Consider the following 247,759-nt stretch of genomic DNA (forward strand, 5'->3'; position numbering starts at 1 on the left):
CTTGTATATATTGCAAAATGATCACCACAATAAATCTAGTTAACATCAGCCACCATGCATAGTTACAATTTTTTTCTTGTGATGAGAACTTTTAAGATTTACTCTCTTAACAAGTTTCAAATATTCAGTATAATATTGTTAACACTAGTCACCATGCTGTATATTACATTCCCATTACTTATTTATTTTATATCTGGAAGTTTGTACTTTTAAACACCCTTGACCCATTTTGCACCCCCTGCCCTCACCCAAACCTCTGGCAACCACCAATTTGTTCTCTATACCTGTGAGCTTGGTCTTTTTGTTTGTTTGGGGGTGTTGGGGGTTTTTGTTTGTTTGTTTTTGGATTTCACATATAAGTGAGTTGGTATGGTATTTGGCTTTCTCCGCCTGACTTATTTCACTTAGCAGAATGCCCTCAAGATTCATTCATGTTGTTGCAAATTGCAAGACTTCCTTTTTTATGGCTGAATTATAAATATATATAATCATAATATATATATCCCATATTTTCTTCATTCATCCGTTGATGGACCGTTGGATGGATGGTTAATAGCCATTCTGACAGATGTGAGGTGATATCTCATTGTGGCTTTGATTTGTATTTCCCTGGTGATTGGTGGTATTGAGCACCTTTCATTTATCTGTTGGCTATCTGTATGTCTTCTTTGGAAAAATGTCTATTCAGTTCCTCTGCCCATTTTTAAATTGGACTGTTTGGGGGTTTTGCTACTGCATTGTGTGAGTTTTTATATATTTTGGATATTAACCAAAATATCAGATATAGGATTTGCAAATATTTCCTCCTATTCTGTCAGTTGCCTTTTTATTTTGTTGATGGTTTCCTTTACTATGCAAAAGGTTTTTAGTTTGATGTAGTCCTATTTGTTTATCTTTGCTTTTGCTGCCTTTGCCTTTGGTATCAAACCCAAAAAATCATTACCAAGATCGATGTCAAGAAGCTTACCACTTGTGTTTCCTTTTAGGAGTTTTATGGCTTCAGGCCTTATGGACAAATCTTTGATCCATTTTGAATTAATTTTTGTGTATTGTGTGAGATAGTGGTCCAGTTTCATTCGTTTGCATGTGGCTGTCCAGTGTTCCCAACACCAGTTGTTGAAGAGGCTATCCTTTCCGCATTGGATATTTGTGGCTCCTTTGTAATAAATTGATTGACCATAAATGCATGGATTTATTTCTGGGCTCTCTATTCTGTTCCATTGATCCATGTGTCTGTTTTTATGCCAATACCTTACTCTTTTGATTACTATAGCTTTGTAATACAGTTTGAAATCAGGGATCGTGATGCCTCCAGCTGTATTCTTCCTTCTCAAGATTGCTTTGGTCATTCGGGATGTTTTTTATGCTTCCATGCAAATTTTAGGATTGTTTGTTCTATAGCTGTGAAAAATGCCATTGAAATTTTGATAGGGATTGTCTTGAATCTGTAGATTGCTTTGGACAGTATGGACATTTTACAATATTAATTCTTCCAATCCATGAGCACAGAAAATCTTTCCATTTATTTGTCTTCTTCAATTTCTTTCACCAGTGTCATATAGTTTTCAGTGTATGGGTCTTTTACCTCCTTAGTTAAATTTATTTGTAGATATTTTATTCTTTTTGAAGCAATGAGATTGTTTTCTTAATTTCTCTTTCCCATAGTTTGTTATCAGTGTATAGAAATGCAACAGATATTTATATATTGATTTTGTATCCTGAAATTTTACTGAATTTGTTTATAATTTCTAACAAATTTTTTTTTTTTTTTTTGCAGTACGTGGACCTCTCACTGTTGTGGCCTCTCCCGTTGTGGAGCATAGGCTCCGGACGCGCAGGCCCAGCGGCCATGGCTCACGGGCCCAGCCGCTCCGTGGCATGTGGGATCTTCCCGGACCGGGGCATGAACCCGTGTCCCCTGCATCGGCAGGCGGACTCTCAACCACTGCGTCACCAGGGAAGCCCTCTAACAAATTTTTTAGTGGAGTCTAGGGTTTTCTATATATATCATGTCATCTGCAAATAGGACAGTTTTACTTCTTCCTTTCCAATTTGGATGCTTTTTTATTTCTTTTTCTTGCCTAAATGATCTAGCTAGGGCTTCCAATACTATGTTGAATAAAAGTGGTGATAGTGGGTATCCTTGTCTTGTTCCTGATCTTAGAAGAAAGCTTTTAGCTTTCACCACTGAGTATGATGTTAACTGTGAGCTTATCATATATGGCCTTTATTATGTTAAGGTACATCCCCGCTATATCCACTTTGTTGGGAGGGTTTTTGTTTTTATCATAAATGGATGTTGAATTTTGTCAAATGCTTTTTCTGCATCTATTGAGGTGATCATATGATCACAGTCTAGCGGGTTTTTTTGTTGGTTTGTTTTTCGTTTTTGGCTACACCACGTGGCTTGCGGGATCTTAGTTCCCCAACCAGGGATAGAACGTGGGCCCCCTGCAGTGGAAGCGTGGAGTCCTAACCACTGGACCGCCAGGGCATTCCCAAATAGCTCTCTAGTTTTTAATTTTTATTTATTTATTTATTTATCGTTGCGGTTCGCGGACTTCTCACTGCGGTAGCTTCTCTTGTTGCGGAGAACCGGCTCTAGGCGCGTGGGCTTCAGTAGTTGTGACGCTCGGGCTTAGTTGCTCCGCGGCATGTGGGATCTTCTTGGACCAGGGCTCGAGCCCATGTCTCCTGCATTGGCAGGCAGATTCTTAACCTCTGCGTCACCAGGGAAGTCCCTTGTTTTTAATTTTTATTGTAGCCATTCTAGTAGGTGTGAAATGGTACCTCATTGTGGTTTTGATTTGCATGTCCCTAATAACTTTGAGTGTTTTTTCATGTACTTGTCCATTTGCATATCTTCTTTAGAGAACTGTTTATCCAAGTCTTTTGCCCATTTCTGTTTGTCTTTTTTCCTTTTAGTTTTGTTGAGATATGATTGACATACAGCATGATATAAGTTTAAGGTGTACAGCATAATGACGTGACATACAAACATCATGAAATGATTATCACAGTAAGTTTAGTGAGCATCTATCATCTTGTATAGATACAAAAAAATTAAAGAAATAGAAAAAAAGTTTTCTTGTGATGAGAACTTTTAGGATTTACTCTCTTAACAACTTTCATATATAATGTAGAGCAGTGTTAATTATATTAATCACATTGCACTTTACATTCTTAGTACTTATTTATTTATCTTATAACTGGAAATTTGTGCCTTTTGACCACCTTCATTCAAATTCCCCTGCCCTCCCCCTATCTCTGGTAACCACAAATCTAATATCTTTTTCTATGAGTTTGTTTGTTTGTTTCTTTGAAGTATAACTGACCTACAAAACTATGTTAGTCCCTGATGCCCAACGTAGTGATTCGATATTTCTATACATTACAAAACGATCACCACTTTTTTGCCCATTTTAAAAATTGGGTTGTTTGGTTTTTTTGTTGTTGATTTGTAGGAGTTCCTTATATATTTTGGATATTAATCCTTTACAGATATGTGAATTGCAAATATTTTCTCCCATTCTGTGGCTTATCTTTTCACTCTTTTTTTTTTTTTTTTTTTGCGGTACGCAGGCCTCTCACTGTTGTGGCCTCTCCTGTTGCAGAGCACAGGCTCCGGACGCGCAGGCTCAGCAGCCATGGCTCACGGGCCCAGCCGCTCCGCGGCATGTGGCATCTTCCCGGACCGGGGCACGAACCCGTGTCCCCTGCATTGGCAGGTGGACTCTCAACCACTGCGCCACCAGGGAAGCCCTCTTTTCACTCTTTTGATAGTCCCCTTTTGATGGGACCTGCGCTTTTTGCAGGTAACCCAAGCATTTCTGGGGGGCTTATCTTCCCCTAGCTATGGATGAACAAATCAGAACATTGTGAGAGGTCAGATGTTCTCTACCTTTTGAGGATAGGACATGAGGGATCCCCCTTCACCCATCTGGGTTTGGCCTACAAGGCTGGGTCCCTTCTTCTCTGTTCCCTTCAAGTGTTCCAAGACGTGAATCATACAGGAAAGAAGTAAGAATAGTGAACTGAGCCTAGTCTCAGGACTCAAGAAAATAGGGCTTACTGACACATACTACAACATGGATGAACTTTGAAAACATCATGCTAAGTGAAGAAGCCAGTCACAAAAGACCATTTATTGTATAATTGCATTTATATGAAATGCCCAGAGCAGGCAAATCTGAACACACAGAAAGTAGATTAGTAGTTTTCTAGCGCTAACGGGGTAGGGAAGGTGGGTTAGGGGGAGATGGGGAGTGACTGCTGAGGGGTATGGGTTTCTTTACTGGGTGATGAGAAGGTTCTAAGATTGATTGTGGTGTGATAGCACAACTCTGTGATATACTAAAAGCCATTGGATCGTATACTTTAAGGAGGTGAATTATATGGTCTATGAATTATATCTCTATAAAGCTATTAGTTAAAAAAAAAAGAAAAGAAAAGAAACAAAGATTCCTCAGTGACCTCCACCCTTCCCTCTGCCTCAGAATGCTTGTAACTTCTTCACTTGATGGGGAAGCGCAGCCGTGCCTGGACATGCTTGCAGCGGACAGGCTTCATGGTCAGCCCGTAGGTAGGGGTTAGGTCCACTTTCACACCTGGTGGCACACTGAACTCCAGCTGCTGAAGCAAGATGGCCAGGAAGAGGAAGATCTCCCACTTGGCCAGGACCTCCCCTATGCACCGGCGCTTGCCCATGCCGAAGAGCATCATTTTCTCACTCAAGGTCTTGCTGATGGTGGTGTCATGGGCAGTGAGGAATCTCTCCGGCCGGAACTCAGATGGGTCCCCCCACAGCTTCCTGCGAGATGAACAGAGGAAGTGGTATCTCTGGGCTGGGGAGGCCCTTTGGGAAAGGCCTGGGTGGGGGACATCTGTGTTAGAATAGATCTAGCGCAATGAAAGGAGAGTGGGGAAAGGGGCCAAACTGTATTTTGATGTTTATTTCTTTTACATAGCTCTCTCTAAAATCACCAGCCTTGAAAATAGTGCTTTCTAATATTATTTATTTATTTATTAATTATTATTATTATTTTTGCTGTACGCGGGCCTCTCACTGTTGTGGCCTCTCCCATTGCGGAGCACAGGCTCCGGACGCGCAGGCTCAGCGGCCACGGCTCACGGGCCCAGACGCTCCACGGCATGTGGGATCTTCCCGGACTGGGACACGAGCCTGTGTCCCCTGCATCAGCAGGCGGACTCTCAACCACTGCGCCACCAGGGAAGCCCTAATATTAATTTTTTATTTTAAAGAAATAATACTTTAACTAAAAGAAATTAAAAGAAGGAACACATGTCCATCTCTATCCTACTCAATATACAAGGGGACTCAACCATCCATCCTGGTTTATGCTTATTGTTTTGGAGTAATTATTTACAGCATCCTTTTTCACACACAGAAGTGCCCTAGTTTGGATGGTAAATTATATGATCCTCCTATCTATAAAGTGAGATTTTCCAAAGAGGTCCCTAAGCCATTCACATCAGAATCACCTGAGGTACTCCACCTTACCTACCGAAGAGGATTCTCGGGGGACTGGGCACCGAAATCTAAAACCAACTTCCTGGTCAATGCATTAAAGTTTGAGAAACATGGACCTGAATTTTGTCCCTTAGAGCAGGCTGCAGAGCCATCGAGGCACCATTCCCTTATTGTATAACCAGTTCCTAGGGGCACAAACAGCCTTCCTGACTGCTGAACTTCACACATTTTTCAGTGGGGGATATGTACTCACGGGTCATGATTGACCTGCCACTGGTTTATGAAGACACAGCGTTCCTTGGGGATGTAGAAGCCGTTCAGTGTTGTGTCCTTTATTGTGCTAAGGAGGGAAGAGGGCTCTGTCAGGCTCAGGGGCTGGAAAACTGGAGTGTGTCTCTGGGAGGTTGTTTTTTTTTCTTTTTAACAATTAAAAAAAAAGTTGACTATAGTTAATTTACAATGTTGTGTTAGTTTCAGATGTACAGCAAAGTGATTCAGCCATATATATACCTATATATTCTTTTTCAGGTTTTTTCCATTATAGGTTATTACAAGATATCGACTATAGTTCCCTGTGCTATACAGTAGGTTTTTGTTGTTTATCTAATTTATATATAGTAGTTGTGTATATATTAATCCCAAACTCCTGATTTATACCCCCCCACAGAGGTTCTTGCTCCTTCACCCCACTCCAATAGCCTGTCCACCATGGTTTCTATACCGTACACTAGGAGGGAATGGCAGGGGCAAGGAAGGGTTGAAATTATTCTTCCCCTTTCTCAGATCCTGTTCTTCAACAAAGGTTTACTAAACTTTTCTCTGTACCCAGCTGTGCCCTTGGCCATTCTCTGGAGCCAAGAAGCAGGCAGTCTGGGCCAGTCCTGGGGAGTTCCCAGCTTGGCTGAGGCATCAGGCCCCTTCCTCTGGGTATAACTAGACCAAAATACGGGCTGAAGTAAATGTTCACTAACTCTCCTGACATTGTTAAAATCCCAGGACCTAATCAAGGACCAATGGCTGTAAGTCCTACAAAATATCAGAATGAAGTTATGCCAGCTGGATGAATCGAGAAAGGCTTCTAGGGGAGGGGAAGTTTGTGTCAGGATAAGGTAGGATAGGATTCTGGTAGCCAGAGAAGACTGTAGACCTTCCAAGCAGAAGGTCCAACATAAGCAAAATTGGAGACTGGCTGGTTCATGCTTGTAAGGGGTGGTGAGGCCAGCCTGGCAGGGTTGAGAGTACCTGTAGGGAGGGAATGTGAGCAGAGGTGAATGAGAGCTGAGGTCAGAAGTGTGGTTTTTCTCCTGAGAGCCGGGTACTCTGATCATGTTTGGACTGGATGGGGGCAGAGTAGAGGCCAAGGTCTGTGAGGAATCTGGTGTCATGGTCAGGAAGAAGTTGCTGAGGTCTGACCAGGGCCAGGGCTGAGAAGCTGGGGAGAAAACATGGCAATGATTTCAGAGGTGGGAGGGCAGAATAGGCAGGCCTCACCTGTGGGGGATGGTGAAGGGGACGAAGGAGGAGTGTCGGAAGGTCTCCAGGATGAAGGCCTCCAAATAAGGCAGCTGGGATCTGTCGGAGAGCTGGGGCCGCCGCGCCCTGCCAATCACTGTGTCTGCAGAATACAGAGGATGGACAAGGCTTAGGGGTTGTCCAGACTGCTCCATGGCATCTGCATCCACAATCATACCAGGTGTCACTCTATCTGGTACTATGTCTGTTTACAGGTCTGAGACACACTGACCCACCCAGTATCATCTAGGCAAGGGTGGGCACCATTGTATGCCCAGGGCTTGTACTTAGTAGGTACATAACAGCTATATATAGATTGAACAGATGACCTGGGACCCCAAGGCTTCTCTCCACCAGAGGGTTAGGGCTCACTACATACCCAGCTCCTCCTGGATCTTCCTCTGTATCTCAGGATTTGTCACAAGGTACAGAAGGCTCCAGGAGATGGCTGTTGTGATCGGATCAAACCCTGGGCAGCATGGGGCAAGGTTAGGAAAAAAGGAAGACAGGAACAAGAAGGCAGCATTTACCAAGCACCCACCATGTATGTAGCAAACATTGTCTTTCTCTGCCTCCTTTTCCCCCAAAGCCCCTCACCCTGAATTTTCTAAGGGCAGAGGTGGAATCACCTCAGCACGAACTTGAGTCACTGCTTTCATGATTAGTTGCTGGAATTACAAGGGCCTAGACTTACAGCCCAGAGAACCTTTATTGTTTAGTTGGGGAAACTGAGGCCCAGAGGAGGAGAGGGACTTGGCTGAGTTTTCACTGGGAGTTGGTGGTACAGCCTGGGCTCAAACCTTGAGCCTGGGCCTGGTCTCTGTGTCCTGCACCATCTGACACGTAGTTGGTGAGTTATCTGATGGACCCCGGCGCTGGGCAAGGCTGTGTGTGAACAGCAGGCACTGAGGGATGGAGGGGCAGGGGTCTGGCTCCTACCGGCTCCAAAGATGTCGTTGACAAGGTTGACAGTCTTCTTCTGGGGTATGAGGCCCCCACTAGCTCTGGAGTTATCCTCGTAGTGCTTGAGCAGGGCACCTACGATGTCCTGGACTCTGTTCTGTGGGGGCACAAGCTTAGGAGCACCCCAGCACTTCTGGGGTGGAAGTCTGGACCTTGCCCCATCCCATCTGGCACTGCCAGCTGGCCTCTGGGCAGTGGGTTGAGCTCACGACAGGAGCTGGTAGCAGCCCAAGGTAGGACTTAAAGTATCATTTCATGCCCCGTTGACTCTTCCTCCCAATAACCCCAGGGGTCCAATTTCAGAGAAGGAGGTTGGGGTGAGTACAGGGAAGTAAAGTGACACCCGAGCTGGGAATTAGTCTCTGTCTGGGTTCAGTTTCCAGCAGAAAAAAAGCCTTCTCATGATAACAGCACCCCACATTACAGGGCTCTGCCAGGGCCCCATTCACGACCTTATCTCCCTGGGGCTCGGAGCAGCCCTGAGAGGGAGGCTATAGGCATGAAGAAACTGAGGCCAGAGAGGGAGAGGGCTTGGCTCCAGGTCACACAGGTGATCTGAGATGTCCCAGAGCCTTCCTAGGCCTTGGCTGCACACCAGGTGTGGGTACCTTGGAGCTGGGTAAGCGGGGCCACACACAGACTCTTGGGTGCCCTCACACTTCCCGTACCCTGGGCTTACCTTGTCAAAGTCCTGATAGCACTCCTGGACCATTTTCTGCAGGAACTGCAGGAACCTCTGGTTGAAGCTCTTGTACTTTTGCAGAGCAGGGTTGGGCAGGTATTTAAGGATGGGGAAGAAGTCCACGGGGCTCCCGGAGGAGGCAGTCTCCACGAAATCATGGGTGTTCGTCACAAGACTGACCATCTCCTCACTGCTCTGGGGGAAGTGCTGCCCGAAGCACATGGCACCAATGACCTTGGCCACGGACACCACCACGTGGTCATAGGGGTCAAAGTGCCCAGGTCCTGCCATCAGCTCCTGGAACTTGCTGATGAGGGCCTTAGCCTCCTTGCGCACATGCATCTCCAGGTAGCAGGAGGATGAGGAAGCCGGGTCTGAGGCAACGGAGAAGGACTTGAGAGCATTCTGGACCAGGCGTCGCCGGGCAGCCCACACTGGTCCAGAGTCTGGGTTGAAGGTCATACTCTGGCCATCAGCGACTAAGGTGAAGCTGTAGAGGTCAGGCCGGCCCTTGAAATCATCACCCTGCCGCACCAGGGCCTGCCGGATGGTGTCCAGGCCGCTGAGCACCAGCACGGGTGTGCAGCCAATGCGGATCTGCAGCACGTCTCCATAGCGCTGGCTCAGCCGCGACAGGGCCAAGTGTGGGCTCTTCCCCAAGGTCAGCACGTGCCCGATCAGGGGCCAGCTCCAGGGCCCTGGTGGACTCTTCAGGCCTTTAGGGACCCGAGGCTGCCAGGCCCTGACCACCCAGAATACCAGGCAGAAGGTGGCAGAGGCCAGGAGAAGCTCTGTGGCTGAGAAGGGAGTGGCCTGGGACAATGCCATTTGTACCAACTACAGGGGAAGAGAACGGAGGAGCCAGACTGAGGGACGAGATAAAGCCACTCATTCATTCATTTACTCAGTCAATAAGCACTTGTACATATTCTGTGCTTGGCTCCCAGCTGGACACCAGAAAGACTAAGTTGCATTCACTAAATTACATGGATCCTTCATCCCAGGAGCTCACCCATGGTGTATCACAGAATCTGAGCACTGGAAAAGAGCCCTGAGATTCCCAGCTTGAGCGTCTGAAATCCCAGCCCTGGCCATCCCCTTACCAATTCTGAGGCTGAAGTGATCACTTCAAAACGGAGCACTCTTGTGGACCCCAGTGCAGCGTGTATGCTGGGCATTGTACCGCGGGGATCCTTCCTGCTGATACCTCCTCATACCCTCGGAACAGGGAACTGCTCCCCGCTAGCAACACTGATGGGATCAAGGTCCCAGGGCTGATGCAAATGGCTTCTGATACCCCCTTCCCCAGGGCATTCTTTATCAAGACCAACCAGGACACCTCCTCCAAGGACAAGTCCCCATTCTCTCAGAGTCTTTTTTTTTCTTGGTTGCATGGCACAGCATGTGGGAATCTTAGTTCCCAAACCAGTGATCAAACCCGTGCCCCCTGCAGTGGAGGCGTGGAGTCCTAACCACTGGACCACCAGGGAAGTCCACCCCCCCGCCCCCAGCCCCATCCTCTCACAGTCTGGAAGGCTGAGGTTGGGCTGCAGCCAGAGCCAGGGCTGCCCTCATGCCAGGTGGGGAGCCCTACCCACCTCTTCAATCCAGTCACACTAAGGGTCCTTAGAGGTGGCCCAGTCCAAGCTTCTCATTTAAAAATGGGGAAACCAAAGTCTGGAGCTGGGCAGCAAGAACTAGAACTCAGGACTTCCCTGGTGGCACAGTGGTTAAGAATCCACTTGCCATTTCAGGGGACACGGGTTTGAGCCGTGGTCCAGAAAGATCTCACATGCCGCAGAGCAACTAAGCCCATGCGCCACAACTACTGAGCCTGTGCTCTAGAGCTCGTGAGCCGTAACTACTGAGCCCACATGCAACTACTGAAGCCCGAGTGCCTAGAGCCTGTGCTCCGCAACAAGAGAAGGCCCCGCTCGCCGCAACTAGAGAAAGCCCACGTGCAGCAATGAAGACCCAATGCAACCGAAAAAAAAAAAAAAACCAGAACTCAGACCTCCTACACCTAACCCGGTGTTCCCCCCTATCCCTCCATCTCCACTGGTTCCCAGGATATTTGATGGGGAATCCCAAGGGCTAAGAAATGAGCCCAAGATAGGTACCTGTAGAGGCAGGTGCTTGAGATCAGCAGGATTGTGGAAGCTGATACAGAGCTTCTGGCTCTGGGTGAGTGGCCTTTCATAACTACCACCCCAATCAGGTTGGCCTTGCTGTCCCGGTCACCTGATATCAAAGTCACCAAAAAAAGTTGAAAGGATCAGCTCTTGGCCTTGGGCCATGATCCCTCAGCTCCACCTACCTCCTAGGGCCCAGGGGCAGCTCTTCTGGGGATAGGTACTATGTCCCCGGGGAGGAATGTCCAGCTCCTTTCAGAACCCAGAGTCTGGAGGTAATGCTTATTTCTCTCAAGGGCAAGGCAGGGTGCTGGGAGTGAAAGTTCTCTGGGCTAGTCCAACCTACTTTCCCATTGTACCCACGAGGAGGGACCCTGTCTGGGGGCACTCAGTCCAGGCTGATCAGCGGGGGAGACTCACTGCTCCTCTCCAGAAAGGTGCCCTGTAATACCCCTCCAACAACCTGTGAAACCAGATAAGAAATAGGTATGTTCTGACCACCTCTGAATTTCAGCCCTGGTCCTCAATCTGAAAACAAGAAATGATGAGGATCCTATATTGTAAAGAGAGGCCCCCTCAGCCTCCTCCCTCTTGGTGAGAGATGGTAAAAGTGAATGAAGAAAATTCATGTTGTGGGGGCACAGCAACTGGCTTGGAATCTTCAAAGTGGTCAATGTCATTAAGAAAGAAAGAAAGAAAAAAAGACAAGGGCCTTTCCTAGAGCAAAGAGACTAAAGAGACAACCAAATGCCAAAAACGTGTGAACGTTGGGGCTTCCCTGGTGGTGCAGTGATTGAGAGTCCGCCTGCCGATGCAGGGGACACGGGTTCGTGCCCCAGTCCGGGAAGATCCCACATGCCACGGAGCAAATAAGCCTGTGCACCACAACTACTGAGCCTGCGCTCTACAGCCCGCGAGCCACAGCTACTGAAGCCCATGTGCCACAACTACTGAAGCCCGTGCGCCTAGAGGCCATGCTCTGCAACAAGAGAAGCCACCGCAATGAGAAGCCCCATCACCACAACGAAAAGTAGCCCCTGCTCGCTGCAACTAGAGAAAGCCCGCGCGCAGCAATGAAGACACAGCGCAGCCAAAAATAAATAAATAAATTTCTAAAATACTTAAAAAAACAAACAAACAAAAAACAAAAGGCAAGGCTGGGGAATCTGGCAAAGCCACAGGGCCTGTTTGAAGACTGTGGCTGAGAGGAAAGGGAAGATGTTTTCTCTCTGTACCTTCATTGGGTTCAGCTCACTCTATAAAAAAGGTCAAGGTTTGAAGTTAGAGTAGGTTTTGTAGAAAACTGTTTCTCTCTGTCTCTCTCCCCTCCTGTCTTTTCCTCTCTCTCTCCCTCTCTGTCTCTCTCTCTCTCTAATTACCTAAAGTCGTACTTTGTTCAGATTTTCTTCGTTTTTGCCTAACGTCCTTTTGTCCTTTCTTGTTCCAGGATCCCATCAAGGAGGACACCACATTACACTGAGTCCCCATATCTCTTTAGGTTCCCCTTGGTTGAGACATTTCTCAGACTCTTTTTTCAGAACTGGTCAGGTATTTTGTAGAATGTCCCACTATCGTGATTTGCCTGATGTTTTTCTCATGGTAAGACAGGGGTTATGGGTTATTGGTAGGAAGACCACAGGAGTAAAGAGCCATTTGCATCATATCATATCAAGGGTACATACTATCAACTTGACAGGAAGGTTGACGTTGGTGTTGGTCAGCTGGGCTGCAGTAGTGATTTTCAGGTTTCTCCATGGGAACGTTACTCTTTTCCCCTTTCTGTACTGTGCTCCTTGGAAGGGAGTCACGTGTACAGCCCACACCAACAAATGGAGAGTTCTGCTCCCCTCCTTGAGGACAGTCTCTGTGTAAATTATTTGGACTTCTGCATAAGAGATGAGTTATCTTTTTATTTTAAATATTTTCTTAAAACTTTATTAAATTACAAGATACATACAGAAAAGTGCAGATAATCTGTAGAGTTCAATGAATTTTTTTACAGACTTAACAAAAGTCTTGTAACCAGTCCTCAGATCAAAAGACACAATGTTACCAGCACCCTAGAAACCCCTCGCGCTCTCTCCCTAAGGATAACAATGACCCCAACTTCTAATAGCATAAATTAGTTTTGTTAGTTTTTGTTTTTCATGTAAATTAAATCATGCTGTGTACTTTTTTTGGCACGGAACTTTAAAAATTTAATAGATTTCATTTTTATAGCAGTTTTAGGTTTACAGAAAAATGAAATGAAAGTACAGAGAGCTCCCATATGCCTCCTCCCCCAATCAGTTTCCCCTGTTATTAACATCTTGCATTAGTGTGATACATTTATTACAATTGGTGAGTGAATATTAATACAATATTATCAACTAAAGTCCATAGTTTACATTAAGATGAACTCTTTGTGTTATGCAGTTCTATGAATTTTCTTTCACTTTTAAAAACTGTGGTAAAATATAAAATTTACTGTTTCAAACATTTTTTTTTTTTTTTTGAGGTACGTGGGCCTCTCACTGTTGTGGCCTCTCCCGTTGCGGAGCACAGGCTCCGGACGCACAGGCTCAGCGGCCATGGCTCACGGGCCCAGCCGCTCCGCGGCATGTGGGATCTTCCCAGACCGGGGCACGAACCCGTGTTCCCTGCATCGGCAGGTGGATCAACCACCGCGCCACCAGGGAAGCCCCCATTGGATTGTTTTTAATCTTTAGACTTCAGCCATCCTTGAGTGTCTGTTGACTACTTCCCTTTTGAAAACCCCTCAATGTTCCCCCTAGATTTCAAGATAAAAACTGAACTCCTTTGCTTGGCACCCAAAGGCTTCTGCGGCAGCTCTTGCTTAACCTCTCTGGCCTCGTTGCCACCACATCCCACTTGCCCCGCCTCCACTGTTTTTCTCCATATATTGATCCCTTTACTGGAAACCTGCACCCCATCCTGTGTTCCCTGGCCAACTCCTGCTCATCATTTTATACGCTGCTCAGCTGCCACCGTGCTGGCTGGGTCTGAGCCCCTCCTCTGAGATCCCACAGGCCCCAGACTGCCCTCCTCGACAGCCCCCATCATGCTGTTTCCCCCATGTACTGTGAGATCCTTGAAGGTCAAGGCAACCTCTGCTTTTCTTCAGATCTCTAGTCTCTAGCACAGGGACTGACACACAGCATGTATTTAGAAAAAGATTTGTTGAACCAATTAGCGTTCACAAGTGAGAGTGCTAGCCTGTGTTAAGAGTTTCGCGAAGACTGCTTTCAGCATTTTCCTGCATTGGTTTTATAGAAATTACAAGTCATAATCCTTACAGTTGAAATTTATTGAGTACCCACTATGCCCCAAGGTCTGTGCTGTATGTTTAACACTGGCCGTCTCTTTGAGCTTCATAGCAGCGCTATGAGATGGGTACTATTATTGGCCTCATTTACAGTTGATGAAATGAAAGCCTAAAGATGTTAAGTAATTTTCCCCAGAGCCAGAATACCGGGGAAAAGCAGTTCAGTGGGCACGGGGCAGGGGAGTGGGCAAATCAGGAAGCTATCATGAGAGAAGGCACATTGAGAGTTGACTATCCAGGGGGGAGCCCAGGGAGAGGCAGGGTGTGGCTACGGTTAGGGCGAGGGTCACTCAACAAGTTTATTTACTGCACATTCACCAGCCTGGCCAGTGGTCAGAACACAGTAAATGGCAGCCTCTTCCCTGCTTCTGTGGGGCAAGTCCTCCTCTGTGCCCTTCATCACTCCATTCTCACCTCTGTTGTGGATCTAGCCACAAAGAGCTGTAGTTTGGGGCTGGATCATCATCTAAACTAAACCCTAAATCAGACTGTGGGTCCCTTGAAGACAGAGGCTGAGTCCCATTCATCTCTGTGCCCAGACCTGGCAGAGAGGAAGGACCATGGTGGACACAGGTGCTGTGGGAAGCACAGGCAAATAATTAAAGCTGGGTCAGGTGTGTATCTCACAATCTATCATATAAGGACCGGGAGATTCAGTCCTGGACATCCAATCACCCGCTACTGCATGTGTCCACCCAGAGGGCCCCTGCCCCTTCCTCCTCAACATGTCCAAATGGATGATGTCACCTCCCTGCCCAAACACCTTCCCTCTGAGTCATCACTCCAGCTAGAAACCTGGGAATCCACAAAGACTCCTTCTCTTATTCACCTCCCACCAAACTCTCAAGATTCTACCACCTAAATACCTCTTGCGTCTGACCACTTTCTCCATCACTGTGGCGCTGCCTGGAGAAGACTCTCAGCGCCGCTTCCCACCTGGACTTTTGCAGGAACCTCCTATCTGGTATCACTGTCTCTAGGGCAGTGTTGCCCAGTAGAACTTTCTGTGATGATGGAAGTATTCTAAGTCTGTGCTATCCAATAAGGTAGCCACCAGTCACATGTGGCTACCGAGCATTTGAAACAGCTGGTACAACAGAAATACTGAATTTTTAATTCTGTTTAATTTTAAATGTAAGTACCTGCATGTGGCTAGTGGCTACTGTATTGGATGGCACAGTTCTAGGCTCCCTCCATCCCACCCCTCCAATCTGGGCTCCACACTGCCACCCAAGCGAACTTCCTGAAATTGCAAATCTGAGCAATCCATATCCCTTTGTAAAATCCCTTAGTACTAATTTCTTAAGACATTCAAAAACCAAACCAAACTCCTTAGCTCAGCATGTGAGCCAGTTCCTACTCACTTCTCTCACCTTGTTTCCCACGACTCCCTCCCTCTCATGCATCTTTCCCACCAGTCAGAAGGAACTCTTAGAATTCTTCTAGTTCTCTGCCTCTGTGCATTCAGACGTGTTGTTCCCTCTGCTTGGAACACCCTACCCTCCTCTCAACCACCTCTTCCCCATCCAACAAACACTCTCATGGAAATGCATTGCTTCCAGGTTAGAGATGCTTACTTATATTGCAGTACTATGATGCATATATGACAAAGCATTCTCATCTCTCCATTAAAGCAAAGCCTCCAAAACTCTGCTCCAGGTCCACCTCCTCTGGGGTGTGTCCTGACCCCCTACTCTGGTTTAGATCCTCCTCCTTTGGGCATAGCTCTCCCGTGGCACAAACACCACGGTGGCATATTGCTTTGGTTTCCTTTGCCCTCTCTAGACCACGAACAACTTGAAGCAAACTATGTTCTCATTTACTCAGTTTTTAGTACAGTACCTGTCACATGGTGGACGTTCAGCCATATTCTTTGAACATAAATTATGTTGCCAGCCACTGTTCTCAGAGGAAACTTAGAGCAGTGAATAAGACAGACCTTGCCTTTGTGGAGGAGACTGACAACAAGCAAGCAAACGATGAATGAGATCATTGCGGACCCAGGTTGTGCTGAAAATCCTCTTTGTCCTCCACATCCACTCCCCCCCTTCTCCACCGCACTCTATGCACTGAGAGGCTGACCTCAGTAGACTGTGTCAGTGGGCTCCCCATCCTCTGGTGACTTGTTGGGTTCAGTCAATGGGAGGCATGGGCATGAGATGGGAGGGTGGGAGGAGAGTGAGTCTGGGGTATTTTTTCTCCAGACCCTCCCTGCAAAGTCACCATGCTAGGCCACAGCTCCTGCCAGGCAGCTCTCCTCTCCTTACAGTTCTCTCTCTCTGGGTTCCAGAAACAGATCTTTCCTCTTGCTCCTTCAGGCTCAAGATAGTAAGGGCTCCTCTCTGTTACTAGTCGTATGGTACCACACTATCCTGTGTTAGTTTCTCTATAACCTGTCAACACCTTTGTAAATAGTCCCCTTATTAAACTCTTCTCAATGATTCAGTTTTGAATGGATTCTGTTCTTGCAAGGACCGTGAATAACAAAGTGGTTCTTTGCAAATTTCTGCTCCACCAACCTCGGAATATCAGCCTTTCCCCAAGGTCACAATATGGCTGCTACAGTTCCAGCCATCACATCCGGACATGACAAGGGCCAGAGGGACAAGAGCGCATCTCTTGTCATGCATCCCTTTTTAAAAAAATTAATTAATTTATTATTAGGCTGTGTTGGGTCTTCGTTGCTGCACGTGGGCTTTCTCTAGTTGCGGTGAGTGGGGGCTACTCTTCGTTGTGTTGCATGGGCTTCTCACTGTGGTGGCTTCTCTTGTTGCAGAGCACGGGCTGTAGGTGCACGGGCTTCAGTAGCTGTAGCACGTGGGCTCAGTAGTTGTGGCTCGCAGGCTCTAGAGCGCAGGCTCAGTAGTTGCGGCACACGGGCTTAGTTGCTCCACGGCATGTGGGATCTTCCTGGACCAGGGTTCGAATCCGTGTCTCCTGCATTGGCAGGTGGATTCTTAACCACTGCACTATCAGGGAAGTCCCAGATCAGAGTATTAGGCTCTCTCCCTGTAGGGTCTTTGCATGCTAGCAGCAACTCTCTACAGAAGGCCACAGCTCCTCTCTATAGCCTCTCCACAGCCACCTCCTCTGGGTTCTGTCCCGCTCTTTCCCCTCATCACTTCTGGCCTTGCTGCTGCTAGCCCTGGACTGCTGCATTGTCCCTATTGATTTCCCTAAATGCTGAACCTTTGTAAATGGTCCCTTTATTAAATTCTCCTCAATGACTTAGTTTGAGAGGGCTCTCTGTTTCCTGCAGGGGCTGACCCTGACAGATACAGGGAGGGACTTGCCTGGTGTGTCTTAGGAACCTCAGGCTACTCTTGTGCCTGGAGAGGAGTGAGCCGGGGAAGCAGGAATAACAGGTGAGGAGGTCAGAGGGATAATGGGAGCCACATCTGGAAGGGCCCTGCAGGCCATTGTAAGGACTGTTTCCTCTGAGATTCTTCAAAAACTTCCTTCTGAAAACTTCAACTTGGGGAAAGGATGGGGTCTCTTCCTCAGCTAGGAGCTGGGAGTGCAAATGGGGCACCTTCCTTCTCAGGGCATCCCAGCCAGCAGGGTGTGAACTCTGCTCCCAGAGCAGTGAGATGGCACAGACTCATCTGATGATCTCTGCCTCGAGTGTGGGTTCTCTCCAGGCACTTCCCAGCCAACAACTCCTCACCTCCACCATGGGGTGTTCTGGAGATAAAACTAGCCGCTCACAGTGGTGCTGATGGTGGCATTGTTGGCACAGAGGCAAACCAGTGGGAAGCTATTAGATAGGAATAACTTCTTAGGATTCTGTCCAACCTGCCCAGGCCTTTTTGGATCTGTCTCAAGTTCCGAGGTTTAATCACTCAGAGAACGCTGTTGGGTAAGCCTCTCTGGCCTGCAGGTTTTGGTTATAATTCTTCCAGTTGCAAATCCCCAAATCCACTCCTACTAGAAGAGAAAGATGAGGAGGAGGAGAAGGAGGAGAAAGAAGAAGAGAAAGAGGAAACAGTAAAGAAGAAGGAAGAAGGGGGAAAGGAGGAGACGGTGGAGGTGGTGATGTTATTGACTCACATAACGGAGATGTTTTATGGTGAACTTCATTGGCTTCAGGAATAACTGGATCTAGGTGCTCAATGTCATCAATTTTTTCTCTCCTTCCCCTCATCTCCCAGTTCTTCTTTCCTCTAATGGGCTTCTCAAAAAATAGCCACTGGTAGGCCCAGAATTATTTTCTAACCAGCTTAGCCACCATTGGCAGAAAGAGAACATTTCTTTTCCAACAATTTCATTAAAACCCCACAGGGCTCTCAGTGGCTTGGTCTGAGTCATGTGTCAGCCTGGTAGCCTGGGGTAGGGTTAGTTCCACCAAGCCTATTGGCTAAGAGTAGGGGTGGGGTGGTCCCCAAAGGACAATTGAAGTGGTATTTCAAGAAGAAAGGATGGATGCTGGGCACACGAAACCACTCACATGTCGACTATCACTGGTGTGACCATATAATTTATTGCCCAAGCCAGGACACCTTTGAGAAGGAAAGAGGGCATTTTTTTTTTTTTTTTTTGCGGTACGTGGGCCTCTCACTGCTGTGGCCTCCCCGTCGCGGAGCACAGGCTCCGGACGCGCAGGCTCAGCAGCCATGGTTCACGGGCCCAGCCGCTCCGCGGCATGTGGGATCCTCCCGGACCGGGGCACGAACCCGCGTCCCCTGCATCGGCAGGCGGACTCTCAACCACTGCGCCACCAGGAAGCCCCCAGAGGGTACTTTTAATAGACAAGACTTAATAGGCTTAGTCCTAGACTAGATAGTCCTAGACTATCCTAGGAAAGTATTGTCACCATATCTATAGCAGCCAAGAGCCAGAGAGCCAGGGGCTGTCCCATCTGAGCCTTGGATCCTGCAAACCAAATCTCTCTGGCTCTCTGGGCACAGGTAGGAACGGAGAAGGCGCTCAGGGCTCAGATCTCAGGTGGGGTGGAGGGTGGCTTGGTGGGGTGAGGACACGTTGGAAGACAAGTCCCAGTTCTCCACATCCACTCAAACTCCACTCTTCTCAAACTGCCTCACCTCCACCTCCCACTTGTTCAAGTTATGGCCCCTCCTTATGCCAGGTGTGCCCTTCCTGTACTCCTCATACACCAGGACCCTTCTCTAGTCCTCTGCTCTCCCCCAGGGGTCTCAGCCTTCTCACAGCTCCTGTAGCATTTCCAGATTTAGCATAGGCTCTGTTCAGCGTGCTTCCTGCTTCCACCATGGGGTAGGGGTTTTATTCTGGGTCTTGTCTCCTCATCCCCTTGCCATGTAGCCCTCAGCAGTGCTCACTGAAGACTCTAAGCTGGGTCACTCTGCTGGGCCAAAACCCTCAGCTGTCTCTCTCCCTCCAGCCCAGAGCCCTCTCCTTTCTGCCCTGCCCACCCCTTCCTTTGTGTTCCTGGTATCAATCGCTAGGGAATCCTAGCCAAAGGGCTTCTCACGCAAAGGCATACAAACTTTGACCCAGGATTGGCTGTTCAGCTCCGGGTCAAGGTCCTCTAACCTCCTGCCTGTCTCCCTCTTTCTCTGCCCCATGCTCCTGAGTGTCCCCTCCTATCTTGAGAGCTGTTCCCCAAGACAGGGCTTGGTGATGAGAAGTGCAGGGCCTCCCATAACCCCAGTGCCCCAGACTCTTGTCCAGGAAGATGGGGCGATGGGGGGCCCTGACCTAGAGGCTGAGCCTGTCTACCTTTTGCCCCCTGGGGCTTTGCTGGTAGTCTGGGACAATAAACCATGGTAGGAAGAGCCCTGGCCTGAAAGCAAGGGGCTAGAGTTCCGGGCTCTGCTTTGATTTGTCATTTGTCCTCGGGCCTTCTTCTTTCTGGCATCGGTCTCTCCAGCTGAGAAGTGGGAGAGGAATTGGCTTAATTAGCTAATGAATTTCTTTGGGATTACGAGCCCCTTGGAGAATGTGAGAAAAGCAGTGTATCTTCTACCAAGAGAAGTGGTTTTCTGTGTCCTGGTCAGGAACCCCAGCAGATGGTCTTCCAGCCACGATGAGCAGGCTGCCATGATCCTCTAGAGCTAGGGCATTGGTGGGGACTCTGAGTGCAAAGGGAGAGATTGGGCTACAGAGCAGTGATGGATTTGGGAGTACCTTGCTTCCCACTTCCTTGCCATGGCTTCTACACAAGTTTTTTCCACTCTCTGTGGCTCTAGCCCCAGTTGGGATTAAAGGACAGACCTCTCTTGGGTACCATGGAGTTTCTCAGGCTGAGCCAGAGATGCAAAGGTGAAATGAATGGAAGGATGCTGGACAGAATGGAAGCTCAGCAATACCTCCCTTGCCTCCTGCTTGTTCTGTTACCTAAATTCCACCATTATATCATCAGTACTTTGGGCTCAACACCCTGGTCATGTGCCCCATTCGTAATACAGCTGGGTTTAACTCCTTTACCAAGTCCTTTATCTTGCAAGGACTTGGCTTATTAGATCAATTTCCCACAGGCTGGTTTTCTGTGTTAGAGCATGGGGGATGGAGTGACAGGTTGGGTTGGGGTGCTAGCAAGAGTCAAATGTCCTGGGAATTACCATGGAATAGTGTTGGAAACAGACCAGGAGAAATCTAACTTGCTGTGGAAAGGATCCAGGAAGTCTTCTCAGAGGAAGGAATGTCTTAGCTGAGACTTTAAGTAGGGGAGATTAGAAGTAGAGGTGGGCATTCCTGGTAGGTTCTGCTAAAGATTCTGGTTTCTATTCAGATGGGAGCTACTGAAGGGGCAAGGTGGTGTTAGAATGAGATTTTGCATTTTTGAAAAGACCACTTTGGATGCCACAGGGTGGAGAAGGAATTGGAGAGAGTGAAAGGCAGATGGTACCCAGGCTTCGAGGCTGTTAGTACTCTAGGGAGCAATGATGGGGGCCTGGATGAGGTTGTGGCAGTGGGGCTGGACAGATACCAAAGTGGAGAAATATGTCCTTTACCCCTTCAGTCTGTTCTCAGCACAGTAGCCGGTGATCTTCCTTGACTCAGACCCCACAATGTCTCTTTGTGTCTCACACAAAGAAAGTCCCATGTGTCTCAGTGAGGTGTTCCCTGCACCTGGGGCAGGGTTCCCGTGGCCCCCCCCCCCCTCCCGTCCCAGCATCCCACTCCCTGGGGGCACTAAATTCCAGGAGAACTCCCCAGTCACAAGACACTGCATATTTCCAGTGCCCCTGGTACTGCTCCTTCTCCCAAGGACTGCTGTGCAGGGCTTTTGAACTTGCTGTTCCTTCTGCCAGGTGCACTCTTCTTCCAGATATCTGCCTTGATTCTTGATTTCACCCTCCTGCCTGGGCTGGGTGTCATTTTCTCAGTGAGGCCTTCCCCAACCAGCCTTTTTTGAATTGCAGTCTGACCCCACACGATTCCTACCCCTTCTCTGCCTTATTTTTCTCTATAGCACTTTTCACTCTCTGAGACTCTGCGTTTTCTGTCTCCACCTCCCACCCCCCTTGCCTCACAATGTAAGCGACAGGAAAGCAGGAGGTTGTCAGTTTTGTTCACCTCTATATCAATCACCAGCGTCCAGAACGGTGTCTGGCACATAGTAGACACTTGGTAAATATTTATCTGTGCAGTGCACGAGGTGGCATCCAACTGCTGTGGAAGGTGACGGGGCAGGATGAGGCTCCGTTTCCTGGTCTGGGCCAGTGGATGGCAGTGCTATTCGTAGCGTTGGGGAGCGCGGTGGCGAGGGCGGGTGATGTGGTTAGTTGGGGACACGTTGAGCTAAACACGCAAATACACCTGGACACCCTACATCGGGAAGCCTCGGCAGGGACGAGGACAGTGTCGGAGGCAGCCGGCCAGGCGACCCGGGCTGTGCTGGGGCTGCATGTCCCGCCACAGGCGTGGACCAAAAATAAGGACACACTCAGGAGCCCGCTTGCTTGCAAAAGCCCGGCTATGCACGCAAACCTAGGCCCTTTGCACGCCCCCTCCCCCGCCCGCCCCATCCAATCACGCACCTACGAGGGTTCGGCGGCTCCTCTCCCTCCACCTCTACCCCCACGCTCCACTAGAGACTGGCCCTTTAAGAGCCCCGCTCCCGACTCCTCCCCCTACCCCACACCCCCCTACCCTCCGCCCGCGCTCGCGTGACTGTGCTGGGACTGAGCCGGGCCCGGGAGTTGGGCGGCTGGGTGGCTGCGCGGGCCTCCGGGTCCTTCTCACGCAACTTCTGGGCACCGCGCCCCTAGCCAGGTGGGGCCGGGATGGACCGCGTGACCTCTGCCCCCTGGAGGGATGTGCCAGACTCATGCACGCTAGCCTGGGGAGGCATGTGCGCCGGGCGCACCCCTCTTTAGTCCCTGGGTCCCCTCTCTTGCCCGCCCAAGCGCCTGCCTCTAACCCTTTTCTCGGCCACCAGGAGATCCACTCGCTGCCCGATTTCTCTGCCATGCCAAAGCGCTAGCAACCCTGGGAACTTCGAGGGCCCGTGGGTCCTGGCTGGAAGTACCCTTGGTTTGCAGCATTCCAAAGTGGCCCTAGAGGCGCCTCAACGTGTCCCCGCTAGTGCGCGCTCGGCGATACTGCACTTTCTCCATCCCTTCCCGCCCCTCCGTCAGGGAACGCTGACTTCTGCTAGTCGTCCGGGCTCTGGGGTGGGTGGGTGGAGGGCTCTGGGGGAAGGGGCCAGCCCATCGGCGCCTCTGGTCTTCCGGCCCCGGTGACCTCGGGGCTGGGGTCGTCGTGCTTCTCACGCGAGCATGGACTCAATAACCCGGGTTAGGATGTCATCACCCGCAGCTCCGCCCCTCCCTGCCTGCCTGGCTCCCATCCGCTAGTAGTGAGGAGGAAGCAATTGCACCCCCAAAGTTCAATGGGTGCAAAAATGAGGGAGAGGGGGTCCCTGTGCCCGGGGATAGAACACCCCCATACCCTCTTTCGGGCTATCATGGGACTACTTCCCCAAAACCTTCTCAGCTGGGCTCTGCCCTATCCATGGGGTACCTCGGAACTGGGGGTCCCAGGTACACCCCTTTAAGTGCCGACACTTGGTTGAGGCATCCCATAGTGGGTTCTTACCTATCCCCTTGCGTCCTGTCTCCCCACTCCTCTCTCCATCCTAGAGCGACCATTCGCCAGCCGCACCCCACCCCCACCCCCGCCCCATCCCAGCGCTCCAGGAGGCGTGGCCACACGCGAAGGCCGCCTATAAAGGTGGCAGTGCCTTCACGCTCACCCTGAAGGTAACAGTTCCTTGGAGCCTTCCCTGATCTTCTTCGGGGGTCCCTGGCTCCAGGGACCACTCTTCCCAGCTCAGCTCTGCAGCCCCCCCGCAGACGCAGGTGAGTGCTGGGGGCTTCTGGGTTGTCCCTTCCCTCCCCGCAAAGGAAAATTTTGATGCATCAAGGTCTTTCTGGTCTAGCACCTCAAAAAAAGGAGGCTAAGAGTGTCCTTAGTGAGGAGGCAGTCTAGCTTCCCCACTAAGTGGGGAAACTGAAGCCTGAGGAAGGGCAGGACTTGCCCGAGGTCCCACAACTAGTATCAGAACTCTAGATGCAGACGCTCCCCTCTCAGGGCTCCAGGACCCAGGCTCCAGCTCCATCTCCCACTGACTCCATGAATGCCTTGGGGCTTCCCCATGAGGCTCACCTGGGAGGCTGGAATAAGGACACAGGTGAGCCAGTGCAGCCCTCCTTCAAGCTGTGTGAGGGGGACTTCTCCTGGGTGGTCAGGGTAGATGGAGGGGGCAGGTTGGGTTCTTACTAGCTGTACCCTGACTTATCTAAAAGCTACCCCTGGCTGGAGACACCCTCCCAAGGCATAGCTTGTCAGTGCTGAGGTGTGCTGGCCCGACATGGGAGGCTGATCTGAGTGGGAGTCCTGGGCACTGCCGAGGGGCCTACCCTGTTCCATTGACTGACTGTCTTCTCTGTCCTCTGCTGGGGGCAGTCAATGTGAGAGACTGCCCGCTGCAGAAAGCTTGACCCTGAAAACTCAGCAGTCACACCTCTCTTGGCCTCCTACCATCTTTTTTTTTTCAAAATTAACAGCCACAATAGTTTATTTACCACTGAACTCTTTATAAGATATTTACAAGACAACCAATTTTACACATCAGAAATGGTATAAAAGTATGAATTACAACACAGACAACAATATGAAATGGGCATAAAACAAAGCTGAAGTGGACAGAAAAGCAATTTCTCTTTTTAATTTATTAACACTAGCTTAAACCTTGTTAAGGAAAGAAACAAAGAACTGTGTTTTAGGAGAATTGCTGGGCCTTCAGTTGAAGGTTGAATTTCACGGTGTTGTGTCCCACGTAGGGAAAAAATAAGACTAATTTCCCCCACACACTTTAACACACTGTAATTTTGCTCTTGGAACTTTGCTAATCTACTCTCTAACCTCCTTCTCAACAAAACTTCAACATATCCAAATCAAAGGAGAATTGATCAAATGATTGGCCTCCTACCATCTTATGAAGGCTAGAGGTCTTTGGGGCACCCACTGTGCAGAAGGGAAAACCATGGCACACCAAGCCCTAGCAGTATCCCCAATTCACTCAAGGAATTGGGACTAAAGTGTGCTTTGGGATTCAGCTCCTCCAGGAAGCCTCCCTAGACAGATGGCTATAGTAGTTGAGGTAGGAACCATATAACCTCCCCATCTTGGCTGGCTCTTCTGTGGGGAAACCTCACTAGTCAGACTGTGAGTTTCCCCAGGTCAGATCTGGGTTTTCTCTTCTCAGCTGGGCACCCTGAATCAGAGATCATGTCGCACTCCCTCTCTCAGGTGATGTGAGTGGAGCTGAAAAGGGTAAAATGAACCGACTAATCCAAGGCCACATCATAGAGCCTGGAACACTGGGTGTCCTGACCACCGGTCCAGGGCACCAGTAAGATGTCCCAGTCTGAGCCCCATGCCTCGAAGAGAGTAGTCCATGAATTTGTACACCCTTTCTAGACCGAACCTAGAGAGAAAGTATTGTCTCAGCCTCTGTTAAACTCAGCTCCATTCCTAGTTTCCCAGATTCCAGTCTGGAGTTTTCTTGCAACCTTTGCCTGGTGGGAGCCTTCCATTTATTCACAGCTCTCTTGTGACTGGCAAATGCGGGAGGCCCAGACTATTCATTCATTGAGAATTGAGCCCAGTGAAAAGCCTGGCCTGGAATTCTGTGACCGGGAGCCTCAATCTAGCTGGCCTCCAGCTGCTTTTAAACCGTGGGTCAGTTGAACTCTGAGAGCTGGGGATGAGGGCAGAGTGGCTTGGACAGTAAGTAAGGGGGCAGTGCCCTGTCCCTGCCCCACCCTGTCCCAGAGTCTGGCAGGATTCCCTAGACCCTGGGTTTGAGCAATAGAGAACTGAGGGTTCTGGGAAAATCCCTTTTCATCAATTGATCTGACCACTCTTCCAAGGGAAGTGCCTATGACAGGAGCTGGAAACTTCCCAGGGAACTTTCCCTAAGAGGTCTGAGTCCTGGCTCTGTCTGAGTGCTGGGTGGCTTTAGCCAAGTCAGTGCCTCCTCTGGAGGTGAGTTTCCCCAAATGTGAAACGAGGCTGAAGGAGTGGATGATCCGTTGCTCTCTGACAGTGTTTTCCCTAGTTGGGTGGGTAGTACTCAAGGGGAATTGGGTGATACACATCGATTATGTGTTTATTTTAATATATGTCAGGGGAAAAAACACCTGTACTTTCACACAGATATTATGGTTTGGAATGCTGCTAAGTGTGTGGATTTAAAGTTGATTTTAGAAAAATATGAAGTACATAATAGTATAGGTGCTCTATGGAAATCACAGGCTGATGTTTAGATTGGTGCAGCAGTTAAGAGAAAGTGCTCTGGAATTAGGCAAATTTGGATTGGGATTTGGATCCTATACGTCCTGGCTGTGTGACCCTGGGCAAGTTACATATCTTCTCTGAGCCTCACTGCAGTCTACCACATAGGCTGTGGCCAGGACTGAATGAAGAATAACTAAAATTCTTGGCACATAGTAGCAGCTCAACAAACAGCTTCTCCTACCTCCTCTTCCCCTTCATGTCCAGTGAACAGTTCTGGATAAGGTTTTCCATTTCTTTGACCAGTGTGCTGACACTTTAGGACACTGGCTCCTCCCAGCTCCCCATCTGATGTCTTGATCTTTCCCTCCTATCCCACCTCTCAGCGGCCACCTTGGAATCTCTACACTGATCATGTTCTCTGTGTTTGGACTCTCCATCCCCATCTCGGCCACAGAGCTTCTCCTGGCCTCTGCCACCTTCTGCCTGGTATTCTGGGTGGTCAGGGCCTGGCAGCCTCGGGTCCCTAAAGGCCTGAAGAGTCCACCAGGGCCCTGGAGCTGGCCCCTGATCGGGCACGTGCTGACCTTGGGGAAGAGCCCACACTTGGCCCTGTCGCGGCTGAGCCAGCGCTATGGAGACGTGCTGCAGATCCGCATTGGCTGCACACCCGTGCTGGTGCTCAGCGGCCTGGACACCATCCGGCAGGCCCTGGTGCGGCAGGGTGATGATTTCAAGGGCCGGCCTGACCTCTACAGCTTCACCTTAGTCGCTGATGGCCAGAGTATGACCTTCAACCCAGACTCTGGACCAGTGTGGGCTGCCCGGCGACGCCTGGCCCAGAATGCTCTCAAGTCCTTCTCCGTTGCCTCAGACCCGGCTTCCTCATCCTCCTGTTACCTGGAAGAGCACGTGAGCAAGGAGGCTGAGGCCCTCATCAGCAAGTTCCAGGAGCTGATGGCAGAGTCTGGGCGCTTTGACCCCTACAGGTATGTAGTGGTGTCAGTGGCCAATGTCATCTGTGCCATGTGCTTTGGCCGACGCTATGACCATGACAGCCAAGAGCTGCTTAGCATAGTCAGTCTGAGTAATGAGTTCGGGGAGGTGGCTGCCTCTGGGAACCCAGCCGACTTCATCCCTATCCTCCGTTACCTGCCCAACACTGCCCTGGATGTCTTCAAGGACTTGAATCAGAGGTTCTACATTTTCATGCAGAAGATTCTCAAGGAACACTATAAAACGTTTGAGAAGGTACAGGCTCGGGAGGGGCAGATGAGTGGTAGGGAGTGGGTAGGGTCAGGGGTCAGGAGGTCAGAGATAACTGGAGCAGCATAGGGTTTGGCAGGCTCTCGCAGGCCTTCACCCTGGGATTTTGAAGCCAGTAGTGGAGGGGACTCCATCCTTGGCAGGGAGATAGAACTTTTTCTTGACCAGCCCTTCTATCTTTCCATCAGACAGCAATATTTACTGAATAGCCTGTCCATGCAGGACCCTAGGCCAGTTATTGTGGGGACCAGAAAGAGTTAAAGAGTTGGTCTTCCGGCCTCATGGGAGAGAAAAGGGTAAAAAACATGTCCAGATGGTAATGGTACTGGACTCTGTGTCAGGTGTCCCTCGAGTTGGGGCTGCAAGTATCCTGAGTCAGGAGACAGCCTTGGAGAGGCAAGAGAAGCTGCAATGGTAGTCTCGGGCGTGGGGCAGTCACCTGCTGAAGGAAGATGCTATAGGGATGGGAAGGGACCAGGCCTGGATGAGAGGCAAGTCTGGGTTTGGGATCTTGCTCACCCGTGGGCCTTCCCTACCCAGGGCCACATTCGGGACATCACAGACAGCCTGATTGAGCGCTGTCAGGACAAGAGACTGGATGAGAATGCCAATATCCAGGTGTCAGATGAGAAGATCGTTAATGTCGTCATGGACCTCTTTGGAGCTGGTATGAGCTACCCCGTTGTGCCCTTCCTCTTCCCAGCTGTCCTGACCCGCCAACCACCTAACTTTGCCCTCTATTCTCCCCTGGCCAGGGTTTGACACAGTCACAACTGCCATCTCCTGGAGCCTCACGTACCTGGTGACAAGCCCCAGCGTGCAGAAGAAGATTCAGGAGGAGCTGGGTAGGTGGTGGCTTCCTTCAGTGTGCTCAAGGCAGGAGGTCCGGCCAAGGTCTGAGTGGCCCCTTCATCTGTCTGGTCCTTTCTGTTCTGCAGACACAGTGATTGGCAGCGCACGGCAGCCCCGGCTCTCTGACAGACCCCAGCTGCCCTATTTGGAGGCGTTCATTCTGGAGACCTTCCGACATTCCTCTTTCGTCCCCTTCACCATCCCCCACAGGTGAGGCTCCACGGGTCCGCTGCTGTCTGATGCTGGGCCTTACTCCAGTTCATGTACCTGATCAGGGTGGTGGGAGGGACACGGTATGGGAGGCAGGGGGATCTCCTTGTGGCCCTGAGCCTAACTGAGCTTCCCCCCTCCCCAGTACCACAAGAGACACAAGTCTGAATGGCTTTTACATCCCCAAGGGGCGTTGTGTCTTTGTAAACCAGTGGCAGATCAACCATGACCAGTAAGTTGAGAGGGGGCAGGGGAAGCTTCACTCTCTCCTAAGCTTCAGACTCTCCTGTCCCTGAGCTACTTGCCTAAACCCTATTCTTCTGAGCTGGGGCTCAACCCACCTGATGGTTCTGAGCCCCCAAGCTGCTACTTCAGCTGCCTCTCTTCAATTACAGGAAGCTGTGGGATAATCCATCTGCCTTCTGGCCAGAACGGTTTCTCACTGCTGATGGCACCATTAACAAAGCACTCAGTGAGAAGGTGATTCTTTTCGGTTTGGGCAAGCGGAAGTGCATCGGTGAGACCATCGCCCGCTGGGAGGTCTTTCTCTTCCTGGCCATCCTCCTGCAGCAGGTGGAATTCCGTGTGACCCCGGGTGTGAAGGTGGACATGACCCCCATTTACGGGCTGACCATGAAGCATGCCCACTGTGAGCACTTCCAGGTGCACATGCGCTCTTAGGGGACGGAGAGCCCTGCAGCCTAGACTCTCTACTGGCCTGTCTGGGCAGCCAGGCCAGGGGGCTGACCCAGGGAGTCTAAACTTTGGCCTAAACGCACAGATATTGTCTGGCTGACTTTTTGCTGTCTGAGCTGTGGGCAAACCTGAGAGATTATACCTGCCCCCTACCCTGGACTTGTCCTTCTGTGCACTGACCACAGACAGTGGACACAGCAGGGGTCACACAGGAGCTGATGGAGCCCTTCCGAAGTTGTGCTTAAGCTAGGAGGCCTGGAAGGGATAGGGGGTCCTCAGGCCTCTGGAAACCTCTAAAGAGCTCTCTGGAAGCCCCTGGGCTCACCAGCTGGCTGGCTCTCTGTTCAGGCTGACTGGCTTGAGAAACATTTAGAGCAGGCAACACCAGGGCCTGTCCAATCTCTTTGACAATTGGGAGCCGTCAAGAGTGAAGGGGAGGGATTTCCCTGGTGGCGCAGTGGTTAAGAATCCGCCTGCCAATGCAGGGGACACGGATTCGATCCCTGGTCCAGGAAGATCCCACATGCCACAGAGCAACTAACCCCGTGCACCACAGCTACTGAGCCTGCACTCTAGAGCCCATGAGCCACAACTACTGAGCCTGCGTCCTGCAACTACTGAAGCCCCCATGCCTAGAGCCCGTGCTCCGCAACAAGAGAATCCACCGTAATGAGAAGTCCGCGCACCACAACGAAGAGTAGCCCCCACTCGCCATAACTGAAGAAAGCCTGCACGCAGCAACAAAGACCCAAAGTAACCAAAAATAAATAAATAAATTTATTAGGGAAAAAAAAAAGAGTGAAAGGGAGAGGCAGTCCAGGATACCGACACAGTGGTGGTCTCCCCGCTTATACAAGGCTGAGCAATCTGACCACTAGGGTCTGGGACACTGTGCCTGGGAGATCGCCTTCCTCTCTGCAGGCAGGAACAGGTCTGCCTCCTGGCCTTGCAAGGTCCCTGTTCCTGTCCAGGATGGGCTGGGGACTTGTGTTTAAGGGGAGCAGAGAGCAGAGGGGGTGCCCAAATCCAGGCACCAGGACCAGGTCAGGAGGGAAGGGGTAGTAATTCAATCACCTTCTACTGGGTCTCCTTTCCCTATGCCCTGTGTTAAAACGTCTTTTAAAAATGTTTGTATGCAAGGGCCTTTTTATTTTAGCCTGTATTGTACTTGTATGTTTGCATTTACCATATATGAGAGCTTAAGAACAGTTTATTGAGTGCTATGGAAAAAGTTCTAACCCAAGTATCCAGAAATGTGTGGGAAGCATCTACCTGAGCTAAATAAAGATATTATCCAAAAGTCGTATAGGTGGAGAGTTTTAAAATCTTGAGTGAAGCCATCACTCATCTATGTTCCCACTCTGAGCCCAATCTCATGTCGGGTTTTACTGTGGGAGGACGAAGGGGAGGAGGAGGCGGTGGAGAGGTGAAGCTGCTGCTCTCAGGCAGCTCACGGTCTGGCTGGACACAAGACTCTATCACTTCACTGGCTTCCTCCTTCTCTAACTCATCACACATTGATGAAGAACATTCTCTGGACCAGGCACGGGGGGAGATAAAGTGAATAAAACACGGTTCCTTCAAGAGCTTCCCAAGCTAGTTGGGGGAACTAACTCATGAAAACATCACCCAATTCATTGTGGTCAGGCCTCTACCAGACAGATACATACAGGAGGGTGAAGCCCAGAGCCAGAGGGGGCTGGGTGGGTTGGCAGGGAGTGGGTGCTGGGAAAGGTTACTAGGTCTTGGGGATATCTGCATGGGGCCCTCCTTGGAGGATGGGAGGCAGACTCATTTGGGACTCACAGCATTAGATGCTCAGGTCCAACAGGTGGACTCTGGTCATGGTGTGGGGGAGAGGAAAGGTTCTCAGCTCAGAAGTCATGGTCTGCTCCTCACTAGCCATGCCTGGTTCAGGTCCTGCACCCCTATTAGAACCCAGAACTGGTCACAGATGGAGAACAAAGTGTTTGATTATCAGGCCCCATAGGCCGACTGTTGCCCAGATTTCAACATTGAGATCATCCCTCTTCACCTGGGATGGCAGAGTAGTGGTGCCAAGTTGGGGCAGAGGCTGGACCCACATAGTCAGGAGCTATTCCGGCTAAGGGACTGAAGAGAGATGCACTGTGACCACAGCCCACCTTTCCTCCTGAAGCATTGTGCAGTGGCCAGGAATTGCCATTCATGCACTGTGCTTTCTGGCAGGAGTGGATAGCTCCCACTCACCAAGAGTTTCAGGCCTCTGCAAGGAAAGAGCTGAAGTCAGCTGGAGCAACCCTGTTTATATAGGAAGATGAGGAATTTGGCATCCAATCATTCCTGTACTGACTTAAAAAATAACTTGTATTATATGCTATAACATAGATGAGCCTTGAAAACATCATGCTAAGTGAAAGAAGCCAGACACAAAACGCTACATGTTGTATGCTTCCATTTATATGAAATGTCTAGAACATGCAAATCTGGAGAGACGGAAAGTAGATTAGTGGATGACAGAGGATATGCGCAGAGAGAATGGAAGGCGCAGGCCTTCTTTTAGGGGTGGTGGAAATATTCTGGAATAAGATCGTGGTGATGGTTATATAAATTTGTGAATATACTAAAACCCGCTGAATTATGCAGTTTAAAATAGTTAAAACAGTAGAAAAAAAAAGTATGCCAATCTTTATTCTAAAAAAAAGGGAGGAATGGGGACAGCATATGCAAAACAATTTATGGAACTGTTCTCACTAATCATATTGGTAATGGTAATATTAGTATTTTTATTTTGAGACTATAGAGTAATGTGGGTTAAAACAAAGAGCAACTAATAATGAGAATATTCTAATTCATCATCCCCTATATCCTTGAGAACCAGGATCTTTGGCGTGGAAAAAAGGAGGTACACATGTAACATATAAAAGTTTGAGTTAAAAAATATGTTGTGTATATATATATATATATATATATATATGATATGTATTGTATATTATTATATTATATATAATATATATTATGTATATATTTTTCTAAATGTTAGAAACAATGACCAACTCATAGCAATGAGCATCCCTAATGCCTAGATTACCATCCAGGGCTTCTTGGAGAAATGCTGGTTACAGAACTGGGGCAGAAAATATAAAAGATGAGCCTGGAACAGTTGCTCATAAGAGATAGCAAAGAAGCCACAAACACCACCAGGAGTGGATCAAGCCATTCAGGAGCCCAACTGAAGAGGCTCCAAGAGGCCAAAGATAGGACAACTTGACTGTCAATAATAATAATTGCCATTGATTAAAACCTATCAAATACCTCTGAATCCATGAGTTTATATATATATAATATATATATACACACACATATATTTAAATTAGTTGTTCACCTTCAGAAAAACCAATTCACTACCTTAAAAAATGAAAAACAAAGGCAAAGAAGCAAGCATTCATTCTACCTTCCCTATGTGAACTATACTTACAGATAACCAAATAGTACATAAGAAGAAGCATCTCTTAATGAAAGTATTCCAATTAATAAATGAAAAAGAAATAATAGAATTGGAATGTCACTATTTTGTATCCACCACTAAATGAATGGATCTGGGCGTTGCATCCAACAAACGCCAGCATCATAAAAAGGGAGAAAACCAGATATGTGCCCCATGATAAAAGAAGCCAACACTGCCCACGGTATTGCCAAAGGGACTGAACCAGAGTCTGGCCGAGCCTCTGGATCCAGCTGTCAATTTGCAGTAATACAGCGGATGAAGAAACATGCTGAATGGAAGAGGGAACTTCCATACTGTTCTCCATAGTGGCTGTATCAATTTACATTCCCACTAACAGTGCAAGAGTGTTCCCTTTTCTCTACACCCTCTCCAGCATTTATTGTTTCTAGATTTTTTGATGATGGTCATTCTGACCGGTGTGAGATGATATCTCATTGTAGTTTTGATTCGCATTTCTCTAATGATTAGTGATGTTGAGCATTCTTTCATGTGTTTGTTGGCAATCTGTATATCTTCTTTGGAGAAATGTCGACTTAGGTCTTCTGCCCATTTTTGGATTGGGTTGGTTGTTTTTTGTTATTGAGCTGCATGAGCTGCTTGTAAACTTTGGAGATTAATCCTTTGTCAGTTGCTTCACTTGCAAATATTTTCTCCCATTCTGAGGGTTGTCTTTTGGTCTTGTTTATGGTTTCCTTTGCTGTATAAAAGCTTTTAAGTTTCATTAGGTCCCATTTGTTTATTTTTGTTTTTATTTCGATTTCTCTAGGAGGTGGGTCAAAAAGGATCTTGCTGTGATTTATGTCATAGAGTGTTCTTTTATTTTTTTTTTTCATAGAGTGTTCTGCCTATGTTTTCCTCTAAGAATTTGATAGTGTCTGGCCTTACATTCAGGTCTTTAATCCATTTTGAGTTTATTTTTGTGTATGGTGTTAGGGAGTGTTCTAATTTCATACTTTTACACGTACCTGTCCAGTTTTCTCAGCACCACTTATTGAAGAGGCTGTCTTTTTTCCACTGTATATTCTTGCCTCCTTTATCAAAGATAAGGTGACCATATGTGCGTGGGTTTATCTCTGGGCTTTCTATCTTGTTCCATTGATCTATATTTCTGTTTTTGTGCCAGTACCATACTGTCTTGATTACTGTAGCTTTGTAGTATAGTCTGAAGTCAGGGAGCCTAAAGTTCTATTTCTTAACTTGGGTGTGGTTCAAGAAAACTCGTTTTATAAAAATGAAGGGAATAACAGAAATAACTTGTATCGCTCATTGCTTTTTAGAGATATAATTTATATATGTTGTCAATGCCCTTCAGTCAGAGACCACTAAGAACACACCTGTAGTTAAACAAGCTAGGTTTCTTATTCATCGCAGTAAGGTAAAACACACACCATGGGGAACTGTAGGGGTCTCAATAAGAGGATGTCAGAAAGAACTTAAATGATTTGGGCTTTGGCTGAGTGATACAGGGGAGGGTTAGCTCTAGGTTGGACATTGTCAGAAAGTGGGGACAATTGTATGATAAGGTATTTGGTGGGTAGCATTGTGACCTTGCTTTTATTTGTGCTCAGACAAAATTATAAACTAGCCTTGTTTTTTTCTGTTTAAAAACCATTGAGGGCTTCCCTGGTGACACAGTGGTTAAGAATCCGCCTGCCAATGCAGGGGACACAGGTTCGAGCCCTGGTCTGGGAAGATCCCACATGCCACGGAGCAACAAAGCCCGTGCACCACAACTACTGAGCCTGCATGCTGCAACTGATGAAGCCCACGCGTCTAGAGCCTGTGCTCCACAACAAGAGAAGCCACCACATTGAGAAGCCTGAGCACCGCAACAAAGAGTAGCCCCTGCTTGCTGCAACTAGAGAAAGCCCGCGTGCAGCAACAAAAACCCAACAGCAGCCAAAATAAATAAATAGATAAATAAATAAATTTTAAAAACCATTGATAAGGGACCTCCCTGGTGGCACAGTGGGTAAGACTCTGCGTTCCCAATGCAGGGGGCCTGGGTTTGATGGTCAGGGAATTAGATCCCACATACATGCCGCAACTAAGGAGTCCGCCTGCCACAACTAAGACCTGGTGCAACCAAATAAATAAATATTAAAAATAAATTTTAAAAATGTTGGTAAAGTATACATAATATAAAATTTACCATCTTAACCATTTTAAGTGTACAGTTCAGTGGTATTGAATTCATTCACAATGCTAGGCAATCATCACCACCATCCATATCCATAGCACTGGAACACTGAAACCCTATACTCATTAAGCAATAACTCCCTATTTTCTCCTTCCTGCAGCCATTCTACTTCCGTCTCTATGAAGAGTTTCATTTTTATCATCTTCTCAGAATAACCTGTGTGGGGCTGGTGTTCTGTGAGAAAAGAACCAGAGAAGGGGAGAACACAATGGCCTATGAGCGTCAGAACAGCCTGTAATAATACTGTGGTTCAGCTGTGAGCACCAGATCAGTTCCAGCTGTCAGGAGCTGCTCTTTCTCCATCCTCCTTTTAGGTCAAGAACAGGCAAAGTTAGGGCTTCCCTGGTGGCGCAGTGGTTAAGAATCCATCTGCCAATACAGGGGACACGGGTTTGAGCCCTGGTCCATAGGAAGATCGCACATGCCGCAGATGCAACTAAGCATGTGCACCGTAACTACTGAGCCTGCACTCTAGAGCCCAAGAGACACAACTACTGAGTCCACGTGCCACAACTACTGAAGCCTGTGAGCCTAGAACCTGTGCTCTGTGACAAGAGAAGCCACAACAATGAAAAGCCCATGCACCACAACAAAGAGTAGCCCCCACTCACCACAACCAGAGAAAAGCTCACATGCAGCAACGAAGACAATGCAGCCAAAAAAATAAAATAAAAAAAAAAATAATAAAAAGAACAAAGTTAAGTCTCAGGACATTCATACATTATATCCAGATTTTCATCATTGCTAAGGTTTTGCTGATTAAGATCAATTTGCTGATTAAGAAGGCCATCCACTGAATGTAGTCTATAATTGAACCAGGATTAATCTTTTATGTTTCTGTTGTAGGATGAGTTATTGGACCATCTGTTGTGACAATGGCTGCCCTACTAGTAGTGCCCCAATGGTACTTAGATTCTGGATAGTCTGTATTGGTACGTATTGTAACATAGGTAATTATCAGGATCAAAGTGACTATTAGTCTTTCGATAGGTCTGGAAGCCAAGGACCTAGATTATTCAATACATGCAATCAAAACATGTCCCAGAATCCAACTGGGCCTATTTTATAGAGTCGGGTTGCTTTTTCTGTTTGCCCTGTCGTATTTACATAGTTGTAGCAATGTTGACTTGGTGGACTAGAGGAAATCACGGGCTATATGATTGTCCATGACAACTCTTGTTAATGGATTTAGAGTACTTTGTGGGCTTTCAGAGCAGTGGGGTCCTATATGACTTCTGGTAGGTCAGAGACAAGCTTTAAATGTTTTTTAGCTGTACTGTTTCCACTGTAGGAATTGTAGTTGGCAGAGTATGCATGAAGAGGAATTCAGTTATTCCCCTTGGAAGTTCTCCTGAATAATCTGTGCTTGCCTCATTTTGGAGGCTTCTGCGTGTCTTTTTAAGGGAGCATGATATACTTCAGTGTCCATAAAAAGAAACACTCATATATTGCTGTGGAACTGTACAATGATGTGGCTGCTTTGGAAAACAGTTCTTCAAAAGGTTAAACATAGTTATGACCCAGAAATTCCATTCTTAGTTATGCCTAACATTCTCAAAATTTTTCACATGAATGTTGTGAAAATATTACACAAAATATCACACAAAAACTTGCACATGAATGTGCGTAACAGTGTTATACATAGTAGCCAAAAAAGTGGAAACAATCCACATGTTAATCATTTATGAAAGGATAACAAAATGTGATATATCCATATTATTCAGCCATAAAAAGGAATGAAGCACTAACGCGTGCTGTAACATGAATGTGCCTTGAAAACGTTAGGCTAAGTGAAAGAAGCCAGACCACACATTATATGCAGGTCACATATTAAATGATACAACTTATGTGAAATATCCAGAGTAGGCAAATCCATGGAGACAGAAAGCAGATTAGTGGTTGCCTGGGGTTAAGGAGAGGGAGGAATGGGGAGTGACTGCCAATGGGTACAGGGTTTCTTTTTGGGTGAGGAAAACACTCTGGAATTAGCAGTGATGGCTGCACAACTTTGTGAATGTAGTAAAAGCCACTGAATTGCCCACTTTAAAGGGTGAATATTATGGTATACATATTGCATATATCTCAATTTAACAAAGCACATCAGGGACCAGGAGGCCAGAGTAAACCAGTCTTATAGACTGTTGAAGCTGTTGCTATTTGGTGTAAGAGCCAATCAGGATCTTTCGCCCTTCTGTTAGAGCCAATCAGAATTCTCTCTGCATATTCAGTGTAATAGATAGAAGCCCGGCTGAAGAATTATTTGGGAAAGACTGTATTTCCAAATGAATGCATGTGTCTATTGCTCGGCAGGTTTAATAAACTCAGCTTTCTCTTTTAGCTGGTCTCCTTATTTTTAATAATTTGGAAGTTTCATCAAAATAAAGACCCCACATCATGGCAACCCCACAGGACCCTCAAATCTTAAGCGCTCAATTCTGAACTGTTGTGTGGCCTTCTTCCGGTTTGCTGCTGGGTATGTCTCAAGGACAATATTGAACTTCAGGTATTTCTGTTGAGTTCTCATTGCTGTATTTTGTTATCCTAGGATATCCTAGGATATCCATGGTTCCTCTCTTGGTTAATACTTTGGAGAGCATTAGGCAATCCTTTACTGAACCTGTTTGTCTTTTATTACTTTTTAAAAAAATTTATTTATTTTATTTATTTATTTTTGGCCGCGTTGGGTCTTTGTTGCTGCGCGCGGGATTGGGCTACTTTCGTTGTGGTGCGCAGGCTTCTTATTCCAGTGGCTTCTCTGTTGTGGAGCATGGGCTCTAGGTGTGCAGGCTTCAGTAGTTGTGGCTCACAGGCTTAGCTGCTCCGTGGCATGTGGGATCTTCCCAGACCAGGGCTTGAACCCATGTCCCCTGCATTGGCAGGCAGATTCTTAACCACTGTGCCACCAGGGAAGTCCCTCTTCTATTGCTTTTAATTGACTTGTCAAATGATTTTTTTTCCCCATTCCTTGGTAATTTTTGTTCTGATTGTTACAAGGGAGCATTTTTTTTAAGGAACAGATAGAGGCACAGACCTAATAAGTCTCTTTCCAAACTGGCCCTCGAGAGCTCTAATAACTTTGGGGTCATACTTATATTTTTAAAAATTTATTGTTTATCTGCAATCTAAATTTAACTGGGCATCCTATATTCTTATTTGCTAAATATAGCAATCCTTATGGGTGTAGGTCCATCAGACTTGTGGACATATAGTGCGGGGCATTCCATGTCTTGTCTGGAGGAAAGGAATGCCTCGGTGGCAAGAGTGTGGTATTTCCTCCTCCACAGCCTTGCTGTAGGATAACATGGTGGCTGCTGGAAGTGTAGTCAGAGGTCTCTGCATCAGTGTGGTACAGCCCAGCTGTGTGTTTGGTTCAAACCTCCATACCTTGTTATAATCATGGTATTTTCTTCTCTTATCTATTTGGGTGTGTCAGCATCTAACCTCAAACTCCTCCTTGTTGAATTCTTGCTTCCTATTGTTTCTCTGTTTGTAACCCTAATTCCTGAGCCCATTTGGTAAAATAACAGTTTTTTTTTTTTTTTTTTTTATGCGTTACGCGGGCCTCTCACGGTTGTGGCCTCTCCCGTTCCGGAGGACAGGCTCCGGACGCGCAGGCTCAGCGGCCATGGCTCACGGGCCCAGCCGCTCCGCGGCATGTGGGATCTTCCCAGACCGGGGCACGAACCCGTGTCCCCTGCATCGGCAGGCGGACTCTCAACCACTGCGCCACCAGGGAAGCCCAAAATAACAGTTTTTGATTAAAGAAAGTTTGAGTTACAGTGGCCATTTCAGGGAACTTTGGGGAATTTTAAAATTTTATGAGTTTATACCTCCCCAATGTTTTAGAGCAAAAAGGAAAACAAAAACTCAGTCTACAATAGTCAGTCTTTTTGTTGGTGATAAAGGTTTTCATTTTTTGTATACTTTAGGAATATCCATTTAGACAAATCTAACATTAAAAAAAGAGAAAACTACTAAATCAGGTTACTGTAAGGTTCCTTAGAATCTGTAAGGCCTCTGTGCTATTTGCTAAGGACTTGTGTGAATTTAAAATAAGGAAACTCAAGAATTTCTAAGAGAAAGAGATGATTTTAACTTATAGTGTTTTAAATATGCTGATTCTTTAAAGACTTTTTTTTTTGGGTGTGTGTGTGTGTGTGTGTGTGTGTGTGTGTGTGTGTGTGTGTGTGTGTCTAGCTGAAGCTGAACTCCTAAGGGAAAAAAAAGGAATAATTGAATTAAGTTAATGGCCTTGGTTACTAAGTTGAAAGGTAAAAACCAATATAGGTCACTCAGAGCTTTTAACCAACTTAAGTAATTTAATAATTGGAATATTACCATAAAAGGAAAAAATAAAGCAGTATTTCTAGTTAAAATGAATCCTCGGAAATTAGTCTGGTTTGATAATATGACTTAACCCTGATTTTATCACAATTTTAGAAACTCTTGCACTATTCTAGGTGATGCAAATGTTTTAATTTCTCAGAGAAAGCCTAATAACTGTAGTTTGAATCTCTTAAGTTTCCTATACTAGATTTACTGGTCAGATAAGCTAATATTGCTTTCATTATTATTTATAAAATTGTAGACCAAGTGAGAGAGTGGCATGGACATATATACGCTACCAAATGTAAAATAGATAGCTAGTGGGAAGCAGCCGCATGGCACAGGGAGACCAGCTCGGTACTTTGTGACCACCTAAAGGGGTGGGATAGGGAGGGTGGGAGGGAGACGCAAGAGGGAGGAGATATGGGGATATATGTATATGTATAGTTGATTCACTTTGTTATAAAGCAGAAACTAACACACCATTGTAAAGCAATTATACTCCAATAAAGATGTTAAAAAATAAAATAAAATTGTAAACCTATGTGTTCAACTAAATTAAATGATGATAACTAATGTTTTCATAAAAAGATAGACTTTTGTAACTTCAGACAGTACTGTAAATTGTTTAAATCTAAACTTGAGCTTTCTATGTAAATGCTAAAATGTCTTTTTTTCTGTTAATTTTTTATAGTAATACTGATTGTTTTTAAATTAAACTAAAATTTAGTTTTTAAGATCTCTAACTTTGAGCTCTTGAAAGTTATTAATTTTTAAGTATAAAATAACCTAAGGAAATTAGAACTTACAGGACAGTGAGAACAAATGTATGGAGTTAAGATGATAGCTTTTTCTTATCCTTTGGCTACATACAAATACAGTTATCCTTTATAAAGCTTAACCTTTTTCTCCAGCTTTATTGAGATATAACTGACCTATAGTATAAGTTTAAGATGTACAATGTGTTGATTTAATACACTTATATTTTGTAAAATCATTACCACATAGCATTAGCTAACATTTCCATCACATCACATAATCAACATTTGTTTCTTCTGGTAAGAACATTTAAGATCTACTCTCTTAGCAACTTTCAAGTATATAATACAGTATTATTAACTATAATCACCATGCTCTACAGTAGATCCCCGGAACCTATTCATCTTATAAATGAAAATTTGTACCCTTGATCAACATCTCCCCATTTCCCTCACCCCCAACCCCCTGGTAAGCACCACTCTACTCTCTGTTTCTATGAGTTTAGCTTTTTAAAATTCCTCATATATGTGATATATTTCAGTATTTGTGTTTCCTTGTTTGACTTATTTCACTTAGCATAATGCCCTCAAGGTCCACTTCATGTTGTCACAAATGCAGGATTTCCTTATTTCTCATGGCTAAATAATATTCCGTTGTATGTATATATCACATCTTTATCCATTCATCTGTTTGACAGACACAGGTTGTCTTGGCTATTGTGAATAATGGCTATTGTGAATAATGCTGCAATGAACATAGGAGTGCAGATATCTCTTCAAGATCCAGTTTTAATTTCTTTTGGGTATATACCCAGAAGTGGGATTGCTGTATCATATAGTAGCTCAATTTTTAATTTTTTGAGGAACGTCCATACTGTTTTCCTTAGTGGCCGCACCAATTTACATTCTCACCAACAGTGCACAGTTGTTTTCTTTTCTCCACAAGCTAGTCAACGCTTGTTATCTCTTGTATTTTTAGTGATAGACATTCTAACAGGTGTGAGGTGATAGCTCATTGTGGTTTTGATTTACATTTCCCTGATGACTATTGATGTCAAGCACCTTTTCATGACCTGTTGGCCACTTGTATGTCTTCTTTGGAAAAATGTCTATTCAGTTTCTCTGCCCATTTTAAAATCATATTGTTCGTTTTATGGATATTGAGTTGTATGAGTTCTTTGTATTTTAACCAAAATATCAGATATATGATTTACAAATATTTTCTCGCATTCTGTAGGTTGTCTTTTCATTCGTTGTTTCTTTCACTGTGCAGTAGTCTCACTAGTTTATTTTTGCTTTTGTTACTTGTGTTTATTGTGTTACATCAAAAAAATAATTGCTGAGACAAATGTCAAGGAGCATTCCCCCTGTTTTTTTCCAGAAGTTTTATGGTTTCAGTTCTTATGTTTACTTTTTTTTTTGCGGTTTGCGGACCTCTCACTGTTGTGGCCTCTCCCGTTGCAAAGCACAGGCTCCGGACGCGCAGGCTCAGTGGCCATGGCTCACGGGCCCAGCCGCTCCACGGCATGTGGGATCTTCCCGGACCGGGGCACGAACCCGTGTCCCCTGCATCGGCAGGCGGACTCTCAACCACTGCGCCACCAGGGAAGCCCTGATGTTTACATTTTAAACCAGTATTGAGTTAATTTTTGTGAATGGTGTAAATAGGGGTCCAATTCCATTCTCCTGTATGTAGTTATCCAGTTTTCCCAACACTATTTATTGAAGAGACTATCATTTCCCCATTGAGAATTCTTGGCTCCTTTGTCAAATATTAGTTGACCAGATATGTGAGGGTTTATTTCTGGACTCTTAATTCTGTTCCATTGGTCTATGTGTTTGCTTTTATGCTGGTACCATACTGTTTTGATTATTATAGCTTTGTGATATAGTTTGAAACCAGGAATTGTGATGCCTCCAGCTTTGTTCATCTTTCTCGAGATTGCTTTGGCTTTTTTGTGTTTTGTGTGTGGGCGTGTGTGTGTGTGTGTTTGTGTGTGCTTTAGGATTTTTTTTTGGCTGCATCGGGTCTTAGTTGCGGCATGTGGGATCTTTTTTGTTATGGCGTGTGGGGTCTTCATTATGGTCCACAGGCTTTTCCCTAGTTGTGGCATGTGGGCTTCTCTCTAGTTGTGGTGTGTGGGTTTTCTCTCTCTAGTTGTGGCATGTGGGCTCCAGGGTGTGTGGGCTCTGTAGTTGTGGCACGCAGGTTCCAGGGTGCATGGGTTCTGTAGTTTGTGGGCTGTCTTGTTGAGGCGTGCAAGCTTGGTAGTTGTGGCACGCGGGCTTAGTTGCCCTGTGGCATGTGGGATCTTAGCTCCCCAACCAGGCTTCAAACTCATGTCCCCTGCATTGGAAAGCAGATTCTTTACCACTGGACCATCAGGGAAGTCCCAGGATTGTTTATTTCTATGGAAAATGCCACTGGAATTTTGATAAAGATTGTACTGAATCTATAGGTGGCTTTGGGTAGCATGGACATTAAAAAATATTAATTCTTCTGATCCATGTACATGGGATATCTTTCAATTTGTTTGTGTATTCTTCCATTTCTTTCATCAAAGTCTTAGAGCTTTCAGTGTAAAGCTCTTTCATCTCCTTGGTTACATTTATTCCTAGGTATTCTATTGTTTTTGATGCTATTGTGAATGGGATGGTGTTCCTTATTTTCTTCTCAGATTGTTTGATGTTAGTGTGTAGAAAAGCAACTGATTTCTGTGGGTTGATTTTGCATCCTGCAACTTTACTGACTTTGTTTATAAGTTCTAATGGTTTTTTGGTGGAATCTTCAGAATATTCTGTACAGTCATACTTGGTTTTATTGTGCTTCTCTTTGTTTTTGGTTTTTTTTTTTTGTGGTACATGGGCCTCTCACTGTTGTGGCCTCTCCCGTTGTGGAGCACAGGCTCTGGACGCGCAGGCTCAGCAACCACGGCTCACGGGCCCAGCTGCTCCGCAGCATGTGGGATCCTCCCGGACCGGGGCACGAACCCGCGTTCCCTGCATCGGCAGGCAGACTCTCAACCACTGCACCACCAGGGAAGCCCACTGTGCTTCTCTTTATTGAGCTTCACAGATATTATGTTTTTTACAAATTAAAGGTTTGTGGCAACCCTGCTTTCAGCAAGTCTATTGGCGCCATTTTTCCAACAGCATTTGTTCATTTTGTGTCTCTGTGTCCCATTTTGGTAATTCTTGCAGTATTTCAAACTTTTAAATTATTATTAAATGTGTTATGGTGATCTGTGGTCAGTGATCTTTGATGTTACTACTATGACTTGAAGACTTGATGGTTAACAATTTTTAGGAATAAAGTATTTTTAAATTAAGGTATGTATATTGCTTTTTTAGGCATAATGCTACTGTACACTTAATAGACTACAGTATAGTGTAAACATAACTTTTATATGCACTGGGAAACAAAAATATTCATGTGACTTGATTTATTGTGAATCTGGAACTGAACCCACTTATCTCCAAGTTGTGCCTGTATATGAGATCATATCATCTGCAAACAAAGACAGTTTTACTTCTTCCTTTCCTATTTGAATGCCCTTTTTTTCTTTCTTTTTTTTTTTTTTTTCCTGATTGTTCTGGCTTAGGACTTCCAGTATGATGTTGAGTAGGAGTGGTGAGAGTGGACATCTTGTCTTGCTCCTGATCTTAGATGAAAAGTTTTTCACCTTTCACCACTGAGTTTGATATTAGCTATGGGCTTGTCATATATGGCCTTTATTGAGTCATGTTCCTTCTATACCCAATTTGTTGAGCATTTTTATCATGAAAGGATGTTGTATTTTGTCATATACTTTTCCTGCATCTATTGAAATGATTATATGATTTTTATCCTTCGTTTTGTTAACCCTAACCCTAACCCTAACTGGATATTTTTGATTTGTGTATGTTGAACCATCCTTGAATCCCAGGGATAAATCCCACTTGACTACGATGTATGTTAGTTTGTTGTTGTGTTTTGTTTTTGTTTTTGTTTTTCTTTTTTTTAATTGCATGTGGCTTTTGGGATCTTTGTTCCCTGACCAGGGATCGAACCTGGGCCCATGACAGTGAAAGTGCCGAGTCCTAACTACTGGACCACCCGGGAATTCCCTATGTTACTTTTAATATACTGTTGAATCCAGTTTGTTAGTATTTTGTTCAGAAGGTTTATATCCATGTTCAGCAGGGATATTGGTTTGTAATTTGCTTTTCTTATAGTGTCCTCATCTGGTTTAGGTATCAGGGTAATGTTGGCCACGTAAAATGAGTTTGGGAGTGCTCTTTCCTCTTCAGTTTTTTGGAAGAGTTTGAGAAGGATGGGCATTAATTCTTCTTTAAATGTTTGGTCGAATTCAGTTATGAATTCTTCCGGTTCTGGGCTTTAATTTTTTGGGAGGTTTTTTTTTTTTTTTTTTTTTTGGGAGGTTTTTGTTTACTGATTCTATCTCTTTACTCATTATTGGTCTGTTCAGATTTTCTATTTCTTCATGATTCAGTCATGGTGGTTTGTATGTTTCTAGGAATTTATCCATTTCTTCTAGGTTATCCAACTTGTTGGCATCTTATTTTTCACAGTAGTGTCTTATGGTCCTTTGTATTTCTGTGGTATCAATTGTAATGTCTCCTCTTTTTTTTTTTTTTTTTGGCTGCACCATGCAGCTTGTGGGATCTTAGTTCCCTGACCAGGGATGGAACCTGGGCCCTAGCAGTGAAAGTGCCAAGTCCTAACTACTGGACCACCAGGGAATTCCCTGTCTCCTATTTCATTTCAGATTTTATTTATTTGAGTCTTCTCTCTTTTTTTTCTTAGTCTAGCTAAGAGTTTGTCCATTTTATCTTAAAAAAGAAAAACCCAGCTCTTAGTTTCATTAATCTTTTCTATTGTGTTTCTGGTCTTGGTTTCATTTATTTCTGCTCTGATTTTTCTTATTTCCTTCTGCTAACTTTGGGCTTATTTTGTTCTTTTTTTCTAGTTCCTTGTGATATAAGGTTAGGTTGTTTATTTGAGATCTTTCTTTTTTCTCGATGTAGGTGTTTATTGCTGTGAATGTCCCTCTTAGAACTGCTTTTGCAGCATCATATAGGTTTTGATATGTTGTGGTTCCATTTTTGTTTCTTTCAAGATTTTTTTTTTTTAATTTCCCTTTTGGTTTCTTCTTTGACCTGTTGGTTGTTCAGGAGTGTGTTGTTTAATTGCCACATATTTGTGAATATTCCATCTTCCGTGTTTTTAATTATTTCCAGTTTTATTCCATTGTGGTTGGAAAAGATACTTGGTGTTATTTCAATATTCTTAAATTTGCCATGATTTGTTTTGTGACTTATCATATGATCTATCTTGGAGAATGTTCCATGTGCACTTGAGAAGAATGTGTATTCTGCTGTTGTTGGGTGGAAGGTTCTGTATACGTTAGTTAGGTCTATTTGGTTTAGAGTATGGTTCAAGTCCAATATTTCTTTGTTGATTTTCTCTCTGGATGGTCTATCCATTGTTGAAAGGAGAGTATTGGAAACCTTGATTGTTATTGTATTGCTGTCTATATCTCCCTTCAAATCTGTTAGTATTTGCTTAATACATTAAGGTGCCCTGATGTTGGGAGCATATATAGTTATAATCATTGTATCTCCTTGATGAACTGACCCACTTATCATTATATAATGATTGTCTTTGTCTCTTGTTAGTGTTTTTGGCTTAAAGTCTATTTGTCTGATATAAGGATAACTACCCATGGAATATCTTTTTCCATCCCTTAACTTTGAGCCTATGTGTATCCTTAAAGCTGAAGTAAGTCTCTTGTAGTTGGGTCTTGTTTTTAACCATCCACTCACTCTATGTCTTTGGGTTAGAGAATTCAATTCATTTGCATTTAGAATGATTGTCGAAGGGTGGGGACTTGCTAATGCCATCTTGCTCACTGTTTTCTGGCTATTTTGCTTTTCTTGTTCCTTTCTTCCTCTTTTGCTGCCTTCCTTTGTGAACTGATGATTTTCCATAGTGGTATGCTTTGATTCCATTCTCTTTATCTTCTCTGAATCTACTGTAGGTTTTCGCTTAGTGGTTACCATACAGCTTACATAAAGCATCTTATAGCAGTTTTTTTTTTTTTTTTTTTTTTTTTAATTTGCAGGGGAAAGAAGGATTTATCACTTGCAGCAAGTAAGGAGAACACCTGGGATCTCTCCCAAAGCAGTTATAACAGTCTATTTTATGCTGATAACAATTTAACTTTGATCACGTACAAAAACTCTACCCTTTTACTCCCCACCCCCCGTTTATGTTTTTGACGTCAAAATTTACATCTCTTTATATTATGTATTCTTTAACTATTTTAATCTGTTTGTCCTTTAACCTTTATACTAGAGTTAATTTTCTTAACACACCACCATACTACAGTATTAGAATATTCTGCATTTTACTATATGCTTCCCTTTACCGGTGTGTTGTATATTTCCATATGTTTTCATGTTACTAATTAGCATCTTTTTATTTTAGCTTGAAGAATTCTTTTAACATTTCTTGTAAGGCAAGACTAGTGATGAACTCCCCTAGCTTTTGTTTGTTTTGGAAAGTCTTTATCTCACATAGGGCTTAATATAAAAGAGCAAAGCCAATGTGATATATACTATCTAACAACATTTAATAAAATTAATTATATTTTTAAGTTGAAAATTTAAATTTTAAATAATATTGTCATCCAACATTGTAGGATATGACTAAATCTTTAAGTGTATTCATATAATAATGTTAGGATAAAAAAAATTTTAATATGATAAGAAAAGGGGACTTATAGCTAAAGAAATATTATGGCCTGGAATATACAGTTTGTTCTAGATATGAAGAAATAAATAATAATCTTTCTCCTCTGCATACTCTACTCAGACAACAAAATTTTATTTTGTCTCACCTATGTGCATACTCTCAATTCTCAAAAATCTACCTTTTTTGTGTGTTTCTATGCTGCCTCTTACTATGCTCCTAGGGTTTTTTAAAATAAAGCAACAAGGATTCTTCACTTCAGGAAGGACTAAAATTCTTAATGATTATCATGTAAACTTTTATTATGTTTATTTTAAATATCATTATTATCATTCTGATTAATGAGGTAACCAAGATAACAACTTATTCCTTGCTCTTGTGGCTAATCTGTTCTAACGACTTTTTTGAGATTGCCTTTCCAAAATTCAAGATAATGAAATATTAAGTCTTTGGGATAGTGATTGATGGTTATAAAACATTGTGAATGCACTTAACGCCATTTAATTGAACCCTTTAAAAAGGCTAAAATGGTAGACTTCATGTTATATATATTTTACCACAATTAAAAAAGAACAAGAGTCTTTCCTATCTAAACTGACTTTGAGGTTTCCCAGATGGTCACTGGGGAACCACAGAGATTTGCTTCTTCTCATGAAAGGAGGAATAATAGGTTTTTTAGGTTGTTGCTAATTTCCATATTTTATTTAATTCAACATAGTGAGAAAATTCTTTTGTTTTCCATACCCATGATGAAAAGAAATTAAAATCTGACGCATCAGAAGTTCAGTTTTGATATTAATATAAATATGTTTCACGGACTATGTACTTTTTACAGTTTGAGAATAGGCATTTTCATGTTCACCTACAACAACTGAAACAATAACTGTACACAAATTAATGAACAATTTTTGTTTCTAAGTTTAAATACCTGTTTCTATTGGGAACAATCATAAAAACATTTGATGCTATAAATGACTGATGAAAGCTTTATAGATTGATGTGTATTATTCTCAACAGAGAGTCCACTTTCCTCATTGTATTGTATTACTAGTTTTGTTATTATTAAAATAAATTAACCAAAGTCATTCAGTCTTGCTGTGAGGTATGTGGGATCTTAGTTCCCCAACCAGGGACCAAGCCCACGCCCCCTGCAGTGTAGTCCAGAGGCAGGGACTTCATGGAAGTGGACAGCTCAACTCCAAGACTTTTCAATCGAGATCATGCCTATAAGTAGGTCTACTGATCTACCTTTTAATTCTTTTAACTATTTTTAATTTTTCTGACCATCCTGATTCTAGGCCTAACTTTTTATATAGAAACAGCTCATTTTTTAGATTCAATACTAGCTAGCTCAGGAAATTTAACTCACTGTTGGATTTCCCATTTGGGTATCCAAGAATACTGGTGAGATCTCTTCTGTTAGTGTATTCTACTAAAGTTGCCACCAGCTGCAATTATGATTAGCCTCATTCATTGAAATTAATTTCTGTTTCAGATTGGTGCACAGTTAATAACTTTAATGTAAAAAGAAGTACATCATACAGGTTGATTAAATTGAGGAAATAAAACTAGTTATAAGAGTTCGACAAATATTTTAGATACATTGCTTGTATTAAGCAGTCCCTCTCCATTCCTTGTTGAAAATCAATTGACTATAGATATATGGACTTATTTCTGGACTCTCAATTATATTCCATTGACCTATATGCCTGTCTTTATGACAGCACCACACTGTTTTGATTATTGTGGTTTTGTAGTAAGTGTTGAAATTGGAAAGTGTAATTCCTCCAACTTTATTCTTCTTTTTCCCCGATATGATTTAAACAGCAAGTTTCTCAGGGTCTTACTATTTAAAAGAACAGTATTCCTTAGCACTGTCCTTGATGTGGATATGATTTCAATGAACATGATTCCTAATATTATGCCCTTGATACACATAACAGAAGAAGCACCCCGTTTGTCCTTTTTAAAATCTCCCCGCCTCGACACTTTTTTTTGGCCACACGTGGCTTATGGGATCTTAGTTCCCCGACCAGGGATCAAACCCGGGCCTCTGGCAATGGAAGCTCAGAGTCCTAACCACTGGACTGCCAGGGAATTCCCTTAAAATCTCCCTTTTGATCTTTTAAAATCTAACATAAGAAAAGAACACAATATTCTTTTTTTAAATAAGTTTTTTTCTTTTCTTTCTTTATTTATTTATGGCTGTGTTGGGTCTTCGTTGCTGCGCACAGGCTTTCTCTAGTTGCGGCGAGCAGGGGCTACTCTTCGTTGTGGTGCGCGGGCTTCTCATTGTGGTGGCTTCTTTTGGTGCAGAGCACGGGCTCTAGGCACGCGGGCTTCAGTAGTTGTGGTGTGTGGGGTCAGTAGTTGTGGCTCGTGGGCTCTAGAGCACAGGCTCAGTAGTTGTGGCGCACAGGCTTAGTTACTCCACGGCACGTGGGATCTTCCCTGACGAAGGATCAAACCTGTGTCTCCTGCATTGGCAGGTGGATTCTTAACCACTGCACCACCAGGGAACACAATATTCTGATTCATGTTCCCAGATCTTCACAGCACTGTATATTCCTTCTTTCTGTCCCGGTGATCATCAGGTGTTTAAATTGACTTGATGCCATAACTCATCCATTTGCTTTCTCTGCACTGTCATTTGATGAATCAGTTTTCAAAATAGTGGCTGTACAGTAGCTTTTAAGACCCTGAGGTAAAAATACCAATTAGAGCTATAAGGAGGGTGTGAAAAGCACCTCTAAACCATAATTTAAGGTTTTTCCAAGACCTAACCATGAGAATTGAGTTCAAACCTCAGCTCCTTCATTTACTATATGATCCTCAGTAAGTGACATGAGCTCCCTCAGTTCACATTTTCTTAATTATAAAATGAGGTATTTCTTCTTACCTATTCTAAGAATGTACATACTGGATATAGTATGGTAAAGTTGGTGAGGTTACAGGAGGAATCAAGAATAAGGCTTGAAAGAAATAAGTTTTTTCCCCCATGGGTCCCAGAGAGGGGGTCACTGCATGCCATGCAGGGCCACAGGGGAAATGCCAGGTTTTGGTCAGGTGCAGAAGACAGAAACAAGAGAAAAGCCTAGGCCAGAGGCTTTATTTTTGTTTCCAGGGAAAAGACAAGTCAGGACAAGGCAAACATCTTAGGAATGCCCAGTTTGAATAATTCTGGCAGGCTCTGAGGCATAAAGTGTTCTCCAGTTGCCTAGTACCTGGTCCTGGGATGCTTTAAGGCTGGAGAAATACTTGCTTGGTGTGTGAGAGTTAGATAAGGAGTTGGTTGTGGGATATAGACTCTGGATTTGTTGGTTTGTATGTAAAAAGTGCGCTTTGGTCAAGCCCTTTGCTATCTGTAAGAATTGACTAGCCCTGGGAGGGGCAGTATTTCCCAGGGTCTGTAAGGCTCATAAGTGTCAGAGCATAAAGGATACAAAAAAATAAGAAAATATAATTAATGTAATTAACCAATGGATGCCAAATAGAAAGATACAGAATCTAAGAAAACACAGAACAATCGACTCTGTGGCTATTCGGCATCATTTTAAGGGAAATTTTCAGTAATGAAAATAGAGACTTTTAGAGAGCAGGGCATGAGTTGCCCTAAGCAGCATAGAAAGCCTTTTATTATGGGGATAAGAAAGGAGGAACACAAATAGAAGTGTAAGGAATCCTTGTAGGCTGGCCATAACTAAGTTTCCCATTTGCATGGCATTAGCCAAGAAAATAGATCTGAAATTTTTGGAGTTTCTAACAATATCTTGGTGGAATTATAGAGTGTGTTAGAACTATGCTCAGTTCAGGGTGGTAGGTCTGGCAGTTATGTTGTTGGAGGATATGAACTCATAAGTTAGAAAGGAAACATAAAGATTAGTGGTATTGTGTGTAACCAGGGGATGGAGTAGTTGTGATGGCTGTGGTGGAAAGGCTGTGGTCGAAAGCTGGAGGAGAGTAGTAGGAGAAGGTACTGCAGAGGGAGTAGTCCTCTTCCCAGGGAGGCCCTGGGGTTGACTGACCGAAGGCAGATGCCTCCATAATGTCCACTAAGTTTTAGAATGGCACAGATAGTATTAACTTCTACCAGATTTCTCTTTCATCTTGAGAGTTGTAGGGGTGTGTTTTGGCAAGGAATATACCAGGATCATGGGCTAAGCAGACAGAAAGCTTGGGAATATAATGGCATCTCTAATATCAAAGGAAGAAAACCAGAAATGTCCTGTGTCCAATATGAATTTTAGGAGAAGCAGTCCATAAGCTTTGCTGGGGTGGAGGTTTTAGTGTCTGGGGTGAAGTTGTCTCTGGCACAGGAGATGAAGACATCTCCAACTTTGAGGTCTTGGACTGGGGCAATGTGGCCTCCAGCAGTGAGCTCTCGAGCTCACTGAGATGTAGAGCTTGGAGTATCCTTTCCAAGTGGGTGCCCCCTTGAAAAGTAGGTCTTAGCATTTTAACAAATTTGACTGAAACAATGGCTTATTTGGCTGTTTTGGGCATCTGGGTTATAAATCAATAAAAGCACCCAGACAATAGCAATAAGACCCTATGAACATAATAGTGGGAAGCTGCACATGAATGGTTGCTACTTTGACTTCTGACTAGAAGCCATGTCCAGGTCTAGGCCTGGGACCTGGTAAACTTTCCCCAGCACAGAGTAGCCCTTAGCCATTTACTGTTTCGTTTTGCTTGTTACTTCTTATGAGTTTTCAGTTAACAGTGGTCCGATTTTTCTTTCCTTCCTATATCTATTTCCCTTATGAAGTGACTTTATACACTGTATAAAGTCTCCTCCTGTAAAGAGATATAGTCTATTTCTCCAGCCCTTGAATCTAGGCTGGTCTGTGACCAGCTTTGGTCAACAGAATGCATTGGAAGTGATACCCAGGCCTCAAGAAACCTTGCACACTTCTGTCCTCTCTTGGAATCCTGTCACCACCATGAGAACAAATCCGGGTTAGCCTCCTGGAGGATAAAAGACCATATGAAACAGAAAGCAGTTAACCAGGTCAAGGTCACCTTAAAGCAGCCAGACCCTAGTCAACCTTCCTTGAGTGAGTCCGGCCAAGATCAGCCAGGCCTAGCCCAACTAGCAGAACGATCCAAGTAATCCAAAGAGTAATGAGCTAAATAAGTGCTTGTTATTTTAAGTCACTAAATTTTGGGAGAGTTTGTTACACAGCAATAAAAAAATTGATACACTGTGTTAATTTGGTTTCCCTGGTTGAACAGTAACGGCAGGCCTATTTCTTTGTTGCCTCCATCCCATCTTCTAGCACTGGGGCTGAGCACATTGTTGGCATACCATAAATACTTGTTGATTAATCAGGCCTTCCCTAATAACTTTATGGGTGACTTGGAGCATCTCGTTTGTCTCTCTGGGCTTACTTTTCTCTTGTTCACACCTCTGTCTGATCTTTCCAAAGGATCTGATGATTAGTAAATAAAGATATGTTTACCTGTTGGGATTTTTCCTGAACATCTCTTAGTGGGTCCTCCATAGAGTACTCTGAATCTATTAAAAAACAGAAGAAGAGGAAGAAGAAGAAGAAAAAGAAGAAGAGGAAGAAGAAGGAGGAGGAGGAGAAGGAGAAGGAGAAGGAGAAGGAGAAGAAGAAGAAGAAGAAGAAGAGGAAGAAGAGGAAGAAGAAGGAGAAGAAGAAAATGCACACTTGCAAAACAGCCCAAATCATTCTTGGGTTTATCACTTTGTTTTTACACTGTATGTGAAATTATTCATTTACTTCCCACTTTTCCCAGCACTTCTCTTTTTTTAAAAAATAAATTTATTTGTTTTTACTTTTGGCAGCATTAGGTCTTCATTGCTGCGCACGGGCTTTCTCTAGTTGTGGCGAGTGGGAGCTACTCTTTGTTGTGGTCGAGGGCTTCTCATTGTGGTGGCTTCTCTTGTTGCGGAGCACGGGCTCTAGGCGAGTGGGTTTCAGTAGTTGTGGCACGCAGCCTCAGTAGTTGTGGGTCACGGGCTTAGTTGCTCCGCGGCATGTAGGGATCTTCCCAGACTAGGGCTCAAACCTGTGTCCCCTGCATTGGCAGTCGGATTCTTAACCACTGCGCCACTAGGAAAGCCCTCAGCACTTCTCTTGCAGGGGGAACATCACATATGTCAGGATGTGGCTCTAAGGTGAGTGGTAGTGTAGGAGGAGAGCAAGGGAGCAAGGAGAGATCCAGCTTGCAGTATTCACTTAATTGGGCCATGGGGAACATGCACAAGTGTCCTGAACTCCTAAACATTTTGTACAGTAGTCTGACCCTTGAGATATGCTTGGGGAGGACACCTAGCTTCTAAGTCCCCAGGAGCACACTGCACCTGGAAGGGAGCCCAGGCTCTGGGCTATTAGCCATGGTGAGCTAGGAGGCTTTCCCATCCAATCCTCTCCCCACCAGCATCGGGGCTTCTGTTTGGTCCACCTATGTGTCTGCACAGTGAGATCACCTCTCCTGAACACTTTAATAGCTAGCTTGCAGGTCCAGCTGAGGAAAATCAGGAGCTTCTGTGTCTGCACGCAACCCTTAAGGCTTGCCTGGGAACCTGAGAGTTGTGACGCTGACATTCCTGAAACTAAAGTCCCAGGACTGGAGTAAGAAGTGGCAACTCAGAGGCAGCATCTGAAAAGCCTAATTGTTGCTGAACAGGTTTCTCTCTGAGTATCCGAGGGGAAGGAGAGGGAGGACACCAAGGCTGAGCGGCTGGAGCTGGGAGAGGCCTCACACCTGAGGCAAGTCTGCTGCCACGCCAGTGACAGTTGTCGTCTGTTCTCTCCTTGGACATCTTTTCAGACAGGCAACACACCCTCCCCTATTACCCAGCACAGTTCTAGGTGCCCTTTGTTCTTTGCTCAATATCTATCTCTGCCCCATTTAAAAAATTAAGATAATTCTCTCTAGTTTAGACACTGGGAAAGAAGCTTGAAAGAGAAAACCAAGGACATGGTAAAGATTACAGGGTGTGGTGGGAGAGGTATAAGAGAAGAGAGGACATTGCATTGAGGGAGAGAGGTTTGTTGCTGTGGCTGGGTGGACCACAGACTCCTTGGGATGACCCTTCAAGTCCAACCTCATCTGCAGTGATTCAGGAGCCCTGCTTACTGCACAGACTACGGTTTCATGCCTAAGTTGATTTCACCAAAATGAGATACAAAGGGAAGGCAATTCTCAGATGATTTCAGTCAAAAATGCAAAGCTATCCCGTGACAAATCTGGGTTCGTTTCTTTGGAAATTTCTTGTTTAATGGGATGAGAAAACTGCAACAAGTTTGATGGCAGGGCAAGGTTCTATGAGATAAATCCATTTCTAGACCCATCCACGCCTCAACAAATGACTCAATTTCCTTCCTTTTTATGGCTAATATTCCATTGTATATATGTACCACATTTTCTTTATCCGTTCGTCTGTCGATGGGCATTTAGGTTGCTTCCATGACCTGGTGGTTGTAAATAATGCTGCAATGAACATTGGGGTGCATGTGTCTTTTTGAATTATGGTTTTCTCTGGGTATATGCCCAGTAGTGGGATTGCTGTTTTTTAAGGAACCTCCATACTGTTCTCCATAGTGGCTGTATCAATTTACATTCCCACCAACAGTGCAAGAGGGTTCCATTTTCTCCACACCCTCTCCAGCATTTGTTGTTTCTAGATTTTCTGATAATGCCCATTCTAACTGGTGTGAGATGATATCTCATTGTAGTTTTGATTTGCATTTCTCTAATAATTAGTGATGTTGAGCAGCTTTTCATGTGCTTCTTGGCCTTCTGTATGTCTTCTTTGGAGAAATGTCTATTTAGGTCTTCTGCCCATTTTTGGATTGGGTTGTTTGTTTCTTTAATATTGAGCTGCATGAGCTGTTTATATATTTTGGAGATTAATCCTTTGTCCATTGATTCGTTTGCAAATATTTTCTCCCATTCTGAGGATTGTCTCTTCATCTTGTTTATGGTTTCCTTTGTTGTGCAAAAGCTTTGAAGTTTCATTAGGTCCCATTTGTCTATTTTTGTTTTTATTTCCATTACTCTAGGAGGTGGATCAAAAAAGATCTTGCTGTGATTTATGTCAAAGAGTGTTCTTCCTATGTTTTCCTCTAAGAGTTTTATAGTGTCCGGTCTTACATTTAGGTCTCTAATCCACTTTGAGTTTATTTTTGTGTATGGTGTTAGGGAGTGTTCTAATTTCATTCTTTTACACGTAGCTGTCCAGTTTTCCCAGCACCACTTATTGAAGAGACTGTCTTTTCTCCATTGTATATCCTTGCCTCCTTTGTCATAGGTCAGTTGACCATAGGTGCGTGGATTTATCTCTGGGCTTTCTATCCTGTTCCATTGATCTATGTTTCTGTTTTTGTGCCAGTACCAGTCTTGATTACTGTAGCTTTGTAGAATACTCTGAAGTCAGGGAGTCTAATTCTTCCAGCTCCGTTTTTTTCCCTCAAGACTGCTTTGGCTATTCAGGGTCTTTTTTGTCTCTATACAAATTTTATGATTATTTGTTCTAGTTTCATAAAAAATGCCATTGGTAATTTGATAGGGATTGCACTGAATCTGTGCATTGCTTTGGGTAGTATAGTCATTTTCACAATATTGATTCTTCCAATCCAAGAACATGGTATATCTCTCCATCTGTTGGTATCATCATTAATTTTTTTCATCAGTGTTTTATAGTTTTCTGCATACAGGTCTTTTGTCTCCCTAGGTAGGTTTATTCCTAGGTATTTAATTCTTTTTGTTGCAGTGGTAAATGGGAGTGTTTCCTTAATTTCTCTTTTAGGTTTTTCATCATTAGTGTATAGGAATGCAAGAGATTTCTGTGCATTAATTTTGTATCCTGTAACTTTACCAAATTCATTGATTAGCTCTAGTAGTTTTCTGGTGGCATTTTTAGGATTCTCTATGTATAGTATCATGTCATCTGCAAACAGTGACAACTTTACTTATTCTTTTCTGATTTGGATTCCTTTTACTTCTTTTTCTTCTCTGATTGCTGTGGCTAAAACTTCCAAAACTATGTTGAATAATAGTGGTGAGAGTGGACAACCTTGTCTTGTTCCTGATCTTACAGGAAATGGTTTCAGTTTTTCACCATTGAGAATGAGGTTGGCTGTGGGTTTGTCATATATGGCCTTTATTATGTTGAAGTAAGTTCCCTCTATGCCTACATTCTGGAGGGTTTTTATCATAAATGGGTGTTGAATTTTGTCAAAAGCTTTTTCTGCATCTATTGAGATGATCATATGGTTTTTCTCCTTCAGTTTGTTAATATGGTTTATCACATTGATTGATTTGCGTATATTGAAGAATCCTTGCATTCCTGGGATAAACCCCACTTGTTCATGTTATCTGATCCTTTTAATGTGTTGTTGGATTCTGTTTGTTAGTATTTTGTTGAGGATTTTTGCATCTATGTTCATAAGTGATATTGGTCTGTAGTTTTCTTTCTTTGTGACATTTTTGTCTGGTTTTGGTATCAGGGTGATGGTGGCCTCGTAGAATGAATTTGGGAGTGTTCCTCCCTCTGCTATATTTTGGAAGAGTTTGAGAAGGATAGGTGTTAGGTCTTCTCTAAATGTTTGATAGAATTCGCCTGTGAAGCCATCCGGTCCTGGGTTTTTGTTTGTTGGAAGATTTTTAATCACAGTCTCAATTTCAGTGCTTGTGATTGGTCTGTTTATATTTTTTATTCCTTCCTGGTTCAGTCTCAGAAGGTTGTGCTTTTCTAAGAATTTGTCCATTTCTTCCAGGTTGTCCATTTTATTGGCATGTAGTTGCTTTTAGTAATCTCTCATGATCCTTTGTATTTCTGCAGTGTCAGTTGTTACTTCTCTTTTTTCATTTCTAATTCTATTGATTTGAGTCTTCTCCATTTTTTTCATAATGAGTCTGGCTAATGGTTTATCAACTTTGTTTATCTTCTCAAAGAACCAGCTTTTAGTTTTATTGATCTTTGCTATTGTTTCCTTCATTTCTTTTTCATTTATTTCTGAACTGATCTTTATGATTTCTTTCCTTCTGCTAACTTTGGAGTTTTTTTGTTCTTTCTCTAATTGCTTTAGGTGTAATTGCTTTAGGTTATTTGTCTGAGATGTTTCTTGAGGTAGGATTGTATTGCTATAAACTTCCCTCTTAGAACTGCTTTTGCTGCATCCCATAAGTTTTGGTTTGTCATCTTTTCACTGTCATTTGTTTCTAGGTATTTTTAAATTTCCTCTTTGATTTCTTCAGTGACCTCTTGGTTATTTAGTAGTGTATTGTTTAGCCTCCATGTGTTTGTATTTTTTACAGATTTTTTTCTGTAATTGATATTTAGTCTCCTAGCGTTGTTGTTCGAAAAGATACTTGATACGATTTCAACTTTCTTAAATTTACCAAGGCTTGATTTGTGACCCAAGATATGATCTATACTGGAGAATGTTCCATGAGCACTTGAGAAGAAAGTGTATTCTGTTGTTTTTGGATCGAATGTCCTAGAAATATCAATTAAGTCCATCTTGTGTAATGTATCATTTAAAGCTTGTGTTTCCTTATTTATTTTCATTTTGGTTGATCTGTCCATTGGTGAAAGTGGGGTGTTAAAGTCCCCTACTATGATTGTGTTACTGTCAATTTCCCCTTTTATGGCTGTTAGCATTTGCCTTATGTATTGAGGTGCTCCTATGTTGGGTGCATATTTAAAATTGTTATATCGTCTTCTTGGATCATTATGTAGTGTCCTTCTTTGTCTCTTGTAATAGTCTCTATTTTAAAGTCTATTTTGTCTGATATGAGAATTGCTACTCCAGCTTTCTTTTGATTTCCATTTGCATGGAATATCTTTTTCCATCCCCTCACTTTCAGTCTTTATGTGTCCCTAGGTCTGAAGTGGGTCTCTTGTAGACAGCATATATACGGGTCTTATTTTTGTATCCATTCAGCCAGTCTATGTCTTTTGGTTGGAGCATTTAATCCATTTACATTTAAGTTAATTATCGATATGCATGTTCCTATTACCATTTTCTTGTTTTGGGTTTGTTATTGTAGGTCTTTTCCTTCCCTTGTGTTTCCTGCCTAGAGAAGTTCCTTTAGCATTTGTTGTAGAGCTGGTTTGGTGGTGCTGAATTCTCTTAGCTTTTGCCTGTCTGTAAAGGTTTTAATTTCTCCGTTGAATCTGAATGAGATCCTTGCTGGGCAGAGTAATGTTGGTTGTAGGTTTTTCCCTTTCATCACTTTAAATATGTCCTGCCACTCCCTTCTGGCTTGTAGAGTTCCTGCTGAAAGATCAGCTATTAACCTAATGGGGAGTCCCTTGTGTGTTACTTGTTTTTTCCTTGCTGCTTTTAATATTTTTTCTTTGTATTTAATTTTTGATAGTTTGATTAATATGTCTTGCCATGTTTCTCCTTGGATTTATCCTGTATGGGACTCTCTGCACTTCCTGGACTTGATTGACTATTTCCTTTCCCATATTAGCAAAGTTTTCAACTATAGTCTCTTCAAATATTTTCTCAGTCCCTTTCTTTTTCTCCTTTTCTTCTGGGATCCCTATAATTCGAATGTTGGTGCATTTAATGTTGTCCCAGATGTCTCTGGGACTGTCCTCAAGTCTTTTCATTCTTTTTTCTTTATTCTGCTCTGCAGTAGTTATTTCCACTATTTTATCTTCCAGGTCACTTATCCGTTCTTCTGCCTCAGTTATTCTGCTATTGATTCCTTCTAGAGAACTTTTAATTTCATTTACTGTGTTGTTCATCATTGTTTGTTTGCTCTTTGGTTCTTCTAGGTCCTTGTTAAACGTTTCTTGAATTTTCCCCATTCTATTCCCAAGATTTTGGATCATCTTTACTATCATTATTCTGAATTCTTTTTCAGGTAGACTGCCTATTTACTCTTCATTTGTTTGGTCTGGTGGATTTTTACCTTGTTCCTTCATCTGCTGTGTGTTTCTCTGTTTTCTCATTTTGCTTAACTTACTGTGTTTGGGGGTCTCCTGTTTGCAGGCTGCAGGTTCGTAGTTCCTGTTGTTTTTGGTGTCTGCACGCAGTGGCTAAGGTTGGTTCAGTGGGTTGTGTAGGCTTCCTGGTGGAGGGAACTAGTGCCTGTGTTCTGATGGATGAGGCTGGATCTTGTCTTTCTGGTCAGCAGGACTGTGTCCGGTGGTGTGCTTTGGGGTGTCTGTGACCTTATTATGATTTTAAGGAACCTCTCTGCTAATGGGTGGGGTTGTGTTCCTGTCTTTCTAGTTGTCTGCCATAAGGTGTCCAGCACTGTAGCTTGCTGGTCCTTGAGTGGAGCTGGGTCTTAGCGTTGAGATGGTGATCTCTGGGAGAGCTTTTGCCTTTTGATATTACTTGGAGCCAGGAGGTCTCTGGTGGACCAATGTCCTGAACTTGGCTCTCCCACCTCAGAGGCACAGGCCTGACACCCGGCCAGAGCACCAAGACCTTGTCAGCCACATGGCTCACAAGAAAAGGGACAAAAAAAGAAAGAAAGACAGAAAAAGAAAATAAAGTTATTAAAATAAAAAATTATTAAAAATTAAAAAGTAATAAAAAGAAAAGAAGAGGGCAACCAAACCAAAAAACAAATCCACCAACGATAAGAGTAAGGCCAACTGGCCCGAGGCAGGGGAACGCAATCAGACTCACAGGTTGCATCAGACTGAAACTTTCCGCACCACCCAGTTCCAGAACCTGACCTGGAGACTTTCCACCCGGCCCAGCCTTCCCGCCTTTCGAGGGGCGGGACTAACGGTCCCAAGACTGATGCAACCGGCACCGGATATTGCCACGATACCCAAAGAGACCACCAAATAAGGAATAACCTGCGCCCTCCCGGATTCACCACACCCCTTTCCCTTCTTCCCCTATAAATTTTGTTGGCGCCCACACCCGGGCGCGACTTCTCTGGCCCCTTTTTCTCGGACCAGTGAACCTCGCCTGGGAGCGTTCCCAAATAAAGCTTGTTTAAGCTCTCCTCCGTTTCTTGGTGCCGTTCCTTACAATAACAAGCACCAAAAACTGTACTAAAAAAAACAAAAGGACAGACAGAACCCTAGGACAAATGGTAAAAGCAAAGCAATACAGACAAAATCACACAGAGAAGCATACACATACACACTCAGAAAAAGAGAAAAAGGAAAAAAATATATATCTTCTGGGAAGCCTGAGGTCTTCCACCAGCATTTAGTAGGTGTTCTGTAGGAGTTGTTCCACATGTAGGTATATTTCTGATGTGTTTGTGGGGAGGAAGTTCACCTCCACGTCTTACTCCTCTGCCATCTTGAAGATCTCCAATCTCTCCTGTGAGTTTAAAAAATCATTTGGAGTGGACTATAGAACCATAGAACCAAAGGGAGGCATAAGAGAACTAACCACCTTTTTTTGGACTATCAATCATGCTCAGGTGCACGTTATCTCATTTAATTTCACAGCAACTTTGTTAGCTATTATCTCCAGAGTTGCACAGCTCGTTTGTAAAATAATAATAACTAAAAAGAAAAGGCAGAGCAAGGATTCAACTCTGAGTCTGATACACCAATGGTTCCCAAACCTGGGGTGTGCTAAGAATTGACTGGAAGGAACCTTTAAAATAATAGATGCCACGCCCCCCCCAGACCTACTAAAATGGAATCTCTACTGATGGAGGAAGGGAAGGGAGAGTTCCTGAAAAGAGAAAAAAATTTTAAAGTTCTTAAACTGATTTTGCAGAGCCAGATTTGGAACCACGGCCTTACTCAATGCTGCCTGACCAAGCCGTGGTTCCTAAACCAGGTGTCAGGCTTCAAGATAACCTTGCAACTTGCTTCAAGATAACCTTGCAAACTCAAACTCCAAAATTCCTCATTACACTGTCTTGGCCCTAAACGCCTGCTCTTTTCAAAGTCAAGACTACCAAGACTCTAAAATGCCACGGGAAGGAGAGTGGCACTTTCCTGTGTACAGAGTACTGGGGGTGGGGGTGGTGGAATGCAGCCAAGCTCAGACTGGCTGACACTAGGCCAAAAACAAGCTGAAGCTGATAAACTTCGAAGACCAACCACGAAGGGAATTTTTTGTTTCCTTTAATCCATCACGGGGGCCTACTAATTCCACCCCACAGCTGCAACTGATCAAGGATGGAGGCCACGTGACCAGGCGCCCTCCACGCCGAAGTCTTCCGCTCTGGTTCGGCTATTAGCCCAAGAGGGACTGGAGGGAAAGCCGGAGCTTTTTATCAAGACTACGCGAGAGAGGGGAGCTCCCCAGGAATCTGAGCCGAGGACGGGGGACAGGACTCCAGCTCGAACCCAGACTCCCCCCGATATAAGAAGGCGGGGAATGCAAAATGGAGAGCAGGTGCGGTTCTGGAAGGCCATAGAGTTGACCCTAGTAGTGCTCTTTCCAAACTCTCAAATTTCTCGGGCGTCCCGCCCCTCAACGGCCGGCCCTCCGGTTTCCGAGGCGTCGCGCCGGAAGTGACCTCATGGAGGCGGCGTGGGGTCGCGGGCGCTTCCGGCGGCGGCCGCGGCTGTCGGGGTGGATGTGGAGGAGACCCGTGGTCTCTGGGTCCTGCGGTGTTTCAGGGCCGTGTTGGTGTGGTGTGCGCAGGAGGCGCAGGCCCGGCGGCGTGGAGGTGGGAGCGAGGGGCAGGCGGGTGACTAGTGGGCGCTCGTGGGAGGGGGCTTCCGGGGTTGCCAGGAGAGTTTGCTTTTAGGCTTCGTGGTTCCAGGCCTTGCAGACCTTTTTAGAGGCGGGCACGAGCTGGGGGCCGCTTCGGGTGCGCAGGGGCCCCATTACTAAGGCTTGCCTCCGGGGTGTGGTTTGAGGTGGGAGGCCGAGGGGAGCGGGATTTTAACTAGTCGAGGAATTGTGTGAGGTGTGAGGCATTAGCCGCCTAGCCTCTTAGTTTAGCCTTGCTGATGGTTCCTGCAGCCCGCCCACTCATTGCTCCCTGCTTCAGTTTCCTTTTGCACAATGAAGTACGGTGGCAGGGAAGAGCGCGAGTGCCACATCCATGACTGATAGCTGGAGGACAGAGGTGAACTGGACTCTGAGAGGGAAGGGTGACTGAGAAATAATGATACCTGCTAGGGTGCAGCTTCTGCTGAATCCTGGGGACTTCCCCTTGATTGTTTACTGCAGTTCGTGTAAGTCTTAGCTTCTTATTATCGGTAGTCTTTGTGCGATATTAGTTGACTTGATCAGTAATTGACTTGTTGAATGGTTCAAGTTCAAGTGTTTTGGTGTGTGGGAGGCATAGTCTTCACCTGCTTGGCCAGTTGGTTGTCGGTAAACCTCCCAATTCTGGAGGTAGGAGTCTTAACAGTCCTCTCCTGTGGTTACAGGTGAGGAACTCGAGACCCAGAATGGTTTTTGTTCTCTTCCCTAGCCACAGGCTAAACTGATTTCAGTCTGCGATCTGTCTCAATCCCATCAAAACGTAAGTGACTGTCCCTGAGCAGGTCACTGTTTCAACTGGAAACCTCAGATGGATTCTGTTTTTCTAGGCTTTTTTTTATGAGTGGCAGATAAAGGGTACTGAACACAGAATTCCTATATTTTGGTTTCTCTGTATAAAACGGAGATGGTTACAAATAACATAACAAAAAAATTTTCTTTTTGAATTTCTGAATTTTATTTTATACACCAGGTTCTTATTAGTTAACTATTTTATACATATTAGTGTATGTATGTCAATCCCAATCTCCCAGTTCATTCCCCCCCCCACCCACCCAATAACATAACTTTTTGATTGCTAAGAAGTTTTTGGTGGAGCTTTCTTGAGGGGTCAGGGCTGTGGGACTAGCAGGGTGTCTCGCAAACTTTTTGACCTGTGACCCACAGTTAATGTATTTTACATGCTGACCCTGTGTGACCCCTGCATGCACAGAGTGTGTACACACACAGGAAACAAAAGTTTACCCTTTCTATATACGATGCCCTCTGACATTTTCTTTTTCATTAAAAGAAAAAAAAAGTTGATTGCAACTCACTAAATTGACTCTGACCTGTAATGGGTCTGACTTCTAAAGACCTGTAGTTTGAAAAACATTGGACTAGAAAATGTTTAATTAAGATTCTTGAGATTCCTGAGATTCTGTAAGTAATGCAAGGTGGAAAATATGTCATTTTTCTCTTCTTATCAACCAGAGGAGCAGGGTTACTAGAGTTCTTCACCAGAACAACAGGACAGGACATTCATATCTGTATCTCAAAGGGGGGCAGTATCCATAGTGATAATGTGTCTGAATTTTGGCAAGGTGTTTGAGTCTTTTCTGATGACCTGGTGGGTGAGATGGGGGGGGGGGATTTGCCATATAGTGGTAAAATTAGATGACATCATGACTTTGAGCATCTATGTCTGTAGGGATTTGATTTGTGGGCACAACTTACAGCTGGGATTTTGGTGATCAGTGTTGAGGCTCTGTGACTTTCTTTATACATAGTGTGTATTTGAAGGCTTATCTAGAGAGTGTGCTTATCAATTTGTTGCCTTTATGAAGTGAAGAGAGAAAGTATCATCTGGGTATTCTCAAGATTTGCCCAGTGCAGTCTAATGAAATGGAAGGGTCATCCGAAATTTAAGTAGTTTAAATATTTAATTTTAAATAGTTTAGGATGTAAGTTCTTTGTTTTTCTTTTTAAAATTTATTTAGTTATGGCTGCGTTGGGTCTTTGTTGCTGTGCGCGGGCTTTCTCTAGTTGTGGCGAGTGGGGGCTACTCTTCGTTGTGGTGTGTGGGCTTCTCATTGTGGTGGCTTCTCATTGTGGAGCATGGGCTCTAGGCACGCAGGCTTCAGTAGTTATGACACATGGACTCAGTAGTTGTGGCTTGCAGGCTCTAGAGTGCAGGCTCAGTAGTTGTGGCGTACAGGCTTAGTGCTCTGTGGCATGTGGGATCTTCCCGGACCAGGGATCGAACCCATGTCTGCTGCATTGGCAGGCAGATTCTTAACCACTGCACCACCAGTGAAGTCCCTAGGATGTAATTTCTGACAGGTTGTAAATATTGACTTTTTAAAAATAAATACAAAGTTTCTAAATGTAATAGCAAGTTGATGTTTTTAAAATATACAGATATATTTATTTTTTAAAATATTTATTTATTTGGCTGTGCTGGGTCTTAGTTGCGGCACGCAGGATCTTCATTGCGGCATGCATGATCTTTAGTTGTGGCGTGCGGGCTCTTGGTTGTGGCATGCGGGATCTAGTTCCCTGACCAGGGATCGAACCCGGACCCCCTGCATTGGGAGCGTGGAGTCTTAACCACTGGACCACCAGGGAAGTCCTCAGATAACCTTTTTTTATATTAAAAAAGCCCTCTAGGATATGGATATGTATAAATGGTGTCTTACATTACTTGATTTTCAGATGTTAAGCCAATCTTGTGTTCCTGGAATGAATCCCATTGAGTCGTGGTGTATAATACTTTTTATATGTTGCTGAATTCAATTTGCTAGTATTAAGAATTTTTGTCGCATAGCACAGGGATATCAGCTCGGTGCTTTGTGACCGCCTGGAGGGGTGGGATAGGGAGGGTGGGAGGGAGGAAGATGCAAGAGGGAAAAGATATGGGAACATGTGTATATGTATAACTGATTCACTTTGTTATAAAGCAGAAACTAACACACCATTGTAAAGCAATTATACCCCAATAAAGATGTTAAAAAAAAAAAAAGAATTTTTGTGAACATCTCTATGTTCATGAGGGATATTGGTCTGAAGTTTCCTTTTCTTATGATATCTTTGGCTGGCCTTAGTATTAGAGTAAAATTACCCTCATAAAGTGAGTTGGGCAATGTTCCTCTTCTTCTATTTTCTAAAAGAGTTTATGTAGAATTGTTAATTATTTCTTTCTATGTGTTTTATAGAATTTACCAGTGAAGTCCTCTGGGCCTGGGCTTTTCTTTGTAGGAAGATTTGGAATTACTAAATCAGTGTCTTTACTTGGTATAGGTCTATCCGGATTTTCTATTACTTTTTGAGTCAGTTTTGGTAATTGTATCCTTCTGGGAATGTCCATTTCATATTTTTCCTTTTCCTTTTTGAACTTGTATCCATTCTATTTATCCCACAGAATTTTATCCTAAAACAGGAGTCAGCAAAGTTTTTCTGCAAAGGACCTGGTGGTAGGCTTTGTGGGCCATGTGGTCTCTGTCAGTACTACTAAGTTCTCCCACTGTAGTGCAAAAACAGCCACAGACCATAAGCAAACAGCTGTGCGTGGTTGTGTTCCAATACAACTTTATTGGTAGTGGGCCAGATTTGGTACGTGGGCCGTAGTTTTCTGACCCCTGTTTTAAAATAATAAATTTTATGCCTGAAAACCTTATTTGATAATCCAGTTATCTAGGCAGATCAGGTTTATGAAAGAGTAAGGTGGAAATGGATTCCCTTGCTTGCATATCTTTGTGTACCCCTAAGGATATGTGTATTCCAATTTGTAGTTTTGTTCAGGTGTGATGGGAGGGGCCCTCACAATATGATTTTCTAGGACCATAACTCGAATCCCCTATCTGGCCAGTATTCTTTCTATGAAAAAGAGATATCTGAGGGACTTCCCTTGGTGGTCCAGTGGTTAAGACTCTGCGCTTCCACTGCAGGGGGCACAGGTTTGATCCCTGGTCAGGGAACTAAGATGCATGCTGCGCCCAAAAAAAAAAAAACAGAGACATTTGAAATAAAATTTGCTGTATCGTAGAAATTGTATAGATTACCTCATTTAATCTTCACAGTGGTTCTGTGAGGTGGTGGTATAATTGGCATACAGTTGACTCTTGAACTATTGGGCCACCAACCCTCTGCAAAGTTGAAAATTCGAGTATAATCTATAGTTGGCCCTCTATATACCTGGTTCTTCTGCATCTGCGGTTCTGCATCTCAGATTCAACCAACCGCCCATCGTGTAGTACTGTAGTATTTAGTAAAGAAAATTGGCGTTTAAGTGGCCTTGTGCCATTCAAGCCCATGTTGTTCAGGGTCACCTGTAATTCCCATTTTATAGTTGAGACGATTGAGACTCAGATTAGGATAATTTGCTTGTAATTCTGGCCTGTAATGTCTGACTTCAGAAGTCCATGCCCTTTTCACTATGTTGCCTTTTGTGGAAGATAGGGGCCTAGTACTAGGGTTGTACTAGATGTTTTCTTTTAAGATCTCTGCCGTTCCCAAGCTTTTGATTCTACAAGCACCTTTCTACATAGATGTGTGGAAAAATACCTAGTTTTTCAGAACTCCGTAACTAACCACTCATCCGTAACTGTTGATTTAATTGTCCTTAGCAGACCAAGGGATTGCTTCTTGGATCTGAGTGCTGTGAGTTCTGTGTGATGTGGCAGATGAGATGGAATTTTGTCGGTCTGTTATTGGCAAGTTGTCTTTGAATCATTTTGGCAACTACCTCAGTTGCATAATGGGTGGAAGACCGTTTAGGTCTACCTGGCTTATGTTATCTAAAGGCTTCTTACAAGAGAAATGATTCAGTAAAGTCTCATAGTGTGGCATTCGGTAGTCTGGAAATCCTGATAGCATTTGAGCAAAGTCATCCCATATCTACTTCTGTGTGTGGTATGCCCAGCATAAATAGGTACATTTGTCCACCACAAAGACATATACAAAAATGTTTAATTTTTTATTCATAATAGCCCCCAAACTGGAAATAATCCAACTGTCTATCAGCAGTAGAATGGATAAATATACTGAGGCATAGTTATATAATAGAATACTACATAGTGATGAATCTCACAGATGTAATATTGAGCAAAAGAATCCAGACACTTTAAAAGAGAACCTTTATGATTCCATTTGTATGAAGTTCAAAAACAGGCTAAATGAATCTTTTGTGGTAGATATCAGAATAATGGCTGCCTTTGTGGGAACACAGTGGAATCTTCTGGAGTGTTCAAAATATTGTGTCTTGATTGAGTGGTGGTTATTTGGGTAAATTAATATGTAAAAATTCATTGAGCTGTAAACTTAAAATATGTAGACTTACTATCTGTGTAATACCATGATAGAAAAGTAGAAGATAAAAAACAAAGATTGGTCTGCTTGGGAATTCCCTGGTGGTCCAGTGGTTAGGACTCTGCACTTTAACTGCTGAGGGCGAGGGTTCGATCACTGGTCCGGTCACTAAAAATCCGCAAGCCACGCAGTGTGTCTAAAAAAAGAAAAAGATTGGTCTGTTTGTAGCTCCTAGATCATCTTCAGTGGTAGCTCTTCTTTTGACATGAAGGTGTAATTGATGTAATTCATGTAATTGATGAAGCCTCCTCGCTCAGTGTGTCCATCTGATTAGAAACCCAGATGTTGGCATTCCACTTGTTTTATTTATTTGTTTATTTCAATTAATTTTTGGCTGTGTTGGGTCTTCACTGCTGAATGCGGGCCTTCTCTAGCTGTGGCAAGCAGGGGCCACTCTTTGCTGCGGTGTGTGAGCTTCTCATTGCGGTGGCCTCTCCTGTTGTGGAGTATGGGCTCTAGGCACGCAAGCTCAGTAGTTGTGGCGCACGGGCCTAGTAGCTCCGTGGCACGTGGGATCTTCCCAGACCAGGGCTCAAACCTGTGTCCCCTGTGTTGGCAGGCGGATTCCCAACCACTGCGCCACCAGGGAAACCCCTCCACTTGTTTTAGATTTACTGTTTTCATTTAATAAAGGAATTTTCTTTAAAACTATTTAAATTCTATTTAGTTATTATTAACATAATATAAACTTGAATGTTTAATATCAGTGTCTTAAAGATATATGTTGAATGAAGAAGTAAAAAGTCTTTTCACATCTGATTAATTTCTGGTATTTCTAAAATTCTTATTACCGCTCTTCATTCTGCATCTATCTAAAATAAGCATCAGGGACTTCCCTGGCAGTCCAGTGGTTAAGAATCCACACTTCCACTGCAGTGGGCACGGGTTTGATCCCTGGTGGGGGAACTAAGATCTGGCATGCTGTGAGGTGCGGCCAAAAAAAAGAAAAAGGCAAAAATAAAATAAGCATCAGAGTAGGATTATGATGGAGTATAAATGATAGGAAAGGAACTCCATACTTTTGTGACATTAAGTAGACAAAGGCCAACCAGGAAGGGGAAAATAAGCATAAAACATGTGTTTTATGTGCCTTTTACCATCATCAGTGTTGAAATTGTGCTGTATTAGAAGTTCACCTGATCTCTTAAATTCTTTGAGATATATTGATAACTGTTACAACTCAGTGATGGATATGTGGGGATCATTATGCTGTTCTGTCTATGTTTGGATATGTTTGAACTTTTCTATAATAAAATGTAAAAAAAATTTATGGATGAGCCTGCTAATGCATTGTTTCTTATATTTTCTGTTCTGTCAGCACAGTTTTGTGATACTTGCTCAGTTAAATACTAGAGAACTACCTGAGTTTGTCTTTAGGTTTTTGTGTTTCTAATGAGACATACTTTTTTTTTTAACCACAAGAGTGCCTTTTTTGCTCCTTTAAATATATATATATATAGCTATTTTTCCTTTTTTAGGCTCTGTTTTATGTAGGTATATTTCTGAAATTAATATTTGAAAACTGTTTAAAACGCTATTCTCTTTCTTTTCTATTTTTCATGGGAAACACTAAGCCAGTGTTTCATTTTATACTTGGTGTTGTACGTTATGTTTATATACTCATCTGCTGTTTGCTGACTTCCTTCTGTGTGTAGGGCAGTGTTAGATTTCATATCTTACATAGGATTTTGCATAGAATATGCTTAGGGATATTGTATTTTTAGAACCATTTCCAAGGAGAGCCAAGGCATTTAAATCTAGAGTATTAGATACTCTAGATTTTGAGTGATTAACCTCTGTCAGATTTATTATATCTAATTCATTCATTGATTGGATTAATATTTATTGAGTTCCTCTTCCATTCTAGGCAGAACAAAACAGACAAGGTCCCTTGCCCTGGTGGAGCTTACATTCTAGTGGGGTAACACATGCAACATAAACAAATAAGATAATTCATATGGTGAGTCATTTTGGAATCATAACAGAAAGTGTTGGAGAGTGATGGGGAGTAGCTGCATTAAATTGGATAGCCACGGAAGGCCTCTTTGGGGTGGTGACATTTTAGCAGATACCAGAAAGAAAAGATAGAACTAGCTGTTCACAGAGCTGGGGCAAGAGTGTTCTGAGAATACCTGGTACAAAGTTTTGGAGGGAACAAACTTGATATGTTTGAGGACGAGTAAGAAGGTTAGTGTGTCTGGAGAACAGGGGGAAGGGAGTGGTGAGAGATGAAGCTGTCTGTAGAGGTTAGCAGAAATCAGATCATGTAGGGCCTACAGTCCATGGAAAGGAAGTTATTAAGCAGAATCATGACAAGTGATTTACATTTTAAAATTTGCTCTGGCTGCTATGAAGAGAAAGAATTGGAGGGGCAGAAGTGGAAGCAGAGATACTAGTTAGAGGTTTCCTGTAATTACGAGATGATGGTGACTTGGACTAGGAAGGTGGTAGTGGAGCTGGAGAGAAATAGACCTATCTTTGAGGTGGTGACAATAGGATTTGTTGATGAATTGAAAGTATGGGATGAAGGACAAGAAAGGAATCAAGGATGACTTCTGACTTTTTTTTTTTCTTTTTTTGCCTAAGCGGTGTAGTGGATATTGGTGCCATTTATTAAGATGGGAAAAGCTTGGGAGGGAGCAAATTGGGGGATGTTGAGCGTGGGGCTAAAAAAATCAAAAATTCTATTTTGGGCATTTATGAGATGCCTGACAGACATCTTTGTAGGAACTGTCCAATGTGTGAGTTTTCATCTTTATGTTTATGGAAAACCTTGCTAGGAAGTTAATCTTATTGGAGGAATGGCTAAATATTCTGTGGCATTATATAGTGCTTACGTTGGCTACATATACTTTTCCTCCTTTTTTATTGAGACATGGCTTACATACAATAAAAATGCACAGATGTTAAATGCCCAGTTCAGTGAGTTTTGATAGATGTGTACATCCTTGTAACTACTGCATCAGTAAAAACAGAACATTTTCATTTCAGGAGGCACAGAAAGAAGCCTCTGTGCCTCTATCTAGTCAGTTTTCCACCCTATAGGCAAACACTACTGATTTTTCTCACTATAAAGTAGTGCCTCTTGTAGAAATTCTTATAAATAGACTCATATAAATGTATCTGTATGACTTCTTTCAGTTTTTGAAAATCATCTACGTTGTAGCATAAGTAATTTGTTCCTTTTTATTGTCCAGTAGTGTTCTGTTGTATAATTACACCATCGTTTGTTTCCTCTCTTCTCCTTGTTTCCAGTTTTCGGATATTGTGATAATGTACTTTGTACATGTGTGTACAAGTCTTTTTGTGAATATATGTTTTTATTTCTCCTGTGTAAATCCTAGGAATGAAATTTTGGGTCATAGGTGTGTGTTTAATATTGTAAAAAACTGCCAAACTCTTTTCCAAAGTGCTTGTATCATTTTACACGATCAGCAGTGTAAGAGAGTTCCAGTTGCTTCACATTGTCATACACATTTGGTGCTTTCAATTTTGATCCATACTAGTGGGTGTAGTATCCTCTGTTGGTTTTTTCCCAATTTAATATTTTTTTATTGTGGTGAAGTATACATAAAATTTATCATTTTAACCATTTTTAAGTGTACAGTTCAGTGACATTAGGTGCACTCACATTGTTATGCAACCATCACCATCATCTATCTCTAGAACTTTTTCATCATACCTAACTGAAACTCTGTTCCCATTAAATAGTAACACCCCGTTTCCTGCTCCCCCAACCCCTGGCATACACTGTTCTACTTTCTGTCTCTGTGAGTTTGACTATTCTAAATTCATCATATAAGTGGAATCATACAAGATTTGTCCTTTTGTGTCTTATTTCAGTTAGTATAATGTCTTCAAGGTTTATCTGTGTTGTAACATATATCAGAACTAACTTCTTTTTTAAGACTGAATGATATTCCATTTTACGTGTATAGCGTGTTTTGTTTATCCATTCATCCATCATGGACGTTTGGGTTGTCTCGTGTGTGTGTGTGTGTGTGTGTGTGTGTGTGTGTGTGTGTGTGTGTGTTTAATATTTATTTATTTGGCTGCACCAGGTCTTAGTTGTGGCACGCGGGATCTTCATTGCCACGTGCGGGATCTTTAGTTGTGGCTTACGGGATCTTTAGTTGCGGCGTGCAAGAGATCTAGTTTCCTGACCAGGGATCGAACCCAGGTCCCCTGCATTGGGAGCATGGAATCTTAACCACTGGACCAGGGAAGTCCCTTGTTGTATTTTAATTTACATTTCTCTGATAATTAATGATAATTGAACAGCTTTTCATATGTTTATTGGCTATTCATATAACTTCTTTTGCCTACTTTTAAAAAAATGTGGTGTTTCCTTTTTATTCCTGATTTGTAAGCACTCCTTATATATTCTGGATACAAGTCCTTTATCAGATATATCTATTGTGAATATTTTCTCCTTGACTGTGACTTACCTTTTCTTTTTTTCTTTTCTTGTTTTGGGGTGATTGTAACAGAAGAGGGCAGAAACATCTTTTTGCCATCATAAATTTGAGAGTTTTCTTGAAATGCTTGGCTGCCAGGGAGGTAGCCTTCATTGGAATGATTTTGAGATGGGACTAGATTATATGGAATAACTTCCTAAATATTTTATTACAGTACCTTTGTTTTAAATTTATGACTGTCTTAACCCATCCAGAGAATGATTTGGTTTGGAAAAAAGTGGAAAATAATTTGGTTTGTAAAAAAGAGTTTTCTGCTCTGGAGTATTGTAATGCAAGCTAGGTGGCTTTACCTTTTGACTGACTGAGGCTCTATCCTGAGAAAATTATTTAAGACAAGCACTGAATGAAATTGATCATTGCTGCACTAACTATAATTGTGAAAAATGGAATTATCTAAATGCCCATTGAGAAAAAAACTGTGATATGTGAATGCAGTGGAATATGTACAGCATGGAAAATATGCCATTGTACTAAGAAGCTGCCTTTATGCTCTGGTTACAAGTGTGTAAAATATCCATTATAATCTCTCTGTTGTAAATTCCCCATCTGTAAAATGGGATAGTAAAGTAGCTGCCTCATAGGGTTGTCATGATGATTGAAGGAAAGAATGCCCCTAAAGTTTTAGCTCATTCCTGAGACATAGTAAGTGTGCAATAAATGCTAGCTGCTGCTGCTGTTACACAATATGATGGTATGTGTATAAAGGCTGTGGGATTATGTGTGTTCCATTCACCTTTTGTTTTCTTTTTTTTTTCTTTTTTTTTCTTTTTTTTGCGTACGCGAGCCTCTCACTGTTGCGGTCTATCCCGTTGCGGAGCACAGGCTCCGGACGCGCAGGCTCAGCGGCCATGGCTCACGGGCCCAGCCGCTCCGCGGCATATGGGATCCTCCTGAACCAGGGCACGAACCCGCGTCCCCTGCATCAGCAGGCGGACTCTCAACCACTGCACCACCAGGGAAGCCCCACCTTTTGTTTTCTTAATGGTGATTCCCCCCCCCTTTCTGTTACCTACTATATTAAATCATCACCAAATTCAAACCATCACCTATATAGGTTTTGAATCTGTCATCTTCTTTCCATCTTCATTGCTTCTGCCTATGCCAGCTTACCACCATCTCTTAAATGGGCTGCTCTAGTTGCCTCCCAGCTGGTCTCCTGCATCTTTTTTATACCTCTTCCAAATTGTATTCTTTAATGATGACTTTTGATGAGCAAGACTTTAAAATTGTGATGAAATCTAATTCATCAGATTTTTTCTTTTATGATTAGTACTTGTTTGTATTTTGGCTAAGAAATCTTTCTCTGCCCTAAGGTCACTAAAATATTCTATTTTTTTGTTTTCCCAGTAGCTTTAGTTTTATCTTTTATGTTTAGATAGTTTATTTCAAATTAATTTTTTTGTATCTATGTGGGATAAGACTAGACCGTTATTTTTTTCTCATATATATCCAGTTATTCTAGCACCGTTTATTGAAAAATACTTTTTGATTTTTCCATTGATTTCTCTTGGTACCTTGATCAGAAGTCAGTTGACCATGTGTGTGTAGGTATATTTCTGGACTCTGTTCTGCTGATCTAGTTTTCTATACTCGCACCAATACCACACTGATTTTCTATAGCTTTATAGTAAAACTTGAAAGAAGATAGTGTAAAACAACTACCTCTGTTTTTCTTTTATATGATTATTTTGGCTACTCTAAGTATTTTGCATTTCCATATAGATTTTAGGACCAGTTTTTCAGTTTCTCCAAAAAGGCCAGTTGGGATTTTTATTAATATTTGTATTTGATCCACAGATCAACTTGGGGAGAATTGACAACTTTAAGCTCTTCAGTCTGTGAATGTGGTACATCTCTCCATTTATTTAGATCTTTTAATTTTTCTCAGCAGTCTTTCAGTTTTTATCATAGAGGTCCTGCCCATTTTTCATTAGATTTATTCCTAAGTATTTTGGTTTTTAATACTGATATAAATAGTATTTTAAAATTTCATTTTCAGTTGTTTGTTGCTATTATATAAAATACAGTTGTTTATTTTATATTGAGCATGTATCCTGTGATCTTGCTAAAGTCATACTAGTAGGATTTTGGGGGGTGATACATTCCTTAGGGTTTTCTACATGCACAGTCAATAATACAGCTTACAAATAAAGATAACTTTACATCTTCCTTTCCAATATTTATGCTTTTTATTTCTTTTTCTTTTTTTATTTCACTGGCTAGGACCTAAATATAGTGTTGAATAAGAAGCAGAAGTGGCGAGAGTGGACATTCTTGCCTTCTCCCAGTCTTGCGGGGGAAAGAATTCATTGTTTCACCATTAGTATGATGTTAGCTTTAATTGTTTTGTAGATGCCACTGCCCCTTTTTTATATCATGGATGGATGTTGAATTTTGTCAGATTATCTTTCTACATTTATTGACATGACCATCCATGATTTCCCATTTACTTTGTTAATGTGGTAGAAGACGTTGATATTTTTTAAAAGTTGACCTTTTTATTTGAGATAACTGTAGATTCATATGCACTTGTAAGAAATAATAGAGATTCCACATACCCTACCTGGTTTTCCCCATTGGTGACGTCTTGCAAAACTATAGTACAATACTCACTACCAGGATATTGACATTGATATGGTCAAGTATAGAATGTTTCCGTTACTACAAGGATCCCTCATGTTGCTCATTTATAATCATCCCTGTTTTCTTCCTGCCTCCCAACACTTCCCTCACCCCTGGGAACCACTAATCTCTTCTCCATTTCTATAGTTTGTTCTTTCAAGAATATTACACAAATGGAATCATACAGAATGTAATCTTTTGGGGTTGGCTTTTTTTCACTTTTTCTCCCTGGCACGAATATACCACAGTTTGTTTCACTATTCACACATGGAAGGTCATGTAGGCTGTTCCAGTTTGAGGCTATCAGGAGTAAACCTGATATGAACATTCATGTACAGGTTTTCATGTGAACTTAAGTCTTCCTTTCTGTGAGATAAATGACCAGTCGTGCAGTTCCTGGGTCACGTAGGAGTTGCATGTTTAGATTTTTTATAAATTGCCAAATTGTTTTCCAGAATGGCTGCACCATTTAGTAGTCCTGTCAGCAGTGTGTGAATGTATGAGTAAACCAGTTTTTCCACATCCTTGCTCGCACTTGGTGTTACTGTTTTTCATTTTAGCCATTCTGGTGGATATGTAGTGATATCTCATTGTGGTTTTAGTTTGTATTTCCCTAATGGTTAATGATGTTGAATATCTTTTCATGTACTTATTTACCATCTGTATATCTTCTTTGTTGAAACGTCTTTTTGTGTCTTTTGCCCATTATGGATTGGATTGTTTGGGTTTTTTTACCATTGAGTTTTGAGAGTTCTTTTTTTAAAAATATTTACTTATTTATTTATTTGGCTGTGCCGGGTCTTAGTTGTGGCACACGGGATCTTCGTTGCAGCATGTGGGATCTTTAGTTGCAGCACGCGGGATCTTTAGTTGCGGCATGCAGGATTTTTAGTTGCGGCATGTGGGATCTTTAGTTGCAGCATGCGGGATCTTTAGTTGCGGCTTGCGAACTCTTAGTTGTGGCATGCATCTAGTTCCCTGACTAGAATCGAACCCAGGCCCCCTGCATTGGGAACACGGAGTCTTAGCCACTGGACCACCAGGGAAGTCCCGAGAGTTCTTTATATATTCCAGATACTAGTCATTTGTCCTTGTCAGATAATGCAGTTTGCAAATATTTTCTGCCAGTCTGTAACTTTTCTTATTTATTCTCCTAACAAGGATCCTCTTGCAGAGCAAAAGTTTTTAATTTTCAAGAAGTCCATCTGATCAGTTTCTCTTTTAATGGATCAAGTCTAAGAACTTTTTGCCTCACCCTAGATCCTGAAGGCTTCTCTTATGCTTTTCCTAAAAGTTTTATAGTTTGACATTTTACATTTAAGTCCATGACCCATTTTGAGTAAACGTATATATAAATTAAGAGATTTAGGTCAGTGTTCATTTTCTACTGATAGATATCCATTTATTCCATCACTGTTTGTTTGTTTTAACAACAAAAGCAAGGTATAATTGTATTCTTTCACTGGAGGATACGAAGCCTGATATAGTTATTAAACTAAGTATCTATGTTATTTTATTTTAAAAAATATTTATGTTCTGCTGCTTGAGTCATCAAAGAAGATTGTCTTAATTCTCTTCTGTTGACTTAAAAAATTATTCTTGAATTAAAAAAAAAAATTTTTTGGCTGCATTGGGTCTTTGCTGTGCGGGGGCTTTCTCTAGTTGTGGCGAGTGGGGGCTACTCTTCGTTGCAGTCTGTGAGCTGCTTGTTGTGGTGGCTTCTCTTGTTGCGGAGCATGGGCTCTAAGTGCACAAGCTCAGTAGTTGTAGCATGCGGGCTTCAGTAGTTGTGGCACGTGGGCTCAGTAGTTGCAGCGTCTGGGCTCTAGGGCTCACAGCCTTCAGTAGTTGTGGCGCATGGGCTCAGTAGTTGTAGCTCACAGGCTCTAGAGCTCAGGCTCAGTAGTTGTGGTGCACGGGTTTGGTTGCTCCGCCAGCTGTGGGATCTTCCCCCGTGTCATGTGGGATCTTCCCAGACCAGGGATTGATCCCGTGTCCCCTGCATTGGCAGGTGGATTCTTAACCACTGCACCACCAGGGAAGTCCCTATTCTTGAATTTTTTTTTTTTTTTTGCGTTACACGGGCCTCTCGCTGCTGTCGCCTCTCCCATTGCAGAGCACAGGCTCCGGACGCGCAGGCTCAGCGGCCATGGCTCACGGGCCTAGCCACTCCGCAGCGTGTGGGATCTTCCCGGATCGGGGCACGAACCCGTGTCCCCTGCATCGGCAGGCAGACTCTCAACCACTGCGCCACCAGGGAAGCCCTTGAATATTTTATATACTTGTTTTATAGTCTATATTATATTTTGATATAATAAAATTACCTCTATGGAGAATTATAGTAATATATATTATTAGTGAGTTGTACCCTGTATGGACCTGAATTAAATAAATCTCTTTCTGTGTTTTTGCCTTAATTTTTTATCTGACATTTCTGTTGCAACCCTTTTGTTTCTTTTTTTTTTTGGCCATGTTGAGTCTTTGTTGCTGCACGCGGGCTTTCTCAGTTGCAGCGAGCGGAGGCAACTCTTCATTGTGGTGCACAGGCTTCTCACTGCGGTGGCTTCTTTTGTTGGGGAGTATGGGCTGTAGGCGCGTGGGCTTCAGTAGTTGTGGCTAATGGGCTCTAGAGCGCAGGCTCAGTAGTTGTGGCGCATGGGCTCAGTTGCTCTGCGGCACGTGGGATCTTCCCAGACCAGGGCTCAAACCCGTGTCCCCTTCATTGGCAGGCGGATTCTTAACCATTGTGCCACCAGGGAAGCCCAATCATTGGTTTTAAACCTTTCATCATTTCTAATATAAGCATTTATATTAGAAATACATAAATATATAAATTTCCCTTCAAACACTATTTTAAGTGCATCCCATAAATGTTGATATGTTCTATTTTCATTTCCATCGAGTTTGAACTGTTTTCTGTTTTTTGGCCACGTGGCGTGGCGTACAGGATCTTAGTTCCCCGACCAGGGATCGAACCCACGTCCCCTGCAGTGGAAGCGCGGAGTCTTAACCACTGGACTGCCAGGGAAGTCCCGAATTTGAACTGTTTTCTAACTGCCCTTTTGATTTCTTCTTTGACCCATAGGTTATTTAGAAATGTCTCGCTTAATTTCCAGATATTTTGGGATATTTGAAATATCTTATTATCAACTTCAAATTTAATTCTGTTATGGACAAAGAGCATACTCTGTCTGATTTCAGTCCTTTGAAATGAATTGATACTAGTTTAAGGCCCAGCATGTGTTAGTGAACTTGAAAAGAATGTTATTCTGTAGTTAGGTGTAGTGTTCTCTAATGCCTTCAGTCAGCTTTTAAAAAAAAATTTTTGTCCACAATTTTTCATTGTCATCAGCAAGAGGGTTAGTCTGATATGAGCTACTGTGACATTACCAGCATTATTTTTTTATATATTATTTCTTATTCTCTTTGAAAACATTCTGCTGGCAGATATATTAAAATATAATGTTATATGGGCTTCCCCGGTGGCGCAGTGGTTGAGAGTCCGCCTGCTGATGCAGGGGACACGGGTTCGTGCCCCGGTCTGGGAAGATCCCACATGCCGCGGAGCGGCTAGGCCCGTGAGCCATGGCCGCTGAGCCTGTGCATCCGGAGCCTGTGCTCCACAACAGGAGAGGCCACAACAGTGAGAGGCCCGCGCCGCAAAAAAAAAAAAAAAAAAAAAAAAAAAAAAAAATATATATATATATATATATATATATATATATAATGTTATAAACAGGTGGTTGTTTTTGTGATTTGATGTGCAGGTAAATATCCAGTGCATGTGGTTTAAAGCAGTTGTAAGATCTATGTATATAATGGTATTGCTTATTCATTAGTATGCTTACTCCTACTGAAAAAAAAGCTTTATTTTTTATGCTTTATTACCTCAATTAAGGATATGATAGAATATATATTATTAAGAACACCTGATACAGACCTGGTATAATGTTTGGTGAATTTTATTAAAGATTTATCTTTTTCTCAAGGTACACTGCATTGTTCCTTCTCTCCACGGTGGTCTCACATCTGAGACATGGCTGCGGATTGGCTGGGCAGTATTGTGTCCATCAACTGTGGAGATAGCTTGGGTGTCTATCAGGGAAGAGTATCAGCAGTGGATCAGGTCAGCCAGACCATTTCTCTCACCCGGCCTTTCCACAATGGAGTGAAGTGCCTTGTGCCAGAAGTCACTTTCAGGTGAGTATCCTGATTCTTCCAAATCCAGTCTGGTGATCTGTGGAGCTTGACCTAGGTCTCATTGCCAATATTCTCTTGCATAGGGCTACTTTTGAGTAGAGTCTTATCAGCGGTGAGATTTTGCAATCTTAGATCTTATAGTTCTACTGTTTCCGCAGAGACTTTGTGTCATAATTAGCTTTCAGCTAATGATTCAGGGTTTGTGAAACATTTTTCTTATCTCTGTCAGACATGCAATATTATATTTAAATGCGTCAAATTCAGAATAATATTTCTGTTTTCTGGTTTCAGATTTCCTTTCTCAGTTTTGTATTATTTGTGCTTTCTTACATCTAAGGTCTTTATTGATCCCCCCACCCCACCATGTAACTATCTCTCTTTGTAGATTTATATTATGATTTATCTCCAGAGGCACACTGTAGCCAGTAGCTGAAGTTCTTAGCTACAGGAATGTATTTTTCTTAGTGTTTGCTAACAGATCTCAACCTTAGATGTCTCCACATCCCTCTTTTCACAAGTTTGACAGAAACCTCCCTTTCTTATGTCTTTTTTTTTTTTTTTTTTAAAAAGAGACTGTCTGGCAAGAGCTTCCTTGACTTCCTAAACAGCATCCACGTGTAACCTTTTCTGTAGGTGTATCCATTCTTACTGCTTATCTCCTCTGAAGTCTTCATGGAAGAAATATCCTTTGTGTTCAGGGCTAACCTTATCGCACGTATGCTTTATGTGCTATCCTTTTCTATCTCCTTTGAGGCCCTACTTCTTTTCTTTTGTGTCCTCACTTGCAACCTTTATACTGTCACTTTTCTCTTTGCTTTCTAACATTCCCAGGCCTCCCCCATAGTAAAAACACTCCTCCCTGCCCCCCCTACACACACACCTTGCATTTGCCACTAGGTATTGCCCTGTCATTTCCCTTCTCTTTGTACTCATAATTCTTTTCAGAGCAAAATACAGTTGACCCTTGAAAAATGAGGAGGTTAGGGCGCCAACTGCCTGCACCATCGACAGTCTGGGTATAACTTTACATTTGACCCTCAGTATCCATGGTTCTGTCTCTGCAGATTCAACCAACCATGGATCATGTGGTACTATAGAATGTGTTTAGTGGGAAAGAAAAATCCATGTATAAGTGGACCTGCACAGTTCAAACTGTTGTTCAAGGGTCAACTGTAGTCTGCTTTCATTCCCTTTGTGGCCTAGTCCCTCTAGGCCCTCCCTACTCCACCATTGTCTTTTTTCCAACTTTACCATCTTGCTGAAGTAGCTTTTGCCAAGTGCCAAATTCAGTGGAGTGTCTCAATGCTAATCTTATTCAAATGTGCCCTAACTGTTGGAATGGCCTCTTCTTATAGTTTCTTTGTCACCCTTTGGATTTTCTTGCCATGTATTCCTCCATTCCTTTATACACCTTCCCCCCCCCCCCAGATTCCTTTTCTTCTCAGTTTTTAAGATGGGGTTAGTCAAAGTTCTATCTTTGGTTCTTTTCTCAGTCTGTATTCTCTTTAGACAGTCTCATGGGTATCTTCTTACACATTAGTGAGATCCCAAATCTTTAATTTAGACCCATTATGTGAGTTCCATACACTTTAATTTAATTGTCTACTGGTCATTTCCAGGTGGATATCCCACAGAATATCCTAAATTTAAGATTTTCAAAGCTGAGCTCATTATGTTATCTGCAGATTTCTTCCTCCCAAGGTGTATCCTTAATTAGTGACTAACGACACCTTTCACCCAAGTTAGAAGCTTAGGAGTCATAATAAATTCTTTCTCTTGATCCTCATGTTCAGTTAGTTACCAAATTCTGTGGATTCCAAATGTTATTTGGTTCTGTCCTCCCCTCTCTCTTTGCACTGTCACTTGCCCTGTTCATCCCCTCTTATTTCTTGCCTCATCTCCTAACTGGTGACCCTGCGTCTAGTTTCTCCACCTTCCTTACAGCCACCAGGAAAATCCAGTGTGATTATGATCTGATCCCTGATTTCCTCCACAGCCTTAGCTCCTAATGGCCCTCCATAAGCATTCTACTCTTTAGTAACACTGTGACATTTGCAGGTCCTCAAATGGCCCACGTTTTCTCAATCTCTGAGCCTTGGCCTAAGATGCCCCTCTCCCTACCATACTCTGCTTGGCCAACTCTTATTTTCCTTCCCCCACCAGACTTAGCTTAAGTGCTTCAACCATCTCTGCCAGACTCGCATGTATTTTGCTTTGGGGAGCTCTAGTCCCCTGTACATACCTCTGTCATGGTATTTAACACTTTTGATTACCTACTTGAATTTTCTGCTGACCAGACTGTGAGTTCCTTGTGGGCATGTAATGCTTTTCATAGCTATATATACCCCACCTCTAGTACAGGGCTTACCATATCGTAAGTACTCTGTGTATACCTATCGGATGAGCAGGTGAGTGAATGAATGAAAAAGAACTATTAAGCAGTCTAGGAATCTAAGATGTTAATGATAGTTTTGTGATTAACAATAGGTCTCTATATTTTTTACTGAAGTATAGTTGATTTACAATGTTGTGCTAATTTCTGCTGTACAGCAGAGTGACTCGGTTATACATATGTATACATTCTTTTTTATATTATTCTCCATTATGGTCTATCCCAGGACACTGAATATAGTTCCCTGTGCTTTACAGTAGGACCTTGTCCATAAATTCTAATAGTTTGTATCTCCTAACCCCAAACTCCCACTCCATCCCTCCCCCTCCCCAACTCCCCCTTAACAATAGGTCTCTTTAAAGGCCAGTGCTGTGTCAGTTGAATGTCAGTGGCTGAGCCTTGTCTTTAAGTGCTCTACTACCTTTTCTAGGTTTTGCCTCTGATGACTCATTGAAATGCAGCCCTGCAAAGGTGTAGCTGGTTGCTGTTGATCCCAGTTTCATCTCTGTTATCACTATTATAGTTTTGAGGCTTGGACTCTTTTGTATATTTCAGGGCAGGTGACATAACGGAATTAAAAATTCTGGAGATACCAGGTCCTGGAGAAAACCAACATTTTGGAGACCTTCATCAGACAGAATTAGGCCCCTCTGGTGTTGGGTGCCAAGTAGGTATCAATCAGAATGGCACGGGCAAGTTGGTCAAGAAGCCAGCCTCTTCCAGCAGTGCCCCTCAGAACATCCCTAAGAGGACAGATGTGAAGAGCCAAGATGTTGCAGTCTCTCCCCAGCAGCAGTGCTCAAAGAGCTATGTGGACAGGCACATGGAATCCTTGAGTCAGTCCAAAAGTTTCCGTCGTCGGCACAACTCTTGTAAGTTGGATCAAGTTAATATTTCTTCTTAACCTGATGTTTCCTGTCCACTTATCCACTTCTGTTCTTTAAATAAGTCATTTATTACCCTAATAAAAAAAGGATGCTGGCAGAGCTTCGCAAAAACATAGCATGTTTCTTTTCTTCTGGATCTAGTTCCTCAAGATATTAAAGGGAAAGGAAATGAGCTGTTAGAGACTCACACCAGCTCCCTGCCCTCTCCCACCTCTTCCCTTCCTTCTAAAAAAGTCAGTGATCTGCCTAGAGTTCACATAGACAAAAGTGATGTTGTTTTTAATCTGGTGGCTGGTGGTAGTAGTGAAGTCTGGGTTGAACCTGCACTAAAGCTGTTCTGGGGATTCTTGAATAACTTCTCTTTTTGTGATTTGACTCCCATCCTCAGAGGAGAGGAAGGGATGGGCCTAGGCATCTCTGTGATCTTACAGTTTCTGACAGATGGACAGTTTTAAATTTGCTGTGTTCACTGTCCCGGCCGGCACACCAAGGAGGGCATACACTGGTGTGTGTTAATGCCCAGTTTTGTTTGGTACTGACAAATTGTTGAATGTTGCTTGCTCATTATAGAACTGTAGTTAATTCACAAGAATCAGGTATGTTCTTTAACATATTGAATATTTACTAGAATAATGTTATAATAGTGAATTATAGAAGATTCACTAGAATCTGTGTGGCCCTTCAGAAGCCAACATTTTTAAGTTTTGAAAATGCCTGATTCTGTGACTAAACTATTGGAATTTTGAGGGAAAAAAAGGTATTTCAAGGCACTTTTCCTTCAGTGCTTCTTAAATAACTATCTGAATTGACAGTGATTGAAGATCTGAGACTGAAATTGAGTTGTTAGTTCTTCTGTATCCTTTGAAAAACTGTAGAATTATTGGATACAAAATGACTTTTTCCATTTAGACTTCAACCTTCTGTACTTTGCTTTATTTTCTCTTTAAGAAAAAAAAAAAACTTTTTTCTAAATAAATAGAAAAGGGGCTTCCCTGGTGGCGCAGTGGTTGAGAGTCTGCCTGCCGATGCAGGGGACGCGGGTTCGTGTCCCGGTCCGGGAGGATCCCACATGCCGCAGAGCGGCTGGGCCCGTGAGCCATGGCTGCTGAGCCTGCGCGTCCGGAGCCTGTGCTCTGCAACGGGAGAGGCCACAACAGTGAGAGGCCTGTGTACTGCAAAAAAAAAAAAAAAAAATAGAAAGGTAGAACCAATGTACTGAGCTTCGAAGTTGATGTACCTGCCCTTTAAAAAAAAAAAAAAACATTTTTTCTTTACCAAAAAATTGACTCTCTGTTAAGTTCGAATGTTCAAGCAGTTTATAATCTCTCATGTACTTGTAGATAATCTTCATTAGCAATTTGTAAATTACATTTTTCACACATATTTTCCCCTTTATTAACATCTTAACATTACTATGATACATTTGTTACATTTAATGAACCAGTGTTGATACATTAACCAAAGTCTATATTTTATTCAGATTGCCATAGTTTTTACCTCATGTCCTTGTTACAGGCTCTCATCCAGCATACCACATTACATTTAGTAGTCATGTCTTCTCTTGGCTCTGATGATTTCTCAGACTTTCATTGTTTTTGATAACCTAGACAGTTTTGATGAGCACTGGTCAGCTGTTTTGTAGAATATTCCTCAATTGGTATTTGATGTTTTTCTCATGATTAGACTGGGGTTGTATGCTTTTGGGAGGAAGACCACAGAGAGAAAGTGTCATTTTCATCACGTCATATCAAGAGTACGTACTGCCACCGTGGTTTATGACTTTTGATGTTGACCTTGATTGCCTGGCTAAGGTAGTGTGTGTCAGAGTTCTCCTCTGAAGTCAGTATGTACAGCCCACACCTAAGGAGTGGAGACTTATGCAGAGTATCTACATAAGTTACTTGGAATTCTTCTGCACCAGAGATTTGTCTCTTCTCATTTGTTTTTATCATTTATTTTTATCAGTATGGACTTATAAGTATTTATTTTATACTTTGGCTTATAATTCAATACCACTTTATTTTGGTACTCAGATTGTTTCAGCTTTGGACGCTGAGAGCTCTTCCAGTTGGCTACTGTGTACCTTTGACATGCTCCCATCATTGTGGGTGGGGTTTTTTTTCCCCCCAGTACTTCCTTACTTTCTGGCACTACAAGGTGCTCCAGGTTTATCTTTTATATTTCCTGCCCCAGCCCTAGAATCAGCCATGTCTCCAAGGAGCCCTGTTTCCTTTTACTGGAGAATGGTATTACAAACCACAGTCTAGCCACTAGATGTGCTCATTGCTACTGGGTGTCGCCCTTCAGCTGACAGCAGGAAAATATATATGTGTATACTCAACCAGTGTATGTACACATATCTGTAGATACTTCTTTATGTAACCTTCACTACTCTAATATTAAGCTAAATATAAGTTCATACTGATGTGTGCAAGGCTAATCCATTACCACATGGATCATTCTAGCCTCCTCCTTATCTGTAACCTCTCCCTCCAACTGTGAGAAACCCATACCATCTGCCATCCATTGACTTAAATTATTCAATTCCAATATACAGTATCAGAATTACTAACCCTAATCCATACTCCCACCCCCTTCATTGACTTGTTTCATGTATTTGTAACAGATTGTTTCCTTACATTCAGCATTTCATCCTTGGACCCTACAACCTCCTCAGTGATTTTTTAAAAAAATTTGCATGCATTAAGGCTCACTCTTTGTGCTCTAAAGTTCTGTGGGTTTTAACAAGTACATAGTATCTTGTATCTCTCATTACAGTACTCTGCAGAATCCCCTGTGTTTCGCCTATTCAGTCCTTCCCCTTTTCTCTCAGGGACCGCCCGCCGCCCCCCTCCCCCAGCAACTACTGATATTTTTACCCTCCACCTCTGTAGTTTTGCCTTTTCCAGAATATCCCATAATTAAAATCACGTAGTATGTAGCCTTTTCAGACTAGCTTCTTTCACTTGATATGTATTTAAGATTCATCCATGTCTTTTTGTGGCTTGGTAGCCCATTTCCTTTTATTGCTAAATAATATTCCATTGTATGGATATATCAGGACATCTTGGTGGCTTCCAGCTTTTGGTGATTATGAATAAAGCTGCTGTAAATATTTGTGTGCAGGTTTTATGTGGACATAAGTTTTTAGGTGAGTTGGGTAAATACCTAGGGGGTGTGATTGCTGGGTGTTATGGTGAGACTGTCAGTTTGTTTCTTTTTCTTTTCTTCCCCCGTTACTAATGATTATAGCAACTCTCTTGAAAGAGTACAGTTAACTTCAAAACAAGTAATTTATTTGATCTTTAACAAGTCTGATATAGTAAAAAGTGGGGTCACTCTCAAAAGTATACTCTGGTTGGGCTTCCCTGGTGGTGCAGTGGTTAAGAATCCACCTGCCAATGCAGGGGACACGGGTTCAAGCCCTGGTCCGGGAAGATCCCACATACTGTGGAGCAACTAAGCCCATGCGCCGCAACTACTGAAGCCCGTGTGCCTAGAGCCCGTGCTCCGCAACAAGAGAAGCCACTGCAATGAGAAGCCCGTGCACCGTAACAAAGAGTAGCCCCTGCTCGCCGCAACTAGAGAAAGCCCGCGCACAGCAACGAAGACCCAACGCAGCCAAAAAAATAAAATTAAACTAAAAAGTTTTTTTAAAAAGTGTACTCTGGTTGATGCTTCTTCTGCTTTCGCTGTTTGATCCATTCCTCTTTCCTATATTATTAAGTGCATGTAAATAAGGTCATGGGCAGTAAACTGTTAGACTCTCTTTTCGAGAATTTCTTTTGAATCCAGATTTGTGTGGAAGATGTCTGTGGCCTGGGAATTGGATGATGTGATGTGGCTCAGAATTGGTTTGTGATAGAAAACAGAGTTACATTTATTTATCTGATTCGTGAACCCTGTAAGATAAGTAGAAAGGTCTGCCGGAGATTGACTGACTTAGCATTTATGTAGCATTTTAAGGATTCCAAGGAGGTAGATTGGTTTCTTCCCACCACAGTTGTAATGTAGATTATTAATGTTTGTTTCATGGATGAGTGAGAAATGGAGATTAAGTCTTTTTCTTATTAGAGATCTGTAAATCAAATTTTCTCTGGTATATGTACATTGATGTTGAGACTAGTAGATTGATAAAGCTATAGGAATATAATCTCTCGTTGATTCTGGCTTTTAATTGTTCTTTCAGAGTTAGTAATAAGTTGTTGACGGATTTGTTGGTTCTAGTTACCTAATCCAACACTGATGAGAGCTTTAGCACAAACAGATTTTAATCTCTTCTTTTAGATTGTAAAAGAAGGGGGGGTGGGAGGGTGGTTATAAAGAGTAGTTCCGGTGACTTTGGTCGTTGAACTGACCACTTAGAATATTTGTCAAGTGGATGAATGGAGCATCAGTCCCAGGGAGCAGAGGGAAACCTCCTGAGGCCTGTTATATGGTCTGTTTAGTGTAACAGTGATCCCACCATCTGAGGCCTTAAAGTTATTTTTTGCTTAGTTTTCATGATCCTTCTGCGGTTCTAATGTGACTTCTTAACCTCCTTGGATGTGCTTCATTTATCCACCAGACTTGAAAACCCTGGTGCTGCTGCTGGGGCCCAAGAAGTTGACTGATTACCAGGGCCTGGAATTTGGGAGTTGAAAAGAAGGTACCAGATACTCTCAGGAACCTGCTCACAAAGCCCATTGAGTCCGACACTAAAACATTTGTAATTTGACCTTCACGTGCCCTTCAGCGTGCTGTAAGTGCAGGACAAAGTTCCCCTTTACAATATGTGTGTGACAAAAACCAATAAATAAGTGGCACTGAGTGTTACACAACAATGGGTTTGTTATAAGTTGTCCTGGCCAAAGGGCCTCTGTGCCAAAGGCTGGCAGCAAAATGGCACAGGAAGGCAGCCAGCCTCTAGTCTTAACACACACTTGGCCCTTGTAATTGAAAGGTAAAGAAATCTGGGAAGCATTGTTTATCTTTTCCAGAGGAAGTGCTTTTCTCTCCTAGTGGCCAAAGGCCAGTTTAATACAGAGCCAGGCCCTTTGGGCTGAATAAGCCAAGTATTGAGACAGCTTATTCACCCAGGACTTCCTAATATTTGTTTTAAAGTATGAGGAAAGGGAAGAATAAGAGACAACTGAGAATTTTAGCCTGCCTTTCATTTACTTTATATTCTCTTACCTTTTTCTTGCTGACCTGTGGTGTCAGTATTTCCTCCCGGAAATTTTTTTCACTATCTGCTTTCCTGACAGTATTTGGAACATAGCTGATCCTTAGTGTATCTTTGTCAAATGAATGAATGGAAGATCTTTAGTCAGAGGGAGCATGAGAAAATACTTGATACTTTCTAAAGTCAGAACTGTGGGTTTGTAAGATATGTTTGTAGAGTCTGTGGCCAAGCCAAAAATGATTTCCCGTTTTGCTTCTTTTACTGTCTTCTCTACCATTGATAAACTGCTTGTCTTCATCTGTCGTTTTGATAGGTCCAGGATAGTTCATTGTCAGTTCATAATGGACATGACTGAACTGCTTTCCTGTGAAGCCCTTGCGTCATACTCCGTCTTGTATCATTGTTGACTTCATCTTCCTGTCCTTTTCAGTCACGCAACACACTTGGCATAGTTTTTGATGGTTCCCTTTCTTTTTCACAGTCTCAAGTTGCCTTTTTTTTTATAACCTCTTTAGAGGCTTTTGTTGTTTGGGGGTTTTTTGTTTTGTTTTGTTTTTTGGTATGGCTGTTTTGATTTCATAATTCAGCAGAGATTCTTGTTTACTTATGGTGGACCAGGCATAGTATTGGCTAACAGGTCTGAATGACAAGTGACACACTTAACACCTTGAATAGAACAGAGATTCAAAGAATTCTGGTTACATTCAGTTAATTAAAAAAAATTTTTTTTTCTTTTAATGGCAGTTATAGTTGGAGAGAATACCTGTGAGAGGCATGATGTAGAGCAGACTGAGCAAACTTTTTCTGTAAAGGATCAGATATTAAATAGTTTAGGCCTTGCAGGCCATAAGATCTCTGTTTCAAACATTTAACTTTGTCTTTGTAGCACATAAGGAGCCTTAGACAGTATGTAAACAAATGAATGTAACTGTGTTCCAGTAAAACTTTATTTACAGAAGCAGACAGTGTTTGGGCTGGATTTAGCCCCAGGGCTATGATGTAGAGTACACACTTAGGGTGAAGTTAATCAGTGGTAGTCCATATGGATTCATGTTTGGAATAACCTTGATTACTTTTTAATTTGGGAGGCTGTCTTCTTAGATCTGATTAGATTACATTTTTAAAACAGTCTGGTTAAAGAAGCCTGTAAGAGAAATAGAGGAAGTGTTATGTCTGCCATTCTCTTGTTCACTTATAATTGCATTATTAGTATTATCTTTAATACATAGCTGCTTTTTTTTTTTTTTGGTTGCACTGCACAGCATGTGGGATCTTAGTTTTCCAACCAGGGATTGAACCCGCACCCCCTGCATTAGAAGCATGGAGTCTTAACCACTGGACCGCCAGGAAGTCCCAATACATAGCTTTTTTATAGGAATCCTTTAAAGCCGCTTACTCACTTTTGTACGCTTTAGTAGTTAAAAATGTATATAGTTGCTCAATGTGAATGTACTTAATGTCATCGAACGGTACACTTAAAAATGGTTTTAAATGGTAAATTGTATGTTATGTATATTTTACCACAATTTAAAAATTCTGATGTAAATCCACTTGCATGGACACACTTCTTGTTATGGAACATCATTCATTCCTCAGATAGTTCAAATACTGGCAGTGATTGGGTGGCATGAAACCTCATAAGGGTGCCAATTTCCATCTGTACATTAAGTTCATAAGGCTTAATTTCTTCCTGTTTTTAGTTAAAAGAAAGTAAATAAAATATTCAGTATCTTCTCCCTGCATCCCAGTGGATCATCCTTTGCACTCCTGGGTATGCACACAACCACTGGAGAGAGACCCCTGGGCCAGAGACCTATTTCCTAATAATCTTGATTTAATATTTTTTATTTTTTTAAATAAATTTATTTATTTGGCTGCATTGGGTCTTCATTGCTGTGCGTTGGCTTTCTCTAGTTGGGGCAAGCGGGGGCTACCCTTCATGGCAATACACAGGCTTCTCATTGCGGTGGCTTCTCTTGTTGTGGAGCATGGGCTCTAGGTGCATGGGCTTCATTAGTTGTGGCACATGGGCTCTAGAGCGCAGGCTCAGTAGTTGTGGCGTACGGGCTTAGTTGCTTCGCGGTATGTGGGATCTTCCCAGACCAGGGCTTGAACCCGTGTCCCCTGCTTTGGCAGGTGGATTCTTAACCACTGTGCCACCAGGGATGTCCCTATTGATTTAATATTGAGGCAGTACATTGATAATCTTGCAAACTGGACTTTTTTCTCTGGTTCTTCCCTCGCCTGCATACATCGCTAATGGTGTTATCCTGACCTTGTATTTTCATTCTTGCTCTCGCATTCCTAATCCAACTCTGTTTCTCATGCATATTTCTATAGCACTTTATATAAACTTCTATTATAATTCTCATTATATTGTATTTTAGTTATTTGCTTATATATCTCTCCTCCTTCCTTTTTGGGTAGCATGTCTTGGTTATGTACTATATTCCTGGTACCTGGCTATGGCACACAGCATGCTCTCACTAAATGTTTTTATCAGACTATCGGAACTAGAACTTAACCCAGACTTTGACAAGCTTCTCAGTGGTTCGTAATCTCAGCTGTTTATGGTGACTCAGCCAACTCTTCCTCCCCTTCATAATTTTGGTCAGCCTTAGGTTTTTTTCAGAGGCCTAAATCTCATCCTAACTGCCAGTATAGCCCTTTTCCATACCAATATTTGGCATTAGGAAGACTTAGACATGAGTTATATTTTGCACAGTATACATCTTTCAGAATAATTGTTGTAATTGATCTTGCTGATGTTGATTGATAACATTAAAGAAATATTTATTGACTGACTGCTATGTACTAGAAACCCTGCTGGGGGTACCACAGTGATCATTTTACATACAAGGAAATTGAGAAGTTGGGTGATAGGTATAAGATTATACAGCATGCAAATAGATCCTAGGTCTCGTGACTCATGGTCCATTGGATAGAAGGGAGTTGCTGTGAGTAAAGTTAGAGCAGTACAGTTGGGATGATATGTGTGAGAGGGTTTGCTCATGATCATTCTAACCTCTTCTTGAGTATTTTCAATAATTGAGCTGGTTCTCACAAAAGGAAGTACATTATGTTTATCCAGACTATGTTGGCAGTTCCATTTACCATACCAGTCACCTGGTCCATCCTTTCAGGATGATCAGATGGGGATCAAACTATTAACTCAGTTCAGGATTCTCTGGGAAGGGATGGTTTGGAGAATTCTGTGGGGTCTTCTGCCTTGGCTGCTAGAGGAGTAGTTGACTGATATGTGGTGGCCAAATAGAGTTTCAGAGACAGAGAGTGACTGACTGCTGTGGTGTTAATATGCATCTTGGTGTGCCCTCTACAGGATCAGGTCAATATGGTCCTTGTCATCATTTGATGGTTCAGAAATTGCTTACCCAAAAGTGGTAAAATTTTGAGAAAAGAGATCACATTAACCAAAAGATCTAAAAACAGGCCTATAAATCAAAATATATCAACTTATAGTGGTAGATGTATATCTGGCTCAAGGTCTGGAATCTGTCTAAACCCAGGGATTCCCTCCTACTGGGGTCTAGCCTAAGACTGAGTTAAAAAATCAGAAGATTGCTTGCTTGGTAAGCATGGAATTCAGAGCCACTTGAGTAAGATCTTCCTATGAGCTTCAGGTTATGAGGACTTGGCCTTCTTTTACTCTGGGGGTATTTCTCTCTTAATTAACTGCTGGACATTCAGAATCAAACCACCCAGACCTGTGGGAGGAGACTGCTATATTCTTTCCCTTCCACTTTTTTGATTGTCAAAAAAGTTGTCAAAAAAGCCTCAGTCATTACCAATTCCCTTATGAAGAGCAGAGCTTAAGATTTCCAGGAGTACTGCTTATTTCATATTCACTGTTAGTTGGGTAATATACGAAATCTATTATTCCATGAGATTTGTGGTAATTTTTTCTACTTAATGGGTTTAGGAATAGCTTTGCCTTATACCATTTTCACATTGATTCCTGTACCACTGTCCACAAAGGACTAATGTATTTTCCACTTATACTGAGCACTTTCTGTGGGCACACTGACTTTAGTCCCTGTTTTTTTCTCCAGGGTCGTCTAGTAGCAGGCACCCAAATCAGGCAACTCCAAAGAAAAGTGGCTTAAAGAACGGCCAGATGAAGAATAAAGATGACGAGTGCTTTGGGGATGATATTGAGGAGATCCCAGATACAGATTTTGATTTTGAAGGGAACCTGGCCCTTTTTGACAAAGCAGCTGTGTTTGAGGAGATTGATACTTATGAGAGGAGAAGTGGTACCCGTTCCCGGGGCATCCCAAGTGAGAGGCCTACTCGGTACCGCCATGATGAGAATATCCTGGAGTCTGAGCCCATCGTCTATCGTCGGATCACAGTGCCCCACAACATGGGCAAGGAGTTCTGCACAGGTAAGTTAACCCCACGTCCCACTGGCTGCTCTTCCTTTTCTTTTTTTTAATACTTGAAACAGAATGACCCAGATTCTGAGTCAGAGTCTTGTAGTAGGAATTAACTCAAGGGGCATGGTGGTTGGCCCATTATATTGTCTTTTAGAGACTGTGGCCATCCTACCTACCACTAGGTTAGGGTGGGGGCTGATTTCTCTACATGTCCATTTATATCCTATACCTGGCAGGATCTGGTCTGCTGTTAAGTATGTTATGGTTAACAACTAAAGGCATAGAGGCTGACTATCTAGATTGACATAGTCAGCTCTATTTTCACTTTGGCTTCACTGTTACTGCCTGTAGATTTTACCAGAAGTTCAACTCTGTTTCACTGGTTGTTTGCTGGGGTAAGAAATAGAGCTGAGTAGTTGAAACCATTGGCTAAAATTAGGGTTTCAATAAATTACATTTGTTTACTACACTGTCCTCATCTCCTGCTAGCCCTGGTCATTGAGGGTTGGCTAGTCATAATGCTTATGTGACAGTGTAGTGCCTTGGTAATTAGGTAGGTCACTGTGTATGATAGCCTAATCTGTTAACTCAGTGATTTTTAATTTTGTGGTTTTGTTTTTTCTTTTAGCATTTGGATCTTTTCTTCAAACATGGCATTTGAGGCAGCTGTAGGACAGGTGGTCTACCTCATCCTTGTCTCTGTCCCTTCCCCCCAAACTTATTATTAACTGGGCTTCTTAGATTACAGATTGAAACTATTGTTGTTAAATGATCTTAGGAGCTAAAGGAGGAATCGATCATTTTAATGAGTATAATAATCATTTGGAGTCTTGACTATAGGGAATATAAACCTTGAATGCTAGTAGCAGTTACAGGGAGATTTATGGAGACAGCTTAGTTACATATGGGAGAAAATCAGAGATATGGCATGGCATTTTTGTAAACATCAGTAGGGCTCTGTTGTATTTGGTTTTGCTGAGTGTAAAAGCTTCTGTATGAAAAAAAAGAAATAAACAGATTGTCAGGTTAAGAAAGACTACTAATTTCTGTCTTTCACGATCAGACTCTGGCAGGCACGCCTCTTTACTAAGGTAGTTTCCTTAAGTGACACTGACAGTGTGAGTTGCTGAACTCCTTTGATTTTTATCACCTATGTTAAGGCAGACAACCTAGCTCAGAATCAGGCTTAATTTAAATTGCCAGGTTTTAAGCTTTTCAAAGGCAGCTATCGTCCATCAGGTCTGGTCGTATACTCAGATCCTGCTGTCCATCCACTTTTTTTTTTTTTTTTAACATCTTTATTGGAGTATAATTGCTTTACAGTGCTGTGTTAGTTTAACAAAGTGAATCAGCTATACATACACCGTCCATCCACTTTTGACTGTTCTCCTTTTTACTGCCCTCAGTGGCAAAATAAGCTGCCTTTACAGGTCATTCTCTGGAAGCTGAGGTGGTTGGGTCGTGCCGTGTGTGATTTCCCTGAAATTCCTGAGCTTGGGGAGATTATAGCCTGCCTTGGAGTGAAGTGGCTAACAGGGAGAGAATAGCACTAAGAATCAGGAAAGATTCTCAGATCTAAAAGAGCCTAAGAAAACATTTGCCAAAGTAGACAACAGGAGAGGTGGGAATTTTTTCTTCCTACATACTCTGTCTCCCCAGCTTAATGTTCGCATTTTGTTTAATGACAGAAGTGAAAGTTCCCTCCTCTCATATTTTTCCAGAATTGCCATTAACAGACATACTACAAACCACATGTGCTAGGCACTGGCCAAGAACTCGGGTGTGGCGGCTTGTGGTGTGTAGCAACCAGTTGCATTTCACTGAAGCATGACAGTGAGGGTACAAGAGGCCCTATAGCCTCATGCCATCTGGTTTTTCTCTTTGTTCTCAGCAGTGATAAGGAGTGGAAATGAAGTCCTTTTGCCAAGCAGGATCTATGCTGGAAATAGAGCAAGCAAGCAGTTATCTTGCTGAGCAGCTTCTACAGGTGATTTTGTCTCTGCTCCAGCTCCAAGGCACAAGTCGCAAAGCAGGTTTTTACTCAGTGTTATTCACGTAGTGCCTGGCTGGGGACACTTTTCCAGTTGGATTTACTATCCAAACGTTAGTATCAGAATGAGGCAAGCTATCTGGAATATGTGGGGAAACAAGCTAGGACAAAAAAAAATGTTAGTGTTAGGTTACTTGATCACCTAGTATAATTTTCTCATTTAACAGATTGAGAACACTGAGGTCCAGAGAGGTAAAGTCTCTATAAACCTTATCTATCACATTTCCTTTCCTTTTCTGAATACAGATATGTTAAAGAGAAAGAAGGATATAAGAAGAGAAGGGCAGTTTAATGGCAATTAGACTACATAGTGTTTTCTCTTTAGTATTCCCTCAGGAATAGACCAACTTAGATCTGCAGTTGTAGAGAGTGGTTTGGCTGGCTCCCCAATCTAGCCTTGTGACATTCATGTCCTAGAACCCCAAATACTTATTTTCTGCTAATTCCCAGAGTAGCAAAAGGACAACATGTTTACTACCCACTTGGTAATGGCCTGCGTTTCAGGATTCTGGCAGCTTGCTGCTGGTATCCTACACATTGACTGCATGCTGAGTGGTGTCAACAGTTTCTAAGCTGTTACTCTCTAATTGCTCGTATTCCTCTTGGCAATACTCTTTGCCAACTGTGTGCACGGAGCAGGGGCAGTGTTATAAAAGGTCTATTGATTGGGAAAACACATTCAGGAAGCAGCTAAATTTAGCTCTTTGTTTAACCCAAATCTTTTCTCTCTGGAAGGCCCCTTTGGATCCTTTAACAGTGCTACTATCTCCAACAGATGGTCAGACATTCCTCCAGCTTGGACCTATGCTGCTAAATAATTGTATCCTGTGGTTGCATACATGTTGGTTAAGTTTGCCTATAAAATGCTAGATGCATGTGAGCACTCTGTGTTCGGAGGTGAGAGGTCCCCAAAGAACACCGGTTAGGAGAGTGGTAAGGCTTCAGAGAAGAATCTTTGCTCAACATACATAATATTCTAAAAGTAATTTTTAAGACGGTGTGGGCCAGTCGGAACACTGTGCTTACTACATGTAAGTCACTCAAGACAGTCCTTGCATCCGAGTAATTAAGATGTACTAGGAAATGGAAAGATACCATATATGCCTGGAGTCCAGTGAGAGTGTGGACATTAAATGCATTGGGTGTTGAGGGGCATGAGAGGTCCTGAAGGCTGGGCTGATCAGGGAAGGCTTCACAAAGGGAGCAGGACAGAAGCCTTGAAGCATGGGCAGGATTTCACCAGAGAGGAAGAGGAAGATACTTACGGGTAGGCTGGGCAGGTGCTGTGTAGTGTGATAAGGGGCTGTGTGGGAGATTGGCTAGTGTCTGGTTTGGCCAGGGCAGAGGTTTTTGTGTGGGGGAATAGCAGGAATCAAAAATAGCTTTAGACCAGAGCACAGAGAGCCTGTGTGCTAATGCTGTCCCTTGTTTTATGGCCATCAGGAGCAACTGAAGGATTCTGAAGAAGACATGATCCAAAATCTCCTTTAGGAAGATTTGTTAGTCTTTAGGAATACTGGTCTTACGATAGAATTCAGGGTAGAATTTGAGGAGAGAGACCAGAGCAGGAAGATAAGTTAGACTGGTGATATAACTAATATGCCAGGGGTTTGGACCTCTGAATGGAAAGGAAGACAGAGATGTGAGAGAAGTGACAAAGGGGACTTTGATAGGATTTGATGATTGAAGACAGGTTGAAGAGGGTTGAGTGAACAACAATTCAAAGGCATTGAATCTGTGGGGTGTGAAGAATGGCAGCGAGTCCAGTTGTAGTTAGATTGCATGAGGTTTTAATGGGCCAAGTTTTTGTGATTTTCTTCTTGCATTGCTTTGTGGCTGAGCCCAGAGAAAGCAATTAGTAGAGTTGCCACACTGAGGGACTTACTAACTATTCAGTATTAAAGGCTTCAAAGAGGAGGCTTCTGTAGGGTCAGAGAATTGAGTTATGTAGCCACATGGGGACTACTGAGCCTGTTTCCTTGTCTGTAAAGTGGGATAATATTTGGCAATTAAATGAGATCATGTGGAAAGCAGCTAGTGCAATGCCTGGCTTATAATTATTATTCAGTCAATATTTGACTTTAATGTGAAGTGCAAAGGCTGTCTCAGTAAAGTTCAAAGCATCAACATTTATAAAATTTTTACTGTGTGCCGGGCACCGTTCTAGATGCTCTGGGTAAGTCACTGTCCATCACCTCGGGGGCCTTACATAGGGTAACCAGACAAATAATGGAAGTGTGTACAAGATTTAGAGGTGGCAGAAAAGGAAGGGTAAGTGCCTGGTTCAGGAGAAACAACATTATGATCACCGTCATAATAGCGCACGTTCATCGGGTATTTACTATGTCCTGGGCACCGTTCTAAGCACTTCACATGCTTATCACAGTTAATTTTCATGGCATCTCTATTAGGTTGCATTGTTATCCCCTTTTTGTTATTATCCTCATTTTGTTGGAGTTAAGTGTTCCATTAAATCTTTCACCAGGAATGACTTTAAAGTGTCTAGAGTTCTTCGTTCCCTGGGTTCTAATAAATTCTTCTCAGGTTCATTTATTCAAGACCCCTTCATTTTAGGTAGAATTCTGATTTAATTTCTGCCATTTGTTTTCCACTGTGTAGCCTTCTTTTGTCTTCAAGTATATAGAAGCTGGATGGGAGGCAACAGGGTGCTATTGGTATAGGCACTGAATCTCCACAGTTGTCCCATCGGCTTTGCCTGAAGGATGTTCCTCAGCCTCCACCCTGTGTGTCTGCTGAAGTTTGGGGAGTAGCAAGTGTATGAAGATGACCTGAAGTAGAGTTACTGCTTACTGTCTTGCAAAAGGATCAAGTCAGAGTTTGAGTGAGGCACTCTGGTTTGCGCTCCCTTAGTTCAGCACCACTTACCCATACTCATTTTTCTCAGTAAAAGCAGTTCTAGTTCTATTCTGAAGGGGAGTAGCTGGTGAAGCCACAGTTGGTTTGTTTCTGCTGCTTCTGGCTTGCCTCTTTATTCTCCTCTTTGAGCTTCAGTAGCGATGTATCTTGCTCTCAGGACAAGCTCTGCTTTCACCATTCCAGGCTGTCAGTTGTTTTCCACAGCTGGCATTCCATTTCTGCCTCTGAGCCCTGTCTGCCTTCCTCTACTTCTTGTCCCCAGAGTCCCTCAAGATGTGTCCTGATGCTTTCAAGATGAGCAGTGTTTTTTACCTCCTGAAGAACAGGTAATCAGGAAATCTGTTTTGGGTTTGTTTATGTGTTCAAAAGGAATTCAGAAAGAAAGAAATCTTTGAGCTTCGAAGTGGCCATTGAAGAATCTTACCCTGAGGATAGTGAAGACTGCCCTCAGTGGCTGTCGTGCTCATGAGGATCTTTCTCACGCGGAGACTCGAGTGTCTGCTGCAGTGGAACTGGTCATGATCTCACTGCTTTTTCAAGCCATTGACCCAACCCACATGGGTTCTTCCTTGATCTCCCTTCAACCCTCATTCCCCTTCCTGTGTTTACAGATTAGACCATGTGCTACAGGGATGCCATTCCCAGGGAGGCACCTCTTTTTTTTTTTTTTTTTTTTTTTTTTTTTGCCGTACGTGGGCCTCTCACTGTTGTGGCCTCTCCCGTTGCAGAGCACAGGCTCTGGACGCGCAGGCCCAGCGGCCATGGCTTACGGGCCCAGCCGCTCCGCGGCATGTGGGATCCTCCCGGACCGGGGCACGAACCCGCGTCCCCTGCATCGGCAGGCGGACTCTCAACCACTGCACCACCAGGGAAGCCCAGGAGGCACCTCTTTTACATTTCTTATCCTAAGAGAGCCACAGGGGAGACATGAGGAGGTAAATTCTAGAAGGTGTTCTGGAACCAGAAAACCTACATTAACAATACCTGTGCTCCTGCACCAAGTGCCGCCACAGCTTTTCATTGAGCAGAGCTGATGAGCCTGGTTTCTGAAATTGTGTCTCTGCGGGCAGACCTCCTTGACAGTGACTTGGTTGATTTTTGGGATCCTCAGGTTCTAGCAGATCCTCCAGTGCCAGGAGTGGAGGGAGTAGTAAGTTCTTTTAATGTGGAATCCTTCAGAGTTTCTGGGCTTGGGTAATCAGGTGGACACGTGTCATCAGCCTGAAGGGCTTGGTTGTAGTCCTTGGCACTCATGAGGTTTTAGAGCAGTACTGTTGAGACAGGTGTCTTGGCTTAGACTCTTCCCCCAGTAATGAACACTTGTGCTTCCTACAGTCCTACTGGAAAAGGTCTCATGGCAACTTGCTGCCAGAGGTTTTTAATTTAAGAATTTAAACTCAAACTAAGGACTGGGGGATCTGGAGCCAGCACATTATGGCCTGACACCTGAGTTTTGATGAAGGTACCAATTGGTCATTTTAGAAACTTGAGTTGGTCTCTGCAAATGTGACTTTTTTGCTATTATGTGCCCTTTGCCGTTTCACAGCCACAGGCGTCTGGCCAGAGCAAGGCAGGGGTTTGATTTCAATGTATCTGTCATCCTCCTTAAATTCAACATATCAAAGCTAAGTCAGTCATTCACCCCCTCCCATATCTTTGACTCCTTAGCATTCCCATTTCTTTCAGTGGAATCACCATTTTTAAAGTGTCCAGCATGAAACTTTGTGGCCATCTTTGCCTCTTACTTCTCATAAAAATTCATGACTGGAGGGCTTCCCTGGTGGCTCAGTGGTTAAGAATCTGCCTGCCAATGTGGGGGACACGGGTTTGAGCTCTGGTCCGGGAAGATCCCACATGCTGAGGAGCAACTAAGCCCGTGTGCCACAACTACTGAGCCTGTGCTCTAGAGCCCGCGAGCCACAACTACTGAGCCCATGTGCCACAACTACTGAAGCCCGCATACCTAGAGCCCGTGCTCCACAACAAGAGAAGCCACTGCAATGAGAAGCCTGCACACCGCAACAAAGAGTAGCCCCCGCTTGCCACAACTAGAGAAAGTCCACGTGCAGCAATGGAGACCCAACGCAGCCAAAAAAAAAAAAAAAAAAATCATGACTAGAAAGAACCCTGGAGGCCATTTTTTTTCTAATTTAATGACACAGTGATTCCTTCTGACAAGGAGTTTTCCTTTATCCTCAGTATTCATTCTGACTCTGGATTCTCTTCTTCCTCAGTGGTCCTTAAAATTGTCATGACCTTTTACTTTTTTTTTTTTAATTAATTAATTAATTTTATTTTTGGCTGCGTTGGGTCTTTGTTGCTGCGTGCAGTCTCCCTCTAGCTGAGGCGAGCGGGGGCCACTCCTCGTTGCGGTGCACGGGCCTCCCACTGCAGTGGCCTCCCCTGTTGCAGAGCACAGGCTCTAGGCACACAGGCTTCAGTAGTTGTGGCTTGTGGGCTCTAGAGCGCAGGCTCAGTAGTTGTGGCGCATGGGCTTAGTTGCTCCGCGGCACACGGGATCCTCCCGGACCAGGATTCAAACCCATGTCCCCTGCATTGGCAGGAGGATTCTTAACCACTGCACCACCAGGGAAGCCCGACCTTTTACTTTTTTATGCTACACCACAGGTTCCCTTTGTCCCTTGAAATCAATTCTACATGGCCTTCTGCCCTCATTTTCTAGCCCTGTCAACTTCATCCTGTATAAAACAACTTGGCTTTTAATGCCTTCTGAAGTCTGGCCCTGCCCACTACTCTAAACTATCCTTCACGTCAGTCTCTGGGCTCCAAGCAGGGTAGTTTTCATCTGCTCATGTCACACCCTTCCAGCCTCTGTAACTTTGTTCATGGTTCCTCCGCCACCTCAAGTGTGCTCCCTTTTCTATCATTGTGACTGTAATTCTGTCTGTCTTGCGAGGCATGGTTCCGATTGAGGATCTGACACTACCTGCAGCTCCTGGTTTGAAATTCCTATTTTACACTTGTGCTCAGGATAACACAGTTTTTTTCTCTGATATTTGCACATATATATTTTTTGTTTCCAGCTAGGTTGTAAGACTGGGAATGTGGTTTGTTTTCATATTCTTTTTATTTATTCTGTTTCCTGCCATTCCCCCCGACCACCACTGGCTTGATGTATTATTACTCTGCAAACATTTGTTGATCACATTTGGAGGCACTTTACTCTTTTTTCTCTCCAACTTTTTATATTGAGTAAAAAATTCAAACTTTCAGAAAAGGTGCTAGAATAGTATAATGAACAACCATATGTCCTTCATTTAGATTCACCAGTTAACATTTTGCCACATTTACTTTATATAAATGCACACACACACACACACACACACCCCTGAACAACTTGAGATTTAGCTGCACTCATTACATCTCACCCCTAAATACTTCCGTATGTATGCGGTAGGATGTTGCTCTCTACAGGCACACTGCAAGATTGCTCTCAGGAAATTTAAAATTAATACAGAAGTATTATTTAATTCCATATGCAGAGCTTTCCAGTTGTCCCAATCACGTCCTTTATAGTTGTTGTTGTTTTTTTTTAACTCATTTATTTTTCGGCTGCGTTGGGTCTTCACTGCTGTGTGCAGGCTTTCTCTAGTTGCAGTGAGCGGGGGCTACTCTCTGTTGCGGTGTGCAGGCTTCTCATTGCAGTGGCTTCTTTTGTTGCAGAGCACGGGCTCTAGGTGCACGGGCTTCAGTAGTTGTGGCTCGCGGGCTCTGGAGCGCAGGCTCGGTAGTTGTGGCACACGGGCTTAGCTGCTCCTCAGCACGTGGGATCTTCCCGGACCAGGGCTCGAACCCGTGTCCCCTGCATTGGCAGGTAGATTCTTAACCACTGCGCCACTAGGGAAGTCCCTATAGTTGTATTTTTAATCAGCCATTGCATATTACATGTAGTTGTCAGATCTCTTTCATTTCCTTTAACCAGGACAGTTCCCACAACTTTTGGTGTCTTTTTTGATATTGACATTTGTGAAGAGTCTAGGCCAGTTGATTTGCAGAATAACCATTGGTTTTGATTTATTGATTGTTTCCTTTTGATGTGATTCGCGTTAAACCTTTTTTCCAGGATTTTGGTGGGACTCTGTCTCTCTTGGAGCATTACATCATACAGTACACAGCGTCACTTTGTCCCATCACTGAGGCTAGTTTGATCTCTCGGTAAGGTGTTGTCCAACAGCTTTCTTCCTTGTAAAGATACTTTTCCCCTTTGTAATTAGTGAGTCATCTTGTCAGGAAGTCCTTTACCTCTTGAGTCCAAAGCTTGTTCCAGTAGAGCTTTAACCTGAGGGAATGAGGTCCAGTGTGGATAGGAGGTTGTTCTAGTTGTTAATGGGGGAAGGAAGAAGTGGGGAAAGAGTCAGAAACATCTTACCCACACTTGCCTTTGGTTACAGCTGGACTCTTACCCAGCTGCAGAGAGGAGTGCCCTGAGGCTGTTATACAGGTTTCCTTCACATTCATTCTTTAATTCAACACATTTATGTAGCCCCTCCACTAGGCATTGTGCACTGAAGGCACAGTGGAGAGGAAGGAGATACAGCAGTGAACAAGACAGACACAGTTACTGCCCTCAGGGAGCTTACAGTTTAGCAGAGTAGATAGTCCAAAAGGAAAAAGAGTTATTTACAGTACAGTGAAGCAGGTAGGCAGCATGCTGAGACTGAGGGATATTTAAACTGAGACCTGAAGAATGAGGAACCTGCCATGTGTGGTGTCAGGGAGCATTGGAAGAGAGAAGAGAGTGCCGGAAGAGGGAAAGCACGTGAGGGGACGTGCTTCCTGAGGCTGGGAGGAACCTGGAGTACTGAGGAACCAGAAGGCAGCCCCGATGCCCAGAGCGTGGTGCAGGTTGAGGCCCGAGGTAAAGGGGCTGAAGTACACAGGGGCCAGATCACGGGATGCCTTGTGGACCCCAGTGAAGAGTACTAGGGGTATTTAGGTTTCTCGTAATAAATTCTTCTTTCAAAGGTACTCTTGACACCAAATTGCATTTTGTGGCAACCTTAATATAAATCTACAGGGGCTCGCTGTACATTGGGTCTAAAGGTATGAGTTTACCAGTTGTTTTATACTCCAAAAAAGAACTCGTCTGATATCGCCACCCAGTTGTGTGACCACCACAGAATGGAATCAGAATTCATAGTCCTGGAGAAATCCCCATGCCCAGTAATGGGCTGTGCTCCTCATTGATAAGACATAGGATACGCACAGCCTTTCCAACTAAAAGTCCATGCCAGTGTGAGGATTGAGTTTGGATTTGAGATGACACTTTGTTGTGGGAGCCTTGTTACACAACAGAAAGGCTGGGAGGTAGGAAGGACAGGGAGGGAATGTACATGCAGAGGCTGCGGGGGAAGGCTTAGACGTGGTGCTAGAAGGTGTCTTGAGGGTGGGCAAGTGCGATGGAGGGTGTGAGGACATGCATATGTGTCCGTAAGGGAGGGAAAGGCCCCAAATAGTATGTACTGTAAGGAGCAGTGCGGAAGTGACAAAGACATGAAGAAGGGGCAGCACACGAGGCTCTGTGGCCCTGCTTCAAGCTGTGGAATGAGCTGTGCGGGGAGGAGGCATCTTCTCTCTTGGCCTGTACTGGGTGTGCTTAAGCCGTTTTCCTTGATATCCTAAGATTAATCAGATCCTAAGAAGTGCTCTGCTTGTCACGAACTGGCTATAATTATATCTCTCTCTTGTTTCACTGACAGCTCTAAAGTACATATTAATATTAAGAGAAGCCCTACCAACTAATGTTACTGCCTTGGTTCCCAAACAATAAAGATCCACCTTCCAACCGAAACATAATTGGGCTTGGCCCATGTTCAGGCTTTGGCGATGTTATTGTTTGCAGTTTACACGCTATGCTCTTGGTTCCCTTCCTTTGGAGTTTATTTTATTCCCTCTGCCTGTTTCTGATAAGCCAGTCTGACTGGTTGGACTCTGTGTGTAAATGTTGAAAAGGAACATTTTGTGGTGCTAGCATGTTCCTTTCAGAGATACAGAGTAGAATACAGTGAAGTCCTAGACCCTGCGACCGGCAGACTAAGAAGAAAGGATTCCTGGCCATACCTTTCCCTAGGCTACCAAACATGCCAGTTCATCAACAGGACCCCTTCCGTGCAGCACAAATCGGTGAGCTGTAATAGACACACAGTTTCCAGCTGCAGCATTCAGCCAGCCAGAGTGGAGTCAACTCTCCGCCTGTGCCATGAGTTTTGTACCCCTAAGACTGAGGAGAAAGGTAGCAGAAAACACTCAGCCTGCCCCCAGAGAGCCCTCAGAACCGGAGAGGGGGTGCCTATACGCACAGCACAAGACCTAGTCCCAGAAAGAAAGTTTGATTAGTGGGGTGGCAGGCCCAAGACTCACTGCCCTGACCTGTTTCAAATTCACCAGGAAGGGAGTACGTAGGTGAAGAAACGCACGGACTGGAGGGAAAGCTCTCCCTTGCGTGACTCTGCAGGTGAAGAGGGTGTTTGAAGTAGGCAGGTGCATGACTTGTCTGACAGGTTTAGGGTTGTTAGTGGCTTAGGACTCCTGAGAATTCATTCAGCTTTTTCACACTGCTATCAGTGGTTCCTAATTAGTTCTGATAACGTATGCATGTCTGGAGCAGGTCATAAGAAATGGCTCTTTTAATCAGTGGTTGACTTGCAAGGTCAGGGTGAGGCTACAGCCTCCAGCATCAGCATCGGGGATATCAATGACTGACATTTCACAAAGGGGGAGGGGAGAGGCAAAGCTCACTGTTCGTTGTCTGCCCCAGGCAGGAGTAGGACTCATACAGGTGGAAGGGGTCAATTAACCGACAGGATAGTGTGAATTTTGATATGGAGATGGTTTTTATTTTATTATTACATTAAGTTATTATTATTTTGCCTTCCCTTGAAAGGATACAGACGTGGGTGCTTTAAGTTCAGTCTTTATCCTTGGATTTCTGTTGTTAAAATGTATAGCCACAGCCTAATTCTGTGTGGTTTTAAGAATCCACGTAGGAAGGATTGGATATCTGACAGAAAGAACCTCAAGAAATTTCTCCCGAAAGGATCAGTGAGGAAGAAAAGTTTTTCTGTACAGGGCTCTGGAACCAACAGGATGATGGCGCGCTTTCTGAAAACTTCTGCCTTAGAGTTAAGTAAGCCACACTACAAATAGCAGTAGGTTTGCATCATTTATACGTTTGAGTACCTGATGAGAACTTGCCTCTATTGGTAAATAACTACAGCTGGGACAGTATAACTGAGGTGGGGGCTGAGGAGGTAAGAGGCTTATTTCCCTACTTTGAGGAGTTTGCAGTCCAGTATAGATGAGGACACAGGATCTGAAAAGGCATGTGATCCAGCCAGACAAAACTAATTACATGCAATCCCACGATGACTTGCTGATTGGAATCTGTGTTTCTTGGTCTGCCAGTGAGGCCGCATGGGGCTGTTTGGCAGAGGGTTTGCTCCCTTGGGGCCAGCCCAGTGACTTTAGCCTTTGTAAGATGGCATTAGTTGTCAAGGCAAAAGATCACAATTTTTGACTTTGCTGTTTCTTTCCTGTCCTGGTTTTCTGGGCCCTGAAACGGCACCTTGCTACTGATACGTATAATACTGTGGACTCCTTCAAGTGTACCCAGCTGCTGCAGACTTTGACCTTGTAAAACCAGGTATCAGTACTTTCCATGGTGTACGTTCAATGACTGTGATTCTCCCTAACCTTTATAGAGTTCTGTTTGTTTATGGTGAGTAGAAGATTCTTCTGAGTAGCTTAAAGCAAGCCATAGGTTACTTTCCGTGTACTCTTTCCCTGTGGTAAGAGTATTGGGGAGAAAATGACAAAATTATTTAAGAAAGCAAGTTCCTAGTTGAATTTCTTCAGCCAAAAGGAAGGGCTAAGTAGAGGACAGTAGGAGGAAGAAGATGTGGGGAGCAGATGGGATGAACAAGTCATCCTGCCTTGAAATTGAACAGCAGGGACCAAGAGGGTCAGGAGGGGTTAGCTAGTGTCTGTTCCACTCTGGGGAAGGATAAGGGGTCTGCTTGTGAGGAAAACCTCACTGCCGGGAATGGCATTTCCCCCACTTTGAGAAAAGCATGTTTTCTTCTAATGCGGTTGATAGATTGCAGCCTTTTCTTGATAGTACCAAATACATCTTCATGGATTTGGCCTTTGTGGTCTAAAGCTACACTTCTAAGAGTTTAAGTTCATCCCTGCTCTGTGGTAACCTGAACGGGTTGTTGCTCAGTTCCCCACGCACTGCTGGAGCTCTGTGGAGAGCTGCATAGCATGCCTAAGTCCCAGATTAGGCAGGTGGGCTGGGGAGGGTCAGTCTTAAAGTCTTGGCTTTCACAGATCAACTACACCCACTTGTGGAGCTGGTTTCCTGTAGTCACTTGCCCTTTTTCCTCACCTCCTTTCAAACTGCAGACTCTGGCCTGGTTGTCCCAAGTATTTCCTATGAGCTGCATAAAAAGCTGTTGTCTGTGGCTGAGAAGCATGGCTTGACTCTGGAGCGGAGACTGGAGATGACAGGCGTGTGTGCCAGTCAGATGGCACTGACCCTACTCGGAGGACCCAACAGGTAAATGCCTCCAGACCGGTGGGGGCTGAGTGTGGGGTGATGCGGCTCTGCCTCAGTACCACCACCGTGCGTCGCGCACAGAGTTCATCAGACCGTGGCCGCTCCTCTAACGTGAGTACCTCTGTGAAGTCACTTTCCGGGATGCTACAAGGTTTTTGTTTGCCTCTCTCACCCTTGTCCTGGAAGTCCTCATTCTTCTCCCAGCAAACCACCCTTTGATCCTTCCTTCGTGGTAACAGCTGACTCTCAGACCCCTGCTGACTACTAGAGGCTTGCTTTCTAAGAACCTTCAGAGACCCAGCCTTTGGAACTCGCCATTCACTCAGAGGGCTGGGGTAAAAATCAATCCTGAGTTCCATATCTGAGAGCTAGACTTTGGTACCTTTCCACTTGCCCTTTTAGGCTGCTATATCAGGGGCAGTGCTTAGTTTTGTGGATGTTTACTGATACCATGTACCAGACCTTGTGCTAGGGCTAGGGATACAAAGAATAAGAAAATACTGCTTCTGTCCTCCAGTAGCTTAGTGAGGTCTCCAGAAAGTCCAGTGCTGTGGTAGAGGAAACAGAAGCCTCTCCAGGAAGCCACATTTCTACTCCAGGCTGGAGAAGCCACTCACCCTTCCTAGAGCAGTGACATCCAAACTGAGTCCTACAGAGCAAGGGGGAAAAGTAACAAGCGTGTGCCGAGGGCAGAAAGGATCAGGAGACCGTGGATCCATAAGTCATTTTGTGTGGCTGGAAAGTAGGGCTTTGGTACAGCTGAGAGGCAGGGAGCTGCTAAAGGGATTTCAGTAGTGCTGTAACGTGGTTAGTCTTGTGTTTCAAAAAGGTGACTTTGGCCAAGTAGATTAAAGGAGGAGGCAAGACGGGGGCCATGAGACCAGTTAGAAAACTGAGCCAGGGGCCAGGTGATGGTGGCCCCAAGCAGGGAAGTAGGGATCAGAGAAGTGGGTGGATGAGGGAATTTTTAAAGGTAAGATCAGCAGGGCAGGGTATTGAATGGATATGGAAGGTGATAGAAAGTGAAGTGTCGGTGATCACTGAACTTAAAGCGTTCTAGCGTGGACATCTGGTTGGCTAGTGATAGCATTCACTGTGATAAGGAACGTGGGAAGAGGAGCAGGTTTGGGGGAGATTGTGGATTTTGTTTTGGATATGTTGGGTTTAGGAGGCCTGTGAGACATCCAGTAAACCATTGGCAGTCGGGATCTGAAGTTTAGAAAAAGGTCTGAGCAGAAGATAAAGATCTGGAAGTCATCATCTGATACATGGTATAAGAATAGGCAAGCTCCTCTAAGGAGAGGGTGTAAAGGGAGGAAAGGGCCTAGGGTGGAATTCTGGGGAACATTAGCATTAAAGCAGAGTTAAGAGATGAGGAGCCTTCCAAACTAGCTAAGAAAGTTTAAAGCCAGAGAGGTAAGAGAACCAAGAGGGTAGTGTTTAAGAACCAAAGGAATGGTGTTTGAGGAATAAAGGGGTGGTCAGCAATGGCGATGCTGAGAGCGCAAGCACAATTAGAGTTGACAGGTATCTGCTGTATTTGTCAATAAAGAGGAGGACTTTGGTAGCCTTGTGGGAGAGTGGTGTCTAAAGTGATCCACGCTGGCTGTGAGATTTCCCCTCCTGGCTTCTCCTCTCCCCTCACCCTGTAGCATTGTGTTCATTCCTCCTTGTCCCTTGATTTAGGCCTGCTTCCCAGCCTGGTTCCCTGGCCTCTCCTCTGCCAGGAAAGAGCCAGTTGGAGACCCCAAAGGAGGAAGTAGTGCAAGCTGCTCTCTGAAGGAGTATCCTGCCCTTGGGTCTGATGACCGTTGAACCTTCTCCCAGAGCAGCCATTGGGGCAACTTGAGGAATAACCTCTTCCTGGGAGTATTTGAGGCCATTAAGTGGCTTCCCAGCAGTTTGGGGGCAGGATCTGAATGTCCTCCCCAAGTCACATTCCTCTAGTCAGCTTCTTGGAGTTGGCTGTCCTTGCGCCTGTCTGTTCTTTCAGTGTCTGAACTCTCAGAGGGCCATCTCCTGTCGTTTGCAGCAGTTGCTGGTTTTCCTTTGAGAAAGATACCACGGTAATCAGTTTCATGTGTGTCAAGTACCATGCATTTTTGCACTGTGCTTTCACAACAGCATTTAATCTGATCCTCATAGCTTCACCTCGAAGGTAAATAGTAACCCAGGTTTTAAGATGAGCAAAGCTAAGGCTCAGAGAGCAGAAAAACTTGGCCCACGTGACATTGCTGGTTCACGGTGGGGCCAGGTCTGCAGTGCCTATACTCTGACCCTGCCGTTGGGTATGTGGGTGCCGTGGTCCGTTTTGAGTCCTCTGATGGGGATGCCTCTGTGAGAGGGAGAGTCCATTTAGGGAACAGACACGGGTGAGTCAGATGCCAGAACTCCACAGTATCTGCGTGAAGGGAGAAGTACTCATCATATTTCCGTAAGATGCAAACATGGTGAGGGAAATGAATGACTCGGTGTATATGTAAAGTACATTACCAGATTGCCCCAAATTTATTTGGGGAGTGGGGGTTTCCTCTTTGGCTTGACAACATCTGTCTTCCTCTCTTTGGGGAAAAAGAGTGACTGTCACTGCTCCGCCCCTAAGCAGGGGCCTAAGCCTCTTTCTTGCTGTTCATCTCCCCTTCCCTTCCTGCCCTGGGGGCAGACTGAGTCAGGCACAGCTCTAGGGCTAATCCTCTAAACCTCCTTACTTGTGGCTTTTCTGAGACCAGAGAGGTCTCAACTTTGAACGGCAGGAAGCTGGAAGTGACTTCATCAGGAAGTGGGTGTCCAAGGCCGCTACCAGCCTAGGAGGCCGGGAAGCCCCTAGCCCGCCTGCTGCCTCCTCTGTGACCAGTAGTGTAACAGTGCCAGCATCGATTGAGTACTTTGTGTGTCGGCTCCTGTTACAAGTGCTTTACTCCATTCATCCACCCAGCGTCCTATGAAATAGGTACTGTTAGTATCTACACCATTGCCCTTATTAGCTTACTGGCAGCTCAGTAAAGAGAACTTGGACTGGCAACTGATTGAGGATGATTTAGAACTACCGTCTTTGGTACTTGCTGTGAGTGTCTTAGGAGTTGAGGCAGAGTAATCGTAAAAGGGGTGGGTCAGAGTTTCACAAGTGAAGGGGTTTCTGGGCAGGGGAAATAGTTTGAGCAGAAGCAAGAAAGAACCTTACACGGGCAGCCGAGATTGATGAGACCAGTGTTCCTGCAGTGGAGCAGACATGTTGGGGAAGAAGAGCAAAGAAGGCTGCAGAGTTAGAAAAGCCTCTTTTCTAAGAAGAGTTTGGACCTAATAGGTCATACGGTGAGAACAGTAAGTGTTCTTGGTCAGAAAGCAATGTTCTGGCAACAGTGTCATATGGAACAAGATCTGGGTGAACTACCTAATGAGAGGACCCAGCAGATGACATGACACCGGTATGTGGGACAGTGGGAGTGCCACCCTGTAAACCTGGCCTTCAGTGGATTTTGTCCATCCTCCTCTGGAACCTGGGACTAGCGAGAACTCTGAGAGCAGTAGGTGCTGAGAGGCACTTGCCTGGTATATGATGCAAGGGATTGGCAAGTCTGCAGCTGGTAACGCTGCTTTGCCTTCTGTTCCAGGTTGAACCCCAAAAATGTTCACCAGAGGCCTACGGTGGCCCTGCTATGTGGGCCCCATGTGAAGGGGGCTCAGGGTATCAGCTGTGGGAGGCACCTAGCCAACCATGATGTCCAGGTCATCCTCTTCCTGCCCAACTTCGTGAAGATGCTGGAATCCATTACCAACGAACTGTCTCTCTTCAGCAAGACCCAGGGCCAACAAGTGTCTAGCCTCAAAGGTGAGCACTTGCACAGAGCTGGGCTGAGGCCCTCTCCGTCCTCGGTGCTTTCATTGGTCTGGCGGTGCCGCCCAGTGGTGACAGGTGGAAAAGCACCACAAGGGTAAAGAATGCTTTGCCCGTAAGTAGTCTTAGTGTCTAAGGAAATAAATACCTTTGGTGTCGACTTGCCTACTTCCTATCCCTTTCACCCTCCTCCTTCTCCCACTACTCAAATGGAGAGGTGGGGACCTATTTATTCATTTCACAGATATTTACAGAACGGGCACTGTTTTTGACACTGGGGATATGGCGATAGATTTTTTTTCTAAGAAAATATTTATTTATTTGGTTGCATTGGGTCTTAGCTGTGGCAGGCGGGCTCCTTAGTTGCAGCTCGCTGGCTCCTTAGTTGTGGCATGCGAACTCTTAGTTGCGGCATGCATGTGGGATCTAGTTCCCAGACCAGGGATCAAACCCAGGCCCCCTGCATTGGGAGCATGGAGTCTTAACCACCGTGCCACCAGGGAAGTCCCAGATTTTTTTTCTTAATCCATGCTTCCGTGGAGCTTACATTCTGGTTAGGACAGATGACAAGTGATATCTCTTCCGGGTCACATGGCAGTAAGTGTTATGGAGACAAATAAAGCAGGCAGGGAAGGAAGACGGAATGTTGGAGGGTTGGGTGGAGGGTAGCAGACTTAGACATTTCAGGGTCCAGTCATAAAGGGCCTGTGGATCACTGTGAGGGTTTGAATTTTTACTCTGGGTGAGATGGAGAGTCACTGGAGGAATTAGTAGAAGAAAGATATAATCCAAATCGGGTTCCAAATGATCATTATGGCTGTTGTTTGAGAGCAGACTGTAGGCTTACAAAGAGAGTTATTAAGGCTATTGTGATAATTGGAGAGAGAAATGTTGGTGGCTAAGACAGCGTGGAAGTGATGAAAGGTGGTTAGTTTCTGAAGCAATATTGAAGATAAGAGTTTACAGATGGGGTGTAAGGGACGAGAGAAAGGGAAGGGTTAAGAAAGACTCCAAGGTTTTTGGCCTGAGTAACTGGAAGGATGGAGGTCCCATCGCTGAGATGGGAAGAGCTGGGGGTGGGGGAGGTTTGGGGAAGAAGAGCAGAAGCTCAGTTAGAGATGCCTGTTGGATATGCAGGTGGAAATGTTGATTGATGGAGAAGAGTCTGGAGTTAAGGGATCTGGTCTGGAGTTACAAGTGTGTGGGTGGTATTTAAAGCCATAATGAGCCTGGATAAGATGTCTCCTAGGAAGAGAGATTAGATAGAGAAGTTGTTAGACTGAGTTCTTTGTATAGAAGTCAGGGACTTGAGAGACCAGCTAAGGAGACAGGGAAAGAGTGGTCAGTGAAGGAGAAGGAAAACCCAGAGGGCCTGGCACCTGAAAGGCAAGTAAAGAAAGAACGGTGTGTTCAGCTATGTCAGCAAGCCATTCTAGGTTGCCGTTACTCTCAGGCCAGGCTCCTCCTGTGGGCACGCGGAAGATAAGCTGCCGCTCCCACTCTTGAGAGCCTCAGGGCCCACAGGGACACCACCACCTCCATCCATAGTGGCCTGTTCTGAGTAAGGAAGCCATCAGTCTCTAATTGCGATATGTCATTACTTAAGGCTGAGACCTGGGGAGGGGTTCTCGTATGTGGGTCCCCCCCTTGAGATCTGTAACATGATGCCCTTTTCCAGGCGGTTGGTTCTTCGTCTAGCTGCCCACAAGCCTTTCTATCCCGACTGCCCCAGGAGGCAAGTCTGAGGATGCTCACCTTTGAGTTTGGTCTGATTTCCACTAGTCTCAGTTTAGCCTCTTGGGCTGCTCAAGGCTTACATACTTGTTGAGATATCTGTTCTTACACTGTCCCAGAGGCCTGGTTAGAGCAGAGAAGCCTTTTAAAACCCCTGAGAGAAGTGATAGATCCCTTCCCCGTTCTTAAGGTTGGGCCGCAAGGAGGACTTATTTCCGTGATAGTGAGAGGGCCGCAGGGCCAGGCAGTCTGAAGCAGGACGGCCTGGTGTAGAATGAGCGTGCCCTTGCCTCTCACACTTCTTGGGCCGGGCAGCAAATGGCAGTCAGCCCATTTCTCCTGAGCCCGAGGCACAGTCTCCCTGCGAGGGCTGACATGGCAGTAGAGCCCACCTTCCCAGAGCCTGTAATTTACCAGGGAGTTAGTCAGCTATGCGGAGGAGGCAAGGGCCTTGTGTCCTGAGAAGCTCTGCACACCCAGCAGGACAGTGCTTCAGCCTGGGAGCTCCATGAGGACAGTGGTCCATCGGGCTGACACGCCCTTGGTCTCTAGCACCCGGCCTAACCAGGCCTTGGAACTTCTGGGGCCTGAGTACTGACCCAGCCTTGAGAAGGCTGTTCTCTGGAGAGGCATTGGAGTGGTGTCTGAACAAGACACTCTTGGGGGCCACCATGGTTCTAGTGCCAGCCTGGGCTGCTACTTTATAGGGGTTTTCAGATGGCACTCTTTCCACCTACAGATCTGCCCACCAGCCCTGTGGACCTGGTGATCAACTGCCTGGATTGTCCCGAGAATGCCTTCCTGCGGGATCAGCCCTGGTACAAAGCAGCCGTGGCCTGGGCCAACCAGAACCGGGCACCAGTACTCAGCATAGACCCTCCTGTGCATGAAGTCGAACAGGGCATCGATGCCAAGTGGTCACTGGCTCTGGGCTTACCTCTGCCTCTGGGGGAGCACGCAGGCCGTGTCTATTTGTGCGACATCGGCATTCCCCAGCAGGTATTCCAGGAGGTGGGCATCAGCTACCACTCACCCTTTGGCTGCAAGTTTGTCATCCCACTGCACTCTGCCTAGAAGGGCTCTGGGCAGGCTGGACCCTGCGGTCCCCTGCTGCTCCTGCCAACGAACGCCTTAAGGATGTGAAGCTTCATGGACCTTGTTGTTTTTTCTCTTTTTGGTTTCTTTCTTTGAGAGAACAGCTCATATTTAAAACAGACCTGTCACCTGCCCTTAGCCAGGGAAAGCTTTCTTACTGGGTGTGCGGGGCGAGTGGCAGGCTCTGTGCACAGTGGCTCCAGGCATTGCTACACTCGGCCCCCTGTGTGATCAGGTGGGGCTTTGTTTACAGACATAGGCAGCTCACAGACTGTGTGTCACGTTTACAGCCTCTGGGCCTGGGCGAGCGCCTCGAGGGGTGGGGCAGCCCTGTTTGGGGCCTGAGCTGGCTCTGGTGCCGAGCTTGTGGCTCTGTCTCCCTTGCTTCCCTCACAACCCCAGGTAAGCGGCCCTTCCTCAGATCACGTGGAACTGGCTGCACTGCAGTTGTCCACTAGAGGGCAGACTTGCAGTCTCCGTTCCGTTGAGGGCTTTGAGGCCTTCCCTCAGCCCCGCCACAGGTTGATTTGGGGGCTTTTGACTCTTTCTCTTGAGCTGATCCAAGTTTTATGCTGGGGTTTTTTTTTCACTCCATCACTCTGGGAGGCAGGGAAGGGGAATGGCATCAGAATGGTGTTACTGTATTGGGATTTTTTTTTTACTGTTTTTCTGTTGTCTTCAGCACAGGTAGTATAAGGTTATGTTACTGTAGAACCACAGTGCCCATCTTGCCAGCAGTGCCCCCCAACCCCATACTCTATAGCTGGGGGCTGAGCCTTTGCCTGGTCTGGGGCCAGACCCCTCAGGGTGCAGCTTTAATGTTAAGTATTGGGGAGGCCCCTGGGGGAGCCTGGTGCTGAGCCAGAAGAGGCTCCCTGGTGCTTCCGTCCTAAGCCACCACTCCCCACCCCTCCTTGCCTGCACACACACCCCCTACGCTCTTCTGCCCCCTCTGCCCTTCCCCTGAAATAGTCCCCAGCAGCTGTGATCCCAGAGCAGGGCGCACGTCCCTCCCATGTGGGCTCTACCCCAGCTTTTACAGTCTGGGCCTTGAACCCGTTATGATTGTTTTCTCTAGATGAGTGGGCTCAGGGCCAGCACCCTGTCTCAAAGATGCCAAAATGAGGCTAGTTCTGGATGAGCTAGCTGGTGGGGCTCAGCCTTAGGAACACACTGCTGCTCAGATCCTAAGGCACTAAGCCCCCAGATGTTCACAGGCCCAGGCCCTGAAGGCTGGTAGAACAGGAGCCGTGCCCTGAAGTTCCTGAGAGGGGCCCCTGCAAAAGGCCTGTGCTTTAAAGCCTGATTCAGGGCTTCAGGCTTCCTTCTGCTGTGCCCACCCACTCTGGTTAAGGGGGTGGATCATGGACACAGGGTAGGCCCTGGTACCATGGGTTTCAGGCTACTTACCACTTTTCTTCTAGGAGCATAGGCAGGAGCCGATGAGGCAGGGGAGAGAGGGCTGGTCCCTCCTTTCCCGTCATCTTCCCTCAGATGTTAAACTGTCTCCAGCAGCGGAAGGCCAGCGACTGTGAACCCCGTGCTGTGTATCCTTCCTGAGCCTCTGCTCACTCTCAGGGCCAAGGAGCTCCCATAATGGGGCCCTCTCTTTAGAGGCAGGGCCATAATCTGAGGAGCAGTGCTGGATTACAGGCATTTTAGTAAGCAGCCATTAAACAGGTTCTGGCTGCCTGTTGATGCAGTGAGGTCTCCTAATTGGGTACAGTGAGAAACGAGCTAGAAGAACCCTGGCCCAGAAGACTGTGCTTGCTCCAGTAAGTCACAGTGACCCTGGGGGTGATGGCCTTGTGTTGAGGGGCCACTGGGAGTTGGTGCCCAAGCCTCTCCCTGTTTTCTCCCCAGGTGGCCCTGGAGCCTCTTCCTGCCCTCAGCCTGGGCCTTCCCCAGTGGTGGTAAAGATAAGCACGATTCTTCTCTCTTCAGCTCTTTTCAGAGGTAACCTGCCCACAGTGCCCAGTCCTAGGGAGCCCCCGTCAGGTGGCCAAGACGATCACTCCTGCAGCTCTTGGGGAACCAAAAACCAGCACGAAAATAAAGCTGAATGACGGAGTCCTGTGCTCTGTGGTAAACTGCTCGGTACGCTGCAGTGAAGTACTGCATCCCCAGCCCGAGGAGCCTGCATCGCTTCTCACACTTCGTTAAAGTCATGGGCACATAACAGTCGGAAGTCCCAGCCAAAGACAGGGCCGGAAGGATAGGTAAAACCAGTGGGCCATCTCCCTTATACTCCTTGGGGCTGAGAGGTACAGGGGCCTGCAGTCCCCTTTTAGGACTGTTCAGCAGACCTACCACTGCTCTTCTGGGCCCAGAGGGATACCGGAGCTTCTGGCTAGCCCTTCTGTGCCTGGCCCAGTTCACACTTAGCTCTCCACAAGCTGGACTGCTAAGAAAGACTTTATTAATAAGGTGGGGAAGGGAGAAGGCAAGGAGCCTGGAGATGGCAAGGAGCCTGGAGATGGACACACTGGTACCAGGGGGTACAAACAGTAAGAAACACTTTATTATAACTTTACAACATATAAATAGCTTGGGTCAAATCTGTGCTTTCTGGCAGCTGGGCATCAAGTCTCCTCCCCTGTAGGCTCCTGCCTTCCTTCACATTGCACTGTTCACTGGGTGGCTCTGGCCCTGGGGCCGGTGGTAGAGCTTGGAGACAAGGGGCCGGGCAGCCCAGTTCTGCTCTCCATCTCCCAGTGTGGTGGCCTGCACCTGTCATCTGCTTGGGTTGCGGCTGGTGTGTAAAGACCGCTCCTCAGGGGTCAGACCAGCAAAGAAGGGATGCAGCAGGGCCTCCGCCAATGTGATGCGCTGGGCAGGGTCAAATTCTAACATCCGTCTCATCAGGTCAAACAGCTGCACGTGCTCCGGAGAGTCTTGGAGCATATAACTCTGCTCAGGGACACAAGGTGTCTCAGTGTGATGGCAGGGTCGTGGGAAGCCACAGCAGGTCCCCTCGCCTCTGGGAAGCCTTGCTGCGTGGCTGAGGAGGCAGGGACGCCTCCCTGGAGGACTACTTCTCCCCTCCTGGACAATGAGCAGCTCTTTTCTTTTTGTGCCTGTAATAATGTTTGCTCTGAACTTGTCAGGCTACTGGGTGTCTTGCTGGCTTGGTGACTCTGCCCCCACGTGCAAAGTTCTGACAGGTGGGTAGAAATCACCTCTGTGGAATTCACTTGTCCAAGCACCAAATGCAGTTGACAGAGGCTTCCTGGCCATGTCTAGGTCTTCCCTACCCCTCACCTCAGTCCTGCCTAGTTCTTCCCAAAATTGAGAGAAGATGGGGCAGGAAGTAGCACGGTCTCTGACATCTGGCTCTTCTGGTGTTCCCCAATTACATTCACAGCCACCCTGTGGGGAAGGGGTAGAGCTAAGGGCCCCTCTGGGGCAGTTTGCAAGAAGCCCCACTGCCAGCACCCAGCAACCTTAGGCACAGCCTCCCATAGGGCCGGAACCAGGAGGCAGCCTGTAACGGCCTGGCCTGTCTCTCTGCTGTGTGTCTGCCCAGTGCCTGGGGTCTCCTTGGCATAAGTTGAGCTGGGGGAAGCCAGAAACTGACCTTAAGAGGTTTGCAGTTCTCCTTCACATACCGGCCATCAGAGCTGTTCTCATCCCAAACCAGGCCCCCTTTGTAAAAGTATTTCTGCTTCCTGAAAACAAAGGACAGGAAGGGTCAAGTCTTAAATGGGAAAGACAGTGGCAGCCTGAGGAATGGCAGCAAAGCAAGGCAGGGGATCCTGGCCTGACGCAGCAGGAAGGTCTCGGCAACAGGTTTGCCAGGTCACTCCAAGATGGGAAAGGCCCCTAGGCCAGCCCTGCGGGAGCAACCAGGACTCCTTACCTGGTACGGTGGATCATGTGTGATGGGATGGGCCCTAGGATCTTCTCCATCATCACCAAATGCTCTCGGTTTTCGTGCGTCTGTGGAAGGTTAGGGACACAGCAAGTGGGGGGTCAGTGCCAGCCTCTGCCCCCTTAGGGTCCCTCAGGGAATAAAGGACAAAAAAGATGGGCAACTTCCCTTCCTGCCCCAGGAGATGCAAACCCACCAATGGAATAGCAGTCCCAGCCTTTCTGACCTGGTGGCAGCCTGGGACCAGGGACGAGGCCAGCCTGTTCTCTCAGGGTCACGGTCAGACTCCTTGACCCTTCAGGTGCACTGCATAACTACACACCTCTTTTTGGCTACGTTCCTCACTCTCTCCCCAGAAGGTGCCCTGCCCCAGCCCACCTCCATGCCCTCACTCATGCGGTGCCCCTTGCCTGGAATGCTCACTTCTCCCACCCCAATCCTCCATCCTTGATGGCTGACCACAAGAGTCCCTGAGTGTTCCAGCTACCCTGACCTCTTCCTTCCCCTGAGCATCTACAACCCTCAGGAGACAATCTCACAACACGCTGACTGGTGGGCAGCGGTCCCACACTAGGCCTCTGCAGCCTGTCAGAGTAGCAGCGCTTAGGGTAGTGGGGTGATGTGGGAGAGGCCTTACCTGGAAGAGTGTGAAGCCCCGGTAGTACTCAAAGAGAATGCAGCCAATGCTCCAGACGTCGCAGGGCTGTGCCCAGCCCAGCTCTGAAAGCCAAGATGGGACAGGCTATGAGATTCAGCCCTGTGTTCCCAGCCTAGAGGTCACAGTGTAGCTACCACACTGCCTGGCAAGGCTCCTGCCCCAAAGCCAGTAGAAGTCTTTCTTGCTAAGGCCAAGTCAACAGCCATAGTGACTCAGGACACTGGCCTCAGGTGGTGGACAGGCACCTCACTCCCTGTTTATACCCTCCCAACAACTGCCCGCTTTATCAGGGTTGGGAGCTACACAGTCACTCACCCAGGATCACCTCAGGCGGGCGATAGTGACGGGTGGCCACAATGGTCGTGTGATGCTCGTGGTCAAAGGTAGCACTGCCAAAGTCAGCCACTCGGATGCTGGTGTTCTTCACCGACTTCTCCTCACAGCTCTGAAGGGCAAGGAAGGTGAGCCAGGTCGAGTCTGTCCTGGTGGGTAACACACCCCTGGAACAGGGCCTCAATCTTTTCCCCCACCAATACCTTGTGCTCATTGTAGAGAGTTTCAAACTCAGAATTCACAAACAGGATGTTCTCTGGCTTCAAGTCTGTGTGGGTCAGTTGGTTCTCATGTAGAACTGGGGAAGCAGGAGAGGAGGGAAGCAGACACTGAAAACCTGGGCTTCCTCTCTGGTGCACCTGCCAGCGCTAGGCCAGCTCCCTCCTCCAAAGCCAGCCTGCCAGAGCCCCTCACAGCCCCTAACCTCAGCAGTGGGCCAAGGGAGCAGACTGAACTGCCTCTGTACTGGCTTCCCTCTCTAGAGTTCTCTGTGCTTAGGGCCTTGGAAGGTTCTGATTCTTGAGGGGGCAGGGGAGACTTTTTCCATTTATAAAACCTCCCTCCACCTGTCTGCAGGGGACCAGGCCTCCTCAACCTGTCTCTCACCAGAGCTGCAGCATCAGCCTTGGGGTGGTTCCCTCTCCCCAACACCAGCTACGTAATTTGCAAGGCCCAGGGCAAAATGAAAATGCAGGCCGTCTTATTCAAAAGTTAAGAATCTCAAGATGGTAGCAGCAGAGTATTAAACCAAGCACAGGGCCCCCTATGAATCATAACAATGAAGCCAGTCCCGCCTCTCCTCATCCCCAGCCCCAAGCGCGGAGAAGTCTGCCTTTTTCCTCCAACTCCTGTCCCACCGATGGTGGTACCCTGCCACTCATCACTTTTCCCATCTGGCACTCAAGACCCTCACAACGGTGTGGCCCATCTCTCCCAACATGGGCCCTCTCTTCACCAGAAAGAGTTGCAGCACATGCCAGGCTCTGGGCCGTCGCTGAGTGCTCACCCAGCTTGGAACACACTCCCGTCCCATCATCTATGCAGACCCTGTAGTCTAGCTCTAGGTCTATCCACCTCCTCTCCAACGAGCCTTCCCGACCTGTTCCAACCACTGCAAATCCTGCAGTGCTGAGCACAGGCACCACCAGATATGCTCTCTAAGGCTGGCAGACAGATGGGAAATGACGGTGAGACAGAGGGTGTCTATGTTGACAGGACCTGTGGGTGGGACCAGCCAGGTCAGACTCTGACCTCTTCATCCTATGCAGGAGGGTAGGAACCGGGGTGGTAGGGGCTAATTCTAGAGCGGCTCTTTCATTTTTCCCGACTGCCTGGGGGCAGACCCAGCTCAGGAGGCCCCAGGAGGCCCCCTGGAGGGGACTGCAGCCTCTCCATCCTCACAGATTCCTACCTGAAGGCCTTTCAGCCAAAGGGGCCCTGGTGTCTCTGGCCCAGCAGAATAGTTAACGATGTGCTAGAGCGAATGATGGAGAGCAGGACCACCAGGTGACTGTGCTGCAGATATGTGGCCGACCCATGCTCCATTTGAGGGTGGAAACTTACACCTAAGGGCGTGGCAGAGCTGGTAGGCCATGTGCCGGACATGTGGTAGAGGGTAAGGCTGGAAGTTATTCTCCTTTAGGAACTCAAAGGTGTTCTTGCCCAGGAGCTCAAAGGCGATGCACATGTGACCATGGAAGTTGAACCAGTCAGACATCAAGACGCACAGGCTGGAGGAGAAGGATGGATGGGGCTCAGGGTCTGTGCTGGGGGGGCTGGCTGCCTCACCCCGTCCCCTCAGGTGACGCCAGTCCCCACTCCCTCCCAGGCCGCTGGGTCCCACGCAGGATGCAGATACACATAGAGAAAGAAAATGATGGGCACAATCCCTGCATCTCAGAGAACGAGGTGGAGTAACACCAGTACACTCCACAGAACAAGCATTGCTTTTTCCCACTCCCTCAGCTGAGCTTCCTGAGATCCTGCAGGGCTCAGCACAGCGCTTGGGGGGGGGAATGCTCAGTGTCTGTGTGCCAAAGGTGGCTCTCCTTTGGATATCTCTGACTACATGAGAGCACCAAACAGCTTTGGGTTTGTATCTTGTCTAATGCCCACCACAACCCAATGAAGCCCCCAATTCACAAACTCAGGGCGGGGAGGCCCGCCTCAGAACACAGAGCTGGTTGTGGTGGAGCCTAGACTGAAATCCAAAGGTTCCTTCCAGCAAGACTCACTCGCCAAACTCCCCTGGCTCTGTCGGCAGAAGGCATGGTGCCAACCAGGTGAAAGGGCACTGCTCAGCCCCAGTGGGTCCAGGCAGTTGGGGCCGGAGTGGACACTGCCCCCTAGGAAGCTTCCCTCCCATTCCTTGCCGACACTCACAACTTGTTCTCTTTGTCCTTCTCCTTGATTTTTTTGAGAACATTGATTTCTAGCCGGGCGGCCTCCCGGTACTTGCCCACGTTGCGGATGATCTTCAGGGCAACCTGAGACTTCCCTCTGGACCAGGGAAGGAAGCAGAATTTCTCATGAGAAGCTGTGCAGCACTCCCCCCACCCGCCGCCCCAACCCAGCAACTCCTGGCAAACACTACTCAGGACTCCAGGAACACGGCCTGCCCTGAAGACAGCAGATTCTTGATGCCCAGCCTACCCCCTGTAACACTAGACCTCTACCCTCATAACAACAAGTTGCTGTTGGCATCCGTGCCAGTCTTAGGCTTTTATGATCTCCGCCACTGCCAGCTCCTGGGGACGTAGGCAGAGGAGCAGAGCCCTATCCTGCTGACCAGCGCCAGCCCTAGAGCTCACTCAGTAACCCACCCTGTAGGCCAGTCCGTTGATCCTGGCCAGGCGGTCCCACTCAGAACCGTCTGTGGCACCTCCTGACCTTCCAGAGCACATCTACAAGTCTGGGCAAACTGCTCCTCCTGGGATTCCAGGATGGAGTGAGGGCCTGGCAAGAGGGTAAGGGCCCCAGCAGCAGGCTCCTCTCCCTGGGAACCCCAGGGCCGATCCCTTTAGCACACCACCCTGGCCCCACCTGCCTGCCTACCAGCCACAGCATTTATCAGAGACCACTGACTGCCAGGAACCTTTGTTCAGTGTCCATGAGGATTTTAATAATTCCTGCTCCACCCTTACCCCCAGCACCAGCCCTGTATGCCACTTACAGAATCTCAGCAGAGAATATATGCTGAGGTTAGCCTGCTAGGCCCAACTGCTGTCAGGAAGGAAAAGCCAGAGTTCAGATGCCCAGGGGGAAACTAGAGTGATAAGCGCTGGCCCACAACGTGTGGCCTTGAAGCCTCTGGGAAGCTGGCCTTGGTGCCTGAGGTTTACAGGCTCCAGGGCAGAGGCATCTTCTAGAGAACACCCTGCTTTTCTCTCCCTATCCCATTTTCCCAGATTTTCAGGGCAGGAGAGGACCTCAGAGGAAAAACCACCACTTCAGCCTCCTAGAACAGGATCCCTCAAGGGCATTCCGACCCTCAACACAGGGAGCTCGTCACTTCCACACAACTACTGCCAGGCTTGGACGGCCCTTCCTTTTGCTGAGCTGAAGCCCACTGGCCAACTCCCTCTGGACTCTCTATAGGTGCCCTAAGCCCTGTGCCTACCCATTAGTGACTTCAAAGGCTCACTTTCCATCTAGCTACTCAGAGTGACACAGCCCAGAGAGCCCTCATGTGGCACAGCTCTCAGATCTGCCCCATCTCTCTCTCTCGTCACTGCATAGTCTACATGTCCCTATGCCCACTGGTCCCGGCCCTAACCTCTTGGGCCACACGGGGTCTGAGGGGTGTTTAAATGGGAACTGGGCGCCCAGGGAGGCTTCCTCAGTGATAAGCACTACCTTAAATTGGGGCCACATGGCTGGCTGGACTGCTGGGCCTAACTGTCCTCTCCAAGCAACCCTCTGAACTGAGCACAGCGGTACCCGGCTCATCCATTCAACAGCTGGGGGATACAGTCAGACCCCAAGCGTGTTTCTTCATCTCTAAAATAGCGCAAGGCACATACGGGCAGCACGTGGCTCAAATGAGACAGCAAGGACACAAGCACTTTCTTGTCAAAGCGCCAAACCAAAGAGAGGGCCATTAAGGCGGGAAGGCAGTGGGCTCCCAGAAGGTAGCCTCCCAGCCTAAGGTAGAGGAGGCAAGGCTTCTGGTCTTGAGGAATGGCAAGGGGACAGAAATGTTTTTCACTGCTCAGTCTAGAAGGGAGCAAGGTACCCCCTGGAGCATCCCTACACACACGGGTACACCCCTGCTCTACCTCGGCACACTCAAAGAGGCCCAACCCTAGCCACACTGGAGAAGGCAGCAGCCTGCCTGGTGAGAAAGCCCAGGGTCTTCTCTCAGCGGGGGCCTGCACGGCCTCTCAGGCAGACCTCCAGAGGGTGAGGGCTCATGCTTGAGTCGGGCTCAGCAGTACTCTCAACCCCCTGCCAAGCCCAGACCCTAAGAGATGACAGGAAGCAGATCCAGACCACGGAGGAGCCAGGGCCTTGCCCTGTTCTGATATCCGCAACCACAGTCCTGGGGAAGTGGGGAAACTGGGGCAGCGCCATTCACTGACCAGCAGTTCTTGGGCGGAGATGCCACATGCCTATGGAATCCCAAGAATTTCTCCCTAATTCAGGGGATCAGCACAACCCCAATATGCACAGGTCAGAACTCTGCTTTGGTGCTACCCTTCAAAAAGAAAGAGGTTAAGCTCTGCCACCACCTTCAAGAACCTCAGGCCAACTCTTCCCAGGAATATGGCTCACCTGGCATGGTCCAAGCACTCCACCACCTTGCCAAAGGTGCCTTCACCCAGGTTCCCCACGATCTCATCTAGGAGAGAAAAGAAACAGGGCATGAGGATCCGGAGGACAGAGGATCGGCAGCTCCTGCAAGTTCACAGCATTCAAATTCTCAAAAACAAAAAAGGTTTCTCTCTCACTGCTACACTCTTAAAAACGGAAGTTGCTAGCGTCTGTGTCATTCAGGCAATTACTGGTGGCCCCGCTAAGGCGCCACGCGCACTAGAGGCCCCTCCAGGCAGGAGAGGTCTCGTCTAACAAGGGGGATAGAAAGTAGAGAGGTAAAGTTTTACGAAAGGTGGCTGTACATCGCTCTTGGAGCCAATCGCCGATCCGGCACACCAGGTGGCCCTCCTTGTCATCTTCCACACTCCGGCTGCTGCGCTTACTGCTCTGTTGGCTTCTCTGCATGCACCGCCCCCCGAAACGCCATCCGACCAATCGCATGGTAGGCGGTTCCGATTGACAGATTGAGGTGTCAGTCAAAGGCAGAGGTGGAGACGGTGAGGAGCCGGTGGGTTGGTTGATTGGATTTTCCAGATCCCAGCATTTCATAAGGCACACAGCATATATAACGATAGGGATATTGCAAGGGACACGTCAAGACACAAACTGACTTCAAAAACAGAAAAGTAAAAACAGCTACAGGTATGTAAAGAAAACTCGGACATTATCTAAAAGAAGGGCGCCGCAAATGCTCAGAAAGACAACCAGCCTCTGCTGCTGAGGGGCTGCCGAGTAGAGAGTCACAGGCCTGACTCCCTCCTCCACTGAGTCTCCCCCTCCCGGGCCCTCCCATGATGGCTTCGGCCAGGGTGGAGACGCAGTGAGAACGGCGCAAGAAGATGGCTGGCCCAGCCTGGGTCCGATCATCCAGAATGGTCAGAGGCCACTCTGGCTGGCTTCAGCTGCAGAACGCCCAGCCTGTCCTTGCCTGCCTCTGTTCGCCCACGCAGTCCTGCACATGCCCGACAGCTGCCACCTGTCCCTAGACGGCATCCGTGGCCAGACTTAATTAACATCACCAGCAGAAACGGCCTTCCGTCAGCAGCCCTTGTGCCACCAGCCTTGAGCAGGGAAGGAGCCCTGGATCCTCTGGGCCAGTCGACTCTCCAAGGCCTACCACCACGATGGCCCACACAGGCCCCAAGCCAGCTCCTGCCCTGGCCTTGGCACCTATGCTACTCACAGGCCCGGCCCGGCCCGGCCCATCCTGAGCCTCATGACGACAGAGGGCACCAAAAAGAGAAGAAGCAGAGCCACAGACCTGCACTACCATCCTGTGGCAGTGTGCAGAGAGGCCACCGGGCCATGCCGGGTGCCCAGTCAACCTCAACCCGGGGCCACTCAAAGAACCACGGGAAAGCTCGGCAGAGAAGACGCCTGGCCCCCCTCCACTGTTGCACCACTACTCCTCAGGGGCCTCACGGCCGGGAGCGAGGGAGGGAGGGAAGAGAGCTGGGGAAGAGAAGAGAAGACAGCATACACCCTCAGAGATACACAACTGGCCTTCCTTCCCAGAGGTCTGAGCACAGTGCGGTTTCCTGGTCTCAGCAGAGACCCTTCTGTACAACCCTTCACATTAAGGATGTTTCCAGGCCCTGCTCTGGGCATGTGGCCTGCAGCTGGACAAGGCCTGGAGCTGCGGGCCTTTCTGCCATTTCTTCACATGCCCCACCACACAGGCAGCTCTTCCCCCTTGCCTTGACTGCCCCTCACGTGAAGAGGCTAGGCTGCAGAGGACCTGACTGGAGGTCAGAGGGAAGGTCCCAGTCCATGCTAATTGACGGGCCCTCCCCTACCTGTGGGCACTCCAGCCTCCAGGCCTTTGGTGAGGGGCGTGGAGAAGAGACTGCAGAGGTGGATGCAGTCCATACCAGTCGGAGCACTCAGCTGTGTGTGGGGGGCAATCTCTGGGTGGGGAAGACCAGGCCATACAGCCCCAGACCACGTACCAGCAACCCTATTAAGGATTCTGAAGAAGTGTCTCTGGCTACTTGCGCATGTGGCCTGTCCTGGAGCGGTGTGGAGACACAGATAGGCTGGGGACCAGCCAGCGCCGGAACCAGAGCCCTTAAGTTGCCACTGCCCATGGGCCAGAAGATAGAGGAGCCGGGCCCCTGCCCAGCCCTGCACCTGGACCAGACAACACATACACACACACATGCAGGCACACCAAATGCACGTGCGCAGGGCTGGCAGTACTCACCCAGACCAGCCAGCCTGAGAGAAGGCTAGAAAGAGACGAGGCCTTTAAGCCCCAGCCAGCACACTCTGGCCACCACTCACCGAGGAGGCGCTGCTACAAGACCTGGTGCGGCGTTTGTGGCAGTGGTGGGCATGCTTGCGGGTCCGGTATGGCTCCCTTTCCCGCGACCGCCGACGATGATGGCAACGTGAAGATCCATAGTAGTCCTCTCCAAAGGATGGGCTCCGCTCTTCACACCGGTATGTGTCACTGTCACGGTGCTCCCGGTATCTCCTCTGGTAGGGCAGGCGGTCATGGCTGCCAAGACCGGGATAGGGACACTGGTCAGAGCTTCCTCCCACCAACCGGGCTCCTGCTACTAATCAAGACTCATGTGGTGGGGCCCCTGCAAAGGGCTCACAAGGGTAGCCTGTGGGAGCAGAGGCGTCCAGACTAGGGGAAGTGCGGGGGCTGGGGGGGTGGGCATGTGTGTGTGAAATCCAACCTCCAGAACCCCAGCTCCTGACAGCACCCCTCCAGCGCCACAGGAGGCAGAGCACTGGGAAAGGTGAGCATGGTGGAGGACCTCTGAGGGTCCCCCATCCCAGAGCTCTCTGTGACCTGCAGAGACTGTTATTTTGGTCTGGGGACTGAGATAAGACCAGGCACCAATATCTGGAAAGGGCTGAGGTTATGTTCCCAATCCAAAATGAGGAAGGCTCAGAGGTTAGCAGGGGAGATGCTGGCCTAGAAAACAGGGGAATGTGTCAGGAGAAGGAAGACTCAAGGATAGAGAAAGAAGGGGTGGCACGGATGGTGGTGAACTGAGGCCTGGGAATGCAGGGGAATTGCAGGGGGATCAGGGGAAGAGCCTGAAGAGGACAGGGCAGTGATCAATGTGCAGCCGGGCAGAGGCGGCAGTCACCTGAAGAGGCCCAGGGCTGCCACAAGCCTCCAGGCTGTCTCCCTAGCCCGGAAGTGGAAAGGCATCCTTTCTTCCGACCTAGTTCCCTCTCACCTTCTAGACCGAGATCTCCGGGGCGGAGGCTCCCTTCGAGCGGGGTATCGCAGTCTCCCCTCGTGCTCCCGACTGTAAGACCTCCTCCTCTTCCACCGGTAGCTCAGGTACGGGTCTGGCTCGGGGGAGCGGTATCGCTTACAGTGGTGCATCTAGGCCACGAGAAATAAACGCCCTGCTAAGCACGCAGCCAGCCACACGGCTGCCCAGGCAGCCTAGGCTCCTGAAGAAGAGGCCCATTGTTCTGTCTGGGGGCAGCCCCTCCCAGGGGTTTATGAAGTGAAGAACTCTGAGGTCACACTGGTCAAACAGCAGACAATGGGTAACACCCTTCACCAGAGAACAAACAAGCAGCTGCCTCCCCAGCATAGCGTCATTGGCCTGGTGGCCTGAGCACTCAGGGAACCTGGAGAGCCAGGACAGGTGCCGAGGCAGAATGCAGGGAGGGGCTGGTGAGCACCATCACAGGAGACCAAGGCCAAGAAGAAAGGGAGCCTCCTGTGCTCAATTCCCTCCTGCCTGTCTGTAGGGTCCTATGAAGTGCCTGTTCTGTCGAGCCAGAGGCCAGAGTCAAAAGGCTGCCGGCAGGGAGCCAATACACAGGAGCAAGGGGTGAAGGCCCTCGAGTTTGAGAAGCCAAGTTGCCTGGCTGAGGCCCTGAACTGTACTCTGCTCAAGGACCACAAATCAGTGTGAGGAGCCACAAGCAGAATCGAGAAGACCAGCCCTTGGACAAAGAGGGTCCCACAAACATTCCCTAGCCTACCCGAGGGTCTGGCCAAGCAGACATGGGGGTCTATCCAGCCCTTGTTGGTCTACAGTCAGTCCTAGTATCTGTAAAGATGCCAGGGTCTTCAGAGCAACCAAGTCACTTGCCCGAGGCCTATTTAGCACCCGCAGACCCCCTGCCACTGGTGCCATGCCAGGCAGTGCCTCACCTCCAACAGTACCATTACTGTGCCCTCTTCTAGATTCCCTGCTCCAGTATCCTCTTCTGTGCCCATCTCAGGAGAAGTCAGAAGGCTGGCTGTCTGGCAGGCTTTGGGCTCGGGGAGGCAGGCCAAAAGGGCCCCATCTCACTATTCCTGGTTCAGTAGGGACTTACACCCACCACAGAAAATTGCCAGGTTGGATCAGCCATCAGCTGAGAAAGATGGCTATGTGAGGCCAGCTCCCTGTTTCACCCAAACCCCAAACCCTGACACTGCCTCCACAGGAGGGCTGGGCCAGAGACCGTAGCCAGCCTTCCTCCCAACCTTTCACTTGGCCATAGCCAACCAATGGTCAGTCCTAGGCTTGCCTGATCAAGCACATTTTGGACAAATCCACTGAGGCTGTCTCATCCTGTAAGAAGGGTCTGTCTGGAGGAGAACAGAATGGAATGGCTCTCCTTCAACGAGCAGGTCAGTGAGGCATATCTGACAAAACCCCTGGGAGCTTGTCTGCAATCCTGAGAAAGTCACTGCCCTCAATCTCCCCGCTAGCAGCTGTCTTCTGCCCTCTACCTGGAAGCCCAGGCCACAGCAACCCTTGGAGATAAATACTCTGTAACAGCTCCTCAAGAGCTGTTCTGTTTTGACTAATATTTCACTGTTTCCCTGCAATTATGGCTGGGTCAGGTGCCTAAGCGATGGAATAAAGGCAGTATCTCACATCTCAGTAAGTGACAAGGAAGATGTTCCAATGGCCAGGACAAAGGCCCTGCCCATCCTCACTGGGCAAAGCACCAGACCTGGAAGACATGGTCTAGTCTACAGCAGGCCAAAGACTCTCTCCTGGGACCTAGAAGATTCTTATATATGCTCATGCAACTGGAAAAAGCACAGCTTCAGATGTCAATCTGAATCCTGGCACTGCCACTTCTAGCTTGTGCCTTTAAGCAAGTTATTAAACAAGTCTAACCTTCAACTTCCTCTTGCAACAAGGGGATAATAATCTCTTACAGGACTCTGTGCAGATTAAATTATATCACTCCTTTAAGTAACATGCCTAGTACATGCCTTTAGGTCAAAGGCCTAGCACAGGTCTGGGCCCACAAGAGGTACTGAAGGCAGCTTTTCATCAACAACATTAAAAAGGTTCCAGGGGGCTTCCCTGGTGGCACAGTGGTTGAGAGTCCGCCTGCCGATGCAGGGGACACGGGTTCGTGCCCCAGTCCGGGAAGATCCCACATGCCGTGGAGTGGCTGGGCCCGTGAGCCATGGCCACTGAGCCTGCGCATCCGGAGCCTGTGCTCCACAACGGGAGAGGCCACAACGGTGAGAAGCCCACGTACCGCAAAAAAAAAAGGTTCCAGGAAACAACTCGGGGTCTGTGTTAAATGCCCTAAGGGTATTAAGGACATTTTTAAGTCCCTTCCAAGGGACCAGAGGAGAGAGAGATCCGGGCAGAAAACCCTGAACGAAATCCCAGTGCTGCCTTACTGGCCTCGTGACCTTATACACTGGGCCTTGGTTACCATACCTGGAAAATGGAGATGACACGACCTCCCAGCCAACTTGGCAAAGGAGATGATAAGTATGAAAGCTATAAAGACATCACACACAAAGCAATCATAGAGGATATAACTTCTCCTTTAACACATTCTAGGCGAGTGAAATATTGGGAATACCAGATGCTCCTCATTATCTTCCCAGCTAGGGCTCTAGGGCCCATTTCTCATCAATTATCTCTGATTCTCTGAGACCTCAGAAAACAGGTTGTTAAGATATGCTCTGGAAGGCTCTGCCTCTGCACAATGAAGAAAAAGGTAAGGTGAAGGAAACCAGGCGGAGGATGCCAGCTTTTCTCTGAGCACGGGCCTAGTCGTCTTCTCATTTGCTGGTCCTGGCCAGAGAACTGGGCTGACAAGAAGAGCAGCCAGCCAGGTCAGTGGCTGCCCTCCCGGATTCCAGCCACCCCAGCGCCCCATGGTTATTTTTGGCTGACGCTGCCCCACCGCTGCAACCTCAAACCTGCCACCTTGCAAGCCGCCACCATCGGGTGAAACGCTCCTCCTTTTCAAGGGCATGGAGGAGGGAAGCTGGAAGGCCGCCAACTCCGCCTCGACGGAGCCCTGGCTCAGGCGATTCCCACCCCAGCTACACACCAGGACACCCGCACCCGGAACTAAAGGACAGAGATTCCCGGACCGAGGAGCAGCCCGGGCATCTGTACTGTCAGCTTGGCCTGGCCCCTCCTCCGGGCTGGAGCGGATCCAGCATCACAACAAAACACGCAGGGGACCTGAGGTCCTCGCTCGCGTCCCCTCCTGACGCCTCTCCAGAGATCTCAGAGCCCCGTCCCCCGTAACCGCCGCCAGTGGAGGCGAAGGGAGACCTGGGGGAGGGGGAGGGAGGGGAGGGGAAGGCCAGCTTGGGCCGGAATCAAACTCCAAGCCGCGCGGGGAAGAGGAGTGTGCGAACTAAGCCTCGATCCGGGGATAGGGTAGGGGTCTGAAAGCCCCTCCAGGTTATCCCAGGTAGGACCCCGATCCCATTCCGCGGGCAGGTGCAGGGCCCAAACAGTATCCCTGCAGGGGCCTCAGAGGCCTCTTAGGCTCGGACTCCGACACGCGAGATCGAGAGGTCGGGGTCTGCGGTGACCGCCCTCTGGGGGAAAAGCGACGGGTCAGGGGTGAGAGGTCGGGTCCGCGGCCTGAAGTAGACCGATAAGAAAACGAAAGAGCAGCCCGAGATCGAACCGGGAGCCCTGGGATCCACACTCAGCGCGCCCACCCCTCCGACTCACCGCCCGCCACCGCTCCCGTCGCGGCCCCGGACCCCATACTCACCGTCTCCCAGGCTCCGGCTGCAGCTAGGCCCCACTCCCCGCTCCGAGCGCCTCTTCCGCTTCCGGCTCCGGCCTCCGCCCGTGGCAGCCCCGCCCCTCGCGTGACGCAGCCGTCGCCAGCCCGGGCTCGACCCGGCTCGGCGGCCTGGCCGCTCTAGCCTTCGACTCGAAGGCTCTGGAGGACCCGCCTTCTCAGCGCAGGTCGGTGAGGCAACTGCGGAGCCTGGTTCCGGGAGGGCCGAGAGGAAGTCCCCGGCCGCGGCCCGCCTCCCCCCGTGTCGCGTCGCACGTAGGCCCCAAAGAGGCGACGGGGGTGTCCCCGGCCGACGGCGCCGGAAGCCCAAAGGTGGAGCCCCAGCCCCGCCTGTGCCTGCCTGTCCCTTTCCTGCGTGCCGGGAGGAGGGCATTGTTTCGCTGTCGCCCCAGTGAAAACCTGGCGGGCCTTCACGCCCGCCTGGCTCCGGGGCCCAGGAGGGCGCTAAAGATCACGGAAGGCTCGGGAAGGCTGTCCCGTCTCCCAGTTACGTGGAAGAAGCAAATGAGACCTTATTCTCTTTGTGTGGAGGTTTTTTTAAGCCGTGGCGGCAAGCCGTAGGTGCACAGCAGTTTCTGAGAAGATACCGGAGAGTCACGTAGGCGGGGTCTCTGGAGGGATGGGGTCTGGAAGAGAGGAGGGGGGGCGTGTCTCCTTTCCCTTGAGCATCCTTGGAGGACGGCACTAAGCGGACCAGCATTGTTTCTCAGTTTGTAAACCCCCGCCAAACAAAGCCCTGTGCCCCGCCGCGGGCTGACCCGGCTGCCATTTCTCCCCGGAGTCACTCGGCGACCCCTATGCCCGGGCCGCGAGCGTGGGCTCACCAAGCCCCGCCCACCTACTTGCCCCGCGCGTGGTCAGAGCGGAATAACGAGGCCCTGTTTCCAGATGAGAAAACCTAGGTCGGGTCCTTTGGAAGACTTCACTGTTTGTGAGGTCCCCACACTCCCCGCCCCCGGGCTCTAGTTGGCGTCGCCTAGCAAAGCGGGTGGGAGCGTCCTCTAACTGCCCCCGCGCCACGCCGGGGACAGAGCAGCCCTCCAGACCCCACCCCTCCCCGGGACAGCACCGCGGGGCCTGGCCGCCAGCCATCCCTCTCCCCGGCCCCGCCCCCGGCCCCTCCCCAATGAGGCTGGGCACGCCCCTGTTGCGAGTCGTCACCTCCCAGCCACCCAGGCGCTGTCTGAGCGGAGCCGCCCCCTCGGGAGTTAGGGAGGGCTCTCCAGTCTCTAGCCTCTGGCTCCCCCTTAAACTGGGGTCTGACGGCGTGGCTTGAGCGGGTGCTTGGTTCCCCCGAAATCTCCGTTAGTTCCACCACCCCTACCGGAAGTAAACAACAGAAGTTAGGTAAAAACGGGATGTTTGCTACACTCCTGCAGCCTCAAAACCGGCTCCCGGTCCCCCTCCAACCAAATGCACCCATTCCCCCCCCCCCCAGTATAGAAATTCAGCAGCCGCTTCTAGTGTGGAGTTGATGACCAAGAGCCCGGCTGTCTGTACCCCTAGATCCCGCCCCTTTAGGCTCCTGCCTCAAGGGTCGGAGCTTCTGAGTTGCCATTCTTTCCTGGGCCCGAAAGCTTGGCCTATGGCCCGCAGCCGTACCAGCCGAGTTTCATCTGTGGGTTTCATCCACTCAGACGAGGTGGGAGGACTCTGGTGTCTCCTCCTCCCACCGCTTGGTGTTGCCCGCAGTTTCCATGGCTCCTGGAAGCCGCGATCGCGTCAGCAGCTGAGGGTGGAGGAGCTCAGAGAGGCTCCTGTCCCTAGCCCTGACCTGGGCGCCAGGCTCTGAGGGGGTAAGTCGGGCCCTTTTCCCGCTAGCCCTCCCAGCATCGAGAACACAGGAGTCCCCGCCTCCCAGTAAAGAAGCAGAGCTTTCTTTTTTAGAAGTAGGATAGGCGCATCTCCCAGCTCCCCCTCTAAAATCTTCAGTCCAGCGGCTGTCCTGCCTGAAATTCTACCTTAGAGCCTCATTCTTTTGTCTCTTTGTTCCTAAAAGAACTCACACCTAGAAGAGAGGCACTTGAGAAAAGTGAAGTATGGGTAACTCCCCCACCCCCAGTTCACCCCACCCCACCTCCCTCATTCCTCCAGTGCTGGATGGCTGAGACCTTGGCAACTGGTGGCTGGGGAGGTCAAGGGCCTGGACCACCTTCAGAGAAGGTTTGCTCACATCCTCCGCCCCTCAGGTCCACGCTCTTTCTCTGGGCCTCAACCCATGTGCCCGCCAAGTCTTTTCTGTGCTGGTTGAGGACACCAAGGAGATGCCTCTGCCCTGTGCCCTGCCACCAGCCACCTGAGCCCCACAGCAACTATGGCCCCCTTGATCTCCCTTTTGCCCCCCTGTGCTCTTGGCTCAGCTCACCTCTCCCCCCAGGCCCCACCTTCTCTGATCCCCTCCTTGTCCTCCTGCCCTTGCTCTCTTCTATCTGCCACATCCATCTTTGCCCTTTCCAGGGCAGTTAACTCACCTTCAGGCCTTAGCCCAAGGGTCACCCTGGAAAGCCTTTCTGGGAGCCCCAAGGAAGGGTCAGGCTCCCTTCTCTCTGCTGCCATGGCACTTGGTGGCTGTGCTTCCCTCTGCGCTGGCTCCACAAGCTCAACAGCCTGACCTGTACCACTCCCCACTCCGGTAGACCATGAGCGCCCCCCGCAAACCAAGCCAGGCAAGCTCAGAGTCTCAGTAAGGGCTGGGGGCTGCCCATAGCGAACCCCTGCCTCTAAGCGGGAAAGACAGAGCACCCAGCCAGTGTGAAATTGTGGGTGCTATGCAGGGTGTGGAAGGAGGGGGGCAGGGACTGGTCCTCACGGTCCATTTTGGAGGGGCCTTGTGTGCTGGTAAAATGGAGGGAGACAGCTCAGGAGGGAGCTACAGTAACCTGAGCCTGGAGTCAGGGGAGAGGAGAGAGTCAAGGTGTCCAGAAGGGAGAGGGCCTGGTGGGTGGTGCTACAATCCTGAGCAGGGACGGGTCTGGGAATGTGAGGAGTAGGCAGGTCAGTTACGGGTCAGGGCCCCCACCTTACAGCTGAAGCTCTGAAAGCCAGAGAGGTGCTGGAGCAGTGATGTGATTTGAGGGCTTCTGACCCCCTACATCAGAGCTAAAATACAGCGTCTCCCCAGATGTTCCCTGGCCCCGGCCATTTCTAGGCTCCCACACTGGGAAGGAGAGCAGCAGGATGGAGGCATGTGGGCCCAGTTTGCAGTGGACTGACTACCTGCGTGACTCGGGGCAACTGATTTCCCCTCTGAACTTCAGTCCCCCCACCCCAAACCCGGGAGGATCAAATGAACCCGTGTTTGTTCAGCAAGTAGCTGGGCCATAGCACCCACAGATCATGGAATCTGTTGGAACTCAGAACTGTTTAGCGAGGTTGAGGCTGGTGTTTATTTGAAATCCGAATCACCAGGGAGAATCCTGGGCAAAAGTTTGGGGTTGAAGGGTTTAAGTGCCCACTCAGCCCCAGGGCCTGTTTCCACATCTGAGGCAAGGCCTCAGAGGCTGGTGCTCTGGGAGGGCAGGCGTGCCCCAGCTCCAGGGTCTCCCCTCTATCCTGCTGTCAGGACCCACCGAGTCAGAGCCCCACGGGCCTGACGCCTGGTGCTGCCTGCTGTTCCCGGCACTCCCATCACCCCTAGCTACTGGACTGCGCTTACCCACTGAGCCCCACTGAAGGATGCAGGTGAGTGTGGGGAAGCTGGGCATGGCAGTCCCTGGGGCCTGGGCCGAAGCCTGACTGCCCTTTTCCTGGCAGGTGCTCTGACGGGGCCTCTGAGGGAGGCTGGGAGTGGTCAGAGAAGAACCTGCGGGTGTGGCTGGCAGAGAGCAGGTAGCAGCGGGCTGAGCTGGCTGGCCGCCTGCGGGCAGCCCTGGAGGCCCTGTCTGAGCAAGCACAGGTGCTGCAGAAGCAGGGACGCAGGCTGGGACTCGGCAGGACCCAGTGTGAGCTGCTGGCTCCGAAGCAGAAAGTGAGGCTCTGGTCCTCTCCCCGTGAATCCCCAACAGGGCTACCATGTTGAAAGTGTCATCTCTGTGAATGGCACCCCCTGGAGGTGTGCAGTGCATTGCCTGGTGTGGCTGGGAGCAGTGGATAGAGGCAAAGGAAGGACCAGGGAACCTCTGCCCTTCCCCTCCCAGGTAGAATAAGAGGGAAGGAGGTGGCTGGTTTTAGCTCAGTGGACAGAGGAGCTTCCTCAGAAGCCCATCACCCCTGGTGAAGCTTCAGTCCCCAGGGAGGGAGGGAGGGTTATGCACACTGAGGCTTCTAGGGGAGGTACCCAGCATCCCTGCCGCATGTGAGAGTGTGGACAGTGCCACCCTGTGATGGCCTAGATACCTAAGCCTTTATGTGACCTGGTGGTCTCAGCCCACAGCTGACCCTCCTAGAGCCACTGCTCCCTACCAGCCAGGGAGGACCCTGGGAACCCAGTTGACATGCCTGCCCACTCTCCAGCATTCCACAGCAGCAGCCCCTGTACTCTTGTTTTTGTTTGTTTTTTTAAAATATATTTATTTACTTATTTTTGGCTGTGTTGGGTCTTCGTTGCCACCGGCGGGCTTTCTCTAGTTGCGGCGAGCGGGGGCTGCTCTTCGTTGCAGTGCGCCGACTTCTCACTGTGGTGGCTTCTCTTGCTGCAGAGCACGGGCTCTAGGCACACGGGCTTCAGTAGCTGTGGCGCATGGGCTTAGTTACTCCACGACATGTGGAATCTTCGCGGACCAGGGCTCGAACCTGTGTCCCCTGCATTGGCAGGAGGATTCTTAACCACTGCGCCACCAGGGAAGTCCCAGCCCCTGTACTCTTGCTTGGAGCTCCAAAGCCATCAGGAGCTGGGCTGGAGAAGGTGATGTGTCTTGTGTCCAGCTGGAGGTGGAGGGTTTTACATCTAGAGCCGGTAGTGATAATAGCTGTGCAGCTCCAGGTCCAGGCTGGGCCCCCAGCTGGGCTTATCACAGCTGGTGGAGCAGGCAGGGCCTTGTGGAGTGAGCCTGCTTTATCAGGGGCTGCAGACGCTGCCCTGCCGGGGGTGGGGGATGTGTGTCGTGAGGCTGGGCCAGCCCTCTCCAGGGGCTTGTGCTACCTTCAGCTCTCCCCGCAGCAGGTGAAATGCTCTGTGGCCCGCCTGGAGCAGGAGAGGCTGTGGGGTTCCCAGAGACAGAAGGAGTGGAGGAGGCCAGACCAGGACGCAGAAGACAAGTGAGGGTGCTTAGAGATGGGGGAGGGACAGAGGACGGGCAGACAGTCCCTTCTGCCCCCATGATCCTGCTACTTACTGCAGACAGAAGTGGAAAAGGCCCAGCAGTGTTTGGACCAGATGGGCCGACAGTCTCTTGGCCCAGAGCTCAGCCTGGGGCCCCCTGAGGTAGGGATGACCAGAACCCCCCATCCACGTGGGTGCATGACAGGGCCCTGAACACTGGCCCTCCTGCGCATTCGGCCCTCCCTACACTTCACTCGCGTGTCTTCATTCTTGGAGCAGTAGCTGGGGAAGGAGGCCAGTGCAGGGGCTTCTGTTCCGCCCAAGAGGGACGCCCCTCTCCCAAACACTTGGGAAGACCCTGCGATCATCCAGCTGACTCCTCTCACGGTTCAGATGGGAAAACAGTCCAGATGGTTAGGGAAAAGCTTGTTCAGGGTCATAACAGTGTGGTCTGAAGATTAGGAGGAGCCCCCTAGACTGAGGATACCTGCAGGTGCCAGGTCTGCAAGGCCAGGAGCAGAGCTGGGATGGCAACAGGGCCCAGGCACTTCAGGGCCCAGGTGGATTCTCGATGGCGGTAGCTGAGACCCCTGCACAGGCTCAGGATACAACCTTCCTGCAGGAACGGCTGCTGATGCTCACCCAGGTGGGTCAAGACAGGGAAATGGTCAGTCCTGCAGGGTACCAAATGAGCCAGGCTATGCCCACCTGTGCCAGGGAGCAGAGAAGCAGGGGAACCTGGGCCCTGCCCTTGGGGGATTCTGAGGTTGAGTGGCCCTAAGGACACCATGGAAAAGAGAACGACCAGGAGGGACAGCTTGGAGCAGGGCCCCCACACAGCCCAACTCCAGTGAGCACAGTTCACATCCTTGTCCACCAAAACAGCACCCTCTGCTGGTGGGAAGCCAGGGACTGTCCAGCCTCAAATCATTTGGTCCAGAGTTGAAGCCTGGAGTTCTGAGAAGCCTCTGTGGGCTGGGGTGGTCAGAGAAGGGCTTCTGGAAGAGTTGACTCTCAGAGGATGCGGAGGTCAGGAACTCGGGAGGAGGGAGCTGCGTGGGTAAAGACCCACGGGCTAGTTCAAGCAGACAGATCCCAGCCAGGGGAGGCTGAGCCACGACTCAGGATGGAGCGGGGTCTTCACAGGTGAACAAGAGACTCAGAAGAGCTGGGCCAGAGCCACCAGCAGCTAGGGGCCTGCTTGGAGCAGCTGCAGCAGCTGCAAGGAGAGAAGACGGTGTTGGAGTGCCACGTGCAGGCCCTGGAGGCAGAGTGCGTCTGGCTGCTTGGGGAGAAGTCGGTGCTGGCAGCCCTGGGCCAGGAGGCCTGGTAAATGGCTGCTCGGGCCCACCCCTCAGTGCTCAAGCTGGGCTGGGGGGGGGGGGGGTCCCTTTCTCACACTGGGTGAGATGGCCTGTGGGCAGGAGGTGGGCCAGCCTCTGTCACAGCCAGTAAAGGAGAGGAGCCCAAAACCCCAATCCCTAAATCATGTGGCCAAGGCCAGACTCCCTTCCCCAGGTGTCAACACGCCTGGTTGTCACATTCTGGCTCATTTATGGGAGCATGTGGGAAATATGTCAGCTTCAACAAGTCCTGTCTCCCTGACACATGGCTGAGCCCCTCCTGCTGGCCCAGGGCCAGGCTCAGGGGAGGTGAGATAACCTTAGCTGCTGAGCTCAAGTCAGGATGCTTGGGAGTGGAAGTGCTCAGGACAGAGGGTTGTATGTGTACAGGGAGCCGTGAAGGAGCGTCCTCTCGCCCAGTCCCCATCCCTGCCATCAGGACATAGTGAGGACACCCATGCAACTTGGAAATGAATCATTGAAAATGTATGAAAAAAGGTGCGGGTGATCTGAGGTCCATGCTGTGCCCAGACCACCCCATTTCTAGTAGCACATTCAAGGTCCACGAGGTACCAGTGCCCCTCGGGAAAGAGCTGGAGGAGAAAGAATCACATGCCAGGCTTCATGAGAAGGTGGCTGAGTACTGGAAGGCATGCTGGCACCAGGTAGCAGTTGCTCTGAAATTCAGAGGAAGAACTACAGAGACTTCAGAAGCAGAATGAGGCCTGACCTCCCCAAGTTAGTGCATTCTGTCCATCCCTTTCCTCTCCCTCCCCGTTCTCTTCCCCACCGCCCTGTCCTTCCTCCTGCATGCCAATGAATCTCTTCCCCCTTCTTAGGATGTCCCGGCTTTGTCCTCCACTTCTTTCCCGTCTGCCTCTTCCTCATGCTCCGTCATTCTCCACTCATTCATTCAGCATGCATTTACAAACCACCAACTACATGTCTGGCCCTCTTCTGTACACAGTAGAACCGAAGTAGGAGCTGACCACTCCCTGTCCCCAAATGCTTCTGGTATTGGGGGTGGGGGGGGAGAATCAAGCAGGCAATTATAATTTAATGTGCCTAATGAGGGGAGAGGCACTATAAAAGCTATGGGCGGGGCGGCAGATAGCAGAGTCCTCCCCAGAGAGGGGGCTTCTGAGCTTCGAAATTTTCGCTGAGGGATGAACAGGCATCTTCAAGGAACAAAAGAAAAAAGGGCATTTCAACAAGAGGGAAGAGCTCATGCAAAGGCCCAGAGAGGAGAGGCATGGAGGCGGGGGTGTTGTGAATAGTCCCTGACCCAAATGAGAAGTGGAGGAGGTGAGGAGTTGCTGTGAAGTGTGGGGGCCACAGCAAGGGCTCGGGGGTCCCAGGCCCTGTCCACCCGACTTCACCTCTAGCTCCTCCTGGAGGAGGCCTTCTGCTGGCCAGCACCCTCCCTTAGTCTCCTGGCCAAATGCCTGTGTGCACGGGCAGACAGACAGTTGGACACACACACACACCAAGATATACATCAGACACTCACCCAGAGACACGTGCACATGCTCCCAGATGTGCCCACACAGAGACAGAGAAATAGATACAGACACCGAGGAGATGGCTCGGAGCCACAGTGATGGAGAGCTGTAAGGACCTGGACGGGGTCCACGCTGTGCAGCAGGACCCCAACCAGAGGTGATCTGTTGCTATGGCTGGAAGCACAGGGAGAGGGGTCTCAGCAGCAGTGCTTAGCTGGCCCAGGCCTCACAGAAGGTGGAGTTGGTCTAAACTGGTGAACCTCAAACTGGGGTCCAGAGCTGGGCTCTGAGAGGGCTGTTAGTTCCTCAAGGAAGCAAATTTGCAGTAACAGTCTGCAACTGCACATTTGCACAGAAAATCTCGTTTTTGTCTGTTTCTCAACCCAGACTCTTGAGGGTCGGAGATTGTCTCCCTGGGGCCTGGAGGGACTCTGTTCTTTATGGGGTGTGCAGTGGATCACGTCAGCGAGAAGGTAGGGCACTCAGTGACCAAGGGCCAGGCCCTCTGGTCAGATTCAGGCTCCGGGAAGGCAGGAGGTGGTGCCAGGGGAGCCCTATGCAAACACCATGCAGTTGGCCCGTAACTAGGGCAGATGTGAGCCCCAGCTCTAGGGTCTCCCAGCTCCGTGCCCCTCAGGGACTTCCCTGCCCTATCTCCCTCTTTCCAGTCCCTGGGAGCTCCTCCCAGGACTAGGACTCACCTGTGAGTGAATGGGTGCCCCAGGCCCTGTGCTTGTCCAGGGAAGGTGACCTAGAAGTTGGCCCTACATCATGGGCAGGGGTCCTGTGTAGAGCAGCCAATGGGCCAAACACAGCAGGGAGAGGGGGCAGCAGCTGGATAGGGTCTGATGCTGCATCAACATCTGGCTGCAGGGGACGTGAGGGGCACCCAGGGCCTCCAGCACTCTGCACCGCTAGTCCCATCCCCCACCTCAGGCTCCTTCCACCCTGACCCTCTCTGGGTCTCTACCTCAGTCTTTCTTCCTCTTCAATCCCAGGATTCTGTGGGCTTCACTGTCCCCAGAATAGTGGTTAAGACTGTGGGCTCTGGAGCCTGACCACTGACTCCACATTATACTAGCTGTGTGCCCTTGGGCAAATTACTCCATTTCTCTGGCCCTCATCTGTAAAAACCAAGAACAGTAACAGCTTTCCTCCCCCAGCAGCTGGCTGTGAGGGTTAAACTGGACAAGCATGTAAGAAGCTCAGTGCTGTGCTGGACACGTGGCACGTAGTCGTGAAATGTTAGCTGCTATCGTTACACACTTCATGCTGCTGGAGGCCTGGCCGCTTTCAGGCAAAAGTCTCCCTTCTGAATTAGGGTCCCTTTGGGGCCAAAGAGCTGCCATGGGGGTTTGATCTCATTCACCCTCTGTGTTAGTTTGCTAGGGCTGCCATAACCAAGGACCACAAAATGGGGGGCTTAACCAACAGAAACTTACTGTCTCAAAGTTCTGGAGGCTGGAGTCTGAGATCAAGATGTCGGCAGGGTTGGTTCCTTCTGAGGGCTGTGAGAGAGCATCTGTTCCTGCCTCTCCCCCAGCTTCTGGTGGTTGCTGACAGTCTTGGACATTTGCATCACCCCAGTCTCTGCCTTCATATTCACAAAGGACTCTCCCTGTGTGTATGTTTCTGTGTTCAAGTTTCCCCTATTTATAAAGACACCAGTTATACTGAATTAAGGCCCACTCTAATGAGCTCATTTTAAATTTACTTCTGTAAAGACCCTGTCTCCAAATAAAGTCCCATTCTGGGGTACGGGAGGTTAGAATGCAAACATACCTATTTTTGTGGGGGACACCGTTCAATCCACAACAACCTCCAATTTGCTTCCTGCTACCTTCTTGTTGGGTGGGTTCGGTGTGACTTGGGATCTTGGGGACCCAGCTGTTCTTTGTCTTGTTTTTCCCCTCCCTTAATCCCAGGACCCTGGCACAGCTGCAGAGGGGCTGGAGTGTCCACGGGAGGGGCCGCTCAGTGAGCCCCCAGGCACCTCGGGTGAGGGAGGCGGACTGGGGTCCAGGCTGGAAATCGGGCTCCTCTCTGCAGGCGGGGCCCTGCCCAGACTCAAGAGCCTGTGTGGGGGTGTCTGTGGGCATGAGAGGATGGGGGTGGGGCTCCCCACAGATGGGGCTGCAATCTGTGCTTCACTGCCTGGCTTTGGCCAGTGACAGGAGCAAGACGCAGGTTCTGGAGAGAAAAAACCACCAGATGACTGCCAGGATCCAGAGGTGGAAGGTGGGAGGAGCTAGGGGCTGCCGGGGGTTGGGGGAGTTGGGGCCCACCTTGGGTCAGGGCCCCCCAGAAGCCCTTCCTGATGACCCTAGAGTTTTCCCCAAGCCTGAAACCAGGGACCTAGTGCAAAAAAGTAAGCAGCCCGGGCTCTGTCACAGGCACTAGCCCCTTCCCCTCATGGGGCTTCAGCTTCCCCGTCTGTATAATGGGTCCCAAACTCCATGTCCTGGCCCCTGTAGGACCTGGGGGCTCAGGTCCAGGGTGTGGGGCCTCTTGGGCTAAGGCAGCCCTTCTGTCCACAAATGGACAAGGGCCTCTCACTCCAGTCTGAGCTGGATGCCTGGGGGCAGGAGCAGGACTCAGGGTGCAGCTGGCACCGGAACCTGCAGCGTGAGCTACTAGGGGCAAGGGTTGGTGCCCTCGGGTGAGTGTGGCCCGGGCCTGCCCACACGCCAGGACAGGGACACGAGAACCTGGACAGTCCAGCCGGCTGAGAAGGAAGGCCAGCCGCTCAGGTGTTCCCGAGTCCTAGGCACCCGCCCTCTTCCCATAGGTGTGGGCCCCGGCAGAGACCCCAGGCAGGCTACGAGTCTGTGCATGCAAGGTGGGCTCCACCCCATCCCCAGCCCCCTGTAGAGGTCTGGGCCCAGCTTGGCTTCTCTGTGGGGACCAGACTGGCATTTACTGAGTGGGCACCAGTCAAGCCCACTCCCCTCAGCCTCCAGTCCCACAGTCTGCAGGGGAGGCCGCTGTGGAATCCTCCCTGGGCCTCCCAGGCAGCAGGGTTTCCAAGAAAACAGAGATGGAGTTGTGGCCAGGTGGCCTTGGACAAACCCTCTGCTGACTCTGGGCTCAGGTCCCCGTCTGTGCACTGGGACTGGTGTCGGCAGGACTCAGGAGGGGTTCTTGACCCTCAGTGATACTATGACCCTATTTGGTTTACCCATTAGGTTGCTGTCCCTGGGTCATACTCTCCAGATCTTTAGGGCCTGTGTCCCAGTGGAGTGGCCCACTGTCCTTGGTGGGGCTAATGACATTCAGAATGGGATGTGGGCAAGGCCTGCCCCAGGTGCTGCCAGAGCCGAGGCCTGCAGAGAAACCTAAGGGGTGTCCAGGGGGGCCCCCCCAGGGGCAGAGGGGAAAGCTTGGGAGCAGGCAGGGGCAGAGTCACCGCAGCCCCACTGGGAGGTGAGAGCTGGCCTGGGTTGGTCCTGGCTGCCCTCCCTCAGGGCTGGGGACAGGGCCTCCAAGGCAGAGGATGCAGCTATGTGGACCGGGCCCTCTAAGACCACGCTGGGTCCTTGTGACCAGGAAACTGAGGCCGAGGCCACCTGGAGAGGTGAAGCTAGGGTGAACTCCGGAGGCGGGGAGGGGAAAGCTTGTTGGAACCAGTGAATCGGGATCAGGATGTCTCCTCTGAGGGCCGAGAGCTGAGCCTAGACCCACTGCAGGCTGGACCCCAGGCTGCCCTGCTCTTGCATGGTCTCGGGGTGGCCCTGGGTGGGGACCAGGCACTCACTTCTTGGCAGGGTGGGCTCACGAGTCAACACAAAGCAAGTGCATCACGGTCAAGGCTCTGTGGGCCCGGCCTGGTGCACAGGGACCCAGTGCAGGGAGCGAGGGGAGGATCTGGAGACAGAGGGGGATTTGGAGACCGGGGCCTGCCCTCAGGAAGCTCTCAGGCTGGAAGGAATTAGTCATACAGGGAGCACTGAGGGAGTTTCACCCATCACTATTTCTGGACTGAGGGAAATTTTTAGTCACCTAAAAATTAGGAGGAGAAGAAAGAGGCCATCTTGCTCCTTCCCCCTAGTGCTGTTCCATCAGCTTCTCCCAGCACCTGATAGTCAGCTGTCCCTGCTCTGGGTCAAGGCGTAGTCCCAGGCAGGCCCCTGTGAGAATGGAGTGGGGTGATGTCCTTGAGGAAGCACCAGATTGAGATAGGAGTCAACGACCGTCCCCCCACCCCCAGTTCCTGCAGACTTCGCTGCAGGAGGTGGGCTCCGAGCTGACCCAGATGCGGCCTAAGCTCGAGAAAGCCTGGGACGTTCTGAAAGCTCAAGCCTCAGAGCTGGAGGCTCAGCAGCTAGCCCTGGAGGGTGCCCAGAACCAGGGCCTCAACTCACCCCCACCTCTGTGCCGCTGCCAGGCCTGCATGCCCAACGAGGGACCCACAGTCTCCCCTGCCCATTCCTGGTCACACTGTGGCCACTGGCTTTCCCTTCCTCGACTCCCTAGTCAAGTCCCTCCCAAGCCCTCACTGCCCCCTTTCCGACAGGGCTGAAGCCCTCGAATGTGCTCACTGCCTCTCCCCACTCCCCTTCAAGGTGGCAGAGAGCCTTGCTGAGAAGCTGAGGCTGGAGCAGGAGCTGGTGGGAAAGTGAGGACCATGGGGGGTGAGGGGCACCCAGATCTGAGGGGCTCTGGGGGAGAAACCCCCCTCCCTCACAGAGGTGTTCACCAGGCCCCACAGCTCTTCCCCTGCCCCTGAGAATCTGGGGCAGGTGGCAGGGGGCGTTTGGGGACATGCTGTTAAGTGAGCCCTCTCATCCCCTCGGGGGATAGTGCCGGGCCTGGGGCCTGATGTATCGCCCTGTCTGCCTTCTCCTCTCTGAAGAGGGGAATCTAGGGGAAGAAGCAGGAGGGAGCGTGGCTAGGTGGGTTCTGGGGGCACAGGGAGTCAGGATGTCTGGGTTCCTGGGCCTGGCGTCAGAGATTGAAGGAGAGTGGCCTTCAGAGCTGAAAAGTCCTGTGCTGGAGTCAGCTTCTCCACCAACCAACTAGGTGAGCCTTAGCCTCAGTTTCCTCATCTGCAAAATGGGGGTACTGACAGTGCCTACCTCAAAGGACGATGTGAGGATTACACGAGACAGTGCATGGAGCACAGTGCCTGCTTCCAGTCCCCCTAAGCTTCCTGATACCTGGGGTCCAGTTTGGGTGAGTCAGTATTAAAGCCATAAAACCACAGAGATGTGCCCAAGACCAACTGTGTATGGGGCTTCAGTCACAAAGTCTATCCACTGTTCCACCAACAAGGCATTGTCTACACTTCTTATTAAGTTCAGGAAACAATCTGATATAATGTGCAGCCACCAGTGATAGGCAATGCCCACAACCAGGAGCTTGAATACTGTTAGTGCTTGGATCCTGTTTCACTCTGACCAAGGGCCTCATCTTTATGACCCTACGTGGAGGAGCTGGACAGGGTGGGGGATCCTGTCTTTTGCCTCAGCTGCTCTCTGGGGATCCCGAGGGAAGCGGGGCAGATCTGTCAGTGGACCCTCAGGCTGGGAACTGTGTCCACAGGGAACAGGAGCTGGTGCAGCTCCGAGCATCAAGGGCTCCAGCGCTGGGAGGACAGGAGCCTCCATCCGCCTCTCAACTCCTGAAGGTAGCATTTGGGGATTCTCCAGAGGGACAGGCAGAGTGACCCCTGCCTCCCTGTGGGACCCAGGCCCAGTTTCTCTCTCTGCCTTCGTCTCCCCATCCACAAGTTGGAGGGGGAAACAGAGGCTCGAAGGGTCCCTCCAGCCTGGACCTTTGCTGGTTCTCCTGGATTCCTCAACTGCCCACCCTTCCCCGGCAGAGCTGGAGCTACCGCATACCTGGTACCTGCCCTGCCTCTGCGCCCTCTGTGGGGGTCAGCCTCTGCCTCATCTGCTTCCAGATCGTAGCCACAGCCCTGGAACCAGAGGAAAGGAGCATCTGAGAAGCAGCCAGGGGCAGTGCCCAGGCTGGGGAAGAAAGGTGGCGTGGAGACTGAGGCCCAGAGCCACGAGGGAACAGATTCACAGCCTCGCTCCGCAGCACAAGAGACTGAGGTCAGCCCCTGGCCCAGCCCCAGGGAGCCGGGCAGTCCTGGCACAGAGGGCCTGGATCGATAGGCCTCAGGAAACCACGTGGGGAAATAGACTCTTGGGGAGAGGGGAGGCCCCTGTAGCTATGCCTTTAGCCCCCAAGGCCAAAGTCTCTCAGGCCTATTGCAGGTGGCTGCAGTAAGAGGCTGTCCTTGTCCCCCACCTGCCACAGGGCCTGAAATGCTCACGCCGGCACAGGGTTCCTGACTCTCAGTGGTTGAGGCCACCTGGCTCTTTCCCAGGGGGACCCTGTGGCTCAGAGTAGAGCTGGGCAGGGAGTGGCCAAGTGGGGATGCTGGGGTCCTCGTGGGGCTTGGTTGGCCCACTCATTGCCCCAGTGCCAGCAGAGTGATGGCTGGGACCCTCTGCTCTGTCTTACTGGTGAAGGCCTTAGGCACTGGGCTTTAGGCTTTTCAAAGTGAGTTTTCATTTACTTGTGCTTCATTCAAATCACTCTACAGTTTCCATTTCACAGACAGGAAACTGCCCAGAGCAGGGCAGTAACTTGCCCTAGGTCACACAGCAAAACAGCAGCTAAGCCCCCTGGTTCCCTAACCTGTCCCAGAAAGGTGGTTTCTCATTTCACACTGCCTATTCTGAGCTTGATAGCAGGACCATCTTTAATGGCCACAGGCCAGGCCAGCTTAGGGTTGACATCCCCCCTCAAGGTCAACGGGCCATTTTTCTTTTTCTGAACTTCCCTCCCCACCCTCCTCTGTGCTTCCTTCCCCTACAGAGCTCTGTCAGCTGGGCCACATGCCCCCCAGAACCATCCTCGATGCTGTCACTGAACGCTCCCCCCATCTACTGCCTTAAGTGAAGCAGGGTTTTGCAGAGGGGGACTCTGGCAGGGCAATGGGACAGAACATCTTTGGGATTGTTTCTCCAGCATCGTCCTCCACAAAATGTTCTCTGCCCTCCCTGCCATATACAGGCTACTGTGGGGGCTGCCAAGTTCTCAACTGATTGGTCCAGCACTGGGTGCTGAACCCAACTGAACCAATGGTCTCCTTCCTGGGGGTCACTGGACTTAGGACAAAAGAGTAATCTTTCCTGGGCTGAAAACTGGACACATAAAACTGGGGAGCTGTCAACCGCCGTTTTTCTCTGCGGAAAAAGGTGTATTTCAGTAAGAGTAAATGGAGCTGACGATTCCCAGAAACTGAAATTGGGATGGAGAGATTTTGGTTCAGCCCAGGGGGTCTCATGCATGCAGAAGACATAAACTTGACCTTTGGGATGGTCATCTCACCTTGCTCTGTAGCTCAGGCGTCAGGCTGAGCTGGTCTTCAGGAGGGGAGGAATACCTTCCACGGGCAGCGCTTCTGGGTTCCAGACCCTTCCTGAGGCCAGCCCCAGGTCCCATTGCCCTTGGGCTCCTCCACATACACTGGTGTCGGAGAATAAATACCCCTCCTGTCTGTTCATATGGGCCTGAGCGATTTGGGTCCCTTACGAGGGAATGCCTCCAAACCAGATGGCTGCCCACCCTGTCCCAAAGGCCCTCCGGGTAGGCGGAGCATTGCCCTCCACCGGCTTATCTCAGACCCGGCTCTGGTTTGTTCCCCTGGCACAGAAGGCCACCCCACCACCCCCTTGCCTTCTTGTGTGTCCCTGTGTCCCAGCTGCTGACGGGGTTTGTACTCACTGTCTACAAGCGCAGCAGGGGCTCCCACTCTTCTCAGTCCTGCTGGTCTGGTCGGTTCCTTCTCCCTTTCCTTCCGGTGGTGATTACAAACCTTCTCTTTCATAAGTCCCAAGCCACCAACTCCCCCTCCTTTCCGGGCGTTAACCGGCACTTCATTTCATAGGGAGGCGGGCAGAGACGCTGCCGGCGCCGGACCGACCCTCCAAGCGCCGCGCGGCCCCAGGCCCTTCCCAGCCGTCCCCCACCCCCCGCTCGCCCCATTGGCTGCGCGGAGGGCACATGCCCAGCCCTGGCCAATGAGGTGGGGGAAGCTGCGGCTCGTGGCTGGGCAAGCTGGTCCCGGAGATGCTCACGTCCCTCAGGTGACCCCCCCTGCTGTGCGAGGCTTGGGGGGTCGGGTGGGGCCAGAGCCGAGACGTGGGATAATCAGACTCCCCTCCCCGCGTCCTGCCTCCCTCTCGTAACCGCGCCGGGTTACCTCTGCCCTAATTGAAAAGAGGCATCTGCGGGAGAAGTTGGACAGCTGCATTAGAGTCCGTTCCCAGCCCTGCCATTCACTACGTTTGTGACCTCGTGCACATTTCTGCTCTTCAGTTTCTTCATCTGTAAAATGAACGAAGTCTCTGCCTCACAGGTCTATGGGTGCAGTATTAAATGAGACACTGAGCACAGAGTGCTTTGCCTCGCTCGTGGTTCGGGCAGATTCTGGACTCCGTAGCCACCGACTGCTCTTCTCACAGCTCTGGGACCTCATGCTACTCACTCAACCTCTCTGCGCCTCCAAACTCATAAATGTGTAGAGGAGCAAACGAGTTAATTCATGCAAAGAACTTAAACCACACCTGGCATACACCAGTGTTCAGTAATTGGTAATTTCACAGTCTCCTGATTACCATCAGTGCCATCCCATGTCCTGGGGCACACGTTCAGAGTTCCTCTGGGGTACAAACCTGAGAGCAGAATTGCTGGGCCCCAGGGCATGGGCACGTTCCACTTTACTAGGTACAGCCAAAGTGTTTTCCAGAGTTAGGCTAATTTACCCCCGCCCCCCAGCAATCTGTGAGAGTTCCCATTGCTGCCCATCCTCACCAAGGCCTGGTATTTTTTTTTTTTTTTAATTTATTTATTCATTTATTTATTTTTGTCTGTGTTGGGTCTTCGTTTCTGTGCGAGGGCTTTCTCTAGTTGTGGCAAGCGGGGGCCACTCTTCATCGCGGTGCGCGGGCCTCTGACTGTCGCGGCCTCTCCTGCTGCGGAGCACAGGCTCCAGACGCGCAGAGCTCAGTATTTGTAGCTCACGGGCCCAGCTGCTCCGCGGCACGTGGGATCCTCCCAGACCAGGGCTCGAACCCGTGTCCCCTGCCTTGGCAGGCAGACTCTCAACCACTGCGCCACCAGGGAAGCCCGCCTGGTATTTTAAGACTACAGTTTGTGCCAATCTGATGGTGTGGAATGGATTTTTGTGCATTTCCCTGATTACTAATGAGGACCATTTTATTTCCTCTTCTGCCAAACACCTGTTCATGACTTTGCCCCCTCTCCTCAATCCTTCTTTTTGCTTTTGTCTTAACAATAAGCATTTAATGGCTGCTGAGCCTGCGCGTCCAGAGCCTGTGCTCCGCAATGGGAGAGGCCACAACAGTGAGAGGCCCGCGTAACGCAAAAAAAACAAAAAAAAACCAAAAAAAACCAATAAGCATTTTTAAAAAAAAAGAAAAGAAATTCTGACTAGTTGTGTGTTACAAGCACCTCCTCCCAGTTTGTCTTTTTATCTTATGGTATCTTTTGATGAACTTTTCTCGGAGGGTCTAGTCTGAGGAATTCTTCCTTTTCTCGAGGTCTTAGATATTCTCCTGTATTTTTTTCTGTTAATTTAAAGTGGGATGGAATTGCAGTGGCTCAGTGCCTTGGTCTTCTCAGATTCTCCATCTCTATCAGGAGGCTTATTCAGCTGCCACTTCTCCCTCAGCGTCCCCTCACATCCACTCCATACTTCTAACTCAAATGTCTCTGGACCCTGCTTCTCCTCATCTCTGGGCCTCCTCCCATACCAGGCCCACTGAATCTCCATGTGGCAGCCTCCTGGTGTGTCACAGAAGGTTGTGACGTGTGATCCCAACTATTGGTTTAGTAATTAAAGTACTAAAGGGTTGGTTATTTCTTTCAAAAGATTTTAAAAAGTCAGTGAGAGGTTCAAGACTGTCCCAGTGTCACCCTCACTTTCTAGCACGTCAAAATGGCAGAGAGACACCCCCTTCCCCATGCCTCAGAGGTTGCAGACAGGCGATGTGTATGTTGTCATGGATGGAGATGGGCAATCACAAACCCACCCAGTGCTTTACCCCTCTGCCCATTTCTTTTGGTTTTGCCAAAACCAGGTTGTGCCCATACGATGCACATCGTGGCAGAGAAAAAGGCTGAGCAGTCTGGGTATAGGCCTGTTTCAGTGGCAGTGTCCCAGGGTGTCCATGCCTAGAATGTCTCCCAGCTCCAGATCACCCTTCTAGAAAAGCCTCTTTCTAAGCCTACGTCCTCCTTAAAACATGTCAGCAGGGTCCCGATGCTCAGAGGATGGTGCCCAAATTCCTTAGCCTGGGCTCCATCCTGGCCCCAGCCACACTTTTTTCCAGCACCCCCCAACCCTAGGCACTGCCCACAGTTCCCCAACGCCAGGTCCTTTGATGCCACCGAGCTTCCACATGTATCACTTCCTCTGCTCTTCCTCACGTCTCCAGTTGGCCACCTCATTCTTCTAGCTGAAATGTCCGCTGCTGGGAAGCCTTCCAGAGATTCCCTAGTGAGCTGCTCCAGCATTTATCTACCCCACTGGTCCCAGTCATGCTGTATTCTAAAGACTTGGTTTTTGTCTAGAGTCGTGTGTGCCTCCCAGACAAGAGTGTGAGCTCTGTGAGCGTGGGGTCTGTACTTATTCAGCAGGAGCTCAAAGAGGGCTTGCTCATGGAGGAGACCCCTGGCCCTGTGCCTGCTGGGATCCTGACGTGACACCAGGGGAGTCGGTTTTGGTGATCATGCAATGTCAGCAGTGCCCAGCTAATACAGAAGACAGGCTGAGAGTAAGCGCTTTGGGAAAACGATGGGTGAGCAGCGAAGAGAAGGGTTAGGAAAAAATCAAGGAATCAGAGGAGTAGTTCACTTAGCCCCTTTCATTCTGAAGGTCCTCGCCTCTTCCCTAGTACTGTCTAATGAAAGAGTCACCGAAAGCGCCCGCGAGACCTGCTTGTGTGAAGAGGTAGAGGTTTATTGAAATATAAACATTCGAGAACATGTAAGATAGAAAATGACCACAACATATACAGACACTTGCTGCAAGGGGACTTCTGAGGTATTTATCCACTGCCTAGGCTACCCATGTGCTATCACATTTTTTCCTGGTTAAATACAAGTAAGATGGGGAGGGGGAGGGGACGGAGCGGCCCTGGCCAATGGCTGCCATGTGACCTCAGGCCTGCACCGTCAGGAGAGCTCCTCTTGGCCCAGGGCCCCATTCTGGGGGCACCTGCCGGCGCTCCCACCCTCGGGCTTTCAGGCTGAGACCCTGCTGTTGCCCTTGAGGGCAGCGAGGGCTTGCTGAGAGGGCAAGCTGGGCAAGCTGCCTGAGGAAAGGGAGAGGATCCAACAACCAGGAAGACACAGTGCACCACCCCTGTGTCCTCCAGGTGAGAAGAGTCCATCCTTTGTGACCAAAGCCCTGAGAAAGACACACTGGCCAAATGTCTGCGACGCCTTCAAGTGGGCCCAGCGCCAGCCAGCCGGGCTCCTCCCTGACACAGACCTCAGACGCCCTTCTCTGACAGGCCCTGGCGAGGCCAGGAGAGGGTCAGCCCCCAATGGATGGGGCTGTGTGTGAGTATGTGTGAGTGTGAGACAGTGTGGAGGGCTAGGGAAGGGAGAGAAGACGCAGTCAGGGCGGCTGCAGCTCACTGGGCTGAGGTACGTGTTTTGTGCTCAAGCATACGATTTCCCTTTCCTTTCCTAGATGGACTGAGCGTTGGTCGTGCGTGGGCTTGTGCCACCATGGTCTCCCACCACCACAGCGCGATGATGTCACAGCAGGTGGGGTTCCACTGAACACTGCAGGGCTTACTCGATTGAGAGGCGAGCCTTGTGTGAGAATCACCTCTTCTTTATGACACAGGAACAGCCCACTCCACCCCAGGGTCCAAGAGGAGAGACAGAGCTCTTTCAGCATCTCCTCACCCTCTGGGGCAGCTCAACTTCTCCAAGGTCCATGGCCTCCACAGCCCACTCCTGCCCTGAGGTGGGAATGTTGAGTGAAGGGAAGATGCCCTGCCCCGACCCTGGTGAACTGGGCGCTGGGGTTTGGGACTGCCCTGCTCTGGTGGGAAATGGGTCAAGGGCCATCTTGAGAACCGGTGTGGTTTCACGATCCAACCTGCGTGAGAGCGGGCCTCTCCGTTCCACCTCCTCCTGCCACTGTGATCCCTGAGTCATCTTTCCTGCTGCCTCGCTCGCACCCTCACTGGGGTCTTAGGGAAGGGCCGGAGGGGCTGGGGTACCAAATCATTTGCTCGGCTTTTGGGGTGATCTGTTTTCATTTCTTTGGTGCTACAATAACAACAATAAAAATTTTTAAGTAAAAAAAAACACAAAAGTCAGCAAACACATATAAAAAAGATTTCAGAGATGCAAATACTTCCTGAAGAATCAAACATCAACAGTTACAAATCTGAGGTATTTCAGTGAACCTGACATTGGCAGGTTTGGGCCCCACGAGAAGAAGAGGGGCCCAAGGGACAAGTGGGCTGTTTCCTGGGAGAGCTGGCCAACAGGGATGAGTGGGGACGTGAGGTCTGGCAGGGTCAGAAAAGGGTCAGTGGAGTGGGTGCCAGGGCCTGCCTGGGCAGCCCCTGAGGCTCTGCCTCTCCCTCAGCAGATGCCCAGCAGGCCCTGGGTCCTGAGGACTGCCCTCATGATCCCTGTCTTGGGACCATTAAAAGGGGGATATGGGGCCCTGAGGACTGCTTCAAGACTTGAATTTGAGAGACCCACACCCCAAGAACCAAACATGGGAGGCAAGGTGGGTTGGGAGGACCCCATGCCATGCTCAGCAGAGAAGGGCCACAAAGACATGCTCTTGGCTCCTAGCAGCCCCACACTGGAGTCAAAGACTGGGGGACTGAGCAGGGGAAGAGACCAGTGACCCTGGGGTCACGGCAGAAGGCAGGGGAAGGGAAATAAATTAAAGGGGAAGGGATGTGGAGGGCCTCCAGCCCTGTGTCAGCTTACAGATTGTCAATACACTGTGCCCGGGATGGGAGGTGGCCTGGGAGCCCTGGAGGAAGCTGGACGCCCACAGACCCCGCCCAGCTCTCCAGGACAATCCCTGATTGGACAACGCTGCCCCGTCAGGCCCCTCCAGCCTCTCCTTGCCTCTAGAGTACAGCAGGACCTGATGGAGCCTGGACAGACGGACAGGTCCAAACTCTCAACATCTGGCCAAATGGTGTTTGATGTGGGCTCCATGAGATGAGGTAAATTCTGTGCATCAGCTTCCTCCACTCTCGAGGGGAGGGTGGAGGCAGTTGGGAGCTGGGTCCTGCCCCTCAGAGGGACCAGCTGGTGGAGGGCTCTGCACTGGGGGTGCCCCGGGACGAGGTAGGACTTGGCGAGCAGTGAGAACTGCTGCTGCTGCTGGCGCTGCTGCCGATGCTCTGGGGAGCGGATCCTGCGATGAGGTGGACCACAGGCTTCTGGGCAAACAGCACACCTGAGCGAGTGGGGGTGGGGAGAAGCAAGTGTGAGCACACTGGGAGAGGAGGGACAGGTTCAGGGGTTCAGTTCACTCCACTGTATCTACTGCCGCCTAACTCTGGGAGAGGAGGGTCCATGCTGGACGCTGCGCCAGGTGCCGACACTGCCCTGCCTGCAGGTGCCTACAGGCTGGTGAGGGGGACGGGCAGAGTCATTCTGCTGAAATGTCACAAAGGCTCTAGGTGAAGTGTACCCAGTGTGTTGTGGGGAAAAAAGGCGGCTTTGGAGGGCAGGGGAAAGTGGGTCAGGAGAAGCTCTGGTGGGAGAGCACGCCTGGACTTTTTAGGAAAAGTGGCCACACGACGAGGAGGAGACGGTGTGGCAGGCAGAGGAAATCTGAGAGAACAAAGAACAGAGAGAGGCGGCGAACGTGCTGGAGGCTGGTGCAGCAGCGCGGGAGGCCCGGGGGGAGCTGAAGGCAGGCGTGCGGCACAGGAGGCTGGAGAGGTGGCAGCGCCAGGAAATGGAGGCCTGCGTGTCTCTAGGCTGCCGGGGTCGTACCCTGTGGGGCTTGTGAAGCCCCTGAAGTTTTAAGGGGAAGAAGGGGACAGACATCACGAGACGGGCATTTCAGAGCTCTCTGTGGGGCTGGGAGGATGTGGGTGGATGGAAGCCTGCAAGTCAGAGCTACTCTAACAGGGGAGAAGAGAGGTCTGAACCAGGGCCGTGCAGCGGGGACGCAGCAGAGCACTGGCGTCTGCTGAGCTCTGGGGGGTGATGGGCCTGAGGGGCTCTCAGGAATGACTTCCAAGCTCTGGGCCTGGGTGACTGCACAGCCACTGAGAAAGGACACAGGTGGGACAGGATTGAGGCAGGTGAGGTTTGGGGAGCCTTCAACTCTCTTCTGACTGCTCCCCATGCTGAGGGAGAGGAGGCATATCCTCCTCTCTCCTGAGAAAGGATGAGAGGAGTTGGAGAGCCAGGCACTGATCTCCCCCTTCCCTGCTTTCCACACAGACCCACTCCCAACCCCCAAACCTCCTCGACCACACGGCACCACCAGAAGGCAAAGGGCATCCAGGCCCTAGCCGCCGGCTCGCCCAGTCTCCTTGAGGGGTCTGTGTTAGGCAGAGACCTTTGAACGTGGCGTGGTCTCTGAAGCACTGACTCTGTGGTGAGTGGCTAGGCAACTTGGCATCCCTGCTTCTCTGCAGGCTGCTTCCAGGAACTCTGCCCCTTCCCTGGCCCCAAGCGTGACGCCCCCAGCAAGCGGCCCGGCAGAGATCCAGAGCGGCCTTGGCCCCAGTCCCCAGAGCAGGAGCACTCAAAGCATGCCCTGTGGAAATGCCCCTGGTTTTGATAGAAGGTGCAGCTCTAACCCCCCTCCACTGGGCACCTCCCCATGCCCCCTCTAACACAGGTGACTGATGCCCAGGCTCCCAGCAGGAGGCCACTGGCCAGTGTGCCCGTGCTCTGGGGCCCCCACTCATCAAGCTGTGCTTAACAAGAGTCAGCTGGAGGGACTTACCTGGTGGTACAGTGGTCAAGAATCCGCCTGCCAATGCAGGGGACACAGGTTCAATCCCTACTCTGGGAAGATCCCACATGCCGTGGAGCAAACAACTAACTGAGCCCACACACCACAACTACTGAAGCCCGTGTGCTGCAACTACTGAAGCCCACGCGCTGCAACTACTGAAGCCCGCGGGCCTAGAGCCCGTGCTCCGCAACAAGAGAAGCCACTGCAACGAGAAGCCCGCGCACCGCAACGAAGAGTAGCCCCCGCTTGCCGCAACTAGAGGAAGCCCGTGCGCAGCAACAAAGACCCAATGCAGCCAAAAAAAAAAAACAAAACAACCACCAGTCAGCTGGCTTTATCCCCAAACTCATCTCTACGCTAACAAAATGGGAGTGGGAAACGGATTGCTGTTTCTATGAAAACTAAGTTGAACACCTTGTAAAGTCTTCGTAAAGGTGCTAAACCAACCAACCAACCAAATTAGATCTGGGAAGAGACAACTGTAAAAGACTGGGGGGAAAATCATGAAAATATAGGCTGATTCTGCTGCGCTCAGATTCCTTTGCCTGTGTCAGTTCTTGGACCATGACAGATCATGTCCAGGAAGAGAAGAGCTGAACCAGTCAAAGAAAGGAGACACGTGCATTGAAAGACTGTAATGGTGGACACTGACTTAACTTATAATACAATGTTAAAGGTGTGGATAGAGTTGATTATGATTCTTTACGTTAAATGACTTCTTCAAATAACGAGCCAACCATTGGTCGAAAAAGGGTTAGACAAGGGGTCTCCATCACTTTGTCAAAGGTGGTGGTGGTGGGGCTTCCCTGGTGGCGCAGTGGTTCACAGTCCGCCTGCCGATGCAGGGGACACGGGTTTGTGCCCCGGTCCGGGAAGATCCCACATGCCCCGGAGCGACTGGGCCCGTGAGCCATGGCCGCTGAGCCTGCGCATCCGGAGCCTGTGCTCCGCAACGGCAAAGGCCACAACGGTGAGAGGCCTGCATACCGCAAAAAAAAAAAAAAAAAAATGGTGGAGGGGGATCTGTCATCCTATTAGCCATCCTCAGCCCTCCTCATCCGGAAAAACGACTTTACCTTTGGAACCTTGAAAGGAAGCCACCCCTGGGAAGATGTTCAGACAGAAGGGGACAAGGGGGTCTTGCAGGGAGCTGTACTGAGGGTGGCTGCCACCCTGCCGCCTCCTTCAGAGCCCCAAGAGCCTCACCTGCATAAGTGGTGCCGTCGATGTCCACAGACATGTTGATGCTCCCAATGCTGCTCGTGGTCAGGTTCACTGCTGCAGCCGAGGCCTCTGCTCTGTCCTCTGCTGGGGACAAGGGAGACAGCAGGCCCAGTCAAGCCCTCCGGCATTTCTGTCGTTCCCTTCAAGGCTCTCCCACCCTCCCAGAGTTAGAAAGCACCTGGATAACCTTCTGCCGAGTGTAAGGTGTGGCAGGAGAACCAGGCTGGTGAACGTCCTACGGCTTGCTTTCTCCACTGAACCACTTCACCTTCCCAACTCCCTCTGCTCTCAGAGAAGAGGCATCACATAGGCAAGGAGGCTGACCTCAGCTCGCAGCTGCGCACTGATGCTTTCAACACGATTCAGCAAACCCTGAGCACCCACTACCCACCGGGTGGGGCGTCAGAGGTCACTAAGACCCAGCCCCTTCCTCTGAGGATTTGGCTTGCTTCCTCCTCCCCTTAACCAGGCTGGGAGGTCCTCAAGGAGAGGGTCTACCTGCCCAGCACCTGGCACTCCCTCTCAATCTGAGCCCTCCGTGGTTTGTGGAAGGCTGCAGGCGCTGGCATACAGGGCCTCTGCCTGGCTCACCCGAGACTCTGCCCTTTCATGATGTTGAGAGCCAAGAATTCTTCCAGATGAGCTGCCTCATCTATTAGCCTGTGGCTTGTGCAGGGCCGGGGGCACCTGGCCTGAGTGGGTCAAGAGGGCAGAGCCCTGCTGTCCGGGCTGTCACCTCCAGTTCCCTTCGGCTCCTCGCCAGGGGGGAGTGGGACGGGGAGGGGCTGCCTGGGAACATGCACAGCTCTCTTCACACCTGATTTCTTCCCAACACGAGCCCGCTCATGTTTGCTCTGAGATAGAGTCAAGAATGGCAAAGAAAATGTGTGTGAGGGGGAATGGGGAAAAGGGGAACAAGGGATGTGGAGTGCGTGGCTGCGGGGGGGAGGGGTGTGGGGGAGGGGGCGGGGAGAAGGTGGGGCACCTGAAAAATGTGGAGGGGAAGGGAAAAGATGCCAGTTATGCTGCCAAACTTGTATTTCCTCCTCCCCTCTCTCCCGGGGGTCACTGGCAGCCTGGCCTGAGGCAGCTCTGGCCCCTCACTGAGCCTCCGGAAAGGAGGTGCTGTCTTTCTCCCAGATGGTGAGGCATTGGGGTGAAGGGTGAGCCCTTTAATTGAGACAGATCAAAAGGCAGGAGGGGACAGGGAAGACACGGCAGCTGTCCCTCAAGGCCTCCTGCTCCTCCTTGAACAACTGCTTCTCCTCTTTGCTAGAGAACAGGGCAACTGCAGGTCCCCTGCAAAATGACTTCAGCTTTGGTGAACTGAGACCTCCGTGGCCACCAAAGCCTCAGGTGGCCCTTTGGCCTCTAGATCCTTCTGGGGGCCAGGGGGGCAGAACCTGGAGGGGCTCCACCCCAGTCCCCGGGACGTAAACGGGCCCTCGAATGGAGCCGGGGTTTGGCGCCCGGGCCCGGCGCTCACCCCTGCCGTTGATCCTGATCTTCATGGGCAGCTGCCGTGCCATGCTGAAGAAGTTGCGCTGGAAGGCCTGCTGCACCAGGCGCTGCTCCTCCTCTGACAGCCTGGATGCCTTCTTCTCAGGCGGCTCCCCCGACTCCAGCCGCTCCCGCAGCTGCTCCAGCGTGGCCGTCCGGGTACCGGCCTGCTGGCTGGCCAAGGTCACGGGCACAGCCAGGCGATTTGGCACGGGCACGGTTGTCACTGGGACTCCATCACCTGACAACGGCACCAGAGCTGGACCCAACCCATAACCCACCCTCCCACCTGGGTCTTGGACCCAGGGAACTTGGCGCCCTTCCTCCCTGCCCTTCCTCCTCACGAGGGCCCTGCAGACCTTTCCTGAGAGTGGTTGCTGGGGATATCCGAGGGCCACTGGCATTGGTGCCACTGCCGGAGCCCAGCCCGAGGATGGGGAAGCGGATCTTGGGTGGGGAGAGGAGGGCAGGGGCCCCAGCGGCAGAGGCAGCAGCGGGCGAGTAGCCAAAGAGGGAGGAGCTGTAGCTGGGCCGGCGGCCCTCCCTCCGGTTGCCGTCAATGGCTGCCTGGAGCTCGGCCGGGGAGCTCAAGGCTTTCTTCTCGCACTCGTAGGCGTAGAGATACTTCATATACCTGGAGGGAAGGAAGGAAGGAAGCTTCCAGAGTCATCCAAAATATGGCACAAGGGCTGCCCAGTTTAAGTCGATGGGCCTCTGGAAGCGGGCTCTGTGGGGCAGGCTCTGTCCTCTAGGACAAAGGAGCACAACCTGCTCCTTTGTGATGGAAGAGGATGAGGACGAAGAAGATGGAAGAGGAACCTCCCGGACAGCGATGCCCCACCCCAGGCCCTCTAACTGCTACCCAATTCTAAACGCAGCTCAAAGTGGAGGCACGGTTCATTACGGAGATAGATACTTTCGCTAACGTTTCACGTTTTTGTGGCGCCTTTCTAGTGTCCTGGGAGAAATGAGAAATGCCATGTTTTGCAATGTCTTTCTGGCTCCTTGATCTCCTAACCATTCTGAGTCAGGCTGGTCAGACAGGAGCAATTCTTCCCACTGTGTGTGGACCTAGAAGTGCTGTCCCTCTTTGTGTCAGATGCCCCAAGAAGCAATTCGCTACCCAAGAACCTTGGGAGAAGGACTGCTATGCTGGATATTGCTCTGTTCCCAACTTCTCCTGGAACAGTTTCGACAAGGCCTTAACATGTCACCTAACCTATACATGGCTGATCTTTCCGTATTTTTCACAGAACAATGTCCAGAGTTCCGAAAGAACAGATTCCCCTCTGGCCCTGATTCGCCAGTGCTCCTCCTGTTCTCACTGCTTCTATCACCCTTATAATTAACTCAAATGGGTAGAAAAACAGGTGGCCGATCCCAGTGGGATCCCAGTGCCTGCCTTCCTCTGGGTCCGCTGTTGCTGGGCAAGCTGTCAGGTAGGAAGGGCCAGGCTTACGGTAGGGGTGCTGTGTGGGAGATGACGTCCTGGAAAAGGCCGTGTGATTTCAGAGACAGAAGCCCAGGCGGTGACTCTTCAGCCTGACCACTTACTAGCTGGTATGGCTCTGACCAAACGATCTAACCTCTGAGACTTAGTTCTTGCTTGTCTGGGAAACAGGGGCAAAAACCTTCCTGACGGGGTTGCTGGTGAGGTGTGAATGAAACAGAACCGGTGAGGCAGCAGCACACAGGAGATGCTTGGGAAGGGGCGCTCTCAGGATTACTTTAGGTTAGGGAGGGATTTCATCTCAGAAAGCTCCAGGCCCTTTCAGGAATTCCGCCCATCTTGTTCACTATACAGTGGAATTTCCCTTCCTTCCTCTCCTCTAGGTTAAAGCATCCCCTTTCTCCAGCCTTAGCTTCCTTTCCCCAAGGCTCTGGCCACTCACTGGGTCCTCAGGGTGAAGGCGGCGCTGGTGATGGACGTGGGCAGGTTCAGGCCTTTGGTGATCTCCCTCCAGATCTTCTTGTTGATGATCTCCACCAGGCCCCCCTTCTCCGTCACCAGCTTATACAGCATATACAGGTCCAGGATCTGCTTGGCCATGATGGGGATTCGGTTGATGGGGGTCCCTGTGATTGTGCAAAGAGAGAAACAGAGGGTTGCGTCATTACCATGCAGAGAAAGAAGACATCTGTGGATGCCCACCCTTTTGCAGAGTTGGAAATATGTTCATAAATCTGCTTACAAGTATAATTTGACTCGAACTCTCAAAGCCTGGAAGCTATCAGACTAGCTGCCAGTTCTCCTTAGGAAGAACAGAAAGATAGGTCCAACTCACAGGCTGTGTGGCCTTGGGTAAAACACACAGCCTCTCTGGGTCTGTTTCCCACCTGTAAATAAGAGGGCCAGACTAAATGACTTCAAAGATTTTTTTTTTTTTTTTTGCTAGCAGTATGATTCCAGATTCTTTCCTAATGACTTGGCAACTCAGTCCTCTGGAGCCTTCAGAAGCTGTTCAGCTGCCTCCTCAGGGAAGTCTTTCCCTGACTCCCAAGACAGGTGAGGTCCTGCCCCATTGTCCACCTGGAGAGCTTCCTTGGCTTCTCTTCTGCAGCTCTCAGTGCAGTTTATAACCGTGTTTTTATTTGCATACTGCCTGTTTTCTCTTCATCTCTTCTCCTGCTACAGGGCAGAGAAATGGTTTTTTCTCTCCTGTGTACCCACCATGTCAAAGGAGCTGCTGGGCACACAGGTCTCCAGGGGAATGAAAAGCCACTCAACAATTCACTCCAACCCCTCCCTGGCCTCTGAAAGAGGGAGGGTCAGAGCCGCTTCCGCCCACTGGCCCCGAAGGGAAGTGAGAGGAGCCAGGGACTTGATTAGGAAACCTGGCACCGAGCAGGAAGGCCCACTAATGAGCACCGGGGGACGGCAGGGAGGGCGGGGCCAGGCTCCTTTCTCGGGCGGCTGGGATGCTCGTCAGGAGGCGTGATGGATGACTGTCACTTGGCAGCCTCGGGATTAATGATCTGGAGGTCAGAGGGGAGAATTCCAGCAGGAAGGGTCACCGTCCAGGGCAGGGTATGAGACTTGTTGCCTTTTGATGGCAAGTCCTTTTACTGTACACCGGCTGTTCCTCCTGTGCCGCGGCCGCACCGCCCCCCCCCCCCCCCCCCCCCCAAGGCTTGTTGAGGTCTCACTGCCTGCCTGGTGGAGTTATGCCAGCTTGATTAGAGAAGGGCTGTTTGTTTCAGCTCCTCCTGCTTCTTCCCCCTGAAGGAATGGCATTTTCTTCTCAGCTCTAGAACACTGGCCTCACCAACTCTTTTATAGAGTAATTCAAGCCAGAGTGGAGTGAAGGGTGCCACGTTTATGAGGAGGAAGTAGCGTGAGCACGAACACGTGGCACTGCTATGGTGGGACTGGGCCTCTTTTCTCAGTGTGGGGAGGGAGCTAGAGGTCTTGAAGACCTTTGTATTGACCGGCTGGTCTTTGGAGGGTCAAGGACAAAGGGGCCATAAGTTAAGTTCAAAGATTCACTGGTAAAATATCAGAGGACTGCTGGCACGACAGCTCGCGCGCTGGTTAACTACCTCTCCCTGTGCTGCTCTGGACAGTAGACCTTATTCCTGTCACAAGCACAGGAGTCTCATGCCGCAGAACTGGTCTCCTGGCAGGACAGGGCTAAGGTCTCCCTTCTTTGCAGGCCTGTCTGCCCAAGCACGCTCATGGCCTTGGCGAGTTCATACCCTCGGGGCATCACCTGGAGAGTCTGGGAGGACCACTCCCGAGGCCCCCTCACACAAGTCCCCGAAGCTCTCAATTCCAGAAGCTTCCAGAAACATCTTTACACATGTGACCTGTTCACTTCCAGGTCAGATGTCCACAGTGAGCTCACCTTCATCCCTAGGTCAGCTCCCTTTTCCCATCACTTCCTCTTCTTCCGCAGCACCATCATTCTTTGAGGTCTTGGGTAGGAACCTCCGAGGCAGCAATGGCTCCTCTCCCTCCTCTCTCACCCACCTTTAGGCTGTCGGGAGGCTCACCGGATTACTGCTTTGAGGCCCCTCTCAAAGCCATCTTCTCTCCGGCCCTCAGCCACCACCCTGGGCCAGGCCCTCGCCGGCTCACGTCAGATGCCCCCAGCAGCTTTGAATCCACGTGCTCAACCTGCACGCTGCTGCCAGACATCTAATGAAAACACCACTTTCACGCCATTACTCGCTTCCTAGTTTAAAAACCCACAATGACTCTTATTGCCGACCCAGTCCACCTCACATGTTCAATCGCATGACTCGGGTTCCCCAACACTCCTTAGAAGATTACGTACGATGTATTTTTAAGCGTGTCTCAACAACTCACTCTCACTCCAATCAGTTGGGTCTTCTCACCCTCACCCCTAAAGCCAAGCTCCTCTCTCCTCTACTTTTTGTTTTACTGTCCCTCCTCATCAAGCCTAAAATGACCCGTCTGCGCTCAAATCCTCTCTACACTGGCCTTCAACGTTCACTCCCTCCAGGGAAGAAATTTCCAACTACCCCAGTTCACATGGATTTCTTTCCTCTCAGAATTTCTATTATAACCACTACAAGTTCAGCAAATAGTTCCACTTGTTTCACATATGTTCGTCTGGTATCCCAGGAGGACTGTAAGCTCAATGAAGGCAGGGATTGTTTTTCCTTCATCATGTCTTGAATATTAGAATGTTTAATAAGCTAAACTACCATGCAGATTAAACCAACCAACCAACCAACCAACCTGCTTCTCAGAGTCAAAGCAACCAGCTCTGTGTTAACCCAACTGGGAATATTAAACGCATTTCCTTCCTTCCTGCTGTGGTGTGCCCACCAGGGTCTGTCACTAACTCGAAGCGTCTAATTGCTGACAGCCCTGAACAGAAGTCACCCTCTCCTCTCAGGTCCTGGCAGGTTCATTAGGGGGGTCACGACCCTTATTAAACAGACTGGGGAACCGAGGCCCAGAGTGGTTAAGCCCTTTGTGTCTGAGTCCTACAATAAGAGGACTGGCGGCACAGGCATGGATGGAGAGCTGGGGATTCCGAGAAGGTAAAGAAACCATGACTTCATTCAGTGGGGCCAAAGAGAAGGGGAGACAGGTGTTAAAGAGGGCAAGCGGGCTGGGTTTGTGATGCCCACAGAACAGGCGTGGCTGAGTGAGTGACCGCCAAGCAGGGCATGCCCAGCCGGGGGAGTGCTGTCCTTCAGAACTGTCACCTTGGAGAGCCAGCTACCGCTCCGTTTGTGAAGAGCTTTCAGAGTTTACACTATTCTCATTGATTCTCTCCAAGGGCGGTAAATCTTCAATGTAAAGGGTGCGTTTTACTTTTAGAAATGGTCATTCATGGAAACAAGCCAGGAAAATAGGATGAAGTGACCAGGCTGTTTATACTGATTTTGTGTGAAGATGAGGTGTGGCCATAAACCATGACAGATTATCTAGTGTGGCTCAAACTGCCTCTGAAGGCAGCTCCCCAGAGAGGAATTATAGATTTGCCCAGAGTAGTCACTAGACTAAATGGCTAGTCATTTGAGATGGCTTCTTTCAAAGACAACAATGTCATAGATGTAGAAATTTCATTAAAAATTAGCCTTTTTTATAGTCACACACAGAGTGGCTGCATTAGGCTGGGAACTGCTCAGGGGCAAGGGAAACAGGTAGATACTGGACCTGAGAAGACAAGGAAGGAGCAAAGTGGCATTTCAAGTCCCCAGAGTGACCTCTTCCCAGCACCGCTGGAGAGAAAACACAGGCCAGGGCTGCTCTGTAACCCAGCCCCACTCTGGGCAAGTGGGGGGTCATAACTTCTCTCATCAGGGCCCCCTATGGCCTGGCCAGGCACCCCGGTTCCAGGATCAGTGGGTAAGGGGAATGGGCATTTTTCTTCCTCATGGCTGGCCCTCCACGAAACTGCTAAAAGTAGCTCCCAGTGCAGGCGGGCCCCTCAGTACCCTCAGAAACAAAGCTGAAGCTATTCTGAGACCCAGCTCTAGATGACATCATGGTTTTCTCACATTATGCAGCCAATCCAGACACAAAACCTGCCTTGGCTTCCATTCTTTTGACAACTAAGAGAGAGGCAGGGCCCTCAGGCTGGTCTCTCTCTGCAGTCTACTCTGTGCTTAGTGGGCCTGGTAGCCACCTCCCTTGTCCAAGGAGACTCAACTATGAAGAGAAGGGGAGAAGGCCTTTAGCTGAGTTTCCCTACCTGAACAAGAAAGAAAACCAATACATCACGCTGGGGGTGGGGATGGGGGGGGAATCGACAATATTCAGGCCTCAGTTTCCCTGTCAGTCTGAAGCAAGGAATTTGCTTCCAGATGACTTCCAGTTCTAAAGTCCTATGAGTCTATGAATAAAAACTTAAAAACAAAAATTGATAGTTTGGGGGGGTGGTGGTGGTGGTGGTGCGATGAATTGGGAGATTGGGATGGACATATATACACCAATATGTATAAAATGGACAACTAATAAGAACCTGCTGTATAAAAAATTTTAATTAAATTTAATTTTAAAAATTGATAGTTGTGACTACTACCAAGGGAGGTAACTTGATTTTAGGAGCTTGCCTGAATTACAAAATAATGTTGCCAGGTGACCTTGAGATGGATGGTTTGGGATCTTCTCCAATGAAGGGCTCCTGTGTGGCTTAGGACCAGGTCTGTGAAGTTCAAGTCCATAAGCAATGGCTCTTTCTCTAGCCTTGTGGGGAAGTGGGGGAGTCTCTGGCCTATTCTCTGGGCTGGATTACATCTTCCTCTAAAGAGGCTCTTCACCTGAGAGGGGACAGGCCTCAGTCCACAATAAATGCAAATGCAACCTGCAGAGAACCAGGAAGGAGGCCAGCAGCCACTGCAGGGAGCTCTTGGTGGGTCACCAGTGTTGCCCCTGCAGGAGGCCGAATCTCCGCCCCCATCACACCTCCCAGAGGGGGCGGGAGCACCTGATGGGGAAGCCTGTGGACTGTCAGTCACTGCTATCAAAGCAGGAGCTAGGATTGAGGGTAATTAATCATGCTCCCTCTGACAGCAATCCAGGGCCTTATCTGTACCCCAAGAAATGCCGCTGGTCTCCAGTTCCCTCCTCAATAAAGGAGACTGACAGTTCCAACAAAGAGGCCCCTTATCAGATTTCAGCGGGGGAGCCTGAGGCAGCCCGAGGGAGATGTGGAAAAGGCTTTTATGAGGCCGGGACCCAGCGAAGCTGTGGGGGCTCCTGGGGCTTTAACCCTTGGAGGTGGGAATGCCGCTGGGCACTGGCGCTCGCAGGCCAAAGCCGTGATCGGGAGCTTTCAGAGAAGATGGAGCTGAACAAAAGCTGCTCCCTGGCACTTGGCTCGTCTTCGTCTGCCCAGCACTCAGACCGTGGAGACAGAGCTTAGTGGGGGTGAGGGCAGAGCGGGGAGACAGCCTCCTCTGGCACTAGAGACAAAGATGGGAGATGGCAGGAATGTTGGGGGGAGGGCCACTTCCTCCCCACCACAGAGAATGGGCACATTCCAGTCAAGACCAGAAGCAATCAGGGGGCAGGGACCCAAGACAGAGTCGCATGGCTGCCTTCCTGCCTACTGGTCAGGGGTGAGGGCCCAGGACCCAGGGCGTGGCCCTGCCAAGGACCCTCGCTGCTTTTTCCTGACTTTGAACAAGATCATTAATCATTTCCATAGCCTGTCAAGAGAGCTGGGCGGCTGACCAGGGAGCCTAGAAGAGTTAAGTCCCACGTTAAGCAGGGAATGTGCATAGGCAGACAGGCAGGCAGGCCTCCTGCTTATTCCTCTGCATATTAATTCCCGCCCTGCTCCAGTCCTGCTCCCCAGCAACAAGCAGAGGAATGACTGGTGATTTTTTTCCCCCTGACTTGTTCATGTGGAAAATACCTCCCACCGGGAAACTGGGCAGCAGGCTCTGGTGGTGTGCCATGCAGTGAGTAGATGACTGTTCCACAGGTCAGGGCAGAGGCAAGGATGCGCAAATATCCTAATACCAACACGCGTGCTTCAGCCCTCTACCTCCGATTTCCCACTGAGGGGGGTGTCTAACTGACAGAGCCTAGTGCACTAATCTTAAGTATACAGCCCACCAGATCTTTACTGCTGTGCATACCCCTGTATCCACTCCTCAGATCAAAATACAGAACGTTTCCAGCACCCCAGAAAACTCTTCCATTACCATTCCCAATCAATATCCATCCCCTATCCCCCCCGACAGGAGGTAACTATTATCCTGACATGTATCACTATAGGTGACTTCTTGAACTTTACATAAGTGGAAGAATGCAGTATACAGTCTTCTGTGTCTGGCTTCTTTTGTTCCACGTTAGGCCTGTGAGAGTCATCCCAGTTGGGTACAGCAAGAATTCATTCTTCGTTATCGCTGTGCGGTATTCCACTACAGGACTATGCCAGCATTTAGTCATACATTCTACTACCAATGGAAATTTGAGTTCTTTCCACTCTTTGGCTATAATGAATGGTGTTGCTACGAAAATTCTCGCATGTGTCTTTCAGTGAACGTAAGCTCTCATTTCTACTGGGGATACACCTAGAAGGGAAATTGCTGGGTAATAGGGTTGGCATATGTTTAGCTTTAGTAAATATTACCAAACAGATTTCCAGTGGTTATGCCCATTTATATTCCCACCAGCAATGCATGGGAGTTCTGGAGGCACCGAACCTGAGAGGCTAATTTTAAACCCATTACCCTTCTTGATACTCTAGTGCAGACTAATTGCTTTAGGTGAAGTTCAACAGTATGTGCACTGTGGCCAATAATAAAATAAAATTATGGTTATGGCTGTGCTGTTTCCTTCCATAAAAACTACATTCAGAGAAGCAGGCTAAGGAGTTAGAAGGAGGTGGACCGTCGGGTCATCTCTGCTTCGCCTGCTGCTGGTCAACAGACCTGGCCCGAGTCTCCAGGAGAGGGGGTGGAAGGCTGGCCGGGGAGAGGTGCAACAACTCAGGGGTGTTCTGGCCTGAGCAGTGCATGGGTGTCTGAGCTTCCATTGCCAATCCATGCCCCTCCCTCTCAAGACCTAGTAGATTTTCCCACAGTGTAACTGGGTCAAACTCTCCCTTCAAACTTTCCCTACGCCAACCTTAGGACGATTTATTGAATATTGGCTCACCTTGGAAAAAAGGAGGCAAAACTATCAACCCCATTTTACGAAGTGCTAGAAGTACCAATAAATGACCTTGAAGGGGAAGAGGTTGAATTTAAAGACAAAAGTGAGCTATTCAAATTAATCACACCTTTCAAAAACCAGGGTCTCTTCTCATTATCATGGATAACTGGGTACTTATAAGGTATTTAAATGACTATTAAAAGTGGGGGGGGGGAACCCCAGTACTTGAACAGCGGTTGCATCACCTGGGGAGAGAAAAGGATCTGGCCTAAGACAAAGATTTGCATTTTGGACTTTCATTTGTGGGTAAAGTTAGAATACGAAGCCCCGAAGCCTATTTTATCTGACAAAGACAAACATATTTTAGTCTATCAGGAAGAGTGGCCATGGCACAGACCATTTACAGCAAGATACAAAGAATATACAAGAAACTCCCTCCACCAAAAGGCAAAGCAATATATGTCACGAACATTTCCTTGCCTGAGATGGATAGATAAGCACACAACAGAAGGAAAAACACTCAAATTGCACTTCGAGGCAGACCAAGCCCTTTTCCCACAGTAAATTCTTTGTATATACACATCAAAAACAGATCCAACAATCCATTTGGGAAAACCAAGGTCAGTTTGCAGCCCTGAACAGAACTGGTGGGGGAGGGACGGCAGTTCTCCGGTGAGGTCTTGACAAAACTTGTCTTCCACATGACCAAGCAGGTCCTTAGCCTGGTGTGCCGAGCTGGGACGGGGGCTGGAGGGGAGATCCTTGCTTGTGGGCACTCCGGGTGTGCGCAAGATGCTACCGTTAGGGCTTCTGTCTCCCGTGCCCCCAACCCCAACCTGCCTTGACAGATGGCAGCTTCTGTGCCAGCCACTGTGAACTGTCACACCTGCCCTTCCCTGAGAGATAAGCCGCCTTACCCTGAGATGAAGACTCTTCTTGCATGAAGAGTTCTACCTCGTGTTAATCAGTTAGATGCTGTCAGACCCTACTGGAGACCGACCTGTGGAGGCGGGCCACTGTCTCTGGGGCTCAGAAGGCTGAAGGAGAGATGAGGCTTGTCCACTGCCCCAGTGGGAAGTGATGGAGCTGCTGGTGCCAGGGGCCAAGTTTCTCAAGGGCAGTGCAGGCGAGGAGAAAAAGTCCTGGCCTGGGGATTAGGAGACCAAGTGCTAAATTGGCTCTGTAGCCTCAGGTCTTCATGGCTAACGTGATAACCTTTGCTCTCTCCACCCCACAGAGCTGGGGCTGTGGGGAGCAGCAGATCAGATAGTGGGTTGAAAGGGTTCTGTAAAGTACATGGGGTAACAATAATAAAATTAACAGCAAAATCATCTCCCTCCTCTTTGATGAAACCACACTTCTGTTTCACTGCCTGGGGAACAAGAGAACAAGCTCTTCTTCCTTAGTGATGAAGGAAGAATGGAATTGTTTACAAGCCTTTGCTTATGAGACTTCCAAACTAGCACCGCCCCCTCTCCGTACCCCCTGGAAAATCTACCAGGGAATGATACTTCAGGAATCACCCACCGTGAGTTAAATTAGACAAAGAATTTTATTTACAAATGTTTGGCTTTGTTTTTTGGACAAAGAAAGGGGTGTGTGTGTGTGTGTGTGTGTGTGTGTGTGTGTGCACGGGCATGCAAAAACGTGCCCGTGCACATGGCAAAAGGTGAGGAAAAAGAGGCATGGGTGTTCTGAGATCTAACCCATCTTTCTACAGAAACATTTGTCGGGGAAGCACAATCAAAGGAAACTTGTTTAATTCAGTTTGTCTTCAGTCAGCCAAAGGAACACATGATTCACCAAGGAAAGGAGTGAAGCATTTGGTTCTGGGGGTCCCTGGTGTAGTTTTTACACAATTATTTTGACAGAAAATTGCTCAAGGGGCTTTTCTTCTATTTTGATTATCTAGGGTGGCTCATTATCTGTTTTGTAGCGCAACAGACACAATCAGGGACACATAACAAAGAACAGAGAACTTGGAAGAAACTTCCAGATTGATTCTAACTGAACCTGCGCATTTTATAGATAAGGAAACTGTGGCCCCCAGAAGAGGAAGGATTTGCTCAGGATCGTGGAAAAGGGTGGGATGTCAGCACTGGCTTCACACTCCTCAGTCCAGAGCTCTTTCCCCCTCCGCATGCCTCCCGACAGGCTGCAGCAGCCGTTCCTGAGGCAGGCAGGACACAGGGAGCCCGACTGGGCACTGCCTCGGCCTCTTCTCAGGCGCCTTCTGGGCCGGGTTGTTCTGCGGGTGGGGGAGGGGTCGCGAGGTGCAAGTCACCCGGTCTGGCCTAGAAACCAAGGTGCCTCGAGCTGAAAGGCCCATCTGCTGCAGTCAATTCACCCGAACATGTTAACAAGCCAGAGAGACCCAGCACAAAGCAGCGGTTACGGCTGGGCCCCTCTCCCACTGGACAGCCGTTTTATCACCTGCAGCTGCAGTCATTTGGGGCCGCCTGCTGTGTCCTGCCACCCTTGGAGCCCGGTCCACTTCCTCTGCAGTGGAGCCTTCCACGTCAAAGCTGCCCGGCCCACTCACAGCCCAGGTGGGCGTCACCGGGCCTTTCAAACTCAGGTTGCTTTCAGTGGTTCCTTTGAAATCTACTGCTTATCCTTCATATTAGCTCTGGAGGATGAGCTGCTGACCCACTGCCAGGGTCTGTGAGGCTTTTCCTTGCACCCAGCCAGCTAACAAGATTGGGCTCCTGAGTGCCCCAGACACTTCAATTTGGGAGTGACAAATAAGTCGCAAATGTCCGGGGGCCCTCGGTCTCCCCATTCTGCGAAGAGTAAAGACAGCAAGCTTCCCATGGTTAGAAGCGCAAACTGCCCCCAGTCCCCTTGAACTGCCCATTCTAATTTAGACCATCAACCGTGAGTTTTCCAGGGAGGAGAACACTGTGATTTTAAAGGGAACAACCTCCACAGTCTCCCTGCCTCAGCCTTCCCTCTTCAGCCCAACTATACACTGTTTGCCACAGCAAACCTCCTGAAAGCACAGCTCTGGCGATACTTCTCATATGTTAACTTCAATAACTTAGCTATGTCACAGACAGGAGTGCTAACTTCTTGGCCAAACACGGCTCTTCACAGTCTGGTGCCAGCTGATTCATCCAGGCCACAGACAAGGGTTCTTTCAGCCGTGCCTGGACCACGTACACCACGCGTGCCCCGCGTTTCTGCCTCCACTCTCCCTATGCTGGAGCTACAGCAGCTCTCAGGTCCCTACACTCCAGCCTAGGATAGGGCCCCAGCACCCATTCCTTTGGCATTCAGCCACGGACGGGGAGTTCATCCTATTGCCCGACACAGGCCCTGCCGCCCTCAACATTGCTACCTGAGTGGAGATAAGATGATTTCCCTGAAGAGTTTCTCTGCAGAGGAAATTTTTGATCTTCACCTTCTTTCCTATCCTTCTATGGCAGTGGTTCTCATCAGGGGGACAGTTTTGTCTCCCAGGGGACATTTACAATATCTGCAGACATTTTTGGTTATCAAGACTGGGGGGTGCCACCCCCAACAAAGGACTATCCAATCCCCAAAGTCAATATGCTGGAGCTGAGAAACCTTATACTAGAGTAATTAACAAGTAGCAAAACTGACTTGACTATCTCCCTTCTACTGCTGATGCCAGCAAATAGTGAAATACCTAACATAAGTGCTGAAGACAGAAAAAAGATTTACTCAGGGCCTGAATAACCATAAACTGACATGATCAAAGAGAGTTTCTTACTCCTGCTTTGGGTGGAATAGACTAGGTGGCAGTCTGGTAGCCCCAGCGCTGTGCAATAGTGGGACGCTCAGCACACACTGCTCTCTACTGCTGACCTCCAATCACGGGCCGCTGTCTAACTGTGGGTGGGAGTGAGGTGGGGGAGGGGAAGCTCAGCTTCCCTGCGTGGGGCAGCTGAGTTAGGAAAACCAACAGGACTGCTCCTACAGCGAACACGTCCTGAGCAGCACCCGCCTCCAGGTCTGGCCCTGTGCTAGCACTGGGGACTTGGAGAAATGACAAAGTGGCTGTCCTCAAGGAGCGCCTCGTCTAGTGGGGACATATAGAAATAAACAAACAATTACTGATCTTCACTCTTGGCTAGGCTGATATAACTAAAAATCCTTTTGGGAAGGGAGAAAAACAATAAAGTATCAATAGACTATAAAGCAGTGGAGCCACACTGCTGATTAAAATCTATATTGTTATAGCAGCCCCTCTGAGATGAGATCAGCTCCCGGGTTTGCACCAGCTGGGCTTGTGGAGCTTGTAAATAATTAAAAGGTAATTGGAGGGGGAGACCAAAGTATTAAGTGGATTTCTCTCTCTCAGGGCAACCAGGGAGTTTCATTGCTGCCAGTTACATTATCTTTCGGGATTATATTCTTGTTTTTTACTGACACATGCAGCTCCAGATAACAGTTGGAGGAGTAAACTAATTAGAGCTGCTTAGACTGCTTTGATAGGCTTGGGGATGGGGGAAAACGGAGACTCAAAACTTTCGATTGCCTTTGTAAGCAAACCAGCAATAATAGGCGAGCTACTAAGAAGGCAATAAGGCTTTGGAAGGTAAAGGAAGGGGAAGGAGGGGGAGAGAAAGAGGGATGGGGCTGGTGGGGAGAGGAAGAGGGAGGGAGAGGAGTTAACTCAGCATATTTAGTTGCTGGGGGCTGTCATTATAGCTCAGCCCAGGATAAAGAGGAGGATTTCATTCCCAGGTCTCAATAAAGGAGCTGACACAGAAACCAAGGGATACATGATCAGGCAGTATCCCAGGGAACATGCTGGCAGGAGCAGCTCTCCCTTACAGCTTTGTCCTGAGGTGAAGAAGATGGAGCTACACAGGTTGCAGAGGATCATCTCCTAGAGAGGCTGGGGTTCTGCCCATGCTTCCTGAGGGCTGACCCAGCTGGTGAACCCATTGCTGTGACAGGATACAAAGCCAGGAAGTTGAGTCACTGGGCTCAAGACTCAGACATGCCATCGTCCAAAGAGGAGATGGCTGGGGGTGGGTGGGTGGGTAAGAGTGAGAAGGAGAGAAGGACAGGGAAGTGGGAAGGTGCATTTTAAGGCAGATGCCCATGTGCCCTATACTTAAACTGCAGGAACACCCCAACCAAGCCAGTGAATGCAAAAATCAAAGAGCCAATGGATAAGAAAAAAAGAGTTAGCTTTTCCTTTTCGTGGATCATTTCAGATCCTCCCAACAAATCCTGAAGGGCCTCTATTCTTTCACTGGCCCTCCTAAGACTCTATTAAGCTAGACGCAACAGCAGGAAGCCCCATATACCAGTTTAAGTGATATCCAGGACTGCTATAAGGCTAAGAAAAAAGTATAATTGAATTTGAAATGACTCCAGAGACCAGTTAATCAGAACAGTGACAAAAATAAAGCAGGACCAAATCTGGATGATCATTCCATTCATTTTCTACCCAGGCCCTCTTTGCCCCCTTCAACCTGGTTGTCTATTATTCTGATAAGTATGGGACCAACTGGCAGTAAGTGGCTCTCGTCCTCCTGGGCTAAGATGCTGGCACTCTGCAGGGAGGATGGCTAACAGTGACCTGCACACAGTAGGCACTCAATAAATATTCAGTGAATTGAAACGATGAGTAGACTGAACACTCACCTCTCTTCTGCATAAAGACGAAGAGGTCATCCAGGAACTCTTTCCTTTCTGGATCACTGTCCAGTTCATACAGCTGCAATCCCAAAGCCCCCAGGGGAGAAAAAAAACACCACAGTGAAAAATTCCATCTTATGCAGGAAGTCTTACACCAGTGATACACAACCATCTATCTGAATGACTACAAATGTGACTCATAGGCCACCTCTATCCTTATTCCTTGGGGATCAGATAAAACGACCCACTGCAGAACTGCCCCTTTCGTTATCACAAAGGAAACATTACAGACCTTGGCAAAATCACGGGAGATCTCTCTTCCCCGGCCTCCATCTGCATCATCACTCCAGGCCAAACCACCATTCTAAAGGGGAACAAAGCACAGCGTTCAGAAGGGAGTAGGAAGAGAGTGAGAGAGGGGAAGGCAATCGTTTAGGGTGCAGATGAGAACCCTTAGCAACTGTGCTTTCCTGGCTCACACTGAAAGACTGACGGCTCGAGTAACTGTCCCTGCCACCCTAACAGGGACATCTTATTGTTATGCTTTCAATTATGGTTCCAAAACCAGAGGGAGTCACGTGGAAGAATCATCTCCATTTGTTGGAGGGGGGTGGGTGTTACTTATACCTGATAATCTTGGAGAAGGAGGACACAAAGGCCCAGTTTTCTGAGAGCCTGCTCAAACCTAGCTCATCTTCTGGGAGCCATCACTCTGAGATGCACCACTTTCCTGCAGGTTCTATATGGCATATGTTTGTATGTTTTATGATGTGTTTGTACATTATATGGTATGTTGTGAAGATACCTAGCCTGGCCTCCCACACAACACTCTAAGTGGAAGATAAAGGGTCAAAGGGAGCAAGACAAAGATCTCGAAGATCTCGAAGATCCTGTGGTCTCTCAGCCAAGCCTCACCACCAGAAAGCCTAACTCTAGCGATTAGAACTGCCTAGTGATATGAGGGCCCTCAGGGCCTGAGATTATTCCCAAGGCACAGAGACTCTGTGACACTAGGGTGAAGTTCATTTTCATTAGAGAAGTAATGAAAACCTAAACCTAATTCACTTGATTAGGTCAAACCAACACCATTCAACTGAACAGGAGGAAATGGCAAATATGCTTTCGTTTATGTTCTTGAAATCTGCTTCCCACTTTTATTCAGTTGGGCAACTCTCATTTCTCAAATCAGGCATCATCTTCTATGGGAAGCCTTCCCTTCACACCCAGCTGCACAAGTACTCTGGAAGGACTCTCTGTACATTTCGAGCTTAGAATTTCACATATTATTTTGGAATTATTTGTCATCCCCACATATTGTAGGCTCCTTGAGAGCAGTGTCTTATTCACCTTTGTACCTTTAGCACGCAGCACACTGCCTGACACTTATAAGGCTCCAGTGAATACCTGATGAACTATAATCACTGTTAAAAGGCATTAACCTTTTTTTTGAACCAATTAAGCAGCTCTTCAAAAAATACAGAGACAGGGCTTCCCTGGTGGCGCAGTGGTTGAGAGTCCGCCTGCCGATGCAGGGGACGCGTGTTTGTGCCCTGGTCTGGGAAGATCCCACATGCCGCGGAGCGGCTGGGCCCGTGAGCCATGGCTGCTGGAGCCTGCCCGTCCGGAGCCCGTGCTCCGCAACGGGAGAGGCCACAACAGCGAGAGGCCCGCGTACCGCAAACAACAACAACAACAACAAAAAAAAACCAGACATATATATCATACAGAAGAGTCCAAAAGGCCCTCTGCTAGTGGGGAGTATGAAATGTCAGAGCAGAAGTCGCCTGTTCACCTCATCCCACCTGTCAGTGGAGGACCCAGGGATGGGAATGGACACACTGAGACCATCACTCTCTCATTTCTCCCCCAGGAGCAAAGGTGCCCATAGGCACAAGCACACACGTGTGCCACACAGCTGGCTGGGGTGTGTAAGTGGCTGGGGAGAGACATCTGGGGTTGGGGAGCAGGTTTCTTGGGAGGACATTCTTTGGATTGCTTAAGGATCTCGTAAAATCATGCCAGTAAATGAAAGCGTGCTCTAATTCCGTCCTCTCTCTTTAGTAAAGCTTGCCTGAAAGCAGGAGGGTATTCAGGTTATTCAGTTAAATTCTGGGGCCATACTTTGCTTCCCCTACTCAAAGTGGGCTCTGAGATGTAGACCCACTTTCTGAGAGCAGCAATTTAGCGCACACAGAGGTAAGTATAACCAAGAAGAAGTGACACCCTGTCAGTTGACACGAAACAGGCTACATCAAATTGTTTCCCTGCTTATCTAGTAAAAGACGTGTGTACGGAAGTGCTCAGGAAATGCTATCTGACTGTGCACACATCATCTCCCCAGGCAGATGCTGTAGAAATCTTCCTATAGCACCTTCAGCTCAGGGAGGCCAACAACCAAGCAGGAGGAACACTATTTAAAAAAAAAAAAAAAAAAAAAAAAAAAAAGCTAAAACCCACCCCCACGTAATTACAGTCAACAGAAATCTGGTGTCATCTGCTGGCAACTAGCACAATGAATAATCAAGATGAATTATGCCTGTCAGCTCAGCAAAACCAGACAGAGTTACAGTCCCCTTTCAAAGGCTGCAGTAGGTCACCCTAATGCCCAGTGATTTTGTTTGAGCCAGTAATTCCTGCTGGAAAGTCAATTATCCCTGGGGCCCCTATCAGCTGAAAGACATTTAATGGGGGATCATTGCTGCTTCTGTTATGTCAGCTGTTTACTGTGGCAGCTCAATTCCCAACTCTCTAGCTGGAGATCTGAAGCTGATTCTGTTCACAGGAGGATTCTTTATCGGTCACCAAGAGGGATGAAAACACAGTTTTTTCCTAATCACAGTAACTTCTAGGCATTCTGAATGCTCACTCAGAAACTATTTAACACTCAGTTGGGTGGGGAGGATGGAATCCACAGCCTAGAATCTCAGACAGGGCTTTCCACAGCAGTAAGGGAGTGTAAAAACAAGCACACCAGTGCCAGTGCCACCACGGGTACGACTACGTGTGAAAATGAACACCCGAGTGTGAGGGCTCAGCTCCGGAACGGAGGAGAATGCCTTGTAGGATGGGGATGGGGGTCGTCGTGGCCCCGTGGCTTTCACCAGCTCTGCCCAAATCTCAGCAGAGTCCGAGCAGTGGGATGGTCAGACCGTACTAGCCACGGCCCACTAAGTAAGAACCACTCAGATTCAAAATCTGCTTAGAGACAGGATTTTAGCTTGACACGCACTACGTCAGTGACCACAGAGGACAGGGAGACTTGTCAGAACAGGACGGAAATAGGACACTACATTCTTTGAGCAATCCCACTGTTTGACCCATTACACAGATAGGAGTGTCAGCTACTATTTAAAGAAAACACAGGAAAAGAGCTGCCCAGGAGTGGAGGTGTTTTCTTTTGTCCAAGGCAAAATTGGGCCATTATACAATTTAAAACATTCAGATGGGGCTGATGGGGAAATGTCCACTCTCTTTGCATTACTTTGTTTTGAGGCAATTAAACTTCAACCCTGATTCACAGGATTTTCTGGCTGAGGTGAGAGTACTTCCTAAGCCCTGCGCACCCTTCACCGTCTAGCTGGAATGCTGTTTCCTCCGTGCAGCCTCTCTGCCCACCAGTGTCTTTCTCCTCTGGGCTGTGTCACCTCATGTTCTGGTTATTGTGCTCCTGCTTGTGTCCCCAGTCTGTAAGCATCCTGTCAGGGTATCCCCAGCCCCCAGCACACAAAAAGACTGACACATCTGCTCAGAGACAGGGATGGGCTCCCCCATGGGACCTCCAACCCCACAACTCCTATTTTCCCCTCCTCCTTTCATTGGGAGGATTACAGGCTTCAGCAGTTATTTTCTTGGCTCTTAACTCTGATCAACTGCTGTAAAACACAGCTCACTTATGCACTTCAAGTTTATGTGCAGGTTTCTTGGCCTATCAGCGGGGTGTGGGCGTGCCTGCTAGAAAGTTATCAGCTCAGAAATGATTGAATTTCTTGAATGTAGAATGTGCCTGATTGAGACTGTAGTGGTGGAGGAAAGGAGGGAGGGGTAGAAGCAAGTGTGGGGAAAACGCACCCCACTCAACAGTTTAGAGATCAAGAGGGGTCCCCAAGACAAGCGTTTCAGTTGAAGGGTCGCCATGTGCAAGTCCACCAGCCGGGGGAAGAGGCTTTGTTCCCTGTGGGCAGCAGGCAGCAGCATTCAACAGCTGAGAAACGTGTGGGATCAACAGTAGCCAGAGCGGCCGCTCACTGCCATTTACCACCTTCTCAGCCTCTCCTACTTGAGAGCTAGATTTAACGGCTTTGATCTCACCAGGAGCTCACAGGAAACTGACAGTTTGTTCCCAAATACCCACCCAAGGCTAGCTTTGGCTACCCTACCCACATTCAGCTCATTTCCCCCAGGGAGGCCACCGGGTGTTTTGCCTATAAATCTCTCAAAATTGGTAGTGAAAGAAGGCTGGGGAAAGAAGAAAGCGGAGCAGGAAGCTAGTGTTTGTGCATCTTCTGTGTAACAAGGACTAGACTGGGAGCTTCCCAAGCATTTTCTCCCTTAATTCTACAATGTAGAGGTGCTTATTTGGAGATAGGAAAACAAAGGCTCAAAGAGTAGGTTAGTTACCTTTCCTACAGTCTCAGAGCTCCCAAGTGGTAGCGTCAGCATTAAAACCCAGGTCTGCCTGGCTCTCTGTTATACCACCCTGCCTCGTGGATGGAAAGAACTACTGTTCTGGGTGGGGACATCAGGAAGGGAGAAAGGGAGGAAAAGAAGAATAATGTCCTCTGTACACAGAATGTCTACAAATGCCAAGTCTTGGCCTTGGACGGCTCTATCAATGGGAGATTCTTTTGCTCCTTGATTTTTCTCACTGGCTTCATCTGGGAGGTGCAGCCAAACAGAACACCAGCCCTCACACAGCATCTGCCCAGGAGACTTATCTGGGGCTACTGGAATAAGAACTGCTAACCTTTGGGCTTCCCTGGTGGCGTAGTGGTTGAGAGTCCGCCTGCCGATGCAGGGGACACGGGTTTGTGCCCCGGTCCGGGAAGATCCCACATGCTGCGTAGCGGCTGGGCCCGTGAGCCATGGCCACTGAGCCTGTGCTCCGCAACGGGAGAGGCCACAACAGTGAGAGGTCCGCGTACAGCAAAGAAAAACAAAAACAAAAACTGCTAACCTTTTACCACTACCTCCAAAACAGAACATCCTGGCTAAGAGAAGCCCCCACATTCCTCTCAGAAGAGAGACAGACAGACAGACAGACAGACAAGTGGGTTATGCCTCTGAGGGGACTAGAAGAATATGGCACCTAGCACGGCCAGCATGCAAATAAAAGGCCTTGAAAAAACAACAAATCAAAGTCTAATCTGACTGCAACTCAAAATTTAAATAGTGCTTCCTCAACACCTCAACCCTGGAAGGGGAAATGTAGTCACTACCCTTGAAAATCTAAAAGGCTGCCTTGTAGAAGAGGAAGCAGGGTTGTCTTTTTTTTTTTTTCCCCTTTTCCTTTTTTCTCTAAAGCCCCAGAGGGCAGAACTAGAGTCACTGAGCAAAAGTTAACAGGGAGAAGATTTCAGGTCGATTAGAAGAAAGACTTCTAACTATCAGAACTGCCCAATAATGGAGTGGGACTTCGCAGGAGGTGGGCAGCTTCCTGTCCCTAGATGACCATCTGTCTGGGATGTCATGGTGTGGATTCCAACATGAGATAGGACTGGATGAGAGGGCCCCTAGGGGCCCTTTCTGTCCTGAGAAGCAAAGAGCCTAGGATAAATTCATTCAACGCTGATTTCCTGAGAACCCACCCCAGTTAGAGCATTGTGCAAGCTGCTGAGAAGAATTACCCACTCTCCCCAAAAAGTGGTTCCCACCACCAGGAGTTTTACCACAGAGTTGGAAAAACAAGCTGAACACACACAGCACTTAATAGAGCAAGTCAAAGTACCAAAACACAGAGTGCCCAGGAGGTGGAAGAAAGGAGGCGGCCCAGAGGTGGAGATGAAGCTGGCCTGGAAGAATGGGCTGAGAGATTTACAGTCTCAAGGAGCATGGAGTGGGGGATAAACAAGGCATGTTTTGGCAGGGAGGATGCAAGTCTGAATAGTTAACGTGGAAACGGGCTGTGAAATGCCTTGAATACCAGGAGGAAATTTAAACTCTGAACTGTGAAGAGGGGGGAGGCGGTGGATGTTTTCTGAACAGAAAAATAAATGATTAAATCAGTGCTTTAGATGATTTTAATGACCCATTTTTGTTGGAAAATACATAATATACACATACAAACGTATACAGGCCCCAATCGGATTGGAATCCTGGGGGATTTTCACTTTTCAATTTTTTCATTACATTCATTCACATACAAACATCTGATCACTAGGATATACTAGATACTGTGAAAGGTTCTGAGGGAAAAAGAACAAGACAGATAAGAACCTCTGACTTCTTGGAAGTTATAGTCTAATGCAGAGGGAGAGAGAGATGATTTAAAAAACTGTTTATTTTTTCTAGATTAACGTCTGAATCATTTGTCAAGACCCATCACTGGCTTCTTCCCCACCCCCTGCAACAAAGAAAATTCGGACTGCATTGAAATTACAGAATAATTTAGTGAACTGACACAATCACAATATGAGAGCAATATGACTCTTCATTTAATAAAATATATTTTTAATGCTCCTCAGTAATGATTTACGACGTTAACATATTACTTTTGTAAACGGTATGGAAGATTTGAGAGGGAAAGCCAGAACTGGGGCTGGCCAGCTATGCAGTAGCCCACGCTGATAATCTGGGTTGGGGGTGGGGAAAGCAGTAGAACCAGGGAGAAATGACTGTCTTAAGAAGCAGCCAAGTCAGAGAATCAACCGGATCTGGACTGAGGGGATGAAAGAGAAAGAGAAGGATGAATCTGAATCTTATCATGAGAAAGGTATGTTCTGATGAAAATGGAGAGACGCTGGGCAGGGGATCAAGCAGGAGGTCTTTGAGCACTAATGAAAACAGACCACTGTCTCCGGGGTTGCGTCGGGGGTGACAAGAACAATCCCACAGACCTGGAGGACGCCAGGTTATGGCAGCTGGCAGCAGCAAGAGCCAAAGGCTCACTGCCAAACTTCCAGTGGGAAGAGAGGCATTTAACCAGCATCTCCTGACCCAAGAAAGGTACCTTGGGCTTTTTTACTGGGATTTGAAAAAAAAAGCCCAACCAGACCACGCCTCTAAGATCTTAGGAGCCAGTACTGCATTCCTTAGAGCTGTACCTCCCCAGAGACAGGAGCGCCTGACTTTAAAAGCAATTAAGTATCTAGGCTATTTTAGGATTACTCCTTGACCACCTGGAATATCTTATTAAAGCACAGCTCAGATGTCCAAAGCAATTTTAGTTCCCATTCCTCACTCCTCCCCAAGGCAAGAGTTAACCCCTTCCTTCAGGTTTAAAGCGCAGAGGCTAAGCTACTAACTCTTCACTTGAGCTCCCCATATTCTGAAACCTCTCAGAAACTGCCCCATCCTTAGAACACCATCACACACACCACAACTTTTATAGAGATTTTTGAGTGTTCTCTGAAGACACAAACATTCATGTGTTTCCTTTCCGTCTACTCTCCAGAATCTAATAGATTCTGAATCCCACCCAAGGTTCGGATCTGGGCAAATTCCTGGGACTTGAACCTCAAAGCAGTCATTAGCTAAATCACTAGACTTCAAAGGGCTGATCCCAAGCTCATGGATATCAGTTAATAACTTTGAAATACGATGTGTAACAAAAGTATTCAGGCTGAATAGTGCTGCTGTTAGTATTGTTATAATTTTTTTAATAAGCAACACATAAACTACCTTTTCTTTGGCTACACCTGTGGCTCTGTAGGTATTATCTATACCACATTTGTGACTATCCTACTACTGGGCGGGTTGATGATGTTGTAATGTTAAAAGTCCAATTCCCAGATCTCAGGAGGAAGAAAAGAAAAACATCTCTGCCCTCCCCCCCAGTTTTAACTGATCCCAGGAGGTAATGAGACATGCACAAGGGGGTAATGGGCAGGATTATAGGAGAATCCTAAAAGGAGAGGGGAGCCCCAGGAAGTAAAACAGATACTGTTATAAGCAACACTGTTGGACTACAAAACCCTCCTGATAAGATCAGGATTACTGCTCTTAGCTCAATCGCTCAGGCCTTGGAAGCACTAGAGTTATAATTATCAGATGCACACCTTCCGCTGTCAGGTAACTTTAGCAGGAACCAGAAAGTGCCTCCCCACCTCTTACAAGCAACAAAGATCAATTCAAACTCGGTGGCTTGGAAAGAGCCAAGGGACACTTTTCTGATTAAGCAGTAGAAAGGAGGAAGGGTGGGGGAGGGGAGAGAGGGTGGCAGTCCAACCTTTCCATCTAGGCATATAATCACTCCATGCAATAATCAAGAAGACTGCCCAGAAATGGGGTGTTTCTACAAAAGGAGGAAGAAAAACTAAAATGCACTGTTGGTGATGAGGACACCTCTATGCCAAAGAGTGAAGTGGCCCAGCCAAGTCTAAGTCTGAGCGCCACAGAGGAAAGTCCCAGCTCCTTTTATCTGCAGAATTCGAGCTGGCAGCACTGCTTATTACAGCCCGTGAACTACCTACCACATGAACATCCATAATGGTTGCTGACATCACTTCACACCACAGAGCTCAGAAAGCCAGAGCTGGAGAGCTCAGCTCAGCCACAGCTGAGCTGAGTGGGAGAACACCTCATCTGACCTTCGTCTGAGAACAGAAGTCAAGAAACCTGCTCGAAGTTGGTGCTTCAGAAAAGTGTCATCAAACTTTTTTCTTCAAACTACATATTTTAAATGTATAGGAAGGACACTTTTTTTTTTTTTTTTTTCGGTACGTGGGCCTCTCACTGTTGTGGCCTCTCCCGTTGCGGGGCACAGGCTCCAGACGCACAGGCTCAGCGGCCATGGCTCACGGGCCCAGCCGCTCCGCGGCATGTGGGATCCTCCCGGACCGGGGAACACGTTTTTTAAAAATGCTATGATGGTGCTTCCCTGGTGGCGCAGCGGTTGAGAGTCCGCCTGCCGATGCAGAGGACGCGGGTTCGTGCCCCGGTCCGGGAGGATCCCACATGCCGCGGAGCGGCTGGGTGAGTGAGCCATGGCCGCTGAGCCTGCGCGTCCGGAGCCTGTGCCCCGCAACGGGAGAGGCCACAACAGTGAGAGGCCCACGTACCGAAAAAAAAAAAAATGCTATGATGAATTATTTTATAAAGTAAAAATAATTTTTCAAGTGTGTGATTCCACAGAGAAGGTCTCCTCAGGCAGAACACACAGGTGCACTTTGTGTTTCGAGTCAGCCCCGTTTACAACTTTGAGAGCATCTCCTAGGGCTTCTCCCAACCCCACAGCCCCACACCCTGGGGGACAGCACTACGGTATACACATTCCAACTCTGAGGCCAGCTGCCCCTCTGCTGCCCGCTGCCTCACCCAGGCTAAGTCTCTCTCATACAGAGACAGTAACTTACTCCTCTGTGAGGCTTGTGCACCTGGCACAGGGCCTGGCAGATGGTAGGGGCTCAAATAAATATCAGTACCTGAAGAACAAGCCACAGGAATGAACTTAGGAGAACTGCTGCGGGCTGACTGATGAATCTGGGGGGGGAAAAAAAAATCACATACTGAAAAGCAGGTGGACTTCAAGTTCTAAAATACAACTCCATAAAAGGGATCTAGAAGGCAATATAAGCCATTTCCTAAAGAAAACAGTTTAATGTTGAGGTTCAAGAGGATACACAGAGGAGAGTGCACCCCCTCCCCGGGCTGGCAAAGAAGGAGCCCGTTATTCATACGTAAAATTAGAAAAGCTTTACAAAAATGACAATATTCAATGATAACAAGGATTGGGGCAATGGGATCTCCTATATTCCCATAGGGAAATATTAAAATACCATGACCTTTTCTGAAAGTCACTTGCCTTAAAATACCCATCACAATAAAAACAACAGCAGCAGCAACAACCAGTAATAACTGAATACTTAACCACGTGCCAGGACCTATCCCGTGTTTTATGTGCATTAAACAGTTAAAACCTCAGCACAATGCTCTGAGCTGGGTACTATTATTACCCTCATTTTTCAGATGAGAAAACCAAGGAACAAGGAACACACAAGGAAGTGACTTGAAGAAGGCTGCAAAGTGATCCAAGAGTGTCAAGTTGAGAATCAAATGCAGGCAGTGCACCTTCAACTCCCTGCTTGTAACTGCCTTACTTTCTTAGTCTCTCCTGATCTTGTAATTCTGTTCTATGAATCTACCTGAAAGAAGCAACTAGAAATATAGTACGATTGTATTTTTAATAATAGGAAAAACTTACAATAGCCTAAAGGTGTGACAATAAGGGCACAGGCAACACATGAAGGTGCTATCCACATGACAGAACACTGCAGCCATTTAACACTGCCTTTTAAAGGAGTTTGATCCCTACTTCACATCCTTCCCATTAATTCAAGATGCAGTTAATATCTACATATAAAAAATACAACCATAAAATAATAACTATATATATTTTATAATATTGGGGATGGGAGGGCCTTTTTAAGTATGACAGAAACCATCAAGGGAAAAAAATCAATAGATTTAGCAACATCAAAAATTTAAAATTTAAACTACCTGATGAAAGAACTACAATCAAGTTGAAAGACCAACAAGTGTGAAAAATACTTGAAACACAAAGACAAGGATCTATGCAAAAGAGCTACTACATATCAATAAGAAAAGGATAACAGAATAGAAAGCCGGGTAAAGGCAACAAAAACACAACATACCAAAACTCATGGAATGCAGCAAAAGCAGTATTAGGAGAGAAGTTTATAGTAGTAATAAAAGTCTACATTAAAAAACAAGAAAGATGTCAAATAAACAACCTAACTATACTTCAAGGAACTAGAAAAAGAAGAACAAACTAAGCCCAAAGTTAGCAGAAGGAAGGAAATAATAAAGATTAGAGCAGAAATAAACAAAACAGAGAACAGAAAAACATCAACGAAACTAACAGTTGGTTGTTTGAAGAGATGAACAAAATTGACAAACCTTTAGCTAAACTAAGATAAAAAAGAGAAGACAAATTCGGAAATGAAAGAGGAAACATTATAACAATGCCACAGAAATAAAAAGGATTATAAGAGACTACTGTGAACAATTATATGCAAGCAAACTGGATAGTCTAGAAGAAATGGATAATTCTCAGAAACTTACAACCTACCAAGACCGAATCATGAAGAAACAGAAAATCTGAAGAGACCTATAACTAGTAAGGAGACTGAATCAGTAATCAAAAACCCCACAACAAAGAAAAGCCCTGGAACAGATGGCTTCACAAGTAAATTCTGCCAAACATTTAAAGAATTAAAACACCAATCCTTCCCAAACTCTTCCCAAAAATTGAAGAGGAGGGAATACTTCTAAACTTATTTTATGAGGCCAGCACTACCCTGATACCAAAGCCAAAAAATGCCACTACAAGAAAACTACCCGATGAATACAGATGTAAAATCCTTAATAAACTATTAGCAAACCACATTTGAGAGCACATTAAAAGGATCATATACCATGACCAAGCAGGACTGATCCCTGGGATGCAAGGATGATTCAACATACAAAAATCAATCAATGTGCTATACCACATTAACAGAACAAAGGATAAAAATCACGATTATCTCAATAGATGCAGAAAAAGAATCTGACAAAATTTAACACCCTTCCATGATAAAAATACTCAACAAACCAGGAAACGAATGCATGGCCTCAACATTTTAAAGGCCATATATGAAAAGTCTTCAGCTAACATCATACTCAATGGTGAAAAACTAAAAGCTCTTCCTCTAAGAACAGGAACAAGGCAAGGATGCCTACTCTTACCACTTCTATTCAACATAGTACTGGAAGCCCTAGCTAGAGCAATTAGGCAAAAAAAGAAGTAAAAAAGCATCCAAACTGGAAAGGAAAAAATAAAATTACCTCTGTTGGCAGATGATATGCTCTTATATGTAGAAAACTTTAAAGATTACACACACACAACATACACACAAACTGTTAGATCTAATAAACGAATTCCAGAAAGTTACAGGATACAAAATCAACATACAAAAATCAGTTTTGTTTCTGTACATTAACAACAAACAACCTGAGAAGAAAATTAGGAAAAACAATCCCATTTACAATAGAATCAAATAGAACAAAATACCTAGGAATAAATCTAACTTAGGAAATGGAAGATTTGTACACTGAAAACTACAAAACATTACTGAAAGAAAACAAAGAAGATACAGATAAATGGAAAGACATCCTGTGTTCATAGATTGGAGGAACTGAATATTGTTAGAATGTCCATGCTACCCAAAACTGATCTATAGATTCAATGCAATCCCTACCAAAATCCCAAGGGCACTTCTTAACAGAAAGAGAAAAAACAATTCTAAAATTCTTATGGAACCATAAAGGATCCCCAATAGCTAAAACAATCTTGAGAAAGATGAACAAATCTGATGCCTCACACGTTCTGATTTCAAAGCATATTACAAAGCTACAGTAATCAAAACAGCATGGTATTGGCATAAAGACAGACAAATAGACCAATGGAATAGCATACGGAACCCAGCAATAAACCTACGTACATACAGTCAGCTGATCTTTGACAGGATGCCAAGAATACGCAATGGGGAAATGACAGTCTCTTCAACAAATGGTGTTGGGAAGACTGGATATCCACATGCAAAGAATGAAAATGGATCCTATTTTACACCACACATAAAAAATCAAGTCAAAATGATTAAAGACTTGGGACTTTCCTGGCGGTCCAGTGATTAAGACCTTGCCTTCCAACGTGTGGGGTGTGGGTTTGATCCCTGGTCGGGGAGCTAAGATCCCACATGCCTCACGGCCAAAAAACCAACATATAAAACAGAAGCAATATTGTAACAAATTCAATAAAGACTTAAAAAAATGGTCCACATCAAAAAATCTTAAAAAAAAAAAAAAGATTAAAGACTTAGATGTAAGACCTGAAACTGTAAAGCTCCTGGAAGAAAATATAGGATGAAAGCTTCATGACATTAGTTTTGGCAACGATCTCTTAGATATGACACCAAAAGTACAGCCAACAAAAGCAAAAATAGACAAATGGGACTACATCAAAGTAAAGAGCTTTTGCACAGTAAAGGAGATAAAGGAGACAGAGTGAAAAGGAAACCTAGAGAGTGGGATAAAATATCTGCAAACCATACAACTGATAAGGGATTAATATCCAAAAGATATAAGGAACTCCTACAACTTGACAACTCCTCCAAAACCAATAACCCAAGTAAAAAGTGGGCAAAAGACTTGAATAGATATTTGTCCAAAGAAGACACATAAATAGCCAATATGTATATGAAAAGATGCTTAACATCACTAATCATCAGGGAAATGCAAATTGAAAGCACAAGATATCACCTTGCATCTGCTAGGATGGCCATTATAAAAAACAAACAAACAAAAAGCCAGAAATTAACAAGTATTGAAGAGGATGTGGAGAAACTGGAATCCTTGTACACTGTTGGTGGGAAAGAGTATAGAGATTTCTGAAAAAATAAAAAATAGAACTACCATATGATACAGCAATATTCACTTCTGGGTATTTAATCAAAAGAACTGGAGTCAGGATCTTGAAGAGATATCTGTACTCTCATGCTCATTGCAGCACCATTCACAATAATCAAGATACAGAATCAACCTAAGCGTCCATCAATGGATGAATGGATAAAGAAAACGTGGTTTATACACACTATGGAATATTATTCAGTCACAAAAAAGGACATTCTGCAATATGTGATAACACGGATGAACCTGGAGGGCATTATGCTAAATAATGTAAACATGTCAATAAAAATTTAAATAAATGTAAACAAAGTGAAATAAGCCACTCCCATTTATATGAAGTATCTAAAGTAGCTAAACTCACTGAAGCAGTAAGTATAATGGTGGTTGCCAGGGGCTGAGGGGAGAAGAATGGGAAATGGGAAGCTGCTGTTCAATGGGTATGTTTCAGTCATGCAAAATGGAAAAGTTCTAAAGATCTACTGTACAACATTATGCTTACAGTTAATACTGTGAACTATACACTTAAAAATTTGTTAGAGTAAATCTCATGTGCTTTTCACAGTTAAAAAAAGAAAGAAAAATGGGCAAAGGCTACAAGCAGGGTAAGTCACAGAACAAATACAAAAGGCAAATAAACATATGAAAAGATAGTAATATACATATACCCTCTGATGCAGCAAATTCAACTTCTAGAATAATCTATCCTACCACAGAAATAAAGACAGAAGGGCAAAGGGTCAAACGGCATCTACAAAGATAGTTTGTATTTATACTAAACACACATACTCTCACACATTCTGTGACTACACATTAAATAGGTAAATATACAGAAACAGCCACAGAAGCTGATTCATGCCAAACTGTGGCCTTCTCTGGGATGGGAGGGAGCAGAGTAGGCAACAGAACACTACAATATGTTTTAAAACTATAAGTTTTCACTCTGTATTTTCCTATATTGTTTCAATTTTTCATGAGCATCTATTCACATTACTTATATAATTTTGAGATATGATTATAAAAACATTAATAAATAAATCTTTATAAACACGCATCAAAGTACAGTCATAATACTGAGTAAAAAAGTTGTAAAACTCCTGAATAAAAAGTAAGTTGTTAAAAACAAGCAAATGTATTTGTGAAGAGAAAAAGCTCTAAAAAGGTATAGGCCAAACTGTTAACAACAATGACCTGTGGAAAGTAAGGCCGACTTTTACTTTACACATTTCTGTACTTTAAAAATTATTTGAGTCAATATAACTTCGGTAATATGTTTTTTAAAAATTAAACTATTTTAAAATAACACTTTAAAATAATAAACATTTTATAAAAATTGCTCATGGGCTGTTAGGTAATAAAGGTTGGGCACAAAAATAAAACCAGAAAAATATGCCTGTAATAGGCATTTAAAACAAAACACAAAGGAAATACAAGAAAATGTTTACATTTATACCTAAGTTATAATGGTTGTGGTGATTATATTTTCTTCTTTACAAATTTTTATATTCTCTAAAATGAGTCTGAATTACTTGGAAAATCAGAAAAAATAAAGTTACTTTTAGAGTAATGAAACCACTGAGAAAAGAGTATCCTTGCCCTGCTCTCTCTGGAATAGGAAGAGGAGAGGCATGGAGGCAGAAGTCGGACCACCTGTGTTCATAGCCCAGCTTCCCAACTCCAAGATCACAAGCAGCCCATTTCACCCTTCTTTCCTCATCTGTAAAATAAAACAAACAGGTAAAGGGGGGATAATATCAGGGCTTACTTCACACAACTCATTGAAATAAGGCAAATATCCAGCACAGGAGAGATTTTAAAAAGTCCAAGCTATTAAAAATCAAAAACAAACAAGCAAAAAACCAAAGTAGCAAACAGAATCATGAGCGAGGATAGTCTGATGTGGAGCAACTCTACCACCTCCCCGTCTCCAAAGAAAACCTCACTAGACATGCTAGATAAAATTTAACACTCCACACCCCTTACACACATAGCTAAGCTTGAAACCAAGAGCGCACAGTGCCAGAAACAAAAAGGAAGGAATCAGAGAGCAGTGAGCAGGCACCGAAGCTGAAGGGCTCAAGGGAAAAGGGACCTAGATATAGTTTTTAACAGCTGAGGGCTGAGTACTGGGGATTTAATCACCCCTATGGGAGAAGAGTCCAGGCTGCAGGCCTCCTGCATGCCAGGAACCAGAGCTGAGATAAATGCATAAAGCCAGAGGCCAGGAAGGACTACGCTTCCACCCTCCCATGAACTAGGGCCTAAAAAACTGCCCACCAACCTGGAGAAGAAGTGACGAACATTGCCATCTGCTAGGGTCCACATGGAAAAAGAGGGTCCATAAGAAATGGAAACCCAGGCTCTCACCAGGTACAAATGTAAACTCCAAATTCATACCCCAAACCAATGGCAACCAGCTAAACTTGTAGGGCCCCAGCAGGGGAGAAAACAAAGCTCCCCTTAGGAATGCTTCCATAATCCAAAACACATGGGACTCCCATGGAAACAAATCCCAACTCAAAATAGGATTACACTGAAAAACAAAAACAAAAACAAACCACTGCAAGAGGAAACAAACCATCAAAGGGGAGAGTAACATGACACAAGGAAAACTTGCACCCCAAGAATTAGAGGTAATAATAAAATAATCGAAAAGCACCTTTAATTTTTTTTTTATCAAAGTATAGTTGATTTACAATGTTGTGCCAATCTCTACTGTACAGCAAAGTGACTCACCTATACACATACAGACATTCTAAAAGCATCTTTAAAACAAGCATGTTGGGGCTTCCCTGGTGGCGCAGTGGTTGAGAGTCCACCTGCCAATGCAGGGGACACAGATTTGTGCCCTGGTCCGGGAGGATCCCACATGCCGCGGAGTGGCTGGGCCCGTGAGCCATGGCCGCTGAGCCTGGGCGTCTGGAGCCTGTGCTCCGCAACGGGAGAGGTCACAACAGTGCGAGGCCCGTGTACCGCAAAAAATAAAATAAATAAATAAATAAAAAACAAGCATGTTTAGGGCTTCCCTGGTGGCTCAGTGGTTAAGAATCCACCTGCCAATGCAGGGGACACAGGTTTGAGCCATGGTCTGGCAAGATCCGACATGCCGTGGAGCAACTAAGCCCGTGTGCCACAACTACAGAGCCTGTGCTCTAGAGCCCGCAAGCCATAACTACTGAGCCCACATGCTACAACTACCGAAGCCCACGCACCTAGAGCCCGTGCTCTGCAACAAGAGAAGCCACCGCGACGAGAAGCCTGTGCACTGCAATGAAGAATAGCCCCTGCTCGCCGCAACTAGAGAAAGCCCGCGCACAGCAACAAAGACCCGACACAGCCAAAAATAAATAAATAAATTAAATAAATTTATTAAAAAAAACAAAAACAAGCATGTTTAAACAATGGCAGAATGTTGGTTGGTAACTGCTAAAAGCTGGGCAAAGGACACAGGTGGTTCGTTACCATTCTCTTCTTTTGTATAGATGAAATTCCCATAATAAAGAGTTTTAACAAGTCCATATAAAGTTTTTTAAAAGTTAAAGATGTTCAGGGCTTCCCTGGTGGCGCAGTGGTTGAGAGTCCCCCTGCCGATGCAGGGGACACGAGTTTGTGCCCCAGTCCGGGAAGATCCCACATGCCACAGAGCGGCTGGGCCCGTGGGCCATGCCCACAGAGCCTGCACGTCCGGAGCCTGTGCTCCACAATGGGAGGGGCCACAACAGTGAGAGGCCTGCGTACCGCAAAAAAAAAAAAAAAAAAGTTAAAGATGTTCAAAGAGCTAAAGGAAGAAATAGAAACCACATGGTAAGAAGAGGCAGATTTTTTAAAACTAAAAAAGAACTGATATTAAAACACAATATTAAGATAAACTTTTTTTAAAGTGATTAAGTAGTATAGACAGAGCTGAAGAGAGAATTAGAAACTGGAAAACAGAATGTGAAAATATTCCAGAATGCAGGAGAAAGACATAAAGAGATAAGGTTATAAAAGAAAGGATACAAATAAGGCTAAATGAGAAGGTTCAAATACTTCTATTACAATAGTGGTCAAGGGACTTCCCTGGTGGTCCAGTGGTTAAGAGTCCGCCTTCCAGTGCAGGGGACATGGGTTTGATCCCTGGTCAGGGAACTAAGATCCCACATGCTGCGGGACAACTAAGCCCACAGGGTGCAACTCCTGAGCCCACGCACTCTGGAGACCGCACACACCACAACTAGAGAGAGGCCTGCGTGCCGCAATGAAGAGCCCATGTGCCGCAACTAAGACCCAACACAGCCAAATAAATAAATACTTTTTAAAAAGAAAAAAAAAGGAATAGTGGTCAAGGAAAAATAGCAGCCAAGAAAAAAAAATGACACAAACCAGGTTGAAGGAGCAGATCAAGGCCCAAGTGGGGTAAATAAAAATATGTTCAAACCCAGAACACTAGTACAAGTGCAAAATAGCAGAGTCAGTAAAAATTTTAAAGCCACGAAAGAGGAAAAAAAGATTCACAACAGTGACAATTAAACTGATAATAGACTTCTCAACAGCAAAAATAGTTGCTAGGAGACAAATGGGATCATATCCTCAAAGCGTTAAGATGAATAATGGTCAATCTAGAATCTAAAGCTGTGAACAATTGTACAAGAATAAGGGCAAGATAAAGAAAGACATACATTTATTTTTATTTTCTATTAGTTTTATTTATTGGCTGCACTGGGTCTTTGTTGCTGCTCAAGAGCTTTCTCTAGTTGTGGCAAGCAGGGGCTACCCTTCGTTGTGGTGCACGGGTTTCTCATTGCAGTGGCTTCTGCTGTTGCGGAGCACGGGCTCTAGGCACGTGGGCTCAGGAGTTGTGGCTCGCAGGCTCTAGAGCACAGGCTCAGTAGTTGTGGCACACGGCCTAAGCTGCTCCGTGACACGTGGGATCTTCTCAGACAAGGGACTGAACCTGTGTCCCCTGCACTGGCAGGCAGATTCTTAACCATTGCACCACCAGGGAAGTCCCAAGAAAGACATACATTTAAAAAAAATTTTTCAGGCATTCCAAGACTGAGTTTACTATATACAAATCTCTGCTAAAAGAGTTACTAAAAAAGGAAGACTGAACCCAAAGGGAAAGAATGGGATATAAGAAGTAATGGTGAAAAAAAAGATGGATAAACTTGTTGGGAAGTTTAAATAACTATTGACTGGTAGGGGAAAAAAAAAACCCTAATTTGGGGGTGGGGGTAAAACAAATTGGAATATTGGATGATGGAAGTGGAGAGGCAGAAGCTACATTAGAATTTCTGAGATCCTAATATTGTTTAAAAGTAGTGTAGGGGACTTCCCTGGTGGTCCAGTGGTTAAAACTCCACACTCCCAATGCAGGGGGCCTGCGTTCAATCCCTGGTCAGGGAACTGGATCCTACGTGCTGCAACTAAAGATTCCACATGCCGTAACAAAGATCCCACACACAGCAACAAAGAACCCGAGTGCCACAATTAAGACCCCGTGCAGCCAAATAAATAAATAAATTAATTAATTAATAAAAAAGCAGTATAAAAGTCAGTAATGAAAGTCTAAATCTAATCAACAAAAGAATAGAACTTCTAAGCCAGTAAAGGAGAAAAAGACAGTGGTTAAGAATCCACCTGCCAATGCAGGGGACACGGGTTCGAGTCCTGGTTCAGGAGGATCCCACATGCTGTGGAACAACTAAGCCTGCTGCACCACAACAACTCAGCCTGCACTCTAGAGTCTGTGAGACACAACTACTGAGCCTGCGTGCCACAACTACTGAAGCCCGTGCACCTAGAGCCTGTGCTCCGCAACAAGAGAAGCCACCACAGTGAGAAGCCTGTGCACCACAAAGAAGAGTAGCCCCCGCTCGCCCCAACTAGAGAAAGCCTGCGCACAGCAACGAAGACCCGACACAGCCAAAAATAAATAAATTCATTAATTTAAAATAAAAAGAAAAGAATATTCAATCAAGCGAACAAAAGACAGGAAAGGAGAAAACAAGAAGCAAAGAAAAAGTATGGTTAAACTGGAAATCCAAAGTTAGAGGGCAGAAATAGGTCCAAATGTATCACCAGTTCTAATAACTACATGGATTAAATTAAACTAACCTAATAAAAAAGACAGATTATAGGTCTTTTGTATGTGGTCTCAAAATATAAAGACTGGAATGTACAAGGAAAAAATGCACTAATACTAATCAAAAGAAAGCCAGTCACGGGTTTCCCTGGTGGCGCAGTGGTTGAGAGTCCACCTGCCGAGGCAGGGGACATGGGTTCGTGCCCCAGTCCGGGAAGATCCCACATGCCGTGGAGCGGCTGGGCCCGTGAGCCATGGCTGCTGAGCCTGCGCGTCCGGAGCCTGTGCTCCACAACGGGAGAGGCCACAACAGTGAGAGGCCCGCGTACTGCAAAAAAAAAAAAAAAAAAGAAAGAAAGAAAGCCAGTCTTACACCGGAATATTTAAATTCACCTCTTTCTGAAAGTGATCACACAAACTTAGTAAGGATAAGGAAGATCTGAATAACACAATTAAAAAGCTTGATCCAACATACAGCTATACAACCCCACCTCTATTAAATATAGAATATACATTCTTTCCGAGCACATATGGAGAATTTATAGAAACTAATCATACACAAGGCCAACACAAAGGATATCACAACAAATCCCAGAAAACTGATAACGCACCAGTTCTCTAACAACGATGGTTAGAGCTTAATTATAAGCCATAATGTTTTTTAAAAAGATAAAACCTACGTATTTGAAAACTAAAAAATACTTTCGAACAACTCGTGGGTTAAAGAATCAATCACAACTGAAATTTTGAAACGTTTAGTACTAACTAATGGAAGCACTGCATATCAAAACTTGTGGGATACAGCAAAAGAGCAACTTTGAGAGAAATCTGCAGCTTCAAACGCATTTGTTAAGTAAAAAGAATTTCAGATGTGTTAAACATACAACTAAATAGGCTTAAAAACAGGACAGACACACAGAGTACAAGTAAGACTTACGAAATCTAAATAAGATCAGTGGATCATATCAATGTCAATATCCAGGCTGTCACAGTATACTACAGTTTTATGAAATGTTACCATTGGGGGAAAACTGGACAAAGTGTACAGGAATCTCTCTAAATTATTTCTTAGAACTGCACGTGAATATACAATTATCTCAATGAAAATTCAATTTAAACAAAATGACCAAAATCCCCAACACTAACACCACGACATGCTGGCAAGGATGTGGAGTAACAGGAACTCTCATTCACTGTTGGTAGGAATGCAAAATGGTACAGCCACTCTGTAAGACAGTTTGACAGTTTCTTATAAAACGAAACATACTCTTTGAATACAATCCAGAAATCATGTTCCTTGTTATTTACACAAATGGGTTCAAAACTTATGTCTAACAAAAACCTGTACACAGATGTTTATGGTAGCTTTATTCATACATGCCAAAACTTAGAAGCAACCAAAATGTCCTTCAGTAGCTGAATGGATAAACAGACTGTGGCACATCCAGACAACGGAATATTATTTGGTGCTAAAAAGAAATGAGCTATCAAGCCATGAAAAGACATGGAGGAAACTGAAGTGCATATTACTAAGTGAAAGAAGCCAATCTGAAAAGGTTGGTATGAATAGCTGGAGCACAGAGGATGTTTAGGGCAACCAAACTGCTCTGTATGTTACTATAACGGTAGATTCATGTCATTATACATTTGTCAAAACCCACAGAGTGAACCCCAATGTAAACTATGGACTTTGGGTGATAATGATGGTTCAGCGTTGGTTCATCGACTATAACAAATGCAGCACTCTGGTGCAGATTTTGATAGTGGGGAGGCGGTGCATGTGTGGGGGCAGAGAGTATATGGGAAATCACTGCAGTTTCTGCTCAATTTTGCTGTGACCTAAAACTACTCTTAAAATAAAAAAGCATTTTTTTAAAGAAATGAAATGGTGCTCTTCACATAAAAAAAAAACCAACCAGGGCAAATTAAAAGAAAGCAGAGGAAACAAATATTTATGCAGCGCCTATTATCTGACATTATTCTGCTGGGTGCTGGGACACAATGATAAGCAAAACAGACAAGGTCCCCGTCCTCTTAGAGCTTACCATCTATTACAGGACTCATAACAAACAAACCACACAAAGTATAATGTTCAGTGACAACATATACAGGCATACCTCATTTTATTGTGCTTTGCTTTACTGCGCTTTGCAGGTACTCCATTGTTTTTAGAAACTGAAGGTTTGTGATAACCCTGCGTTGAGCACACCAGTTTTTTAAATTTTTATCTTTATTGGAGTATACTTGTTTTACAATGTTGTGTTAGTTTCTGCTGTACAACGAAGTGAATCAGCTATAAGTATACATACATCCCCACATCCCCTCCCTCTTGAGCCTCCCTCCCACCCTCCTTGTCCCACCCCTCTAGGCCGTCACAAAGCACCGAGCGGACCTCCCTGGAGCACACCTATTGGTGCTATTTTTCCAGTAGCATCTGCTCACTTTCATGTCTCTGTGTCACATTTTGGTAATTCTTGAAATATTTCAAACTTTTTCATTATTATTATATTTGTTATGGTGATCTGTGATCAGTGATCTCTGATGTTACTATCACAAAAAGATTACAATTTGCTGAAGGCTCAGATAATGGTTAGTATGCTTTATCCATAAAGCATTTTTAAATTAAGGTATGTACACTGTTTTTCTAGATATAATGCTATTGCACACTTACTAGACTACAGTATAATGTAAACATAACTTTTATATGCACTGGGAAACCAAAAAATTCGTGTGACTTCCTTTATTGTGATATACACAACCGAATCCGCCGTATCTCCAAGGTACGCCTGTAACATGACCTACACTAAAGATTAAGACAGTGCCTCTGAGAAAGTGATGTTTAAGGTGAAAACGGAAGCTGGGGTAAGAGCCTGAAGGAGTGTTTTAGGCAGAACGACTAGCATTGCAAAGGCCAGGGTGACTGGAATACAGTGACAGGTCAGGATACTGGCAAAAATAAGGCTGGAGAAGCAGGCAGGGATCAGATTATGCAGATTTGGGGTTTTACAATTAGAGCAACTGATGACAAACTTCGAGGGCACTAAAGTAGTGACATAATCTGATCTGGTTTTTAGAAGATCACTCTAGCTGCTGTGTGGAGAATGAGAATGGAGGAGGGAAGACACAGAAACTTGTTGATAGTTACAACAGTAGGTAAGAAGCGTGGGTCAAGTAGGTGATGGTGGAGAAGAGAAGTGGCAGGATTCTAGATATTTAGATGGAAGAACTGATAAGAATTGGTGATAACCTGGGCATTACCAGATGGAGTGACAGAGTAGGAGGTATACAAAGATAGTCAGCTCTAAGGTTTCTGATATGAATGACCAAGTGGGTAGAAATGCCCTTTACAGAGAAGGAAAATAGAGGAAATAATTGCGTGGGAGTAGGTTGGAAATTAAGAGTTACATGTATTAAACGTGAGGTGCCAGTAAAACATCTAAGTAAAACATCCCAAGAAGGTAGTTGGGAATATATCCATTGAACTCAGAATGGAAACATGGGCTCAAACAATGCACATTGAGTCAGTGGCTTGTGGATAGTACTTAAAGAAATTGCCCAGGGAAAGCATATAAAGAAGAGGGTTTAAAACTGAGTTCTGAGTTCTAGAGGTTAGATAGAAGAAGAGAAAGAGGTTAAAGAAAATAAGCCAATGGAGAGGCTACAGAAAGGAAGAAACGGAAATGTTTCAAGGAGAGGTGTCTACTGAATTCAATACTACAGAGAAATCAAATGAGGTGAGAGCAGGCGGGGCTTGGAAACATGGTGATCACTAGGAGGCCTTACCAAGAGGAACTTCAGGGATATGGAAGAGAGAGAGGCCAGACTGAAGTGTGTTGAGGGTGAGCAGAAGGTGACAAAGTGGAGGTACGGAGTGCAAACGATTTCCGAGAGGCTTTGTTGTGGTAAGTGCGTGGATAGTCAGGACTACAGAACATGCTGGAAAGAGATGTGCAGTCAAGGGAAAATTTTTAAAAAGTGATTTCTCGGGAATTTCCTGGCAGTCCAGTGGTTAGGACTCCGCACTTTCACTGCAGAAGGTCCAGGTTTGATCCCTGGTCAGGGAACTAAGATCCCACAAGCCAAGTGTCATGGCCAAAAAAAATAAAATTAAAATAAAAAAAATAAAAAGTGACTTCTCATTTCCTGGTAGCAATCAAATCAGGCAGATTTACTGATTAAAAGGAGACTTTTTTTTTTAAATTTGGGGATAGTAGAACATGTGTTAGTGTGGAATAAACTTCAGAAGAGAGTTCCAAGAGTCAGGGAAATGGGTTCACTGATGAAGCAGGCCCCTGAAAATTAGGAGGGGATGGGATCTGGGACACACATGGAGGGATTAGTCTTTGCTAAGAAAGATAAAGACCCAAGTTAAGTCCCTAATCATGTATTTATAAGAATTCAACATAAACAAAGCTTACTTCTACCTAAAGGAGAAATATCCCTATTTTAATATGGAAAGAAGCAGCTTCAAGAGTGCAATGGCTTTAACTCACATAATCCTGAAATGCTTCAGAGAACCCTAGAATACTAGAGTTTGGTCACAGTTCTAGAAAATTTGAAAAGGACTTGCTTTAGAGCACTAAGATTTATGGAACATCTTACCCTACAAAGATAGTAAAAATTGAAAAATCACAGCTACAAAAAGTATTTAGGTGCTAATGACAATTCAACCTAATCTTTGCCTAATGGTATAAATTTTACAAAGATCTTTCACACTCATTTTCTTCTTCCATCTTTGTAATATCTTTAAAATTGCTCCCTGAGGATGGCAAGAGAGGATTATCATCCTCTGGGAGAGATGTATGCATGGGCTCAGAAAGGTAGGGTAGGACATCTGTGCCAAGCACTATAGCAAGCAAATGGTGGAGTTAGGATCTAAATCCACATCTTTTGGCTCCAAAACCAATGCTGACTTAATAATTACATCTTTTACTACATAACAAGTTTGCTGAGTATTTATGCCTTGACCTTTTGGGGTTAAAGTCTAGAAGGGCGACCGAGCGCTCTCACAAATCACCACTGACATCTTAGATATCATGGAACACCAGGCTGAAGAGCCACTGACAGAGCCAAATAAGAGAGCGCAAGTTCTAGGTCCCAATCCTCCCCCAAGTGATGGACAGTCTGCTCACCCAGATGACGACAGAAGACACAAACTCAGCACGGATACTGAAAACAGAAGTGAAGAAAACTCAAGGTTGCCAAACACTTCAGTTCCCAGGACCAAAACACAAAGGAAGAGTCTAGGGCAGTGTCTGAAAGCACAGCATATGTTCTCGTTCCAATTACACAGTCTAAAGCAGGGTTTCTCAACCTTGGCGCTACTGACATTTGGGGGCCAGATAATTCTTTGTTGTGGGGGACTGTCCTGTGCATTGCAGGACATTTAGTAGTATCCCTGGCCTCCACCCACGCGATGTCAGCAGTACAGCTCCACCTGCCCCAGTCATGACAACTAAACATATCTCTCGACTTTGCCAAACATCCCTTGTGAGAAGGAGGGGTTGGGGAGATCACCTCCAATTGAGAAACACTGATCTAGATGGATTCCACTATGAATATCGGAGCTAAGGCCATGCAAAGTGACCTACAAAGAAAGTGGAGAAAGCTCATGATCTTATTTATTTTCAGGTAATAGTCTGCACAATCTTTACTAAAAGCATCAAATGTTCCAAAGACATGCAGTGCGTACCCAGAAAAGTAGGCCTAGCCCGAGAGACCACACCTCACTACCTAGAGGAACTCTTGGTAATGGATTCTGGAGACCAAGCAGTCAGTCAACCTTCCTCCTTCTCACACTCAGTAATCCAAGAGACTGCCAACATATACAGAAAAATCAGACACACTCTCTGGCTCTCATATGCCCATTAAGCCATCATTCATCTTCCTTCCTATCCTATGGGAAGGAGTCTATGCCCTTCTGGAAAACTGGCTCCATTAATGGGCTCAAGACAGACAAAGCCTGCACTGCCTGAACTGCTCTCTTTCCAGAAGGACAGAAGACCACCCCTAACAGGCCAGCAACACCCCTAGCTGGTTGTATGTTGACAGGCTTCTACTGATCTCCCTTGAGAGAAGGGACACTCAGCTCTCTGCTGTCTTGTTTTACAATTACTTACTCTGCCCATCGAAATCTGATGGGTTTTAGAAGCTTGGCTCAATGGCATTATCCATCTTCCCATCACTCTGGTGTCAGAGGATGCCACACTCTAACAATCCAGGCCTTGAGAAGCAAATTACTTTCTAAGAGTTTCTTCAAGGAGAAAACATGAAATAATTTTGACTTTACATGTTATAAGAATGTGATATCAGAAACAAAAGATAATCTGTGGAGCCCTTAAGTGTTCCAAATTTTGCTTTGCAGTTGGCAGATGCCCGCTGCGGCCCCCACACCAGCCCCAAATCTTGTAAATACTTTTGAGTATTTCTGTTGATTTACCAAGCTATGTTAGCTATGCTGTAGACAAAATCAACTTCATCTTGGTGTATGAATATCTGAAACAAAACTCTGTTTTAAAATATCTGCAGCATAGCTCAGACTGGACAGTTGGGCTTTAACTGAGTCAGGACAGAGCAGAATTGTTGCAACCCAAGACTCAATCCCCCTTGAGTTCCCACACTGCCTCTGCTAAACCTAGCTGGTGAGCTCTTCAAGGGAGAAGCATGCCTTAGCCCCTGGAGCAGAGACCTGGCCTAAAGAAGCCTCGATAAAAGTTTGTTATGTAAAAGAACAAAATGGACACCGTCACCCATTAATAAGATCTTTTTCTGCTCTCTGTAAGTTAACTGCATAAGAAACAAAAGACTTTGAATAATTTTTAAGAAAAGCTAGTCTCACAGTTTGTAGTAGTTTCTAAAGGCTCTCCGTTAGGATATATTTTTTTTAGTCCCCCTTCCAAAGCACAACTAAAACATTTAAAAAATCCCCAAGCACATTATTTACCACTGTTAGGAGAAGGATTAGATAAAGGAGGAGGGCACAGACCAAATCAATCTTGAAAACTTAAATTCAAAAGGAGAAAAGAAGGTACACATCTAAGGTTTAAAGTCATTGTTACCCAGTGACCCCCTAACCCAGCTCTTGATCACCAAATCCAGGGGGAGGGTAAATTTAGGGTGCGAGATTAGGCCTCAGCTATGCTGGCATTTAAAAACATTCTGGCAGGTGCTCTGCCAGGCAGTCTATAATTAGTGAGTATGCCTCGGAAACTTAAAATGAACTTAAAGGGTTTCAGAAACCAACAGCCAGCCTCCCAAGCACTGAGCTGTGAGCTACGGGGCTGATGCTGTCTAGAACTAGTGTTGGGTGCCTGCATGGCGCACACGTGTGTGCACACACACGCCACTTCTGCAGAGTGTCTTTTTTCAAAGCTCTAATGGCTTGACCTCAACACCTGCTGCACTTCCTGAAGACAGACAGGCTCTGGAGCTCCACTTGTTCCTCGCACGAGGCTGTACTTTCTAGGAACGACCGCACACACGCAGAGGCTGGCCAGCTGCCAAGGCGGGGGCAGCCCAGCCACCTCGGGCCTGAACTTTCCCAGTGCTGTCAGGGCGGGATCCCACTAGGAGCTGACTCAGCGGCCAGCATGGAACTCTGCCAACCACACAGCAGTGCGGGGGCTGCCGGCAAGTCACAGATGTTTTGCTAAACCAAAGCAATCAGCCGGGAGGCGGATCTGGGCTGGCGGCCAGGCTGCTGCTGTCGGGGAAGCTGGCATTCTCTGATCCTAGTCCGAGCTCTGCCACTACCTCCTTGGTGATCTGAGGGAAAACCTCTGTGCATCTCAGCGTCTCCCCTGCTTCCGAGCATGTCTGTGTGGATGCAGCAGAGGATGGCACTGTTTGCATGAAAGAGCACCTGGAGCACTACTACCCACCACATGCTGGTTCTGTTAATCCTCACAACATCCTTGGAGGCAGGCTTCGTTATCTTGATTTCACAGAGGGCTCAAAGGAATTGAGCCCTACCAAAGGATCACAAGGGTAATAGATGGAAGAGATGGGATTTGAACCCCACCTTGCTGGCTCTGGGATCTACTGCAAACAACTGCATAGGCAGGGCGCCTTGACAGAAAGATGCTGAGTTTTCAGTTTGCAAAGGACCTTTCTCATATGACTTCTCGGATGCCCTGTGTAAGTCCATAGCCCTTCACAACTAATTTCTCAACAGCACCACTGGACCACATGGAGTGTATGTGCTTATGGGGAGTACCCAAATATTACCAGCTTTATTATGAACTCCCTGCCTAATCACCAACAAGTCACTTAGCCTGGAAGAACTAATCATCAGTCCCATTCTTTGGGTGAAGAAAAGCGGCATGGCAAGTCAGAAACACAAGAAGAATTAGAAGGCAAAGAGCACAGATTCCTTAGGCCCTACCCCCTAGGATAATTCATTAGGACCCTGGAATCTATATTTTTAAAAACTCCCTAGATGACTCTGATGCTCTGCCATGTTTGGGAATCACTGAAGCTTGCCTTGGCTCAAAAGGGAATTGTGAGGGATTCCCTGGAGGTCTAGTGGTTAGGAGTCTGCACTTTCACTGCCTGGGTTCAATCCCTGGTCAGGGAACTAAGATCCTGCAAGCCGCAGAGCACAGCAAAAAAAAAGTAAAAAAATAAAAAGGGAATTGTGAGGTCTACCCTGCCCTGTTTCAAAGGAGGTGATATAAGGGTGAAATGAAATCATGTCTAAAGACTCTTTGCTGGAAAATATACACAATGCAAAAGGTTCTCATCAGTTATGTTTAGGAGCAAAACAACAAAACTGACCTTAAAAAGCATGATCCTGGGTTCGCCTGGAGCTAAGACACTGTGCTAGGCAAGACTGTTCTCTTATCAAACTACTATTAGAAAAACTGAAATTAGAGCCACACGTCTCATTTTTAGATATCCCTCGTAACACTGCTGCAACCTCATTCTTCCTTTGAACAAAAGAAGACTGTACTTGGTCTTCCATATTAAACTTGGAACAATCTATATTAGGAGCAACTCACACATTTCACCGCTCTAATCAAGAAAACAACCATGAGGAAAAAACTCAGTCTATTCACGTCTAGGCTGCTGGTCACTGAAGTAGGCTGAGAAGGCACAGACTGGCACAGACCCTGGCAGTCCAGTACCTCGCCCTGGCTAGTCTTTAGGGAGAACGAATAATGCCCCCATACCAGAAAGACTGACCTGCTTGAGCCGCTCATCCAGATTCCAGCCCGGCTGCCCTGCTGTGGAGACTGAAGCTGAGGCCTTAGGAGCATCTTTGGTATGGTCTTCTTTAGCTTGCTGTCCATGTGGTGGGAGCTCTGGTGCTGGAAGCAGACCAGATACGGGTGCGGCTCTGGGGTCTTGGCGAGCCACCTTCTGCACGTGAAAATATTTTGAAGCAGCCTGGGTCTCTTTCTCAGCCACCTCTGCAACTTCATCATCCCCACCCTCATCTTCCAAACCTCCTTCCTCTTTCACAGGCTCTGAGTTCACCTTGCTCCGTTCAAACACTCGGGCCACTGCTGGGGCTGGTGGAACTCTGGCTAAGGGACCCAGGGCAGGGCTGCCAGAAGGCCTCCCAGGTGTGGCAGAAAGGTGAGTCTGCTGTGTGACCAGCTTCTGGGCATACAAGAACGGGGTTTCTCTCATCTGCTGAACCTGCTTCTCTCTGGCATCCATCTGCAGAGGAGCCAGGTGTGGTGGCTGTGGCGGCGGCGGTGGCTGCTGCGGCGGCGGCTGCTGCTTCTGCTGAGGCTGCAGTGGCTCCATCACTGCCTCAAGCTTCACCCACCGATTGGCATGGCTCTGAACCTGGGCACAGCCCGGCAGGCACACTGGGTGTAAACCTCTAAGTGATTAATAGAAACCACAAAGAAGGAGAAAAGAAAAAGGAAGAAAAAAACCAACAATGTAAAGCAGGTATAAAAAGGTTTTCTTTTCTCCAGTAAAGGGTATGAGTTCTGAGCATTAAACATATGCCCGTAAACCTGAGTTTTAAGATGAGTAAGTGGTGGGAGTTTGAGGTGGGGGTAGGGCAGGGTAGGGGGTGGTGGGAGTTGGGTAAGGAAAAGTATTCAGAAGAGGAACAGGATTTAAGAGGAGAAATACAGGATGAATCTCAGCTGCAGTGGACTACTGTGGGTTTAAAACGAAGTAAATCCAGATGACATTGAGTCTGCAAATATCTGTGTTCTGATCTCTCTTCCTCAACATTATCAAACATTAATCTGTTTATTACTGAAACAGCAACTGGGTTTACACTGTACAGAGGTTGCGAGTATGAAAACCATAATTTAAAAAAAGGGAAAGAAGGGCCTGCCTACAAGAAAGAGAATATTGCTTAGGTTCCCAGGCCCATCAGAGAAAGGTATTACCATCTAAGCAAGACACAGAGCTAACAGGCAGATGGCAAGATTTCTCTCATAGAAAAGCAGAACCTAGCAAACTGCTCTTAGGTTTAAACTTTTAAAATTTCCCAGATCAAACTGCCAAGTCTGCTTTTTGAGTGGGCTGAGCCAATGCTAACCAGACATTATAGCCTCAAAAAGAATCCAATTTCAACAACATGAGAGAAGGAAACACGCAAGGAGGCAAGAGTTTCAAATTGCAATGGGCACTCAAAAAACAAACAGGGGGGAATTCCTCTGGAGATTTTTAAGGTAATTAATTGGCAACAGGTATCAATATTGCGTAAAGGAGGCAAAGCTTCTTTTTATAAACAGCCTAGTAAATCTCTTCACATCCCCTTTCTTTCTGATTCACTTCTATGACATTCTATGACGAATACAAAAAGAAAAGGCTTTCAGGCCAAAAGTATTCTGGGGGCAGGTTTATCAGCATTCTTACCAATCAGTCTCCAAACACACACCCCTTTCACACCCTCTCCTCCTCTAACCAACCCCCCTTCCCTTCCTCCTTTCCAGGCCCCCATCCCCAGCAAACCTCACTTGAGTTACGCTTCCTCAGCAAGTCTCCATAACTGAATGGATTACTATGCATGGGCAAATTTTAGGTTAACAGGACTTGCAACGTGGCGTACAACGTTGTCATCACATGAAAGAAGAAGCTGCACTGCACAGGTTGGGACTTGATATTTGCGTTGTTCCACTGTTTTAGGACTGGGTAGAAAAATTAAAAAAAAAAAACCCAAAATCTTAAATATCTAGGTATCTTCAAAAATTCATGGGGAAGTAATCACACTCCTAGCAATAAAAACTGTTTGGATTTAGGCATTTTTAAAAAACCGGGTTAGAGAAAAATGGTAGGACTTTTAAAGTTAGGCAAAAAAGTAGAAATTTAAAAATTCTCATTTTCTGTTTAATCTTAGAAGCACTGCTTTTGTCTTTTGCATTCTGTGAAAGATTCAAATTCCAATTTGCCTCTTACTCCCTTTACTTCCTCTCTTGGCACTTTAGAAAGTGAGTTATGCCGGAAGCAATACTTTCATTCTGCTATAGCCCTTTTTATAGTGTAACAAAGCATGCAAAGATTTACACCCACATTAAATCCAGTTGCCAAAAGTGTTCATTTAAAATAAAAACAATTTGCGTCAAAGAAAAGTAAACCAAAGAATAAAGAAAATAATTCGGTGGTCATTTTAATTCTCCTTACAACATTATAACATCAATCAATCACAAGCGGGATAATTTTTCATGCAAGTCCTGCCAGTCATTGAACAACTGCTTCTCATCTTGTGGCACCATCTTCTCTGTATGCTGTCCCCAGCAGAGGGGGTGGTGTCTCACAGCCTCTTTAGTTAAGACTGAGATGACTCAGTTCTACAACTCGATACACACACCCTCCCCCAAAGAGCCTATCTTTCCCCTGTCCCTAAGCAGCTAGTTGATCCAAACAACAATACCACCTGCCTACTTTTAGAAAACTTGGGTCTCAGAAATCTAAATCCACTCCATCTTTTCACACGGCTCCCTCCCTCATTTCTCCTAAAGTTCCCGAACCTCTAAGCCCGGCGCAACGGACTCCTTGCAGCTTTGAAGCCGGCCTCGCCCACCATTCCCTCTACCTTCGCTGCCGGATCCCTCTGGCCTCAGCCCCCTTTAAGCCCCACACCTCCACCCTCCGAAATTCTTTATACCCCCACAACCCAACTCTATCACTTTTACCTCTACTGAGCCCTCCCAGCCAATCCGCCGGCTCTTCTTAGATTGTCCCAACCCCACCTATTCTAGCCCTCTCAGTTCCCAGGGGCCCCTCACTCTTCCCATCCCTTTATCTCATATCACCCTAATGGGCGAGGGCGCCTCCGGGCTCCTCCCAGCGCTCTCACTTTTCCTCCTTGGCCCCCGTGCTCCACTGGCCCGCGTCTTCACGTCTTCCCCTACACACCTGCCTCTCCTCCTACTACGCCGTCCCCTCCACCTGCCACAGCCCTCGCTCCCGCCAAGGCTGAGGGAGCTGGGCACCGCGCGGCTTACCTGTACGGGGCGCTCCGGATCCGCCAGCGGTGGAAGAGGCAGCCACTCAGGGCCCGGCGCGGCAGCTGCGTTTCGGACTTCTCCGCAGCCGGGGGCCACAGCCGGGGCGGGGCCCGAACCGGAAGCGGCGCCGCGGGGCCGGGTTGCCGGCCCGGGGCGGGAAGGGGGCGGGGTCACACGCTATGGGGCGGGGCCTGAGGCCGGAAACGGCCAAAAAGGGAACGAGGGGCGGGGTCGGGCGGAAGTGACTTCTAGGGAAAGCCCCGCCCAACTGAGTCGTGGGCGGAAGTGAGTAGAAGCTGGCGGAAGCTTCCGCCAATGGGGAAGCGCAGACATGGAGGAGTTCCGGTGTGAGTACTTCCGCGGGGAGTTGAAAAGAGCCGGTCTGCTTACACTCTTTTCTGAGTGTTTTCTAGTTGTGGAGGTTGGTGTAGCGTGGGCGGGCGGTAGGTTGGGAGGAAGGTAAATAAAGGACAAGGAGTGTCAGGGTTTTCTGCTGCTTCGGTCGCCTCCCCAACCTCCTACCTTCAAACCGATCTTCCTCTGAGATTCCCGCTTCCAGATCAGCTTTTCTCTGTTCTCTGAGAATGCTGCGTCCCCTGGAGCTCCCTCACATGGGTTAGTATTCTCGCTTCCCAGGTTCCAAAAGTGGGGGCAAGGTGCCATATACTGTCACCTCTTGTAAAAACCCTTGCTTCTCTGACGCTTACTTGTAAGACTTTGCCGCCCATTTAACCGCCTCTGTAGAGATGATCTGCTAATATGTGCATCCAGGTCCTTGTCTTACTTTCTCTTCTCTAACCATCTTCCATCTTGATAAATTCAGAGTCACTGTGGACAACTCATTTTAACATGCAGGCCTCATCCCTTACATCAACCTCCCAATCCCAGTCAAAAACCTGGACCTTGTCCCTAGAAACCCTATCTTGTTATGAATCAGTAGTTTGAACATCCCTCTGTCCAACTACAGCCTGATAACCTTTAGCTTGACTGCTTAAGAACTTCACCATAACTGTCTTTTTTACTTTATCAGAACCTCCAATCTGTTGAAAGCTTCTACTTAATTCTCATTCTTCAGTTCCCTCCTTATCCATCTTAGATTCAATGGTACATCATTACAATCCCCCTCTTACTTACTCTTAAGCCTGCCCCAACACTCCTCTTTTCCCCAACTATGTCCTCCACCCCGGGTGGACTAACATGCTTCTCAATGCCTGTACCTTGTCATAGTAAATTGTCCTGCTGAATAGATTGGCATCACTAAATATAATAATGTTAGCCTTAAATGGGCTTTGAACAGTGTCTGGAAATCTGATTATATTTTTCTAGTTAACCTGCCCTCCACTATCGGCAAGTCTCTAATCCCCTATGCTTCCCGTACCCCTTCCCCTGATTATCTTACTGTATAAGTAATAGAAAATGTAGAATGCCCTAAAATCTAGAAATCTACATATGTTCCCATCTGTCCTTTCCTCCTATAAGTTACTCAATCAAAACTATTCATTGAGGGACTTCGCTGGCAGTCCAGTGGTTAAGAATCCATGCTTCCACTGCAGAGGGCACGGGTTCCATCCCTGGTCGGGGAACTAAGATCCTTCATGCTGTGCGGTGCGGCCAAAAAAAAAAATTCATTGAACTCCCACTGTATGCCAGATGAGGCACTCATGTACTCATCTAGGTGCTTGTTCAGCAATAAACAAAAAAATTCCTTGTCTTCAAGGATCTTCCTAATGTGGGGAGACAGAAAAACAATACATATATATTTGTTTTTATACATATGTATATATATATATATGTATTCTAAGAAGAACAAAGCAGGGTAAGGGTTAGACATTGGTCTCAGGTGGCTGCCATTTTAGACATTAGTCAGAGAAAGACTCATTGATAAGGGACACTTAAGCAGAAACTAGAACTGACTTGATGGGGGTAAGCCATGTGGATAACTAGGGAAAGCATGTTCCAGACAGAGGAGACAGCAAATTCAAATGCTCTGAGGCAGGAGCGTGCTTGACATGCTATAGAATTAGCAAGGAGACCACTATAGCTGATACAGAGTGAGTGGGGGGAGAGTGGTAGAAGATGACATCAGAGAGGTAGCCAGGGGCCCAGTCATGTGGGACTTTGTAGGCCATGGTGGCAACTTCGGATCGTTACCACTTAAACCACTGAAGAGTTTTGAGCACAAGACTAACTTGATCAGATTTGTCTCTAAAAGTTTCATTTGAGGGAATTCCCTGGCAGTCCAGTGGTTAGGGCTCGGAGCTTCCACTGCAGGGGGGATGGGTTTGATCCCTGGTTGGGGAACTAAGATCCCGCATGCCACATGGCCAAAAATAAATCAATGAAAAAATAAAAGTTTCATTCTAGCTGTCGTACGGAGAATAGACAATGAGGGTAGCGAAGTAAGAGTGGAAGCACTAGTCCTGGCAGAAGGTGATGGTGGCCTGAACTAGACAGCATTGGAGGTGGGAAGAACTGGTCAGATTTCAGGTGTATTTTGAAAGTAAAGCCACAGGATTTACTAATGGATTATGTATAGGTTAGAGAAGAGAGTCAAGGGTGATCAAGGTTTTTGCCCCAAGTAACTGGTAGAATAGTGATATCACTACTACCTGGGGAATTCTATCAGAAGCTGACCCCAATGGAATACTACTTAGCAATAAAAAGGAAAGAAGTATTGATACACCCAACAACTTGGTGTTATAACAACATAACAATAAAGGCATTATGCTGAATGAAGGAAGCTAGTCTCAAAATGAAAATCTTGAAAATATTAAAACTATAGTGATGGAGAATAAGTCAGTGGTTGCCAGGAATTAGGGATGGAGGAGTGACTATAAAGGGATAGCAAAAAGAAGGGTTTTGGGGTGATGGAACTCTTCTGTATTCTGACTGTGGTGGTAGTTACATGAGTCTATACATGTGTTAAAGTCCATAGAACTGTATAAGAAAAATACAATCAATTGTATGATAATTTTTTTAAACCAAACTTTCCATGCGTGCTTAAGTTTCCTTTCCCAATTCTCAGGGTTCTCCCTTTAACCTCTTGCAGTATTGGATCCTTCCATCAGTTTCAACCATCTTTTGCTTTGAAAAAACAAAACAAAAAAAAACCCTTTCCTTTGACCTCATATTCTGTGACTAAAGCCTTATCTCAAGATTCCCCTTCCTGGCAAAGCTTCTAGAATTACTGCCCTCTTTGCAGCCCAAGTGATCTTATCTCTCTCCTTAAAATGCTCTATGGCTTCCCATTACTCTTGGGATCAAGACCTAAATTCCATCATGTGGCCTGCAGAGCCCTAGCCTCTGCCTACCTCTTTGGTTTTATTTCCTTGCCTCACATGCAGTAGAGGACCCAAGAGGGCAGCCTTACTAGATAACCTCAGTAGTTGAAACAGAAACACCTCCCTCCCCTTTCATAGTAATGTGTTTAAATCCTGAGATATTCACCCATTCTGGTTACAAGGAATATCATTTAATCTCGCTACTTTGGCTTCCAAGGTGTGGTACATTGAACAGAATAGCCATAGGATTTTCAACTTCTCCCATCGAGAGGTGGAGTCTGTTTCTCCATTTTATGAATCTAGGCTTGGCTATGTGACTTGCTTTGTTTATGGGATATTAGCAGTCTTCTGATACTAGAAGTCTTGAAAAGTGCTTACAATTATAGCTTGCTCTGTCTTGCTGCTGAGAACTCTTCCACCACCTTGTGAAAAACTCCTGGCTAACCTGATGAATGATGAAAGACATGTGGTCATCACCCCAACTGACATCTAAGCAACTGCCAGACATATGAGTGTGGCTCCATAGACCAACTAGCCTGCCAACCATCAGACATGTGAGCCAGGCCATTGTAGACCATCTAGGCCCAGCTTTGTTGGCCCAGACCAGAAGAAGCCCATCGACAAACCCATAGACCAGTGAAAAATTAGGTTGATTGTTTTAAAGTTAAACCAATAACTTTTGAGGTGGTTTGTTTTGCAATAAAAGATAACTGATACCCAAGGCATTTCTTTGCATCTATCAGGTTGGATTTACTTGGTGTAATTCTTAGAGCTGAAGAAGAGAGTCACTGTGTATCTTCTTCACATAGCTGGCCCATGTTACCTTAGGTTCTCCCATCACATTTCTTAGTGTTTTGCTTAAATATAGCAGGGATAATCTTACATCATGTCTCTTTTATTTCAACTGTTCGATAAAGGTGATATCATTTGCATGGTTTTCATTGATTTTATTTCTCTTGTTAAAAATAAAAGTTGAGGGCTTCCCTGGTGGTGCAGTGGTTGAGAATCCGCCTGCCAATGCAGGGGACACGGGTTCGATCCCTGGTCCGGGAGGATCCCACATGCCGTGGAGCAACTGGGCCTGTGCGCCACAATTGCTGAGCCTGTGCTCTAGAGCCAGCGAGCCACAACTATTGAGTCAGCGAGTCACAACTACTGAGCCTGCATGACACAACTACTGAAGTCCACATGCCTAGAGCCCGTGCTCTGCAACAAGAGAAGCCACAACAATGAGAAGCCCACTCACCGCAACAAAGACCCAACGCAGCCTAAAATAAATAAATTTATAAAAAAAAAAAAAAAAAAAAAAAAAAAAAAAAAAATAAAAGTTGAATTGTATAAATATTGGGTATCATTTGTATGTATGTTTTGTTATAAATTTAGTCTTAAATAGTACAGGGCAGGGCTTCCCTGGTGGCGCAGTGGTTGAGAATCTGCCTGCCAATGCAGGGGACATGGGTTCGAGCCCTGGTCTGGGAAGATCCCACATGCCGTGGAGCAGCTGGCCCCATAAGCCACAATTACTGAGCCTGCGTGTCTGGAGCCTGTGCTCCGCAACAAGAGAGGCCGCGATAGTGAGAGGCCCACACTTGCCGCAACTAGAGAAAGCCCTCGCACAGAAACGAAGACCCAACACAGTCAAATATAAATTAAAAAAATAAATAAAATTAAAAAAAAAAAATAGTACAGGGCATAAAAGCTAAGAAACAACAGGTAAATGGCCATATGATAGAATAATAGTGTAATTAGTAATAATTAATGAAGAGAAAATGCCTTTATGTGTTTATGATAAGCAATGTTAATTATTGATGTAATTGTGTCCGTCTTAAAGAGATCTGGTGTTTTCACACGAATGGATCTCAGTTTGGGGACTTGAAACGTATAAAATGTTTTCCCATTGAAATTAACAGTGATTACGTTTTCGACTTGCATTGGCCCTACAAGAGGTTTTTCAGGTAAGGCAGAAGAAGGGCAGTGAGGCAGTTACTATACATTTTACTGTAATAGGAAATTAAAATGTAACAGATAGATTAAGATTCTTCTTGTTCTGAGATCAAGGTATAGCCTCAGGAACCTCAATTAGCACATGTAAAGCCTCTGAAGAGTAAATGGTATTAACTGTGTGTAAGGAAAGAATGTGACAGTCCAAGGCCAGGGGGCTGAAGGCAGGTATATCCAGTCCACACACTCATGAGGGGACCTTGCTGTCGTGGTGGTGGATGTACCAGTAACGTTACCTGCAGCCTGATTGGGCTTCCAATGTGTTTTCCTACAGAGGGACATATGCCCATCAGGCTGACTCCTGGGTCCTTTATTTCACAGAACTGTTTGTATTTTTGTTGTTGTTCATCTTTTAAACCAGATAGTTGGTATTTGGTGTCTGGCGTCTCGAGTTGTGATGTGTCAGCCTCCACGAGCCAGGCAGCGCTGAGGAACTGCCAGCACCTGGTTATTGAGGACTCCTGGCGGGGGCAGCCAGCCTTCCCCTTCAGGAAGCAGCTCTCTTGCCACATTCCCTTTCAGCCTGCTCTCACCACGAAGGTCCTTTCCAACCCTGTGATTCTGGGATTTGCCAACATTTTGGTGAACTGGACTATGTTGTTCTTTCCCTCACCTGGGAATAGAAGAGGTCAGACCACTAAGGCAATTGGTTCATCTTTGAAAACATTGGATCATTTCGCTCTTGTTGACACTGAATTGAAAGCTGTCTTTGCAAAGCTCCACCCAGATTTCTGTGGTGGCCCTGGCACTCAGCAGTCCTGTAGACTTGCAGAGCAAAAGGGAACAGGAGGCCGTTCAAGCCATCTGTCCTAGAACGAGACATCTGGTCTCAGGTCTGTGCCTCTCGTCAGGGCTCTTTGGGAGCCATGTGGCCCCCCCATCCGACAGAGCTGTTATAAACCAGACACCATCAAGTGCTGGTGAGACTAAGAGGAGAGGGTGCCCAAGCTGAAGTTGGCCGGCCAGTGAGGCTGGTTGGCTGGGAGAATTGTGGGTTCAACTGGTTCCTGTAAATGTGTCCACAGACACCTACACATGCCCGGGGGCTTTAGTCCATCAAAAATCTTTACTCCCAAGCACCTGCACTGAAGGTTGAGTTCTCAAGAATAGTAATATACATTTTTCTATTGTCAAGGTTGGCCAGGACTCTTGTCCTTTCCATGTTAAAAGAAAAAAAGTCAAGACAAGTGTACAGATGTTATGGAGGAGACTAGGCAAGGATCTTGGAAACATGAGCTCAGAAGATGCAAGGTATACTGAAGAAACTTCGGTGGAAAAGAAATTTCCCAAATATAGGGAGGGGAGCACTTGCTTTTGTGATGTTTGGGCACCGGGTTCATCATGTCTTTATTGCTCCCACACTTGTGTTTCTGTTGCAAGCTTAATGCTAGTTAATCCTGAATCTGAGCTAAAGGAAACCAAGTATAGTTTAATGGGAGTTCCTGACATTTTATTAAGGTGAAATATATTCAGTGCCAGAGAAGTTGAAAAGGTTGTCTGTTCTCCATGCCTTCGTTTGCTACTTTATGGCAAGAGCACATGTTGAAGGCTTTGATGGATTCAAACCAATCTTAACACAGGTTCTTAACTCTGCTGCAATTTCAGGGAAGAGGAGATAACCCAATTTGGGAATCTGTTTCAGAAACTTCGTCTTAAAGAACTGAGCTCGGTTTTCAGTCTCTCCACTTAAAGTGAAAGTTTGATTTGATAATGCTTATAACTGCACTGAGATTAGGTTGGAAGAGAATAGAGTGGTTATAAGATTGTTAGTTTTACTAAAACTGATTTACTAATAATGTCCTCCTGACCAATTCCCTTTCATGCCTCCTCCTACCCTCACAATAAATAGGGCAAAATACTTAGCTTAACACTGTGGTCATCGAGCAACCAGTCATTTCCTAATATGGACAGTTTCACTTCTGGAATTCAAGTGCTAGGAGAATGGCATTTACGTTTGTGTATGTTTTCTGTAGCTACTTCCCTCTCACTCCCCAACTCAATGAAGCCTCTGTGTTGTTTGCTTTAACATTAATTATGGCATCTGCAATGACTGAATTTCCTGAACCTGCAATACAGAATCAGCCTGGACCCAATACAATCTAACCCTGACAGTTTGATACAAAATTCAAATGAATAGTCACAAGATTTGAGGGCTCTCTCCTCAATAAAAATGAATCATCCCCCACCCCACAAATTACAGTCTTTAAAAAGAATGAAGTCAGTACATTTCTGCTGACATAGGAAGTTGTCAGTTGTAGAATTGAAAAAGAGACTAGCAAGTTACAGAAAAGTATGTAAAATAGAATCATTTTGAAAAAGAAAAAATGATGTAATCTTTTAAAAAACAATTTCCCATCTTAACAATAAAGATAGTTATGATACATGTCCTAACCTTAGACTCAGGTTTAATTTTTGCTTTCTTTGGTAGTTAGAAAAAAATTGTACATTAAGGAAAATTCTACAGTGCTTATTAACTGATGGTTATCATGCGCTAAGCACTTCCCTTACATTATCGTTTAATCCTCAAAATAACCCCCATTTTACTGGTAAGAAAACTAATGCTTATAGTAGTTAAGCAACTTGCCCAAGGTTAAGTTACATGTTACACGTAGCAGAGCTGGGATTTGAACCCAGGGCTGTCTGACTGTAATTCGTGCTGCTAACCACCGTGCTATATTCTTCCCATCAATGTAAGTATTTGAATTTGTAACCATTTGAATTTTACAACAGTACGCCACAGAGAATCAGTATGGTCAAATATTAGCTTTGTAATTTGTCTAAAAGAAACTAAGTAAAGTCCTAATTCAGAGAGTAAAACCAGACACTGCTGGACCTGAAGCTGAACTGTGCCTTGCATTTGCAGAGTACCAGCTGAAAGAACTGCAACATAGAACACTAGCTATAGGTTAGAAAAAGCCTAGATGTCCATTAGTAAGGAACTGGTTAGGTAACATTGTACTTAAGCTGTCAAAAAGCAAAAAGGAAAGAATATAAAAAGGAAGTTTTTAATGTACTAATATGGAACACTTTCCGAGATATTAAATGAAAAAAGCAAGGCTCGTTACAGGATGTTTAGTTTGAAACTATTAATAATTATGTTTAAAGAGGATGCATATATATAATCATTATGTTGAACAAGCATGACTCATGGGGTGTATATCAGTTAATGCAGGCTAAACTACTGCAACAAATAGATCCAAAACACGACTCGGCAAAATAGTTTATTTCTCGCTCACCTAATAGTCCTGGACAGATATTCAGGTCAGGGAGGAAGCTTTCCTACATTGCTGTCATTCAGGGTCCTTGGATCTGTTCATCTTGTGGTCTACCATCCCCAGAAAGTGGTAGATATTGCTTCCACTCACATTACATTGGAGAAAATTTGGTCATATGGCTACACCCAAATTGAATGGGAATATGGGAAACTACTCTAGTAGTCCCAGAGACTAATAGCTTTCGGTAGACAGACAAGGTCTCTGTTACAGTCAGCCTCTCTGGTCACCAAATATATTCACCCTTCCCCCAAGGGAGAAGACAAAAGTCCCATTCAATTATTGAATTTCATATCAATATCTGGATCACAGTCTTTTCTAATTAGCCTGGATGAAACACATGAAAAGATGCTCAATCATTAAGGAAATGCAAATCAAAACCACCATGAGTTTAATAGTTAAAAAAAAAAAACCCACACTGAGGTATCACCTCATACTTGTCAGAATAGGTATTATCAAAAGACAACTAACACAACATTGTAAATCAATCATATCTGTTCAGGACTATTAGGTGAACGAGAAATAAACTATTTTGCTGAGTCGTGTTTTGGATCTATTTGTCTATATCTATCTATCTATCTATCTATCTATCTATCCATATATATCTCCTCCCACATAAACACACACAATGTAATGTTAGTCGGCCTAAAAAATAATGAAATCTTGCCATTTGTAACAGCATAAATGGACTTAGAGGGTATAGTGCTAAGTGAAATAAGTCAGAGGAAGACAAATACTGTATGATCTCACTTATATATGGAATCTAAAAAAAAAACACAACAAATGAACAAACAACAAAATGGAAACAGACTCATAGATACTGAGAGCAAACAGGTGGTTGCCGGGGGGTGGGGTGGGGGGAATAAATGAAATGGGTGGTGAGATTAAGAGGTACAATCTTTCAGTTACAAAATAAATGAGTCACAGAGATAAAATGAACAGCAGGGAGAGTATAGTCAATAATTATGTAATATCTTTGCATGGTGACAGATAGTAACTAGACTTATTGTGGTGATCATCTCGTAATGTATAGAAATATCAAATCACCATGTTGTGCACCTGGAACTAACACAGTGTTGTAGGTCAATTATACTTCAATGAAAACAGAAAGTTAAATGGGGGCGGGTAGAAAAAGACACCCTTTCTGGGCAGTGAAGGAAGTTCTCAGATTAGACCCAATTTTGCTCTTGAAGAAGAATTCTCTTGTCATTGTTTTCCTTCTACCCTGGTTCTGCCCTCTGGCAAGTCCTCCCTCAGCCATTTTTCTCCCTGGCTGTACGTGAAATGGGAGCATGCCTTCCTTGGGGACTATACAGCTTTGACAGCCTGCTTCCTGATGGTGCAGGGTTGGAGACCCAAGTGTTGTTTTATGGCTTTACTTATTTATTCAGGCCAGGCTTGTGGGGTTTTTTGGCAATACAGTTCCCTCAGAAACTTCAGATCTATTTGCTTTGAAGCAACTTATATTCCCAAAGTTCTCTCAGACAGCTTTTAACATTATCAAAAAAGTGAGAGAAACTTCAAAAAATTTCAGAAGGTAACAACCTGGTCTATACTCCTTGTCTTATTACCATAACTTAGGTCAAGAAGAGGATCTTGGGACTTCTCTGGTGGTCCAGTGAGTAAGACTCTGCTCTCCCAATGCAGGGGGCCTGGGTTCTATCCTGGTCGGGGAACTAGATCCCGCATGCATGCTGCAACTAAGAAGACTGCATGCCGCAACTAAAAAAAAAAAAAGAAAGAAAGAAAGATCCCACATGCTAAAACTAAAGATCCCGCATGCCTCAGCAAAGATCCCGAGTGCCACAACTAAGACCCAGCGCAACCAAAATAAAAATAAATAAATAAATATTTTTTAAAAAAAGAAGAAGAAGATCTTATCTGGCGGTTTAATCTGTGAAAATGTGAATTATGACTTCGGTGAACTTTCCAGTCCCTCCTTATTCTACTAGTTGTCTATTTATGTTGCAGTCGTATTCTATGCAGTTGGTGTCGGAATTAAACTCTGCTATGTGGTGGCTGCCTCATCAGATAGGGCAACAGATGATCCTGGATCAAAAACAAAATGGAATCATGATGAGCACTACAACCACCACTTCACCCAGCAGGGAAAACCAAAACCATATCTAACCTAGATCGATCAGATCTAGAATTCTAGACTAGGGGTCAGCAAACTATGACCTGTGGATCAAATCTGGCCAACTACCTGTTTTTGTAAATAAAGTTTTATTTGAACATGACCACACTTATTTGTTTACATATTGTCCATGATGCTTCTGTGCTATAACAGCAGAGCTGAGTACCTGCAATGGAGACCGGATGGCTTGCAAAGCCTAAAATATTTACCTTCTGGTCCTTTGCAGGAAAAATAATTGCCCATTCTTTTTTTCTGATTTTTACTAAAATGTGTCCTATCCTATCTGTGCACATATTATTTTAACATTCTTTTTTTAATATCCTTTTTAAAATTGGAGTATAGTTGATCTACAATGTGTTAGTTTCAGGTGTACAGCACAGTGATTCAGTTATACATGTATATATGTATATTCTTTTTCAGATTCTTTTCTATTATCAGTTTTACAAAATATTGAGTATAGTTCCCTGTGCTATACAGTAAGTCATTGTTGGTTATCTATTTTATATATAGTAGTGTGTGTATGTTAATCCCAACCTCTTAATATATCACTCCCCACCCCCCTTTCCCTTGGGTAACCATACTTTTGTTTTCTATGTCTGTGAGTCTCTTTCTGTTTTGTAAATAAGTTCATTTGTACCTTTTTAAAAAATTGACCATTCTTGTTCTACACAATATTTAATAGCCTCTTCCATGATCTGTCAATGAGGACCAAAAAGGAGCTGAGACTGGAAAATTCCACTCTTTACACTACAAAGCTACAGTAATCAAAACAGTATGGGGCTTTCCTGGTGGCTCAGTGGTTAAGAATACGCCTGCCAATACAGGGGTTACGGGTTCGAGCCCTGGTGCGGGAAGATCCCACATGCTGCGGAGCAACTAAGCCCATGCGCCACAACTACTGAGCCTGCGCTCTACAGCCCATGAGCCACAACTACTGAGTCCACGTGCCACAACTACTGAAGCCCGTGTGCCTAGTGCCTGTGCTCCTCAACAAAAGCCACCTCAATGAGAAGCCTGTGCACCACAATGAAGAGTAGCCCCTGCTCGCCACAACTAGAGAAAGCTCGCACAGCAACGAAGACCCAACGCAGCCAAAAATAAATAAATAAAATTAAAAAAACCAAAAAAAAGCAGTATGGTACTGGCACAAAAGCAGAAATATAGATCAATGGAACAGGATAGAAAGTCCAGAGATAAACCCACGAACCTATGGTTACCTAATCTATGACAAAGAAAGCAAGAATATACAATGGAGAAAAGACCGTCTCTTAAGCGGTGCTGGGAAAACTGGACAGCTACATGTAAACGAATGAAATTAGAACACTCCCTAACACCATACATAAAAATAAACTCAAAATGGATTAAAGGCCTAAATGTAAGGCTGGAGGAATGTAAAGTCTTAGAGGAAAACACAGGCAGAACACTCTTTGACATAAATCATAGCAAGATCTTTTTCAATCCACCTCCTAGAGTAATGAAAATAAAACCAAAACTAAACAAGTGGGAACTAATTAAACTTAAAATCTTTTGCACAGCAAACGAAACCATAAGCAAAACGAAAGGACAACACTCAGAATGGGAGAAAATATTTGCAAACGAAGCAACCAACAAGGGATTAATCTCCAAAATATATGAAGAGCTCATGCAGCTCAATATCAAAAAAAAAAAAGAAAGAAAAGAAACCCAATCAAAAAATAGGCAGAAGATCTAAATAGACGTTTCTCCAAAGAAGACGTACAGATGGCTAAAAAGCACAAGAAAAGATGCTCAACATCACTAATTACTAGAGAAGTGCAGATCAAAACTGCAATGAGGGGCTTCCCTGGTGGCACAGTGGTCAAGAATCCACCTGCCAATGCAGGGGACATGGGTTCGAGCCCTGGCGCGGGAAGATCCCACATGCTGCGGAGCAAATAAGCCCGCAAGCCACAACTACTGAAGCCCGTGCGCCTAGAGCCCGTGCTCCGCAGCTAGAGAAGCCACCGCAATGAGAAGCCTGCACATCACAACAAAGAGCAGTCCCCGAGAACCGCAACTAGAGAAAAGCCCACGCACAGCAGCAAAGACCCAATGCAGCCAAAACTAAAATAAATAAATTTATTTTAAAAAACAGCTGCAAAAAAAACCAAAACCAAACAAACAAAAAAACAACTGCAATGAGGTATCACCTCACACTGGTCAGACTGGCCATTATCAGTCTACAAACAATAAATGCTGGAGTGGGTGTGGAGAATAGGGAACCCTCCTACACTTGATGGGAATGTAAATTGTACAGCACTGTGGAGAACAGTATGGAGGTTGCTTAAAAAGCTAAAAACAGAGCTACCATATGATCCAGCAATCCCACTTCTGGGCATATAACCAGAGAAAACCATAATTCAAAAAGATACATGCACCCCAATGTTCATTGCAGCACTATTTACAATAGCCAGGATATGGAAGCAACCTAAATGTCCATCAACAGAGGAATGGATATAGAAGATATGGTACATATATACAATGGAATATTACTCAGCCATAAAAAAGAACGAAATAATGCCATTTACAGCAACATGCTTGGACCTAGAGATTGTCACACGGAGTGAAGTAAGTCAGACAGAGAAAGACAGATATCATATGATATCACTTATATGTAGAATCTAAAAAAAGGGTACAAATGAACTTACCTACAAAACAGAAATAGTGTTACATATGTAGAAAACAAACTTATGGTTAACCCAGGGTGAGGGTGGGGGGAGAGATAAATTGGGAGATTGGGATTGACATATACACACTGCTATATATAAAATAGATAACTAACAAGGACCTACTATATAGCGCAAGGGAACCCTACTCAATACTCTGTAATGGCCGATATGGGAAAAGAATCTAAAAAAGAGTGGATACATGTATATGTATAACTGAATCACTTTGCTGTACACCTGAAACTAACACAGCATTGTAAATCAACTATACTTCAAGAAAAATTAAAAAAAAAAAAAAAAAAAAAGACTTCCAGCTTTTGGCTCAGAGGAGGCCAAGGTGCAACTTTCTTCAGTTGTCCCGAATCCGGGTTCATCCGACACCAGCTGCCACCATGTTGCCTAAGTTTGACCCCAACAAGATCAAAGTCGTGCACCTGAGGTGCACCAGCGGGGAAGTCGGTGCCACATCTGCCCTGGCCCCCAAGACTGGCCCCCTGGGTCTGTCTCCAAAAAAGGTTGGTGATGACATCGCCAAGGCAACTGGTGATTGGAAGGGTCTGAGGCTTACTGTGAAACTGACCATTCAGAACAGACAAGCCCGGGTTGAGGATTGATCATCAAGGCCCCAAGGAACGGCCAAGAGACAGAAGGAAGCAGAAAAACATTAAGCACAGTGGAAACATCACTTTTGATGAGATTGTCAACATTGCCTGACAGATGCGGTATCGATCTTTAGCTAGAGAACTCTCTGGAACCATTAAAGAGATCCTGGGCGCCACCCAGTCTGTGGGCTGCAATGTTGATGGCCGCCACCCTCACGACATCATAGATGACATCAACAGTGGTGCAGTGGAATGCCCAACTAGTTAAGAACTGCAAAGAAAAATAAAGGGTTATTTGACAACCAAAAAGAAGAAAATTCTACTCTTGCCTGAAGAACATTACTCATGTCCTCAGGTATTTAAACGGGAAAAGGAAAGACCATTCAATATCAGTCTTGGGCTGAATCACCCACAGTCAACCAAACCCTGCTACAATAGGTCTGCTCTTGAAATCCACCTAATCAACGACTAACCCCACTCCATTTTGAGCCAGTCATAGCCAATCATTCATATTTAACCTAAACCCCACATTTCCCTCAAGCCCTATATAAACCCTATCTTTTACTTTGTTCACAGAGATTATCTGTCTCCTTACAGTTCTCCCTTGCCTGGAAACAAATAATTTCTTAAATAAATAATTTTGTGTGTTTGTTTTTCTTTCTAGATTTGAAAGAATTGTGATTCCTTTAATACAAGCAAACCTAAAATGCAACGAATTAACAAAATAGAAGTTTAGATTCTGCTCACCTAGCAGTCTTGAACAGGTGTTCAGCTTGGTGGGGCAGCTCTCATCCTCCCTGTCATTCATGGACCAAGATTCCTTCTGTCTGTCATCTTTCATGGCTCTGTTACCACTTGCATCCAGCTGGGAGGAGAGGAAAGAAAGAGTTTCATTGTGTGTGGGTATGGGGGGAGCAGTCCTGGAAGTGGCACCCATCGATTACACCTTAATCCATCTTACATCCCATTAGAGAGAATTTAGTCTAGAGGTTATATCAAATTGTAAAGGACAGAATGTATATAAGTAGGGAGCTAGAGGTCTCCATTACAGGGTGTAAATCAGAAAGCATCTTAATTTTTGTCTTCCACTGGCCCTTTAGTTTATTCTCTATGGCTGGTTTTCCCTTGCCCCTTTCACCTTGGTCAAATCCATCAACTTTGCTAATTACGCTTATGTATTAAAATTCCTCCTGAAATGCTAGTCTCCCAAACAACATCAGTTAAGTAACAGAAATGCCCAGCCCACTCTAATAGTCATCACTCTAAAACTGATTTAAGACTGAGGCTTCTTCCTCTCTCCCAGCGTGGGCCTCTAGGATGTGAGTCATCTCCTATGGAGAAGGAGTGTGCGATCAAGTTTCATTCTTTTTTCATTCAATGCTTCCACTTTCCTCATCTTGTTGCTACTGTCTCTAATCCTTCCAAGCTGGGTGGCTGCTAGTTCGTCTGGTGTCTTTGGATAGATTAGAAAATGTTCCCCCTTCTGGGTGAATGCAACCCCATGGTGAGAGAACTGCACCTCTGTGTGAAGTAGAAAAAGGCAACTCTTCCTCCAAGTAGACACAACCCCGTGCCAGGGCATATGGTTTGGAGAGTGGAAAGCAGGCTGGATTTCAGCCCCCATTAGCACCTACAGTCAGGTGCCATTTTCAACGAATAACTTACACAACCATGAAGCCTGTTAAGGTTGGAACATATGGAGGAAGTCACAAGGGAGACTGTAATGTTTGTACTTGACCAGTACTGTCATGAATGGCATCTACATTCTCTGGGGTTCACAGAGGTCTAAGGCTTACTCTTTTGTTTTGCAGGTTGTATGTCTGAGTTCTTTAAAGCTCCATCATTCCATCTTTGGGGATCTCATCTCTGTACTTTCTTTTGCATAGATGAGTACATTGCTTTTGTGGTTGTTTGTTTACAATTCTTTCTTGAGACCCCAGGCATCTGGTGATACGACTGCACCTTCCTTCTGCTGAAGTCCACTCACTTCTTTTGGCAGCTTTCTTGAGCAGGATCCAAGACAATGCTTCTCCAGAACTCTTGCATGTATGTACCACATTTGGACTAGAGAAAACATGCTCACTTGACCTATTGTTGGCAGTTCTGTTATATTCCAAACCATAGACTCATCTCTACCCCACAGGATGCCTGAGCCAGTCCTTTACCTTTTATATATCCCAAATGTAACTCAGACATCAGCCACCATGTCTCTCAGATTGGAAGCAATATTACATATTGCTGTGTGTTCCCAGCAAAATTCCTTACATCAGTGTGAGTGAGGCAAAGGGCATACACACCTCAGGATGAGGTTGAGGATGGTGGCAATGACTCAGTACAAAGTACAACAGCTTCCTCTGAAAACCTTGACTCTCCTATCTTTTTTTTCAGCCTCTCCAATGCCTTTTGTAAGCTGGAGGTAGGTGGTGAACTAAGAGTAAAAAACTGGTTTTCTACACTCTCCCTCTGCAAATCCTGTGTTGGTGAATTTGCATCTAACTTTGAATATGACCTTATTGTTTTGGGGTCTCAGCCAAATCTGAGACTAAGTGAGGTTCATTTAAGCATCTTATCTATACATATCTCTGGAAGTATACAGATGGAACAGAAAATATTCATTACCTTTGGAGGGAAATTTGTTGGCACAGGGAAGCTGTGGGAGGGAGAATTTTTCACATATACTCTTTTGAACTGTTTTAATTTTAAACTATATATATATATGTAGTACCTATTTAAGAAATTAATCTTCTAAATGTATATTGAAGTACATTCCTGCAATAGAGCACTTTCCAACTCTTAAGAAGAATGAGCTAAAAATTCTGATGTAGAAATATCTCAAAGATGTTGTTAAGGAAGATACAGAACATTTCATAATGTACCTATTTACATACAATAAAATTACACATAATTACATGTTTTTTAATACATGAGAAACATTTCCAGAGTAATTTTATTGGAATAGACTAAATTATGTTGTAGCAACATGTTAAACTTGAAATCTCAGTTGTTTACCACAGGAAAGGTTTATATTTCTGGTGCATACACGTGTCCATTGAGAGACAGGCAACTCTTTTAGGGCAGCTGTTCCCCATGTGGTAACTCAGGGATCCAGGCTGTTTCCATCTTGTGGCTTCCTCACCTAAAGGCATGGCCTCCACAATTGCTGAAGCATGGGGAGAGAGAGCTGGAGAGTCACACATTGGCACTAAATGCTTTGGCTCAGCAGGGCACATATCACTTCTGTTTGTAGTTCTTGAAGTAGAACTAGTCTCATGAGCCCTGCCCCACTACAAGGCAGGGTAGGAAATATTGTCATTCTTCATGCCCAGGAAGAAGAAAATAAAATGGGTTTCAATGTCATGTTGACGTTGTCTCTGCCACAGGACACATACACAAAAAGGTAACAGGAGGAGGGAATCTGAGGATCTGAAATCAGAAGACTTACTTTTCACAGTACTATTTACTATATTCACTGTATATTAAGTATGTATGTTATTTGGATTTTTTTTAACCATTGGGTCATGTATACTTTTTCAATGCAAGGAATTATTAACTTTAGCATCAAGGGATACTGAAACTAGTTTTATGAGGAATAAGGTATAGTATAAAAATATCTCCCCAGGATCAAAAGTTAAATAACATCACCAGTAATGGGACAGATAGATACCTTGTGCCTCCTGATTTCATGAACTGAGAAAAACACAGCATCATTTTTGTGATATTCCTGCCAAAAATGCATAGCCTGAACTTAATCATGAGGAAAAAACAGATAAACTTAAATTGAAGGACTTTATACAAAATATCTTGCCTGTATTCTTCAAGTGACAAGGTAATGAAAGGCAAAGAAAGACTGAGGAATGAATCTAGACTGAAGGGACTAAAGGGACTAGTCAACTAAATGCAATATGTAACCCTGGATCGGATTCTGAACCAGAAAGATACTATTTTCCTCGTTGCTACAAAGGACATTATTGAGACAATTAATGATATCTGAATGAAGTCTGTAGGTTAGATGGTATTATTGTCACAATGATATTTTTATGATTTTATAATTGTGCTATTGTTATATAAGAGAATGTCCTTGTTTTAGGAAACATACACTCAAGTGTTTAGGGGTGAAAGGGCATCATATCTGCAATTTACTCTCAAATGGTCAAATGGTTCAGGAAGTAGTTATATATTATATATATATATATGTATATACTTATATACACATAAACGTACATACATATATATGTGAGAGAGAGAAAGAAAGAAAGAACAATAAAGCAAATGTGGTAAAACGTTAACATTTTGAGAATCTGAATAAAAGGTATATGGGAGGTCTTTGTACATTTCATGCATCCGTTCTGTAAGTCTGAAATTCTTTAAAAATAAAACGTTTGTAAAAGTGACCAGTAACTAACTACACTTATTAAGTTTGTGACTTCTAAATATAGTGCTGATCATCAAATTGTATTTGTAATAGAATAAAGGTGCAGAGTAATTATTTCAAAATTATATCTCACAGACTTATGGTGAGGATCAAATGTTGTAATATGTATAAATACAGTCTGTTGTCATTATTGCATTGTTTATGTGTGAATACATTATTTTCATTATTATTATTATTTTCATTTTGGCTGAAGTGGGTGATTCCTACTGGAGAGTAATAGAGGTTGAGGTTGAAAGAGTGACACGAGAAAAAGACAAAATCTTTTGATTTTGAAAAAGGTACCGATGAGACTTCCCTGGCGGTCCAGTGATTCGGACTCCGAGCTTCCACTGCAGGGGACCTGGGTTCGATCCCTGGTCAGGGAACTAGGATCCCACAAGCCACATGGCACAGCCAAAAAAAATAAAAATAAATAAATAAATAGATACATAAAATTAAATTTAAAGAAAAGAAAAGGATACGGAATGCCAGGCAAGGGGGCTTGGATTTTGCCTTGTAAAAGTCACTTTTGGGATACTGAAAAGTCGTTGCTTACAAAAATGGGATGGGGGAAGCTGAATTCTTAGCAGTGCTGGTAGTCTCCTTAGGGATCAGCTGATGAATGGTCCAACCTCCTCATTTTAGTTAAGCTGGTGGGTTATGCAGATGAGGTATCTAGACTAGAGTCTTGAAGATGAAGCTGTGAAGATTCAAAGATTGAGAGGGCAAATAAAGAAAAACAAAGAGATGAGAAATGTCACATTACCAGGACCAGCTACATAATTTGGGGGGCCCATTGTGAAAAGAAAATTCAGGGCCCCTTGTTCATAAGTTATTAAGAATTTCAAAACAGTAACAGCAGAACATTATACCAAGCAGGGGATCCTACTGAGCATGGGGCTTCATGTGACAGCAGAAGCCACTAACCCACGAAACTGGCCCTGCACACACAATCCGCCAAGGATGTCCACATTCCTTCGTTCACCCAAGGTCACTAGGTACTTTCAGTTGAAAGGGCCTGGAACCCTGATTCAAAACGGCTTCAGTCATAAGGAAATGTAGATGGCAGGTTGTTCTTCAGGCATAGCATGAACAATGGCACTTGAAGTCATCAAAGGCCCGGGTTCATTGAGGCAAATCTCTATGCTCAGTGTATGGGATTTGCCCTCAGGCTCCATAACAGCCAATGTATGAAATGGGCCAACTTCTCCTGTTCTCTCTGAAGGGAGCAAAAATTACTTTCCCAGGAGCCCCTCACATTTCCTTAGCCTCCCATGTCCATGGCAGGAGGTATGTGGAGCCATGATTTGATTAAGCAATCACGATGCCCCTCCTGGAGCTCGGAGTGGGGCCATCTCCCCTTGAAGCACAGGGCTACATGGAGGGAGGCGGCACCTGAACAAAATCGGGGCTCTGGTGGGAAAGAGGAGAAGGAGTTTTTGCATTGGTCCCTGACACGCTGCTGATTCCAGAACTGCTGATACAAAGGCAGGGTTGTGGGTTAGCAACGTCATGCTGTGTGAGAAGGAATGATGTTACACAATTTAACCTTAGGTGGGTCACAAATGTATATTTTTATTTCAGTAAAGACATGTTTATTCTTATGTATATATTTAAAAAATAAATTGTAAGAGGAACACAGAGACCACAAAGCATAAAGAAAAAACTGATAATTCAAGCTTATTAAAATGAAGAATTATTATTCATCAAAGACTCCATTAAGTGAGCAAAAAGGCAAGCCATATATTGCATATATGTATATGCAATACATATATCTGACAACAGACACCAAGGGCACGTGCATACACACACACACCCCAATACGTATACATGCATGGGGTGGGGGTGGGGGGAAGATGGGAGAAGATGCTGTAATCATGTAATTTGTGGCAAGCCAAGAAGGGTCCTTGGGGTTCTAGAGCAAACCCATGCCATCTGCAGTGGAGAATTAAACGCCCTTTGAAAAATATACACACATGCTACTATACAAAAAATCAGTAAGAACAAAACTAGACAACTCAATTAAGAAAAGGGCAAAGTACATGAATACTTCACAAATGAGGATATGCAATTGACTGACAAACATGAAAAGTTTTCAGCCTCATTAGTCATCAGGGAAATGCAAATTAAAACCACAATGAGATACCACTTTATGCCAATGAGAATGGCTAAAATTAAAATGACTGATGATATCAAGTGCTGCTGAGGATGTGAAACAAGTGGAACACTCATTCAGTGCTTCTAAAAGGGTAAACTGGTACAGCCACTTGGAAAACTATTTGGCAGTACCTAGTAAAACTAAATATGTCTATGACTCGGCGATTTAACTCTTAGGTATGTGTCCTCAGACAGGCATACATGTGTACGGTAGAAGACACGAATAAGAACGTGAATAGCAGTGCTTTTCATAATAGCTAAGACCTGGAAACAACCTAAGTGTCCATCAGTGGTAGAATGGATAAGAAAATTGAGTTGTGATCATACAACAAAATACTATATATCACTGAGAGAGAAGAAATTATTACTATACACAACAAAATAGATGAACTTCACACACATAATGTCAAGAGAAAGAAACCAGCCACAAAAGGATACACATGCTGTAACTCATTGCATTTATATAAAGCTCAAACACAGGTAAATGAGTACACTCATACTCATAGCAGTGTTATTCACAACAGCCAAAAGGTGGAAGCAACCCAAGGGTCTAGTAACAGAGAAATGGATAAACAAAATGTGGTGTCCACATACAATGAAATCACTCAGGCTTAAAACGGAAGGAAATTCTGACATATGCTACAACATGGATGAACTTTGAGGATATTATGCTAAGTGAAATAAGCCAATCACAAAAAGACAAATACTATATGATTCCACTTACATGATGTCTAAAGTAATTAAAGTCATTGAAGCAGTAAGTAGAATGGTGGTTGCCAGGGGCTGCGGGGGAGGGAGGAATGGGGAGTTGTTTAATCGGTTGTTTTAGTTCGGGAAGATGAAGAGTTCTGGAGATTGGTTGCACAAGACTGTGAATGTACTGAACCCTACTGAACTATACACTTAAAAATGGTTAAGATGGTAAATTTTATGTTACGTGTATGACCACAGTTAAAAAAACAAAAGGCAGATAAATGAGTCTATGGTGATAGAAGGACAGTGGCTACCTTGGGGGAGAGACTGACTGAAAGGAGAGATAAATGGGGCTTCTGTTGTGCTGGAAATTTCTGTTTCTTGAGCTGGGTGATGGTCACCTGGGTGAGTTCACTTGGGATTCATGCAATTTTATGTATGTATATTATTGTGGCATGCATGGTGGTGTGTTGTCCAGATCGCCCTGCGAGGAAGGACCTGCTGCCCAGCTGCAGCGAGAGTGGTCAGCAGAGAGTCTCCAGCTGTTAATTCTCTCAGAGCCTACAGACGGCCGCCTTGCCTGAGGTCACCCCCTTCCTGGGCAGCCTGAGTCTAGTGACTGAGCAAAGTAGGGGTATAAAGGTCCAACAATTTAGACTTGATGCTAGACAAATCTGATGGGATTTCTTGCTCCAGAGTGAGCTGCTGATTGGCTGAGACTCTTCTGAGTCTGCAGCACAGGTTGACTTTCCCTCTGCCAATCCTGCTCTCACTCCCTTCCTTTCACAGGTGTAGATCTCTAATAAGCATTTTACACCCCAAACTCTATCTCAGCATCTCTTTCTTGAGAACTTGACCTTTGACAGTTGGTACCAGAAGTGGATGAGAAAGCTGATGACAAGATGGGGTTTTGGAAACTGATGACCACCCATCTGACAAGGAGGACCCCATTACTGGAGGTAGGTGGAGCACAACCAGGGGTGAATTGGGAGGGTGAAATGATAGAATGGAATGCTCTGTCCAATGGAATAGAGGGCACAATGTACCAGATGCTTGAGATGTGTGGAGGGAATAGTGCTATATGGATGATGGATTGGATGGCTATTGCTAATCCAACTGGATGTGCACATCATGCTAAAGTCAGGATCCTGGTTGGAAAAACCTGAAATTCTGGCACATGGAATGGAGATATCAAGGTGGATGTCCCTAAAGATTTTAACTCCACGAATTCCTTTGAATCTTCTGAGCCTGCAGAAGTGGCCCACTTCTCTCTAGTAAGAGCCAACATTCCCTTTCTGCTGAGAGACAGTACAGATGCCCCTCCCTCACAAAGCAGCGAGTACCCCTGTCATGATCTGCCCCTACTCCCTTCCTAGCCACTTGGCCTATACTAGGTTAGCTGCAGCATAACCGAGCTATGGAAGTGCTGAGCCTGATAAGGGAAGAAAGGAATCGTGACCCATAGGAACAGCAAGGTCTAGCCAGCATGTACCCCGGAGCCAGAGAGGATAGATATGGAACTGGATTCTGACAGAACTTGATGAAGGGGGAAGCAACATAAAATTGGAAATGGAAGAGTTCATTGACTTGGGATCCCTCTCTTGAGTTACAAGATTCAATGTCCTGGCAAAAACCAGGAGATGGTGCAAACTCACCACTAGGATGGATCCTAGAAGCATGGAAAAAGCGATGACCCATGCTAAAGGAAGCTTAAAGTTAGGAGTGCTGTGGAAGTTGATGGAGGTGGGGTTAAAAGGCTCAGATAAGTGAGAATGCTGAATAGACTATGGATAACTAGACCTGCCAGATAATTATGTTCTATGAAAAGAACCCAAAGACACACTATTTACCAAGGCCATAAAAAATTTGCTGGTGAGAGGCTACCAGAATCTCTTAAAAAGTTAAGTGGTAGCTCTCCTCTGTATACCAGGGCTGATGAAAGAAGAAATTGGTTTTTTGGTTTTTTTTTTGCAACACGCGGGCCTCTCACTGTTGTGGCCCCTCCCGTTGCGGGGCACAGGCTCCGGACGCGCAGGCTCAGTGGCCATGGCTCACGGGCCTAGCCGCTTCGCGGCATGTGATATCTTCGTAGGCTGGGACACGAACCTGCGTCCCCTGCATCGGCAGGCGGACTCTCAACCACAGTGCCACCAGGGAAGCCCTGGTTTGCTTCTTAATTTATTTATTTTTGGCTGCACTGGGTCTTCATTGCTGTGCGCGGGCTTTCTCTAGTTGCCACGAGCGGGGGCTACTCTTCGTTGCGGCGCGTGGGCTTCTCATTACGGTGCCTTCTCTTGTTGCAGAGCACGGGCTCTAGGCGCGCAGGCTCAGCAGTTGTGGCGCACGGACTTAGTTGCTCCGCAGCATGTGGGATCTTCCTAGACCAGGGCTCGAACCCATGTCCCCTGCAATGGCAGGCGGATTCTTTTTTTTTTTTTTTTGCGGTACACGGGCCTCTCACTGTTGTGGCCTCTCCCGTTGCGGAGCACAGGCTCTGGACGCGCAGGCTCAGCGGCCATGGCTCACGGGCCCAGCCGCTCCGCGGCATGTGGGATCTTCCCGGACCGGGGCACGAACCCGTGTCCCCTGCACCGGCAGGCGGACTCTCAACCACTGCACCACCAGGGAAGTCCCGAAGGTATTGTTACAGAACTTGGTTCACCAATAGCAATGGGAATCATTGGACCCTGAAACAATAAAGGCCAAGCAACAGTGCTTAACTTCCAGAAACTAGGGAATAGCAATTATCATAATGGCTGGTAAGATTGGAGTGGCAGTCAGGAGAACCTGGCCCAGAGAGTTATGGAGATGGTTAATAGAGCAAAGCATCCCTAGAGGCAGAATAGATGGGCAATTTTCAAGGGTACTACCTCCTGCACCAGCTTATACCAGCTGAAGAAATTAAGGAGAGATGGCTGGAAGACTAAAGGCAATAGCCACAAGAAAAAGTTGCAATCCCTTGCCCAGTGTCCAGACTTGAGCCAATTTTCAGACCATGACTGAAGAGGTAGTGAGTCCCTAGGAGGAAGGACCCTCAACACTGTAGCAAGAATACATGATTCCACCAGTCTTTTCCCAAAGAGACCTATGGCCATTTACTTGTGTAACTGCACTGGGAAAGGGGGAATACAGCATATCAAGGTCTGTTGGACACAGGGTCTGTGTTCACATTGATAATGGAGATCTCAAGTATTATCTTCCCCCTCCCCATTAGGGCTGGGGAGGCACATAGAGGCCAGGTAATAAGTGACATCCTGTCTTAGGTTTGACTTACATTGGGTCTACCGGGTTCTTGGACCCACTCAAGCGTCATTTCCCTGTGTGTATAATTGAGACTGGCGTTCTCCTGAGGGTCAACACAGAAGAGTGATGAGAGTGGGGATTAGTTCCATTCTTAAGCATACAAAGGATGCAGGGATGCTGGTTTTCCATCATATCTGTTTAATTCACCATTCTTACCCCTGCGGAGCCTAGATGAATCCTAGAGGGTGACCATAGACTACCACGAACTCAACCAGGTACTACAGCCCTGATTGCAGCTGCTGTACCAGAGGTGGTAAATTTACTAGAGCGTATTACATTGGCCTCAGGTGTGTGCTATGCAACCGTTGATTTGGCCAATCAGAAAAAAAAAAGACAAAACAATTGCATTTATATGGAATGGACAAGTATATACACTTAGTGTTTTCCCCCAGGGTTATGTCTCTTACCCTATGTTATAATATAGCCTGAAGAGATTCGAATATCAGGAGATACTGCAGAGCATCACACAGATGCATCACATTATGGCATTATGATAGGCCAGATGAACAAGAGTGGATAGTACCCTGGAGGCCTTGGTAAGACACATGCACTCCAGAGGGAGCTGTGAAGATTCACGGTCTTCTACGTGTATAAAATTTTTAAGAATCCAGTCATCAAGGGCGTGATGACTCTCCTCCAAAATAAAAGACAAATTATTGGCATCTTACACGTACCACAGAAGGAAGCACACCGCCTGGTGGGCCTCTTCAGGTTTTAGTGTCAGCACATTATACACCCAGGGATACAGCTCCAGTCTATGGTAAAAAAAAAAAAAAAGGCAGACAGCTTTGAGTGAGGCGTAAAGCAGGCCCAGAGCACATTGCATCCCGTCCATCCCAGAAGGGCCAGTGGCTCATCCTCACAGGAACAGACATGTATTCCAGGTATGGGTTTGCCTTTACTTCCCACAGGGTCTCAGCCAGCGCCACTAACCAGGGCTTATCGAGGATTTGATCCACTGTCCTAGGATCCCACATAACTGTATCAGATCAGGGCCCACGTGGCAGCAAAGGAGCTGTGAGGATTAGCCCATGACCGTGGTATTAATGGTCATGTCCTACGCTGTGCCTGATGCAAGAAGATGCTTGGGGCAGCCTGCTGAAGGCACAGCTGGAGCAGAGGCAATACTCTGCAAAGATGGGGTGCTGCTCTCCGGGATGCAGAACGTGCATTGGATCAATATAACAGTGGTGTGCCACAGGTGTCTGGGATTCTGCTAGAATGGGTAATCTAGATTATGGGTATCGGTGATCATAGATTGACTCTCCGTGCCCAACACTCCTTTCTTTCTAGAAATACATCAAATCATTCTTTCTAGTTTACAATTATTTTGTATTGAAGTATGTATACAGGTACACAAAAACGTAAATTCAGATTGTACCTTGGGGACTTCCCTGGTGGCGCAGTGGTTAGAACCCCACGCTCCCAAGGCAGGGAGCCCACGTTCGATCTCTTGTCAGGGAACCAGATCCCACATGCATGTTGCAACCAAGAGTTTGCATGTCACAACTAAGGAGCCTGCCTGCCGCAACCAAGACTGGGTGCAACCAAATAAATATTTTTTAAAAATTGTACCTGTGCAGTTTTGTTTTTGTTTTTGCGGTACGCGGGCCTCTCACCGTTGTGGCCCCTCCCGCTGTGGAGCACAGACTCTGGACGCGCAGGCCCAGCGGCCACGGCCCACGGGCCCAGCTGCTCCGCAGCATGTGGGATCCTCCCGGACCGGGGCATGAACCCGTGTCCCCTGCACTGGCAGGCAGACTCTCAACCACTGTGCCACTAGGGAAGCCCCCTGTGCAGTTTTGTTTTACATTTCTCTTTACCCCCCATTGGATCAGGGGTTAAGACAAGATATTTTTCCTTTCTTTTAATTTTGAGCTAATTTTAAACTGACAGAAAAATTACAAGACTAGCACATAGAACTTTGTTTGTCCTGAGCTATTTAAGAGTATGTTGCCAGCAATATGCCCTGTACTTTATGGTGTGTATTTCCTACAAACCACAATATTCTACTGCAAGAAGTACAACACAACCATTCGAACCGGCACATTGACAACGATACTTCACTACAATCTAACCTACAGAGCCCATTCAAGTTTTGACAATTGTCCCAACAATGTCCTTGCAAAAGAATCCAACCCAGGATCATACCTTGCTTTTGATTTTTCATCCCTCTTTAGTTACCTTTAGTCTGGAACATTTCCTCAGTCTTTCCTTGACCTTTGTGACCACTTTTGATGATAACAGGCCAGTTATTTTGTAGAATGGCCCTTGATCAGGGTTTGTCTGATGTCTAGATTCAAGTGATGCATTTTGGCAAGAATATCGTGCAAGGGATGCTGTGTTCTTCCTACTGCATCCTATCGGGGGGTGCACAATTTCAATGTGTTGCATTCCTTGTGATGTTAACTTTGTTTACTTGATTCGTTTTACGATGATGGTCTCCGCCAGATTTCTTAGCACTCAGAATCTAAGATCTGGTTGCTAAGTGGGCTCCTTGCTTTGGGACGTTGCCACCCCCAGTCCCTCTCTGTGGATAAACCTAGGGAAAATGTTTTATATACACATACATACACATACATTGTTACCTATTTGTATTAAATGAAAACCATTCCAATTCCAATCCAACACCACAGGGTTTTTCTAGTTTCTCCATTAAAATATTTGTCCTTTCATTAAAAAAAATTTTATTGAAGTATATTTGATTTACAATGTTGTGTTAATTTCTGCTGTACAGCAAAGTGACTCAGTTATACATAAATATACATTCTTTTTCATATTCTTCTCTATTATGGTTTATCACAGGATATTTAATATAGTTCCCTGTGCTATACAGTAGGACTTTATTGTTTGTCCTTTCATTTTTGATAGTGGCTCCCATTATCCTAAAGACATTTACTTATTTGATCAATCCCTTTGTATCTTCTGTGTCACCACCGTCCAGCCCCTTCATGAGCTCTCTCCTCACCTGGCTTGGGCTCTGACATTCCCAGCTGGGCTGCTGCCACATCCCCATTGCCCTGTAGAAACCTTCCTCATGCTTGGACTCCAGTACCTCACTCCTGACTACGTCTGGTATTCCTCTCCCCACCATGGGCTCTCCCTTCACTCCTCTTGAGCTCTTACACTCTACTTGACACTTATTTTTGTAAATGGTATAAAATGGGGGTCTAGTTTTTTTTGCTGGTAAATAGTATCAGCACTGTTTATTATTTTTTTTTTTTGCGGTACATGGGCCTTTCACTGCTGTGGCCTCTCCCGTTACGGAGCACAGGCTCCGGACGCGCAGGCTCAACGGCCATGGCTCACGGGTCCAGCCTCTCCGCGGCATGTGGGATCTTCCCGGACCGGGGCACGAACCCGCGTCCCCTGCATCGGCAGGCGGACTCTCAACCACTGCACCACCAGGGAAGCCCAGCACTGTTTATTATTTAATCATCATTTTGTCACTGAATTAAAAATTCATCTTTCATATGTTATATTCTTATAATCAGATATCTGTTCCTGGATTTTCTAGTCTGTTACACTGGTTCATTTGTCTATCCCTATCATATGGATTTTTTTATGGTAACTTTATAGTGTCTTCTGATATCTGGTAAGCCAAGTGCACCTTTAGTGTACTTCTTCCTACATTTAATGGCTATTCACAGGTACTTTATTCTTTCCAAATGAATTTTAGGATAATTTAATCCAATTAAAAAGAAATATGTGGGGATTATATAGGAATTTTATTAATTTTACATAAATTTGTAAAGTTGACCTTTGTGTGACATACCCAAGAATGAAACAATGAAGGCATTCAATGCCTGTTCATTGTTCAGATCTTGTTTCATTTCTTTATCCAACATATACTTTTGTTGACCACCTACCACATGCTAAGCACTGTTCTAGATGCTGGGGATACAACTGTGAACAAAACAGACAAGGTCCTTGCCTTTTGCAGTTTGCATTCTAGTAGGGGGAGACAGGTAATAAACAAATATATAATACATAACACAAGTAAATATGTAATATATCAGATGGTGTTAAATGCTATCGCCAAAAAAAAAAAAAGAATCCAGTTGAGAGGGATATAGAATGCTGGGAGGAGGGTTGCTTTTCTATTTAGGGTGATAAGGTGATGTGGTGACATTTGAGTATCGCTGTGAGGAGGGATCCATGCATTCCAGTCAGAGGAGATAGCAAACGTAAGGGCAGGAGCATGCTTGGTGTGTTATATGATCAGAGGAAGAGCAAGAAGCCCAGTGAGTGAGTAAGGGGTAGTTGTGTTGGGGCATAGTGAGGACTTTGGTTTTAACTGTGAGTGAGAAGAAAAGTGATTCCTGAGGAGTAACATGATCTGATGAAGGTAATAAAAGTTCATTCTGGTGGACAGGAGTGGAAGGAAGGAGACCAATTAGGAATCTCTTAGGATAATTCTCACTCGAGATGATGGTGACTTGGACAAGGGTGACAGAGGTGGCAAGAAATGGGGGATTCTGGGGAATTCCCTGATGGTCCAGTGGTTAAGACTCTGAGCTTTCAGTCCCGAGGGCGAAGGTTTGATCCCTGGTCGGGGAACTAAGATCCCACAAGCCGCGTAGCGCCAACCAAAAAAGAAAAAAAAAAAAAGTGGGCGATTCTGACCCGTCTGACTCAAGTGCCGTCATAGTCCACCAGAGGGCACTACATACGTGTCCTGGTGAGGCGGAGCTGTGACAGCCGGTCCTTCCTTCACCCTCCCATAATGATAGGTTGTGGTATCTACCTACATAACAGCTACCCCTCCCCTTTTGATTTTATTCGAGACTGTGGAGTGCCCAGCCTCAAAGGATGAGTCATGATGGTATAAGCACCATTTCCATCTCCATGATGCTGTTATCTAATGTCATAACCTTCTTTTCTTTCCAAGACCCTCCCTCTATCAACCTCTCCTATACACGTACATGCATCAACTAATTTATTAAGGCATCTGGGAGAACAGATTCACTGGCTGTGACTAGGAACTCCCTTCTTTGCCATTATTTCTTTTGGGAACATTGCCTCTTTAAACCTGTACTGTTGAAAAGAAAACGAAATAATGTTTTTAAAAATTTATGTACATGTAAAGAAAAATTGAGACAAAAGAGTTTACAGCAGCACCATCCAATAACACTCTAATGGGAGCCACATATGTAATTAAATTTTAACTTACACATATAACCAAAATTTTAAAAGTAAAAAAATAGTTTGAAATTAAGTTTAATAATGTCTTTTACTTAATCCAATATATAAAAAATATTATCATTTCAAAATGTAAACAATATAAAGTATACTTAATGAGATATTTTACATACCTTTTTTCATACTAGGTCTTCAAAATCTAGTGGGTATTTTACATTTACAGCAGGTCTCAATTTGGACTGGCCACATTCCAAGTGCTCAATACCCACACGAGGCTAGTATCCACTGTATTGGATAGTGTAGGTTTTCAGTGTGTGGAAAGACATCTTATCATCTCCCCAGTACTCATTTTTCTCTTTCTTTCACTGTAAACCCGCCCCCTCCGAAGTTTAACAATGCACATGGATGTCCCGCCGCAGACACCATTTCCCAGCCTCCTTGAGAGTTGTGTGTGTATTCATTTTCTATTGCAGTGTAACGAGCTACCACACGCTTAGCAACGTAAAACACCCACTCATTATCTCAGAGCTCTGTAGGTCAGAAGCCTGGGCTTGGCTGGGCTTTCTGCTCAGGGTTCCACAAGGCTGAAATTAAGGTGTCCACTGGGCTGGGCTCTTACCTGGAGGCTCTTGGGAAGAACCTGCTTCTAAACTCATTCAGGTTGTTGGCAGAATCCAGTTTCTTGTGGCTACGACTCCGAGGTCCTGTTTCTGGGCTGACTGGGAGCTGGGAGCTGCTCTCTGTTCCTACAGGCTGCCTGGACTCCTTTTCGTGTGCCCCCAAACTCCTCACGCTTTGAATCTCTCTGACTCCCCTTCTGCCCACCAGTTGGAAAAACCCGTGCCTTTAAAGGGCTTGTGATTAGATTAGGTCCACCTAGATAGTCTTCCTTTTGCCGTATAACATAACATAATCACAGGAGTGAGCTCATTCAAAGGGGATTATACCAGGGCGAGGGGCGTTTGGGACGTTCTAAGAATTAGGCTTCCAGTTGCTCAGGACAACATTTTGGGTGTCATGCTTGTTCTCTTGCTTTTCCTCAAACCTCACTGGTCAGTGATCATCAAATTCTATCAGCTCAACTTCCAAAACACGCTCAGAATTCAACCACTTCCCATCACCACCTCTGCTGTATCTTGGGCCGGCCATCGTCATCTCTCATGTGGTTAGCGCAGTAAAACCTCCTAACTGGCCTGCCTTCAGCAATCTGTTCTCAGTACAGCAACCAGAGTGATCCTGGTACAACGTATGCCAGACCACGTCATTCCTCTGTCACCCCTTAATGGCTGCCCATCTTAGAATAAAAGCCAAAATCCTTAATATGTACTGTAGGCCACATTGTAGTCCTTGTAGGGTTCTACTTTGGTTTCCTTATTAGCTCTGCATGTGACCTTCAAATCCTACCACTTGTCCCCTCTTTCACTTCACTGTAGCCTCACACTCTTTTTTTCTTTTTTTTTTTTTTGTGGTACACGGGCCTCTCACTGTTGTGGCCTCTCCTGTTGCCCAGTCTCAGCGGCCATGGCTCATGGGCCCAGCTGCTCCGCGGCATGTGGGATCTTCCCGGACCAGGGCATGAACCTGCGTCCCCTGCATCGGCAGGCGGACTCTCAACCACTGCGCCACCAGGGAAGCCCCTCACACTCCTTCTTGCTATTCCTTAAACATGTCACGAAGTCCTTTAGGGTTTTTGTACTTGCTATTCACTTTGCCTAGAATGTTCTTTCCCCAAGATATCTACATGACTAGCTACACACACACACACACACACACACACACACACACACACACGCACACACACACACACACACGCACACACACACACACACGAGACTTCATATACCCCTACCTTGCTTTATTTTTTGCTTCTACTGTAGTAGTTTTTGCTATACTACATACTATATTTTTAATTTGTATCTTGTTTGTCTCCCCGCTAAAATATAAACCCATTAGAAAAGGGACCCCTGTGCCCCGCACCTGCCAGACACATACCTTTTTGTTCATTATTATATCAATCTGGCACACGGTAGGAACTCAAAATTGTTTGGTGAATGAATAATAACATGAGAGGGCGCTGATGCGAGTTAAAGCATTCTAAGGTCTTTATATTGTTTGGAAGGAAGGTAGCATATTGATTAATTTTAGACTTTGCTAAGCTAAATGTGCATGCTACATTTTTCAGGGTTACCACTAAGAGAACAGAAATAGAACTGTGACTTCAATGTCAATGAGAAGGGAAGGGCAAAAGAGAAAATTTCAGACAGTGGAAGGCAGGAATGAAGAGAAAGCAGCAGAGATATGATAAAAAAGAACTTCCTGATTCCTGTAGAATAATGGCAGATGCCTAAATCCCTTCACAATCTTCCAAAACCCACACAGATCAACAAGGAAAGCAAATTACATCACCCCAGCCCTCACCTACAGCATCCTAGGAGAGGGAGAGTACCTTGAGCCCCAATTTACATGTAAATGGAGAGAGAAATATCTGAAACCAGCAGAGCCACAACATCAGCTAGAATTATCCCAGAGGGAGAAAATCCTATTGTGAGAGGGGAAACACTGAGGTCAGGTCTGAGACTCGGTGGATCAGAGCACTGGCTAATGGGTAATCGAAAAGAACATTCGTGAAAATTGATGACATATTAGGTCACAAAAGAAAATCTCAGTAAATTTATTTATTTTTATTTTTATTTTACTTTTGGCTGCACTGGGTCTTCGTTGCTGTGCGCCGGCTTTCTCTGGTTGCGGTGAGCGGGGGCTACTCTTCGCTGCAGTGCGCGGGCTTCTTACTGCAGTGGCTTCTCTTGTTGCGGAGCACAGGCTCTAGGCGCACGGGTTTCAGTGGTTGCAGCACGTGGGCTCTGTAGTTGTGACTCGCAGGCTCTAGAGCGCAGGCTCAGTAGTTGTGGCACAGGGGCTTAACTGCTCCTCGGCAAGGGGGATTTTCCCGGATCCGGGATAGACCTGTGTCCCCTGCATTGGCAGGCGGATTCTCAACCACTGTGCCACCAGGGAAGAGTCCTCAATAACTTTAATTTATTTATTTTTGCTGTGTTGGGTCTTCGTTTCTGTGCGAGGGCTTTCTCTAGTTGTGGCAAGCGGGGGCCACTCTTCATCGCGGTGCGCGGGCCTCTGACTGTCGCGGCCTCTCCTGCTGCGGAGCACAGGCTCCAGACGCGCAGGCTCAGTAGTTGTGGCTCACGGGCCTAGTCGCTCCGCAGCATGTGGGATCATCCCAGACCAGGGCTCGGACCTGTGTCCCCTGCACTAGCAGGCAGATTCTCAACCACTGCGCCACCAGGGAAGCCCCTCAATAACTTTAAAAAGAGCAATAATATAAACAGCATTCTCCAATCACAATGCAATAAAAGTATAAATTAATAACAAAATTAAAACTAAAAAGAAACTTTCACCTAGAAAATTTTAAAACTCTGTCTTAAGCAACTCTTGGGTTAATAAGATAATACAAACCAAAATTGCAGAATTTTATAAAATAGCAATAATGGAAACACAGCTTATCTGAATCCATGTGATGCTGCAAAAGTAGTTGTTAGAAGAGTATTACACTAAATATCTAGGTAGAATTGAACATCAATTTAAAGGCTACAAAAATAAAAGCAAAGCAAACCAAAAGAAAGCAGAATGAAGGAACTATTAAAGATATAAGCAGAAATTAATGAGTTTGAAAACAGAAAAATAAAATAAAAAGAATAAATAAATCCAAATGCTGGTTCTTAGAAAAAAAAGAAAAATCAGTCAAATGGACAAACTACTAGCTAACTTAATCAGGTAAAAAAGGGAAAGAGCATGAGTATGCAAGGTAAGAAATGACAAGGAGGAAACAACCATTGAAAGAGAAGAAAAATTAAAAATCTTAAGATACTACTTTTCACGAGTCTAGACAAAGACATCTGAAAAATGTAGATTAAATAGATAACTTCCTAGGAAAATATTGTTTACCAAAATTGACCCTAATAAACATAAAAAATTTAAACAAATTAAATAATTACTCCTCAAAAATTCACAAGGCCCAGAAGAATTCATAGGAGGATCTACCAAACCTTCAAAGCTACTTAAAAAGTTCCAGAGCATAGAAAAAGAAACTCCACATTATTTTTAAATAGCCACATGCAATTTAAAGAAATCAAGAGGGAAGAGTAGTCTTTGACGTTTATCCACATATTTACCATTTCCGATGCTCTGCATTCTTTCCTGAAGATTAAAGTTTCCATCTGGTTCCAGGCAAGAAAAGGAGAAATAAGTGAAAAGGAGAGAAGTAGTGATACTTATAACCAGAAAGCAAAGCTTTTCGAGATATCTTTGGGAGAGTTTTGCTTATGTCTCAATGGCCAGAAAACTTTGATGTGATTTTTAGATGGGCACGTTGCTTTCCTAAACAAATTCAGGGTTCTGATGGTAAAGAAGACATGGAGAATGCTTACTGGGTAGAAAGAAAGCAGTGACTGTTTATTGGGTAGAAAGAAAGCAGTGACTGCCACAGTCCACCCTTTAGGGTATCCATCCTTCCATATACAGAATATGCTCCCTCCCTGATGTGGACAGTTCCAAAGTCTCAGCCAGACACTGCATCCATCTCAAAAACCAGAGTCTCTATCCCATATGCAGTTTTCTCCACTTAGCCCTGGTGTGAATCCTTATACAAAGTCCAGTAACCTACAAACTAAAAGCCAAGTTATCTTCCCCCAACATATCCCATATATAATATTGGAGAAGGAACAAAATTAAACTCCCACATGGGAAAGGGAAGAATAGGAAACACATCAAAGCTACTGCAAATATTAGCGCTATGGGCAAATACCGGATTCTGCTAGACAGGAAGAAGCCAGGACTCCCTGCCGGACAGTAATTTCCTTACTCAGCCAACCTACTCTCTGGGTGAACTTTTTCGATTGTGCTCCATGGTCCAAGTTCCATCTGCTTTTGAGATGACTTTCTTGTGCATTATCCACTTTAACCATATCTGAAGTGTAACTTTGGGGTGGATGCCCTTTCTGTTGTGTGTGTTCGGGGGCCTGGGGTTGAAAAATGATAAGGTTTTGTGGGTCAGGTCCTTAAATTTTCATTTTCTGGTGATATGATTCCCTCAAAAATGTTGTAGGCTTCCAGTCTATTTGCTTCTTCTTCAATCCTATGTGTGAGTAACCACAGCGGAAGCTCCTATGTAGCCATAGTCTGTAAACCTGAAAACCCTCCTCTATTACGTGTTGGCCTCTGTGCTCTGCTTATCCTTCTAGCCTTCAACTTAATGCTCACTGACTTGAGACAACTGGAAACAAAAGCCTCTAGGAGGAGGAGAACACTTTGCAGAGTCCACTTCCTCTGTGGAGTGGTGATTCTTAAAGGAAGGTGCTTAGGAAAGGCCCCAGGATACCAGTCTCATCTTCTATTTGGAGAACAGAAGCAATGATCTTTTTCAGCCCTGCAAGTCTCCAAATTATGAGATGTTCACTCAAAGGAAATTTGCAGGCCCTAGCCAGAGAGCCTTCCTTAGTGAAGCGGTACTTCCTTACCTTTTTTGTTCAGGCTGTATAACTCTAGCTCATTGGTCTCTCTCAGGACTTTGTTGAAAATAGAACGAAGTCACCAGCAGGTGCCAACATTCTGAATCATTCCAGCTATTTTCCCTAACACAACAGACTTGATTGGCATGTGGGGTATCTCCCATAGAAGAACAAATTGACCAAATGTTCCACCACTGCCTAACAAGGTCATTGGCATTCCAGTCTGTAACGCATGTACACTCAGAACCCAAAAGCCCATCTCTACCACTCAACAAATCCACGTTTCAGATTATATTACTTGCAGCATCCCACTTCAGTGTACTGACTTCTCTAAGTCAGTATGCATTTGGCTGCATTTAACAGAAACCCAACAAAGTGGCTAAACCTATAAGGGGTTTACTATTCTCATGTTGCAAGGAGTCTGGTATAGGCAGTCTGGGAACTGGTACAGCTGCTCAAGGAATCAGGCTCCTTCTATCTTCTTCTGCCATCCTTAGTGTGTGTCTTTTGGCTTCAAGATCATAATTTAGCTGTTACTCTTCCTGCTTTGAAGGCAGGAAAAAGGGGCATGGGAAAGGCACAATGCATGTGCCAGTTGAATCTGCCCTCTTTCTTTTTTAATCAGGAAATAAATCACTTTTCCAGAAGTATTACCAGGGACTTCCAGTAGTACCTTCTTGGCCACATTGCCACACTTAGCTCCAGGGAAGTAGGGGAGACAAATATTTTTAAACTACGAATAAAAAGGGGGTTCTGTAAGTAAAGAAGAAGAGACTAGGGACTTCCCTGGTGGTGCAGTGGTTAAGAATCCGCCTGCCAATCCGCCTGTCCCCTGCAGGGGACACAGGTTCGAGCCCCGTCCGGGAAGATCCCACATGTCACAGAGCAAACTAAGTCTGTGCACCACAACTACTGAGCTTGCGCTCTAGAGCCCGCAAGCCACAATTGCTGAGCCCGCGAGCCACAACTACTGAAGCCCGTGCGCCTAGAGCCTGTGCTCTGCAACAAGAGAAGCCACCGCAATGAGAACCCTGCACATCGCATGGAAGAGTAGCCCCTGCTCGCTGCAACTACAGAAAGCCCGCGTGCAGCAAAAAAGACCCAATGCAGCCATAAATGAATAAATAAATAGATTTATTTTAAAAAAAAAAAAGAGGGTCTCCCTGGTGGCGCAGTGGTTGAGAGTCCGCCTGCCGATGCGGGGGACACGGGTTCGTGCCCCGGTCCGGGAGGATCCCACATGCCGTGGAGCGTCTGGGCCCGTGAGCCGTGGCTGCTGAGCTGCCGTGGCCGCTGAGCCTGCGCGTCCGGAGCCTGTGCTCCACGGCGGGAGAGGCCACAACAGTGAGAGGCCCGCGTACAGCAAAAAAAAAAAAAAAAAAGAGAGAGAGAAACTAGATATTGGATAATCAGTTAGTTCTGCCAGACCAATGCAAACTGTTTTACACAAGAAAAGGAATATCTTGGCCCAAGTAACTAAAAAGTCTGGAAGCTGTGCTTGCTTGATCCAATGGCTTAAGAAAATCACTAAGACTCCGGTTTCTCTTCAGCTCTCCACTCTGCCTTCCTCCATGTCAGAATGAACTGAGGTTGATTCTCCTTGTGGTCCTCAGATGGCTCCCAAGGCCACAAGCTTTCTCATTCATGCCCAGTGGGAAATATAGACTATCAGCATCCCAGCATCTGTAGCTGACATGCTCAGCCCATCACTGAGCTCAGAGGATGGAATGCACGGATTGGCTTGGTCTAGGTGGTGAGCTCCAAACTTACATCTAGGATGGAACCATTGCAGGAACTCCAAGGATCGGATTCCCCAATGCAAAGTATGGTCTGTTGAAAAGGGGCCAGGGACCTCTGGGGAAGGAGGTGGGGAAATGGATAATAAGAAGACAACCAACATATGTCCTTAGGGTAGCTAAAGAAGAAGGAGTCAGTCAGAAGGGGGATTAGTTAACAGTGGAAACACTGAGAAAAAGGAGGGTCTCTGAAGCGACATTGTCAGTGTTCATCTGAGCATTGGCTGGGGACAGGGAAGTCTCATCCAAGGTCATATCCTGTCCAGTTCCAGTGGCAGATCCATTTTTACTGTGAGGGTCTTGGAAGCACACTCCTGCTCTTCTCGGCCCCCCACTCCCATTCTTGGTGCTCTGGCTCCAGCTCACCATGCAGCCTTCTGATTATATTTGACTTCCCAAGTTGTTTTCTTACAGGGAGTGAGTATCTTAATCGGAGACTGGAATGCTTGGCAATTCTGGTTCATGATGGGAATTAATACATCAGCATTCTGATTTTTAAATTTGCTTTTTTTTTTTTTTTTGGCTGCACTGTGCGGCTTGTGGGATCTTCGTTCCCCAACCAGGGATTGAACCTGGGCCCTCGGCAGTGTAAGCATAGAGTCCTAACCACTGGACCGTCAGGGAATTCCTCAGCATTCTGATATTTTCATTAATTGCTGACTCACTGTGTCAGCAAAAGCTCTTTTCTGAGCCTGTGTGGCTGAGGACCAGACCCCGAAGTCCTGGTGTTTCCAGAACATCTGACAACTTGTGAGTCTATTAGCAATAAGCCAATGGGTTTTCCTTGAAGATCCCCACATTGCATGTGTCCAACCCATTGTCTACTTCTTGCGTACTGGTTTGAGGTTTCCTAGAGTTCAGGGTCTTATGCAGGAATCCCACTGTATCATTCCTGATGCTGGAATGATGCAAAGGCTGGGTTAGAGCTGATGCAAAGTTCTTTTTCATCTTCAGGATCTCTTGCTGTGAGCCTCATGACCCGCCTAGCTGCCCTTTTGATCCTACAGTAGAAGAGTCTATGCAGTACAAACTTGAATCTTACATGAACAGACAATTCACACAAGAGGATATTCAAATGTTCATATGAAAATATACTCATGCTCATTAGTCATAAGGGATATGTAAATTAAAATCAAAATGAGATATTACTACATACCCATCAGAATGGTTAAGATTAAAAAGACTTGGGAATTCCATGGCAGTTCAGTGGTAGGACTCTGCACTCTCATTGCTGAGGATCTGGGTTCAATCCCTGGTTGGGGAACTAAGATCCCACGAGCCACAGGGTGTGGCCAAAAATAAAATTTTTTAAAAAATTTAATTATTTATTTTTGGCTGCATTGGGTCTTTGTTGCTGTGCGCGGGCTTTCTCTAGTTGCAGCAAAAGGGGGCTACTATTTGTTGTGCTGCGTGGGCTTCTCATTGCAGTGTCTTCTCTTGTTGCAGAGCACAGGCTATAGGCATGCGGACTTCAGTAGTTGTGGTTCGTGGCCTCTAGAGCGCAGGCTCAGTAGTTGTGGCACAAGGGCTTAGTTGCTCCGCGGCACGTGGGATCTTCCCGGACCAGGGCTCGAACCCCTGTCCCCTGCCTTGGCAGGTGGATTCTTAACCACTGCGCCACCAGGGAAGTTCCAAAAAATGTTTTTAAAGCCTTGACAATACCCAGTGTTGGCAAGGATGTGGAGAAAGTGGGACTCAACATTTCTGCTGGGAGTGTAAAGTGGTACAGCTATCTGGGAAGTCTGTTTGGCAATATATATTACGCTGAACATACATTTATCCTATATCCTGGCAATTCTACTCTTAACTATGTATGGAACAGAAATGCATACATATGCTCACCAAAAGACATATGTAAGAATAGTCATTGCAGCATTATTCCTAATAGTTCTAACTGGAAAATAATCCAAAAGGACATCAACAGTAGAATTAATAAATACATTGTGTTATATCCAAACCATGTTATACTATAAAGCAATGAAAATGAAGGAACTACTACTGTTATTCACAGCAAACTGGAAGAATCTCATTAATATGATGTTAAATGGAAGAAGCCAGACACGAAAGACTATATATGGTATGATTCCATTTAGAAGAAGTTCAAGACCAGGCAGAAGCTAATCTATGGTTAGATGTCAAGGTAATGGTTACCTCTGGAGGAGGAGGTGGGTAATGACTGGGAAGGAGCCTGCGAGCTGCTTCTGAGTCCTGCTAAATTCTCATTTTTGTTTTGGGTAGTGATTATATAGATGTGTACACTCTGTAAAAAATTCATCTGGTTATACAAATGATAATTTTTACACTTTTCTTGGCTGGGCTGAGTGACATGTCTATAGGTCGTCTGATAGACAGCTAACCTAGGCTGGCCTCTTCTAGAGCAGTTTAGGAGACTCAGCTCTGCAACATGTCCTCCAGCAGGGTAGCCCAGGCCTGTTCTCCTGGTGATGGCAGTGGTGCAAAAGGACAGCTCCCAATGTTCAAGTCCATTTCAAGCCTCTGCTTTCATCATACTTGCTAACATTCCATTAGCCAAAGCAAGTCATGTGGTGAAAGCTAGAATCAAGGGGAAGGCAGGTTACTCTGCTCACGGGCACTGCAAAGTTATGTGGTAAAGGGCATGGATCTAGGAAGGATGATGAATTGGGCCATCAACACAATCTACAACTTGTGGGAGAAAGAAAAATAAAGTTAATGACAATAGAGTGAAACATATATGATAATTGAGAGAAGTACAGGGTGATTTGAGGGCACAGAAAGGGGCACATTTTATCTGATATTAAAATTATTCACGGAAAAATTTATGCATGGACATTTCCCCTTCTAGACCATGAACTTCTCGTATATGCTTCATTTTCACACCTTCCACAGCTCCTGGCATAAAGCAGGCACTTGAACATTTGTGAAATAAATGTTCAGCCATAAAGGTAGTAATTTCTTCTTCGCCCATTTTTATTTCAGGCTCTAGGAGAAGAAAGAGACCCACATATGCAGCAAGACATATTTTTATATTTTACAACCATTTTAGTGAACTCATAATCTCCATTACAGAATAGGCTCCACTCAAGTGAAGGGTTGGAGGAGTTCCAGCAGAGAGATGGGTGGAATCATTCAAATTTTGATGTGTTCCCTTTTTCTGGTGGTGGTTGGGTGTCTTCTATGTATTTTTTAATATTGCAGTTAAATATACATAACATGAAATTTACCATCTTAACCATTTAAGTGGACAGTTCAGTGGCGTTAAGTACATTCCCATTATTGTGCAACCACCATCCATCTCAAGGACTATTTTATCCTCCCAAACTGAAATTCTGTACCCATTAAACAACAACTCCCCATTCTCCCTGCTCCCCAGTCCCTGGCAACCACCATTTTACATTCTGTCTCTATGAACTGGACTACTCTAGGTGCCTCATAGAAGTGGAATCATACAGTCTTTTTGTGACTGGCTAATTTCACTTAGCATAATGTCTTCAATGTTCATCCATGTTGTAGCATGTGGCAGAATTTCCTTCATTTTTAAGGTTGAATGATACTCCATTGTATGTATATACCACATTTTGCTTTACCCATTTCATCTATTGATGGGACACTAGGGCTGCTTCTACCTTTTAGCTATTGAGAAGTAATGTGCAAAGCAAATTCCACCCAAGTATGGAATTCTGGGGGAGGAAAGTCACCTTCAACACTCAATCTGAAAGTGAGATGAGGGACTTCCCTGGTGGCGCAGTGGTTACGAATCCACCTGCCAATGCTGGGGACTCAGGTTCCAACCTCTGGTCCGGAAGATCCCACATGCTGCAGAGCAACTAAGCCCGTGCGCCACAACCACTGAGCCTGCGCTCTAGAGCCACAAGCCACAACTATTGAAGCCCGTGTGCCACAACTACTGAGCCTGCGAGCCACAACTACTGAGCCCATGCACTGCAACTACTGAAGCCCTTGCCCCCTAGAGCCTGCGCTGCAACTACCGAGACCGAGAGCTGCAACTACTGAAGCCCCAGGGCCTTGAGCCTGTGCTCCGCAACAAGAGAAGCCCATGCACTGCAACGCAGAGTAGTCCCCACCCGGGCACAGCAACAAAGACCCAAAGCAGCCAAAAAAAAAAGAGAGTGAGATAAATCATAGCTACATTAGGACCATATAGCTAAGACTCATGGCCTGATTAACTTTCACCAGAGTTTTCTGATAATGATACCAGGAAGAAAATAAGGATTACTTTTCTGAGGGGACTTCCCTGGTGGTCCAGTGGTTAAGAATCTACCTTCCAATTCAGCGGACGCAGGTTCCATTCCTGGTTGGGGAACTAAGATCCCACATGCTGTGGGGCAAAAAATCTTGCGTGCCAGCACAGCCAAAATTAAAAAAAAAAAAATTACTTTTCTGAGGGTGATAAATCCGGCTGAGAATTTAGGTATAGGATGAGACATTAAGCCAAGCTTCATTATTAACCCCATCAACAATATCCAGAGTGTGGCAGACACCATGATTTCAAACTAGCCTCAGGGGTGGAATGTCATAGGTGGACTGACATAGGCCATTTCTAAGGTTGGCTGCCTCTGCCTGGACACCATGCCCCCTCAACCAAACACCCCTTCCCTGCCTGGCTAACCTCTAACTAATTCTTTGACAGTCAGTCCAAACACCCCTTCCCTCAGAAAAGGTTTCCCTGACCTAGGCCCTCACCTCAAGCCTGGGCTGGTGCTTCTCGCCCCTGTTGCTCCCTCACTGCAGTAACTGCCTGGCACCCCTCCATGGCAGGGATGAGCACTGGCTCGTCTCTACCCCAGGAGCTGGACCCATGCCTGGTATATACGTGCTCAAGGCTCAGTCACCGCTCACAGAATGGATGAGTGTCTCTTCAATTAAAACTGCCACAAGGATCAAGCCAGGTGGTCAGCGGCGCCCAGGCCGTGGTCATTGGGTGCAGGAGTGGAAGCCACAGGGACAACTGCCCGTGCTGGGAGCATCCTCTCCTGTCACACTGCCACGCCCCAGCTGTTCCTGGAGCAAAGCAGGCCAAGTGGGAAGGGCCTCCAGAGAGCAGAAGAAAGCTCAGTCGTCCAAAGTAACTAAGAAGCCATGTGAACATCAGGATGTGGGGAAGACTGACCTGAAGGCTGGGCTGCCCGGAGGCCTGCAGCGCATGCTGTAGAGCTTGGCTGAAGAGATCACTGGTGATGGGCGGTCCATGACTGGACGCCGGATGACACCGGGGAGGTCCCTGACGAATGGCCCTAGAGACAAACCAGGGTCAGCGCCCACGCTCAGAGACACCTCAGTCTCCCAGCACATACCCACTGCTGTCACATCACCCAGGGTGCCCCTGGGTACCCCACGACTGCCTCCCAGCAGGGGCCTGCATGAGACAAACCACACAGAGGTACCCAAAGCTCTCTATGTGGGCGGGAAAGGTTCTGTTCTCTTTTGCTCCAGGGAGATGGAATGGAGCCCCCGAACCTAGCCTAGGACCCAGCACTGGGACAGATGGCCTTGCAAGCTGGAGTGACCGTCACCAGGAATGCTTAAGCCTGTGATGTCTGGCCACTTTCAGGGACAACGTGAGGGTGTCTTATGTGACGGAAGGTTCTTCCAAAGTGCTGGTAGGAGTTAATCAGAACTTCCCGTGATGAACCCCAGACTTCTAAGCCCTAAAGGCTGGTGACGGGAAGGTCGCCACTGGGACCTTCTCCCTTAGGGGCCTGGCCTTGATCTTCCCGCCCTCTCTCCATACCTGGGTGCCAGGAGTTGGCGTGTGAGAGCTGCTCTCCGGAGTGCTGGCCAGGGCCAGGGCGGTGGCCAGCTCGCTCTGGTGTGATAGGTCGGGGCCCGGCAGCTCCACTGTACCCCAGGGAAGCTGGGGCGGGAGCTGTGGTGTGCTGCTCGAGGGCGTGGACCTGGCGCTTCTGAACAAGAGAGGCACCAAGAATCAGGGGAAGCAGCCCTGTGACGTTCTCCGATGAAGCCCACCCCCGTTCCAGGAACAGTTCTTGGGACACCTCCCCAAGCTGCCAGGTTCAGACAGCAATAGTATGACATAGCTGGGTCACCAAAGGGTCTCCCGATCACCCCCCAGCCGGGGCGTGCCAGGTCCCAGGGAGGGGTGCATCCCAGCGCCATCTCCCCCAAATGCAGGCAGCCAGGCCACTTACTGGGTTGAAAGTCATCCTCATCATCAGAGGAAGCCCTTCAAACAGGAAGCCACCTGGAGGGAGGGAGAACAGAGGCACAGGCGCAGCTCCAGAATCTCAGCTCTAGTTACTCTCCAAATTCATATTTTTCATCTCTCCCCTTGGGAAAATTACAGGACAGATTGCACTCCTTGACTCAAATTGAGAGTTCCCAAGGAACGCCCTCTGCCAGCACTATACATAGCTGCTGAGTAAAGCAAACCCCTGGACCACTGCCCGCTCCCGAGGGGGCCTGTGTTCCACTGGGGCCTCACCTGGCACTCATCCCGGTACGAGCTGGAGGGCATGCCCCGGGAAGAGGAGTCAGCCCTGTTCTGTGACTACTGGCTGCCAGGCATACTTTGAGCCTTACAGCTCTCTCTGGCGTGGTGGCTTGCACACTCACACACTCACCCAGGACCCACACGCTCCCCTCCCCGTAGGACAGCCTGGGACCGACAGAGCCATTTGCACGCACTTCCTGCGGCGCCGCACAGTCCTCACTCACCCAGACAGCATCTTAATCCTTGCGCCCCGCCACTTGCGCCCCCGCCACTTGCGCCATGCTTCTCCTACCTTTCCAGATAAACAGAGTATAAAATATATTTATAATTTGGTATACAAAATATCAATTTGCAGAGACGTGGATGACCTAGAGACTGTCATACAGAGTGAAGTAAGCCAGAAAGAGAAAAACAAATATAGTATATTAACACGTATATGTGGAATCTAGAAATATGGTACAGATGAAACTTTTTGTGTAAGGCCAGTAATAGAGGCGTAGTAACGTAGAGAATGGACATGTGGACACAGTGGGGAAGGGGAGGGTGGGACGAATGGGAGATTAGGTTTGACATAAATATACTACCATGTGTAAAATAGCTAGAGGGAATCCCCTATTTTCTTGAGAACTAGGATTTCTCATTGTGGGAAAGGAAAGAAACATGTAATTACAAAAGGTTACATATTTGCGGTACACGGGGCCCTCACCGCTGCGGCCCCTCCCGCCGCGGAGCACGGGCCCCGAACGCGCAGGCCCAGCGGCCTTGCTCACTGGCCCAGCCGCTCCGCGGCACGCGGATCCCCCTCAGACCGCGGCACGAACCCGCGCCCCCCGCATCGGCAGGTGGACTCCCAAACCACTGCGCCACCAGGGAAGCCCTGTATTTCTATCTTTTATAAGCATAGATCTATATATAGATATATATCTAGCTCTCTCCCTAGCTCTCTCCACTGAAGCCAGCTTTAGAAATAATGACCAATCCAGTAGAAATAAGCATCCCTAGTGCCCAGATTTGGTCTTGAAATTCAATTTCCCACTAAAACCCATCTGAGCTTTTAAATTTATTTTTTTTTATTCCCCCCCACCCCCTGTCCCCTTTAGAGCTGATCAGGCTCTAATCCACGTGTAGAGATGTATGCTTAGGCTATGAAGCTCAATACTTTGCGAACTGCCCTGAATGTTCAATTTGGCCCTGGGTTAACCTCAGCCTGTTGGATCCCTAGAATCTCTGGTTCACTCAGGGGTGAAGGTTTGTTCTCATGTGAACCTGGAAATGCAATTCAGTTCGGACCTCTTAGTGTACTGTACCCTTTAAAAAAAATTTCTTTTTTAAATTGGGGTATAAAAAAAAATTGGTGTATAGTTGCTTCATTTATTCTTTATAAATTTATTTATTTTATTTATTTATTTTTGGCTGCGTTGGGTCTTCGTTGCTGCGCAGGCTTTCTCTAGTTGCGGTGAGCAGGGGCTACTCTTCCTTGCAGTGCGTGGCCTTCTCACTGCGGTAGCTTCTATTGTTGTGGAGCACGGGCTCTAGGCGCGCGGCCTTCAATAGTTGTGGCTCATGGGCTCTAGAGCACAGGCTCGGTAGTTGTCGTACATGGGCTTAGTTGCTCTGCGGCATGTGGGATCTTCCCGGACCAGGGCTCGAACCCATGTCCCCAGCGTTGGCAGGGGATTCTTAACCACGTGGCACCAGGGAAGCCCTATAGTTGCTTTACTTATTTATTTTTATAAAGATTTAATTTTATTCATTTTTGGCTGTGTTGGGTTTTCGTTGCTGTGTGAAGTCTTTCTCTAGTTGTGGCGAGTGGAGGCTACTCTTCCTTGTGGTGCACAGGCTTCTCCTCGTGGTGGCTTCTCTTGTTGTGGAGGATGGGCTCTAGGTGCACGGGCTTCAGTAGTTGTGGCACGCAGGCTCATTAGTTGTGGCACGCAGGCTCAGTAGTTGTGGCTTGTGGGCTTAGTTGCTCCACTGCATATGGGATCTTCCCGGACCAGGGATCGAAACTGTGTCCCCTGCATTGGCAGGCGGATTCTTATCCATTTCGCCACTGGGGAAGTCCCTATCTGAGCTTTTTTGAAGAAATGGCTCATTGTTGTGTTTGGGGCAGGAAATGTAAAGATGAGCCTGGAACCCTTGTCATGCCAGATAGTAAGGCAAATGATTAGAAAATTTTAGGTTAAGTGTAAAATGACTCAGCCACAAGGTTGAAGAGGCTCCACTGTGACGGTTACCATGGATTTCAATAGAAGCAAATGCAGGTAATATATTGTGGAAAATGGGAGCCATTTTGGAGAAGAAAGGTAAAATTATAGAGGAGGGGAAGACTAGAAAAGACTATGTAGGGTTGAATTGGAATTTGAAGTATTGGTATTAGAACATATATAATAAACTATACTCCAACAAAAATTAATGAAAAAAAGAACATATACATATTATTTCATATATGTAACATGTATATGAAACAGAAATATAGATGAATGGGTTTGTGTGCATAAATATGTATTTCATAGGTCTATCCACTGAGTGGAACTGGAAATAATGACATCTCAGGGACAATAAACACACCCAGACTTGGATTCTAAATACTATTCACCACTAAAAGAAACCAAAACTGTTTGGATTAATGACTAATATGACAAACTTTGTGAAAATCTCCCAAATAGTTTATGAAAACAGCAGTGAGGTGATCAGTCTCCACCTACCTGGGACAGTTGATGACATTTAAATTACATCTGTGGATTAGATGGTAGAATTGTATTAATTTCTTGATTCTAATGGGTTGTACTGTGGTAGGTAGGAGAGTGTGTCCTTGTTTTCAGGAAATAGCCACTGAAATATTTAAGGGTAATGGGGCATCATATCTACAACTTGCTTTCAAAAGCTTGGGGATGGGGGTGGGAGAATAATATATACAGAGAGAGGGTGAGAAAAATATGATAGGGTAAATTGTTATAAAATGTTAACAGTTGGGGACTTTGGGTGGTTAAGAGGGAATTATTTCATACTATTTTTGCAACTTTATTGCAAACTTGAAACTACTTTAAAATAAAAGTATTTTAAAATATCACATTCTCAAAGACAATTTGAGCACATGGGGAAATATTCAAGTTAAGTGAATTATGCAGTTTACTAACGTATGCAGTATAATCTAAATTTTGTTGAATACAAAATTTATTTAATTCAATAAAATTATATTTTTAGAAACATTAAAAAAGTTAACAATTGTCCTCTATTAGTGATAGAGCAATGTTAAAGCAAAATAAATTTGGAGGGCTTATGCTACCAGATGCCAGACCTACTCTAAAGCTAACAGGAAATCAAGTTGCACAGTTAGTGGCATAAGGATATAAAAATACATTAGTGGGACAGAATAGAGTCAGAAATGGACCAATAGGTAACAGTCACCTTATTTATGACAAAGCTGCCAGTAAAATTCAGTGGGGATGGGATTAAAAAAAAAGTAGTTCTCATCAATTGATACCCTATGGAAAATAAGAATCTTGATTCCTTTCTCACTTTATACATAAAAATTAATATGAAATTAATCATAGACCTAAATGTGAAAGATTAAAACTTACAGAAGAAAGCATAGGAAAATATCTTCATAATTAGGGCAGAGATTTTTTTCTTTTTTTTTTTGCGATACGTGGGCCTCTTCACTGTTGTGGGCCTCTCCATTGCGGAGCAACAGGCTCCAGACGCGCAGGCTCAGCGGCCATGGCTCCAGGGCCCAGCCGCTCCATGGCATGTGGGATCTTCCCGGACCGGGGCACGAACCCGGGTCCCCTGCATCGGCAGGCGGACTCTCAACCACTGCACCACCAGGGAAGCCCTAGGGCAGAGATTTTTAAAATAGGACACAAAAAGCTCTACCCATCAAATAAATTTCATAAATTAGACTTTCAAGAAATTAAAAAAAAAATCCCATTAAGAGAATAAAAATACAAGCCACGAACTGAGAGAAGATATTCACAATATAACATTTTTGACAAGGACCTACATCTGTTAAGTCTTAATTTAGTGACAGTACTTCTTATTTCTAAAAGTTCTTTTTGGTTCTTCTCAAATCTGCCTGTTCTTTTTTTTTTATCATGTGTTATTCTTTCTTAAAGTCCTGATAGCTTCTTCAGTGACTTTAATAAATTTTTTCATGCTTATTTTACATCTTTTTTAATTGACTCCCTAATATCTAACATTTTTGGTGTTTGTGACTTGTTTGTTCTGCTCTCTCTTCCATGAATATTTGTTAATTCTTTTTGTGAAATCTTCAGTTTAGCTTTCTTCTTTCCTGTTGGATGGCATGAGTTTTGGTAGTGTTGCTCCAAAAAGGATTTATATTTGCTTTACCAAGA

At 46.3% G+C, this 247,759-nt stretch overlaps 5 protein-coding genes, 1 long non-coding RNA gene and 1 pseudogene across 13 annotated transcripts; 3 read left to right on the plus strand and 4 right to left on the minus strand.

Annotated features, from left to right (window-relative positions):
- Nucleotides 1–4,148: 4,148 nt before the first annotated feature.
- On the minus strand, nucleotides 4,149–10,844 carry LOC116749085 (cytochrome P450 1A2). Its single transcript, XM_032623058.1, has 7 exons — nucleotides 10,769–10,844; nucleotides 8,646–9,485; nucleotides 7,943–8,063; nucleotides 7,383–7,472; nucleotides 6,983–7,106; nucleotides 5,745–5,831; nucleotides 4,149–4,810 (listed from the first exon to the last, which is right to left on the minus strand). Exons 2-7 carry the CDS (start codon nucleotides 9,474–9,476, stop codon nucleotides 4,513–4,515), a joined length of 1,551 nt encoding a protein of 516 aa, XP_032478949.1. The 5' UTR covers nucleotides 9,477–9,485; nucleotides 10,769–10,844; the 3' UTR covers nucleotides 4,149–4,512.
- A 12,437-nt stretch (nucleotides 10,845–23,281) lies between these two features.
- LOC116749907 (cytochrome P450 1A1) lies at nucleotides 23,282–30,157 on the plus strand. Of its 2 annotated transcripts, XM_032624736.1 has the most exons (7): nucleotides 23,282–23,389; nucleotides 26,216–27,080; nucleotides 27,636–27,762; nucleotides 27,851–27,940; nucleotides 28,034–28,157; nucleotides 28,303–28,389; nucleotides 28,553–30,157. In XM_032624736.1, exons 2-7 carry the CDS (start codon nucleotides 26,244–26,246, stop codon nucleotides 28,836–28,838), a joined length of 1,551 nt encoding a protein of 516 aa, XP_032480627.1. In that variant the 5' UTR covers nucleotides 23,282–23,389; nucleotides 26,216–26,243; the 3' UTR covers nucleotides 28,839–30,157. The 2 variants fall into 2 exon arrangements, with proteins under 2 accessions (XP_032480627.1, XP_032480628.1); XM_032624737.1 differs by lacking the exon at nucleotides 28,303–28,389 and having other exon boundaries at nucleotides 23,303–23,389.
- Nucleotides 30,158–60,829: 30,672 nt separating this feature from the next.
- Nucleotides 60,830–112,753, plus strand: EDC3 (enhancer of mRNA decapping 3). Of its 3 annotated transcripts, XM_032623377.1 has the most exons (8): nucleotides 60,853–60,976; nucleotides 61,689–61,783; nucleotides 77,456–77,666; nucleotides 80,614–80,930; nucleotides 90,180–90,515; nucleotides 103,858–104,011; nucleotides 107,623–107,840; nucleotides 110,320–112,753. In XM_032623377.1, exons 3-8 carry the CDS (start codon nucleotides 77,503–77,505, stop codon nucleotides 110,652–110,654), a joined length of 1,524 nt encoding a protein of 507 aa, XP_032479268.1. In that variant the 5' UTR covers nucleotides 60,853–60,976; nucleotides 61,689–61,783; nucleotides 77,456–77,502; the 3' UTR covers nucleotides 110,655–112,753. The 3 variants fall into 3 exon arrangements, with proteins under 3 accessions (XP_032479267.1, XP_032479268.1, XP_032479269.1); XM_032623376.1 differs by lacking the exon at nucleotides 61,689–61,783 and having other exon boundaries at nucleotides 60,830–60,976; nucleotides 110,320–111,229; XM_032623378.1 differs by lacking the exons at nucleotides 60,853–60,976; nucleotides 61,689–61,783 and adding an exon at nucleotides 68,249–68,326.
- Nucleotides 112,754–113,075: 322 nt separating this feature from the next.
- CLK3 (CDC like kinase 3) lies at nucleotides 113,076–127,598 on the minus strand. Of its 4 annotated transcripts, none has more exons than XM_032623373.1 (13): nucleotides 127,325–127,598; nucleotides 123,553–123,704; nucleotides 122,636–122,852; nucleotides 120,655–120,751; nucleotides 120,311–120,377; nucleotides 117,920–118,036; nucleotides 117,101–117,267; nucleotides 115,741–115,835; nucleotides 115,520–115,649; nucleotides 115,184–115,266; nucleotides 114,535–114,614; nucleotides 114,253–114,343; nucleotides 113,076–113,585 (listed from the first exon to the last, which is right to left on the minus strand). In XM_032623373.1, the coding sequence occupies exons 2-13, from the start codon at nucleotides 123,702–123,704 to the stop codon at nucleotides 113,409–113,411; spliced, it is 1,473 nt and encodes a 490-aa protein (XP_032479264.1). In that variant the 5' UTR covers nucleotides 127,325–127,598; the 3' UTR covers nucleotides 113,076–113,408. The 4 variants fall into 4 exon arrangements, with proteins under 4 accessions (XP_032479264.1, XP_032479265.1, XP_032479263.1 ...); XM_032623374.1 differs by having other exon boundaries at nucleotides 127,282–127,349; XM_032623372.1 differs by having other exon boundaries at nucleotides 113,081–114,044; nucleotides 127,325–127,462.
- Nucleotides 127,599–131,856: 4,258 nt separating this feature from the next.
- LOC116749225 lies at nucleotides 131,857–143,403 on the minus strand. The gene is made up of 4 exons (XR_004348542.1): nucleotides 143,143–143,403; nucleotides 141,243–141,319; nucleotides 136,845–137,051; nucleotides 131,857–133,776 (listed from the first exon to the last, which is right to left on the minus strand). It is a non-coding gene; the product is annotated as an uncharacterized LOC116749225 (long non-coding RNA).
- Nucleotides 143,404–146,380: 2,977 nt separating this feature from the next.
- Nucleotides 146,381–200,052, minus strand: ARID3B (AT-rich interaction domain 3B). Of its 2 annotated transcripts, none has more exons than XM_032623371.1 (9): nucleotides 199,947–200,052; nucleotides 196,711–197,359; nucleotides 168,139–168,210; nucleotides 167,853–167,925; nucleotides 155,032–155,215; nucleotides 153,499–153,773; nucleotides 153,126–153,380; nucleotides 151,622–151,720; nucleotides 146,381–148,891 (listed from the first exon to the last, which is right to left on the minus strand). In XM_032623371.1, exons 2-9 carry the CDS (start codon nucleotides 197,278–197,280, stop codon nucleotides 148,728–148,730), a joined length of 1,692 nt encoding a protein of 563 aa, XP_032479262.1. In that variant the 5' UTR covers nucleotides 197,281–197,359; nucleotides 199,947–200,052; the 3' UTR covers nucleotides 146,381–148,727. The 2 variants fall into 2 exon arrangements, with proteins under 2 accessions (XP_032479262.1, XP_032479261.1); XM_032623370.1 differs by having other exon boundaries at nucleotides 151,622–151,723.
- A 13,649-nt stretch (nucleotides 200,053–213,701) lies between these two features.
- On the plus strand, nucleotides 213,702–214,228 carry LOC116749246 (annotated as a pseudogene).
- Nucleotides 214,229–247,759: the final 33,531 nt, after the last annotated feature.

This window comes from Phocoena sinus, chromosome 2 (assembly GCF_008692025.1).
Source record: "Phocoena sinus isolate mPhoSin1 chromosome 2, mPhoSin1.pri, whole genome shotgun sequence".
NCBI lineage: Eukaryota > Metazoa > Chordata > Mammalia > Artiodactyla > Phocoenidae > Phocoena > Phocoena sinus.

Bases quoted from the DNA above. Each gene is read 5' to 3' on its own strand.
- LOC116749085 (XM_032623058.1), bottom strand. From the start codon at position 9,476: ATGGCATTGTCCCAGGCCACTCCCTTCTCAGCCACAGAGCTTCTCCTG. The intron at 8,064-8,645 runs GTAAGCCCAGGG...GTGCCCCCACAG, and splicing joins GCTATCAGGACTTTGACAAG to AACAGAGTCCAGGACATCGT. The intron at 4,811-5,744 runs GTGAGTACATAT...TTCATCTCGCAG, and splicing joins TGGCAGGTCAATCATGACCC to GAAGCTGTGGGGGGACCCAT.
- LOC116749907 (XM_032624736.1), top strand. From the start codon at position 26,244: ATGTTCTCTGTGTTTGGACTCTCCATCCCCATCTCGGCCACAGAGCTT. The intron at 27,081-27,635 runs GTACAGGCTCGG...TTCCCTACCCAG, and splicing joins ACTATAAAACGTTTGAGAAG to GGCCACATTCGGGACATCAC. The intron at 27,941-28,033 runs GTAGGTGGTGGC...TCTGTTCTGCAG, and splicing joins GAAGATTCAGGAGGAGCTGG to ACACAGTGATTGGCAGCGCA.
- EDC3 (XM_032623376.1), top strand. From the start codon at position 77,503: ATGGCTGCGGATTGGCTGGGCAGTATTGTGTCCATCAACTGTGGAGAT. The intron at 104,012-107,622 runs GTAAATGCCTCC...CTTCTGTTCCAG, and splicing joins CTACTCGGAGGACCCAACAG to GTTGAACCCCAAAAATGTTC. The intron at 107,841-110,319 runs GTGAGCACTTGC...TTCCACCTACAG, and splicing joins ACAAGTGTCTAGCCTCAAAG to ATCTGCCCACCAGCCCTGTG.
- CLK3 (XM_032623372.1), bottom strand. From the start codon at position 123,704: ATGCACCACTGTAAGCGATACCGCTCCCCCGAGCCAGACCCGTACCTG. The intron at 114,615-115,183 runs GTAAGGCCTCTC...AACCTTCCACAG, and splicing joins GGGGCTTCACACTCTTCCAG to ACGCACGAAAACCGAGAGCA. The intron at 114,045-114,252 runs GTCAGTTTCTGG...CCTTCCCCACAG, and splicing joins AGAACTGCAAACCTCTTAAG to GGTGGCTGTGAATGTAATTG.
- ARID3B (XM_032623370.1), bottom strand. From the start codon at position 197,280: ATGGAGCCACTGCAGCCTCAGCAGAAGCAGCAGCCGCCGCCGCAGCAG. The intron at 167,926-168,138 runs GTCTGTAATGTT...TTGGGATTGCAG, and splicing joins TCTCCCGTGATTTTGCCAAG to CTGTATGAACTGGACAGTGA. The intron at 148,892-151,621 runs GTGAGGCTCTTG...CCACTCGCTCAG, and splicing joins CGACGGCACCACTTATGCAG to GTGTGCTGTTTGCCCAGAAG.